The sequence below is a fragment of the Macaca thibetana genome, chromosome 2 (assembly GCF_024542745.1).
Source record: "Macaca thibetana thibetana isolate TM-01 chromosome 2, ASM2454274v1, whole genome shotgun sequence".
Taxonomy (NCBI): Eukaryota; Metazoa; Chordata; class Mammalia; order Primates; family Cercopithecidae; genus Macaca; species Macaca thibetana.
This window is the reverse complement of record NC_065579.1, coordinates 56,140,836-56,429,193: the sequence shown is the minus strand read 5'-3', so window position 1 is coordinate 56,429,193 and position 288,358 is coordinate 56,140,836. Positions and strand designations below refer to the sequence as shown.

The 288,358-nt window shown below is 36.7% G+C and overlaps 2 long non-coding RNA genes across 2 annotated transcripts; one reads left to right on the top strand and one right to left on the bottom strand.

Annotated features, from left to right (window-relative positions):
• The first annotated feature begins 105,188 nt into the window (after positions 1 to 105,188).
• On the top strand, positions 105,189 to 263,337 carry LOC126947507 (uncharacterized). Its single transcript, XR_007723107.1, has 3 exons — positions 105,189 to 105,272; positions 154,265 to 154,364; positions 263,135 to 263,337. It is a non-coding gene; the product is annotated as an uncharacterized LOC126947507 (long non-coding RNA).
• Positions 247,955 to 259,117, bottom strand: LOC126947508 (uncharacterized). The gene is made up of 2 exons (XR_007723108.1): positions 259,070 to 259,117; positions 247,955 to 248,505 (listed from the first exon to the last, which is right to left on the bottom strand). It is a non-coding gene; the product is annotated as an uncharacterized LOC126947508 (long non-coding RNA).
• Positions 263,338 to 288,358: the final 25,021 nt, after the last annotated feature.

Sequence of the window (288,358 nt, the reverse complement as noted above, 5' to 3'; positions counted from 1 at the left end):
TCTAGGTTTGAATTTATTATTAATATTCTGTTTAGGACCCGTTGATCTTGAACATATGACTTTATATTTTAATCAATTTGGGGGAATTCTCAGCCTTGGAAACATTAATCTTTTCCCATTTTCTTTACACTTTTCTTCCACAACTCCAAAGAGACATGTGAGAATACTTCGTTCTATGCTTTGTGTCTTTGAACTTAATATCTGATGTGGCAGAAGTGCTCAATCAATGCTCAAGTGGGTCTTGCTGTTTGAAGATGCCCTGCAGAGCAGTCCTGTGTTCGCAGTTGTTAGGCCAAACCTGAGCCCAGATCTACTGTGAAGTGAGCCTGGTGTTACCAATTTCTGTGTTTTCTTTGGTTCCCAAGTGTTGCTGTCCCATGGTCCAGTAACTTGTCATACATCCATATACATCCAAGGGCCCAATGTGGAGCAGCACAGCATAAAACGAGAGAGAAGCACACGTTTAAGGGTCTGAGGATGACCCAATAGGAGTCACTGCAGGCTCTAGGCTCACTCAGGGGGTAAATTATTGGTTATCTCTACCTTTAATATTCTTTTCCAGATACCAACATTATTTCATCCCTCAGCTCTTTATTCAAATGCTATACAGTGAGAGCTTTGGTAGACACCCTATTTGAAATTGTGACTACTACTTATGACAATTTCTTGTTTTGGCAGGTAGCTTAAGTGTGAATCTCAAAACTGTATGAGGTACAGCACTATGGTTACAGGTACTAGGGGAGACTTTCTCTTCCACCCTTGTGGAGACAGGCAAAGTTCCTTGTTATCTCCCATTAATGGTGGTTGCAATTTCTCTCATCCTTCCTTTTACTAAGGATGTCGATTTTTTAGGGAGGTGTATTAATTTGCTGGGGCTGCCATGACAAACTATTGCAGATCAAATGACTCAAACAACAGATATTTATTTTCTCACCGTTCTGGAGGCTGGAAGTCCTAACCCAAGGTGTTTCCAGGTTTGATTTCTTCTGAGGCCTCTCTTCTTGGCTGGCAGATGGCCACCTTCTAGTTATGTGTTCAGGAGGTCTTTTCTTTGTGTGCGTAAGTCCCTCTCTCTGTGTCCAAACTTCCTAATAAGGACACCAGTTAGGTTGCGTTAAGACACAACCTAACAGCCTCATTTTAAGTTAATCACCTTTTTACAGACTCTATTGCTAAATATAGTCACATTATGAGGTACTAGGAATTAGGACTTCAACATATGAATTTGGGGGGATGCAATTCATCCCATAATGGAGCAGGAGAGGAGTCTCAGTTTCATTTGGACTCTGTTCTCCAACTCCCTATCTTGAGTGGATGCTTTGCCTCGTTTTGTGCTTTGGCATGGGCTTAAGAAACCTTAAATTCGTTGTTCTGACTAATCAGACTCCTAAAGATTCCTGAAACTTTAGCACACTGCTTATCTGGTTTGCAGTGACCTCTTCGTTTTAGCCTTCTGAGGATTTCTCATTACATTCTCACGGTTTCACCTATATGTCTGCAGGGACATTTACTATATATTTTTTGCTCCCACATTTCTAGGTGTCTTATAAAAGGGGTGGTTTTAAATATTTCTTATCTAATCCACCCCATTGCTGGAAATTAAAATTAGAATTAGTGTATAAAATTATTAGTTGACAATAGTATGAAGCAAGAATAGAAAAATAACTCAGTAATCTTCCAGCTACAAGGCCAGTTTAATGAACCTTTTTTGACTTAGTTTTTCATGCATAGTCAGAAATTAAGATATTTAAGAAAATTAGAAATGTTATGAACATACCCAGTGAGTATGAAGGAAAATGATAGAGGAAACACTTTCTTTTAAGGGAAAATTAAGCTGAAATAGGCGCAAATTTTTCAAGGGGTAAGGGGGAAGTAAGCACTTGATATTAGTCAATTGCCAGACAAAGCAAATTCACAGCTTTAATTTTTGCTAAAGAGGGCAAAGGAGAGACATTTTAACCAAGCTTATAAGACCGAGATATGATGTATATCTCCTATCCTACTTAAATAGGATCTGCCTACTTTTATAAACATTAAATTAAACTTTTAGGAAAATCTAACAAGTTATCGTATTAAGAAATTATGAATATATCCCCTTGTAATACCACTGTCAGCAGGAGCTAGTCTGAGGAAAAGTGAGACACTCCTGGTATTAGTAGAATACAGATTCCTGAGGAGTGATAAAACTTATAAACAATGTCACGTTTTTACAAATACAAATTTTATGCCAATGTTAAAGGTCTGCTAATCAGCCCATTGACCAGGTTATTTTATTCCTTAAGTCACCAAAGAGTAATAGATTATTTAGGGAAATTCGTTTTTAAAGCATTGAATGCAAAATTGCAAAATGAAGGTGGAAGCAATCTTGTCTTTTTTTTCAAGTATCTCCTCTATGCCCATTTATTTGAAAATAAAAACTGCTTCCATGAAAACAATAAATAAATAAATAAATAAATACCACTATGGCATGTTACTTAGAGCTGAGGGACAATGTCCTGCTGCATAAACGAAGTGAAAAAAAATCAAGAGGCAGATGAGATTTCCCCTTGACTTTACCTACTACATGGTTTGATCAACAAGGAATTTAATTGTTAGCTTATGGCATATGAATAAACCATTTAAGTCATTAAAGAACTATCAGTTAACATGTTATATAGCGAATATCCAACTAGCTGGGATCACATCATCAACCATGTAGCTGATATGTGGCACGATGTGGCAGTGTCAAAGCTTATAGGTCTCACCAGTGGGTAGATGTATCTGGAAACTGCTACCACATACCTCTCTTTCTTTCACATACTTTATGGGAAACTATCCATTTTCTCTCTCTCTCTCTCTCTCTCTCTCTCTTTTCCTATTTGTATTATAAGTAACTCCCACAAGCAATTTAAAGGATCCAAGCTTTTGACTACAGTGGAAGAATTTATAGCAGACAAAATGCTCCCCCTGAGAATAATCAGAAACTGGATACAATGTATACACACGTTCACTCAAATTCAACCTGTCTGAAGGTGTTGTAAAGCTTCTCAGAAGCCAAGCCATGAGTTGGCCTGGTATTTTTGAAATGAACAGTTCACTGAGAAGAGTCCACAATGAGTAATGTGGACTAAGTAATGTAGCACTACTCTTGGGGCATGTGCCAGTTCTTAAGCTTGGTGCAGTGAGAGGCTGAGGGCAAATGCTAAGGGGCAACAAACCCAGCAGAATTTTGAGCAATTCCGTGGGGCTTGGGAAACAAAAATAGAGGTAGAGACCTGTGATGGCAGGCAGCACTTGAGGTCCAAGATTGTGGAGATAAATGAAGTACAGGGAGATGTCTTGGTAGTGGTAAAATACAAGTGGGCTATTCACCCTCCAGGTATTTTTGTGTGTGTAAGCTACATAGATCAAGAAATCCAAATCTAAGCAAAAAGTGGAAATCCAGCAAAGATTTCAGCAGTCTCACTTTTTTGCTGGTAAGACAAAAGTTGGAGTAAAGAATATCCCGAAAGGAGCCTTGGTAAACATCCCATACTCTCAGTAAGGAATCCCTGGGGAGAAGGGTGGTGGTCCTACATTCGAGGAGATAGAGTCCAAGCCTTACAATATCTGACACAGTCTCAAGTCAGTTATATTGAGAAAACCTGCCAGCATTTCAGTTGTCTTTCAGAAAGTGAGATGAGTGGTTTCTGGAGGGATATATCATCATCTAGAGCCTCTCAATTTTTTTTTTTTTTTTTTTTTTTTTTCTGAGACGGAGCCTCACTCTATTGCCCAGGCTGGAGTGCAATGGTGCAATCTCGGCTCACTGCAACCTCTGTCTCCCAGGTTCAAGTGATTCCCCTGTCTCAGCCTTCTGAGTAACTGGGATTACAGGCATGTGCCACCATGCCTAGCTAGTTTTTTGTGTTTTTAGTAGAGACAGAGTTTCACCATGTTGGCCAGGTTGGTCTTGAACTCCTGACCTCAGGTGATCCACCTGCCTTGGCCTCCCAAAGTGCTGGGATTACAGCCTTGAGCCACCATGTCTAGCCGAGCCTCTCAAATTTTTATGCACAATGACTAGAATTCATTAAAAAAATACCGTACATATCAAGAAACATGTCCAAAAGGAAAAGACAATAGAATTAGCCTCATGGCTGATGCAGACTAGTGCAGAAGACAAACCAAGACTTTAAGTTTCTGCTGATTACTGTTTTTAAGATAATAGAGGATGAGATGAGCAATTTAACCAGAGACATGGAACTTATTAAGAGAAATTTTAGAACTGAAAGAATAACTTAAAGATTCAATAGATGTGTTTGACCGCAGAGTGTCACGGCTGAAGAAAGGGTATACAGTTGCATGTCAAGAAAGACTGAAGCACAGAAAGTAAAAGAATGGGAAATGCAAAAAGTTCATAAAAGACACTAAACACAAGGAGAATGTCCTATATTTTTAGTTGAAATAACAGAAGAAGAAAGTGAAAGGTGCAGAAGCAATATTTGAAGACAAAATGGTTGAGAATGTTTCAAAATTGATGAGAATGAACAAATTAAAGTTTCATGAAGAGCTGTGAACCAAAGTAGAAACAAATTAGAAGTTAGAAAAAGTCCTAATTTCATCATAGTACAACTGTTTCAAACCAAAGGCAAGGGAATAAAATACAAAAAAACAGAACAGCCTGAGACCAAAAGATATATTATTCTTCACTATATCAGCTATAAAACTAATGACTGACTTCTCAAAAGAATCAATAAAAGTCAGACAATGGAAGAATATCTTTAAAATACAAAAAGAAAGTGATGGCCAACCTAGAATTCTTAGTGAAAATGTTCTTCAAAAGTAGAGGCGAAATAAAAAATATCTGCAGGCAAAGATTCTGAGAATTCTTCACCAGGAAGCCAGCACTACAAGAAATACTAAAGGGGACTCCTCAAGAATAAGGGAAAATATTTCAGATAGAAACATGGAAATCCAGGAGGGAATGAAAAGTAACAAAATGGTACTATGTGAGTAAATCTAAGCTATTATTCACTGTACAAAGCAAAAATAATACAGATTGTCTCCAACTTGTGATGGTTTGTCTTCTGATTTTTCAACTTTATGATGGTACAAAAGTAATACGTCCAGACAAACCCACCCTACACTGAAAATAGTGGCACTTTCAACTTATAATATTTCAACATATAATGGGTTTATCAGGACCCAACCCCATCATAAGTTAAGGAGCATCTGTACAACTTTCCTGAGAAGGTTAACAATTTTTTAAACTTAATATAGTATTAATATAATAATCTAATTATATTATATATTTTATAATATATTATAAAATAATTGATATATTATTATAAAATTTATAATATAATATGTCTGTTCTCATGCTGCTATGAAAAAATACCCCAACTGGTATAAAGAAAAGATGTTTAATTGAGTCACATTTCTGAATGGCTGGGGAGGCCTCAGGAAACTTACAATCATGGCTAAAGGCACCTCTTCACAGGGCATCAGGAGAAAGAATGTGTGCAGGCAGAGGAAATGCCAGACATGTATAATATCATCAGATCTCATGAGACTCACTCAGGAGAACAGCATGGGGGAAACAGCCCCCATGATTCAATTACCTCACCTGGCCTTTCCCTTGACACGTGGGAATTATTACAATTCAAGGTGAGATTTGGGTGGGGACACAGATCCAAACCATATAAATCCTCTTCAGAAGTAAATTATCTTTCTTTTTCATGTTCTAGGTAATGTTCATTTTCCTGTGGGCTAGAGAAAATCTGCTTCTAGTAGGTGAACAGTGAGACATCACCTACCCTTGTCTTCTTTTAGCTAACATCTATGATAACTGCACCCTTTTCCTTCCCCTCGAGTACTGGTAGAATCCCTTTGTCAGGTTTAGGTCTGGGAGAGGTCATTGTTGTGTGTATGACTGAGCTTTGTCTTAATTCTGGTGTCCAGATTATATGTATCTTGTTTCATCTTGCTGTCCTTGTTTGTTGGTTTTTGTTGTTGTTATTGTTGTTGTTTTGATATGGAGTCTCTGTATGTTGCCCAGGCTGGAGTAACATTATTGTTTCAAAATATATCATAAAATTGCTTACATACATTTAAAGATTACTCATAACTATTCCAAAAAACATGTTTTGCCCTCCAACACATTTTTAAGTGTTTATACAATCATGTATGTATATGTTTATGTATATGTATATTTTGTGTCTATACACATAGATATCAGTTATCTATTGCCACAATAATATTGCATTAGAAAGAATACAACACCTTAAAAGCTTAAAACAATATATTATTTATTTGTCTCACAATAATTACTCATGTGTTCTTCGCTGGGCTTCTTCCTGCATCTGCAGGCAGCTAGAGTGACTAGATAGCTCTGCTGATCTTTGCTGGGCTACTCAAATGTTTGTGATGGACGAGTCTTATCTGATGAAGGATGACCTTAGCTGGAATGACTATAATGATGTCGTCCTACTCCATGTGTCTTCCAACCACTAGCAAGCTTACCTAACTATGTTCATGTGCAAGAGCTGTGGCAGATGCTTAAGTGCTTTCTTCTCAAGTCCAACATATGTTATCACTGTTAACATCCCACTGATGAAAGTGGGTCATAAGCTGAATTCAAAATCCGGGGGTGTGGAAATGTATTTCACCTATTTTGGAGGGAAGTCATGCAAAATCATATGGCAGATTGTTGATGAAGGCAGAGGTGAAGAATTGGAGATTCAATCTAAATATAAAAGTTGTAGTAGATTGTTACATTGTAATTAATGTAACTAATCAGTAGATTGTAAGTAGATCAGTAAGTAGAATGTGAGTAGATCAGTAGATTGTTACATTGGAATTAATGTACTGTAACTTTTATACTTAGATTTTTAAATAAGGCTCACCTTAATAGGATTTGGAGATTTTATGGGCTAGAACTCAGACAAATCATTATCTATAATGAAAAACAAGAAAGGTTTGAAATTTCCCTAATATAAAGACAATAGTTTTATTCAGTCAGACATTTTAATATTAAATTTTTATTTTAACTGTTAATAAGTAAGATTCAATTAATGAAGGTGGAATTGACTATACACTAAAAGGATTTGAGGGTAAATGCCCAAAAGTAGAGAGGAAAATACTGAGCATGTGTGTGATGGCTTTCTGAAATTCCATGACATTACTGCTCCGTCTCCTCTTGTAACATATCTTGTACTTCTCTTCTTCGGTTATGTTTAGACATCATAGAAACACTTAATCGCACTTGAGCTACATCAGGCCAAAGAAAACAAATGAACAAGCAGAAACAAATGGATTTCACTTCCAAATTCAAAGCATGAGATGGGAAAAGAATTCAAGAGTTTGGAAACTAGTCCTGGCAGTCAGCCATTTAAAGGGTGCCTGCATGGGCATTTTATGCCCACATAAGATACACCAGAGTAGAGGAGAAAGAAAAGTATAGATCAAAGCTGTATAATCAAAACCATAAAACTGTAGAGATATAAAATAATATAAAATATAAATTAATAAAGTGAAGCTAATATCAAATTAAAGGCATAAGCTTAGCTTTCAGAACAATGGGACTTGAGTCTCACCCTCTACAGCTTGCTATTTCTAAATGTTTGCAGGCTTGACAGGCAATGCTGGAATTATCTCTGCCAGTTATTAAAATCATTTTGTGTTAGTAATAATTTTGGAAACCTCTCTACTGAAGTTGCTATTCTCTGGGAAAGCATGATTTTCTCCTTAATGCCAGCTTGAGAAAGAATAAGAATAAGTAGAAAAGAGGACTGAAAGATAAAATACGTAAAATGTATCTGAAATATTAGTTCATTTTAAGTAAAATGCTTTTAACAAAGTGTCTTCTAGAACACAAGAGTAAAAACAGCTTACTATTAAAACCAAGGAAGAAAATTCTTACAAATTGTAAACATATGGAATATTTGCAAAGCTCTATCTTGACTGCTGGAATAATTTGTACTCACTTTGTAACCATGAGAAACAGTTTCTAATTAATTAGTCTGAATCATTTATGCTTGGCATCATTCTTAGGTTGGTGCACTTATTTTAGAAAAGAGGGAAAGTTCAAGGGACCTGGAGATAATGGAGATAACATAACTATGAATTTGCTAGCACATACGTTTAAAGTCTGTAGCTCTTTGTGACTTAAATACCTCCACAACTACTTAGGCAATTCATTCCACTATCAGTGGTCCTTAAAATTTTTGAGATAAACATCCCTTGAGAGATTAACATGAACTCTCCTTCCATGGATTATTCAAAACCCAGAATTTAGATTCACTTTGTAGAAAAAAAATGATTTGTAGAACTACTGAATTTTAGCTATATTGAAAAACGGTGTAACTCTGTCAAGTTTAAGGATATAAAAGTCATTCATAGTGTTGCTCATTATACATGAGCTGACCAGATGGAGAATTTCTACCAATAATAATAATAATAAGTTGGTATAATGTTTTATAATTAAAGCATTTTAGGTACATTTTGTGTTTATCCTCAAAACAACACTTAAAGTAGGTAAGACTTTTTTTTATCATTGTTATTACTATCACTACGTTTATTACTATTTTATAATTGAAACTACTGAAACCTCAGTCTAAGTGACTTCTTCAAAACAACACTAAATGATAGACGTGGAATGTGAATGTAGGTTTTCTGTTTCAGGGATTAGTATTTATTACTTTATACCACTCTTTTTTGTGCAGTGTACTCCATTTTTCCCTTTTCTAAAATGTGTTTAATAATAGTACTTACCTCACCAAGAAATAAAGAGACTTAATTAGATAGTATGTAAAAAGCACTTAGAATATAGCACTTAGAACATAGCATTTATGACATATAGCAAATGCTTAATAAACATAGGTTATTATTATGAATATACATTAATCAGAATTCAAGCTGTGATGGTTAAACAGAAACTTGATACATAAAAACGTGCTCAGAGTGAATTTATTTTCAAAACCAAGAACATTTTCAATTTGCCTAGAATCAGCAAATACTTATTCTGGTGACTTCTAACATAAACACTAAAGATTAACAAAAATTGATATTTGAAATTATGTGAGTTTTTTACAAGATTCAATTATATTTTACCATGCATTTTATGAAACTAGTGATCCTCTCAGTTTTGGAGTCCTAGTAAACTGGTATATATTTTCTCTTAAACCCTGGAGACAATCAATAAGAGAGTGTACTTGATGCTTAACCAAGTTGTGCTCTAATCTAATGCATATGAGGTGCCATGTTATCCTGTACACCAGCCACCAGGTTCAGTTTCTGAGAAAGAATACACAGAGTACACAAACCAATATATAGGTCTTATTTTTGTAAGGTCCTCTTACCTGAGCTTCACCAGACTTTCCTTTTCTGGTAATCTAAATTGAACATAACTTCTTTATAACTCAAGCTTACATTATCTCACTGCTTCTTCATCTTTAAGGTATCCCTATATACTCAAGGATTTTCTACACATGGAAGACATACTTCTACTAAATATGAGAAAGAGCCCAAGCAAGTGAAAGAATTCTCAGTATTTTTAAGTTTCACATTTTGTTCTGTAATTGTCATCTTTATCATTGTGTAGCCGTAGTCTTAGAGTTAAAGGAAATTCACATTAATTTAGTCTTTTTTATAACAGTGTCTTCATTTATTTCTTGAGTAGCTGAAATTTACTCTTAAGTAGTTTCTTCAAGAATTCCAAGGTACTGTATATTCTGAGTTCTTGCATGTTTAAAAAGTTTGTTGCCTCCACTGTTGCATGAGAATTTGGATATGTATAAAATTATTGTCACACATTTTCTTCCTTTGAGAATATTGTAGACATTACTCCATGGTCTTCTAGTGTTCCTCTGAAACTTTCAGATACTAGCCTGATGATTTACCATTAATAAGTATGGTTATCTTTATACTTACACATTTACATTATCAATTTAAAAGTATTAGTGTACTCTTTCATTATATTGAAATCCATTTACTTTATTATCTTAATACCAATAATTCTATATCCATTTTCCCCCAACATATGCTGTGTTCTTTCTGTTTTGGGATGTACCATTATAATGTTTTATATTTCTGAGAAGTTTTCTTGTATTATATTTTTAAATATTTGTTGTGTTTTATCATTTTCATTATCACATTTAGGAGAAAAATTTATATGTATATTGTTCTGTTTTCTTTCTATAGCAATCACTTTTTTATAGTCTCTTTAACTTCATTTCCATTTAATTTTGCTTGCTGTTTTCAATATTATTCTCCATGTTCCTTGCAGTATTTTGTACAGTGTGATTCTGCCAATGTGTCCTGCATTTCCATAGTGATCTTACTTTCTATTCCACTTTCCTAAGTTGTTTCAGTTCATATCTCTCTCCTTTGGCTATAAACTCTCTATTTCATGATATTTGGACCCTTTTTTTTGAGTGATTGCTTTATATAGACAATAATTTCATTAAGTATTTTAATTATGACAGTATTTTTGGTTAGCTAGTCTGTGGCAAAATTATTTTCGTTAATGTTCTTTGCTGTTTGAGTTTTCTATTTCTTTCCTTATTCACGTGTCATAAATAAGCAACTGCAGGTATCCCTACATTTATGCTGTGATCTTTTGCTCTGTCTCATTGACTAAATGCTTTCTGAAAATATAGCATGTCATTAGGACAGTTTTTCAGGCTTACCTGCCCTGATTTTTTATTGCCATATTGGTTCATAGAAGCTCCCATGCTTACCCCCCACATCCTGATGTTTCAATCAAGGGATGTTACATTGAATTACCTACTTTGGAAATATTGCCAGATTAGTCTGAGCTCTGCAACCATAGCCATCTTCCTCTGATTATTTCCATTATATTAATGAAAATAATAACTTCTCTGAATGAAAATTCTCTGAATTACAATATTCTCTGAATTTACTCATATTACTGTTATTCTGACTCATAAATGCATCTTCTAGGTTTATTAAAAGTAAATTTTTCTTTACATTTTATATTCTCTTTATTTTCTAGTATAGTACCATTTCTTTGTGTTCAACAGGGATAAAGATGTGATTTTTAAAACACAGTTTTCATAATGTTATCCAAAAGCATTGGAAAACCATTATAAAGTTGAATTAATTTTCAGTGTAAACAATATTATTTCTATTCTTAAACACATAAGCCCTCTGTGATAGGAGATATCACAATGTACACTTATAAAGCATAAGCTCCTACATAATAACTCAAATCCATTTGTTCATTTAACAAAGGAGAATTATACCTAGAAAGCTCTAAAGAGATTATGAAAGTGAAACAAATTAAGAATCTAATGTAATCCTGCCTGATATGGCTAACGATGGGAAAATCTTCTCAGTAATTAACCATGCCGGACTCAGACTTCCACAGTGTTTATAAAGATTCTTGGTTACAAAGGGTTTTATTCTGATGTATGAAGATTCTCCACAAATCTTTTATGATGAGCTGATGTTAAATACTCGATTTTTGCTGAGAAGTGGATTTTTTTCAGCATCATGAGGGATGTGCCCATGAATAAAATCCTATTAAAATAATATGTGAAGCAGAAATTTGCAGAGAAAAAATTGGAGAGGTTTTTAGAAATAAACCTATGTTTTTAGAGGAAGGACTTGTTTGAATTACAAGTAAATTAGACACTGAGAATGAGCCTATTTGAGGGTATGAGATTCCAGATTCTTGTGGTTCAGGATTCTGGTTGGTTCAAATTCCTGCTCCTCCTATAGGAAGTATGGAGCTGCCTATTTAAACGCTAATTATAAATGCAAAGGAGGTAATGAATCTGATATATACTATGTGTTATGGTATTAAAACACCATAATTATGCCTGAAATTATTATTTAGTTTCATCATCCTATGACCAAGAACATTTTTTTCTATACCATTGTGGTGGTAACCAATCTAGTTTTAAAGGGACTAAAAATACATTTTCTGAATTTAAAATAAATAATTAAACTTTTAAAACCAAAATGACACTTCTATAGAGGGCAACTCATTTAGACTGTCAGGATTATCAAAATAAATCTTTACCTGGGATTCTGTCCTCTTCATTGATTTTACACTTTTTTGTGTTGTTTTGCTTTTTTGTCCCTCAAGACTTTTATGCTGTGTGAATTTGTTTCACCAGTTTGTATTTTTCGTATTAAATATATTGTCTTAGGTTTAAAAGGTTACTAATTTAGCTTTACTCCAATTGTTGGATACTTCTTCATTCTAAAACTATGTTTTATAGAATATACAGTGGCTCGATAATGCTTTCAATTAGAGAGTAAAAGGGGCTAAAAGGGTGCCCATATTTAATAACAACACAAAACCCAACTATATGTATTTGAGGCCATATATTTCAAGAACACTTTATCTTTCGTGGCTTTTGAAGTTCATTTTTTCCTGACCTTACTGTGATAAGATTTTTTTCTATTTTTACTCCTTCTTTGTAATCTGCCCTACTTTATCACTCATTTTTGTCTGTATGTTCCTAAGGACCCTATCACCAACCTCAGCCATCACCTGCAAGACTAGAAGGAATAGTACCAGTCATTTCTTTATACCCCTGTAGTGCTCAAAGAAAGTGCCATGTAAACATACATGTGCTTTTGATCACTTGATCATAACTTTACCAGTGATGGGAAACTTTTAATGGGTTCATGTTTCTGATATGTTTCCTTCTGCTCCCCCAGCTTTATTATACACAGGATTGACTCCTCTTCTTTATCCCTCTCCGTTTATAGTTGCTTTTCTGCTGTCTACCCAACTGCTTTAGACTATTTGAATTAACCACAATCTCATATAGTCTTCTTTTACAAGGTTCCAAGGACACCAAACTCTATTTTGTTGGAAAATTATTTTTGCCTATGCTATTGCTTCTTTGGAGTCACTACTCACATTTTGTTTTTGTTTTGTTTTGTTTTTGTTTTTGTTTTTTGTTTGTTTTTTTTGTTTTCTGTTTTCTGTTTTTTGGGTTTTTTTTTTTTGTTTTTGAGACAGAGTCTTGCTCTGTTGCCCAGGCTGGAGTGCAGTGGTGCGATCTCAGCTCACTGCAAGCTCTGCCTTAGCCTCCCGTGAAGCTGGGACTACAGGTGCCCGCCACCACGCCTGGCTAATTTTTTTTTTTTTAATTTTTATTTGTAGTAGAGATGGGGTTTTACCGTGTTAGCCAGGATGGTCTCGATCTTCTGACCTCGTGATCTGCCCGCCTCGGCCTCCCAAAGTTCTGGGATTATAGGCGTGAGCCACCACACCCGGCCTCACATTTTGTTTTTACACCATAGTGGTTTTAAAGTAAAAATAATGTGACAAATTCATATTCTTCTAAAAACTCTAACCCGTTTTGGATTCCCAAAATATGCACAGTGGATTGTCTTGAATGACCCATGTATCCTTTTCCTCCTTTTTGCTTATAAGTGTTGGTGCTAATTCCTCTAGTTGCTAACAGCAAAGCAACAACATTGCTAACCATGCTTCCTAAAGATTCTGCTGCTGTTCCTGGTCTATGCTGACGTTCCACATCAAGGACCCTGACATTACATCAAGGTCACTCCCTGGAATCTTTCATGAAACATTGGTGCAATTTCCTATTGTTGCTTCAATGATTAGCCCACATCTCCCATTACTGCAGAAACTAGAACCATTGTAGTGAATGACTTGTGCTTGCAGATTGTTTTTACTCTTTTAAGTTTTACTTTTTCATTGCAAACTGTTTGGCTTAGGAACCTGCTTCTGCAATCTAACCTAAAGGACAACCTGAGTAATAAGCACCAAGATAGTCTCAGAATCACCCTGACAATTAGTCTATTTCCAGTCTAATTCAGTGTCAAAATGTAACCATACTGAAAGGATATGCTCTAAAATATAATTTCTTCTTTAAAAATCTATTCTTGAGATAACAATGTTATAAAATTAGAAATTTACAATTCAATTCTAAACATAAATGATGAAGCACCATTTTTACCAATAATTTTTCTGTATGTACTTCCTCTTCATTTAGAATATAGGAGTAGAGTCAAAGAATCTACCCCCTTTTAGGCTCATCTGTGCTTAATATACAACTCTGAAAATAGGAAATATGCTATAAATGGTGAAGGCAACCTTTCCTTTTAGATGCAGATACTTATTTGAAATATGTTAGTATGGTCTAAGCATTTCACTTGTTGAGTACCTTAGTCTATTAGTTTGTCACATTCATTGCTGATGGATTAACGTAAATTTCTTCATGTATATGAGAGAAAATTCGAGTGCTTTCCTCTGCTTATTGTAAGGTAGAGAAAAAGGAGAGGTGGCTCAAATACCAGTAAGAGAGAATGGTGACCAAGTGCTCATAATATTAAAAGTTGGGGGACATAAACTCCAAAGAAAAAGAAAAGCTGTGTCATTCTCTCTTGCTTATGTTTCTTTAAGAATTAGATGGATCATCACCTGCACTAAGTTTCAACAAACTGTTACCTTGAATGAATTACAGTAAAGAAGAAAGACAATTTTCAGAGATTTTGCTGAAGCTCCTTAAAGGATGCTAACTCTTTGAGTAATGGCTTATGTCAATAATTGTCACTGGTAACAATGCTCCCTTAGAAATAGGAGATTCAGAAACAATTATGACTATGAACATAGCCTTTTAGATGTTTAATTATATAATTACAGAATGTTAATTTTTTGCCTTCTGAAATCTCTAGTTAAATGTTTACTAAAGTGTGGTCATTAGGTTGCAAGTTCATAAGAAATATCAGGTATCTCACAATCAAATATCTTTGATACATTAGTATTAAATAAAATTAAATGGGTGCTCATACTGTAGGGGCTTTTCAGAGTGTTTATTATGTAAATAAAGATATACATGACCAAAGGAGGGACTTTATGAACCAAAGATTGTTTCGGCTGCAATGAAAAGAAACTCAATTACACTGACTTACACAAAGAGAGATTTTGTTTTCTTTACCCTATGAACAGAAGTCCAGGGAAAAATAATTCAGGGCTGGTTCAACAGCTTGATTAAGTGGCCAAGTCCTGAGCTCCTTCTATTTTTCTGCTCAGCTAATGTTTTAGGTGATGTTCAACCTAAATTTCTTAGGAAGACTCCCACATCTATTGCCATTGTGTTCCAATTGCTTATGTAGGGATTTCACCCAGTAGGTTTTTGCTTAAATTTCATAGCCAGAACTCCGTTACTTGATCCTTATTCTGAACTTTTTCAGAAACCCATACTTCAGAAAGTCCAAAATTATGTGGAAGTGAGATTTTAAACCAGGGACATTTTGTCACTCTGAACCAAATCAGGATTTTGCTGGTGAGGAAGTTGTGGGGATGCGTATGGGGAGGCAAATGGAAGTGTTTGTCATGTAGCATTCTTTAATTGTATCCTCGGCCTTCTCCTCCTCCCCAAATTTTTAATGGATTATCTGACAGGACATACTGATTCTAGTCTAACTCTTCAGATATACGTTAAAAAAAAAAAAACGCACACATTAAAAATACTTGTTTAAGTTCACATGCTTCCATTAGTTTCATTTCAAATAGGATTACAGAGAATTTGAAGTAAATGTCTAAGAAAATACAAGGAGATAAAGATTAATGTATCTCAACAAGTTTGTAAACATTTCTTACAGGTGTTTCATTGTTAGCCACTTTAGTTCTCTCTTTGTTTTACTTCATGATTTCTAGTTCAAAAAATTATCTTAGCATTTATCTTTATTTGCAAATTGAGATGTTTAGTTATTGAGATCATCATAAGAAGGAACAATTTTAGAGCTTCAAGCAGACATTTTTAATGTGGGCCATTTGTCTCTGATATCAATTTTATCTGAGTACTTTATTACATATGCATGCCACAAGTGACAGATAGTTTTAATATCACCATGATTCATCGAATATTTTTCTTAGGTTCCTCTGCAGAGAAGAATATCATGATGAAATATTGACAAAGTTCTTCCAAGAATAGCAAAACTGTCACGATACTTAAAGAAGTCTTTAAAACTAATATTGTATTTTCTCACTAAACAGCAAAGGTACTATATTTTACAGCCAAGATTGAAATACTTTATTGATCTTGTTATGGGAAAATCATCTCATGAACTTTCTGTGTTAATCAAAAAAGGATCTTTCCAATGGCCTTGATCCTCATGGAATTAGGTCATAGTTGACTAAATAAGATTAAATTTGTCAATGACACCAATTTAGGAGCTAGTGACTTAGAAATGTATATTAAAATAGTAACTTCTGCACTAATTTTTTTTTAAAAAGTAGTTAAAATATGGACTACATTCAGCAGAAACAAGTGGAGTGTACTTTACATAGGAAAGAAAAAATTGATAAAAATATCAGTACCAGATTGCTTCTGGTATTATTTCTTAATTTTTCTATATAACTTTGCCCTCATTCTCACAGAGAAATTGTTAGGGAAAGTATACTTAAAGAATAGAACAATGAGTGTTCTAAAATTATACATTCATATACTCAAAAAGTATTTATTGAAGTACAGCTATTGCCAAGCACCGCTCTACACACCAGGGAAGACAGCGATGAACAAAGTTGGCAAGTCCCTGTTCTCTTGGAGCTTACCTTCTAGCCAGGGGAAATAAGTAATAAGCAAATCAATATATCAGTAATCAGTAGTATGAAACAAAAGCAGAGAGCAGAGAAACCACAAGTGACTGGGGACAGGGTCTAGAGACCCTTCATGGGGTTTGCTGAATGGGCTGCTAGTTACACTAGGTTTACCTGCCTTTTATTGGCCTAATCTACACTCGAAGTGAATAAACATCCTCATTCTCTAGCCCAGGACACCATTGTTCTAATTGCTCTCATTCTCCCAAAGCCACAGTGTAATAGAGTAAAAACTGGCAATTAATTGGAGTAAGAAGACTTGGATTCACATCGTAACTTCACAATTATCTTAGTTTTTATATCTCAAAAATTACTTCATGCAATTCCATCGAGTAAAGTGACAGAATGTGTATTAAAAACTTCTAAATGGAAAAAGTTCTATTCAAACATCTTTGCTCTCCCAATAATAAAAGTACATTTGCTATTCATTCTTTCACTGATGTACTCACTGACTAAACACTAGTTGACTTGGGTAAGATATAATTCCTACTTTTAAAGATCTTTCAGTGGGAAAAACAAACAAACCTGCCTAACATCTTTTATTGTAAGAAAAGAAATAGACACGCTACGAGTGTGGCCCGACAGGAATATGAACACTACCTCCTCATTTTTCCTGTCGTTGATACACTAAACAGTGTTTCCTCTCCTCTGCCCATTTTCTTTTTTTTTTAAATTTATTTATTATTATTATTATACTTTAAGTTCTAGGGTACATGTGCATAACGTGCAGGTTTGTTACATATGTATACTTGTGCCATGTTGGTGTGCTGCACCCATCGACTCATCAGCACCCATCAACTCGTCATTTACATCAGATATAACTCCCAATGCAATCCCTCCCCTCTCCCCCCTCCCCATGATAGGCCCCGGTGTGTGATGTTCCCCTTCCCGAGTCCAAGTGATCTCATTGTTCAGTTCCCACCTATGAGTGAGAACATGTGGTGTTTGGTTTTCTGTTCTTGTGATAGTTTGCTAAGAATGATGGTTTCCAGCTACATCCATGTCCCTACAAAGGACACAAACTCATCCTTTTTTATGGCTGCATAATATTCCATGGTGTATATGTGCCACATTTTCTTAATCCAGTCTGTCACTGATGGACATTTGGGTTGATTCCCAGTCTTTGCTATTGTGAATAGTGCTGCAATAAACATACGTGTGCATGTGTCTTTATAGCAGCATGATTTATAATCCTTTGGGTATATACCCAGTAATGGGATGGCTGGGTCATATGGTACATCTAGTTCTAGATCCTTGAGGAATCGCCATACTGTTTTCCATAATGGTTGAACTAGTTTACAATCCCACCAACAGTGTAAAAGTGTTCCTATTTCTCCACATCCTCTCCAGCACCTGTTGTTTCCTGACTTTTTAATGATCGCCATTCTAACTGGTGTGAGATGGTATCTCATTGTGGTTTTGATTTGCATTTCTCTGATGGCCAGTGATGATGAGCATTTTTTCATGTGTCTGTTGGCTGTATGAATGTCTTCTTTTGAGAACTGTCTGTTCATATCCTTTGCCCACTTTTTGATGGGGTTGTTTGTTTTTTTCTCGTAAATTTGTTTGAGTTCTTTGTAGGTTCTGGATATTAGCCCTTTGTCAGATGAGTAGATTGCAAAAATTTTCTCCCATTCTGTAGGTTGCCTGTTCACTCTGATGGTAGTTTCTTTTGCTGTGCAGAAGCTCTTTAGTTTAATTAGATCCCATTTGTCAATTTTGGCTTTTGTTGCCGTTGCTTTTGGTGTTTTAGACATGAAGTCTTTGCCCATGCCTATGTCCTGAATGGTACTACCTAGGTTTTCTTCTAGGGTTTTTATGGTATTAGGTCTAATATTTAAGTCTCTAATCCATCTTGAATTAATTTTCGTATAAGGAGTAAGGAAAGGATCCAGTTTCAGTTTTCTACTTATGGCTAGCCAATTTTCCCAGCACAATTTATTAAATAGGGAATCCTTTCCCCATTTCTTGTTTCTCTCAGGTTTGTCAAAGATCAGATGGCTGTAGATGTGTGGTATTATTTCTGAGGACTCGGTTCTGTTCCATTGGTCTATATCTCTGTTTTGGTACCAGTACCATGCTGTTTTGGTTACTGTAGCCTTATAGTATAGTTTGAAGTCAGGTAGCGTGATGCCTCCAGCTTTGTTCTTTTGACTTAGGATTGTCTTGGCAATGCGGGCTCTTTTTTGGTTCCATATGAACTTTAAAGCAATTTTTTCCAATTCTATGAAGAAACTCATTGGTAGCTTGATGAGGATGGCATTGAATCTATAAATAACCTTGGGCAGTATGGCCATTTTCACGATATTGATTCTTCCTATCCATGAGCATGATATGTTCTTCCATTTATTTGTGTCCTCTTTTATTTCACTGAGCAGTGGTTTGTAGTTCTCCTTGAGGAGGTCCTTTACATCCCTTGTAAGTTGGATTCCTAGGTATTTGATTCTCTTTGAAGCAATTGTGAATGGAAGTTCATTCATGATTTGGCTCTCTGTTTGTCTGTTACTGGTGTATAAGAATGCTTGTGATTTTTGCACATTAATTTTGTATCCTGAGACTTTGCTGAAGTTGCTTATCAGCTTAAGGAGATTTTGGGCTGAGACAATGGGATTATCTAAATATACAATCATGTCATCGGCAAAGAGGGACAATTTGACTTCTTCTTTTCCTAACTGAATTCCCTTGATTTCTTTCTCTTGCCTGATTTCCCTAGCCAGAACTTCCAACACTATGTTGAATAGGAGTGGTGAGAGAGGGCATCCCTGTCTTGTGCCAGTTTTCAAAGGGAATTTTACCATCGAGGCTAGGAAGAAACTGCATCAACTAACAAGCAAAATAACCAGTTAATATCATAATGGCAGGATCAAGTTCACACATAACAATATTAACCTTAAATGTAAATGGACTAAATGCTCCAATTATTTATTTATTTATTTATTTTTTTCAGACGGAGTCTCGCTCTGTCGCCCAGGCTGGAGTGCTGTGGCCAGATCTCAGCTCACTGCAAGCTCCGCCTCCCGGGTTCCTGCCATTCTCCTGCCTCAGCCTCCCGAGTAGCTGGGACTACAGGCGCCTGCCACCTCACCTGGTTAGTTTTTTGTATTTTTTAGTAGAGACGGGGTTTCACCGTGTTAGCCAGGATGGTCTTGATCTCCTGACTTTGTGATCCGCCCGTCTCGGCCTCCCAAAGTGCTGGGATTACAGGCTTGAGCCACCGCGCCCAGCCTAAATGCTCCAATTAAAAGACACAGACTGGCGCACTGGATAAAGAGTCAAGACCCATCAGTCTGCTGTATTCAGGAGACCCATCTCACATGCAGAGACATACATAGGCTCAAAATAAAGGGATGGAGGAAGATTTACCAAGCAAATGGAGAACAAAAAAAAGCAGGGGTTGCAATACTAGTCTCTGATAAAACAGACTTTAAACCATCAAAGATCAAAAGAGACAAAGAAGGCCATTACATAATGGTAAAGGGATCAATTCAACAGGAAGAGCTAACTATCCTAAATATATATGCACCCAATACGGGAGCACCCAGATTCATAAAGCAAGTCCTTAGAGACTTACAAAGAGACTTAGACTCCCATACAATAATAATGGGAGACTTCAACACTCCACTGTCAACATTAGACAGATCAACGAGACTGAAAGTTAACAAGGATATCCAGGAATTGAACTCATCTCTGCAGCAAGCAGACCTAATAGACATCTATAGAACTCTCCACCCCAAATCAACAGAATATACATTCTTCTCAGCACCACATCGCACTTATTCTAAAATTGACCACATAATTGGAAGTAAAGCACTCCTCAGCAAATGTACAAGAACAGAAATTATAACAAACTGTCTCTCAGACCACAGTGCAATCAAACTAGAACTCAGGACTAAGAAACTCAATCAAAACCGCTCAACTACATGGAAACTGAATAACCTCCTCCTGAATGACTACTGGGTACATAACGAAATGAAGGCAGACATAAAGATGTTCTTTGAAACCAATGAGAACAAAGATACAACATACCAGAATCTCTGGGACACATTTAAAGCAGTGTGTAGAGGGAAATTTATAGCACTAAATGCCCACAAGAGAAAGCTGGAAAGATCTAAAATTGACACTCTAACATCACAATTAAAAGAACTAGAGAAGCAAGAGCAAACACATTCAAAAGCTAGCAGAAGGCAAGAAATAACTAAGATCAGAGCAGAACTGAAGGAGACAGAGACACAAAAAACCCTCCAAAAAATCAATGAATCCAGGAGTTGGTTTTTTGAAAAGATCAACAAAATTGACAGACTGCTAGCAAGACTAATAAAGAAGAAAAGAGAGAAGAATCAAATAGACGCAATAAAAAATGATAAAGGGGTTATCACCACTGACCCCACAGAAATACAAATTACCATCAGAGAATACTATAAACACCTCTATGCAAATAAACTAGAAAATCTAGAAGAAATGGATAATTTCCTGGACACTTACACTCTTCCAAGACTAAACCAGGAAGAAGTTGAATCCCTGAATAGACCAATAGGAGGCTCTGAAATTGAGGCAATAATTAATAGCCTACCAACCAAAAAAAGTCCAGGACCAGATGGATTCACAGCTGAATTCTACCGGAGGTACAAGGAGGAGCTGGTACCATTCCTTCTGAAACTATTCCAATCAATAGAAAAAGAGGGAATCCTCCCTAACTCATTTTATGAGGCCAACATCATCCTGATACCAAAGCCTGGCAGAGACACAACAAAAAAAAGAGAATTTTAGACCAATATCCCTGATGAACATCGATGCAAAAATCCTCAATAAAATACTGGCAAAGCGGATTCAGCAGCACATCAAAAAGCTTATCCACCATGATCAAGTGGGCTTCATCCCTGGGATGCAAGGCTGGTTCAACATTCGCAAATCAATAAACGTAATCCAACATATAAACGGAACCAAACACAAGAACCACATGATTATCTCAATAGATGCAGAAAAGGCTTTTGACAAAATTCAACATCCCTTCATGCTAAAAACGCTCAATAAATTCGGTATTGATGGAACGTACCTCAAAATAATAAGAGCTATTTATGACAAACCCACAGCCAATATCATACTGAATGGGCAAAAACTGGATAAATCCTCTGCCCATTTTCAAAGCAAGAACGAGTTTTAGAAACTGGAAGATCCTTATATGAAAACAACTCACAGAGGAAAGGAAGGAAGAACTGTTCCCTTGTCTCTATGGAAACACCACCGTAATTCTTGCCACTTGTAAGGCGCCTGGCCAGACGGCAGGAACTTGGATACCTTGTGTAGGAATGAAGACTAAAAAAGATGAAAGCTCCATGAGGAAAAGTAGAACTGAACAGTCAGCGAACATACCATTACTTTTACATAAAATTCACTATTGTGTCTTTCCTTTATCTTAAGTCATATTTGCAAAGGCTCTTCTGTTACTTCTACCTAAATAAAAATGTGTGTGTGTGTGTCTGTCTGTCTGTCTCTCTATGTGTCCATACACATTTTTTTTAATATGAATACTCTAACAACAAAAGTAAGTTTAAAATTTGGCTTCTTCTCAAGAGTCCTTTCACTAACCTAAGAGATCTACCATCAAAAAGGAATAATTACTTAAACTTTTTGTTTTAAGAATTTATTAAGATTTTTACAGTTTATAGACACATTTTCTTTAAAAAACCACAAATATAGATAATGAAATAGTTACATAATATCAAGAACTAGAAAATGCATTTTCTGAAAAGGCACTTAGAAACACCCATCAACCTTAATCCCTCAATGTGGATAACAGCCAAATAATAACTGTCCACCTCCAATCCATCTTCTGTATATCTCTCACACTCCTAACTGCAAGCTGCACACCCATATTTGGGGATCCCACTGGTATCACACATTTCATTTGTTTTAAATGGAATTCATTTCTCTTCTAAAACTTGATCCTTATCCTGAACTTTTTAAGAAACCCATGCTTAAAACTTTTATTTTTATTTTTTGCTTTATTTCTTCTTAAAAAAAAAAAAAAAAAAAAAACCAGGGTACATGTGCAGGACGTGCAGGTTTGTTACCTACGTATATGTGTGCCATGGTGGTTTGGTGCACCTATTGACCCATCCTCTAAGTTGCCTCCCCTCACCCCCTGACAGGCCCTGGTGTGTATTTTTCTGCTGTCTGTGTCCATGTGTTCTCACGGTTTAACTCCCACTTATGAGTGAGAACATGTAGTATTTGGTTTTCTGGTCCTGTGTTAGTTTGCTGAGGATGATGGCTTCCAGCTTCATCCACGTCCCTGCAAAGGACATGATCTCATTCCTTTTTATGGCTAACATAGTATTCCATGGTGTCTATATCCAGTCTATCATTGATGGGCATTTGCGTTGGTTCCAAGTTTTTGCTATTATAAATAGTGCTGCAGTAAACATACCTGTGCATGTGTCTTTATAGTAGAATGATTTATATTCCTTTGGGTATATACTCAGTAATGGGATTGCTGGGTCAAATTTTATATCTGGTTCTAGATCCTTGAGGAATCGCCACATTGTCTTCTACAATGTTTGAACTAATTTACATTCCCACCGACAGTGTAAAAGTGTTCCTATTTCTCCACAGCCTCACCAGCATGTATGGTTTCTTGAATTTTTAATAATTGCCATTCTGACTGGTGTGAGATGGTATCTCATTGTGGTTTTGATTTGCATTTCTCTGATGGTCAGTGATGTTGAGCTTTTTCCATATGTTGCTTGGCCATGTAAATATCTTACTTTGAGAAGTGTCTGTTCATATCCTTTGCCCACTTTTTGATGTTTTTTTGTCTTGTAAATTTGTTTAAGTTCCTTGCAGATTCTCGATATTAGAACTTTGTCACATAGGTAGATCGCAAAAATTATCTCCCATTCTGTAGGTTGCTTGTTCACCCTGATGATAGTTTCTTTTGCTGTGCAGAAGCTCTTTAGTTTAATTAGATCCCATTTGTTAATTTTGGCTTTTGTTGCAGTTGCTTTTGGCATTTTCATCATGAAGTCTTTGCCCATGCCTATGTCTTGAATGGTATTACCTAGGTTTTCTTTTAGGGCTTTTATGGTTTAGATTTTTACATTTAAATCTTTAATCCATCTTGAGTTAATTTTTGTATAATGTATAAAGAAAGGGTCCAGTTTCTGTTTTCTGCATATGGCTAACCAGTTTTCCCAGCACCATTAATTGAATAGGAGATTATTTCCCCATTGCTTGTTCTTGTCAGATTTGTTGAAGATCAGATGGTTGTAGATGTGTGATGTTATTTCTGATGCCTCTGTTCTGTTCCATTGGTCTGTATGTCTGTTTTGGTACCAATATCATGCTGTTTCAGTTACCGCAGCCTTGTGGTACAGTTTGAAGTCAGCGTGATGCCTCCAGATTTGTTCTTTTTGCTTAGGATTGTCTTGGCTATACGTGGTCTTCTTTGGTTCCATATGAAATTTAAAGTAGTTTTTTCTAATTCTGTGAAGAATGTCAATGGTAGTTTTATGGGAATAGCATTAAATCTTTTAATTACTTTGGGCAGTATGGCCATTTTCACAATATTGATTCTTCCTATCCATGTTCCATTTGTATCCTCTTTTATTTCCTTGAGCAGTGGTTTGTAGTTCTCCTCAAAGAGGTCCTTCATATCCCTTGTTAGCTGTATTCCTAGATATTTTATTCTCTTTCTAGCAATTGTGTGCTTCCTTCCTTTCTGTGGATCATGCCAGCCTCCTAGTCAGTTCTGATGAGGGAACCTGGATACCTTGGTTGCTGGTGAAGAATTCACACACTTATTATGGTTCTTTTGATGGGAGCTTCCAAATACCACTGTTTCTAGTTGGCCATCTTGGCCCTGCCCTCTGAAACTTCAGGATTATTTTAAACTAGTCTCTTTCATTTTTCAATCATTGCCAGTATCTTCATCCTATTTCTACTTGTGTTACTCTCACCATCATCCCCTATGTATGTTTACTACCACTGTCTCATGATTTCCACTAAGACTGTTACCACCAGTTTCCCTGCCTCCCGTCTCCCACCTACCAAATGTAGCTTCTAGAGCATACTCCTGATTGTATCAACTCCAAAAATGTTGAAAGCTTTCCTATTGCTCACTACTGAGTGATTCTCAACATAATGCTCCTTTGCAATCAATCATGCATTTTGCACTAATAATAATTTTTAAAAGTTTTAAAAGTATTTGCTGTTTAAAAAATTTATGATCCAAGATTGGCTTACAGAAATGTCATTCTCACTTACTTGCATCTGAATATGTAGTTTTGAGTAGGGAAAAGAAGGTTAAAATATCCACTGACACATAGGGATTAGACATAACCTACTTATAGGAGTGTGTCACACATATGGATGTCCTTATCCATACAGAATAATGGATGCCCTTATCCAAGAGTTTGAAACTCTTCAGTTTCAAACATTTCAGGGGCTGGGGAGAAAGCTAAGGATTATTTAACTGTTTTTGATCCACCTTCTTTGCATGTCTTATATGGGTGGTCTAGTAGCTCACTTTGGAATATAGGAGAGGTCACACCTATTGTTTTAGGGAAATCAAAGTGAAATGAATAGAGTTTCATTTTAACATCTTCTTTCACTAAAAGCAGATCTATAAATTATGTGAGGATGTAAAATATTCCCTGGAATTCCCAAATCTCTGGCTATGGGCAATTTAAATTTCCCACTGAAGCAATTGCTGAGGCACATTTCCCCACGACCCCAGTGTTTGACTCTGAATGTGACATTCTTGCATTTCTTTACTCACTGAGACTTTGACTGTACCACTATGCAGAAATGAACTAAATGCTATCCTTTGAAAGGTCTGTTTATAAGGTTGGCCCTTGGCTGGCGTCTGGGAACTTAGATTTCAGGAGGATTCCCACCACTCTCAGAACACATAAGAGTAGCTCACTATGGCTAAACTGTTCAAACAATTTATTTGTACTGAACATTTGCTTTTGTTCTGGAAGTCTGGAATTTTGATCTGTGCCTGGTAGATATTATCTATGTTAAAATGAAAGCTTTAGACGAATTAAATTTAGCAGTTTATTTGAGCAAAGAATGATATATGAATCAGGCAGTACCCTGAACCAGTAAAGGTTCAGGGAGCTCCACTCAGTAGTGTGAGCAGTGAGCTTTTATAGACCAGACACAGAAGCAAACTAGAGAATTCATTTGATCAGCTACAGCAAGGCATCTGCCTTATATGGGCATGTTGTGATGAGTTAGCAGGCTGTAATTCACTGAGCTTGGCTAAGATTCAGCTATTTGTTACAAGAATACACTCTCAAGCTAGGCTTTCAGTTTAAGTAGTAAACTAGGTTGCAGTTGGTACATAGAGACTCAAGGTACAGAGGCAGCCTTGGGCCAAATTTAATTTAATTTAACACCTATATGACCAGCTCTCCATCAAAATTTTGGGTGCTAAGGTTCTAACAAAGTTCCCTAGTTAGCAACATTTCACATATGTTGTCACAGTTCACAGAGCAGGGGAATTAAATGTGTCTTGTGCAACTCCACTGTGATAGGATTCTTGTAAGGTTGCACCTGTTTTTTCCTAGACATTGCCCCATGTGCCCTTTCTTTTTGTTGATCTTGCCCTAAATCCTTCTGCTACAATAAACCTTAGCCATGAGTATGACTATACACTGAGTCCTGTGAGTCTTCCTAGTGAATTATTAAACCTGGGAGTGGTCTTAGGGAAGCCCCACTCCGAACATAGTCACCATTGCCAGTTCTTTTGAGAATCATAGTGCTCTTGCTGAAATAATCTTAGAAGTGTGCTTTGTTTTTTCAAATATTTAAAATTTACCATTCATAAAATCTTAATCTTAGCCAAGAAAAATTAAAGTGATATAAGTTTCAAATTTCTGTGTTACTATATTTTCCTTTATAGCATGGAGGAACATCTCAATTACATCTCTTGAGTGCCTCTATGAATAGTCACTTTTGGCCTTTCTCCATGTAGTGAATAATTTGGCTTTACCCAAAGATAGGTCTGGCCTTTTACCTAGGCTTCTGGGAGGTAATTCATGTCATGGCCTCTTATGAGTTTCTTTGTTTGGGCAGGGGCTGGTCACATCAGAAAGAACAACCATGTGATTTAAGGTAGGGTCTTTGGGTCAGGTAGTATCAGTTGACGTGGAGGCTGAGTTTAACCAGAAGGGCAATCAATCAATCAATCATGTCTATATAATGAAGCTCCAATAAAAACTCTGAACACTGAGCTTGGATGAGCTTCTGTGGTTGGCAATATTTCTTGTGTACTGTCACACTGAATCCTGGGAGGGTCACCTGTTTTAGCTCCACAGAGGATAACAGAAGCTGCTTGCTAGGAACTCTCCCAGACTGTATGTATCTCTTCCTTTGGCTGATTTTGATCTGTGTTCTTTCCCTATAACAAACTGTATCTGTGAGTATAACAGCTTCCAGTAAGCTCTGTGAGTCCCTTTAGCAAATTATCAAATTTGAGGGTCATATGGGGAGCCCCTGAACTTACAGTTGATGTCAAAAGTAAAGGATATTTTGAGGACTGTGCCCTCAAACATCACAGTATGGGTAGCTCTGAGTACCCCTTTTTCCCCTTATCCTTGACTTTGTTTTGGTAATTGCCAACTGCTGAGGCCAACTTCATCTACTTGCTATTTCGTGAATATTTCTTTATGTGTTCCACTTGTATTATAAGACAGGATAAAGGTGGGGCAGGGACAGTTGGAAATATGACCGTAAGAAGCATATGCACAATACTCATAAAAAACTAGCTACCAACAGGGGGCATGAGCATAAACCAGCTCTTACATTACAGATGGCATTATAGCTGTGATTCACCAACTCTGGAATGGAAAGAAGTTCTAGGACCACTGCTCTACACAATATATTGCACTAGAATATTCTTGCTTGATTAACAGTGGACCCTCATATGTCTGATACATTTTGATTTATCTGAGGCAGAGGAAAATCCAAAATTCTAAATTTTTAAATCTCGTATATTTGGGGACAAATAATACTTTTTCCCCTACTTTATTTTCTTAGAGATACCTATGATAACCATAAGTACAATATTTCATGGCCACCGACGCAGCATCATGATGGCACACTGACCTAACAAACAAGTGAAACAATATATCCTATTAACATGATGTTTTGGATCAAAATTGTGTTAAGGTATGTGCATTGCAAAAACATATTAATCTTTTTCTTTAAGGCAGAGTTCTTGTTTTAAACTTAAATACCTTTAAAAGTGTTTATTTTCTAAATATAACCCCTAAGCAGGGTTTCCTATAAAACAGTATACTGAAGAGTAGAATTAGAAACCCAAAGTTTGTTGCCCTAGCATCTCTTTAAAAATTGGGAAAGAGAAGAATTTCATAAACTTCTGTTTTCTCTGTCCATAATCAAAAATTTTAAGGTTAAGAATACCTAAGAAATAAAAAGGAGGATCCAGTGTCTACATCTTCTCTGAAGTAGAAAATTGCAGGCTTTAAATTTGCTGATAGAAATAGTCATAGAGAAGAATAATTTTCAAACACCTTTATGCTTTTTTAATACCCAGTCAGGGCATTCCAGCTTCCGGATAGTTTACATCTTCCAACCAGCATGCTCCTCAGAAAGTATAAGCATGTGTGCAAGAGGAGATCAGAAAACAAGCTCAAAAGAAATGATTTTATTTCCTGTTTGGGTTTTTCAGAAGAGAAAGGTATATGGGTGGGAAGAAGAAAAAAGGAATGGAAAGTGGGGAGATATTTCTCCTAATGATAGCATGGACAGAAGCAATTATTTCTGTTCAAAGATGATGATGACTAGATAAACTTTGTTTATGTTTTAATAAACCTAGTTGGGCCAATCTAATTTTTATTAATTTAACCTTAATCTTCAAAATGGCCTCTATAGTTTATTAGATGATTGCTAGTGTAGATTTAATCTCTCTGTCCCCCCATTGATCTTACCATCTGTATGGTGAAGTGAAAGCAATGGGAAGCCAGATATGTTTCTGTCTAAGTTCATTTAACTCTTCCTGAGGCTCTCTTATTCTTTAGCTGTTAGGAAAGCCTTACCTTCTACTTTCCCTCTTATTCCTCTGACTTACTCGGACATGCCTCAAGCCACCATTTGTTTTTGACTCTCCTGTTCATAAATATCTACCTCTTCGGTTTCCTTTTCCAACTTTACTCTTCATGTCCGTATGTTAAAATAACATAAACTCCTTAAGGGCAAGGATTTTCTTGCCATGTTTTCTTGCCGTATTCATTGCCATATTTTCAGTGCCTAGAATAGTGTCTGGCATATGATAGGAGCAAAAAAAATTTTTGTTGAATTAATGAGTATTTCCACCATAATTTTTTTAAAAAGCTAATGTCTTTGATCTTCATTGTAATAAGGTAAACAGATTATTACCATAGTCGTTGCATCATTCAAGTAGTGAATATGTTGCTGATGAGCTGGGCTGCGCTAGAATCTGACTTTGAAGTACAGCTTTCCAAAAACACCTCATATTGAATACATTTAATAATCTAAATCTAATCAATAATGGAGAGGTGGCCTTGAAAGAGACTTTTCCCCAAATATGCTGATGTTTCAAAACTACTTATTTTGCTTATAGATCTTCCATTCATTTAAGAGAACTTCTTATATTATTACTAGAAAGTGGGATGGATTGGAATGAAGTATAGCATTTTCTCCTCAATATATTTTAATAGGCTAGTAAAGTAACCTACATGTTTGCACTTTAAATATATATGTGTAGACTCGTCTGACAGTCTCAGTGTTAGGGGAGTCCCTCTTGAGACTCTCTGATATCACGACGCTGTGGCATTTCTTATTTCTCTTGGGAAGAATATGGTATTAATAAGCTGTGACTAATAACCAAGCTGCAAAAAGACTGCTGTGCCCTGTACCTATTCATTTCCCACAAGATAAATTATACATATTGTAACAATGAAAGAAGACAAATTACATATATTGCAAATTCATGTAAGAAATCTCTCTTTGTCTAGCAATTATATTTGCTGCTTGAAGCTTCTTTTGGAGGATAGGAAAAAAATCGTGTCTTCTGGTGTTCAAATGAGGTTAAGGATGTTGTGACTCAATGTCACCATTTAACCTACCTCAAATGAACTAAGAACTATAATTGGATGTCACTTGGGACCTTGGTTTCTGCTCCAAGGAAAGTAATAAAACAAGATAGAACATATTTCTCTATTGAAATAATTGCTTGGTAATGCCCCATAAGCTTGTCTGTGAGTTGTAGGCAAGGCCCTCTGTTTTTGCCCAAAGATCAAGTAAGCTAGATAAATTTGCTGTCCAGGCTACTTGAACTTTTGAAGAAATATCACATTTGCCAGGGGACTATAGTAGTACACGTAATATCTAGTTTTTACTTAGGATTTTCTTTATCAGGCAATAAAGATGTAGTAAAACCTTTGTGAATAGTCTCTATCTCTTAATGTCTACAACTTTTATTCCACTGTAATGGAATAAACAAAGTAAACAAACAAAGCTAAACAAAGTAAAGTCTGGTCAGAGAAATGTCAGCCCTTAATTTATGGAGGTTTTAAGATACTAAAAGAACTTATTACCTCCCTTGTAAATTATATGTAAACATTAAAGTATTATATGTTGTATCGTAATGTACTGTTCTGAGCCCTGGGCTGCCTACCCAACATCTCCATGTGGAGATATCTCAATCTTAACAAATGTAAAATGAAGATTTTTAATAGTATTATTAATAATTGACATTGCTTATTTATCTTCTAGGTATGTGAGATTCTGAAAGAGGTATACTGAAGTCTCAGCATGAAAGCATAAAGGTATTTTATCATATTTTTGTGGTAAATTTTTCTGATATTCACTTAACCTGAGTTGAGTGACCATATTGTTTGATGCATGAACTTATAACTTCTATATTTGCTTCATAATACTGCTTTTAATCATACCTATTATCTTTCAGTCCTACTAAGTTCCTTATCCTTGTATTTCACCTTGAATGATGTTATTGCAACTCCTGATTTTTTAATTCAAATCTCTTAGCATCCCTTTGACCATCTCCATGTTTTCTAATTTTATTTATAGCATTATGATTATTGAAAATAATTGATAACTTTTTAAAATCCTTTTAAAAACTTTTTAAAATTTGACATTCTGCTCTTCCATAAGAGGATTATATTAATTTGCATTTACTGTATAAAGTAATATACCTGATTTTAGTCCATTAATCTTTCATAGTAATAATATTTTAGTTTGTTTTTTTCTTTATACTTTTCCTTTTAGGAATGTGATTACAATTATGAAACATTTCATAAATGTATGTATTATTCGTGCTAAGGGTTCATGCCAATCTCCTCTGTATTCCAGTCTTGCTATATAAGTGCAAAAGGGTACATGGGTGATTTCTTCTAGTTCCCCTTTTCAAAATTAAATCCTTGATCTCCCTTCTCAGAACTGTTTTGATCATCTTCTTTAGCCAGAAACTCTGGGGTCAGCTCTCCTTCTTGCCTCTTCCTCACAATCACTTCCAACCTTTCAGTAAGTCCGTCAATTCTGTCTCCAGAATATCTGTTCACCTCTTTCCATATCCACAGCTATCACTCTAGTCTGAACAATGTTTACCTGGATAATGCAGTAATCTCAACTGATTTCTCTATTGCCAATAAAGAAAGAGACTATGTAATACTTGGCATATTCTTGTAAGAAATTCCTCTTTGTGTTTATCTTGTTCCTCACCAACTCATTTTTCTGCAAAACCTTTAAAAAATACAAACTTGTCATATTGTTTACCTGCCCAAAGTCCTTCAATTTCCCATTCCACGTGGAATACAATTTCAAAGCCTTTATTAATGGCTCTTACCACATTGGTTCCATAATTCGATGGAATTGGTTTCATCATTTTTCTCCCTGAATTGAGAAAGCGTATTTGTTGACTACAATCTTCATTATTAAGAAAAGCCTTAAAAGAAAAGTTCTGGTTCCCTAAAAGCTTTGTATTCTCTTAGAAGAAAAGAGAATATTATCTAACAATTAAAAGATCCATTAGTTTTAGAAGTAGTTGACTTCACACTTTTAGAGTAGATGAGAAAAGCATTAAGGATAACAGGAACTTGTTTGGCTAGCAAATACATGCCTGACTTTACTCTCTTTTCTATAACCAAATAGAAGACAGAGAAGTCAAATACTTACATCCTAGTAACTTTTGTATCTAGAGGGTTGCTGCATGATATAGTTTTAGCTAATGAAACCTAAGTGAACATATGCTGGGAGAAGCATATATTTTTCTAATAAAAATATTAGTCACAAGCAGCCAGTGTTACTACCTTAACCCTACCCTTTGAAGGTGCAGCCTGGAGCTATGGAAGCCATCTTGCAATGGTGGAGGAGGGCTGAACCACCCTGGAATTAATGAACCAGTAAACCAACATCAGCAGCTGCCTAACTCCAGACTTCTAGTTATGCAAAAATAAATCATTCTTTTAAAAAAGCACTGTTTTCTTTTACCTGCAGCCAAAGACATTCCTACTATAACATAAGAATAGAACTGAAACAAAACCTCTAATAGGCAGTAGATTTCAACATTCAGATGAAGATTCAACTATATAATGATTGATCCTTTACTATTCTGCATTTTCCAAATATTTAAGTTTTAAATTGTAATATTTTCATATCTATATATATGTCATACTATAAACTTACAACTAGGAACACCTGAAAAGGCTACTTTCATTTCTTCTGCACTTATTTATGAATTTTGAGTAAACATATTTTTAATTTTAATAATTTTTAGTCTTTGCCAGCATTAATCAGAAGGACTAAAGCATAAGTCACCATAGTGTCTGTGGGGGTAAAAATAAAATTAAAAAAGCAAAAAATTAAAAGTCTATTAATGAAAAGTCATAAGTAGGCCGGGCGCGGTGGCTCAAGCCTGTAATCCCAGCACTTTGGGAGGCCGAGACGGGTGGATCACAAGGTCAGGAGATCGAGACCATCCTGGCTAACACAATGAAACCCCGTCTCTACTAAAAAATACAAAAAACTAGCCGGGCGAGCTGGCGGGCGCCTGTGGTCCCAGCTACTCGGGAGGCTGAGGCAGGAGAATGGCGTGAACCCGGGAGGCGGAGCTTGCAGTGAGCTGAGATCCGGCCACTGCATTCCAGCCTGGGCGACAGAGCGAGACCCCGTCTCAAAAAAAAAAAAAAAAAAAAAGAAAAGTCATAAGTAAGTGTGCATAAAACTGAAATACAATTAAACTTTCAAATGACATTCGTCAATTAGCATCATTTGTGCTTCTACAGTTATTACAACTTAAAACTGCATCGTGACTTCTGGGAGACCCTGATACCAGGCACTGTGGTAAGCACTGGGATAAAAAGGCAAATCCCACAGATATAATTTCTAAGTTTAAGAAGTTAAAAATCTGATGTAAAGGTTCTTCATCCTGATAGCACACTAAATTACAGGAAATTCTTAAAAATAACACCACACACACAGTTTCCAATCCCAACCCCAAGAATTCTGGTTGTATTGGTCTAAGATGGGCGATAGGCATCGACTTTTTTTTTTGTTTGTTTTTGAGACGGAGTCTCACACCCTCGCCCCGCCTGGTGTGCAGTGGCGCGATCTCGGCTCGCTGCACCCTCTGCCTCCCGGGTTCAAGCGATTGTCCTGCCTCAGTCTCCCGAGTAGCTAGGATTACAGGTGCCCGCCACCATGCCCAGCTAATTTTTTGTATTTTTAGTACAGATGGGGTTTCACTGTGTTGGCCAGGCTGTTCTCAAACACCTGATTTCGTGATCCGCCCGCCTCGGCCTCCCAAAGTGTCGGGAGGCTTCAGCATTTTTAAATTTCCCTGTGATCCTAATGTTCACCTAGAATTGAGAGCCACTGATTTAGTGCGTGAGCATTCATATTCATTTCCAACCAAACCTATGCCAACAAGCCTTTTCCAAGGTGGGCTTCCTTTAAGAAGTAGAACAAAATAGAATGCGTAGAGACACCTGACCAGCATACTAGGTAGTAGTCATCCTTTTGCACTCAGGACTTCAAAGTGGTAATTAATTACCATGTGTGGAATGTCCACAACATTCTTGTTCAAGATTTTTCTGGGTAAGCAATGGGTGGCCTTTGCCTGTTTAAGTTCATATTTAAAATCATTCTGAAATGCAGTGGCCCACACAATGCTGTTTGTAATAAACCCTCTCCTTGAAGGATGAAGACAGGCAGTCCTCAGAAATACAGTCTTGTTACTGGCTTAGTGCATACCATATGCGCCTCCATTTTTAAAATTGGAACACAAGAGAATGGTTAAAGATTTCTATTATTATATTTCATTTATTTGAGGTTGTTTTCCATATTGCATTATGTGCTTGAGAAAGAAAAGGCACAGGGTAAAAAGCATTTTATATTTACTCTCCTCAAGTTATTTAGAAATGAATAAGAGATGAGCAATGACAAAAATAATAAGTAGATTTTTAAAAATATATCAGTTGTTTTATGTGAGGAGAGTTGTTTTTGCAGTAAGTACCCCTTGAGCACCTGCTTGGTGCTAAGTATTTTTCTGGACACAGGAGGAACAACACAGAAGGGGGCCTTTCATCTGGAAACCTGTAGTCCAATGAGGTAGTTCTGTTTTGTCAGAATATTTTGCTTAAGATACATAATTGCTCTATGAAATATATTTTTATAAAGAGTTCTTGATATTTTATGACAATTTTTTAGAATAATTTTTTTATTTCAAAACAATAGGGATTCATTTCATTTTTGAGGTAAAGTTGACCATGCTTTCTGAATAACAAAAAATTAAAAAGTACAGAGGCAAAAAAAGGAAAAATTTAAAGTTTAAATGAAAAAAAATCTCATAATCCGACATAATCCTGGAATTAACCATGGGTGATTTGTTTGTTGGTTGGTTGGTTGGTTTTAGAGATGGGGTGTCTCTCTGTCACCCAGGCTGTAGTGCAGTGGTGTGATCATAGCTCACTGCAGCCTTGAACTCTTGGGCTCAGTCTCCTGGCTGAGGTGCCCATCACCATGCCTGGCTATATTATTAATTTTTTTTTTTTTTTAAGAGGGACTTGGCCTTACTATGTTGCCTAGGCTAGTCTCGAACTCCTGGCCTCAAGTGATCTTCTCAACTCCTCCTACCAAAGTACTGGGCTTACAAGTGTGAGATGCCGTAAGGAAAATGATCAAGGAATTAGAAAATAGACATAATCTGGTATTAGTGATGGATGGGTGAAAATCCTTTTATTTTAGGAAGGGTTCCGATTGCATCTTGTCACAGCAACTGAAAGAAAGTATAGCTGGAGGTAAGTCACAATGTCAGGCAGTGGCAATGTTTGATACCAGTAACACTCCGATAGATTATATGAGTAATGTTCAAACTGGAGAACATTAGTGTCTGCGGAGCGCACGAAGACTTTCCAAAGGCACAGACAGTTTTAAGGGAACTCAGTGTTCTGAATGTTAACTTCCATGGATACACTTTCCTGAAGCTGATCTGCCTAAGTAATGTCAAGATGGGAGGTCAGTTCTTTTTCTTTCACATTTGTTCTTCACCTACTTTACTCCCACCCAGACTGAATCATTTTTAGGAATGAAAAGGCATCACGGTCTCAGATAACAGGAAAACTTTGTGTAAAATGGTATCTTTTAATGTTCTTTAATCAAGACATTCTAAGAAAAGACTTCTCTTTCCTTTTTTTTTTTTTGGTTTTTAATTCAGTCATTATGGTAAGCATAGCCCTAAGATGTTTTTCAAGATTCCCATTTTCTGATGATGTCTCTGGCCCACACCTTGTATAATTCTCTCCCTTTGGAAGGAGGCAGGAACTGTGAATATAATGGAATAGCCACTGCGAACATTAACATTACGTGTAAGCCTCTGTCTTAGATGGGAGAGATTCTCCTCTTGGCTGTCAGCTGCCGTACCACGAGAGGGATCTGTGAAAGGGTCATGGAACAAGGAACCTTGGGGGCCCCCATGACTTGACAGTGGACCCTGGCTGACAGCCAACAACAAAGCTCTGAAGCTGCAAGAAACTGAATTCTGCCAAGGACCATCTGCAAAGAGGATCGTGAGGTTGAGAAAGTAACACTACCCAGCTGATATCTCGTGAGATTCCTGCACTTACGACAACCTGACCCAGCCAGGAGTTCTGATTCACAGAAACTGTGAGATAATAAATACATGTTGTTCTGAGCTGCTGGGTTTCTGGTACTTTGTTACACAGCATAGACAATCAATGCAGTGTTCAACAAGTGTTTTTCGTGCATGTACTATATTCAAGATACTTTGATACTGCATTTAATCACATTTTCCAAATTCCCTTCCCTCATGTGGCTTACCTCTTAGGGGGTAGAATAACTATAAACAAATTTTAAATGTAAAATATCTAGAATGTTATAAAGTTATTATTGCCAAGGAGAAAAAAAAGTAGGCAAATGGGAAATGACCTGTGTGATGGGCAGGGCTGGAGATAGGGAGGTATAGAAGGCTTAGCTTTATAACAAAGAAGTAGCAGGGTCTTATAAGAAAGAAGTTAAGTGGTGATGTTGAGGGGAGAGCATTCTCAGCAGAGGAAAAACCAGTGCACAGGCTCTTGGATGTGGGGACATGCGGGTCTGATGGACGAATGGCAAAGGGGCCAGTGAGGTGCAGTGGAGTGAATGAGGACAAGAATAGAGGACAAGGTCAGGGAGGGAAAAGGAGGCTAGATTCTGCACAGCCTTGAGGATCACGGTAAGTTTTTCGGCTTTTACTCAGAGTGAGATGGGAAGCCAGGGAGCGATACAATTTTCTTTCTCCTTTAACGGACTAGCTATTGCTGCTATGGAATGTGGGTATAGATTGAAGGGAACCATGGGTAAAAGCAGGGTTAACATTTTGGATGCTATTAATAATCCAGGCAAGAGGGAACTGTGGCTGGATCAGGGTAATAGAGGAAAAAGTTGCTAAATTCTAATCTTTTCTTTTCAGCATAATTGAAGGTGGATATTCTTGACAGAATTAAAATCTCCTTCCATTTCCTCTACATATTTGTGTAAAGAAGGTTTCGCAGGGCCGGGCGCGGTGGTTCACGCCTGTAATCCCAGCACTTTGGGAGGCCGAGGTGGGCGGATCACGAGGTCAGGAGACCTAGACCATTCTAGCTAACACGGTGAAACCCCGTCTCTACTAAAACTACAAAATATTAGCCGGGCGTGGTGGCAGGTGCCTGTAGTCCCAGCTACTCGGGAGGCTGAGGCAGGAGAATGGAGTGAACCCGGGAGGTGGAGCTCGCAGTGAGCCCAGATCGTGCCCACTGCACTCCAGCCTGGGCCACAGAGCGAGTCTCTGTCTCAAAAAAAAAAAAAAAAAAAGTAATGGCATATGTAATATATAAATGATTATATGTTCTTTCATAAGTTTTATTTTTATTCTATTTAGTGGATAGCTAAATTATTTTGTCATAATCAAAATTTTCACATAATTTGTGTTTTAATGACAATAATAATCTAAAAAATTAAAAGCAAATTATAATTATAATCAAAGTGCACAAAACTGAAAAAATATGTTTATAAAGAATTATAGTAAATGCAAAAACAATTTTTAATGTTTTTGAAAAAAGTTACTTTTAAATCAAAATTACTTAATTTTTGAACACTGAATGTAACATTAAATATATTTATACAAAGAAAATTATTTCCAATTTTATTGTTAAATTTCCATCTAGTTGTGAGTGCAAAAGAGGTCTAAATATTCACATACATAAATATAGGGTAATAGGAATTGTTTATTATTGATAAATATTCCTCAGCTACTGTGTACAACTCTTGGCAGATATTTTAATCAGAAATAGAGAGGCAAGAAAATGGGTACTTGACCTGGTAGGAAAAATTACTTTGTTATTTTAAGAACTTTGCATTCATGCCATCTGGTATAGGGATTTGATAAGTTAATCTGTTTGTCTGTATCTTAAGCATTTCAAATATACCGTGCCCTCCAAAGCAGCATGTGACTCAGACCTCAGTGGCAGTACATCCTGCAGGCTTTTCTAACATTTAGATGAACTTTCTTTTTGTGTGGAGGACTAGGGCAGGAGATGTGCAAAAGTGATTCCCTGGTGTTGAATGGCGTTAGTATTGAGAACAGATGTTTAGAGTTACAGGTCTTTCTGCATGAGTGTTAAATGCTAGGCTCCTGGTAATAGAGGGTCCTGGGCATTTTTTTAATGAATTTATATAGTATGCCTTCATAGTGTGTGAGATTCCTCTTGCTCAGATCTAAGAATTCTACTTCACTTAAAAGATCATTTTAATTTTCAAATTTCTGTGTTTACTAATGTTAAAAAATAAATTACTTGCAACTGTTTAAATTTATGATAAAAATTATAGGCTACAACTGAAAATGTGTTATAGGATAGAAAGTTTTGCAAAATTATTTTAGAGCTAGTAGAGTTTGAAAATACTGGATAAAAAGCCTTATATTCAGTACCCTTCCCACTTCTCACACTAATTATGTTTGTGCCTCTAATTTAAATGCATGAAATTAAATCCATTGGGTACATTTCGTTTCACTTTTCCCTCTTCAGGCAGAGATTTTTAACCAGGATTGCTCATGACCTATGATTTTGGCTATAATTTGACCACCTCTAATTAAATCAGCTGTGTTCAGGATTTGATTCACATGGCAGAGAACTCTCCAGTACAAGAATGAACAAAGATTGAGTTCCAAGTGTTTCTATTAATATAAGATATGAACTTCAAAGAGATATTGTGCTGCTATAATCTTGAATTGGTCAGGGACAGCTCTGTGAAGGCACATAAAAGAAAAGGAACAAGTACTATACTAGAAAAAAAACAGGAAAAGATTCATGCTTAATAGAAATTACTATTTAATGAGAGTGATCGCAGTTGCAGAGCAACAAATTAGCTGCATAAACCTCATGGCCAAATGGTAAACACTCTCCAGAAACAGGAGTATTTCATCCAATTTTTCAGCAGAAATCCTTAAGACAGGTGAGGAAAGGGAAGCATGGTACAAAATAGTGAGTAGTTAAGTGTATGGTCTCTAGAGTCAAACTATGTGGGTTCTCAGCCCAGCTCCACCACTAACTGGAAAAGTCACTTGCCCCGTCTGTATCTCAGATTCCAAATCCATAAAACTTCTGTAATAATCGTAACTTCCTACTGATGTTGTTAAGGTTACAGGAGACAATTATTGCTAGTCACTTTGATAGTGCCTGATACAATTAAAAACTTAAGCGACAGTAGCTAGTATTATGAGTAAAAAGTTTATTGGAGTCATTTTATGTTAACATGTATTTTTGAATATAACATGAGATAGTGTAATTCTCAATTAATCTACATCTGTGGAGGGAAGGAGAGGTATTAACAACATACACTATCAGAAATTGGAAAAAAGGCATTAATTTGTCTTTCCATCATTTCTGGAAATATTTACCTATTTTTTAAAATAATTTTCTATGTTTTGTACTCATTCACAATTTAAAAAGCATTTATTTTATTCTGAACACAGAAAAGTAATAAGCATAAAAAGTATTTCATTCCTAAAACTGAAACAACTCTACCCTCATTTGCCGGTACTACCACTAACTCTTTAATACCCTATGAGTCTTCTGAAATGACATGCGTTTGAGAATAAATGGTGGATACACTCTTGTTCCATGGTTACTTAATATTCATATGGATGCTCTATTGAAGGGGAAAACAGTGAGATATCTGTAAAATACAATCAAGCAATTCTAGTGCTTAAATTTAAAGCGAAAGACATGCATGTTTTAGCAAAATAATATTAAAACAACATGGGTTCATTTATTAGCAATAATTTCCAAGTGTGCCTTGGTAGAATTATTACTCAATAGTCTTGTTTTATGATCCAAAGAGGGGAATTAAGGATATTTCAGTCCTGCTAAGCTGTTATTTTAATTTGTGAATAAAATCTTTCATATATCTAAACTACAGAAGACATCACACATTTATGTGCCTACATGTGCACACTCACACACTTTTAAAAGCCAGACTACACATTTTCAACTATAAATTTAAAGGACTACTTATCTTCTAAAGAAAGTTTATAATATGACACTTTATATTGTATTACTTGGTTAAAACTCAAGAAATAATCACTAGATCTTTTCAAAAAACAATCCACATAAGTGAGATAGAAGCAAAATTAGACTTGGAAATCCTAGTTTGAATTTTAGCTACTTTGGGATTACTAAACTCCTTTGCGAATAACTTGGTTTATAAGTGTAGGTATCTAATGTTGTTGTAAACTCTCTATGGAAAGTTTTTAATCAAATGATTATATTTCACAAAGATGCATTGTAATATAATAATTTTCAGTAGAAATCCTAAGGTAGGTAAATAGTTATTCTCATTTAGCAAATGCCCAGAAAGACATGGGAGAATTTAAATATCTTGACATGATGTAACACAGTCTACCAAAATGTAATGATAGAATTTAGGACAACTAGCTACAGCCTTGATCTTTGAACAATGAAAGGGAATTTACTTCCTATCCTACAGCTGACAATTCTGAGCCTCTTAAAATGAACATAATGTTAAAGCTCCAAGGCTACGGTTTCACAACAGACTGGAAACAGAGCTCTACAATATATCAGAGTGGCAGAATCCTAGCATAAAGGCAGAATCCAGACTGTCTGGGTTCAAATCCTAATTGTGCCTCGTTCTAAATGGGCAAGTTATTTAAGCTCTGTCTATTCTCCTGGATCTTCGTCTATAAAATAGGGGTAAAGCCATATCTATCATTTAATCCTGTAGTGAGGATTAAAGCAGTTAATAACATGCTTAGAACTGCAACTGGCACATAGTAAACATTTAGTAAATATTATTTATTATTGTTATAGTTGTACTGTTGTTGTATTATTTGTATCATTAGGATTAGGCTTATGTACATATGGCATGGGAGTTGCATCTATGATGTGAATTTTTGTTTACTCAGATTAACTTTTCCTCTGCTAAATTAAACTCCTTTATAGATGTTTCAAATTGCACACTGACAACTTACTCCTCCTATTGACACTATAGAGGTGGCATAGACATACAGGTCTTTACATGGCCAGGAATTATACCAATTATATAGTCTCCTTGACTCAGGCAATTTAGGCCATCCAAACTAGTGGCCAGTCATCCCAGCAGGTGGACAGACTATGGTGTGGGAGATTTGTCAGCCGTAGGTGTTGAGCAGCAAGCAACTCACATCAGTGAGGTCTGGCAGCAGATATCAGATATCTTTTGCTTAAGCCATTTTGAGAAAAGTTTACTGTAATTTGCAACAACAGCAAATCCAGGATGACACACACTTACCTTGTCAAATTATTATTATTTACAAGCCTATCTTTGTCTTGGAACTCTCAGCTAATATAGGGGAAATATTGTGTATTAGTCATCTTTGTATCAATATGTAGTAAGCATTAAGCAATTGACATACAGCATGGGCACAATATGCATTTAGTGAATGAATGAGTGAATGAAAAGATGAATGAATGAGCAAAGCCAATTGCCTGCTGTATAGCCAAGTGTCTGGGGAACAGGCTTGAAAACTACAGCTTGTAGGTCATATCAGGACCACAGTCTGTTTTTGTAACAAATAAAGTTTTTTTGAAGCACAATTAGTCCCACTCATTTATGTATTGTATATGGTTGCTTTTGTGCTACAATGGTGAAGTTGAGTAGTTGCAACAGAGTCTGTATGGCTTATAAACCCTAAAATACTTACTATCTGGCCATTGCAGAAACAGTTTGGCCCAGTAGGTGGACAGATTATAGTGTGAGGGGATTTGGTCAGCGGTAGGTCTTGGGCAGCAAGCAACTCATGCCATTGAAGTCAGGCAGCAGATATCAATGGCCAGTCCTGGAGACTAAGAGTTAAGGATAGCATTCCCACCCCCAGACAATCTGGGAGGGCAAAACCCCTGATAATGGGTCATAGCATAAAGGACAGGGATGGATCTAGGGAGATTTTAGTTTTTGTGTCCAGAGATTAAATCACAGTTTAGTCCGAACTAGTAGCAGATGGATTCTGGACTGAAAAAACAAGCAAGGCGATGGTTTTTCTAGCATCTCTGTTACAATATAAATATTTCAGGAAGGGATATGATACTATTACCTAACATTTCACTTGGAATGAGCTTAATATATTCCTCTCTGTTAGTGGTTAATACAACAGAAGAGATGAGATGACTGGTGAGCTCACAAGGACATTGTGTATGTATGCGTGCGTATATGTGGAAACGAGAAGTACATAGGTGGGGAAGTGGTAAAGGGGATGCTTAAAATAAGAAACAGTGGGCCGAGCGCGGTGGTTCATGCCTGTAATCCCAGCACTTTGGGAGGCCGAGGCAGGTGGATCACAAGGTCAGAAGATTGAGACCATCCTGGCTAACATGGCGAAACCCCGTCTCTACTAAAAATACAAAAAAGTAGCTGGGCGTGGTGACGGGCGCCTATAGTCCCAGCTACTTGGGAGGATGAGGCAGGAGAATGGTGTGAACCCAGGAGGCGGAGCTTGCAGCGAGCCCAGATCATGCCACAGCACTCCAGCCTGGGCCACAGAGCAAGACTCTGTCTCAAAAAAAAAAAAGGGGGGGGGGGAGGAGGGGGGAGGGATTGCATTGGGAGTTATACCTGATGTAAATGACGAGTTGATGGGTGCTGACGAGTTGATGGGTGCAGCACACCAACATGGCACAAGTATACATATGTAACAAACCTGCATGTTATGCACATGTACCCTAGAACTTAAAGTATAATAATAATAATAAATTTAAAAAAAAAAAAAAAAAAAAAAAAAAGCCGGGCGCGGTGGCTCACGCCTGTAATCTCAGCACTTTGGGAGGTCAAGGCGGGCGGATCACAAGGTCAGGAGATTGAGACCATCCTGGCTAACACGGTGAAACCCCGTCTCTACTAAAAATACAAAAAAAAAAAAAAAAAAAAAAAATTAGCCGGGCTCGGTGGCGGGCGCCTGTAGTCCCAGATACTCAGGAGGCTGAGGCAGGAGAATGGCGTGATCCTGGGAGGCGGAGCTTGCAGTGAGCCGAGATGGTGCCACTGCACTCCAGGCAGGGGGACAGAGCGAGACTCCGTCTCAAAAAAAAAAAAAAAAAAAAAAAAAGAGTGAAGATAAGAGAAATTAGCTTGCTGGAGACAAACATTTCCTCCTCTTCAATATTGCTTCGGGATGACCCATCTCCTACTAGGTTTTAAAACATAGCCTGGTTTTGGTGCATATACTTCCTCCTCTTAATATGCTGACTGACATTTTCTATGAGGCATGTGGGACAAATAAGCAAAAAATTCAGAAAACATCACCTCTAATGAGTTAGGCCAGTGGACAGTTTGTACTGATAAAATGGGAGGAGTATTTTGTGCCTATTTTATAAGAAAAAGAATAAGATAGAAATGTGCTCAGGAGAAAAAGAACACGCAGTTCTAAAAACAAGTGTTTCCATTTGAAAATGTAAAAGCAGTATCTAGAATTCTAGGAATGCAATTTTATAAAAATTTTTATAAAATTCTGAGTGTCTTCTTATCTCATATAATAGAGATCTTATAAAATGAACAGGCTTTGGCATTTTTGAGATGCTAAAGGTGAGCAAAAAACAACAATAAAAAACCAACAAAACCCAAATATTTAGAAGTCAACATCTACAAAAATGCAAAGCTACCTCTGCACTGAAAGAAAGAGCTGCCAAGCATTTTTGTTTTCTTTTGATTCACCAGAGAAATTGAGCTGAAAGTAGCTTGGGGGACTAGTTTCTGTCTAACAGTTTAAAGTTGTTTAACCTTTAGTCTGCTAGCAACACATACACGGTGTGCTAAATCTATAGAGTTATTTTTACTACCAGAATTAGCAACACGAAGGTCTGACTTTTCAGCAGTATTTTTTAAAAATTACATTTTGTATGCTAATGTGCCCTTTGATTCCTTCCAATTTTTATTGACAGAGGAATACATTTGTTTTAGAAAGAGGCTTAGTGTGTAACTTGAAATCTCTCTAAAATAATTTTCACAAATTTGTTAATTTAGAAAAAGACGTGAAATGCACTAGTACATCAACTTCCAGGGCTACTGTTTCAGCAAAAAGCAAATTAAAGCTGATCAACTGTAAATGTATTGCTTTAGTTTTTTTTATTTATTTTTGTTTCATTATGTATATGACAAAAGTACAGAAACTCTGCCTTAGGCTTTAAATCAGTTTTGTGATATCTCTTTTCTTATAAACAGGGAAAAGAACTAATGGTAGGAACACGTACCTGCAGTAACTTTTCAGACCCTATCAATCATCAGGAATATATCTGAAAACTAAAAATTGGTAGTAAAAAATTATAATAGCAAAGTTCATTGCCTGCAATGTGTATGGGGGGTAGTATTCCAAATTTATGAAGAAATTCTAATCAACAGGAAATCAACAGGAAAAAGCAACAAAACTAATGAAAATTGGGCAAAGAGTCAGAAAGGCCAATTCACTGAACAAGAATCTAAGTAAGTATAGAGCATTTGAGAAGATACTTATCCTCATCAATAATTAAATAAATGCAAACTAAAGCACTAAGTTACTATTTCATACATCTCAAATTGAAAGTCTATTTTATGCTGTATCTTATAGTGTAAGTATAAATATTTCACACTATTTTATTGGTATAAGTTTATTGGGGAAGGTAACTGACAAACTGCTGATTTTACATATATATATGTATACACATTATATATATATATATATATAAATATATACATATGCAAAAAATTCAGAAAACAGCACCTCTAATTAGTTAGGCCAGTGGACATTTTGTACTGATAAAAAAATAAAATTGTGTATATATACAAAATACTCCAAAATACAGTATTTTGTATATGTAACACACACACACACACATATACATATATATATATGTTGTCATTTGGGAAAGCATGTTGGCAATTTCTTCACAGTTGAAAATGCACAAACTAGACCACTCGTTGTTATAAACCCTATAGACCCTTGTGTATGTGCACAAGGAGGCAGGCGCTAGGATGGACAAGGCAGCATTGAATATATGAACAAAATATTAGAAACAAGCAGATATCCAACAGTGGAGGAATAGGAAATTAAATGGTGAAATTATTTACACATGTATATACTATATGGCAGTGAGAAATAAATGAACTAGATCTAGATAGATCAAATAGATGTCTAAAATAATAGTGGTTAAAAATGCATAAAGATACGCATTTTTGTGCATTTGTGAACAAAATAAGGGAACAAGATTGTGAATAAAACAAGGGTACAAGATTGATAAGAAATAAATACAAGCGTAAGTAGATAAAAATAATATTAACTGGTTGTGTTTATTTTACTTAAAAATTTCTGAAACATATGAGATAAATTTTAACCCTTTAAAATGCTGGACAGCAAATATTCAGATGTCTATTATGTTATTCTTTGTCTTTTTCTGCATTAAATACAATTTCCAAAGGCAAATGCAACATTTTCTCAAAGGATAATTTTAAAAGTTAAAACATTTTCTCAAAGGATAATATAATGTCTTCACTTGGGTTCTGTTTATATTGACTGATTGAGATGGAGTCACTCTGTCACCCAGGCTGGAGTGCTGTGGTGTGATCTTGGCTCACTGCAACCTCGACCTCTCAGGTTCAAGCAATTCTCCCACCTCAGCCTCCTGAGTAGCTGGTATTACAGACGTGCACCACCCTGCCCGACCAATTTTTGTATTTTTAGTAGATTCAGGATTTCGCCATGTTGATCAGGCTGGTCTTGAACTCCTGACCTCAAGTGATCCACCCCCCTCGGCCTCCCAAAGTGCTGGGATTACAGGTGCGAGCCACCCCTCCAGCTATATACTTTTAGTATGACCAAATATTAATAGATTAAGAAGCTTGCTTATATGGTGTCTTACTATTTAATAAAAATACAGACTACCAGATTCTACCTCAAAGCTAATGAATCATAATAATCAGTGAGCATCTTTGAAATCTGTACCCTTACCAAGGGTCTGGGCTGATTTTGAAATTAAACCAAGCTGAGATAACTTGATTTCGTCAAAAACATTTGAGAAGGGCAAGATAAAACAGTTAGAAGCAGGCAAACAGGCAGTAGTGAGGGAGATGTGTTTGTCTGAACCCATAACAAGGAACTAAACATTAAGAGCATACAGAGTGTACACCCAACAAAGCGGTCATGGGAAGAAAACTCTTTACTTAAAATACAAATTTTAGGGATGGGAGAGTATTTACATGTTCATTTGGATGGAAAAAAAATACATCCGAAAACAAGACACTTAATATAGACATTATTCTTTTATTACTTGATACTGAGATACCCAATTGTAAAATTGTTCTTTCCTTCTGAGAAAATCCAGTCAAGAGTGAATCCCTACTACCTGTTCCATTCACAAAATGACCCAACCAAAGACCAAATCCCACAAGTTTTTTTCAAACACTTTCTTCCTGAGATTCCACACACTTCCCTGTGGTGTGCATTCTCCTTTGCTGTAAGAAGGAATCCACTCAACTTGTTTAACTACAGGTCTGTTCCTGGTGGTCTTTGACTGGAGGGCATTGACACAACTCTGAGGCTTTGTTGCCCAGTGACCAAGAAGCTATACTTGCTATGCCTAATCTTTTTCTTTTGTGGCCTCCTGGTTTTGTCTACATCTGATTTCAGCACTGCCTTAGCCTGAGGTCATCTCTTAAATCTGCCATATGCTTTGATTTGCCTCCAGGCTGACTTCACATACACCCAACTTCTGCCAGCTCTTCTACTAACACTGTAAACAATCAGCTTGATGTTTATCGATATATACCCAAAAATGTCATTCCTTAATTAAAGTGGGTGAATAAGTATTATTACCATGAATAGCCAAATTAAACTAGGCAACTTCTAAAATCTTTCTCAACTCTCAGATTGGACACGCCGTTGTTCCTCATCTAATGATACCTCCAAAGACACATGCTCTGATGGTCTATCAATACAAATAAAGCCAAGTTGCATTTCTTCTTTCCAGGAGTGAAAAGAGAGAAACCTCTACTAATCTCACATGGAGCCTGTGTAGCCAGCCATGCATAAAGAATGTGATCTTATTATTTAACTGCAAACTCTCTACTCACAAGTGATTGAGACTTAATCCATTCTACTTGATTGGCTCATATTCATTTACAAAATTCTATTAATTTGATACCCTTGCATAAAATGTTCCAGTAAGTATTGCTGCAAAAACAAAACAAAACCAAAACTAACAAACAAAAAACAAAAAACAAAAGGAATATATGTCACACATAGGTATAGGAAAAAACATTATTGTCAGTAATATAAAAACTGATCGCTAAATTAAAGAAAAATGCTGCTAAAGTAAAATATGGATGGGAAAAGTTAGAAGACACGTATTTTCTTGTCCGAACTCCATCAGTGAGTTGATGAAAGGCCTCCCATACTTAGTTTTCTTATCTTCTGAATGAGAGAATTTGGCAAAATTTCTAAAATATTATAGTTTTATATAACAAACATTTTATAAACATATTTTTGGCTGTTCTTAGCTGTGTACCAGTGTCAAAAATACACAGCAACTAATTACTAGGAATAACTAGGTTAATTAATGGCATATGTTTTCTTCAGTTTACTTCTGTGTGACTTGATGTTTATTAGTTTTCTTTTGGTAATTCCTCTCCCCAAGGTTGAGGGCTGGGAATAAATATGTGCAGCCAGCAAACAGGAAACTGGGACTTACTAACGATCTGCTTAAGATCCAAATGATAGATGATTGTCTATAGTTAGTTTTCTTGTTTCCCAATCTGTTTTTTTTTTTTTTCCGTCTAAACGTAGATATTCTGTCATCCTTAAATTCTGTCATCTTTGTTTTCAGTGAAGAGTTTTCTACCCATAATATATTCCTGTGGGACACAGTGTCAAGCTCCTGGGAAATCCAGTAGAGTTAAAGCACAGAGTCAAATCCTGGGTAGCAAAGCCAGTATCAGTTTATAGGGAAGAGAGTAAAGGAATCGTTCAAAGGACTGGGATAACTCAGTTACCTTGTAAAGCTCTTAAATTAGTTCCTGAGAAAGGTTAGGTAGACCTCTCAAATGATTTAGGATTAAGTTGAGGCAGTATGTATCCACACAGAATTTTTCTCAGTTCAATTAGGTTATAAATGACAGGTCAGGACAAAAGTCCATCAAAACTTCCATCATGTACTCTGTGTCCTTTTCTCTAGAATTCACTAAATGTCCAACTGAGACTGAAGAAAATTGAATTAGACAGTTAGATTAGAAAACTTGGGGCAATTTGATGAGTTATTCTTTGTGTTTAACAAGAGCAACTGCCCAGGTCCTATTGTTTAAATATTTCAAAAGTAAGAATATTAAACTAGACTGCTGGAATATTAAGCAGATGTGCTCAATGAGATATTGCAGTTTCTGCTTTCCCTTGAAAGGGATTATTACATTTTCTGTAACAATGTCCTTTTAGAGGTACACACAGGAAATAGAAGCAGTAAGAGAGGTGAAGGACAAAGAGGAGACAAAAAGACACAGTTTGCCAGTTCAATAATGGAGTAAGGAATATCAGGATAATAAAGGAATACATTGTTTTTCAGTATCTGTTGGGGATCAGTTCTAGGATCTCCCGTGGACATCAAAATCAGTGGATGTTCAAATCCCTGATATAAAACGACATAGTATTAGCAAATAACCTATGTACATCTTCTTATATACTTTAAATCATCTCTAGATTACTTATATTACCAAATACAATGCAAACTCTAAGTATAGTTGTTATGCTGTATTATTTAGGGAATAATGACAAGAAAAAAAGACCGTACATGTTCAGTACAGATGCATTTTTTTATTTCAAATATTTCCAATCTGCAGTAGGTTGAATCCAGAGATACAGAACCCATGGGTAGAGAGGGTCGATTGTACTATGAACAACTCTACATGCATCAATTTGACAACTTAGGTAAAAATGGGTCAACTCCCTAAAAAACACAAGTAATCACTACTTGTCCAATATAAAATAGATAATTTGGACAGCTCTATAACTAATAGGGAAATTGTATTGATGATTTAAAAGATCCCCATAAAGAAATCTCCAAGCCCAGATGGTTACAGGGGACATTTTTATGAAATGTTTAATAAATAGCACCAACTTTACACAATTTTTCCAAAAAAAAAAGAAGTGGGGGTAACATTTTTCAAATCATTTTATGAAGATAGTGTTACCCTGATACCAAAAGCAGATGAAGATAGTGCAAAAAAAAAAAAAAAAAACTATAGACCAATTAGTCTCCTAAATATAAATACAAAAATCCTTTAAAAAGCAAATAGAATTCAGCAATATAGGAAAGAATTATATACCATAATCTAGTTAATTTAATTCCAGGAATGCAAGTATGTTTCAATATTTGAAAATTAATCAATGTGATCCACCACATTAATGGGCTAAAAAAGAAAAAAATCACATAATATCAGTTAATGCTAAAAAATTACTTGACAAAATTCAATGATCAGTTATGATAAAACTCAGAAAAAGAAGAATAGAGGGGGAACTTATTCAACTTGGTAAAGAGCATCTATTAAGAATCTGTTCATAATTATATATTTAATGGTAAAAAAAAAAAAGTGAATGTTTTCCCTGTAAGATAAGTAACAAAATAAGAATGTCCAGTCTCACCACTCTTCTTCAACAGTACTAGAAATTTTGGCCAGAGCATTCAGCCATATAAAGAAATAAAAGGAATACTGATTAGAAAAGAAGAAATAAAAACTGCTCCTATTTGAAGACAATATGATTGTCTATTGTCTAAGACAATATAATGTAGAAAATTACAAAGGATCTATGAAAATTCCTAGAAATAGTAAACAAAGTCAATAATGTGGTATAATATACAGTAAATAAAAGTTGATTGCATTTCTGTATACTGGCAATGAACATGTGAACAGTGAAATCAAAAATACGGTACCATTTACAAGTACTCAAATATTATAATACTTAAGTGTAAATCTAACAAAATATGTTTAAGACTTATATGATGGAAACTACACAATACTGATGAAAAAACTAAAGAAGATTAATAATTGAGAAGGTATGCCATGCTCATGGAATAAAAGACTCAATACAGTAAAAATGATTTTTTTTCTCAATTTATATAAAGAATTAACATGACTAGGCATGGTGGCTTCACATCTGTAATCCCAGCACTTTGGGAGGCCAAGGCAGGTGGATCACAAGGTCAGGAGACTGAGATCATCCTGGCTAACACAGTGAAACCCCGTCTCTACTAAAAATACAAAAAATTAGCTGGGCGTAGTGGCACACACCTGTAGTCCCACTAGTTGGGAGGCTGAGGCAGGAGAATCACTTGAACCCAGGAGACGGAAGTTGCAGTGAGCCGAGATTGTGCCACTGCATTCCAGCCTGGGAGACAGAGCGAGACTCCATCTAAAAAAAAAAAAAAAAAAAAGTAAAAGATTTAACACAATTTCTATCAAAATCCAGAAAGATTTTTTATAGCTATAGACAAGATTATTGGAAAATTTATATAGAAAAGCAAAGTACATAGAATAGCTAAAACAATTTTGAAGAAAATAAGAAGAATTAGTTTACTTGATTTCAAGTTTACTATATACCTACAATAATCAAGACTGTATGGTAGTGTGGAGAAATAAACATTGAGATCAGTGGAACACAATAGAGAACCCAGAAATTGAGCCACACAAATATGCCCAAGTAATTTTTCACAAATGTGAAAAGGCAATTAGGGGGAAAGATAGCCTTTTCAACAAATGACATTGAAATAATTGGGAATCCAATCCATAGGCAAATAAACAAACAAATACAAAAAGCCTTGATCTAAGTCTCACACTTTCAACAAAAATTAACTCAAAATGAATCATGGACTTAAATCTGTAAAACTTTTAGAAGAAAACATTGGTGTGTATTTTCAGGTTCAAGAGCTATGTAAAGAGTTCTTAGACTTGACAACAAAAGCATAATCCATAAGATAAAAAATTAATAAATTATGTGTCATCAAAAGTTTTTAAAAATTTTCTTATTGAAAGATCCTGTTAAGGAGGTGAAAAAATAAGCTACTAACTGGGATAAAATATTTACAAACCACATATTTGACAAAGGATTATTATTTGTAAAATGTGAAGAGCTCTCAGAATTCAACAGTAAAAAAGCAAACAATTCAATTAGAACATGGGCAAAAGATATGAAGGGACACTTCACCAAATAAGGTGTACAAATGGAAAAAAATCATCTGATAAGATGTTCAACCTCATTAGCCATTAGGAAAATGAAAATTAAAAACAGAATGAGATACCACTGTGAATCTGTTAAAATGGCTAAAATAAAAAATGGTGACACAAAATGCTGGCAAGGATGTGGAGAAACTGGATCACTCATACATTGCTGATGAGAATGTACCATGATATAGCCACTCCGGAAAACTCTGGCAGTTTCTTTAAAAACTAAACATGCAAATACCATACAACTCATGAACTGTATTCTGGGCACTTATTCCAGAGAAATAAGCATAATAACGAATAAGAAATAAGAAATAATGTATGCTTACACAACAAGCTATACCCAAATATTTACAACAGCTACATTAATAATAGTGGAAAACTGGATACAACCAAGATATCCCTCAATCAATTAATGGTTAAACAAACTGGTGTATCCATATCATGGAACACTACCTCAGCAATAAAAAAGGAAACTATTGATACTTGCAACAACCTGGATAAATCTACAAAAGAAAAATGTGCTGAGTGAAAAAAAGCCAATCTCCAAGGCTATATTCTATATACCCATTGGTATAAGATTCTTGAAATGACAAGGTTTAGAAATAGAGAATGGTCCTAGCACCATTTGTTTAAAAGGGCATGCTTTCTCCACCTTATGTTTTTGTTTGCTTTGTTGAAGATCAGTTGACTATAAGTATTTGGGTCTATTTCCAGGTTCTCTATTCTGTTTCATTGGTCTATGTATCTATTTTTATACCAGTACCATGCTGTTTTGGTGACTATGGTCTTATAGTATAGTTTGAAATCAGGTACTATGATGCCTCCAGATTTGTTCTTTTTGCTTAGTCTTGCTTTGGCTATACAGGCTCTTTTTGGTTCCATATGAATTTTAGATTTTTTTTGAATTCTGTGAAGAATGATGGTGGCATTTTGGTGGGGATTGCACTGAATTTATACATCACTTTTGGCAGTATGGTCACTTTCACAATATTGATTCTACCCATTCACGACCATGGGATGAGTTTCCATTTGTGTCATCTATGATTTCTTTCAGCAGTGTTTTGTAGTTTTCATTGTAGAGGTCTTTTGACTCCTCGGTTAGGTATATTCCTAAGTTGTTTTTTTGTTTGTTTGGTTTTTGTTTTGCAGCTATTGTAAAAGGGGTTGAGTTCTTGATTTGATTCTCTGCTTGGTCACTGTTGGTATATAGAAGAGCTACTAATTTGTGTACATTAATCTTGTATCTGGAAACTTTGCTGAATTCTTTTATCAGTTCTAGGAGCCTTCTGGAGGAGTCTTTAGGGTTTTCAAGGTAAACAATCATATTGCCAGCAAACAATGTCAGTTTGACTTCCTCTTTACTGATTTTGATGCCCTTTATTTCTTTCTCTTGTCTGATTGCTCTGGGATAATTGGCTAACCACACGTAAGAGAATGAAACTGGACCCTCATTTCTCACTTTATAAAAAAAAAATCAACTCATGATGGATTAGGGACTTAAACCAAAGACCTGAAACTATAAAAATTCTAGAAGACAACATTGGAAAAACCCTTCTAGATGTTGGCTTTTTAGGCAAGGATTTTATGACCAAGAACCCAAAAGCAAATGCAACAAAAACAAAGATAAATATATGGGTCCTAATTAAAATAAAGAGTTTTTGCACAGCAAAAGGAACAGTCAGCAGAGTAAACAGACAACCCACAGAGTGGGAGAAAATCTTCACAATCTATACATCTGACAAAGGACTAATATCCAGAATCTACATTGAACTCAAAGAAATCCGTAAGAAAAAAACAAACAATCCCATTAAAAAGTGGCCTAAGGACATGAATAGACAATTCTCAAAAGAAGATATAAAAATGGAAAACAAACACATGAAAAAAAACTCAGCATCACTAATGATCAGGAAAATGCAAATCAAAACCACAATGCGATACCACCTTACTCCTGCAAGAATGGCTATAATAAAAAAAATAAAGAAAACAGTAGATGTTGGCATGGATGCGGTGATCAGGGAACACTTCTACACTGCTGATGGGAATGTAAACTCATGGAAAACAGTGTGGAGATTCCTTAAGAAACAAAAAGTAGAAATACCATTTGATTCAGCAATCCCACTACTGGGTACCTACCCAGAGGAAAATAAGTCATTATACAAAAAAGATACTTGAATATGCATGTTTATAGCAGCGCAATTCACAACTGCAAAATCATGGAACCAATCCAAATGCCCATCGATCAGCAAGTGGATAAAGAAACTGATAAATATGTAGGATTGAATACTACCCAGACATAAAAAGGAACAAATTACCAGCATTTGCAGCGATCTGGATGAGATTGAAGATTATCATTCCAAGTGAAGTAACTCAAGAATGGAAAACCAAACATCATATGTTCTCACTTATATGTGGGAGCTAAGCTGTGAGGACACAAAGGTATAACAATGATACAATGGACTGTGGGGACTTGGGGGAAGACTGCGAGTGGGGCAAGAGATAAAAGACTACAAATATGATGCAGTGTATACTGCTTAGGTGATGGGTGCACCAAAATCTCACAAATCACCATTAAAGAACTTACTCATGTTAACCAACTGCCATCTGTACCCCAATAACTTATGGAAAAAAATAAAAATTAAAAAAAACTAGAAATCGACAATGGGTGCATGGTTGCCAGGTGTTTAACAGAGGATGAGAGTGGAAGGGAATTGGGCATGGCTATTAAAGGGTAACATGAGGCAAACTTGTGATAAAACTAGAAGAGGAGGGAATATTGTTTCCTCTTGACTGTCTCAATGTCAGTATCCTGTGTGTGATCTGTGACTATAATTTTATAAGATGTTATTATTGGAGAAAACTGGGCAAAGCATTTTTGTGTATTTTCTGTATTATTTCTTACACTGCATATGAATCTATAATTTCCTCAAAATAAAAAGTATAATGAAAAACAAAATGATACAAATGAAATTTAAGAAACTTTGGTATTCTTATTTTCAACAAGAGCAACTAGCTAGTTGCTATTTACATATTTCAAAAGTAAGAAAGTTAAACAACATTCCTAGAAACTCAAGAAGATAACTGAACCAGATATGGTGCATTCTATAGTTCTCTTGCTTTTTTTCCTGAAACTGACTATTAAACTGTCAGCAATAGCATCCCTTTAGTGGTGTGCACAGAGTAGAAACAAGTCCTGATTTTTTTCAATTGCCTTTAATTCACACAATCTCAACAGTTCAAAAATCATTTTTCTTCCAAATACCAGACTGTCCCATTAGAGAATAAATCCCTTTTTATTTTGTTTTTGATTACAAAGTAATGCATGCTTTTTGTAATAAACTTACAAAGTAATAAATAGCATAAAAAGGGCAGAAAAAAATGTTAAAAACCACTCAAAATCTATTGTCTAGTTTTTCGGCTTATTTCCTTCCTATTTTTTTCTTTTATGATCTTTAATATAGTTAAAATCATGCCATGCATAAAATTTTGTAGCTTTACTTTTTATTCACAATGATATAATCATTGTAATATTTGTCTATTATATATTCATTATATATTATATATACTTTTATTCACAATGATATAATCATTTTAATATTTGTATATTATATATTCATTATATATTATATATACTTTTTATTCACAATTATATAATCATTTTAATATTTGTATAATATTAGATGCTTGTCTTTCAATTTACTTGGCCACTTTCTAATTTAAGAGAACTGGATGTTTAAATTTTTTAATATTATAAATAATGCAATTAGAAACACTTTTCCATATAGATAGCTTTTGTGATTATTTCTGTATTTCTTTATTTCAGAGTTTTAGCAATGGAATTAATGGTATAAAGAATATGATTATTTTAAGGTTCTTGATATATACCACTATTTACTTTAGTCAAATTCTTTTTATGTTGCTAAAGGCCCATTGATACCCTTTATGCAAGGAATTTTGAGAATATTTTCTCAGGAAGCAGAGTAGGCATGATTAAACCTACTACTTTTAAGTTATATCTGAATTATTTACCTTTTACAGATTATGGTAAACTTGGGCATGCTGTCCACTTGAAACTTTTGTAGTGTGCTTTTCTATACTAAAGACACTAGTACGCTAACAACTGTACAGCATTTTCAGGATTCCCTTGCATCTAGGGTGCTGAAAGCAAACTTATTCTATCCATTCAATGCTCTTGAATAGAATTTTGGAAGATGGGAATGAGGCAAGCGTCATCTTCCTATTGCCATGTTGGGCTGCCTGGTAATGGAGATGCTGAGTACTGGGCAGCATCCTGGTGCCCAGTCACTGACTTCTTGTGTGTCGAAAGGACTTTGTGGCAGCAGTAGCTCCTTGATGGCTGTCTTGCAGCCACAACAGCATGTTTTGAAGCCCATAGTTTCAGTGGTAGCCTCCTGACTACCAAAGTTTCATGGGTAAATTTATTCAAACATTTAAGAAAGAAATATCACAAATCTCCCCAAATTCTTCCAGAAAACACAGGGAGAACATTTCCCGACTCATTTCATGAGGCTGGAAAAACTCTGATACCAAAATCTGTGAAGGATTTTATAAGAAAGAAAAACTGCAGGACAACCAGGAAAGTTGATCATACACATTGGGTCATTCTTGACATAGTCAACTAAAACAAAGTTGAGAAGCCAGGTGGGGAAAAAAAAAACAACAAAACACTCAGGGAACATAACATTGCTCCAAGAATGTAATTCTTGGCAAGCCTGCAGAAACTGCCCATTGTAACCTGAAACCAGTTTTATCTAATGGTTACTGAAATACCTGCTGTGACACTAAGACAAGTTTGATCCACCTCAGTCACTCAGCAGTCAGAGCTTGCCAGCTCTCCAAAACTTTAGTAGTGCCAGTGAACTGTCTTTCAAACAAACAAAAAAAACACATACCATTTCTCCTTTTTGTAAAACTTCCAACCTCCTCTTTGTTTTTTTTGGACATGTTGAAGACCACATGGTCTAGCATGTATGCCCTGGAACTACAATTCTTGCTTTCCAAATAAAACATTTCACATTTAGAGATGTTTCTATATGTGATTTCTATATTTGATTTGATTGTGACAAACCTGTCTCGTAAGCCAAAGTCCTAATGAAATATTAGTGTTGGGAAACAATTTTCTGTGGATCTCTCATCTTTCTGCATGGTATATGAACGAGGTGCTAACTGGGCAGTTTTGTTCAATATTTTTTCTAAGGATGCTTGTGTAACAAGTAGCCTTAGAAGATAGATACAGGCCAGGCACGTTAGCTCACGCCTGTAATCCCAGCACTTTGGGAGCCTGAGGAGAGCAGATCACGAGGTCAAGAGATCGAGACCATTCTGGCTAACACAGTGAAACCCTGTCTCTACTAAAAATACAAAAAAAAAATTAGACAGGCGTGGTGGCAGGCACCTGTAGTCCCAGCTACTTGGGAGGCTGAGGCAGGAGAATGGCATGAACCCAGGAGGTGGAGCTTGCATTGAGCTGAGATTGTGCCATTGCACTCCAGCCTGGGCAACAGAGCAAGACTCCAAGACTCTGTCTCAAAAAAAAAAAAAAAAAAAAAAAAAAAAAAAAGATACATACGGTATCTCATCTCTGCAAAAAATAAAAAACTAGCCTGGCATGGTGGCATGTGCCTGTAGTCCCAGCTACTCAGGAGGCTGAGGTCAGAGGATTGCTAGAGCCTGGGAGATCAAGGCTGCAGTGAGCTGTAATCATACTACTGCTCTCCAGCCTGGGTGACAGAGCGAGACTCTCCTTAAACAAACAAACAAAAACTGAAGGAAAAAAAAAAAGAAAAAAAACCTTGATCTCCAGAGGCATGATCTGCATTCCCAGACCCATACTTCTTATATAGGAGTCAGGCATTAATTTGTCTCATTCTCCAAAGTATTTGTACTTTAGGAATGGTCATAAGAAACCTTCAAATATTTGAGGAAACATTACCAGAAGATCATGTAACCCTCATGGGACTGTGGAGATCTCTCTAAAATGAGGCTAACCTTAGCTAAGTGGTGGACCTTTTTGTAAGGGTATGTGAGTCATGAATCTTCATGTGTACCTTGTGGACAGTTATCTCTATGGTGAAAATCATGCAATTAAAATATGTTTAAGAAATTTGTCCCTGGCTTTATCTGAAATAATTAATGATGCCATCTCAGTCCTAGAAAGCATTCAAGTCAGCATCATCTCACTAACCAGCGTTTTTACATATGATAGAATTGCCCTAGTCATCCTCTGTGCAAACCAAGGAAGAGTCTATGTAATAGTATTCTTTTGTACCTGGATTAATGTCTTTAGCCAAGTGAAAAGTTAAGTTCAGGTGCCTGAGAAGAAAGTCACCTAACCTTCTAAGGTAGACCATGATGGTTTATGACAGGGTCCTCAAGCCCTGGGTCACAGATACACAGCAGGAGGTGAGCAGCAGTTGAGTGAGCAAAGCATCATCTGTATTTACAGCCACTCCCCATTGCTCATATTACCATTGAGTGCCACCTCCTGTCAGATCAGTGGCAGCATCAGATTCACAGAGAAGCACAAATCCTATTGTGAACTGCACATTCAAGGGATCTAGGTTGTACACTCCTTATGAGAATCTAATGCCTGGTGATCTGTTTACTGTCTCCCATCACCCCCAGATGGGACCATCTAGTTGCAGGAAAACAAGCTCAGGGTTTCCACTGATTTTACATTATGGTGAGTTGTATAATTCTTTCATTACACATTAGAATGTAATAATATAAATAAAGTGTGCAATAAGTGTAATGCACTTGAATCATCCTGAAACCATCCCCCACACTTCAGCCTATGGAAAAATTGTCTTCCATGAAACTAGTCCCTGGTGCCAAAAAGGCTGGGAACCACTGGTTTATGAGATTTATTTACCTGGTTGGATCTAGGAATCTGGGGAGCAAGGCTGTGGTGAATACTTCATGCTGGCCTCCTTCTGGTACTTGAAGTCATATTGGAGGTGTCCTTAGTTAAAGGGTAAGTCAAACAGAACAGATTGGGTCCCAGCCTCCATCAGATTAAGCAGAGTGGTGTACTCATGCAAAATAACACCAAAAGCCAAGGAGCTGTAGAAACAAGAACTAAATAGTCTTAGGAGATAATTCTCCATGGGTTTCTTGAATTTCCACACATCTCATGCATGAAGTATTAATTGACGTTTCATCTGGACTCTCTTTTCAATGATGTTTGTATAGCAAACAGCCTTAGAAGACAGAGATCATGTCTCTCTCCAGAGAAAACCATGATATAATTTCTGCCCATTGTAAAAGATTTGGGTTCACTAAACTTAGGGTTTCTCTTTTGTAATACAATGTATTTCATTATGCAGGTAGTACCTGCAAATGAAACAGATTGGAGCTATCTGTGGTAATTGGATCTCAGGGCACAAATGTGAATGCTGATACTCTGCCTATTACTGTTTCTGTGAAAAAAAAACTGTTCATTAACTCTGACTCAGATGTCTCCTGTCCTTTACCATCATCTATGAAGCTGTAGCAGGTTAACATGTTCGTTTAGTAAGTACAGTAAAGTAAAAATCTCTGACCCTTCATAGTTCTTGTCAATTAGCAAATCGAATCCAGCAATATATGAAAGAGATAATACATCGTAACCAAGATGGGTAGGTATAGTATAGGAATGTAAGGATCGTTTACTGTTTAAAATTGAATCTATGTACTTCATCACATTAAAGAAAAAAAAATAGAAAAAAATTGATTATCTTACCAGATACATAAAAGCGTATGATGAAACTAAACACATTCATAACTTTAAAAAACACACAGAAAACCTTTTAGTAAACCATAAATAGAAAAAAACCTCATTAATTTGAGAAGTAGTATCTGTGAAAACCTTAAAGGAAAAATTCTGTTTATTGGTGAAATACTGAAAGGATTTTTCCATAAGATTGTAAATGAGACAAGGTCCTGTCAGCTGTAATCAATTCTATTTAGCATTATGTTAACGATCCTGGCAGATGCAATAAGACCAAAATAAACAGAGAGAGAGAGAGAGAGAGAAAAGAAGAAGGAGAAGAAGAACAAGAAGAAGAAGGAGAAGGAGAAAAGGGGGAAGAGGAGGAGGAGGAGGTAGAAGAAGGAAGCAAAGAAAAGGCAAGAGCATTGGAAATAATAAATAAAACTGTCATTGCAGAAGACATGGAAATGTTGGTGGGAAAAAATCAACAGAAGTTACAAGCTATTAGAATTAATAAATGAATTTAGCAAGTTTGCTGGATGCAAAGGCAATATACAAAAATACATTGTATTTCTATGTACCAGCAATAAGCAAACAGAAAATACAAATTTAAAAATGGTGCTACCGACAATAGCATAGAAAAAAATATCAAATACTTGAGAGCCTCCTTCAGGAAAATAAAAACTAAATGTACTACCAAGAACTCTCTAAAATGGCTAAAATTGATAAGACAGCATACCAAATATTGGAAAGGGTATGGAACAACCAGACCTCTCAAACACTGCCAGATGGAGTGTAAATTTGTACATTTCTTTGGAATGCTGTGTGACAGTGTCTTCCTAAAGTGCAACAGTTCCACTCCTAAGTATAATATCTGCAATAGAAATGCACACATATGTTCACAAAGGAAATGCATGAGAATGTTCATAGCAGCATTATTTGTAATGTCCCCAAAATGAAAACTACCCTGATGCTTCTCAATAGTCAAATAGATAAATATAAGTAGTTATGCATTCACATAGAGGAGGGGTTGGCAAACATTTTCTATAAAGGGCCAGATAGCAAATATTTTAGGTAGCACAATCTCTGTCATAAGTCCTCAACTCTACCATGATAGCATAAAACAGCCATAGACAATACAAAATGAACGAGTATGAATATATTCCAATAGAAACTTTATTTATGGACACTGAAATTTGAATTTCGTGCAATTCCCACATGTCCTGAAATAGTACTCTTTTTTATTTAGTTTTTAAAAAATGTAAAACCTGTTTTTTCATGTAAACCATACAAACACAGGTGGTGAGCCAGATTTGGCCCCATGGGCCAGAGTTTGCCAACTGTTGATATGGAAGAATACTGTATAGAAATGAGAATGAAGAAAACTACAACTTCTGTACATGCAACAGTATAAAATAACCTCCAAACATAACACTGAATGAATGAAGTTGGACACAAAAGAGTGCAAAGTGTTTATGATTACCCAAAAGGGTGTATGATTCCATTTATATATAAAGTTCAAAAATAGGCAAAACTAATCTGTGATGTTAGAAGTTAGGTTAATGGTTACAATGGCAGAGGTGATTGATTCAGATGTCGCGTTAAGGGGGCTTTGTGGAGTCTAGTAATATATTGATATGTGTGTTGGTTAAAAGGAACAGGGGCTTTCTGACAATGTATTGAACCATGTCTTATTGTTTGTGTACAACTGTGTTTATTATTCTTTAATAAAAGTTCAGAGATGTGTATAGTGTTTAATTTCTCACTGTCACTTTGTATTTTTTTTCTATGGAAAATGTTTCTCCCTTTCACTGGATAAAACTCATGCAGCCCTGTGACTGTCTAGTCTCTCTAGGGTACTAGATGGTCCTATGCATATTACAGTTTTGATTCAGAAATTACAATATGTGAATAACACATCCATCTTCACTAAAGTGTAAGCTTCTTTCATCTTGGCCACCAAGTGTAGTCTGAAGAGAATTGATACCTGATTTCATGCACTAGAGTGTTTCGGTTGTTTCTTTTATTACTTCCCTTCTCCCAACTTGCTAGAAATTCTTAAGGATCATTTGGATTGAAGTGCAGAAGGAAGAGAGAATGGGGACAGAAAGCTCTGATTTGATTGGTTTCAGAATATGGCTTTTGGCTTTGTGAAAATGCCAGATAAACTGAGCTTTATTTCACATGTGGCTTTCATTGGGTTTTTGAAAACTCTGTTGCTAGGTTGCTTCTACTGCAGCTCCATTATCTTGATACATTCTATTTATTTGCCCTTGGCCTCACCTTTAGCCTCTGGTTCTCCAGTTGTCCATTCTGCATGGGCTTTCTCTGTTGAAACCTCAGCATACCCAGGTGGTCTTCTTGGGAAGAAGTCAAAAAAGCTCCAGGCTCACCCTCTCACTGACCTGCTTCACATATAACCCACAATCAACACTCATGCATATTTTGTCCAAGTCTATCCTGGAAGCATAGACAAACACAAAATAGGACCTCACCTGTGCTCTGAACTCCGCTCGGCAGTCCATCCCTCTCACTTTCCTATCTGGCGGAAGTCAGATGCCACTCCACTGTCCTTTCCAAGTTCTAGAAGAGCTGCCATATTTGAGTAGTGGTCCCATTACCACCCAGATCTCCAGGCTTGAGGTCAAGAGAGCTCTACCCATCCCCAATCCCTGTGTGGATGTCATGTTATGTAAGTGGGCTGAGTGGGGAACTCATATGGCATCACTTCTCTCCAAAGAAATCTTTTGGCAAAACTTTACAACTATTCAACTCTTGCCTTTTTAAAAATATCCTCTTGATGGAAAGGACTTTTTGGAGGCATGCAAACAGTTTCTAGAAATTCCTTTGAAAATCTACATTTTGGGCTATCTCACAACTCATTGTGCCACATTCAAAACTAAAAAGTTAACTTCCAATTACCCTAAACTTTCTGTTATGATAGTAAAGCAGAACTCAGAGAAAGAAGTCATCCCTAATTTTACAAAGTTGTTAGAATAATTCAATTCTCAAATTGGTTTTAGAAATATTGTACCAAATTTAATTATCAATATTTGGGAATTCCTAACTTCAACAAAATTATTATTTTGAACATATACCAGTCTGGTAGACAAAAATTACTTTCTTATTTTTGCATAAAATTACATTTATTTGTTGTTAGTGAAGATAAACAGTTTTCATGTTTTTTAAGACCTCTTGGTTGAAAAAAAAATAGCTTGATCCTTCTGGTTCTGATTATCTGGTTAGCTAGGTATCTACCGAGCTTCACAACAAAGTCAGATAAAAATACTAGATATAGCTTTGTCAAATCCACGTTTTTAGACTTATTAAATTTTAAGACTATGACTGAAATTCTTCTGGTGAATAAGTGTATTGAAATGCACTTTCAGACTTTATCAAGTATCTCAGAGTCCTAAGATTTTATTTAGAAGGAAACGTTCAGATCTAGTGTTCTGGGCTAATAGCTACCTACAAATACCAAAACAATTTCAGAAAGTAAATAAATTACTGAAACTGTGTGCTTGAGTCCCCCTTTACTTCATCAGAAAAGCTACTTAAGCCTCAGGTTTGCAGGGAGCCTAAAGATTGAGGCCAGGGTACCAGATTACCCAATGATTGATTCTGTAGATTAAGACTGACACAGATCTGAGTATGAGAGAAGTCATTTCAGGATCTAATATTTTTTCTATGTAAAAAGCAAGCAATTATATAAAAGTTCAAAAACCTAACAGTTCTTGTTTCTATCAGGCACTGTGTAGTATTTATTATAGAATTTCCTTTTTAAAAAAAATTGTACTATTTAAAAAAATTAATGCATGCTCATTGAAAACATTCAAGCAACAATTTTTAGACTTTCAGATTTTGTGAAGATAGGGAATTAGTCCAGTTTGCTAGTTTGCTTACTTAAAATCAGTTCTGGATAAACTGTGGAAGTGAGAGGAAAACATGGATTTCAGAAACTGAAAGAAAAGAGTTGGAACTTCTTAGAGAGATTGAAGAGTGCCTGGTATTGCTGTGAAGTTAATGATTATCAGAAGTGTTTACCATAGCTTATCTTCTCTTAAATTCTTTATTTTGATTTACTTTTGTTTGGCTGAACTTTATCTTCAAGTAGCTACTATTATTGTTGTTATTGTTATTTTATTATTACAAATAGGCTCATCAGTACTATAATCCTTTAGTCAGAAACCTTTGAAACTATCCATTACCCTCTGTTAGAACATTGCATACATTTTCTGTACTGTTAATAATCTTCCCAACTTCATACTCATTGAATACTTTCAAGCTTTCATATTGTTACCCATTCGCCATTTCTATCAACTTTTTCAAAAGAAATGTTATCACTCATATATTTCTGCTGTGACTGTGACTGTCTTCATTCCTTTCTTCCATGCTTCCAATTAGGTTTCAGTCATGGCTGTGTTGTTCTTTTCCCTCTTTTAATTTATGTATGAGTTTTATAGCAAAGTGGTGTTTTGTCCCTAATTGACTTATTTAGCTCTGCATTATTCATCATATATTCCTTTGGTATAATGTCTCATTTTTTTTCAGTGATTTTATTTAATTTTTTAAATTTTTCCTATAAATATGTGTTATGAAATGTTTTCTTCTTTTTCTCTATATTAAACTGCTTATTTGTCCTATAGAACTGAGTTTCTTTTCTCCACTTTTTCACCTAAATTTTTACATAGCTATCATGTCATTTCCTTTCATCTTATCATATTTAACAAGGTCAACTCTATTCCAAACCTCCTATTTGCTCAGGTACAGAACGGGGAACTTGTCCTAAACTCCCTTTTTACAATCTGAGATCTATTGGCATTTTCTTCAGAGCAGTTAATGTTGTGTGTTTTCCATCTTGTCTGTTACTTGAGGGCATGGAGAAACAGGATACAACTGGGGATGTGGACAGCTGCTATTGGTGGACCAGGCCTCTGATATTTTTGATAATTGTGTTAAAAGTCTTACACTGGCATTTATTCCACAATTTAGGTGTTTCTTACCATTCTGAAGAACACTATATTGCTCAGAGTTCAACAAGAGAACAATAACCACTAGGAGATATATACATGTATATATATTTGGCCTTATGCAGCTGGACAGACAGTTTCTGCAAAGCTTAGACTGTTAAGAGCAGTCAGTTGGGAAGGGAAGATGAATGTGTATTGGTGGAGACCAAGAGCAAAATGGAACCCAAAAGTGTGAGCTGGAATTCCACAAGAAAAACTGACACCCATGTCAGTTCTTGTTGCCACTGCTGAGTGTCTTATAGAAGCCTGGGCCAGACTCTCTGTATTAAACACACACAAATGGCCCAGGAGTCAAAGAAAATGGAAAATTCAGGGGGAAGGTAGAGTAGTTGCAGGCCTAGCTGCTGTTTCACACTGAGATGAGTCAGTCAAATGGCAATGTGGGCCCGGCGCGGTGGCTCATGCCTGTAATCCCAGCACTTTGGGAGGCCGAGGCAGACGGATCACCTGAGGTTGGGAGTTCGAGACCAGCCTGACCAACGTGGAGAAACCCCATCTCTACAAAAAATACAAAATTAGCTGGGCATGGTGGTGCATGACTGTAATCCCAGATACTTGGGAAGCTGAGGCAGGAGAATTGCTTGAACCCAGGAGGTAGAGTTGTGGTGAGCTGAGATTGTGCCATTGCACTCCAGCCTGGGGAACAATAGTGAAACCCTGTCTCTAAAAATAAATAAATACATAAATAAATAAAAAATAAAATGGCAACATATATGAGCTACAGAATGGCTGCTGCTTTCCTTCTGCCCCCTAAATCTCCAGTCTCTGCCAGGACCATCCTAACTAAAAACACACAAAAAAGGGAATAGCCAAGTGAACAAAGGTACTAATGAATTTTGGATTATTACCCTCAAATAAAGTAGAGCTTTGCCTTGAGGGCTTTACTCTTCCTTAGACCCAAGTTTTATTTCCTATTCCATTAACTTTTTCCCCCAACCAAGATCAAGAAAGTGTCAAAATCTAAGCAATCATGTTGCAAATTAAATTCATGTTTGCATTTGCAATGAGAAAATAAAGAGAGTAAGGGAATTGTATATTATTTTGTCTATTCTTTCCCTTTGGTTGAGATGAATTGTTACTGCTGTAACCTCTTACACTGTCATCTTAAAGCAGTACAACTGAGCCAGTCTGTATTTGTTCCAGTGACTGTGAAAATCAGATTCTTCATTCACATAAACTAATGATGGCTAAACAATTCTTGTGAAAGGCAATGGGCATAAACTGTTAAAGTATAATCTCCAAAAGTTTTAAAATCATGGCTGTTTATAAAGATATAAAATTAGCATATGTTAAAAATTTTACTTAAATGAGCAGTTTTGTTTAGCTTATCAATTAATAGGAGAATCAATAAGCATTGAAATTGATTCAACTGGTTCTCCAGGAAACAAACAAACACAAACTTAAATTAATAGTGTCTGTTGATTTTTGTAGTATAGATACTCCCATCGTGGCTAATTTTAAGCTACCATCATGAAGTCAACCAGCTTTCAAAGTTCCTGAAAAATAAAACAATTGGTTCTTATGAGCTAGTCTGAATTGACTCTAGCACACTACCATTAATAAATATATGTGTAATTTAATACAGGAATGTCAACATAAGGTATCTAGTTTATGAAACTGGTTAATGTTTCAAGGAGAAATGAACCTTTAGAGTTATTTTTCCACCAGAGAGGAATTACTTGCATCATCTCTGGACAACATCTATTCATTAACCTCTGCTCTAAGAGAGATGTAACATAGCCCAATCAATAGAATCAAGCTCAGCACTTCACTAAAAGAATACTTAATAATTTCTTATGCTTTTTCCAAGTTATGAATAATATGTTCTCATGGAACAGATTGTTAAATCTATAATGAATTAATGCTCCTCTGACTCAGTTTAAAAAAAAAAGAAAACACAGTTCTATTAGCTTGCAAAGTATTTGAAAATAGGCGTTATTTTTTAGTCCTTGTTTCCTTAGCCTTTAGCAAGCATCTGGGACCATGTAGGTGCTCAATAATTTTTTGGTATATTGACGAGTATAATTTTGTATGAGAAAAGTAGAAGTTAATTTCTCAAATGGACAATATCTTCCTCATTTTTCTCTCCCTTTTTAGGTTCCTGCCAAGAAATATGACTGAGCCCAATTAAAGGCAACACATGTTCCTTGGCCTCAAGGGAGACTCCAGAAGCAATGAAAATAGAAACTTTAAAGGCAGTGAAAAACATGGGATAAATGGTGAAAAATGGTGCAGATCATAAAAGGATATAAAATTTAAATTTATTATTGAAGCAGTTATTAGATGTTGACCTCAATTCACTATGAGAGCATGATGTAGAGGGAGATTAAAATATAAACTATAATTTCTAATCGGATAAGACAGTTGAGACCTAAATTAACAAGATCAGACTATTTCTTGGCCCAAGGTTGACATGTAACATATTGACATGGCCACTAGGCTTATTACAACTGAAAACCAAACAAACAAGGAACAAATCAGAGGAGAACCAAGGTAAATGGTGACTGAGATTCTAAGGGGAGTGTTTCAAGGAAGAAAGTGTGAGCAATCAACTCTATATAATGTAGTTAATAGGTTCAGCAAGAAAGGACTGAAACTTCAAAAATTATATTTAATATGGAGGTTCACAAGTAATCGACAAGAGCAGTTTTAGTGGAGTAGTGATGAAAGCTTTATTGGAACAAGTTCAAGAGAGAATGGAAGCAAAGACAGCAGGTTTAGACAATTCTTTTTGGAATTTTACTTTGAAATGAAACAGAAAATAAAAGTATCTTATACTTTTAACAAAATAATTAGACTGACGCTTTATAAATAACAAAACATAAGTCCTAGAGGCTAGGTAGTCTAAGAGTATGGTGCCAGAAAATTCGGCGTCTCGTGAGGACCCATTCCTTGTAGATGATGCTTTCTGTGTGTGCTCACATGGCAGAAGGAAGAAGGCAGCTTCCTTTAACCTCTTTTATAAGGGGAATTAATCCCATTGGTGAGGGCTTCCCCCAAAGTCCCCACCTTTTAACACTATTCCATTGGGTATTAACTTGTAAGAAATGAATTTTGGAGGTTGTAAGAAATGAGGTTGGAGAAATGAATTTCAGACCATAGCAAAAGGTTAATCTGAGAGTGGTGGCAGAACAAAGGATCAGGGAGTTTTGTGTTGTTTTGTTTTAAACAAAAGAGGAAACACTACATATCTAGATTGCTTGGGAGATGAACCACTGTAGAGAGAAAAATGATGATGCAGGAGAGATGGAAACAAAGCTCCTGAAACAGGAGGGAAAGATGAAATATAGCACACCAGTGGTTACTCAAGACCTCAGTCTTCAATGCTATAAAAATCTTTACAGTTATAAAGTTATTAATGTTTAATAGAATACATATAGTCTTTGACAATAGTCACCCATGTATTATTTGTGAATACTTAAGTTTAAACTATTTTAATATTGTGAAATAATAGAAAAATGTGCAAAATAAAAATGTAGAGTCAAATGATTTACTATCACACAGGTCAACAAACTGGACATTGGTAGCAATCAAAATCCCCATTGTACTCCTTCTCTAAAAGTAACCACTTTCTTGACTTCTATTGATCTGTTTATCAATTCTTTCACAGACACCATAATCTCTTGTAAGTATCAAAATCTTGATATTCAGTTTAGGAATAATTTTAATCAAATGTTTTCATTATAAAGAATGTTTAATTATACTTTACTGTATATTTATTTAAATGTTTGTTTATTTAAATATATTCACTATGTTTTATTGCCAAAGAAAGTCTTGAAGTTGTTGCCATCCTTGGCAGCTCACAAATAAATAAAAAATTCTAGGCCAATGTATCCGTGGCTAGTTTTTAGTTATCAACAAAAGGATTGGTTCTACTCCAACAATATAAAAAATGCAGGGTTTTAAAATCATATATATATACACACACACATATATATATGTGATTTTACATATATGTCATATAAATATGATTTTAAAACCCTGCATTTATATATATATTTTATGTCATGCATATTATATATATTTTATATTTTACATATATTTTATATATTTTTTATATTTTACATGTATTTTATGTATCTTTAATATTTTACATATATTTATATTACATATATTGTATATTACCTATTTTATTTATATATATACACATACATATAAAAGAGATCTTTTAATGTTCAGGACACGTTGGACACTATTTATAAGAACTAGAAATGTTTTAAAATCTCAGCTTACTGGTTTTGTCTTATGATCTCATACTTTTTCTTTTCTTGTGTCAGTTCTCTACCACTTCCCTGTCCATAGAAAAAATAGTCTTCTTGAAAAACAACTACAGCAGCAAAAAAAAAAGTTTGATCGCTGGCTTATCTGGGGACAGTACCTAGTACTGATAATATTTGTGTAGAAGTAAAGAAACAGCAAGATGAGTGCTATGTCTAAATACACCTCTTTTAGTTTAATGTCAGAGTGTTGGGTGCTTCTTGTCTTGATTTAGAAAATTGTGATGAGGGCATAGAAAGCTTTTTTTGTAAACTTAACTATGCATTGTTGATCCCTTCAAAGTTTTGTTTTCTGTCACACAGACACATGTAAGAACTGTGATTTTGGTGGTTTGACTTCAATGCTATGCTCATGATTTCTATTGCAGCCCTCTTATGCTGATTTACTGCTCTCAACCTACTGCATTCTGTTAACGCCAGAATTTACCCTTAATGTTTGATCCAATTCAATTCACCTCCAGCCCTTTCCTTACCACTGCACTGTTACCAAAGTGTACTTGCCATGGTAAGAACATCCTGGCAATACTTGTGCTCTTGTATCAGATAGAAGTCTCAACCTTTGGCCTTTGATTCTTACTCTGACTACAATTACATGTGTAGCAACTAAAAGGAGTATAAAAGTAGATATCACCTACCTGCCTCTATAAACTCCCTCTGTACTTTTAAAATTCTATACCTCTATTGAATTGAGTTGGTAATTAGCATTATTGACTATAGTAAATTTTTATCTAAAATATGAACAAATAGACTCTGAGTATGTCCCAGATGGGATCTTCCTTAAGCAAATGAGTATATTTTGTGTTATCTGGCTTCGCTGATCTTCAACCTTTCTGCTTTTACTGGATGTTTGAGGTTACTAGGTAGTTGGTATCTGGATAAGTGAGGTATTAGCATGTTGGACGTTGAACATCCGTCTTGTAGGGTTCTGGAAACAATCTGAATTGCAACCCAAGTAAACAATACAGAATTAGCAGACATTCCTAGTCACTAAAGTGAGTTCCAAGGGGAAATAAATTATACTAAAATATATGTTTGCCAAATCAATTCTTTGGCAATTTTTTGTATCAGTGGTTTGAAAAGATTTGCATACCATAATAAAGTCTGCTCCTAACAATCTTTCAAAACACGTTTAGTCTTTAAAAATACATTTAGTATTTTTTAAAAGCAAATACAGCATAATAGTTTTAGGCATAAATCTATCAAAATTAAAACAAACATTTTCTTTTATTAGAGGAAAAGTCCTGAGTTTATCTGAATCTAACACACCTCAAACAACATTCATATTTGGCATGCCACTGTATTTTTATTTCTCAAATTTTAGCTAGATATCCAAGAGATGAACTTAAAGCAGAATGACATTTCCTTTCTATCTCTACATGAGGGAACTTGAAAACGATTAGATCTCAGAGTTTTCAAACGTAGGTTTTCGGGAAGTAAGAACCCTACACACACACACATACAAAACGTGCTGGCTTATGTATGTATGTATGTATGTAGGTATGTATGTATGTATTTATTTATTTTTATTATTATTATACTTTAAGTTCTAGGGTACATGTGCATAATGTGCAGGTTTGTTACATATGTATACTTGTGCCATGTTGGTGTGCTGCACCCATCAACTCGTCAGCAACCATCAACTCGTCATTTACATCAGGTATAACTCCCAATGCAATCCCTCCCCCCTCCTTCCTCCCCATAATAGGCCCCAGTGTGTGATGTTCCCCTTCCCAAGTCCAAGTGATCTCATTTTTCAGTTTCCACCTATGAGTGAGAACATGCAGTGTTTGGTTTTCTGTTCTTGGCGATAGTTTGCTGAGAATGATGGTTTCCAGCTGCATCCATGTCCCTACAAAGGACAAACTCATCCTTTTTTATGGCTGCATAGTATTCCATGGTGTATATGTATAGACATCTTTTCCAAACCCCCGTTTCTGCCCAAATTAAAACAACTACAAGTTCTCAGCAATAACATTAGAATAGCTGACTTCTATTCAGTACAAGGAAAATACCAATCTCTTGATGATTCTTTAAACAAATAACATCACATATAAGAAACTGAGCTTTAGGCAGAAGATGATGGAAAATAGATGGTCCTTACATCAAACACAAAATGTGCTGGCTTATTTAAATGAAGTCTTTCAATTTCTACTAATGACTTAGTTTGATGTAAGGACCATCTATCTTCCATCATCTTCTGCCTAAAGCTCAGTTTCTTATACGTGATGTTATTTGTTTAAAGAATCATCAAGAGATTGGTATTTTCCTTGTATTGAATAGAAGTCAGCTATTCTAATGTTATTGCTGAGAACTTGTAGTTGTTTTAATTTGGGCAGAAACTGGGGTTTAGAAAAGATGTCTATGCTTCTCTCCTTCAAAGCGGCATAGATCTAAGTCTGTTGTGATATGAAGGAAGACAATTTTAGTTGAAAGAAAGTGTCTCATTTCAGAGAGGCCCATTTAAAAATCACAATTTCACCACTTACTAGCTTTGTTACTTTAGGACATTTACTTTTTCTCTAAAAGTTTCCATTTTCTAAATTACAGTATAGGTTGTTATCACCAATATCATAGAAAAAGCACTCAGGTTATGTCACTTTAAAGTGCTTTAAGTGAAGAAGCAAGGTTTTGTCATTCACAGGTGAATTTAGTAAACATGTTTGAGAATGATCTGTGCATCTAGGGGAGAGTCTAAAGGATACATGTTGTTTTACTGGGCCCTTAAAAGCTGTCTCGTTAGATACAGTAGAAACTAAGTGGTTCCTGTTTGTGATAGCAGCAATAAGCCTCACAAAGTATGCCATTTACTTCCTTTTATTTAAATGGCATCTTGCAGTTAGGTAGAGACTTGTGATTATTTCCAGTCAATGAGGTATAAATGGTGGTGACCTATGTGACTTCAGAACTGGAGCAGTGAAAGTCTGTATAAGATTCTCCAGTTCCTCAGTTCCTCTTTGCCCTGCTGTAGTAAACAAAGTTACATGGTTTCAGATGGTGTAGCTACAGGATGGTGGAAGCTCCATCAGCCTGGGTCCCTGTCTGACAATGTGAAGTAGAGTGTCCCATCAAACTTCTGTGAACATGTAGTGGGAACAAAAAATGATCGTTTGTTTTGGTAACCCATTGGGGTTTAAGCCTTAATCTATTACCATGGCATAAAGTAGCCTATCACGAGCAATACCTTGGTTTAGAGTGGCCACATTTTCATATATATTTTCCCTTATGAGTTATCAAATTTATTGGATTTTGTTAAGAATTAGAATTAAATGCACTTGGATTTCTAGATTAACAACATTATGAAGTTGTTATTAATGATCACCCTAGAAAGAGCTTTAATATAACATGAACATGTTCAAGGACAGTGAAAATGAGGGATAAGATCAGTAAAGCCAAGTATAGCATTGAAACACATACACTAACACTGACAAAATAGGATGATTGCCAAAATTGACAATAATTATATTTTGAGCTGGCATAGAATTTTGCAAAGTACCCAATTCACTACCCATCTTCATATGAAATTCAGGATCCATGTGATGCTGAACTCAGTGGGAGATATATCTAAGAACAACATATTTAACTGTAAGTGGGCCTGACCTTCAATTGTAAGCAGTTAAAATCCTCTCCATGGAAGCAAAAAGGACACTCAAAACACTCAAACTATTACGTAGGATAAGATTTTTATTACAATCTAAAGAACGATTCAAAATTATCTACAAACATTAACTGAACACACCTATAATGGCCAAGAAAATGTAGATGGTAGTAACTAGTTCTCCTGAAGATAACTAAGAAGTGAGTGAACAGGCTTTTTATCTCTAGAAATTAGACACACTAGGTCTTACACCTGTGACTTCAAATATTCGTAGCACATACAGGACAGGAGTACAGCTGGTCCTCTATATCTGCAAGTTCCATATCCACAGATTCAGCCAACCATGAATTGAAAATGTTTAAATAAATAAATAAAAATAAAAATACAAAAAAATTAATACAAATAAAAACAATACAGTATCACAACTATTTACATGGTATTTACATCATAGTAGGTATTTATAAGTAATCTACTGATGATTTAAAGTATGCAGGAGGATGTGTGTGAGTTATATGCAAATACTACACCATTTTATATAAGGACTTGAGAATCTGCAGATTTTGATATACATGGTGGGTGAGGGGGTCCTATTGAGAAGTGACAACGTGCTAGCAGCCGTCGCTCTGGGCGCTGCCTCGGCGTCCACTCTGGTGGGGCTTGAGGAGCCCTTCAGCCCACCACTGCACTGTGGGAGCCTCTCTCTGGGTTGGCTGAGGCCGGAGCTGGCTCCCTCTGCTTAAGGGGAGGTGTGGAGGGAGAGGCACAGGCGGGAACCAGGGCTGCACTCACTGGGCCAGCGCAAGTTCCAGGTGGGCATGGGCTCGGCAGGCCCCTCACTCGGAGCGGCTGGCTGGCACCGCCAGCCCTAGGCAGTGAGGAGCTTAGCACCCGGGCCAGCAGCTTTGGAGGGTGTGTGGATTCCCCAGCACTGCCTGCCCACCCACGCCATGCTTGAATTCTTGCTGGGCCTCAGCCTCCTCCCCACGGAGCAGGGCTGGGGACCTGCAGCCCTCCATCTCCGAGCTGCCCCCTGCGGTGGGCTCCCACATGGCCCAAGCCTCCCCAACGGGCACCACCCCCTGCTCCCCTGCGCCTGGTCCCATCAACCACCCAAGGGCTGAGGAGTGCAGGCGCCCGGCGTGGTACTGGTTGGCAGCTCCGCCCACAGCCCTGTTGCAGGATCCACTAGGGGAAGCCAGCTAGGCTCCTGAGTCAGGTGGGGACTTAGAAAACTTTTATGTCTAGCCAAAGGATTGTATATGCACCAATCAGCACTCTGTGTCTAGCTAATGTGGTGGGGCCTTGGAGAACCTTTATGTCCAGCTAAAGGATTGTAAATACACCAATCAGCACTCTGTATCTAGCTCAAGGTTTGTAGACACATGGGTCAGCACTCTGCCTCCAGCTCAAGGTTTCTAAACGCACCAATCAGTGTTTTGTGTCTAGCTAATCTAGTGGGGACTTGGAGAACCTTTATGTCTAGCTAAAGGATTGTAAATACACCAATCAGCACTCTGTGTCCCCCTCAAGGTTAGTAAACACACCAATCAGCACCCTGTGTCTAGCTCAAGGTTTGTAAATGCACCAATCAGTGCTCCGTGTCCAGTTAATCTGGTGAGGACTTCCAGAACTTTTATGTCTAGCTAGAGGATTGTAAACACACCAATCCGCACCCTGTCAAAACGGACTAATCAGCTCTCTGTAAAATGGACCAATCAGCAGGATGTGGGTGGGGTCATATAAGGGAATAAAAGCAGGCTGGCTGCACCACCACTGGCAAACTGCTCAGGTCCTCTTCTGCAATGTGGATGCCTTGGTTTTCCGCTCTTTGCAACAAATCTTGCTGCTGTTCGCTCTGTGGGTCCTTGCCGCCTTTATGAGCTGTCTCACTCACTGTGATGGTCTGCAGCTTCACTCCTGAAGCCAGCAAGATCACAAACCCACCGGGAGGGATAGACAACTCTGGACAGGAGCAACGAACAACTCCAGACACGCCACCTTCAAGTGTTCTCACACTCACCTAGAAGGTCTGCAGCTTCACTCCTGAAGCCAGTGAGACCACGAACCCACCAGAAGAAAGAAGCTCCAGACACATCTGAACATCTGAAGGAATAAACTCCAGACACACCATCTTTGAGAACCGTAACATTCACCGCGAGGGTCCGCGGCTTTATTCTTGAAGTCAGCGAGACCAAGAACCCACGAATTCCAGACACACTATAACCAATCCCCCTTGAATGCGGAGCGATGACTGTGTGACATTTGCATCAGAGAAGCCTGCTCTCAAATCCCAGCCCTAACTCTACTTTTGATGTGGTCTTGGACAAGTTTACTTGTTTGTAAATGAGAATAATCATTTCTTAAAACGTGATTTAACAATTAAATGGCAATATGGGCAAACCATTTAACACATTGACCCATTATAGGCAAATAATAAATGTAATATTTCATTTTTGTACCAATTATTTCATTATGAGAGGTGATCAGTCTACTTCTGAGGTTGTAAAAAAAAAAAAAAAAACCTGATGTTTTCATTATAGCAATCGGGTAATCCTTAATTGATACTGCTCTGAATGTACCTGTGGACTATGCATTTAACAAATAGTATTATTTTGGAGTCTACCAAGTTTTACCACTGTTCTTGTTATATCTTTAGACCAGAGCTGCTGAACCAAAAGGAATCCCTTTCCATTTGCTGAGGATTAAGACAGACTCCTGATTTGATAGGATCAGTGTATCAGCCATGATGTTTAAAAAAAAAAACTGTCACTACAAATGTCTTTGTACAACTCTTCTTTTATTTAAAAATTATTTGGGCTAACCCACACACACACACAAAAAGAGTCCTCAAAATCTAATTCTTTTTGTGCTATGTTGCTGTTATAGTGATACAAACAATTTCTCTTGTTAGACAAAGTTTATAGAGGGCCATTGTTTTAAGACTAGTCTCCTGAATTGGGCCTGGGCAGGCAAAAGCAAACCAAAATAGAGTCATTTATGCTAGGTAAAGCAGTTAAATTCCCAAATAGACCAGTTTTCCCAGAGGACAGGAGACTCACAGCAACCAATAAGAAAGTGCTCGGTCTACCTGAGTTCTTCCTACCTTAGTAGTAAGGAAGTCCGTTCTGCTGTAACCCTTACAAGAAAAGTGGTAAGCTGATGTTAACCAATTCACTTAAGAAAAATTTGTTCTGTTTCTTTGTTTCCATCGTACAAAAACCCAACCATTCTGTCATGCTCAACAGAACATTCATTCTATATCATATAGCGAGGTGTTATTCAATATTAGGATTACAGACGAAAGCCAAATAGATCGTTAAACTAAATTTGTTGCAGTTTCGTCATTTGACACTCCCATTCCTAAAGTTACGTTTTCAAGGTTGGTAAGGATTCTGGGATGGAAGAAAAAAGCATTGTTTTTGTTTTTGTTTTTTTTTTTTTTTGATAGCAATCACCTAAGTAACAATACATTAGGTAACATAGCAATGGTATTTTGTTTCAAGTGCTAGGAATGTTTGAAGGCTATGTATACAGTAAGTGCATTGTATTTTTTATTTGAAGGGAAATTACTGATTTTTTGTTTGTCTAGAGGAAGTTTAGTGCCCCATGTCTATTCTTATAAAAATTAGTTTTTTGTTGTTTTTTTTTTTTTTTTTTTTTTTTTTTTTTTTTTGAGACGGAGTCTTGCTCTGTTACCCAGGCTGGAGTGCAGTGGTGCAATCTCGACTCACTGCAAGCTCCACCTCCCAGCTTCATGCCATTCTCCTGCCTCAGCCTCCTGAGCAGCTGGGACTACAGACACCTGCCACCACTCCCAGCTAATTTTTTTGTATTTTTAGTAGAGATGGGGTTTCACCGTTTTAGCCAGGATTGTCTCGATTTCCTGACCTCGTGATCTGTCCGCCTCGGCCTCCCAAAGTGCTGGGATTACAGGCGTGAGCCACTGCACCCAGCTGTTTTTCTTTTGTTTTCTGTAGTCTCCATGGCATAGATCAGATTTAAAAGCTTTTTAATATAAAAATTTCACACTATTGAGAAAGGTTACAAAGTTACGTTAATTTATAAAGAAGAGTTGTAATTTGTGTCTCTTATCTGTGGCCTCCTGTCTAATCATACAGCCTCTTTGGACAACATCAAACTCTCGTTCTTCCTTCCAATGCATTATAATTCTCTGCTATAGTTCTTTACTCTCTATAAATAGAAAGCAAAGCTCTTGCTAAGCAAAACTGACCCCAGAGGTCATCTGCTCACTTATTTTGCACATACTGAGATGAAGACATAGACCATAACCATATCCAATGACCAGCAGCCAAAGAGGCACAAATCTGGGATTTGAACTGTTTTGACTTTTAGAGAAAGAAACAAAAAGCTTTTCCCCTGTTATTATATTTTTATTAATAGGACTGAATATCATTTGAAAGATGTAATTTGTTGGGACTGAGCATGAAGCACTGAAATGTGTTGAATAGGCAGTAAATGAGAGAGATACTGTGAATCTCCCTCACACTTCGTGTCCTCTGCCCTCCATGCAGACCCTAGGAATATACAAGAATGAATCTGGTAAATGCTGTATGCTCTTTAATAACCTCACATAATCTTCAGGTAGATCCTTATTTTGTGTACTTTAAGTTGAACTTGGTAAGAACTGGGCTAACTCAACAGTAATGGCTTATTATAATGCAGTATGGGTCCAACTGATAACAGAAGATTCCTAATTGCTTCATGTAAAATGTTGTGTGCAATTAGCTGAGTACAGAAAAAGTGTCTGTTCAACCAGCTGAGCCCATATCCTTCTTCCTTCTCAAGAAAAACCATTTGAATATTCAAAGGTTGTTTCTCAAGATAATGCTTTTGCCGAGACTCTATGTCTAACATTTGGCAAATTTTATGAGACACTAATCTGGAGAGATGTCCCTAATTTAGTCCTCAAATATCAATGCTGCTTGAAATTCTATTCTTCTGATTCTCAACGCTAAGCTGTCAAAGTAGAATTCTGAACATTTTGGAAATGTTTGTGATAGAAGACAATTTTCTGACTTGAAGGTGGATCTGAATCTATATTTATAGCATGGGATGTATCACTTTTATAAGAGGTTGTAAAAAATAACCATTTGCTTATATTTTAAATATTTGAAAACCCTCTCTTTTTCAAGTAAAATATTTCCCAATATTAAACAAAAAAACCCAGATATTCATTAGTGATAAAGCAAGCTACATAAATGAATTTGCTGTTGGCAATGGAAAGTTTTATTTAAATCTGATAATGCACTGTGACTATTTCATACAAAAATAGTACATACAGTAAAATAAAAGATTCTTTTTCCTGCCCTGAGGATCCTTTTGTAATAGATTATTTTTCTTCTTCAGTGTCTTTTCACTTCCGTTTACCACTCTAGCCAACATAATCTGTAAAAACAGTGTACAGCTTAAAATGTCAGGCAAACGATAAATATAAAGTCAATTACGTTTATTAGATTGTCAATCTTCGGTTTTATCACTGATAAATTATGCTTTTGAGTTCTAGTAAACATTATCACATCTCTGCTTTATTTGATCTGGTTCTATCATGCAGCCAGGATACTGTACTTCAGCCTTTACACTTAGCTCCAGGAAATGTGCCTTTTTCTTGCTTCCTCTTTGCCCCAAGATCCTGATTTTGGTCACTTTGGGGCAATAACAGGTATTTTTTGCTCTGAGCCTCACTTCCAAAATCTGAGTCCTTTACTGTTTTCAACATTCAGGGAGTGTCTTGCCTGCCTCCCTAACGGACTTAAGAGCCTTACTTGTTAGACCCAATTCCAGAATCTCCTGCCTGGGACTGCATGCGTGTTGTGTTGCCTGCAGGCAACACCTTGATATTTCTCTGTTTCTCAACCCTTCCATGTAATGGTGTGTTAAACTGCACAAAGATTTTAGCAGGGTGACATTTCAGATGTCTGAGCTGCTGATTTTCAGCAATGAAATTTGTGGTAGCACAAAGAAATAAGTATCTGAAGTGATTAATATGCTAATTAGCCTGATTTGCTCATTCCACCATGTATACTTGCATGTAAATATCCCATTATACCCTATATACAATTATTACTTGTCAATTAAAAATAAAATAAAAGTTTTAAAAGGAGAAATATGTGTTGGAAAGCAAGTGAGACATTATTCTCTTTTTGGTATTTCCATGGAGGATTTTTTTAAAGAAAAGACTTACAGACATTTTAGAAAATGAGCCTCCTCACCCTCCATCACCATCTGCAGCAGGTGCCCAGATGCAGACTAGAGGTCTAGGAATGGAGAAGGCTGTCAACGGTCCCCTCATCCCTTCCTAGAAGTGTGCTTTAGTCCTAGTCCCTTGATATGGCTCTCACACACGTGTCCATGGACTCCCCATCCCTCCCTCTTCCCGTCAGCACTTTGCTACTGACTTCATCACAGAATGTCAAACAAATATCTAATGATTACTCAGCCGGGCGCGGTGGGTCACGCCTGTAATCCCAGCACTTTGGGAGGCCGAGGCGGGCAGATCACGAGCTCAGGAGATCGAGACCATCCCGGCTAACACGGTGAAACCCGTCTCTACTAAAAAGACAAAAATTAGCCGGGGCGTGGTGGCGGGCGCCTGTAGTCCCAGCTACTCGGGAGGCTGAGGCAGGAGAATGGCGTGAACCCGGGAGGCGGAGCTTGCAGTGAGCCGAGATCGGGCCACTGCACTCCAGCCTGGGCAACAGAGTGAGACTTCGTAAAAAAAAAAAAAAAAAAAATTACTCAAACTGTTCCTGCACTATCTTAAGAAAGTGCCCTTCCCTTATTATGGAAGATTTCACACAGATATGATGACATGTATGGTAGTTGTAATAAATTATAGTGAAGTAACCACTTCTCTGTGTACCACACAGTTTGAAATAATAAATTTTTTCATTATCTGGCAATAAAATTCATAACAAACTTACCTACACACAATTTTTAAAACTCACGGCAAATTACGGATTGCTAAAATGGAGAGAAGGAAGAAGAATCATGGTCTCTAAAATGATGCTATAAGCTATATTTAAAGTTATAGTGCCAAAATTATTCCCTTTGTATAGCACAGGATGCTATCATTAGTATACTGTAACCTGAAACCCTTTTCAATTACGTATATAGTTAGAAATGCTAGAATATATTGAGTAGAAAGTGTGAGATGTGCAGACTAAAACTAAATAGTTTCAAGATATTGTCTTTATTCCATTGAAGCTTCCCTCTCAGTAAGTTCTTCTTTATTACAAAAAATTTAGAGTAATTTCTTATACAAATTCAATATTATTATGGATTAAAAGCTCAGTATTATTATGTACTAAAATACTACCAATTCATATTTGTAAGGGTTTAGTTCAGCAAGATATTTTGAAGTCCAATAATGCCAATGGTGCACTTCTAATCATGAATTTCTAAAATGACCCAGAAGAGGATTATATTAGAGTTCTCCAGAGACAAAGAACCAAGAGAGAAGGAGAGAGAGGGAGAGATATTTGTTGTAAGATATTGGCTCACATAATTATGAAGGTTGAGAAATCCCACAACTTACCATCTGCAAGCTGGAGACTCAGGTAAGCTTGTGGTGCAGTTAGACGTCCAGAGAGCCGATGGTATAAATTCCAGTCCAGGTCTAAAGGCTTGAGAACCAGGAGCTCCTTAGTCATAAGGAGATGTATGTTCCAGTTTAAGCAGTCAGGCCAAGAGCAAATTAAATCTTCTTCTACCTTTTTGTTCTATTCAGGCTCTCAATAGATTGAGTAATGCCTACTCCCATTGGGGAGGACTATGTGCTTTACTCAGTCCACCAGTTCGAAGGCTAATCTCTTCCAGAAGACTCTCCACACTCCAAGGAATAATGTTTAACCAGCTATTTGGGCATTCCCATGGCCCAGTAAAGCTAACACTTAAAATAGCCATTGAAAGGGTGTTACCACCTGTGTTAAGAACTCTCGAGTCCCCAGTGTTCCCTTCCCAATCATAGATGTCTGCTTCTCTCCCAACTTCTACCCTGGATTTTGTGTTTGTAACCCATTTGGTTTTCATTTACTTCTAATAGGTATGCATGCACTTCTAAGAGTTTAGTTCTGAATATTTATGAAGTTTATATCTGCGTAACATCATTGCATTTGTGAGGATCATCTATGTTGATGAACGTTGCTCTTGCTAATTCATTTCAAATGACAGTTTTCCATTGAATACATAGAATACTCATATATCTATTTTCCAATCAGTGAGTGTTTTGTTTATTCCTAGGCTTTGGGTTTTTTCCTAATGCCATAAAATTTTATTATTATTATTTCTTTACTTACATAGCTCCTCTTGCTCATGCATAAGAGCTTTTCTAGGGTACATATATATATATATATACACACACACACACACACACACAAACTCGGATATATATATACACACTAGGGTATATATATATACTAGAGTGTATATATATACACAGTAGAATATATATATTTGACTCATATATATGTGTGTGTGTATATATATGAGTTGAATCCATGGGATATGGTGTATACTTATTCGTAGTTTTAGTAGGTAATGTCGATTGTTTCTTCAAAGTGATTGTACTAATTTACAGTTGCATTATTTGTTTGTATGTCTCAATTGCTGTACATCTTATCCTCCCCAACACTTGGTATTATGAAACTTTAAAATAAAAATTTAAATAGAGACAGGGTTTCACCATGTTGCACAGTCTGGAGTGCAGTGGTGGCTATTCACAGTGTGATTGTAGCTTACCACAGCCTCAAACTCCTGAGCTCAAGTGATCCTCCTGCCTCAGCCTCCCAAGTAGCTGAGATGACAGGAATGTGCCGTTGTACATGCCTCCTTGTATTGTAAAACTTTTATCTTTGATAATATGTGAGTGTGAAATTGTATTTTTTCACATTCATTTTTCTGAGTCCTAATGATATTGAGTGCCTTTAAAATGAGTTAGAGCTGCTTGAGTTTTGCCCTTTTGTGAAATGCTTGTTTATAGATTTTGCTCATTTTTATGTTGAATTGTCTTTTTCTTGCTTCTTTTCAGTTACATACATGTTTTGACTATGTATTCTTTTTGTTTACATGCATTACAAGTATATTCTACCAGTTTTTGGCTTTTATCATTTACCTTGTGGTATCTTTTGATAGACAGAAAATTCCAATTTTATTTAGTAAAATTGATCAAACTTTTAAAAAACGATTGCACTGTTTGTGTCTTAAATAAGAAACAATTTTTTTTTCTGCAAAGTGATAAATCTGTCCTTCAATGTTTACTAAAGTCTTAAAATTTTGGCATTCCTGTTTAAATCATGAATCCATCAAGAATTGATTTTTGTGCATGGTACAAAGTAATCAATTATCCCCTCAGCAGTTACTGAATAGGATTCTTACCCCTTCTGATAAGCAATTCATCACTGTCATATTAAGATGTCACACATGAATGGATTTGTATGTCTGTTTTCTGTTCAATTGCATTGGTCTGTCTACCTCTGTAACAATGCCACACATTTTAAATACTAGAGCTTTTAAATACATAATGATATTTTCTAAGTTTCTCAAATATTCTACCTGAAGAGTATCATAGTGACTTTTGGGCCTTTGCTCTTCTCTATGTATTTTAGAATCTGTGTGTCAAGCTCCATGCTAATATTTTTAAAATTTACGTAAATTCTATTTGACAATTTTTCAGATTTATCCAGTTATATTTGATAGTATCTTGTTCCTAATCCATACTTACAATTATTTCCCTTTTAATGTATTAAATATTATATACAATGTATTTAATACAATACAAAATAATAGTATTATAATTATTATAATGTAATAGTGAAATGGGTTAGGGTCAATGGTCTTGATGTCTGAGGTGTTATCCAAGCTCATTGTCTCACAACCAAGAGAATTATGGAGTGTGGACACAAAGATTGAGGTTGGAACGAAAGTTTAATAAGTGAAAGAAAGTTGTCTGCAGCAGAGAGGGAGCCCGAGTGAGTTGCTGCTTTTACAGCTGAATTTAAAAGCTTTTATAAGAAACTCATCTCATCTCTGTAGCTGTTTGAGTAACTCCTCTTACCTGTAAAGCTGTCTGCATAACTCCCTCTTATCTATGTAGTTGTGGGTATGTCTCTAGGTAAGCACAGAGTGCAGCTTCTCTTGTGGATAATTGTGGGTTTGTTTTAGGTAAGCCCCCCTTTCCCTCCCCATGAAACTCCCATGGAGCCCACCATGCACATGTCTGAAAAGTGGGGGAAACTTTTCCTGTGAGCCTGCTAATCACACAAAGAACAAAATGCTTCTATGCTAGACTCTATCTGTGCATCCGCAGTCTGAGTTTTCCCCTGGCTGCTTTATTTTTGCCTTTAGCTGTGATTATTCAGGCAGGCTGCTTCTCCAAGGACTAGCCCTAGCTGTCTACCTAGCTGATTTTTCCTTTTCTTCTCCTTCAATAGCATTATATTAAACACACTGAATATATTTTTGGTTGATTTTGGTATCTGAAGTATCTGTGGGTATGATTCTTTGTTTCCATAGACCCATGTTCAAGTTTCTTTTTTCTCTTACCATTCTTTGAACAGACCCAGAATGGGACACAGCCTTGTCCCAGCACAAAGTGGGAGAAACAAGAAATTGCACTGTAACTTCTCAGCTCCTGCACCAGCATTTCATGGTGTTTTCCAGATTTTATTTTGGATAATTGGACATTCTTCATCACATTTATATGTGTCATTATAATTTCAAAATTACACATCATTAGATATTTTTTTCTTTCTCTTCTTTACAGTGAGATAGTACCGAGTAGCGGTTAAGACCATATACTCTATCATACTATCTGATATGGTTGGCTGTGTCCCCACCCAAATCTCATCTTTAATTGTAGCTACCATAATCCCCATGTGTCATGGGAGGGACCTGGTAGAAGGCAATTGAATCATGGGGGTGGGTTTTTCCCATGCTGCTGTCATGGTAGTGAATAAGTCTCACAAGATCTGATGGTTTTATAGAGGGCAATTCCCTGCACACACTCTCTTGCCTGCAGCCATGTAATATGTGCCGTTGCTCCTCCTTCACCTTTCACCATGATTGTGAGGCCTCCCCAGCCATGTGGAAACATGAGTCCATTAAACTTCTTTTTCTTTATAAATTAGCCAGTCTCAAATATTTCTTCATAGCAGTATGAAAATGGGCTAATATATGATCTATGTTCAAACCTAGACTTTACCTGTTTCTAGCTCTGTGAAGTAAACTTTCCCTATATAAGCCTCTGTTTCTCAGCATTATGTTATTACAAAATTGGTTCAATGGCATATTGGATGGCTGACAGTATTAAATGAATTAATGCATGTAAAGCTCCTACCTTAGTCTAGTACATAGTAATAGCTCAATAAATATTCATTATCATTAGCTCTGGTGTTCTTCCTGAAAGCTTCAGCACTGAGTCTTTCACAGACTTGGTATCAACAGGATATGGATATATGGACAGGTACAGTATGTCTGACTGTGGACTACTGGTACAAGTAACCTACTCCAGAAAGTAAAGAGAACGTATGGTGGGTAAAAGGCTTATTACACACAGTATAATCAAAGGAGAGCTACACTTAGCCAGCAAGATACACAGTAGAGTAGGAAGGCTGCCTCTGAGTGGGCAGTTCTGCCCACATGCTGTGGCTTCTCTTCTACATTTTCAGGTCTGATGGATCAGGGTATTGGAGAATGCAGCAGGGAGAGAGATAATCATTAGGTCCTCTGGAAAGTGTTTACATTGTTAGGGTGTTTTCCACTGTGCTTTACCCTTAGGTTCAGTCTCCAAAGAACAGATGGATGATCAGAATTATTTTTTTTCCTCCCTTTGCTTCCAGAGAAATAAATTTCCTCAAAGAATTTTCAGTAAAAGAGCCAGATAAAAACCTTTGGAAAATGTGAACAAAAAGATGAACAAACCCAAGACTTAAGTCATTTTGTTGAGAGACTGAGTATGATTTAAATGTGATGAAGAAATACCCATTTTGCTCACCCTACATGTAAACATTTTAGATAAAGTTGTTACCAAAATGCCAGGGGGCTGGTCTAGGTCCTGTTGCTTGCTGCACAGAAAGCCAATCACTGAGACAAGTATTGCCAGGGAAGAAGTCTTTATTTGGGTACTGCAGCTGAGGAGAACAGATCAGTCTCAAATCCATATCCTCAACCAATTAAAATTAGGGATTTATATAGCAAGGAAGTAATGTAACTACATGCAGGAAAACAGGAATTAGGTAGGAATAAGGAAGATAAATTGGCCAAAAGGAAGTAGTGGTCACTTAGGCAATTATGACAGGTGAGGGGTCTGACATCTCATTGTCCAGATGTGGTGATCTGCTTTAAGTTTTACTTCCTTGATACTCTTTGAGAGTCTTGATGGTTGTTTTTCAGAAAAAGGAACTCAGACAAGACAGATGCAATTTCTCAAGTTTTAAGACTGGGAGGGTCAATTTCTATGTTTATTCATAAAAAAACCCATAAACATTAGTTCTATGAAACAATTGAGTCAGTTTCAAAATTAAACATGAAAATGTAATTTACAAAAATTTTTAAGGCTATCTTTCTCCTGATATCCTCTGTCTTTTTGTTCTCTAGAAGCAACTCTCCTTGTCACTACCCATTTCCTATGGTATTTTAAAACTTAAGTCCACACAAAAGCAACAAGAATTTCATAACACTCACTTTTGTTCAGCACTCAACTTAAACGATAATTTTATTAGGGATTATCATATACTACTACTGTTAAAATATTCACTAAGACATTGAATTAGACTTCTCAATATAAAATTATTCTGAGTCTACTAATTAGTCAAGGTAATATATTTAACACATTAAAATTAATTTTACTTAGCTTATTACTATTAATAACTCAGATTATTATACCTGAATAATTTTTAAATCCATTTTTTAAAAATTCTTTGCAGTTCCTTAAGCCTCTATTTAAATTTCCAGTCTTAAGCTTCCTACTCTGGTTCTTACTTAATATATACATATGCTGCACATGTTGCAAAGAGACTTGCAAAATATGAAATTTTGTTTTGTTTTGTTTTTTGAGATGGAGTTTTGCTCTGTCACTAGGCTGGAGTGCAATGGTACAATCTTGGCTCACTGCAACCTCCACCTCCTGGGTTCAAGCAATTCTTCTGCCTCAGCCTCCTGAGTAGCTAGGACTACATGTGTGCGCCACCATGCCTGGCTAATTTGTTGTATTTTAGTAGAGATGGGGTTTCACCTTGTTGGCCAGGATGGTCTTGATCTCCTGACCTCATGGTCCGCCCACCTCAGCCTTCCAAGGTGCTGGGATTACAGTCATGAGTTACTGCACCATGCGAAGAATCTTTTAAAGAAGGCTTTTTGTGAAACAGCAATAGAGAAGGCTAATTTTGGAGTAGTAAATTGCCCGGTTGTGTGTCAGGGTCAGCATCTTACTTTCTCTCCCACTAATTTGACTGTTTGGATTGTGATGATGTATTTCTATCCTCCCAAATTAGAGGGAAAGGCCTTTTTTTATTCTTCTTCCAGAACAAAAACTTGATTTGCACCTTGTGTCAGAATCTGGTTTCTATTCCAAGGATTCTGGGACCTAGTGATGAAGAGACAGCATCCTTTAACTCACTTCTCTCTTAAAAGTCATTCTCGTATTTGAAGAATGACTATTAAATAACTAATATATTTTGATTAAATTCTTAAAACTACATTTATTAGCAACAACAGGAGAACTTACTATTCAATGAAATATATCATTGAATATATCAATGACTAAATACATTGCTCTTTATTGATATAAATATTTGCATTATGTGTTAATCTTGAGTTTGAGAAAAGAGTTGCTAGAGAAAACAGACTGGCAATAGGACACAGAAATTTATAGGGACAATTTCATTTTGCATAAAGCTCACAAGTATATTCCAATGATGTCTCTCAGGTGTTGCCTGCAGTTTTCTTTTCTTTTTTTTTTTTTTTTTTTGAGACGGAGTCTCGCGCTGTCACCCAGGCTGGAGTGCAGTGGCCGGATCTCAGCTCACTGCAAGCTCCGCCTCCCGGGTTCACGCCATTCTCCTGCCTCCGCCTCCCGAGTAGCTGGGACTACAGGCGCCCCCACCTAGCCCGGCTAGTTTTTTGTATTTTTTAGTAGAGACGGGGTTTCACCGTGTTAACCAGGATGGTCTCGATCTCCTGACCTCGTGATCCGCCCGTCTCGGCCTCCCAAAGTGCTGGGATTACAGGCTTGAGCCACCGCGCCCGGCCGCAGTTTTCATTTTATACCTAGATAGGAATTTTAACAAGATGGATCCTGTTTATTCAGTGTCAATTCATGATACTCATTCCTCAGGCAGTCTACTCAGAGTTCACCTGTACAAAGAAAATACCATTGCAATATTTTCCCAAGAAACCCCAATGTGTTAAAATAATCATGTGTTTAAAATGTATTTTAAAATGTATTTTAAACATATGATTTTACAGAGCACACACATATATGCGAACTTACCTACTGCCTGAAAACGAAATGTCAGGAAACAATGTACACTTTTACTATTTTAAACATTCTAGATATTTCTATTTTATTGTATTCAAAAATGCTGGTTGGCATAAACATTCATGTGTTGGCTTCTGTGTAGACATGAGCTTTCAACTCCTTTGGGTGAATACCAAAAAGCACAATTATTGAGTTATAGGCGAAGGTATATTAATATATTTTGTAAGAAACTACCAAACTGTCTTCCAAAGTGGCTATGTCATTTTGCACTTCTACTGTCCGTAAACGAGAGTACCTGTTGCTCTACATCCTTGTCACCATTTGATATTGTCAATGTTCTAGATTTTGGTCATTTTAATAGGTGTGTAGGATATCTCACTGTTGTTTTAATTTGCATTTCCCTGGTGATATATAATTTGGAATATATTTTCATGTAATTACTTGCCACCTGTGTATCTTCTTTGGCGAAGTATCTTCTAAAATCTTTGGTCCTTTTTAAAAGTAGGTTGTTAAAGTTCTTATTTTTGAGTTTTGAGAATTATTTGTATGTTTTGGATAAGAGTCCTTTATCAAATATTTTATCCCAGTCTATGGCTTGTCTTTTTATTCTCTTGCCAATGTATTTCATGAGGCAGACATTTTTAATTTTAATGAAGTCCAGTATATCAATTTTTTATTTTATGGGCTGTGCCCTAAAATTGATCATCAAACCCAAGGATTTGGATTAGATTTTCTCCAATGTTGTCTTCTAGGAGTTTCACAGTTTTGTTTTTTGTTTTGTTTTAAGATGGAGTCTCACTCTGTTGCCAGGCTGGAGTGCAATAGTATGATCTCGGCTCACTGCAACCTCCGCCTCCCAGGTTCAAGTGATTTTCCTGGTTCAGCCTCCAAGTAGCTAGGACTACAGGCATGTACCACCACACCCGGCTAAGTTTTGTGTTTTTAGTAGAGACACAGTTTCACCATGTTGGCCAGGATGGTCTCGATCTCTTGACCTCATGATCTGCCCATCTTGGCCTCCCAAAGTGTTGGGATTACAGGCATGAGCCACTGTGCCCAGTCTGAGTTTTACAGTTCTTTATTTGACATTTATGTCTGTGATCCATTTTTAGCTAATTTTTGTGAAGGGTATAAGGTCTGTGTCTGGATGTTTTTGTTTTTGTTTTGCCCGTGGCTGTCCAGGTTTTCCAGCACCATTTGTTAAAAAAAATGAATCTTTTTTCCATTGCATTACCTTTGCTCTTTTGTCGAAGATCAATTGATTATATTTATGTGACTCTATTTCTTGGTTCTCTATTATGTTCTGTTTATCTGACTATTCTATTGCCAATACCACATTGTCTTGATTACTGTAGTTTTTTGGTAGCTTTATTTATAGCAGCTTTCTTCACAATTGCCAAAATTTGAAAGCAACCAAGAGGCTCTTCCACAGGCGAATGGATAAATAAACTGTAGCACACCCAGACAATGTAATCGTCGATTTAACAAATATCAGTGGATAGTGAATCTCACCATAGTAAGATGATAAAACTCAACCCAAAGCAAAGCTCTCATTTGCATTTTGGTTATGCACTGTGAAATAATACAATCACCCTACTGACCACATACTTCCTCTCTCCAGACCCCAGATTTAAACTCACTTCCTATAGATTGTGGGTGAAGTATCTGATGGACTGTCTCATACTTGGAAAAAAAATTATTTACCCAACATTTATAGGTTATTTATAGCTTTGTGAAATTTGACTGAAAAGTTTCTGACATTTGGCTACAAGGCACATAAGGTGAAAAAGAAGGCTGCATAAGAAAAGCCAGAAAGAAAAAGAGAAACTCTTTACATTTATACTGCATCCTTTTTCTTAGTTATATTGAAGAAGAAAACAGAAATTCATCTCCTGTGTCTTTCTGAAAGACAAATTACTGATGCTTTGACAGTACTAGAGGGGCAGGTCGACTCATACTATTTCCCGTAAGTTTTGCTAATAGAGAAGATGAAACTGGCACTGCGGATGAAAGTGCTTCTCATGGTTAGGTCACAGGTTGGAAATAACAGTGAGAGGCTACCATACAATTTCCCATCTCATAGCTCACTCAATGGTGAGAGCAGGGGGTTTGCTCTCATCGTTCTCCTTTTGATTTTAACTTTTTCTGCTAAAAAGAAAAAAATAATGATGTTAAATGCCTAAGAGATAAAAAGCTTAAAACCGAGGTTATATTAAGTTGGCTTCATCCCAGCCGGGCGCGGTGGCTCACACCTGTAATCCCAGCATTTTGGGAGGCCAAGGCGGGTGGATCACCTGAGGTCGGGAGTTCAAGACCAGCCTGACCAACATGGAGAAACCCTGTCTCTACTAAAAAAATACAAAATTAGCCGGACGTGGTGGTGCATGCCTGTAATCCCAGCTACTCGGTAAGGCTGAGGCAGGAGAATCACTTGAACCTGGGAAGCAGAGGTTGCAGTGAGCCGGGATCGCGCCATTGTACTCCAGCCAGGGCAACAAGAGCAAAACTCTGTCTTAACAAAAACAAACAAACAAACAAACAACAACAACAGCAAAAAGTAGGCTTCATCCCAAATGGACCTGGTACCACTTTTGATAAAAATTAAAGGAAAAGATTTAAAAAATTTACCCTTGACCAGCAATGAGAAGAGGCTGAAGTTATGCCACGCTGAGTCTTTAACTGTTCAAGTCACCAGTACTAACCGACATCAGCTCTTTAGTAATTAAATCTCAGATCAATTTATCTAAATAAATTAAATTTTGAGAGTGCAGAAATAAAATAATAACTGTGTACTTTACTGAAATAGTTTGCCAATTATGGACATTATTCATCCAAGGACTAGAATATCCAGAATTTTTCTAGGATTTTTTTTTTAACTTTCTTGCAAAAGTACCATTTAAAGGTTAACATAAATGATATTGGCTTTCTCATTCTATTCAGCATGAGTCTGAAAAATATAAATATTATGCAATCTTTGAAATATAGACACATTGCCTTCCACTATACTGTAATTTTCTTGAGTTTCAGAATCTAAATTTATACACTTGCAAGGAAATAGGAATGCTTTCAGTTTCAATTGTATGAAGCTTGTCATAAAATGGAACACCCTTTTTTATAAATGAAAAAAACAATGCAAACATGAAATAAATAACGAATTACTTCTCAGGCATTGCAAATTTACTTTATTTTACTGATGAAATAAACAATATGAAGCTCAGCCATTTTGTCTGGAAGCTTCCATTACAGACTCCTCTTGCTGAATCTCTTCCATTGTTCTGTGATGGGGCTCAACATTGACATAGGATATATTTTCCTTTTTCTTGCCCTAGCAAAATCCTGCCCTGTCTGGTGAATACAAATGCCCCCAGAGCACTCCAAGCAGAAATATTCATTCTTTCAATACACTATTTGTGGGAGGCTGAAAGGTGTCCACCCCCAAATATATTCTCATCCCATTCCCGAGAACCTGTGAATATGTTACCTTACATGATAAAGGAGACATGTATGAAGCTATTGGGTCTTGAGCTGGCAGAGATTATCTTGGGTGATCTGGATGGCTCCATTGTAATCACAGGGGTCCTTAGAAGAGGGAAGTAGAAAGATAAGAGTTCGAGGGAAAGAAATTATAAGGAAAGAATCACAGATTAGAGAGGAGAAAGGATACTACTTTTAAAATGGCAGAAAGGCCGTTGGGCCAAGAAATGCAGGTGGCCTCTACAAAGTGGAAAAGGCAAGGAAACAGATTTTCCCCTAGAACTTCAAGAAGGAGTGCAGTTCTGATGACACCTTCACTTTAGCCTAGTGAAACTGACTTTGAACTTCTGACCACAATAACTATAACATAAGTTTGTGTTGTTTCAAGCCTCTAGGTATCTGTGATTTGTAACAGCATCAATAGAAAAGTAATGCACCATTACTCATAAATCTTTGAGGCTAAACGCTTGCCCTTAGGAGGTTTATGATGTCTGTTTATACAACCTTGAACTCCCTGTTTCTTTTCAAAGTCATAGAAGGTGCTGGCACCTGACTCTTCTATACCTCTTGGTCTTATCCTAAAAGTCCTTTACCTTTGGTTCAACTCTGGGTTTTGTCTCCAAGAACTACTAGTTTACTTCTCTCTTACGTTACATCACTACTCCTCTTGAAACCCGTAATTGATCACCCAAATCTCTCTTAATACCCTTGGATTCATGTCCTTCTGCTACAACTATCTGGCCAGTCCTAAGCCTAGAATTAATCTCACTGTCTGTCTTTTCCGCTCTTATATATGATCTGTTGAAAATTGCTGGAATAAAATTCCTGAAATATATAGACTGCTCAGTACAGATTCATGGTCTTCACGCTTAACCAGGTTCTTAAAACTGGCCATGATTCATTTTATGTGTCCAGAACAGAACTGTGTCCCATTCTCATTAGTGATTGTTTTAAATCTTCACCAACTCTTTTCAGACCTCTTCAAAAACATCACCCTTTTCACTTGTAGCTGATGACCTTAAATCTCACCTTATAGATAAAATTAAGTTGAGAAAATGTGAATTATCTTCATTCAGGGGCTGCCTATAGGGCATGTAGGATTCAGGAAAAAAATTTGTTTGGCAGGGTCCCTATTTGTAGAAACAATTTGATTTTTAAAGAAAGTATTACTAAATAAATGTACCCATGTGAATTATAGCAAATTTTTTTTTTTTTTTTTTTTTTTTTTTTTTTTTTTTTTTTTTTTTTTTTTTTGAGACAGAGTCTCGCTCTGTTACCCAGACTGGACTGCAGTGGTGTGATCTTTGCTCGCTGTAACCTCTGCCCTCCGGGTTCAAGAGAGTCTCCTTCTAGGCCTCTGGGTAGCTGGGACTACAGGTGCCCACCACCACACCTGGCTAATTTTTGTACTTTTAGTAGAGACAGGATTTCACCATATTGGCTAGGCTGGTCTTGAACCCCTGACCTCGTGATTCACCTGCCTCAACCTCCTAAAGTGCTGGGATTACAGGCATTAGCCACAGCGCCCACCCAAATTACAGCAATTATTTATGATGACTTAGCATAGTAGGTAGAGAAGAGACATTTGTGTATTTATTTATTTATTTATTTATTTATTTATTTATTTTCTATTCAGTGCATGTGAAGATTCTTCATAGTGTCCAGTACCATCTCTAAAAAGATGGTTCAGGAATTGTGGCTTCATATTCTTTATTATCAGATGAGCCATTTCTGGTTAATTCTGTATCTCCTACCATAGTAAAAGGTAGCAGTACCATTATTAATCACAATGTCCAATGTCTGTATTAAAACAATAGGAGGGCTGGGTGTGGTGGCTCATGCCTATAATTCTAGCACTTTGGGAGGCGGAGGCAGGTGGATCACCTAAGGTAGGAGTTCAAGACTAGCCTGGCCAACATGGCAAAACCCCGTGTCTACTAAAAATATAAAAATTCACCCGGTGTGGCAGCGCATGCTTGCAATCCCAGCTACTCAGGAGGCTGAGGCAGAAGAATCGCTTGAACCCAGGAGGTGAAGGTTGCAGTGAGCTGAGATCTTGCCGTTGCACTCCAGCCTGGGTGACAGTATGAGACTCCGTCAAAAAAAAAAAAAAAAAAAAAAAAAAAAAAGAGATCCCTGATATCCTTTATTTAATGCTCATTACATCATTACTCATGATGCTACATCATCCATTGTGCCACCCATGAATTTTAGCTTACAATGACCCTCTTGACAGTTCTGACTCTGCTTTGTTGATCATGACCACAAATCCAAGTCTTGCCATAATTCATTTTCTGCTCATGTTAAATTTACTGTTCAGAATATTTTAAAATAAATATAGAAAAAGACATCTTCCAATCATGTCCTTCTTTGAATGTTTTAGGCCAGAATGAGTGCATTTCAAGAAAGTGATCTCTTTCAGCATGACCACCCCCTGCCTTCCACGTGTCACTACAGTAGAGGAAGACAAGTGAATGACTCTTGGTTGAAGCAACAGATCAGTCCATTTCATGCAGGCAATATTCATGCAGGCAATGCAGTTTCTTTTCCAGTACAGCCGAAGACCAACTGAGGGAGCACAATGTCACCATATCAATGAGAGGCAAGAGAAGGGTTGACTGGAAGCATCTTTTGGTATTAAGGAGCAATGGTCAAAAAAGCCTTTAGAGAAGATAGATGTAGCCATTTCCCAATGACTGCTTGAACAAGGCACAGAGCCTGTAGAGAAGTTAAGGTAACTTCCCTGAGTACCATAAATGGAAGGCATATAGGATAAAAGATCTCTGCTGCCACCCCCACAGCCCTTGGTTGCTGATTGCTGACTGTATCCTCATGAGCAAGTGTCACCAAAAATCACCATTCCAGTGCCATTCTGGCAGCCCATTCTCACACAGTCCCATACAAGAAAATTACTACACCAGCCAGCAAGAACAATGTGCTTACTAAGTCACTCTCCTAAAAACTGGGACTAACTTCAGGCCAATGACAATCCCATAGGTATGATTTTCAAACATCTTAGGGGCATTTGGTAGAGCCCATACAAGTAACAGAGCAGCAGAGAGTGTCCTGAAGGGGAGAGATAGGGCCCAAGGTTCATCCACATCCTTTCAGATGACACTGCCATCTCCAGTCCCAGTCTCTATGTCTAACAGGACATAGACAGTTTTGAGGAGGATACTTATGTTGACCAGGGGTAGTGTGGAACTATCCCAGGGTCCTGACCCAGGGTACCCTACTGATGATAGCACTGCTTTTTCTGGTCAATTCCAAGTCTTAGTGGAGGACTTGAAAAATTTGAGAAATGCACGCCAAAGCATGGGAATCTGTAGACACAGAAGTTAGTACTTCCCAATTGTCCGGGTCTAAGAATGATACTTCCTTCAATGCCCATTTCCTCCTTTCAAAATTAGTTATATCTGTTTCCATCCTTATCTTCTGCACTGTAAATATCAGAAGGGAAGATACCTTTTTCCGAACTTCAAGATCAATTGCTCCATCTGCACTCACCTGTATTATCTCCCCTCATTTACCTGGAAACATCGCTTCAGTTTTTCTCCTCTCTACTCTGATTTCTCCCATTCCTCTTCTGCTTGGAGTATGTAAACAGACTCATTTCTCCCCCAGTTTGCTCATGATCTTGTTTCCTGCTTCTGTCTTTTCTCAATCACTTTTCAGGAAAGAGAAGTCTATACTCACAGGTTTCCCCTTCACTTTCCATTTTTTCCCCACATATCTGCACTTTGAGATTCCTCTGCCCTAACTGCTCTGACAGTTATTAGTCACCAGTGTATCATCGAATCCAAAGATTTTACTTCCTTACACATTATACGTGTTGCTGTCTCTGTTGCAATTCAAATTCTTGGAAACAGTCTCCTTGAAACTCCCTCCTCCCCTGTGTCACACAGTTCTCTGGCTGCTCTCTCATAGTTTCTTCCTGAGGTTCTTCCACACTAATCCTTTGAGCCTTGCATTTGCCACATGTACTGCTTGCATCAGTTTTCTACTCCTGCCTGACAAATGACCACAAACTTGTTAAAACAACTAACTCCTGTTTATTATTTTAGTTTTATCAGTTGGAAGTCCAGGCACGGAGTAGCTGGGTCCTCTCTCAGGTTCTCACAGGCTGAAATCAAGGAGTTGGCAGGGCTATGTTCTTTAAATGGAGGACCTAGGGTGGAATACGCACCCAAGTTCATTCAGGTTGTGGCAGAATTCAGTCGCTAGGGTTGATAGATGGTGGTCCCTCTCTCCTTGCTGGCCAGTAGCTGGGACCACTCAGCTCCCAGAGGCTGTCTGCATTCCTTAACATGTGGCCTCTTGTATCTCAAAGCCAGCAACAGAGAATCTCCTCCCCTTAAAATCCTTCTCAAATTCTAAATCTCTTTCACCAGGAAAAGTCCAGATGATTTTAAGAGATCACTTGATTAGGTTATGCTCTACTTGGATAATTTGTCATTAAACAACAACATTAGTTGCTGATATAAGCATTTGCTACAAACTTGAAAACCCCAAATGTTCATCAATAATAGATTAAATAAATTGCATATTTTAATACAGTGAAATAATAAATGTCAATGAAAGTGGCATAATTAGATAGCTACCAGAAAGCAAAACAGATGAATGTCAAACACAGCTTCGTGAAAGGAGACTTATACAAAGAGTACATACTATATGATTCCTTTCACAAAATGTTCAAGAACAGGCAGAGGTGTAAGGATTGGGCGAGAGTAGGAGAGAGGCTTCTGGGGTGACTAGTAGTGTTATATTCTTTAATCTGGTGGTGTTCACATTGTTCACATTGTGATAATTCACTGAGCTGTTCCTGTAGGATTTATGTAGTTGTCTCTAGCTATTTCTTTCTCCAAACAAGATTTTTAAAAATTACTGGTTATATCAGCCATTATTCTTCCTCTTTACCACCTTGGCCTTCAAGACTTCCCCACAAGGGGTGTCGTACTTTTTTAAAATTAAAAAAAAGTTGTGGGTACATAGTAGATGCATATATTTAGGGGGCACATATTTTAATATAGGCATACAATGCACAATAATAACATCAGGTTAGGGGGGTATCCATTACCTCAAGCATTTATTTTTTGTTTGTGTTACAAACAATCCAATTTATATTCTTTTAGTTATTTTTAAATGTACAATAAATTATTGTTGACTGTAGTCACCCTGTTGTGCTATCAAATACTAGATCTTATTCATTTTTTTCAGTACTTCTCTCTTTGTCCCCTGTGTTACAGCCACACTGGACAACCTCTTTTCCTTGAAACCACACAAATTTTTTCCACTTCTCTGGTGTTTCTCATTTTCTTTCCTCCTTCAAATACCCTCCAAACTTCCTCCAACCATTTTTCAAATTCCATTCCAAATGCTACTTTCCATTCAAAATTCTCCCAATTTATTCCTTTCAGCCTAATCTGTTCTTTTTCCAAACTCCCATGAAATTTTCTACTTTTGATCATTGTATTTCATTTTTAATTATAGTAATTTGAGTATTTGCTCTTTCTGATATGGTCCACTGAAATCTCAGCAAAGGAAGAAAGTGTGGAAATCTACTGTATAAAATTTTTTCAAAAATCTATAGACTTGGGATTTAGAATAATTTCTCATGTACATTTATTATGGAAAATTTCAAGCATACAACAAAGTAGAGAGAATAGTTAATTTGCTTTTAACATTTCATATTTTTTCCGTATATATCAGAACTCAAATGGCTTAGCCAAGCTCCATAATGGGATAAACAAATGATTTTGGTCTCTATTTTAGGACAGTGTAATTTTCATCTTCTTCTCTCTTCCTGTCCCTTTCCTCACACCTTCACTTCTTCCTTCCCTCTGACATGTTTTCTGGATATAAATTTTTCGATCACTCACTCTGAGTGAGAGAACTCTGAGAAAAAAGAACATCCCATGAATTTCTGGAATGTTAAAGGCAATGGGACAATAAAATGAGTTTCCCACACCTGTCCCTTCAAATTATTTGTGTGTGGGTGTGTATTTGTGTGCCTGTATGTTGACATAGTTAACAGCAAGTACAAAATATATGTTACAAAAGTAGAAGAGAGAAATGGGTTACTATGTACTCAGAAACGAATTTTTAAATGTCTATTAAAAGGTGATTTTGCTTCCTTTCCATTTTGAAGACCACCTCCAGTGAAGATAAGCAAATTAAAATCCAAATTTCTTTAGCACTAAGGAGTTCAGATCATGTCAGAATGGACAGAGAACACTGTGTCTTTGAGGGGTCCATTAAAAGAGTTTTTAACATGTTTTTAAGCATATACATTTAAGAAGTACAAATGCACTAGGAGAAACATAAATCAGACTTTTGATAAATTAAAGATATAAGGTCTTAGTGTTTCTATCTAGGAAACAAAAAAGAATTTTTTTGTCCAGAAACCAAAACAGAAAAAGAAAAAGACACACACATAAAATAGACTTCAGTCTTCCTTTATTGTATCTGTTACTGAAGAAATGCACGAAGAAGTATCGTTTTTACTTTTCTTACAGTAAGAACTTTTCTACTAAGATAACAAGCATACCTCCACACAAACACTAACTATGTAAGCAAGGTCAACAGCAAGTTATATAATAAACTCCTTGGGGGTAATAAATAGGTTTAATTGTAAGTGACCGGTTCCTTTTAGAATATCAGACTGAATCTTTTGGAATTTTGGTGGAGGTAGGGTGCAGGGAACAGAGTGATGAATAAGTAGCTACTACTGTTATTTTCCACTGATCAGTGCAATGCCCAGCAGAACTGTGATCTTCAAGTGTTAAATTACATTCCATGCAAGTTGGTTTAGATGCTAGGTCAGCACAGAAATATACATGGGTAACTATGTTCCTTGTTAGCATTCCTGAGATGCTTCATTTGTTAATATTCAGTTCACATAGTGAAGCCTGTCTTTTCAAAGGCTTTTCACACAACATATATATTTTTCCTTCAAATTATTTTCATTTTCTGCTGAACTTTGCTGAGGGAGTTGACATTTCACGTTAGTCAGCCAGTAACTCATTCAAACATTTGTTTTCTCCACACTGGTTCAGTGACTCTTGCCATCGCTACTAACACAATTATTATTCTGGCTTGTGCTTACACCGAACCATAAATGCCTGCCCCCTTCCATCTGTAGTAAAGCAAAAGCATTTGCCAAATCATTTTAACAACCAAATTGCAGATCATAAAGATAGAAAACAAATATTAAGGCAATATTTGTTCCAGAGCAGCCAAGAATTTAATGTTACATTGTTGCTAGGCAAAGGAAAGATAGGGAGGTGAGAAGTAGATAACATGTGGTAAAGCCTTTTTAAAGAGCATCTCTGAAAATACTAGATAAAATCATTTTGCATTTAGCACATCTTAGTTCCAGCTTATTATGTTATAAGGTCCTGTTCGAATGTTTATTACTGAGGCTGCAAGTTAATTAAATGAAAATATAGTTCTTTGCAGTCTTTAGTGAAAAGTAAAACTATCACTTTAAATGACATTTTAAAATCCTACGTTTGCTCCACCTATAGATTTCTATTTAACATATAGTTCCTCCTCACTCTTTTTACTATGAAGACAGGTTTTAATTCATTGTTTGTCCCAGACTCTTTAACAGTACAATTGTTATTTAAATGAACTTTGAACTTTTTGAATCAGGAATTCAGGGGTTTTTTTAATTGCCGCCTCCCATAAAGCAAGGACACTGCCTTAATTCTCAGTCTCACCCTTATCAGAACTCCTTCTGTTTCCCAGCACTAGCAAGTATTAAAAATATATTATTTTAGTAGTAGCTTACCATGTAAAATACCTGTCATAACTACTATAATCCATGCCTGCTTTATTTTAAGGCTTTACTGAATGCAACAAGCAGAGTCAATCTGTAGCATGATCATTTTGTAATAAGAATACCTATTAATTAGTAAGTATGTCCTACACTTCCTCTTAGGTATTGGTAGCATTTTAGCCAAACTTTACCATTAGCAGGTCCATAAATAAGTAATGATAGTAATATGTTTTGTAAAATTATAAAGATCACTTTTTTCAGGGCTTATTTCTTTATAAAGAATAGCAAAATGCTATCATTTCCAAAATGAGAAAATTAATCATCTACCACATCTTTCCTGAAAAGAAATATTTATACACAAAATTTAGGAACTCAAATGTTTCTTGAATTGCATGAGTTGAACAGTAGTTATCCGTCCAGGGAAAACCACCACAGACATGTGTGTTCCTGTTTGATATATATAGAACCTTGCATAAAACTCATCATTGAGGGGAGTGATTATTTTTTAAAAGACTTTTTTTATTTAACCCCAGCTCTGAGTGCATAGAAGCTCAATCTTATTAATCAAACAAATAAACATAAACCTTATTATCTTCATATTAGTTAAGTAAATGAGGCAATAGATAATTTATCATCACTTTTAATCATTTTGACAGAAGATATAGCTCACAATTCAGGGCCAGTGCAGAATACAATATTTTATCAGTCTTCCATCCCCCTATATTTTTATGAACTTGATTTCTCTCCAAGTAAAGTAAGTTAACATGACATTATATTATTTATTAACATAATATTGAACTTAACTAGTATTAACTACTATTCATTAGTACAAGTATTATTTGATAAGACTGTTATTAAGAGGATATATTTACTTAACATTTTTATCACTCCCTATCTTTTCCAAACAAAGGGAAATAAATCTTTCAGCTGAAAGAAATTCCAGTAGTCTCACAATTCAAGGTTGAGGAGATACATCTTTCATTCAAATTAAACACAGAACCTGTGCAAAAGGTGAAACAAGAAGGTTCAATAACATGTGAAATGACCTCAGATTATTCATAATACAATGGTATAAGAATAAAAATTAGGTCATTTAAAATGTAATAAAGTTAAACCAGAAGTATTCCAGTCTGTCTGTAAAGAGCAAATAATAAGAGAGGGGAAACATGGATAGAAAATTTCCCAGTGAAAAAGAAATATGTAATTGGGACTCAAATTGTGCTTCTAAGAAGATTAATGTTGCTCTCGGTCTGCCTTCTCCAGTTAGCCCTTATCACGTTATCATTTCTTTATTGTGAGCAATCAGTTTGTATCACTTTCAGTATGTTGGTTTATACCCTAATCCAGATTAAGAAGTACTGTTCATTATTGAAACTATCTCAAGAGTTCATTATCCAATTAACAAGGTATCCACATAGTTCAGATATGCTTTGAAAGTTCTGATTTTGTTTCATACAAATTTTTTGTCAAAGTGAAAGGTGAATTACAAATTCAACTTCAGATAGGAAGCTACTCTAATGCTTTGTACCAGATTCATGCAGTTGCCTTATTGTAGAGTTGTTGCAGAGGTTTTGTTTATTTGTTTGTTTGTTTTTTGACACAGGGTCTTGCTCTGTTATCCAGCCTAGAGTGCAGTGGCATAGTCATGGCTCACTGTGGCCTCAACCTCTTGGGCTTAAGTGATCCTCCCAATTCAGCTTCCGAAGTAGCTGAGACCACAGATGCACACCATCACACACAGCTAATTTTTGTATTTTTCTTGTTGTTGTTGAGACAGGGTTTTGCCATGTAGCCCAGGCTGGTCTCAACCTCCTGAACTCAAGTAATCTGCCTGCCTCAGGCTCCTAAAGTACTGGGATTAAAGACATGAGCCACCACACTTTATAATTCATTGGGAAAGAACTATGGTTTCAGCTATTAACGAAATATCATTGCTAGTGGGGCTGGTTTGCAGGACCAGTCAGTGAAGAGAAGGACAAAGGAATGGAAACTACCACCTTCAGAAGACCATGACGGTTGATGAAAATGGTGTGGGTGGGCAATAAGCACTCTGCATTTTTAAAGCAGTATTTCCAAATGTTGCATATTGCATTCTCTCTTAAATATACCTAATGTGCATTAAAATATTAAGGGTTCTGATATTATACTCTGTTTACTTTAGACCTTGCCAAATTTATCTGACCACTTACATTTAGAGACAGGGTATACATTATTATTTCTGGGAAGCAAAAACAAAGAAGAGGATGGCCAGAATAGCAGTACAGAAAAGCAGCTGGCTGGCTGATAAGCTGCTGCCACTTGCCAGGGCATGAAGCAGAACCTCTGGGGCGGTGAGTAAGAATGATGGAACAGAAAGCCCCCATCCATGCAGAATAAGCAATAGCTTGCTGTTTAAGCTACATGTCTTCACTCTTGCTTATGCCTTGGATGGAGAAATGCAATGCCTGCAGAAGAGAAGTATGGGAACAAAAGAATGAAATTCTGCTGCAGAAATTTGTCTCTAAGCGAGTAGCAGTTCTACTGAAACTATTCCAAAAAAAAAAAAAAAAATGAGGTGGAGGAACTCCTTGCTAACTCATTCTTTGAAGCCAGCATCACTCCGATACCAAAAGCTGGCAAAGACACAATGAAAAAGGAAAACTACAGGCCACTATCCCTGATGAACATAGATGAAAAATCCTCAACAAAATACTAGCTAACCAAACCCATCAGCACATCCATAAGTTAATTCACGATGATCAAGTAGGTTTCATTGCTTGGATGCAAGGTTGGTTCAACATATACTAATCAATAAACGTGACTCATCATATAAGCAGAACTAAAAACAAAAAAGAATATGATCATCTCAAAAGACATTTAAAAAGCTTTTAATAAAATCCAACCTCCCTTCATGATAAAAAACCTTCAAGAACCTAGGCATCAAAGGAACATGCCTCAAAATAATAAGAGCCATCTATGACAAACCCACAGCCAACATCATACTGAGCAGGTGAAACTGAAAGCATTCCCCTTGAGAACTGGAATAAGATAAGAATGCCTACTCTCATCACTCCTATTCAACACTGGACTGGCAGTCCTAGGCAGAGTAATCAGGCAAGAGAAAGAAAAAGGCATCCATATAGAAAATTAAGTCAAACTATCTCTGCTGATGATTTGATTCTATACTGAGAAAACCCTAAAGATCTGCCAAAAGGCTCCTGGAACTGCAAATCAGAATTACAAAGAGATATCACTTCTCCCCAGTTGAAATGGTTTTCTTTTTTTTTTTTTTTTTTTTTTTTGAGATGAAGTTTCACTCTTGTTGCCCAGGCTGGAATGCAATAGTGCGATCTTGGCTCACTGCAACCTCTGCCTTTCAGGTTCAAGTGATTCTCCTGCCTCGGCCTCCTGAGTAGCTGGGATTTCAGGCATGTGCCCCCATGCCTGGCTAATTTTGTATTTTTAGTAGAGACAGGGTTTCCCCATGTTGATCAGGCTGGTCTCGAATTCCCAACTTCAGGTGATCCAGCCGGCCTCCCAAAGTGCTAGGATTACAGGGGTGAGCCACCACGCTGGGCCTGAAATGGTTTTCATGCAAAAGACAGGTAATAACACATGCTGAAAAGGATGTGGTGAAAAGGGAACCCTCATACATTGTTGGTGGGAATGTAAATTAGTACAACCACTATGGAGAACATTTTGGAGGTTCCTCAAAAAACTAAAAATGGAGTTACCATATGATCCAGCAATCCCACTGCTAGGTATATAACCAGAAGAAAGGAAATCAGTATACCGAAGAGATAGCTGCACTCCTATTTGTTGCAGCACTGTTCACAATAGCCAAGATTTGGAAACTACCTAAATATCCATCAATGGATGTTGGATAAAGAAAATGTGATACATATACACAAAGGAGTACTATTCAGCCATAAAAAAGAATGAGATTCTGTCATTTGCAACAACATGGATGCAATTGGAGGTCATTATGTTAAGTGAAATAAATCAAACATAGACAGACTTCATATACTCTCACTTATTTGTGAGTACTAAAGAACAAACCAATTGAACTCATAGAGATAGAGAGTGGGAATGGTTAATGATTACAAAAAATATATATAGTTAGAAAGAATGAATAAGACCTAGTATCTGATAGCACAACAGGATGACTGTAGTCAACAATAATGTAATTGTACATTTTAAAATAACTAAAAGAGTGTAATTGGATTGTTTGTAACACAAAGGATAAATGCTTAAGGGAATGGATACCCCATTTTCTATGATGTGATTATTGTTTATTACATGCATGTATCAAAGCATGTCATGTACCCCATAAATATATACACCTACTGTGTATTCACAAACATTTTTTAAAATAATAAAAAATTTAAAAAGAACAAACCTGGAGGCATCACATTACCTGACCTCAAACTATACTATAAACCAACAGTAACCAAAGCAGCATGGTACTGGCATAAAAACAGATGCATAGACCAATGGAACAGAATAGGAAACCCAGAAATAAAGCTTTACACCTGAAGCCATCTGATTGTTTGCAGAGTTAACAAAAATAAGCACTGGGGAAACGACTTCTTATTTAATAAATGGTGCTGGAAAAACTGTCTAGCTGTATGTAGAAGAATGAAACTGGACACCTACTTTTCTCCATATATAAAAATTAGCGAAAGATGGATTAAAGATTTAAATGTAAGGCCTCAAACTATGAGAATCCTAGAAAAAAACCTAGGAAACATCATTTCTGATTATTGGTCTTGGGAAAGAATATATGATGAAGTCCTCAAAAGCAATGACAACAGAAACAAAAATTGACAAGTGGAGTCTAACTATAATAAAGAGCTTCTGCACAGTGAAAGAAACCATCAAAAGAATAAACAGACAACCTGCAGAATAGAAGAAAATATTAACAAATGATGCATCAAACAAAAGTCTAATGTCTGGAATCTATAAGGAACTTAAACAATTGAACAAACAAAAAACAAATAGCCCCATTAAAAAATGGCCAAAAGACATGAACAGACACTTCTGAAAAGAAGACATACAAGCAGCCAAAAACATGTGAAAAAATGCTCAACATTACTATCAGAGAAATGCAAATCAAAACCACAATGAGATACTCTTCATACCAATCAGAATGGCAATTACTAAAAGTTCAAAAAACAACAGAAGCTGGTGATGTTGTGGAGACATCACCTCTTAACCTTTTCCAGCTAACTTAGGAATGTAAATTAGTTCGGTCACTGTGGAAAGCAGTTTGGAGATTTCTCAAACAACTTGGAACTACCATTTGACCCAGCAATCTCATTATTAGGTAAATGTCCAAAAGAAAATAAATCATTCTACCAAAAAGACGCATGTACTCATATGTTCATTGCAGCACTATTCATAAAAGCAAACATGGAATCAACCTAGGTGCCCATAAGTGGTGGATTGGATAAATAAAATATGGTATATTTATACTATGGAATACTATACAGTCATAAAAAGAATGAAATTATGTCCTTTGCAGCAACATGGGTGCAGCTGGATGCCATTATCCTAAGCAAATTAATGCAGGAAGAGAAAACCAAATACTGCATGTTCTCACTTATAAGTAGGAGCTAAACATTGGGTACTCATGAACATAAAGATGGCAACAATACACACTGGGGACTACTAGAGCAAGGAAGGAAGAGGGGAGGATGGGATGGGAGGATGGGATAAGGACTGAAAAACTACTGAGTACTATGCTCAGTACCTGGGTGATGGGAAAAATCATAATAAACCTCAGCATTATTCATACATACTCATGTACCAAATCTGCACATGTACCCCTGAGTCTAAAATAAAAGTGGAAATTATATAACAAGAGAAAATTTCCTTTAATCAGGGTTTAGAAGGGATTCTTCATTGCTTGTGTCCCTGTCCTAACTTTGACCCTTCTTTATATAAGAAAACAACAATTTAGCATTATATTTGTCATCCAAAGCACCCCCAAGATAGGTAAGCATCTTAGAGAATCCATTTGCACTATTACGTCCTCTCCCATTGGGAGACAGGACATTTTCCCACATATGTATGGGAAAAACAGAAGCTTCAAGGTCGGGCTGATTCACGTTCAAATTCTGAATTACAATTTGCTAACTATCTGATCTTGGGAGAGATATTTCATTTCTTTAACATAACTTTCCTTCAAGTGAGGATGATGTTATGTACTTCACCTATATTATCTTCACGTTTTCTTCACGGCCACCAGCCAAAACTATTACAATGTTCCATGAAGGCATTATGCTGAACGTTTTGCACATATTATCTTATTTAAATCTTGTACTAACCCAATGAAGTGGGTACTATCATTATCTACATTTTATAGAGGAGAAAACTAGTGCACACAGAAATGTTCCAAGGTCACATAGATATTAAGTGGTGGAGTTGGGAATTAGACTGTTCCTGAGTGTATTCTTGAGCACTATGCTATTCTACCTATACGTGCAATTGCAGGAGAGGGATGGTGAAATGTAAATCACCTGTATGTCCCTAGCCATGTAATACTAATCTGTTGATAGTTAAGCTGGGTCCTGACAGCTCTAAGTCTCTGACTACTTACACTGAAACTCCAGTCCCTATCAAAGACCTCTCTGAGAACTCTTAACCTTTTCCAGCTAACTATTCGGATTACCAATTCTTTTTTGTTTGTTTGTTTGTTTGTTTGTTTTTGAGATGGAGTCTTATTCTGTCACCCAGGCTCTGGAGTGCAGTGGCACAAATTTGGCTCACTGTACCCTCCACCTTCAGGGTTCAAGCAATTCTTCTGCCTCAGCCTCCCTAGTAGCTAGGATCACAGGTGTGTGCCACCACGTCCGGCTAATTTTTGTATTTTTAGTCGAGATGGGGTTTCGGCATGTCGTCCAGGCTGGTCTCGTACTCCTGACCTCAAGTGATCTGCCCACTGATTATCAGCTCTTTGGATGGTCTCTAGCTCTCAAAGAGAATGGATCTTCCTCTGGCTTTACATAGTGGAGCCTGTAGCATATCTGACACTGAATTTAGTGATGCAGACCATTTAGCTCATTGAAACAATTTTTTTTCCTTCCCCTTGCACAAATGGGCTGGATCTAGGTAACTTTCCATGTCTGTGTTCATTCTGAACTCTACCAACAATAGCATGACCTCTCTGACAATTCCTTGTCAGAGGAATTGAACCCCCCAAAACTGGTTTCAAACCAATCCCATAACCTCTATGACTTTTTCGATAAGATATTAGTAAAATTATTTCATAACTTTGTCAAAGTTGTTATAGGTTAAACCCTGTATATCTTAATGGCCCATCCAGCTCAATTAGGCCTTCAAGATGCCACATCCCCTATTATAGAAGAACTACTTAACTTCCTTCTCGGGGTTTACTGCTGAATCCAGCTCATCACAGAAGTTCTTTCTTTTGATGGTTTCTCTCTTAAAGTCACTAAAATCTTATACATTTTACCCTTTTCCTTCTGAATTGTTGAACCCCAATTGTGGATAAAACATAGTTCAAGTATAGCCTCATCTGGGGAATGTTCTTCATGTCAATTATGAATCAAAAATTTCAAATTGATATTCATAGGGAGATATTTCAAGTAATAAGACTGATACAACTAAATGTCAATTCTTGCCAAGCAAGGACTCTGATACACAAACATGTTAATAATTTCACAGTGGAATGCTGGACCTGGCTTATACTGGCTCAGGAAATTGTGAAATTTTCAAAAAGTTTTGCAAACCAGTTGTTAAACCATTGATAGCTTAAAATCGACTATGGTGGGAGTGGGAGTATATGAGCTCTGTAAATTGGCAAACACTGCAAATCTCCTATGTGCCCCATCTCACCCCAAGATAACTAGTTAAACATTTCCCAGCACAACACTCTTTCTTCATCTTATTTTGTTGAGTGCTAACAGAAGTGGGTGGTGGCAAGTCACTCAAAGCTTTTAGTAAAGTGAGATGTTGAAAGAGGACAAATCAGTAAAGACTCATACTTTCTCAAATCCAGCTGAGGAAATTCTGAGGAGCTGGGATTCTCTTTTAGCGAGTCTAGTCCATCTTCTGATTCTCGTCATTACAGGGTAAGAATGTAGGTGAATGTTTTCTGGTTCGTTTAACATGTCAGTTGGCAAAAAAATCTGAAACTAAGGATACCACTTAATTTTTGCAGCAATGACTTCAGTTGCTAAATATTTAAATGCTTGTTTTCTATATAAAAATTAATGGTTGATGTTAAAGAAATTAAGAGCCAAGATGTCTTATTTCAGTTTGAATATATATTAGCTTTAGAACTGGGCTTCTTAGCCCTGACTGCATATGAGAATCACCTGGGGAGCTTCGAGAGCATACTATCATTAGGGGCCCCTCCCCCAGATCAATTAATTTAGATTCTAGAGGTGAGTCATGGCTACCGTTTAATAGAAAGTTCTCCAGGTGATTCCAATGCACACCATGATTAGAAGCAGCTGTGAAGGTTTTGGGACTTTGGATTCCTCCCACCTGATTGAAGGCAGTATGTAATTACAAAGGCTGAGCTTCTGAAGGGTTGACATTTCCTTGAAGAAAGGAGATAAAACAGAACTGTAAGTGATTGGGATTTGATTTTGTTGCTTTTGTGTAATTTTAATAATGTATTCTTTATCACCAGCATATTTTGAAGTTGTAGTAATGGCACTCATGTAAAAATACTGGGAGCAACTAGAAATTTGAGGGAATCACTTGTGAACCAAATTTACTTGTTGAATGCAGAAATACATTCCAAGTGAGGAAGGGGCAGAATTTCTCTGATGGTATGTCCTGGATATTTCTCCATATCTGTGATATTCTTTCATTTAGAGAGACTGTTACACAGAGATGAAACAGTCATGTCTAGATTTGTGTTTTCCTTCTTGCAAAGTTTTTGTCACTTCTCTAATTGTGTTGCAAAGACACCTACATGCTTGTTATCAGGAAGTGTATTAAGGCAGCCTGTGCTTAAATGTGGGAAAAGCTATTTTAAACCCCAAATATGTTTAAATGTTTTTTTTAATCATAAACTTTAAGATAAGTGTGGGAATATCCAAAGAAGTTTTGATATTTTTCTATGATATATTAGCCCCCCTTTTAATAACAAACATAAAACTCTTTCAAAAATATTTTTGGTCCACCAATTTTATTGGACTATTAAGCTATTGAGTAACTCAGCATGTATTAGTTGATGTTGGCTTGCTATAAAGGAATGCCTGAGATTGGGTAGTTTATAAAGAAAAGAGTTTATTTGGCTAACAGTTGTGCAGGCTGTATAAGCATGGCACCAGCATTGCTTCTGGTAAGACCTCAGGAAGTTTCTACTCACGGTGAATGGCAAAGGGGGACCAGGCGTGTTGCATGGTAAGAGAGGGAGCAAGGGTTGAGGAGATGCCAGGCTCTTTAAACAACCAGCCCTCGCATGAACTTATAACCAAGGGGAGGGCACCAAACCATTCATGAGTGATCCACCCCCACGACGGAAGCACTCCCACTAGGGCCCACCTCCAACACTAGGGATTACATTTTCGTGACATTTGGAGGGAACAAATATCCAAACAGTATCACAGCACTAGATTCAAAATGATGTTTCTGATTTTTGCTGACTTCTTTCCTCAGAGATTTACTAACCATGAATTTCCAACTTTCAATATGATGACACAGTGACTGAGATTACAATCTGAGGATGATAAATTATCACCTAAAAAGAGATAGATTTTTAAAAGAAAAGACTGAAAAGTCAGAATAATATTAGAAATCTGGTCCAGATGATAAATGCTGAAATAAGAGATAGTTTTGCCACTTAATCATAATTATTTGAAAAGCCATAGAAAGGTTTAAATTGATTTCTTTATAAAAGCATTCTAATTTTTAAAATCCTCATTACATAATATTTATTTATATAAGATCTTAGCAATACAAGTTTCAAGAGTATGTTGAACTTTTATTTGATGAGCTTTCTCTGGAATTGACCTTTGTTTCCATTTTATCCTTGAATATGGGAGAAAAACACTTAATTGGCAAAAAAAAGAAGATTTTCACAATAATACTTAATTATAAAAGCAAATGTATCTTAGTGCAATTATCGCATTCATTTCATGAATACTAAAGGGGTTAAAGCCAATTTAACTTTATGGTTTCTAAGATTAAGTGGTTTTCTATTAAGAAATTGGAATGTCACATTAAAATTCAGTTTCACTGAAAAGGGTCCAGAGCAGTTTTCAGAAACATAAAAAGTATTCCTACGTCTTACAGATTATTACTTTCAAACTTCCTCATAAAGAATATCGATACACATAAGTGATAAGTATTGAAAATGATGCGGGCAACAGCTTTAATATTTGCAGGTTTCTTTTGGTCTCTATTCCTGAAATCACATTGAATATGAATAATTATGACTCTTCTTTTATGAAGTTATTTAGTAAGGCTGAAAATTATATGCCAAGTATGTGTCTAAGGAGACAAACCCATCTCAGTCTGAGTAATGACTAAGAAGACTTAAAAGTGTTGTTAGAAGTTGTGGCTCTGTTTATAAGAGAGTAAGCGAGCACATTTGAATGTCTGAACTGAGTGTATGTCTCAGCATTTTTTCCATTAAAATAACATAATTTTAATTCTCCAGTGTATTGGAAAGACCACTTATCTTGCCTCTCATTGCTGCAGAGAAGGAGAAAATTTAAAAGTCATTTACTACCACAAGCTAAGTCCTTTGTGCTCCATGTGTAGTAGAACAATTTCAGTTAAGATGCTCAAAAAAATTTTAATGTAACACAGCAATAGGAATGCATCTTTCAGCACCATTCCAATGTCATTTTTTAGGCAACAGTTTGGAGTCTTTCCCTTGGAAAAATCAGAGTTCTTGGAAAGGAAACTCTATTGTATTCTTGCTCAATTTTATTTAATGACAGCATGATTTGGAGAGGCAAGAGGGCCTCTTTTTAAGACAAAAAAAAAAAAAAAGTTTAAAAACTTAGTGTATTTTTTTTTCTTTTTGAAATGCAGTCTCACTCTGTTGCCAGGCTGGAGCGCAGTGGTGTGATCTTGGCTCACTGCAACCTCCACCTCCCAGGTTCAAGCAATTCTCCTGCCTCAGCCTCCCGAATAACTGGCGCTTACAGGTGCCCGCCACCACACCTGGCTAATTTTTGTATTTTTAGTGGAGACAGGGTTTCACCATGTTGGCCAGGATGGTCTCGGTATCTTGACCTCATGACCCACCCCCCTCGGCCTCCCAACATGCTGGGATTACAGGTGTGAGCCACCGCACCTGGCCTGGTTGTTTTTTCTTTTTTTTTTTTTTAAACTGTTTATTTCCATAGGATTTTGGGAAACAGGTGTTATTTGGTTACATGAGTAAGTTATTTAGTGGTGATTTGTGAGATTTTGGTGCACCCATCACCTGAGCAGTATACACTGAACCCAATTTGTAGTCTTTTATCCCTCATTGCCCTCCCACCTTTTCCACTGAGTCCCCAGAGTCCATTGTATCATTCTTCTGCCTTTGCAGCCTCATAACTTAGCTCCCGCTTATGAATGAGAACATACAATGTTTGGTTTTCCATTCCTGAGTTACTTCACTTGGAATAATAGTCTCCAGTTCTATCAAGGTTGCTGCAAATACCATTAAATTGTTCCTTTGTATGGCTGAGTAGTATTCCATCTTATATATACATACACCACAATTTCTGTATTTACTCATTGACTGATGGGCAATTGGGCTGGTTCCATATTTTTGCAATTGTGAATTGTGCTGCTATAAACATGCATGTGCAAGTATCTTTTTCGTATAATGGCTTCTTTTCCTCTGGGTAGGTAACCAGTAAGTGGGATTACTGGATCAAATGGTAGTTCTACTTTTAGTTCTTTAAGGAATCCCCACACTGTTTTTCATAGTGGTTGTACTAGTTTGCATTCTCACCAAAAGTGTAGAAGTGTTCACTTTTCACCCCATCCGCACCAAAATCTAATATTTTTTGATATTTTGAGTATGGCCATTCTTGCAGGAGTAAGGTTGCATTGCATTGTGATTTTGATTTGCATTTCCCTGATCATTAGTAATGTTGAGCATTTTTTATATGCTTGTTGGCCATTTGTATAGCTGCTTTTGAGAATTGTCTATTCATGTGCTTAGCCCACTTTTTGATGGGATTGTTTGTTTTTTTCTTGCTAATTTGTTTGAGTTCATTGTAGAGTCTGGATATTAGTCCTTTGTCGGATATACAGATTGTGAAGATTTTCTCCCACTCTGTGGATTGTCTGTTTACTCTGTTTACTCTGCTGGCTGTTCCCTTTGCTGTGCAGAAACTATTTAGTTTAATTAAGTCTCACACATGTATCTTCATTTTTGTTGTATTTGCTTTTGGGTTGTGTGTCATGAAGTCTTTGCCTAAGCCAATGTCTAGAAAGGTTTGTCCAATGTTATCTTCTAGAAGTTTTATAGTTCAGGTCTTAGATTTAAGTCCTTGATCCATCTTGAGTTGATTTTTTAGTAAGGTGAGAGGTGAGGATCTAGTTTCTTTCTGTTCATCCTAGCATGTTTGGAAGCATCCATGTCCTCTAACCACCAGATGCCAGTAATCGTCCTTTCACCTCAGCTGTGACAATGAAAAATATCTCCAGAGTTTGCCAAATGTCCCCTGGGAACAAAATTGTTTCCTTCCCCATCATTGAGAACCACTACTGTGGATTCTACTGCTTTGTGACATAATCATATATTTTCCAAAATGGGTATTAGAAAGTATAGATTATCAGCCCCATACCATTGATAATCCTTATGTGCAGTAACAAAGGAAGTACTTAAAAGAAAAAGCTGAGTTTTTTGCTCATTAAACTGTTTATTGCTTATTAAGGGCAAGCTGTACTTGTAAGCACTGTGTCTCTGAGAAAAGAAGAGCATTGAACTTCTACAGGGTTTAGGAAAGCAAGGAGTCCCTGAATCGGCAAATTTTGGTGTGAGTTGCATTGATGTAATAGATTAGGTCCAGTTTGTAACTGGTTCAGGTAGTTACTTATTGCTATAGCCAAAGAACAACCAATCATTTCCAAGTAGCATAGGAATATTTTGCTTTTAAAAGTATATGCCCTAAAGTTTACGAAAATACTTTAAATGACAGAACCAATATTCCACTTCAATCTTCAATGTCTGAAGACTGTACCTATGCAGAGTGATTACATAATACCTCCCAAAGTTGCACATACTTTTTTATTTTAAATGAATGTAATAGTTTTTACATTGATGGCATTATTAAACTGTTAATTGGGTTACCCATTATGTAAAGATATTACCAAATTACTGTTTACAAAATAAACAAGGTTTGACCACTTTCATGGTCTAAATCGTATGTGAAATTTAGTCTTAATTCTAATTCAGGTCAGGGTTATATAAGGCAAGGCAACTAAACGAAATGAATTTTCTTTTTTTTTCTTACTTCTTTGATGTTTACTATTTTATCTTATGACATACTTAGTGTATTAAAATAATCAAATGGAAAGAATGTTTCATGTTTCTCCCTGGCTTATCTTTGTTGGGCAACATCACATTTTAATGATAAGAAATATTTTTCATATTTTTAGGGAGAGGTTTGCTAATGGTGGAAGCAAATGATGGAATGCTAATGATGGAAGACAGCGGTCTGCCAAACTCTCTCTTGAGTAAAAAGAGGCAGTTAGACATAACTCTTAGCACTGATTTTTCTCAGGCAAAAATGATCAAGGGCTCTTTTCTTAGACTAGCGTTTATCACCATGTGATCCTTGAACCAGCAGCATCAACATCATCTGGGAACGTGTTAGAAATGTAAATTCTCAGTCTGCCTTCCCCATATCCACCCCCCACCCCAGAAACTTCATATCCAGATGATTCTAATGCATGCTAAAGTTTGCAGACTACTTTCTGAAACTATAGAGAAGTTTATGACATCTGTCGTTGATTTTATCTCTTCATTTCTCACTAGTTTATTAATCATTCAGATACTAGAAAATAAAATGAAATAATAGAAAGCACTTTCTTTCCTATAAACTTATTCTGTCTACACTGTGATACTTTGTTGCATACAGCTAATTCTCAATTATTTGGATGGTAATTTATTTGGGTGGTGAATTACCAATCTGCCAGCAACCCGTTCTTGCTAGCAATTATGCTAGTGGAATATTACAATTAGTGAAAATTAGATCTGCTCCTTTATTGTTGCTACCTTTCATCTGCTTGCCACTATAAACTGGAGACACAGTCTAACCCAAGTTCCACATAATTTGGCCCCCTTGGTTTTATTTCCCATTATTCCCTAGCCTGGTTCATGTAGTGTTGCTGGTGAGGGGTGGAGATTTGGTTTAGATTAGGTCATAACAATACCATACTTAGTTTCAACTGCATATCTTCATTCCTGTCCATAATTCCAGAAAGCTCTTTATCTCCCCTTGCCCCACCTCATCGAATTTCTCCCCATTTCCAGTGGGAGCTCAGCATGTAGGTTCCCATTTCAATGAGGAAACCAAGTCTAAGAAGGGAAATTAGAGCAAAGGCCCAACCATGAGGACTGACCAACTCAATAAGAGAACATGGCCAGGCAGCAACCTGATAGTAGTCATCAAGGACTAGGGCCTCCATCTGGCAGTTAACTAGCTATAAAGCAACAAATATAGGACCTGCTGGCTGATAAGGATAGGCATGGTCAGAATGGACATGGGACAGGGAGGGACCTGGCCCTACAGGTTGAAGACATTTGTGAGTCCAGATGAGAGGGGACTGGGTAAGCCCTGTAAAGATGAGATCCAGGCCCAAATTCTCCAAAATCTGTTCCTAGATCAGTCCCATTTTCATTATTTTTCTCATTTGATCAAAACATGTTACACCTCACCATTTAGGACTTAGTAACCTGCTCTGTTTTTGTTGAGTGTCATTTTATAGTCAGCTTTAGGCATTAAAAGGCTTAATATCTGCATTTGTCATCTCAGGCTGTCATAACGAAACACCAAACTGGTGGTTTAAACAACAAAAATGTATTTCTCACAGATTTGGAGGCTGGGAAGTCCGAGATCAAGGTGCTAGCCAATTTGGTTCCCCAGCGAGGACTCTTCCTTGTTTACAGCCAGCTGCCTTCTTGCTGTGTCCTCACATAGTGGAGAGAGAGTGTGTGGAAGCATGCTTTCCTTTATTTCTTCTTATAAGGATACTAATCCCTTTGTGAGAGCCTCACCTTCACGACCTCATGTTAACCCAATTAATTCTCAAATGCTGACCTCCAAATACCATCACACTGAAGGTAGGACTTCAACATGTGAATTTTAGCGGGTACACAATTCAGTTTATAGTGGTCATTTTGAAGAAAAATATAGTTTTGTTTTGTTTTTTTTCCTAAGTGAGCTTTTGTAATACTAAGCACAAAGTAGGCAGTTAAATTTGCTGGTTATTTGATATTTGCATCCCATGTGCAATTGATGGCCACTGTTTAAAAAAAGAAAAAAAAGAAAAAAAAACATTGAATACAATGCCTTTCTGTAAGTTTGGAGATCTTGCCTCTTAAGGCTTCTTCTGTATGGATTAGGCATTTACTTGTCTTGTAATTCATGGTATTCAAGTTAGCCTTTGGAGAGGAAAAAAGGAGGCAGAAACAGTAGCACCTCTGAAAGCAGTTTTGTTAAAAGAGTCAGATTGCAGTACAGCTACCTTTAAGATCTGCCTGCAAATCTGAAATTAAAAGTAGATACATTGAGGGTTGTTGACTTTTAATCTAAAATAATACTTTCTTCCTGTGGCTTATTTACTCAGGATCTATAATGCCCAATTTCTTGTAAAGCATTCCACAGCTAAAACAAGTCAATTGAAAAACAACATTTACTGAGCTAACCCTAGATACCAGATTAACCCCACTATACTGATAACTAGCTGAAATTACCTCTTCTGGAAAACTCTGTTTGCTTAGGGTACAGGTGAGTACAGCAGTTATATTTGTTTGTTGTTGTTGTTTGTTTGTTTTCATTTATTTTATTTTCTTTGCTTTTTTTCTTTCTTTTCTTATTTTATTTTTTTCCCATAAGTTATTGGGATACAGATGTTATTTGGTTACATGAATAAGTTCTTTAGTGGTGATTTGTGAGATTTTGGTGCACCCATCACCCAAGCAGTATACACTGCACCATGTTTGTAGTCTTCTATCCCTCGCTCTCCTCCCACTATTTCCCCTGAGTCCCCAAAGTCCATTGTATCATTCTTATGCCTTTGTGTCCTCATAGCTTAGCTCCCACATATCAGTGAGAACATAAGATGTTTGGTTTTACCTTCCTGAGTTACTTCACTTAGAATAATTGTCTCCAATCACATCCAGGTCACTGCAAATGCTGTTAATTTGTTCCTTTTTGTGGCTGTGTAGTATTTCATTATGTATATTATATATTCATTATGTATAATAAATATAATATATATTTATTATATATTATATATGTTTATATGTTTATTATATATTATATATTTATTATGTATATTATATTTATATAAAATATATATTATATTTTAATGTAATATTTTAATTTCTATAATATTTATTTTAATATTTATTTAGAAATTTTTATTTATAAATTTATAAATAAAATTTAAAATGTATAAATATTTATAAAATTTATAAAAGTTATTTTAATTTTATTATAGATAATATGTATTATATTTATATATATTATATTTTTATATATTTATTATATATTATATGTTTTATATATTTATTATTATTTATATGTTATATATATTTATATAATAAATATATCATATATAAAAATATATAATTATACAATATATAATAAATATATATAATATTTATTATATATAATGAATATATATACACACACACACACATTTATATCACAGTTTTTTATCCACTCACTGATTGATGGGCATTTGGGTAGGTTCCACAATTTTGCAATTGCGAATTGTGCTGCTATGAACATGCGTGTGCAATTATCTTTTTCAAATAATGACTTCTTTTCCTCTGGGTAGATACCCAGTAGTGGGATTGCTGGATCAAATGGTAGTTCTACTTGTAGTTCTTTGAGGAATCTCCATTGTTTTCCATATGGCTGTACTAGTTCACATTCCCACCAGCAGTGTAGAAGTGTTCCCTGATCACTGCATCCATGCCAGCATCTACTGTTTTTTGATTTATTGATTGTGGCCATTCTTGCAGGAGTAAAATGGTATTGCATTGTGGTTTTGATTTGCACTTCCCTGATCATTAGTAATGTTGAGCATTTTTTCATGTTTGTTGGACATTTGTATATCTTTCTTTGAGAATTGTCTATTCATGTCCTTAGCCCACTTTTGAGGGAATTTTTTTTTTCTTACTGATTTGAGTTTCTGGATATTAGTCCTTTCTTGGATGTATAGATTGTGAAGATTTTCTCCCACTCTGTGGGTTGTCTGTTTATTCTGCTGACTGTTGCCTTTGCTGTGCAAAAGTGCTTTAGTTTCATTAGGTCCCAGCTATTTATCTGTTTTTATTGCATTTGCTTTTGGGTTCTTGGTCATGAAATCCTTGCCTAAGCCAAAGCCTAGAAGGTTTTTCCAATGTTTTCTTCTAGAATTTTTGCAGTTTCAGGTCTTAGGTTTAAGTCCTTAATCCATCTTGTGTTGATTTTTTAATAAGGTGAGAAATGAGAATCCAGTTTCATCCTCCTACAGGTGGCTAGCCAATTATCCCAGCACCATTTGTTGAAAAGGGTGTCCTTTCCCCACTTTATATTTTTGTTTGCTTTGTCAAAGATCAGTTGGCTCTAACTATTTGGGTTTATTTCTGGGTCTCTATTCTATTCCACTGGTCTATGTGCCTATTTTTACACCCATACTGTATGCTGTTTTGGTGACTATGGCCTTATAGTATAGTTTTAAATCAGGTATGTGATGCCTCTAGATTTTGCTTAGTCTTGCTTTGACTGTGCAGGCTCTTTTTTGGTTCCATATGAATTTTATAATTGTTTTTTCTAATTCTGTGAAGAATGATGGTTATATTTTGATAGGGATTTCATTGAATTTGTAGATTGCTTTTGGCACTATGATCATTTCACAATATTAATTATACCCATCTTAATGAGGTTATTTGGATTTTTCTCTCTTCTTTTCTTGGTTAATCTTGCTAATCTTCTATCAATTTTATTTATCTTTTCAGCACCAGCTTTTTGTTTCATTTATCTTTTGTATTTTTTGTTTGTTTGTTTCAATTTCATTTAGTTCTGCTCTGATCTTGGTTATTTCCTCTCTTCTGCTGGGTTTGGGTTTGGTTTGTTCTTGTTTCTCTAGATCCTTGAGGTGTGACCTTAGATTATCTTGTCGTGCTCTTTCAGACTTTTTGATGTAGGTATTTGGGGCTATGAACTTTCCTATTAGCAGTGCCTTTGCTGTATCCCAGAGATTTTGATAGGTTGTGTCATTATTTTCATTCAGTTCAAATAATTTTTTAATTTTCATCTTGATTTTAGTTTTGACCCAAGGCTCATTTAGGAGCAGATTATTTAATTTCCATATATTTGCATGGTTCTGAAGGTTCCTTTTGGAGTCGATTTGCAGTTTTATTCCACTGTGGTCTCAGAGACTGCATGATATAATTTCAATTTTCTTAAATTTATTGAGGCTTGTTTTATGGTCTATCATATGGTCTATTCTGGAAAAAGTTCCATGAGCTCTTGAATAGAATGTGTATTCTGCAATTGTTTGATGAAATGTTCTGTATATATCTGTTAAGTTTATTTGTTCCAAGGAATAGTTAAAATCCATTGTTTCTTTGTTGACTTTCTCTCTTGATGACTTGCCTAGTGCTGTCAATGGAGTATTGAAGTCCCCCACTATTTTCTAGGTCTATTAGTAATCTCATTTTCTAATTTTGTAGGTCTATTAGTAATCGTTTTATAAATTTGGGAGCTCCAGTGTTAGGGGCACATATATTTAGGATTGTGATATTTTCCTGTTGGACAAGGCCTTTTACCATAATATAATGCTTTTGTCTCTTTTAACCACTGTTGCTTTAAAGTTTGTTTTGTTGGATATAAGAATAGCTACCCCTTCTTGCTTTTGGTGTCCATTTGCATGAAATGCCTTTTTCTGCCCTTTAAGTTTATGTGAGTCCTTATGTGTTAGGTGGGCCTTCTGAAGGCAGCAGATAATTGGTTGGTGAATTCTTACCCATTCTGCAGTTCTGTATTTTCTTTTAAATGGAGCATTTAGGTCATTTACATTCAGCATTAGTATTGAAAATGTGAGGTACTGTTGCATTCATCGTGCTCTTTGTTGCCTGTGTACTTGGCTTTTGTGTGTATTTTTTTGCTTTTGCTTTTTAACTTCTATTTTTGTATTATAGGTCCCATGTGATTTATGCTTAAAGAGGTTCTTTTTTGGTGTGTTTCCAAGATTTGTTTCAAGATTTACAGCTCCTTTTAGCAGTTCTTGTAGTGGTGGCTTGGTAATGGCGAATTCTCTCAGCATTTGTTTGTCTGAAAATGACTGTATCTTTCCTTCACATTAATGATGCTTAGTTTCGCTGAATATAAAATTCTTGACTGATAATTGTTTTGTTTGAGGCAGCTGAAGATAGAGCCCTAATCCCTTCTAGCTTGTAGGGTTTCTGTTGAGTAATCTGCTATTAATCTGATAGACTTCCTTTGTAGGTTACCTGGTGTTCCTGTCTCACAGCTCTTAAGATTGTTTACTTTGTCTCAACTTTGGATAACCTGATGAAAATATGCCTAGGTGAAGATCTTTTTGGGATGCATTTCCCGGGTGGTTTTTGTGCTTCTTGCATTTGAATATCTATGTGTCTAGCAAGGCCAGGGAAGTTTTCCTCAATTGTTCCCCCAAATATGTTTTCCAAGCTTTTAGAATTACCTTCTTCTTCAGGAACACTGATTATTCTTAGGTTTGGTCGCTTAACATAATCCCAGGCTTCTTGGAGGCTTTGTTCATAAGTTCTTATTCTTTTTTCCTTCTCTTTGTTGGATTGGGTTAATTCAAAGACAAGGTCTTTGAGCTCTGAATTTCTTTCTTCTACTTGTTCAATTCTACTGCTGAGACTTCCCAGAGCATTTTGCATTTCTAAAAGTGTGTCCAAAGTTTCCTAAATGTTTTATTGTTTTATCTTTAAGCTATGTATTTCGTTGAATATTTCTTCCTTCACTTCTTGTATCATTTTTTTGGATTTCCTTGCATTGGGCTTCACCTTTCTCTGGTCCCTCCCTGATTAGCTTAATAACTAGCCTCCTGAATTCTTTTTCAGGTAAATCAGGGATTTTTTCTTGGTTTGGATCCTTTGCTGTTGAACTAGTGTGATTTTTTGGGAGTGTGGAAGAGCTTTGTTTTATCATATTACCAGGGTTGTTTTTCTGGTTCTTTCTCATTTGGGTAGGCTCGGTTAGAGGGAACGTCTAGGGCTGAAGGCTGTTGTTCAGATTCTTTTGTCCCACAGGGTGTTCCCTTGATGTAGTACCCTTGCCCTTTCCCTATGGATGTGGCTTCCTGTGAGCCAAACTGTAGTGGTTGTTGTCTCTCTTCTGGGTCTAGCCATGCAGCGAGTCTACCGAGCTCCAGGCTGGTACTGGTGGTTGTATGCACAGAGTCCTGTGATGTGAACCATCTGTGGGTCTCTCAGCTGTGGATACCAGGGTCTGTTCCAGTGGAGGTGGCAGAGGTGCGATGAATGAATTCTAAGAGAACTCTTAGCTTTGGTGGTTTAATGCTCTATTTTAGTGCAGGTTGACCTCCTGCCAGGAATGACGCTTTCCAGAAAGCATCAGCTGTAGTAGTGTGAAGAGAGATGGGTGGTGGGCGGGGCCCTAAAACTCCCAAGATTATATGCCCTTTGTCTTCTGCTACCAGGGTGGGTAGGGAAGGACCAGCAGATGGGGGCAGGGCTAGGCATGTCTGAGCTCAGACTTTCCGTGGGTGGGTCTTGCTTCAACTGCTGTGGAGGTTAGGCATGAGAGTCCCAGGTCACTGGAGTTGTGTACCTAGTAGGATTATGGCTGCCTCTGCTGAGTCATGCAAGCTGTCAGAAAAGTAGAGGAAAGCTGGCAGTCACAGGCCTTACCCAGCTCCTGTGCAAACTGAAGGGCTGGTCTCACTCCCACTGTGCCCCCAGCAACAGCCCCAAGTCTGTTTCCAGGTGGAGGGCTAGACCGGCTTGAAAACTTGCCTGAGGCTATCTGCTTCCCAGCTGCAAAAGAAAAGAGCTTTCTTCCCCCAACTGTGAAGTCTGCACACAAGATTTGCTCCCTCCCCCGAGTTCTGGCCAGGAAGCTTCTCATGCCTATTCAAATTGTTACAAAGTTCAGCTAGGGAATTCCTTCTCCCTGTGGAGTTTTATCCCCTGCTCCTCTGGCCATCCTCCCCATGGATCCATCCCTGTGGTGCCAGGCAGGAATGGGCTGCTTGGGGACCCAGGGAGCTCCCAGGGCCTTTCTGCTCCTTCCTCTACCCCTGTATTTCGCTCTACTCTCTAACTTGACTCAGCTCCAGGTAAAGTCGGAAACTTCTCCCACAAACAGACCTTCAGCTTCTCCAGTGGGGGTGTGTGTTAGGGAGAGGAAGGTCTCCCTTTCCCACTTCCGCAGTTGGGGGACTCACAGTATTTGGGGTATTTCCTGGGTTCTGCAGGAGCAGTCCATTTCCTTCAGAGGGTCTGTGGTTCCTCTCGGGATTTCTGGTTTGTTCCTGCAGTCAATCTGGAGCTAAAATTCACAACGTGAGCCTCCGCATGCTGCTCTGTCTGAAGCTGCAGTCTAGTCCTGCCTCCCGTCCGCCATGATCGCTGGATCAGTTTGAACATATGAACCAAACCATACAATTTGGAAAGGAAAAAAAAAAAAAAAAAAAGGTCTGCAAAGAGTCCTTCCTTTATACTAAAAGGAACATAAATTTATCTTGCTACCTGTTTCTGCATTTCAGGAGAAAAACACGAATTCTCTCTTTGTGTCCAGGGTGTACACTTAGCTCATCATCTACTGGAGCTCTACTTTCCCTTTAAATATGAACTATGGATTTTTGGACAAAAGTCATAAAAATTCTACCAGATTAATACAGAATTGCAGATTTTTCCCAAAGGGCTTTTTCCTGATTTATTTTTATCAGCGTGAATAACTCCTGAGAATATGGTGAGCTGTTTCCTCACAGAGATACCAGAGCCGGAATGTCTGGCAGCATTTCCACCATCTACCACCCACTGAGCTTGATTTTAAGTTGTTTTTCTCAATACAACAAGACCAGTGATTTCTAACAGCAGTCACATCCAAGTTTGTTCTGGAATTGTCAGCTACATATCTAAGTGTTATATGTTATTTCCCTGCTGTTTTTCTTCTTTATTTTTTAAGCATTTTATTTTGAAATAAATTTAGATTTGCAGAAGAATTGCGAAGATAGTATAGGTGTAGAGCTTTGCCCAGCTTCCTGTAATTTAAAAAATGTATCTTCCCATGGTACACTTATTAAAATTAAAAAAAAATATCACTGGTACTATACTATTAACTAAACTCTAGATTTTGTTATACTTTTTGTTTTGTCTTGTTTTGTTTGAGATGGAGTCTTGCTCTTGTCACCCAGGCTGGAGCGCAATAGCATGATCTCAGCTTACTGCAACCTGCACCTCCCAGGTTCAAGGATTCTCCTGCCTCAGCCTCCCAAGTAGCTGGAATTGCAGGCGCTCACCACCACACCCAGCTAATTTTTGTATTTTTAGTAGAGACGGGGTTTCCTCATGTTGTTCAGGCTGGTCTCGAGCTCCTGACCTCTTGATGCGCCCACCTCGGCCTCCCTAAGTGCTGGGATTACAGACGTGAGCCACTGTGCCTGGCCTATACTATTAACTAAACTCTAGATTTCCAGTTTTTCCACTGATACCTTTTAGCTTGTTCCAGGACCATAGGATGCCATGCTGCACTACGTCCCTTAGTCCATGACAGTTTTACAATCTTTCCTTGACATATCTTTCTTGTTTTTAAATCTCTTTCCAAATGTACCCTTTGTTACACATGCAAGATGTAACCATTGACTCAAATACCCTATTTATATTTAAACATAATTTCTACCTTTTTTTATATTTAAAATAATCTTAAAAAATGTAAACAAAATAAAATTAAGCAAAATAAAAACTATTTACTAAATGTAAAAATGAAAACTACTAAGCTGGACTTCAGCCTTAGTATGCTTGCCTTTTAAGTGGCTTTCCTGCTTCTGGTATCACCATAGTCAAATCCAGTGGATTTAACTGAAACATTTTAAACATTCAGAATGATCTTTCTAACGTATTAATTATCATGTGATAATCGTTTTGAAGGTTTGGTGGTCATTTGCATAAATTCCAGATTCTTTAGCATGGTATACAAGTGTGGCCTTCATGATCTAGCACCCACCTTTCTCTCCAGAAGCATCTTCAGCTGTTCCTGAGCTTACGTAAAGCCCTCTGTGGCAGGCAGCCTCTGCCTCAGCCTCTGCCCACACCATGTGAGTAAGCTTGGAAGCAGTCAAGCCTGGAAATGACTGCAGACCTGGCCCACGGTCTGCAGCTTTGTGAGAGATCCTGAGCCCGAGAACCAAATTGAGCCATGCCTAAATTTCTAACTCATAGAATTGGTGAGTTAAGTGTTTGTTGTTTGGAAGGAAAAATTTTAATTAATAACAAATATATGTTGAATCCAGCTGGACTCCATACTTAGAATATCCCACATTGGCCATATTTTCTCATACCTTGGTGTCCAGGTAGTTAGTTGGACAGTTATTTTGTGATTTAATTGATATTCCTAAGCCCCTACCAAATACCAGGCTATGTGCGAGGTGTTGGAATCAAGGACTCTAAAATATGGTTAAAGGAACCCACAATTAAGTAGAAAACACAATGATGTTAGTTACTGGTAATAATGTAAAAAGTGCTGCAGTTGAGGAATAAATATATTTTATAAATTTAGAGCCAAAAATGATTACAGTTGATCTGGAAAGCGAAAGGTACCAAGAAATTTTTGAGCTAGATTTTGAAGTTTAGTAGGTTTCATCACATAAGAAAGTCAGCAGAGGGAAGAATGTGACCAAAAGATTGAGCGTGAGAGTCCATGTTGTGTTTGGCGGGGGGCAAATGTGCCAATGGGTTTGGGGACGGAGTTATATTGCATGAGCACTGCTGTGGAGGAGTGAACTGTCTTCCATCCTCCTCCCTGCCTGTTACAATCTTGTACATCCCTCAAGACCAAGCTCAAATTCCATTGTTTTCTTGATACCATTTCTGATTGTTCCTAACCACGAGGATCTCTCCCATTCAATTACATACTGTCTCACATTGTTCTCTAATTGCTGTCTTAGCAAACACTTGGAGATGGCAAATTATCTTTTCTTCTGTATGCACATCTGGAACATTGCTGAGCACATAATGTTAGATAAATGCTTATTGATTAATTGAAGATGGCATTTTTCTTCTGTGTTACTCAAAGTCTAAGTTAAAGTGATTAAGCTGAATATGCATACACAACTAGTAACTCCAAAGCAACACTGAGGTACATGCCTGATAATGATGCTTAGAAATGAAAATTCAGAGAATGATTAGTAAAATTTCTGATATTTAGAAGCATCAACTTGATGTCAGTAGGCAAATGAACACATAGAAGTGAGAAAAGCACAAGAAAATGCACAGATGTGACTGGGCATGGGTAGATGGGAGGCAACCTTGTTCCAGAGAGCAGCAGTAGGAGAGCTGTGATTGGGAGGGAAAGATGAGTCCAAATGAGAAGACGTAAGCTCTGATTCATGAAGGACATTCCAGTTTGATTATGGCCTAGGTGGTCTGTCCCATGGATCTCAGAGAAGGAATTTATGTAGTATGGTGGTAAGAGTCCTTTTTCCCTAATAAAAGTACATATTCTGGGGGATACATGTCAATGTAACCTGCCTATGAATTCTCCTATTAATATAGAATTATTAGACCCTGAATGTCCCATAGAATAGTTTAGTGAAGTGCAAAGTGTATTCTATCTGATTTCACAAATGAATCTAATCAGTTACCATGTGGCATCCATGTTTGGATCTCTCTATTTCTCTTTCCAGTGTCACACATTCCTTCCCTAGAATAGGACCATCACTCATTCCCGCTGTACCTACCATGCTTGCTGCTTATCACCTCTGCCATCAAGCATCGAGGAGGTGGTTTGGGCTGAGCGGGCTGTCCTCACTGCCTCTGAGGGATGGAGCTCAAGCTACTCAAGCTTCATAGTTGTCTATTGGGAACCCAAGCTACTTAAGCTTCATAGTTGTCTATTGGGAACCCAAGGAGTCTCTGGTCATCTTTGTTATTATAACCACTATAGTCATATGTCCTAGATCACAGATATGTGCACCCCTGATTATAGATTAAAGTAAAACAAGTTGTTTCAGTTTTTACTTATAGCTGCACACCCTATTCACATACCTCCCAGGGCTGTCATGAGTCCAGTCATGGGTAAGTGTAACAGGGGAGGGAGCTGGACATGAAGATGAAAATTAGTAGTAAACATCATGCTCTGTTCAGACTTTTCTTCTTCTCATCTCTAAATCTACATTACCCTATTAAGTGTGCTGTGCTGTAACTTCCGCCTCCCGGGTTCGAGCAATTTTCCTGCCTCAGCCTCCTAAGTAGCTGGGACTACAGACGCGTACCACCATGCCCGGCTAATTTTTGTATTTTTAGTAGAGATGGGGTTTCACCATATTGGCCAGGCTGGTCTTGAACTCCTGACCATGTGATCTGCCTGCCTCAGCCTGCCAAAGTGCTGGGATTACTGGCGTGAGCCATCATGCCTGGCAATCCTGTCTTTACTTAGACACTCCTCATCTATGTAAACTTCTGGTGTATTGACCACATATTCTCGGGCATCTCTAGACTTCTCCTGGTTAAGGATAAACCAGAATCTCAGCTACAGTATGACTGTGTCTAAACAAGGGATACCAGACTAAGAAAAAGTAGTGTAGCCCAGATAGGAATAGGGCCACAGTAGGCAAGAGGGAAATTCATTGCATTCTGGATGGTTTCTAAGTCATAGGCCAATTGCCTTTTCCAGACATCCATTTTACCCACCTTTGACATGTGAGTGTATGGATGGAACCATTTGAAAGTGAAAGGGTAAGCAAGGGACTGAAATTGTTAAAATGTAGATTTTTTTTTTTTTTAGCAATAATCTGACAGAAGCATCCAATGTGTTTATACTAGAGGAAGCAGGAAGATCAGCAAGGAAATTATTAAAATAATGCAGGCATGGAGTGATGAGCATGTTTCCTGATCTCCTTGCTTGTCAGGAAACTCAGAGTTAAGTTTTGTACTGACTTGTAGTAACTGTCATTTATCCAGTTTTAGAATATTATTACCTTTCATTTTCATTTTTCCAATCATATACTTGCTTCCTTTGTCTTATTGGTCTTGGATTTTATTCTACTTGGTTTCCCTTGTAGCCACATCTTACCTTTTAGAAGGAGGTTATAAGTATAAAAATGCATGAATAAAATAGGCCTATTGGTGGTAATGGGAAGGCTGAAGATAGATGATGTTTGTTTGATGTGATCTGTTATAAATAGGTGAGGATTCTACAAAGTACTCGGTTAAGAGGTATCACCTAGTCGGTGAATGGTAATGGCTGTGTGCCTGGGAGATACAGAACAAAGTTATGATGACATAGTAACTTTTAACTTCAAAATGACAAGAAGCTGGGGGCTGCAGTTCAGCAATTGTTGTTGAACTCTAAGAATGTACTGTGTTTCCATACCTACTTTAAAGATCAGTGATCAAAATTAAATAGCTTGAGTAATACAAAACTTAGTAAGACTCTGCTCCCTTACAAGGCAGGACAGATGGAAGAGTAAGAAGCATGGTGTGATCAGAGTGCCCAGGCAATTCACACTAAGTAGATGTGCTTGTCCTGACTCCAGAACAGTAACTCCATGGGGAACACAGTGATGTGCAAAGTGTTAGAACTTAATCATTAGTGAGAATTCTTGCTCTATTGAAGCTTAAAAAGAAAACAGAGCATAATGAAAAATTTAGAAACAGAGAAAGGAATGATTACAAAATCTTGGAGTATGTAGCACAAGGGGTTCCAAACCCAAATGCCTATAGAGACCAGGCAGAACTTGTAAATAAGTGAAGTGGGCAAGGCATGACACAAAAAGGAGTGGTGAGGATCATTCCAAACTGAAGAGCACTTGATCCCCAAAGAGTGCAGCTTCTGATCAGCCCCAGCTCATCATTGCATGTGGAAACATGAGCCCCATACCCCCACGTATACTGATAGTTCAAGAGAAGCCAGGAAATCAGACCTCAACTAAAATAGGATTTTCTAAATGTTGGGTTAATTTTGTAATACAATGTGTAGACCAAAACAAAACACTTCTGTGACTGCATTAAACATGTGGAGATTGGTTTGTGGTTGCTGGAAGATAATTGTTTAAGTCTTATCTCTTTTGGGATAAAGAACACTTACTGTTACTTACACAAAAGAGGCTGGCTGGAAAAATTGAAGGGGAAAGATAGCATTTTCCTAAGGGAAGGGGATAAGGCATAGCCAGATATGGGAGTGAGATCCCTTCTCTGATGAGTGGGTTCAGGAGGGTGGTGTAGGGGCTCTCTTCTGAATTGAACCCTGTTATCCTATGTGAGTCCAGCACCTCTAACAAAAATGTTTTAGCAGAGTACACTCCTGAGTCTAGGCAGAGATGACGATATGATTGGGATGAGAGCAGAGAGTTTGAATTTACTAAAAAGACAAGAATACGCCTTTTGGTACAAGGTCCTCCCCCAAAATGTGGCTGCCACAGCCTTATTATGTGATAACTGATCCCAAGGTAGAGGGGAAAATGTTCATTCAAATGCAAGTCATTTAATATCTACTAAGTGTGATAAAATCTTCCAAACTTCCAAAGGTTTAAATTATGGAATCCAAAGTCGGGTTTGGGTTTGAAATTAATTTTTTATGGTTGTTATAACAACAAAAATAATATTTCTTATGTGGTCACTATGTACTAGAAAATATAGTGAATTTTTGACATGCATTATCTTGATAATTCTTCATAGGACCCCTGAAGCAGGTATTTTTATTATTCTCATGTGATACTACAGGGTACTCAGCCTCTCACAGGTGAAGTGACTTGCCCAAGATCACACATAAAGAGACCAGGGTGTGTGCCCCACCCCTGTGCAAACTTTCTCCATCAATTTAATATGACATGATTCAAACTTTCTCAAAGTGAGAGTTGTGAAAACCAAGTGTGATGGTAAACACAATATTTTATAAGCTGTAAGACAGTTTCTGCTTCCAAGCACAAGAGAAGCTGTTAGGTAATTTCACTTTTGATGGCCGTAACTATTATTTTTTGCAATTACTCTTCATACGAATTCCTACTTATTAATTGGTTCCCACTGCCTCCATTCAAAAGAAAAGAAAAGATGCCTTGCTCTATGCATTTGTTCAAGTCCCTATTTACATCTTTATGTGCCCACTTTAACCTAATTATATGGACTCCCTCCGGGACCAGCTGGGGATGAAGATGGAAAGAGACGCAGCCCACCTGAGGCATCTGTTCGTTGAATGACGATTTCACCACTGCTCATGAGCCTAGTGCTGGTGAACTTTCCTTACAAACTGAACATTTTTTATACTGGCTTTTAAAGTAAGAAAAATCATGACCCACTGCTGAGAGTATATCCAGGAACACTCAGTTAGTTAAAACCACAGAAAGAACTATCACAGAATATGAAAACTTTGTCCTAACACAATTTCATCTGAAATTTTATGTACTTTGACTCTCTAGGGGAGAAAAAGAAAAGAAATAAAAACAAATGAGAGAATAGGAATGGATATGAGGAGGAATCCAGCCAACTGGAAGGTTGCCACACAGAAACACAGAGAAGTTTCTATCAGTCAAACAAAAGCCTGTCATAGGAAGGAGCACCATGGGGCTAGACCTGAAGACAAACACCACACATCATGAAAAGCTAAATCAAGGTGAGAGGGAGAGAAGTAGGACATATATTTTCTTCCCTTCCTAAATGGCTTCATAACCACATTAGGCCAGCAAAAAAACAAACAAAAACAAAAATTGCTTCTTAGCATTGGTCAGTTTAGTAATAGCAGGTCACTGAAAGAAACAACTCCTTCCTCTTCATCTTCTTTCTTATGGTTTTAGGAAGGAAAATAGATACCAGGGAAAGAAAAAAAAAAAAAAAAGCCTGTTGCAGCAAAGAGCAATTTCTTTTGAGTCAGGTTTTGTGCTAGACTATTAAGTAGTCTAGAAATTAAAGATTTTTACCTCACTGATGAAAACAGTTAAGTATATCAGACCCAGGCATGACTTGTTCTTGGGTAGGTCTCATAATTAATACATTCATTCAGAAAAATGGCAAATTATTGAAATAGGGTGGGTATTATTTTGTTATTGCATTGCTTCATATCAATTAGCCACATCTTTATGATAAAGGACACCATGAATGTAAATTTTTAGAATATTTATGGTATTCGTTTTTCCAGTGCTGATTATCCATTAGGTACAGAGGTAGGTTCCGTAATACAGATCATGTCATTTTTTTACAATCCCTCAATGTCTCCCCATGGAACTTAAAATGAACTTCAATCTCTCATGACAATACCCCAGGCCTGCATGACCTGGTGGTCTCTGTTTCTCCCCATCTTTACCTCTACCACAATCCCTCCTGCTTGTTGCTTTCCAGCCATGCCAGCTCTCTTCCAGTGGCTCAAAGATTCCAAGATTTCTGCCACTGGTCCTCTCTACCTGCTATTTCTTCTGCCCAGAATACTAGCTTCCCATCTTTTTTATGAGTGGTTCCATTGCATTCCTCAATCTCAGCTTAATGTCACATCCTCAGAAAGACCTTCCCTGAGTCTTCTTTCTAAAATAGCCACCCGTCACCTACCCTGACGTCACCTACCCTGATGCCACAGCATCTTTTTATTTCCTTCATAGAATGTGTTATGGTCTGTTGTTTTGTTTTGTTTTGTTTTCTTGTTTTCTTTCTCTGGCTATAGTATAGGCTCCATGAGGACAGGGCCTTGTTATTCTTCATTTCTGTTCTATCAAATCCTAGAGTGGTATCTGCACACTAGACATATACTACTTATTTGCTAAATGATGGATAGATGAATAAATGTGGAAATAGAGATACTAACACTTAGAGAATCCCATTTTTATGTCAGGTATTGTGTTAAGTATTATTATCTATGTTAGTTTACATAGTTACTACTGTGAGATAAGTGTTGTTTTCATCTTGCTGATGAGAAAAAATGGGAATTTAGGTCTTATAATGCTGTATAAACCCTTAAGGAGCTCCCAGTCTGATTATATCATTAGACAACAAGCTCATTATATAATAAATCCAGATTTTGTGTTTTTTCTACAACAGCATGTAGAAATCTCATATAGCACGCTTAAATTAAGTGGTTAGATTTAGCTCTGCTCTTCACGCCTCCAGTGAATTATGCATGCCTTTGTGGATTTGAATACGTCTTTATGAAATAAACATATTTTGGAGAGCAGACACTGTCTCTCTCATTTCCATAAAAGTGAGATGCCCATTATATCAACATTTGTGATCCCTTGGTTATAATTCTTTACATTCATGTAGCTCTTTTGCAAAGAATGTTCAGACATATGAGTTCCTTCCATTTCCTTTCACGTCTCTGTGAAGGAAGGGCAGGCAGGGCAAGTGTTATTTATCCTTGTCTTCCTGCCACAGATGATGCTGCTAGAGTTCTGTGACATTAAGTGGCTTTCCCAAGGTCACACAGCTGGTAAGTGGTAAAGCCTCTTGGCCCTAGTCTTCTGTCCTCAGAACATAATTCTGTTGTCCCCAAAACCCTGAAGTATCCCTCTGCCTGCTGCTTCTACCCTTCCAATCATCCTTTGCTATTCTTTTCTATTTCCTGAAAGTCTGCACTATGACATACTGAAAGCTTTAAATGGAGGTGAGAATGAAGGGGTTCTTTGTAGTGAAAACAGATGAGCAGATTTCTCTGCCTGCCTCCCATCTCTCCTCAGTTCTTCCTGTTCCCCAAAGAAATACAGAGGGTGTCTCCAAGGGGCTCTTACTACAGAGAGCTACCCCATGACTATATTTAATAAATGAAAGTGAGGAGATAAATATTCTTTCTCTGATCATTTGACCAGATGTGCTAATGAAGCATGTCCCAATATGTCTCTCAAACTGTTCCCTTCCCTTCCATTCTCACTGGTATCTCTCTAGTTTCAGTCATCATCTCTATTGTTTTCCAATGCTCTTCTAAGATATCTCCTTTCCTCCGGCCTAGCCACCATCCATTCTACTCTCTACGCTGCAAATAGAGCTTCCATTCTAGGGCATAGATCTGATTGCATTGCTCTTTTCCGCTTAATCATCAGTGTCTCTCCATTGCTGCTAGCCTAAATTTAAACTCTTTGATATGTCATACAAAGGCATTAACACCTGAGTTCCTTGCTGCTCCAGCCTCCCTTCCTGCTATATACCGTAGCGTCATCTTAGAGGACTTCTGGCTAGTGACTGCCTGCTGTGTACTCTCATACCCTGTGCTTTTGCATGGTGTTCCTGCCTCTTGGAGCACCTTCTCCCTGCTTCTTTGTAAAGTTCAGCTCAAAACTTACTTTTATCTTAAAGTGTTCCTGGATTCTTCTCTATTATACTTCTCCCTGAAGAAGATGTGATTCTTCCAGCCTTTCTCCTATGGCAGTTTGTTTAGACATCTATTAGGGCTACAGTGATGATGTTTTCTGGTTTTAATATCATGAAAACAGGGTTTGGCAACAGAATAAAGTAGTTTAATAATGATAGCTACTTTTTTTTTTTGCATCCTCTTTAGTATCTTTACTTCATAGATCATGGTCTCATTGATGGTCTTATTCTTTGTGATATTAGAACCCAGTCAGTACAGTACCTGGCATGTAAGAGTACGTTATGAATGCTCATTGGACTCCAGGCATTCTTGTGTATACTTTAAATATACTCTGATTTTTATTGCAATCTTCTGAGGTAGCTGTGATGCTGCCATTTTGCAGATAAGGAAACTGATATTTATAGGATTTTTATTTCATAGAGGTAGCATTTGAACTGATGTGTGAGTTTGACTCCTAAAGTGTGTTCTTTTCTATTATATGAGAGATTGCCTACATAAATTGATCAGGTATTATTATTCACTCTTTCCTGTGAAAGTTGTCCAAGGTGGGTGGAAATTAATTTAGTACTTAAATAATATGATTGAACATGAAAGCCAAGAAAAGCAGATTAAAGGAGATTTTTCTGGAGGGAATGAAATTAGTAGATTTTTCTGGAGGGAATGAAAAAAGCAGATTAAAGGAGATTTTTCTGGAGGGAATGAAATTAGTAGACAGAGACTACATGGAACATATTAGCGGAGAACCATGTGGGGAAATAAGCTAAGTCCATGACTTACTGAGATTGCTTTCTGTCACCTCAGTGAACATTTACCTCAAGCAAGACACACTACTTGACAAAGACATAAAGTACTTTACATGTGGTTTAACACGTAGCCCTTCAGAGTCCTAATCTTGGGGACAAGACTGGCAGAGATGGCTGAATTTTCAGGTCTCCTGATCTGCTGCTTATGGTTTTATTCATTCTCTACACCTTCCAAAGCATGCAGTGTTCACCAGCAAATTCAGCAAACAAATTAGATGCAGAAGGACAGCATTTCCCACTGATCATCTAGAGCCATCTTATTTGGCAACAGGAAGCGCAAAGAAAAATCGGGTGAGACCTTGGATGAAAGGTCACACAAACCCCTAATAAATTATCTTAACACGATGACATTATTGTGAGATACTTCTAGATTGGCTTGAGGGTTTTCAAATTTTTTCAATATTTTACAAAGCACAATGCATTTCCTTTTGGCGAGAAGGACATTTCTGACCAAGGAAGCTGCAGTGACACACTTTTCCGGAGATGAGAGAAAGGCACACACACACATTCACCAGTCACTTAGAAAAGTGAATGAGACGCTGGGGCAAATACTATGTTCTAAACTTGAGAATGGTCATAAAGGGAATGGGAAAGTCCCTGTGTTTTTAAAGGAAGCAAATTAGTCGCAGGCAGCCTCGGACAAGTTGAAGAAACATCTGGGTAGACCGATAATAGACTGACTTCCTGACATGCCGTTTTAACTGTGATGACTTCAGACAGGAAGCTTAAGTTTATCATTATAACACTAGAAAAATACATAAAATTACGAGGCAAAATATTAACCACATACAAAATTGTAACTTTCTAATAAAAGTATATTTTATAAAGTTATAGAGGTTTAACATTATTTTCGAGATCTAAAAGCTATCAAACATTTTAGTCTCTGCCTCTGCTTCCTGAGGAATATTTCAAGAAAAATATATGTACTTGTGTCTAATAAATCCAAATGCTATATACTTTCTTCAGTTACTGTATTCTAGAGGCAATTTAAATAGAAATGACATTTCATTTCTCCAAACCAGAATTTTGATGTGAAAATTTTTTTCACTATGATAAAATCACTAATAAGGAGAAAAATTAGTAACTAGCAAATAAATTAAGCATGTTTTTCCAGTGATGTGGTTGTTGGCCTTTCTAAGACCTTAAGGCAAGGCTATAAGAATACTCCTGAAAGTTATCAAATATCTGTGAAATGTTTTCAGATTTTGCATATATATGCATATGTCTATATATGAAAATAAATTATTCACGGTGGACTCTCAGGAGATAAGGAAAATTCCTTAGCACCATATTTTGTTCATCTTGTTTCCCTTATTGCCAATGAATTGCAGGGCTCTATTAAGTTAAATGGCACCCCACTTATTTTGGAAATATCTTTCTTCTATGTTTAAAGAAACATATATTTTTAAAGAGGCTACACTTGAATATTCTTTGAGGCTTCATGTTGCTCATTTCTATATACATGACATTTTAAAGCAGCATAATTTTCATGGTGAAAGAATAAGAGTTATCCTTTATGTCCTCATGTCATGCAGAGACTCATAAGTCCTGGTCTTTTACCCCAAGTTGCATTTATAATTAGGAAAACCACAATTCTTTACTCAATAGCTGTTGGTTAGGAAGGGGGCTTTTCCATGAATGCAAAAAAGAGCACAGTGCAAGATCCATTTTATTATGACTGTGGATACAGGCTTTTGAGTCTAAGACAAAGTTCATTATTTTACCAGCCACATGTTTTTTAAATATTTTAAAAGAAAAAACCTAAATCTTCCATTTTCAACCAACGTAGCAGTTCTGCATTTGTTCTACATCTCCCCTCCCACTTGCACTCCATGTCTAGCTAAGCAAATTTCCCTGTCTTCCCCTTATGGATCTGCTTTCTGGTATATGTGCCTTCTCCTACATGGGTACCTTTCTGATTTATCCATTTCTCAAAGTCCTTTCCATCTTTTTTAGGACTGACCTTCTCAAATGCAATCTCCCACATGAAGATGTGCCTATCACCTCTGCAATAATTAAGTGTGCTCTCCTTTGGGTAGCCCCCTATTATTTCATTATTTAGAACATTTAATTCAGAAAATACTTGGTGAGAGGCTGTCCTTTGAGAGGCACTGTCCTATGTTCTGTGGGGGTTGGGAAAGTAAGAAAACAACCTATCCTTCAAAATTAGAAGAGAAAATAAGGCACAAACAACATAGCTATGATGCAATGCAGACTCCTATTTAATATCTGTATTCTATTAATTGGAATCGAATGGTTTGAAGTTTATACACACACACACACACACACACACATACAGACACACACACACACGTGCACATACGTAGCACACATATGGTCTCCCTAACACTGGGCCTAGAGTGATGAGATAGGAATTGAATGGCATTGCATAGATTTCAGGCGATCCATAACTTTTTTTCCCATTTGAGAAGTAATTTACAAACAAAAACTATTTGTCTTCTGGACAAATTCACCTTGTATTTTCCATAGTTCTATCACATGGAAAAAGCTATCTTTTCTCAAAGAGAAAGAGACAATACATCTGTGTACAGCCTCTGCCTTTTCCATCCCCCTTCTACAACTGTGCTTGATGCCATGCACATACGTATGCACACACACACACGTACACACACACCCCCACCCACACCCTATTGCTGTCTGAATCTCATAGTCCCAGTGCTGTAATCACAGGAAGTATTCCCTTTGTTCCCAAGTTGAGTTTTTTTTCTGCTCTAACTCTAGAGATTAAGAGCTAAGAGAGATTAGCTTGGTTTCCCTCTGAATTCTGTATGTACAGAAACACACCATGTACAACTTCCTTTTCCTTTAAATGGGGCAAAGGTGCAGACAGGTAGAGGGGGCTTCTGTTGGAATTCAGAATCCCTGCAAAGGTAAACCTTGCTCTATGGAGTAGTTAATAGCCTTAAACTGTAAAGAATCTATGACTCAGTGTTTTCAAGGTTGTATGCTCATTAGAGGACTTTGAGACTACTGAAAACATTATGTCTGTGGAAAATGTGTTTCAAGCTCCAAGCAAGCAACCTTTACAGGAAGCACTGGAAATACCCTGTGTCTGGAGGAGCCTACATCTAGGTGCAGCATGCTATATGTATAATACATTTATAAGCTAAGTGCAGTAGAAATTAGACACCAAACCTCGTTTTATAAAGATTTTTGTAGTCAAGGACTGCAAGTCAACACTGAATTTCATATTAAAAATGCCCAAGAAGTATTTGTAGAGGAAGTTCTTGAAGTCTGACTGATTTTGAGATGAACAGAGAAAAGGGCATTGCAGTCCAACAGTTACAGAGAATACCAAATTACTGGACTGGTAAAGTGAAAAAAAAAATGTAATAACACTTCTTAAGCATTTAACTTTATTTTTCAGTTTGTCTATCTTTGAAGTAGGGATAGTAATAATATTTACCTCATAGGGTTGTCAGGTGAATTAAGTGAGTTATGTACATGAACCACTTATAGTGCCAGGTACATAGTAAATATGTTCGTGTTCATGACTGTGAGCACTGATTGATGGTTCACAGACCCTTATGGACAAACACACTGTACAGGGGACTGCTTTGGGTATCAGATGGCAATCTCAAGCTACTCCCTCAAAAGTACATTAAGCTCCTGTGTCTAAACAACTAAGTAATTCTTAATCCTTTCATTGCTTTTTTTTTTTGTAAGGAAAGAGAGGACACTGCTAAAGTTTACCCCTCTTGACTGCCAATAAGTAAGGGTTTCTTTTCGCTGGGGATGGGGTGAGGGGTGACGTTGGGGAGTGTGAAGAAAATGTTCTAAAACGAGATTGTGAGGATGTTTGTATAACTCTGGTAATATACTAAAACCATGCAACTGATACTTTAAGTGAGTGAGTTGTACGGTATATGAATTGTATCTCAAGGAATCTCAATAAGAAAGTGATATTCTTAAAAGTTCTTTCTAGGCATTAAGGGAATTTCTCTGTCTATTTACAAAAGCGAATCAGGACAACATTGCCAGGAGCTTTTCACAAATAATTTTTAATTATTATTCAAGTTCCAAGCGAACTTGATTTTCACAAATAATTAATTTTTAATTATTCGTGAAAAGATGAATGCAAACCATAATGCCTGTGCATACTAACAAGAACATCCTGTACCAGTTTTCTGAATGAGTTAAACAATTTTGTGTCAACATACTTTGGAATTAGAGACTTTGAAAGTAATGATTTTCCTGAGCTCTTACCTCTGTGTTTATAATGCTAACAATGTTAGGTTATTTTAATTTTCTCTAAGTGCTAACTTCTATAGTAATTCTAATCAGCAGTCACATCATTCATATTCTGAAGGCATAAAACAATAACACTGTACTCTCACCAACGTGATATTCTTCACCAAGAACTTGCTCCACACTGATTTTTGGGTTTTAAGTAGAAACTTATGCTATATTTTGTAAGGGCACATCCAGAGTGGCGCCTCAACACATAGTCATGGAGATAAACAATGAGACAGGATGTTTCAGATCTACTGTAACTCTCTGTCTGAAGGTAAAATTCCTCCATTGTGGCTGTAGCAATTTTATTTTTATCGCCTACGTATTTAGCTGGTAACAATTGGTGATGACATAAGCCCTCTGAAAAACATAGGGCACCATGCCATCCTTTTCACACTCTCTTATAAGCAGCTATTATCTCAGCGGAGGCTGTGAGGAGAGATATTATGTGGGTTCTGTTTTCCACTCTGTGAGATGGATCACCAGAAATGCCAGTCATGGTCATCTGATGATAAAACTTGTGGAAAAGTATACTTCAGATGATTTGACTATTTCCTGTTTTTAACCTTTACTCATGTTTTTAGTAGTTCTTCAGTTTCCAAGTCTTATAGAAGCCCAACATCATTTCCTGTGAAAACATCTATTTGTACATTAAAGTCAAGGGCAATGGGGCCCTAAAAAAATTGTAAGTGAGCCCATTAGTAGCCCCTTAGATTTAGTGAACAATGTCAGAATATCTCAAGTGAAGTAGGTAACTAGAATTACATTCAGCTTATGGCTATAAATAAAAATAACCAGTCATATAAATAACATTAGTCAGCCTTTCCAAATCAGCTCAATTGTCTGACTTCTCCAACACCAAATATACCCCTAAATGAATTGAATCGAACAGTTTTGGATTTGGGCTTTATCATTTTCTCTGCTCAGATCCTACTCTTGATTTATCATCATCCTTAAGAGAAATTGAGAGACTATGCCAGCTGAGGGATCTGCGCCTCCTGTGTCCCTTCATAGGAACAGAGGCCACTTGGGCTCACCTGGAGATTATGGGTTACCTCATTTGGCTATTCATCTCCTTCAGTCATGGCTGCTGGGACAATGACTCTATTACCAAACAAACCTATTTACTTCTGAAATGCAGTCACTGTGGTAGGAAAATCTTTCTAGCCTCATCCTACTGAGGATAACTTTTATCAGTAATTTAAAAAAATTAATATTTAGTTTACATTAGGTCTTTATAAATATTATCCACAGTTCAACCATGTATGTACGATTGCTATGTTAATTCTTCCTGTGCACGTCTGATTTCTTTTTCCTGGAGTTAATAATTGCCTCTGATTTTGGTTGGTTGGTTGTTCAGCTTTCTACTTACCTGACACTCAATTCTTAATCTTCTGTTGGTATAGAAAATTGACTTTGGAAGGTTTAAACATCAAGTAATCACTTATTCTTTCTCTTGGATAATATTTATCCTAAAATTGTCTGTTCCTCTGCTCCACTGTGGATCTTTGCTCTCCAGATCTACTGTGACACTGTCAACTAGAGCACATGCTGTCTCTCTGACTCCTCTTTCAATCTTCTGTTTCCTGAATCTTGTGTCTTTCATTTTAATTCCACATTTTGATGATGATATCTGTTAGCAGCTTTCTGAAAGAAGACGATGATTTTCTTTGAGACCTGGCATGTCTAGGAGTACCTCAATTTTACTCTTAATTTGATCTTTTGACTAGATATTGAATTCTATATCGGAACTAAGTTTCCCTCAGAATTTTGATGGCATTGCTCTGTTTTAACTTCTACATTGACTATTAAGAAATCTAATACCATGTTTATACTGAATATATTATCTGTGACTCTTTTTTAACCCTTCTATGGGAGCTCCTAAGTTCTTTATATTATTTCTGATACTCAAAAATGTTATAGTAAAGTGACTCTTAAAATTGTTTCTCTCTCTTGAAAGTAGAAATTCATATATTCTAATTTTTTGCAATATTTGTATTATATTATTTTTGTATAAAATCTGGAATATCTTTTCTTAAAGCATTTATTGGATAAAATCTTCCCTTTTTCCCACATTCTCTCTTTTCTTTCTCTGAACAATTATTTTTATGTCAAGTCTCTTGGACTGATTATTTTTGCCCCTTTGGCTACTTTCTGGAAGATTTTCTTTTTACTCTCTTTTTCTCTTAATTTTTTTTTTCATTTGTGCTATCATTTTACATTTCTAGAACCTTTTAAAATCATTACTTGCTTTTTTTTATAGTTTATTTTATATTTTTTCCTGTTTCTTGGCTAACAGCATTTTCTCGTTTCTTCATGAGCACATTAGTTATAGTTTGAAGGTTTCTCTTGTTTCGTTCCTTGTCTTCTTCCTCTTTTTTCTTTTTCCTTTTTGTTTATTTTAAAGGTTTCTTCAGATGCTTAGTGATTTTTCTCTATAGGCCTCTATTTTAAAAAGAGGCATGAAAATCCTGATTGGACGCTCTGTATACATAGGCAGGGGAGTTGATGGTGGGTTTTCCAGATGGGTGATCAAGTGAAACCTGGCCATTTCATGTTTGGAAAATCTCAAATACAAGACCCTTTTGGTATCCTTTCTTCTGGGTGCAAACCTGGGTGATAAGACTTCTGGGAGTGGAGAAAGGGAAGGAAACATCTTCACAGTGTAAGCTTTTCTCTGATAGGCTATTTTCTGTGCAGTGTTTCAACTTCATCCTCATCCATACCTGCAGATAATAAACATACACTCTTGTTTGAAAGGAGAACAATAGGAGAGGGGTACCTCCTAATCCTTTGGTTTTCAGCCCCAGCTCACACCATTACATTCAGAAGTGCTGGTGACTGCAGTCTCTGAGCCTCTGGTGCGTTCTCTGATATGAATCAGCTTGTTTCTTTTTGGTTTCATTTCCTGTTCATCTCAGCGACACAAAGCTACCACTCTTGTATCTGCATTTCCTCTTCCAAAACTTCATTCCTCTTTCTCACCTGCTGTGATCTTGTCTTCCATTCTGTTTGACCTTGTAGACTTATGTCTTTTCAAAATTCCTCAACTGTCATTATAGTGGAGTTTGGGAGAGAGCAGAAAGAAATGCAGGTGTTCAAACTTCCATGTTTAACTGTAGGTTCAGGATTCATATTTAGTTCTATTAAATATACTCTTGGTGGTTCTAGCCATCCATTTAGCTTGTCAAGATCTTCCAGACCCCAGTACTTTCATTCATCAAACTATTTGTATCACCAAGCTTTGTGCAAATCTATCCATTTAGAGAGTCTAGGATGAACCCAGCTATTTAGTAAGATTTTGAAGTTTTCTGTTTAGCACGTGCTCAGCTCTGCTCCCTTATATAAATTTGGTCACCCTTTGTGGAAACCCCACCCAGTCGGTATATAGTACGTTTTGTTCTTGACTTGTGACCCAAGCTTCTGTAGAAGTTTATAAAGATATTTGAAACAAATGCTCCCTCCCATCTCTCTCTGTCTTCTCTCTTTTTCTCCCTCTCCCCCCATCTCTCTCTCTCTCTCTTCCTTACCTCCCTTTCTCTTTCACACACACAGTAGTTATCTATGTATAGCCAAAGGTATCTATAGCTTCTGAATTCTGAACAGCATCATGTGGCTTTAATCTTTTTTTTAAAACTTTTAGGTTCAGGGGTACACATGTAGGTTTGTTATCCTGGTAAACTCACATCACGGGAGTTTGTTGTACAGATTATTTTGTCACCCAGGTACTAAGCCTAGTACCCAATAGTTATTTTTTCTGCTCTTCTCCCTCCTCCCACCCTCTACCCTAAGGAGGCTGCTGTGTCTATTGTTCCCTTCTTTGTGTTTGTGAGTTCTCAACATTTAGCTCCCACCTGTATGTGAGAGCATGCAGTATTAGATTTTCTGTTCCTGCGTTAGTTTGCTAAAGATAATGACATCCACTTCCATCCATGTTCCTGCAAAAGACCTGATCTTATCTTTTTTATGACTGCATAGTATTCCGTGGAGTATATGTACCACATTCTCTTTATTCAATCTGTCATTGACGGGCATTTAGGTTGATTCTATGTCTTTGCTACTGTGAATAGTGCTGCAATGCATATTTGTGTGAATGTATCTTTATGGTAGAATGATTTATATTTCTCTAGCTATATACCCTGTAATGGGATTACTGAGTCGAATGGTAGTTCCATTTTTGGCTCTTTGAGGAATTGCCATACTGCTTTCCACAATGGTTGAACTAATTTACACTCCTGCCAACAGTACATAAATGTTCCCTTTTCTCTGCAACCTTGTCAGCACCTGTTATTTTTTTATTTCTTAGCAACAGCCATTCTGATTTGTATGAGACAGTATCTCATTGTGGTTTTGAATTGCATTTCTCTAATGATTAGTGATATGAGAATTTCTCAATACTTGTTGGCTGCATGTATGTTTTCTTTAGAAAAGTGTCTGTGTTATTTGCCTACTTTTTAGTGGGGTTGTTTGGTTTTCTTCTTGTAAATTTGTTTAAGTTTATTACTGAAAATTGATATGGTTAATCAGAATACTAGCAACTAACTTTTTTTGAGACAGGGTCTTGCTCTGTTGTTCAGGCTGCTGATAACTTTCAATACCATACCATTGCCTTAGATTTTTTAGACTCTTCTAGTATGTGCCTGCTGATTGCATCTACTTAGGTGTCTCTATAAAGCAAACACAGAATTTCTATATGTACCTTATTTTTTACAGGGAAGAGAACTTAAAGCAATTTGCTGAAAGATGCCAGAATATTCTAGAGAATTGAGACTTCCTCACAAATGCAAGAAAGGCCAAACTAGAACAAAAATAGTAAAGCTCTGAATGTGATATCAAATTTCATTGCATTCAATGTCTAAAGTAAAATTCTCTGAAATCTAAAAGCTGTGACTTAACATCTCTAGGAATTACTTTTATGTTTGCAACTTTGGAGGCAAAAATATTCCTGAGTTCATTTACTTGCAAACAACTAGTTTTCTTACCATGATTTAATTTTGACTTATCCCAACCCTTATCTGTTTCAATGTTGATATTTATGAGTTCTTTAGACTGTTCTTAAGATCATCATCATATATATTATATCTATTCTTCTACCCTCCTTAGGTGAAACTAGTTGTTTATTTACAGGAAGGCACAACATCTGATAACTGAATATCACAAATGGTTACATGTTTTGATTTTCACTTTCAAGTGGCAATGACAGATATCCAGTTAAATTATGTACTGAAAGACTTAACAATTCTCCTTTTTAAATTATCTACCCCTAATGGAGCGGTGGGGAACCAAGTTAGTTTTGTTTTTAAATAGAAATTATTGTCTTTGCCTTTACTCAAGAATTTAGATTTTAAAAATTATAATAGGCTGTTATGGGTAAAATAAACATTGGGGAAATATTCAGAAAGATCCACAACAGTCATGTAGTAGTAATAGCAGTATTTGGAGGGGAAATGAAATGAAACTAACGTCAACTCAAACCTTAAATAGCTGTGAATGCAATTATAACAATTCATCATGTCCCTTCACACTTGATTTCTGGTAAGTCTTTCCTAAAGCAAAGTCCCAGAAGACGCAGGTGATAGGCATGCCTACCAGCCAACTGCCATGCTATCAGTCCCCAAGAGAGCAGTTTCTCCTGCTGACAATTAGTAGTTTTTCCACATAGGCACTCTGCCTTGCAACATTAGCTCATCTATTCTCTTGGACTTAAACAGGAGGACCTGACTCTGTGTGACATCAGTTCAGAAGGAGATGCTGGTGTTTCTGACGTATTTGCAAGGAAAATGAGTGAGATTCATCAGAATGCCAGATGATGCACTAAAGATTGTTATATAGCTGTCACTGCTATTATTGTAAAGGTTCTTACAATAATAAGAATATTCTTAATAATGGTAGTTTATGAAAGGAATAAAGAAATACTGCATTTTTTATCTACCCCCTGAAAGACATTACGTACTTAGACACATGGAGGAATTATTAAAATAAAATGGTTCTAATTGTATAGCACCCTGTAATTACATATTGCAATTATGCTGGGGCAGTTCAGGTGTGATTCATTATTTCACTAATGCTTCTTTGTTATTTTTTTCTATTATGGTGGGAACTCTTCCAACAGTGGCAAGAAAAGTGGGGGAGAGAAGAAATCTCTGACAACCTTTTTTTTTAATGAAACAATTTAAATATACAAAATATTTTTACTGCAAAAGCTTAAAATGAGTTTTAGCAATAGTAGATGAGGCTAATCAGAACAGAAGTATTTATGCAGTATATTCAATTAAAACATTATTAGCAGCATCATAACTAATAACAGTAGACATTTCTATCAGCACTCAGAGAATATGGTAAATAAGTATTTTATGTTGAAAGATATTATAAATACAAACATAATAAAGAATTCTTCCCTCCAAAATCGTGTGGTATAATAACTGGGTTATGTTGGAAGAGCACAACGTTATGTTTCTAGATAGAAATAGTCTAAAAAATTGACTTTATATTTTTAAATGCCTGGAAGCAGTGAAGAGAGGGACAGATTCAGTTTGTGAAAACTTGAGATACAATTCTGTCTTGGGAGAGCAAAGAGGGGGCGGAATCATAGTCTTGGAAGGGAAATTGATGGATGGAGAACCCTATGGATACTCACATCTGCTGAATTCCTGCTCTTTTCCCTTTGGGTGCAATGTATTCAATAATGCATTCGAGTCACATCCACACCAACTGCGAAAATCTTATTGTGGTGTTATCTCTGTGACTGCTCTTTCACTTGTTGAAATTTCCTGGGCAAAATTTGCCTGCAGGAACATGAGCTTATGCAGTGGGTTAAATGGCATTTCATGTAGCTGTAAAATCACTTTGAGGGTCTGATTTTTTTCTTTTATGTCATATCATCATTGCCTATGTTTCTCAGATGTTCTCAGCATAAACGGCAGTAGATAAAGGAAAATTTCTGTCCCATGAAGGTTTAATTTGCAGTTTTTAAAGATAGTCCATTTTCCTTGTTTAGGAGTGTCTCTTTCTCCTTGACCTTTTCCATGCAGATGTGAAAACTGAAAACTGAATGTTTTATAAAGGCAGGAGAAATCTTGCTTTAACTTTTTTTCAGCATCGACTATAAAATCAGCATCAGAGTCATTGAATTACATATGTATTTCTTCAGGAATACGTGATCATTTGAAAAGCTATATTCAATCAGAAGCTTGTGAGCTTTGATGTTGGGGCATGAGGTCACAGGTAAAAGTGATCATGCATAAAGTAAAGCATGCAGAGTGTGGGTTTGTGCCACAGGCAGGAGAGAGCCTCTGCTATAAGTAATGGTGCTGGAGAAGCCATGTGAAGGAGCCAAGATGTAACCAGCTTGGACAGGGTGCCAGAACCCAGGGTCCGTCACCCCTTCGTGACCAGATGATCAGAATTTGAGTTGAGCCTCAGGGGAAGGGTGCTGCCTCATATTTTGCCAGATGTCTCCAGCAGACTCTCGGAGTGCTTGCCCACTATCCAGTCAATGATGCTTTTACTAAAGGTAGAAACTTCATTAAAAATACATATAACTGAGTAATTCAGTATTCGGGTTTTAGTATTATTGCTTACTACGTTCTTATCAAGCTACAATAGAAACATTTTTCAGGAAATAGGAATATCTGTGTGCATTCCTCATCAAAAGTCAGCTATTGCTATTTGCTTTTGTGATCTATGGGCTCTTGTGATGCTTATTTAGTGGAATACACTCATTTCTAGAGCCATTTATACTGGGAAAGAAGGGAAGGAGAAGAGGAAGGAGGCAGGAAGTATAAAAGCAGGGATTGAAAAATTTTGATAGGAAATGTTTAAATTTTTAATTTAATAAAATATTGGCTTCCCTTTATTATGGGAAATGCCACATGGGCCTTTCCACTCACTCCTTGCCTAGTTCCAGAGCCCCTTCTTAGATCTGGAGTGCTGCCTTTTATTCTTCTTTGTCTGACGAAGTATTATATTTTGGAGACCCTCCTACGAGTGGCATGCAGTATATTTTCTTCATCCTAATCAGTCGTGATTTTGTATATTTGCTTCCAGGGTCATTAGTACTCTAGACTTTAGTTGCAACTTCAGTGATTTGGGTTTCTGGGGACTTCAATGGGTTTTGGAACACAGCACAACCTGAAGCATCTTCTGATAGTCATTTCAGGCTGTAACAACTTTTGTCTGGCTTCCCCTCCTTATCTGTTCACAAAGAAACTGAAGCCTTTATAGCATTTTCTCTCCAGAAATATTAGTTTCAGCTTTTGTTTTTCTCTTTTACAATCATAACAGAAAATCTTCGGGGGGAAAAATAATGCCACTATTGCAAATCTACAAAATATATACAACTTTGTAGATTTCTGCTTTCCTGGAAAATTTATCGATATAAAACTTATTGATGTAAAACCTCTTATTTTTTCATTGTGTCACTCGGATCAGCCAAGTTTATAGACCCAGATGTCATTTCAAAAAGGTCCAGACTATTCTCTCTTTGTTTCCCCGATTAGACTGGAGATTCTTATGAGGAGGGCTTCCTGTTCCTCTTTGTATCTTAGGCCCTGGCATAGAGCCTAGCACCCAATAGCTGCTCCACAGATGCTTTTAAAATTGAATTGTGAATGCCTTTAAACAAATTTTATACAAAACGAAGTATATGCTTCCCTTTTTCTCCCTATTAAAGCAGTTTCGGACTATTTTCCTCACATGGTCTTAGGGGAGGACTGGTCTCTCCACCTGTGACTACAGTCTCACCATAACATGAATGAATTTGCTAGTATCAGACTGGAATTACTGTCACTGTTCAAATACCCTACACTTCCACTGCAAAGTAGTTCTTTCAGTCCTCCATCCTGAAGAAAGCATACACCTAGAGCCTGGATGACTTGCTTCTTAGGAGGCCTCACTCTTAGCTTAAGCGAGGCAAGTATTTTGTGTTGGTTTTTCTTTAACGGAAATGCAATTTGTATTAGCCTTGAGGTAATTGACTATGATGCATTGGAACAGATGGCACCCAACTGGTGATAATTATGTTAGTGAACCCTTTGGTGGTGCTACTTGGAGATCACAGATAAGCTTTCCCTTTACGTAAAACCTAATGAGATAGAATGTTATCACCTTAAGTGCTTCAGTTAGTAGAGCTCAGTTTAAATAGAACTTATCAGACAATGTTGGCAGTAAAGATAGTATAGTCAGGAGGAAAAATGAATATTGCCTTTACATTTTATTCCTTGCAGCAGACTCAACACATTTAGACAAAATATTTGTATTTGAGACACAATCTGCTGAAAGTAGACAAGAAAGGTCTTTATAGTTAGACCTGGACTTGAATTTCAATCATGTAACTTTCAACTAATGGAGACTCGGGAATTTGATTTATTTCTCTCAGCCAGTTTTCTCATCTGTAAATTGGAGAAAAAACATAATTCTATATTCTGTTTATTTATGCATGAATAAAAGGTGAAGTTTTTAGCACAATGCCTGTCAAGGTAGGCTCATTTAAAATATTTGTTAGATTCCCTTTCCTTCAATACATCTGGTATTGATCTGAAAATTTATAGTTAAAAATTAATGCAGGTGAAGAAAATATAAACCACCTCACCTAATGATTTATTTTTGATAAATTTGTCCAAATGTTATGCATATTAAGTAATCTGTCTTCTAGAAATTTAAAATAAAATGAGAAGTTTGTTTATGGAAAATCATGATAAAATAATGCAGGAAAGTGGTTGGGAGTCAGAAGACCTATTCTCTTGTTCTACCTCTGCCTCAAACACAATATATCAAATAAAATATATTAATTTTATTGTTTTTTATTCATAATGGCTTTATATTCCCACTGCTATATTCAAACCTAACCCTTTTCATCTTGTTTACAGACAACTGCAGTAGTCTTGTAATTCAACTTTCTATTTTACATTTGTACTCAAATTAAGAAAAAAACATTGCTTCAAGTAATATTTTGCCTAGATTACTGAAAATTTGAATATCTTTATAACTAAGTTCACATTTTTCTCAAATAACTGACTAGGGAAACCACAGTATACCTCAAGCACATGCTACAGACAGCAATATTACTGTGACAGCTTATGAAGTTATGCAGTGTATAGTCTGTTTGGCCTTGCATTAAGGTTTTGTCTATAATACGTCCAAATCAATCATTTAAGCAATTATTGGGTCTTATAACCCTTCTCTGATTTTTCGTTTCATTGTCCATGCCATAAAGTCCAGAGAATCAGAGAAAAACTGTGATTCACCATCCTTATATTTAGGTCTGACATGCCTTCCCAAATCTATTTCCCCATTGTGTCCTAATAAGAATCTGCTATGCCATCCAGACTGGTCTTGCGTAACTCTTACCCAGACCAATCTAGAGGCTGACTATGGAGCAAAGTATAGAAAGGAGAAACGAGAAGTGTCAAAAATGGGTAGGGCTAGATGAAATAGTTTGAAGATAAAGCAAACCAAGTAGAAAAGTTATAGGTGTTACTAGAAGGGGATCAGGAGACAAAACCCAGAAATTTGTCGGGGTTACCAAACCATAATTCCATTAGTTGAGAGAGACCAAATGAGTAGAGAGATTGAATCCTGTAGCTATTTGATGAGACCTCTATTAGACATGAGAGAGAGATGGCATTTGACTGTCTTTTAAATAGAAAGAAAATCAAAATCCTAACCTCTTGATTAAAGCCCTGTAAATGACCACTAAGAAAAGAATGTATAAGGAACATTGAGTAAAATTAGAAGCACATTTTCATAAGAATGAGAAAAAGTAATTCATTGACTTGGTTTCTATACTTCATAAAGCCTATTTGTAGTTGCAGAAAAAGAAAATTCTTATTGCAATTAAAACAATCTGGGGTTACCAAAATAGCATCAGAGACTCTTTGTTAACCTGACTTCTGTCATTTCTCTCATTGCCTTATGCCCAACCTCAGATTCTTGTGAAAATGAAGGCAAAAAAATTACGGATCTCAGACGGTGTGCTGGGAGATTAATGAAACACATTCTGGAACAGAGGGAGGATTGAAAAAATAACACCAAGTTTTCTGTGTCTGTTATATGAGCTGCTTCATATCAGCATCCTGTAGCCAAACTCTCTCTCCTCCCTCCTAGAGCCCCTCTCCTCCAACTTTAGCACGTCTATCACATCCTGCTGCACATTAGCAAATGAGCTTCTCAACCTCCATGTTATGGGAATAGTAAGTAATATTGCTATTGACAGTGCTATCACATACCCCAGAGGCCTAAGGTGTATTCACATTAAAGAAAAGTGAGCTCATTACTATGTGTACAATATTCATTGATAATTTTATAGGTATTATATGTATCCTATTAAAATTCAATTAGGGATTTATTATATACTTAATGTGGTGCTACCTATTACTTTAACTCAGATATTGTGAAGAGTAAATAGATAAACAACAAAATGACAACCTAAAAGAAAAAAATCAAAAGCTTTAAGAAACAGCGTTTTAGTGACGGCTGCCGTACCCAGGGTGGATCCTTGCTAGAGAGACACAGGAAGTGTTCAGAGCAAAGGGTAGGGCTGCCATTCAGTTAACACTTACTCTGGAAGTTGCTCTCTTCCTAAGAAAAAGGAGAGGTGTTCATAAAATTCACATCATTACTGAAGCACAAAGATCAAAGAATTGTCTTCAAATAGTCAGCTGAAGCTCATGCTTTATGAAATTAGATGATAATTGTGCAGTTCAGCATTTGAATAGATGGGTGCTGTGGTAAACAGGAACAGAAATATCCAGAACTAAGTAATAAATGAAGAAACATCTGTAATTGAGAGTTTAAATGTGGTCCATACAAGACACAAAGTCTCACTCTTCTTTTCATTGTATATCAGCTCTTAGCAAGGGGGTGATGAGTTCAGCCTGAGCTGATAATGAATTTCTGACAAACTTGAGGAGGAAATCAAGTAGTCTCTTGAAGCCATTGAGGGTTTTTTTTATTATTATTATTTTTCTCTATTTAGCTAATGGAGTTACAAATACCATAATGAAGTGGGTTGGGAAGTACCAGTAATCTCATATTGAAGTGCTTGGTGGAATTTTGTTTATATTATTTATGATTAACTTAAAGTTTTCATGAACTGAGTATTGTTTATTCCCCAGTTTGAATAAGTTATTGACTTATGCCAGTGTCATCTTCATAAAGGTCCTGTGACAAAAATTTCTTTAATTATTATAGATGTATATTCAGACTCTGACCCCATCAAATTATTGCTTTGAGGATTTCACATAAAAATAGGCAGACCATATATGGAACACTACTTACAAAACATATCTAGTATTTATTCCTTTCTAGATATTCTTACTAACACATTGGCAGTCCGTGGCTTTTCTTTAATGGTAGCTTTTAATAAATATTTGGGGCGATCAGGGAAAAAATATCTGACCCATATCTATATAGATATATAGCCCTATATAGACATTTATATCTAAGTATATAAAATATAAATATGCATTCACAACAAATTTTTACACCATGTTAAAACACTCTTACATATTTTATCTTGTCTTTTTGGAGTGCTTCTTTATTTTTAAAAACTAATCCTTGAATAGGATGAGTGTGGTGGCTCACGCCTGTAATCCCAGCACTTTGGGAGGCCGAGGCGGGAGGATCACGAGGTCAAGAGATTGAAACCATTCTGGCCAAAATGGTGAAACCCTGTCTCGACTAAAAATACAAAAATTAGTTGGGCATGGTGGCACACACCTGTAGTCCCAGCTACCTGGGAGGATGAGGCAGAAGATTCGCTTGAACATGGGAGGCAGAGGTTGCGGTGAGCCAAGATCGTACCATTGCACTCCAGCCTGGGCGACAGAGGCAGACTCTGTCTCAAAAATAATAATAATAATAATAATCCTTGAATAGATTATGTTGCCCTGTATATCTCCCATATCTATGCAGGAGTCAAAAAGTATAACAAGTATCACTGTAGATCACTACACGAGAAGTTAAAAGACAAAAAAGTCTGATTAAAAGCAAAATTGATTATATGGATATCATTAAGTATTTACAGCATTTCAGTCATTCATTCATTCCACAAATAATTAAGTGCCTACTACTTACAGGTAGTCTTCTAGGGCTAGAGATTTGGTAGGAGAGTCAAATGATGAATAAATAACACGTATCTTGGCAGAGGATAAGTTCAGTGCAGAAAAGGCAGGGAAGATGGCTAGGAAGTACTTGCTATTTTATGGATGATCAGGGATGACCTCTCGAGTTTCCCATAGATGAGGGCCAGGGCCAGGAAGGAAGAGCATCTAGGCAAAGGAAGCAGCATGTAGGAAGGCCTTGAGGCAGGCAACACTCAAAGAACAGCAAGGTAGGGAGCACACGTCATGTATGAATTTGAAGGTCACTGAGTACCATTGGGTTTTTTCTGACAAAGAGAAGGAACCCACCGAAGTGTTTTGAACAGAACAGTGACATTATTTGACACTGTGAACAGTGACAATTCAAAGGAGATATGATGCTGATGTTAATAATGTAGCAATTGGAGTGGTGCAAAGTGGTCAGATTGTTGGATGTAATATAGTATTTCAGAGAATAGACAACAGATTCAATAAATGCTAACATCAACTATATTGGTTAGATTTTTAACATTTATGAAAAATTACAGATTGTTTCAAACCATCCCTTGAACATCTCCCTTATTCCATTGCCTATACCTGCAAGCCTAGAGAAAATCACTATTGTAATTTTCCATATATCTTTGTTAATCCTTATACTTTACTCCATAATATATGTTCATAAGCAATATAAAGTATTTATATGTATATTTAAATTTTACATAAATACTATTTACCATAATTTTCTCACTCAACCTTATTCCTTAGAGTTCTGCCAAACTGATGTATAGATTTATATTATTTCCTTTCCTTGCTAGTCTGTATTCAACTGCATGATTATACCATAAATCCATTCTTATATTAGTGGATATTTAGATTGTTTGACTGTTTCTTTTTTTTTTTCTTCTTTCTTCTTTCTTCTTCTTTTTTTTTACTTGAGACAGAGTCTTGCTCTGTCACCCAGGCTGGAGTGCAGTGGCGCAATCTCGGCCCACTGCAACCTCCGTCTCCTGGGTTCAAGAGATTCTCCTGCCTCAGCCTCCCAAGTAGCTGGGACTACAGGCACCCGCCACCATGCCTGGCTAATTTTTTGTATTTTTAGTAGAGACGGGGTTTCACCCTGTTAGCCAGGATGGTCTCCATCTCCTAACCTCATGATCCGCCCGCTTCGGCCTCCCAAAGTGCTGGGATTACAGGCATGAGCCACCATGCCTGGCCAGGGAATTAGATTGTTTCTAGTATTTTCCCTGTAATTAAAAAAAAAAAAGATTAAAAAACAAAAACCTGTGATCAATATCCTTGTACATGACTACTTGTAGACCTGTATAAAACTTTCTCTGGGGGGCAAATAACTATAAGCTGAAATCTATTTAATAGACCTCTTCTAATTTATTAATAATAACAGATTTCCTTTTGGAGTGATAGTAAGAATTTACATTTCTTCAGTAAAATTTGAAAGTTCTCATACATTTATTCATACTTAGTATTGTCAGGCTCTTCATTTACTACCAATTTGATAAGTTGTGAAATGGTTCTCTAATAATTTTCTTAGAATTTCCCCCAACATGACAAATCTTTCAAATGTTAATTAGTCATTTGGATTTTTTCTGTCAATGAATTATCTGCTAATTTCTTTTTTATAATTGGAGTTCTTCTCTTTTATTCATTCCGTAGTAACTCTACTTATGTTCTTGATATCAATACTTTGTTATATATATTGCAGCTATCTTTTCCTAATTGGTGGCTTGTCTTTTAACTTTGCATATTTTTTTAAATTAGATTTTAAAAATATTTTACTATTCATTCACGTATTAATTTTTCCCTTTATATTTTATGCGTTTTGTGTCTTGTTAAATAAATCTTTTATTTCTTTTGTGTTTTTGATCTATTCATTTGAGAGAAGTATGTAAAGTTATTTCTCTATAATCACAAAACACCACCTTCTTTAAGAAAGTCTCTCAGTTTTGCTTTATGTATTGTGAAGATATACTGTTCAGTAGTAGATTATTTTTTAAATAATCACAGGATTTTTAATTAATCACAGTGATTTTTATTTTATACAAAACAGGCCCGCTTTAGACTATTAATGAGTTTGCCAAAACATATTTTTATGGTATTAATGATGAGATATAAGCCTTCTTTCAGTTAGAATTTGTATAATATACTTTTTGCCATATGTTTAAACTTTATTTTGGTATGGATTGATATTTTACAAATTTTTCAATAAATATTCAAATGAGTACAATTATATCTATACTGAACATAAAAAATAAAAAATTGATGAAAGTTTAAGTGCCTCTGTGTCTGTTTCACTGACTGCAACTCTCCTCCTGTCTTTGTGTTAATTTATCTTCAATTTGGTATTCAAAATTTTCCTTGCATTTGCATTACATAGTTATATTTATATAGACATATGAAAATCTATTTCGGGGCCGGGCGCGGTGGCTCAAGCCTGTAATCCCAGCACTTTGGGAGGCCGAGACGGGCGGATCACGAGGTCAGGAGATCGAGACTATCCTGGCTAACACAATGAAACCCCGTCTCCACTAAAAATACAAAAAAATTAGCCGGGCGTGGTGGCGGCGCCTGTAGTCTCAGCTACTCGGGAGGCTGAGGCAGGAGAATGGCGGGAACCCGGGAGGCGGAGCTTGCAGTGAGCCAAGATCGCGCCACTGCACTCCAGCCTGGGCGACAGAGCGAGACTCCGCCTCAAAAAAAAAAAAAAAAAAAAAAAAAAAGAAAATCTATTTCTCTGGATATGTTTTACATAGTACTGTTTTGCCTTTTAAAAACTATTTACTTCTGTAATTTTGCGTGCTAAACTATGTTTGTTTGTCTTCTAATATTTATAACGTTGGGTGTGTCTGGTGAGTTTAATTCATTCTAATCTGGATGGTGTTTTTTTGGTATGAATTTATAATTTATTTTCTGATGTGCACTTTGTTTACATTTTTAAAAAAATTCTAAACAATGCTGTTACCAACATCTTTTATCTATGTTTCCTTGTGTCCATGCGAAACCATTTCTCAAGGATATATATATCTAGGAAGGGAATTGCTGGATCATATGATTGTACCAATTTACATTCCTTCCAGGAGATTATAAATTCCAGTTATCCCACATGTTTGTCAACACTTGATATTGTCAGACTTTAAACATTTGTGCCTCAGTGATGAGCGTGAAATAATATTTTATTGTGATTTTAATTTGCATTTACTTTTTACAGTGAAGTGCAATGTTTTTACCTCTGTTTGTAGGCCATTTGGGATTCCTTCTTTCTGAATTGCCTATTTGTATTTGTTTTCTATTTATCTACTCGCTTGTTTTTCCTTTTGCTGCTATTTTGTAGACTTCATGCATTCTATGTGCAAACTCTTCATTAATGATATAGTCTAATTTTTATTACCTTTGTATTTTGGGGGTCTCACTTAATATTTTCCTTTCTCAAGGTCATAAAGATTATCTCAATTGCCTTCTGAGCCTTAAGTTTTGTTTTCAGATTTACATTTGTAATACACTTAGAGTTGACTGTGTAGGGTATCAGATAGGCATCCAGCTTTTCTGCATTTGGACAGCCCTTAGGAATAGCCAATATCTCAACTGACCTGCAAGACCACTTCTGTCACCTCTCAGGCTTTCATTCTGAGTGGGTTTGCTTCTAGCTTCTCTGTTCTATGCCATTTGTTTGTATATCTCTCCATTCTACAAATATCACACTGAATCAGTTACATATCTGGTAGTGCAAGTCTTTGTACCTCAATATTCTTTGTAGATGATGATGCTAGACTTTTTGTTAGGAACTGTGTACAGATATGGTACATGTATGTATAAATGTGTGTGTGCTCACATACACATTCTCTATGTAAAGGACATTTTAAGCTGCCATTTGTAGACTATAAGTACATAGAAATGCAATTGATTTTTCTATATTTATCTTATAATCAGTGTTAAATTTTCTAATAATGTATCTATAGATTTTATTGAGTATTCTCTGTGAACAAACCTATCATCTGAATTTCTAATTTTTGTGGGTACATAGTAGATACATATTTATGGAGTATATGGGATATTTCAATACAGGCATATAATATTTAATAATCACATCAAGGTAAATGGGATATCCATCACCTCCAATATTTATCCTTTGTGTTACAAACAATCCAGTTATACTTTTTTAGTTATTTCAAAATGTACAATTAAATTATTGACCATAGTCTCCCTGTTGTGCTATCAAATACTAGATATTATTCCTTCTAACTATTTTTTGTATCCATTAACAATCCCTACTTCCCTGCTACACCCCAACAATACTCTTTCCACCTTCTGGTAATCATCATTCTATTCTCTATCTCCATGAGTTCCCTGATAAATTTTAATAGAAGCTAACAGGAATTCTTGGCACCTTGCTGACTTTTTGAAGAGACAATTTTATTTCAACATTAATAATACTGTTTGCTCTAGCATTTTGGCAGGCATCTTTTATTGAGTTAAGAAAATTCTTTTCTCTTGTAAGGTTTGTTAAAGTTTTTTATAAAAGAGGCACGAACATTCATTAAAATTCAACATTCATTAAAATAACCATGCATTCTAGTCTCCTTTGAGTTTTTAATGAGGTGGATTAAGTTAGTAGATTTTCTAATATGAAAGCATACTTCTAATTCTTAAATAACGTTATCTTCTTGTTTTTAAATATTACATTAGTTTGCTCATAATTTGGTTGGGATTTTCCATCTAGGTTTATAAGTAAGAATGGCTCAGATCTTTCTTTTTCATATTGTCATGTTGATTGGTGTTGGTACCAGGGTTATTAGTCTTGAGGAGTAATCTTATTTTTTTTTCTATTCTCTGGAATAGTTTGCATAAAAGTTTTAAATATCTATTTATTTTTTGTTTATTCGTAAAACCTAGTCAAGTAAAACAGTGCGAGTGGACAAGGAACAAAAAAATCCGTAACTGTTTGTGATCACTTAGCTGCAAACACCATTGCACTTAGACCAACCTAAACATCTATTTCTTATATATTTCTTGGTGCTCACCTATAAAATCATCTGGATTTTTTTTGTGTGTTAGTAGTTGTCTTTTGCTTTAAAAAAATACTGATAGTAATAGAACAATTTGTTTTCTTGTGTTTATCAGTTTCTTTGGGAAAGTTATATTTTTCAAAGATTTGTTCTATTTAATAAATTATTTTTCAAATGTTTTGACAAATTATTTTTATCTTTCAATTTTATGAATTTTTAAATTCATACAGGAATTTTGAAAAGAACCATCCTTGTCATGATCCTTTTTTCCCTCATAAATTATATTCAGTGGTCCTAGTTTTCACTTAATTTTCCAAGTTCATGTTTCAGGCTCATGTTTTGACTTCTCATGCCTTTACCGTCTCCCAGGGCCCTAAAGAAAGGCCTATTGGAAAAGTTTTTTGCTCCTTCTTACCACCCAGGGGCTTCCTGTTCCAGCTCCTCCACTGTCCAAGGTCTAAGACAAACCCTGATGTTCCTGGGTGTGCACTGGGAACCCAGTCACGGGCCCCTTACCATGAATTGTGAACAGACATCCCTGTGGCCATCATGTTCTCAGCTACCAATTGACATTTCAGCTTTAATTTCTTTATTTCTGGTGGCCAAGGGTTTTCCTTTATTTTGAGCTTGGCTATCTGGAAAACAGTGAGATTTTCTCCATAATTTTTGCTTTGAGACCTGGAGGAAGGGTTTGTCCCACCATCCTAGTCTGTCATATTGCCAGAAGTCTTTCAGTTTATTTCTCAAAGTAGCCCACCTATATCCTCTAAAAAGTAAATAAATTTTAACATAGTAGTGCAGTTCAAGGAAAAACGTGGTTCAGTGTTTCCCTCAAACTATAAAATGTTTCTTTATTATGTAAGTAATAATGTATACAAGTATTTCTATGTTTCTGCAATAATGTAAACTTCCTTGTAAATTGTTCTCTATAATATGTAAAGGATTATTTTAGTAGAGAATGTCTTCAATTGAAAGTGATATGAATCCAAAGGTTCTATGGTCCTCATATTCCTTCCTCTAATTTGGGGGCATAAAAGAACATCGGACCTTCTGTTTGAGAATATAATCTAATTCCCCCCTCTATTAGAACACGTTTAAGTTTTCTTTTACCTAACAGGGCAGAATGGTGCTTTTTCTATTGTCATTCACATCAGGAAATACATTATTTTATTCCATTTTTATTTATAGCCACTTGTTACAGTAGGTTACATTTATTTTCATAAATAGATTTTCTCAGGGCTTTCCTCCCGTGAAAATTATCTTTGGTGTGTGTGTGTGTGTGTGTGTGTGTGTGATGGTTTGACTACCTCAGACTGGTGTAATACTCCTGGGAGGATAATTCAGTTCACCTAATTATCGTGAGAAAAACAAGTTCATAGTCTCTAGTAGCAGATACTGGTGAGGCTCTGTCAGCTGAATATTAACAGAGCTGTAGACAATCTTACTAACAAGTTCCTGCCTCGCCAGTTCACAGTGTGAACCTGGGCCTTGCCAGCACCAGGTAGAGATTTTGTTATAGATGTTTGTTTGGGGGCTGATGATACCAGTTTGTGTGGCATACATACTAGTGCATGTGCTGGGCAGGAGGAAAATGAACAACACATTTTTAAAATTTTAACATGAATATTCAACACACTTGTCTCGGGAAACTTTTCTTATGGATGAAAAAACACATGTCTGTCAGACGCTTGTCATTGTGCCTGCCAAACCCCGCTAAGAAACAACAGTAGCCAACAATCTTTGAAAGATTTCGACTATCAAAGAGAATTCCAGCAATAGGGCGTGAGATTATGTCCTCAGTCTCATGAAATGCTGAAAACTGCCATAAAGGGACGTGGATCTGGGAACAAGCAGGTACTTTTAGAGTTGAAAGGATGCTATGACTCTTAAAAGTAATTTGCTCACATCTGCCTAACAAAATATCACTCCAAAAGGTACCCAAATTAACAGGCTATTTTTATTTCTTCGTTTGAAGAAAATTGAAAATACAGGGAGAGAAATAAATTCAAACTCTTAACTATCTAGAAATCATTCTGAAAAGGATCCTTCCTCTGAATTGAAAAACAAATTATAGATTAGCTCCTGTTCTTTCATTTCCAGCATTAATTAAGGATGCTGGAAATGATGCTTTGAGATGATGTGGGGGCATGGGGTAAAAAGAGATTGTAAATGGGAGAGAAATAATGTGTACTGTTTTATACAGGAAATTTTAATTATCACAATTATGCAGTGAAGAAGCTATTATCATTATCTCTATTTTACAGACAAGGAAACTGAGGCACGGAGCCATCCATGTGAACGAGTCTCGTAGTAAGCGATGGAACTAGGATGCAACTCTCTGGTGTGAGTGCCCCGCTGTGAGCGGTAAGGAAAGGAGTATAAGGTTAATGCGACAGGAGCCATGCAGGGTCTTAAGTGGCTGCAGTAAATTCTAGTTAATATTTTCATAAATATAAAGATGCCAATGCACAGGATGCATTTCCATCTTTCCAGTGTTGTGCTCCCCTTCCTTTTCTGTATTAAATTGATTTGAGGAATTGTTGGGATGGCATGTAAACAGTGCTTACTATATCATTATCAGCACACTGGGTCAGCCGCATCATAGACGAAAAGATACTCTGGTTTCAGAAGTAGGGTCATTTAAAATTGTAAACTATTCCTTTCTTCCTTGTGGACCACGCTGCAAAATAGAACATAGTTATTTAGTCACCTATCTCTCTTAACCTCTGTATCATCAAATTTATTAGACAGTCAAAGCTTTTATTGCTTTTTGGGAAAAAAATGCAATCCAAGATTTCACTGCTTTTAAAAAATATGTGCAAATATTATGTCTTACCCTAAGGAAAATTAACAGTGATCCTCTGAATTCGCTACTAAATATCTTTCAATCTAAGAAACTTCAGCTTTGCATTGCATTACCTCTGTGACAAAAGCAAAAGCAATTACAGGGTTGTCTGCTTTTTTCTTCAGCTTCTACACTGAATAATAGCTTAATCTAGCCCTTGATTCTAGTTGAGAGGCATTTCCTGGATCACAATAAACCTCATTTACTTTTTATTAACTATACTGTGTAATTGTGGTATTTTTTTCCTTATATTGCACTGAAATTTGCCAATCATTTCCATTCCAAGAAGTTAGTTTTGCCTCCAGTATCATCATCAGATCCAGTAGAGCCCTTCTCTGCAGCCCAGGTACATAATCCAAATAAGCTGTCAGGTAGCCTCCCACTAATTGTTGTCTTGTTTTCAAGAGAAACTTCCACAGTTTTGTCAATCATTCTTCAGGATGTGATTTTCTTATGATTTTTGCTACTCATTACCCCTTCTCAATCCATCCTACTTTGCCAAAAGCCCACTCAGGATACTACCCAGATGCAACACAATTCTGCAGATTTGGTCTTACCAGACAGAGTGCACAAAGGCAAAACTTGTTCTGGATGCTTTTTTTCTATCAATGCATTTGATTAAGAAGATCCCTAGGCTGGGCATGGTGACTTACACCTGTAATCCCAGCACTTTGGGAGGTCGAGGAGGGTGGATCATGGGGTCAAGAGATCGAGACCATCCTGGTCAACATGGTGAAACCCCCGTCTCTACTAAAAATGCAAAATTTAGCTGGGTGTGGTGGCGTGCACCTGGAGTCCCAGCTACTTGGAAGGCTGAGGCAGGAGAATCACTTGAACCCAGGAGGCGGAGGTTGCAGTGAGCTGAGATCACGCCAATCACGCCACTGCACTCCAGCCTGGGAGACAGAGCGAGACTCCGTCTCAAAAAAAAAAAAAAAAAAAAAAAAAAAAAAAAAAAATCCCTCATCAGACCATTTCTGTCATTTCTGTAAGAAAAATATGCCAAAGAGGGACCAAATAGGCAGAATAGTAGAACTGACTTGTATATACAAACATATATTTTTTAAGTAGAGGGGGACCAACAGAGAAATGTATCTTCTAGGGACTAGATATCAAGTACTCACATTTCTGTGGTTTTCTCGGCATGAATGCTCTCTGTGTCTCCCTTCTACTTGGCAAACATTCTCTTCGTCTTTCCAGCTCCTCCTGAATAAAGAATTCTTGCCTGCCCTCAACATCTGCTAAGTCAATCTGTCCTGAACACAGCACTAATGAGGGGGATAGTTATGTTCTGTCTATAGTCACAGTTGATTGGGCAAAGAGTTGGGATCCCCTAACTTGATGATGCCCATGGTGCAGCTCATAGGGTGGAGTGGGGCCTACTAGCTTCTCTTTGGGGATGTAGAAACAGAGAGACTAGGTGCAGGAGCAGCCAGGTCATGGGTTTTGTGGGGCTGCAGTGGCTCTCTTATGCCATGCAAGCTGATGTCCTGGGGACAACAGCCCATACAGAGAAGAGAATGGAGTGGACACACAGACAGAAACAGATTCTGTGTGTGAGGGACCATGTGGCCCTCAGTGGCTGCCCAGCTTCCTTGTGGCTTGCTGGCTACTTCCATTTCTAGTCCATGACTGTATTTTTAATAAACTCTACTTTGCTTGAGGTGAAGGGAAGACTTCACTCTTCTTTGAAACAAGAAGAGCCCTTGCCAAAGCCTCTTTCATGTGGAATGACCACCTTGAACCTGTGTTCTTCCACTGTAGCTGATCCATGCTTCCCCAGTGAGACACGCTACCCTTCTTGCTCCCCACTAGACTGCAAAGCTTCTGGAGAACCTGTATTCTGTTGGTACTTATTTCTCAATATAATAAGCCTTTGTTCCATGAATTTGTTATTACATAAAAGAATATTTATAGGATTGTGGATGTGCTACTTGTAACATTTGTTGGGTGTTAGGTATTTTTGTATTTCTATAAAAATTACTGAGCTTTGTTCTGGGATGTGGTTAAGGTACTTGGACATAGTTTTATCCTCTATGGTCTTATATGTAAAATTCATTAAGTAGAACAAGAGCAGTGCATAGTTTGGGCTAATTATTCCCCATTACTGAACCAAAACCATCCTGAATTTACCTAACTGTTGCCTATAAGTGATAAGGTTTTTTTCCAGCCCAACTGTGGTAACAAGCATTATTTCCAGCCCTGTGTGGATATCAGTCACTATCTCATTCCTCTAATCTTTTCAGACGCTTTCTTTTTCTGGCTTCGAGTTATTTTCTTATATACATGTGCTGCTAGTTCTCTGCTGGATGTTCTAGAAGGACCCGCTGCTGATCTCAGGAGTTCTGTCTGTGCCACCCTCTCCTCTCCTTCTCTCAGTGTCCTGTCCCATAAGATGTAGCTGCCTGATCCCCTCAGACTGTCAGCTCTGTCTTCTCAGCGGGGAGCACACCAGGCTCTGCTTGAGTTTCCTCCCTGATCAGTGGCCTGGACACTGGCTCATGGCAGTGCTGGGAGCAGTCATTGAAGTGGCTTCATTTGCCTCACACTGGACTTACTGTCCTTCATTTCCTCTTGTCTTGTGTCTTGAAAACTGTTTTTAATACGCATTTGATCTCTTGGATATTTTTGTTGTTTGAGATAAAAGGGTAAACCCTGTGCTCATTGTTTTATCTTGGCAGGAAGTGGAAATTGTGTAACACTTGTTGACTTCTTATTTCCTTAGGAAAGTTTGATAAATATTATAGTCAGTATACTTGCCTACATTTTGTCCAGTTGGAAGATTTTTTTTATATATATTTCTGCTTAGGACTTTAAGCAAAGAGATGTATAACACACATAATTTAAAGCAGGCCATTTGTGCTACAAGCATCTGACATGAGTATAAGCATGTTTAATCTTTGATTTTATTGCTGTTCAAAATCAGGGCTGAAGTTAAAGGCAATGAGTTAATAATGGATTAAGATGCTATCACATTTTCTTTAGAAGAAATTCATTCCAGTGAACCATTTGAGTAAAAATAGTTTCCCAAGAGGAGCTTAATTCTGGAAAGATAATTATCTGTTTTAGATGCCTGTAATTTTCAATTATGTTTGGTTAGCTTCCGAATTATGAGTGTAGGAAGTGTTGCAAGACTTAAAAAGTTAGCTGATACGTACTTCATGCAATTCCTTTCCAAAGTACAGGAGTGTCAAACATATTTAGGAAGAGACCATGGGCCTGTGTTCAAGAAAACCCTTCAAACATAAACATGCATGGCTCTGTGAGCATGAAGCTACACCAAAAAAATACTGCTAATTTTGTTATCAGTTATTTTTACATTTTCTTTAAAAACAAAGGAAATGCCAAAATGACTTTTACCTCTACCTAGAAAAGCATCCACTTATCTGTGAGGTCCTGAAGGAAATAAATTCTTTCTCTTTCCATTTGCTTGTGCCTAGAGAATGGACCCCAAAGTCTCAAAGTTCCTAACCAAGTATAACAGAGAGAGACCCATCACAGTAAGCCCTTCCACTTAGAAGCAGGGTCCCAAGTCTCTTCTATGGAGAAGCTCCCAGTATTTACCAGGCTGAGTAGAAGTTTCCCCCACTCTTTGCACCCTGGGCTGAAGGAATGCTGGCACTTTGGGCAGCCAGGCATGAAGCCTTTGGTTTCTCCAAGATTCTTTCCAGAGTTCTGATCTGAGGCCATTAAGTGAGAGAAGAGCCCAGTGATTAGCAAATGATAAAAATTATTTCTGGAAACTAGCAGAGCTTTCCATCACAACCAAATGCCTCCTTGAGGGTATGTTTTCATGGTGATTCTTCGAATTGTCAACCTCTGCCAAATCTCACCCTCTTATATCCTATGACAAATCTTGGCTCTGAGCATCAGATGTACCTTAGTTTTCCTTCTAGTGATTGGGTTTTACAAAGCAAAAAACCCAAACAATTGGATATACTATTTACCTCTTTTATTAACTCTAAAGATAAAAACCAACTATTGCCTCTAAAATATAGCCAAGTTAAATGTCCTTGATAATTAAGTCTCAGAAATAAAAATCTAGGTGTTTTAATAAAAAAAGGCACAGGGTGAAGGGAGGTTAGAGGCTCCAACATAGCCTACAGGGACTAATGTATGTGCTTAGGTTCTGGGAGGCAGTCCAGCCACACATGAGCCTAAGGAAGCAGTCTTCCCCATAGACTTGGAGGGCTGAGGAGCGACAGAAGCCAAGGAGTAATTCACTCACGGAGAACAGAAACCACAGGGGTGACCAAGGATCTTTGTTGATGGCCAACGGGCTTTGCTGACCACAGTTTACTCTTTGGACCCAAATAAGTCTGGCCACAGTCAGGGAAGTAAGGTATAAGGGTCACAAATTGGGGTAAGATGATAGATCCACTGTGTTTTCCGTGTCATATTAGTGACTTTGCAAGGCTGGCAGTGGCAGTGTGTGCTGTGAATCATATTTATGTTTTCCTGAAGGCAGTGTTGATCACTCAGTCTGGCTGGAAGCTCTGTGTGATAAAGGATTCATGCCCACAGTGAACTAGGGGGAAGGTCCTTATTGTCTGTCTTTCCCCTGAAGTTCTGGATATGGGTTTTGAACACAGTAGGCTCTGGTTGTTGGTGGTGATGGTCATCAATTAGTAGACTCTGGTGATTTTAGCCAACACCTTGCTTCTAAGGCTGTGTTTCGCTCTCAGTCCAGGCAGATTCCTGAATCTGCCTATCTAGATCACCTTTCTGAACTTGAAGTCTATTATCTATAATAACCTGTGAAATTTGCTTTATCCTGCTAGTGTTTCTCAATGAGAGCACTATGGTTACTTTGGATCAGACAGTTCTTGGGTGGGTGGGACTGCCTCAGTGCTTGCCTCATAACATCCCTAGTCTCATGCCACTAAATGCCAGTATCAACTGTCATTGTGAGAAGCAATCCTATCCTCAGACATTTTCAGACGTCCTACCTCAATCAAGTGCAGTATCTTGTTGTATATAAACCTGAACCCCTCAGCCAATTCCACAGTGTCTGCTCTGACTTCTGCACTTCTGGGTGCCCCATAAGACAATTTGTCTTTCGTTGCTAATCTCAGGACTTTTCTTCAGGTGGCACATTTTTTCTTTCCCTAAACTAGTTCTGCCACAGCTATCCTTTCTAAGTCTACCATCATCTATCATATGTGAATTCAGAATAATGTTTTATTTTCATGAAAATTCAGAAGTAGCTAATGAGGTTTATTTATTTTTCTTATTTGAAATCAAAACCAATAGCCTTAATGGTTTTGAAGACATTCTCTGAACTTGGTCATCTCTATTATTTTAAAAATACTTATTTGTGAAAAAAAAGTTGTACATGGGAGTGTGTGTGTGTATACATATTTATGTATACATACATAGAGATACACTCGTATAATAAATATTTTCATAACATAAAGAAAGAGCCTAATGTATAGAGGGTTCATTCTGAAGAGGAAGAAAAGAAGCTGGGACTTCAATTTTATAACGTGTAATGTCCAAAGAAAGAGAGACCTCTTTCCTTGTTCCAATTAAGCAGCATGACAGAGAGAAAAAAAAAAAAAAAGCTTAAATTATAGCAATTGTGCATTAGCTTAAATAAAAGGTGTTTTCCTCATCAGAGATAATAACAAACTTTGAAATAGATTATGATGGAACTGAGTCTTTATCTCTTGACATGCATAACATACTTCATTTGTCCTGGTCTGTGTTTTAGATGAGTAAGTTCAAGTAGGAGCACAGAGATTGTATCAGTGGGGAGGATCACTGTTGGTTTCAAGATTTGTCTAAATAGTCCAGGCATGTTCTTTCTTCAATTCATTAACCTGATTCGACCAATGCCATTGAGAGCCTACCATTTGCAAGGCACTATGCTACAGCAGTCTCATTGCCTTACTTTTCACATACATTAATATTTTACTCATAATGAAGCTGTTTTGAATCTCATTCAAAAAATTTAAAACTCCTGGTAGCGAGTAATAAATAAAGCTGGGGTCGGAATTCAGGCCTCAGACTATAATAATCTACCTAAATACCCACACTGTATATGAAATTAAAAGCCCAGAGAGACTGAATGGTTTACTCACTGCCACACAGTGGTGAAATAATTTGTCTTTACAAAAGGAAAAAAAATATATAGTAGCTAATGAAGGGAGGAACAGGCAAGCACTGTGAGCCTACCAGAACATTTTGAACTACCACACTAGGTAACTTTTAAGGTATCTTCCATGATAAGAGATTTGCTGTGCAAAGACACCTGCTGAAGTGCCTTGTTTTCCAAACTGAGATGCCCAGACACTGCTATGTTATGAAGTTGAATCGTGAATTTGAATGTATTTTTAACATAACGTTAAATTTCAAGGAAATGGCAGGCATGCAGTGTCTGAATCAGGCTAAAGCTTATATCCCATAGGATATGCTTATATTGTCCCCATCCCATCCATTGGGTTACTCTAGTGAGAAAGTTTGCAAAGCATTGGACTAGAAGAATGTGAAGTATTTTTTCCTGGTAAGCAAAAAATGCAGCTACATAAATCCACCTCGATAAGATGAGAGCTCTTATTTCATCTTATCACATCTCTTGCATCTTACAAAGAGAAAAAGAGCAATAAAACAAAAAAACAATAAAAATAATCATGACATTTTATCTGTAAACAAATGTGCTCAAACAGCCATGTTTTTAGTTATATCTATTATAAAATCTCCTGATCATCTCACTGTGATGAAATTCTTCTGCATCTAATACATGTCTTGTTATCTTGACTCTTTTCCCATCTTATGAATAGATAACCTTGAACAAATACATATTCCTGTCTCAATTTTTTAAATTTATAAACTTTAAAATAATGACATTTTATGCCTACCTTTCTTATAAACAGAGTAATAGTTATCCCATGTTGAGCTTTTACCTATAACAGCAGCAGAATAATTTGCTTAGAGCACGTAGCAGTTAATATGATTTGAGTTGTAAAGTATACACATTTCATTCATTTTATTACTTATAATCTTCCATAGGGAAGAAGAGCTATTAAAAATTTTATTTGGGCTACTAAATTTTCTATTCCTATTTATAAGGATAATCTTGTTTTAAATAAAAAATAGAAAGATTACAAAAGAAATATTTTATCATTTGAGAATATGTGACTGAAATTAAATAAATGTTAAACTACAATGTTCTTTTTTAATGTAATTAGACTATACCAGTAGGAATTTTTATTTTTATTTGAGCAATTTTTAGATATATTCTAAAATGTTATAAGTGTCAAAGATTTTCATTATGTTTGAGTGCATCAAAGTGCTTTTACATTTTATCTGTAAAATGTCTTGTGGGACACCAAAATTTCTCTACTAATGAGTTTATATGGTTGTTATTTTTATTGTACAAAATGATAGCCTTTGTTTCTTCAGCATTCAGAACTTTTCATAGGATCCTTTTGACAAAGAAATAATTTTCCACCTTATAGTGACTTAAGGAAGATTAAATACATGAGATTGCTTTTGAAAACACCAAAGTTTCTATCAGAAGTTTGATTCTTGCTATGGGTGTCCTTGCATCCTGTGTCTGTGAAACTGAACACCAGATTTTATTCTAATGACTCTGCTGATTGACATTCATTTCAATATACAGTCATTTCTGAACTGGTCTATAGAAAAATATCTCAGCAAACTCTGCCACAAAAAAACATATCCATTGACTAATTTATACAATTAGTTTGACCCAGCAATCCCATTACTGGGTATATACCCAAAGGATTATAAATCATTCTACTATAAAGACATATGCACATGTATGTTTATTGCAGCACTGTTCCCAATAGCAAAGACTTGGAACCAGACCAAATGCCCATCAATGATAGACTGGGTAAAGAAAATATGGCACATATACACCATGGAATACTATGTAGCCATAAAAAAGGATGAGTTCATGCCCTTTGCAGGGACATGGATGAAGCTGGAAGCCATCATTCTCAGCAAATTAACACAAGAACAGAAAACCAAATACCACATGTTCTCACTCATAAGTGGGAGTTGAACAATGAGGACACGTGGACACAGGGAGGGGAACATCACACACTGGGGTCTGTCAGGGGGTGGAGGGCTAGGGGAGGGATAGCGTTAGGAGAAATACCTAATGTAGATGACAGGTTGATGGGTGCAGCAAACCACCATGGCACGTGTATACCTATGTAACAAACCTGCACATCCTGCAAATGTATCCCAGGACTGTAAGCATAATAAAAATTTTTTTTGAAAAGAGTATTCCTCTGACTTCAGATGCACAAATATTTGATTTCACTTTGAAGGCCTGATATGAAGTCGCACATGCAGTATACCTATGTAAATGACATGGGCAATAACCCAGTTGAGACTAGCTTCTTTAAATCATAAGGTTGCCTAGATACCCCATACCAAAAACCTCTGGAGGCCCATACAAAGGCTGCGAATACCAGTTAGGTTGTTGATCCATTATGTGAGAGTTACAAGACAATAAGGAAAGACTGAAACAACAAAACATCTTTCATAGGTAACTGACTAATATATGAATATGTGGATAATCATAATGTAAGAGCAACTGTACTTAGTTTTCTATGATCCAATGTGAGCAGCATTTCTACTGTTTCTTCTTATTAGTTTTGTTAATCCTATCCAACTAAATATCTCCACACTAAGGAGTACTCTGCAGTACAGGACTTTTCAATGTCAGTACTACCAACATCTTGGGCCAGATAATTCTTTGCTGTCAGGGGCTGTCCAGTGCATTGTAGGATGTTTAACAACATCCCTGGTTTCTATCCACTAGGTGACAGTAGCACCTTTCTACTCATCTCTCTACCCCAGTAGTAATAATATCTCCCAACACTGCCACATTTCCCCTGGGAAGCAAAATCATCCTGATTGAGAACTACTACTGCAGAGCCAAGAAGGGGAAAATTCTTTCTCCCAATCTCATTCTCTTTCTGTCATCTTGAAAGAGACTCCCTCATGATTACACGGCATCCTACATAGTTACTGAGAGGGGTCACACTTCATGCTTCTATTAAAAATACAGCAATATTTTATTGAGGACTCAAGAACCAACATTTCCATCTTTGGATAATGTCTATTTTTTTTTTTTTGTATTGAAAACTCGTCCCAATTGATTTTATGCAGGAACTAAATTTCCCAAAGAAATGTAGCACCTCACTTCTTTATCTGCACAGAGAAAAAAGGAATTTCTGCTCCTGAGCAGCTATTATGCAGCTTTTAAGCTTTTCAAGCATAAATCACGTGGGAATGTGTTGGTTGCAGGTGGCAGAGATTTTAACTTCTTGTCTAAAGTCAAGAGCAGAGCCTGCTCTTGTCCCGCTCAGTGCAGGGGTTAGTACAGCTGCCAGAACCTTGTCTCTTGGCTTACCTGTGCTCTCTTGCTTGAGCAGCAGTAGATGGGAGGGAATTAATAGTTCTTAGTTTGCTGGAAGAAAGTTAAGTGATTTCCAAGTACGAAAATAACATATGATCATTTGTAGGTGTTTCTATTATGTGTCACCAAAAAATTTATAAGGTCATTGAGAGAAGAAATGGCATCTTACACTTCATTTTATTCCTGTGGAAACTTCATCATGTTTTGTGCCCAGCAGATACACAATATAGAATCTGTAGGTTAAAAGGGGCTTGTAAATCATACATCTTTTCTCACAAAAAGATCAAAACAATTTTTATGTTTAAAAAAATTGTACAATTCTCATGGATTTTTTTCAGGGAATAAGATTACCAGAGGAGAAGGCTGCTATCCTATTTTAAAAAACATTAAATTAAGTAGTAATTTACACAATATCTTTCTGAGAGAAGGCAGATCAAAGAGTAGTTTCTAAGTAAGGGAAGAGGAGAATGCAAATCTGTTATTATTGCTAAGAATTTATTTCAGTAATAAATCTGAGTTCTCCTATATAAATGTCTTTATACATAGGAGAACTCAATGTATGTATACGTATATACATACCCATTTATGTGAATGTATAAGTGTGTGTGTGTGTGTGTGTGTGTGTGTGTGTGTAGCACAGGTAAGCCAAGAGATAAGGTTCTGGCAGCTGTAATAACCCCTGCATTGAGTTGGACTAAAGCAGGCACTGCTCTTGACTTTAGACAATAGTTTAAGATCTCTGCCACCTGCAACCAACACATTCCTACCTAATTCATACATGAAAAGCTTAAGAAGCTGCATAATAGCTGTTCATGAGCAGCACACTCTTTATATGTGTGTGTGTATATACACATATATATACACACATATACATATATATACACACACACATATGTAAGTGTGTGTGTGTGTGTGTGTGTATCGTTTTGATGTAAAACCAAAAGAGAGGACTTAATGAATCTCTGGATTCTAAGAAACAAAACAAAAAGATCTAAGTGTCTGCAATCAGATTAAATAAAAAAAAATAATAAAGCTAATGTATATCATGTTTGCTTTGGGGTTTATTTGGAAGCAAAAATTAAGCTTAGGAAATGTGCAGTCTAACTTCATATCCAATTAGATATATTGGGAAGTTACACTGTGTTTGATACTACCTGGAAAATAAAACCAGACACTTAATGCGTTATCAACAAGAGTTCTGGTTTTGATCAATACCACGCTTCATTCACCACAGAGAATAATAGCATGGTGCCCCCATTGTGCTTTCTAATGGCACATCTCTGTATGTGAGAAATGTAATTGTCATCTCACAAAACACAGAACACATTATGTTAGATGAGGTCTTATATTTCCACATATTTTAGCAAAAGCAAGAGCATTCTCATTTGCACAACAAATGTGTTCAGTTCTAAAAACACAATTATTTCTTCTAGTGCAATGAAGATGTGATTTAAAATAATTAATATTGAAGGCTGTATGTTTTTTATTTGTGGAAAACAGCATAATTCTAAATTATGTAAATATGTTCAGATGCACTCTACACAAATACTCAATGTGTTTCATTGAAAACAATACACTTAATATTTTGCCAACCAAAATAACAATAAATTAGATCTTGTGATGTTTCAAAATAATTTCTTTCCAGTTGGAGATGATTGCTTGTTTAAAACTTAGAAAAACAGATACTAACTTACATAAACAAATAATTTAAGTAAGAAAAAAATCCTATCAAAAATGTCAGTGGAAAGAATTGTAGAAGCACCTCTTGTATATTTAAAGGAGATTTGATTTTTGTTGAATAAAGTGTCTCCCAACCTACCATTTTGCAACAGGCATTGTTAATGATCTGAGAAACCCTTATTTGCAGAGATGATCCCACTGCTAAGTTTGGATTCGTGCAGTTTGGGTGATGGTAACCAATAAAAGAAGTCACAGATTCATTGAGGAAGTAGCATTCACCTGCAAAATAGAGTTGGTAAAGTTGGGGTGTTCGGTGCATGGGAAAATGTTCTGGCAATTAGGCATGTTTATAAATTTTTAAAATTCATTTTTCTCTAACAAAACCAGATAAAGGGGAGATTGGTTACTGTTTCAGGTTTCTGCTACTTACAAGTCACAAGCTATCTGGCTTCTCTGATCCTTGATTTCCTTGTCTGTAAACTAAAGATAATGTTAGCTATTTATAGAACTGCTTGGGAGATTATACAAGAAAAGGAATGTCAAAGAACTGAGCACAGGGACGGAGACACTGAAGCCCTAGTAAATGTTTGTTCCTCTTCTTATTCCCTCACTCCTGTCACTCCACCCTCTTAGGTGACTTCCAGCTTCTGGTTATCTTGTTCTATCCAGCAAGAACCTGCTTCTTGGAGGTATCTCTGGTTCTACCTCGGACCAAAGATTTCAACGAAAAGGGTTAAATTCTCAGAGTAGAATCACAGGGATCAGATTGTAGGTAGAAAGAGATGTTGGGTTCTCCCTGACCTTCCTACCAAGTTAAAAAAAAAAAAAAATACAGAATTGATGCTAGCAAGATTTTCTTCAGATTTAATCTACCCACTGAGTATTAGTATCGCAGTAACTGCACTTAGATCTTGAGGAGTACTGTAGCTGGTGAGAACAATGGCAGGGCTATAGTTTAGGATTACCTTAAAGGAGTGGCCAGTTGCCTAATGAGAATTGCCACACTAGATTCTAGGGAAATTTTCTGGTGGTCATAAATCAAATTTAATCTCTGGCTTTCAAAACTCTAAGCTGTGGTGAAGCCACAGGGAAGCCTTGGTTGTGTCGTCTTTCCATCTTCCTCTTCCTTTGGACACTAGAACATGCAGGGTGATCTGTGCAATAAATGAGGCAAAAAAAACTTCTTATCCTCCGTCCACAGGTTTCCATTCAAATTCTTCACTAAAAAGGAAGACCCACATTGTTCCTGCAGTTACTTTTTCCCGGCATGGACTTGAAGTTAGTCAGGAACTTGACCTCCATTAATGTTGAAGATTCCCACTTCCATATTTACCTCTGCGATCAGACAACTCACCTAAAATCTACATTCTTTTATTCTTTGTCAAATCTTCCCTCAAAATTCCTTAGGAAGGAGTAATTTAGGAAAGCAACCACATCCATGTTCTATGGTGAAAAGAGTATGGACTTTGGAATTAAGTAGACCCAGGCTGGTTTCTTATATAGCTAACTGGTTCTGTGAGCTTGCAGACCATTTCTTTAGGCAAACCATTTAATCACTCTGAGTGTTTTTCTGCTCATTTGTGAAGTTGGGAAAGTTATACTACCATGCAAAGTTGCTGCAGTGGTTGAATACATACTAGAACGTACACATACATTGGGAATACCTGGAATTTAGTAGAATTTCAACAGATGATAATTGGCCTATACAGTAATTTCTGATATAGTAAAAGCTTCATCATTAGATTCTCTCCTTATAAAAATTCCAGGTCTCATTTTTACCTTCTTCATAGTGTTTACTAACCTCCATATCTAACAGATATCTTCTTCCTTTTCTTTCTTTTTTTTAACATGTGGTACTAAGGGGAAGAAAATAAGTAGGAAGTGATTTGTAGAGAAATTTTATGTTTCTGTCTTTCTTCTTTCTGTCATCTCCTCTGGTATGCTTTATTTTCAATTCCAGTCTTAGTGACATCAGACACACAGGACTACTATGAAACTCTTGTCCCTAAAGGAGAAAAAGATAAATCTTCAATGCCATTGCACTTTGATTTATGTTTATTCATTTTCCCTTAGTTGGTACTGCTCTGATTACTGAATGCAATTTTAAAAAATCACCAGAAGCAAGGGTTTCAGAAACATAAATTAGGCAATGTCTTCTCAGTTTTCAGTTTTATCTTTTATTTTTTTGAGTGAAATTTTGTGTAGTACTCATTAACTTTGCTTCATGAATTATATTATATTCTATATTAGAAAAATTTATTATTAGTTGATCCTAGTTCATGAAGACTTTCAGTCTTCTCTTTCTTCCCCGCCAATAAATGAGATTCATTCTTCCAACCCTTCTCACCCATGCTGCAGTACTTCTCTCTCTCATTTTTTTTTTCCATTTCATCTTGAATATGGTGCTTAGACACTTATTTTTTCTTCTTTCTGAAGAGGTTGTAAACCCTTTGGCACCACATTTTATTTAGTGTTCTTAATTTCTCATGAGTTCTAGCTAACATTTAGTAGAGGCTGACTGCATGTGGAATGAGGAAATCAAAATTACATAGAACATTAAATTACTATGAATTTAAAAGGCTTATAATGATCTTCCTGAAACATAGCATACCAGCTATACTCAATTTTAAAAAGAATTTCAGAAAACTGCTTATAATTTGTTTACGGCAATTATAATGAATTTTCTTATAGCAAGAATGTTAAAAGTGGTGGTTATATTCCCAAACCAGTTTTTAAAAATGCCTGTTATTACACAATAAACCTAGAGCAGGAGAGCAAACACTGGATGTGCCTTTCTAGAAACTTCCTCAACATTCCTCACTTTCCTGTCTTCTCTGCTGGTTTAGTAGCAAAGGAAGTCTTTAATGTGAGTTTAATGGAAGTCATAAAAATGGATTTTTTAGCAAGAATGATTTGTCAATTTAGGATATTTCTTCCAGAAACTAACTCTAGTTGAATCAGTTGCCCCAAATAAGGACGGTATGGAGTAGAGATCAAAAGTTATGTGTAGGGTACATAGCTTTGGCAATGATTGTGAAATTCTTACACATTTTAACATTCTATAAATTTTTTTTTCACTAGTTTATAAGAATATCCACAACTTTTCCTCATAAAATCACAGCAATGATTGGAAAGCTGGCTAGTTAAAAGTTGTTCATTAATGGAAGAAGAAGAAAACCTACTACTATTTATTATTTGAAAATAATCTTCAGCATGAAAATACAAATAGAATGGTTATAGCTAACCAGATACTTTTAATAGATAAGTAATCATGGACTTTAGCAAGAAGTACTCAAAAACTAAATCAATCATTGAATTTTAAGTTGTCACAGAAATTTAGAAAAAGTAGTATATATTAATTGCTTAATGACAAATGATTTAATATAATACAATACTATGATTATTTCAAGATTTTATACGTGTAAAATATAAATAAAATAGACATATGAGAAACTATTATTTGAACTCAACCAGAAAGTATTCCTTAGATATAAAAGGTTTATTGTTTTTAGTGAATTGAGTAAAAAATTTGAGTTTTCTAATTACTAAATGTAATTTTTTCCCAATGCCATTAACAATTTTGTATATACTTTATCGATTGACCATTATAAAAGCAAAATCAGAAATCTTACAACTTGACAGAAGAAAACTCTGTATAGCATTTCCATAAAAGGTAGAGCTAACAAGAATCTTCAAAAGATCTTGCTCCACACTTCCCTCATGTCTAAGGCTACATGAGGCATCAACAGAAAAAGATTCATATTACACAAGATCATTGTGAGCCCAGAGGCGCAAGCAAAAGTTTATTTGTGGGTATTTTTGTGTTTCTAACCTTCCATGGAGAAAGAGAACTTGACTTTCAATAAGTTAAAAGCAAGCACAAGAAACACTCTCAAAACCCAGACTATGTCTAGTACATATAACCCTTTGACAAAATGGACTACCAAATTTAAAAATTACACATATCTACATGTGTATATATGGCAACCAAAGGAAACAAAAGATATAAAGTAGAACACAGGAAAATCTATCAATGAAATAAGCCACCAGAGAGACTAATATTAAAACAATATGTTTTCAAACAGTAAAAAGGCTGCAACACTGCCTTTAGGGACTTTATAAAATGGAATTCAGACCTACTGTTTGTTTACAATGAAGGTAAAAACAGAAGAGAAGTTGCAAATAAATGTTCCAGTATTGTCTGATAGAGAAGTATTATATTCTCTCAAGAGAATAGAAAAACAAAGTAGGCCAGGTGCAGTGGCTCAAGCCTGTAATCCCAGCACTTTGGGAGGCTGAAGCTGTTTGAGAGCAGAATGAGGCCAGGAGTTCAAGACCAGCCTGGCCAACATGATGAAACCCTGTCTCTACTAAAAATACAAAAATTAACCAGGTGTGGTTTCCTGTGCCTGTAATCCCAGCTACTCGAGAAGTTGAAGCAGGAGAATCACTTGAACCCAGGAGACAGAGGTTGCAGTGAGCCAAGATTGTGCCAGTGCTACTGCATACCAGCCTGGGAGACAGAGCAAGACTTTGTCTCAGGAAAAACAAAAAAAAGAAAAAGAAAAAGAAAAAAGAAAAAAGCAAGTTAGAGAGGAAAATATACAAGAAAAATGCAAATTTTCCAAGAGATAATTTCTACCCTTATAGGAAAATAGATGCACATGACAAACGTAAAGTTGAGTATATTCACGTTCTAGGAAAATAATTAGGTGAAGAGTAATAACTACATCCTTCCCTCCCTAGTCTTTCCATTGCTAACAGAATGCACAGGCTTGCTGCAGTGTGGTGAATGAATTGGAGGTGGGGCAAGGTTGAAGGCAAGGATAAAGAATAAGAAACTATTGTGATAGTCCAGGTAAGAGATAATAATCACCTTGGTTATAGCTGTATTGATTAATTAAAGGAAGATGAGAGGATGGATTACATGGCTGTTTGGAAATTCATATTACCTGGATTTGGTAAATAAATGGGGAAATGTAAAAAAAACAGAAGGAGTCTAGCATGATACCCAGGTTTCTGGTTGGAGCAGAAACAGATTCTGGCCCATGTGAACTGACTTACAAATAGCAGCATGCAGTGTGCATTTTATGCGTAAGGTTGATCTCCTACCTTCGTGCAATGAGTATAAGGGATACCAGGTAACATCTCCTTGCTTAATGTATTTGACGTGTGTAATGCATCTGCAGTGTTTAGGACCTTTCCTGGGGCTCTCTCATTAATGTCCGAATTGTTTCAACCAAAAGACATTTGTGGGGAAAGGGAAGGATGAATAGGTGAAACACAGAGGACTTCTAGGGTAGTGAGACAACTCTGCTTGATGCTATCATGATGGATGCAGGTTATTATACATTTGTCTAAACCACTGGAATGTATATCAAGAGTGAATCCTAATGTGAACTATGGACTTTGGATGATGATGTGGTGCCAATATAGGTTTGTCAATTTTAACAAATCTACCACCCTGTGGGCGCTGTTGATAATCTGGGAGGTTTATGCATGTGTGGAGCAGGGGTTATATGAGAAATCTCTGTACCTTTAACTCAATTTTGCCATGAGTTTAAAACTATTCTAAAAGATAAAGTCTAATTTAAAAAGTGACAGTTATTCAAGCTGATGCAAAGTAGATACCCACAAAACTAATGTCTTAAACCTAAGTAAAGAGGTGAGACAGAAGGGGAATGGTGTAAAGTGGCAAATAGGTTATGACATATGTTAGGAAATTATCATGGTTGAGGCACATTCAGAGACACAAAATTCTGTTTAGGGATTAGAAAAAAATAGAATAGATAAAGAATCCCAGAGAGAAACTGAATGACATCTAATTCTTTTTTATCTCAGTATAAATAGAGTATCTACAACTGTTCCATAGAGGCAACTCTCATTTCTATCTTCCAGGAAAACTCTAGAGCACATATGCACCAAGTGTTCCATTCCAGGATTTTTAGGTTTTTTTCTGTTTAAGGTTCTGTCTTAGTCCCTAGAATGTATTACATATAAGCTGGAGCACACGTGTGAGGAACAGATTTTCTACTTTGAATGTCCATGGAATAATCTCGAGGAACTGAAAAATAATTCATTCAACATATTTTTAATTGAGCACCTATTATGTTCCAGGCACTGTTCTTGGTAGAGGGGATATACTAGTAAGCAAAATAAATAAAATCTCTGTCTTTGTGGAGTTTACGCTCAGGTTAAGAAAGAGAGAAAACAAATATATTGTTAACCCAGAAAATAACATATAGCTAAGTAAATAAGTGCTAGGAAGAATAATGCAGTAGGAGATAGAAGTAGAGGGTGGCCAGGAGATAGAGGAGAGAGGTGGGTGCTATTTTTGACAGAATGATAAAGGAGACCTTAGTGAATGCAGTAGCCATATGTCTATTGGGAGAAAGGGGGCTGCAGGCAGAGTGAAGGGTAGGGCTTGCCTGGCAGATTGAGGACTAGCAAGGAGGCCAGAGTGGTTGAAATAGGTTGGGGAGGTAAGATAAGGAGGTACCCCTGCTCAGATCATCCAGTGCCTTGCAGGCCGTATTAGTTAACTACTGCTGCGTAATGAATCACACCAAACATGGTGGCTTAAGCAGTAATGATTTCTTATTTCTTACTGGGCAATTTTGCTGGTCTCACCTGCCCTCTCGCATGCACTGCAGTAGATCTGCTGGGGCTTACGGTCTAGGCCTGCAGGCTGCATGCGACCCAGGACAGCTTTGAATGCAGCGCAACATAACTTCATAAACTTTCTTAAAACATTATGAGGTTTTTAAATATATATTTTTAAATCATCAGTTATCATTAGTGCTAGTATATTCTATGTGTGGCCCAAGACAGTTCTTCTTCTTATGCGGCCCAGAGAAGCCAAAAGATTGGACACCCCTGGTCTAGCATGTCCTCACTCGATTCTCCAGGGCCTCAGTGGAGAAGGTTTTCTATCTTGGGCTTCTTCACACAGTGGCAGATGTATTCCAAAGGGTGAGAGTCCAGCTTCAGGTTTCCTTTTTTTTTTTTTTTTTTTTTTTTTTTTGAGACAGAGTGTCGCTCTGTCACCCAGGCTGGAGTGCAGTGGTGTGATCTCCACTCACTGCAACCTCCACCTCCTGGGTTCAAGTGATTCTCCTACCTCAGACTCCCAAGTAGCTGGGATTACAGGTGCATGCCACCGGGCCCAGCTAATTTTTGTATTTTTAGTAGAGATGGGTCTTACCATGTTGGCCAGGCTGGTATCAAACCTCTGACCTCAAATGATCCACCTGTCTCAGCCTTCTAAAGTGCTGGGATTACAGGCGTGAGCCATCATGCCCAGCCAGCTTCAGGTTACTTGATACCCAGTTCAGAACTTGCTCAAGAACCTTTCTGACACATCTCTAACAATCAAAGGAAGTCATAATGTCAGCCCAGATTCAGAGAGTGGGAAAAGAGGTTGTAATTTTGCCGGGCACTGTGGCTCATGCCTGTAATCCCAGCACTTTGGGAGGCCCAGGCGGACGGATCACGAGGTCAGGAGATCGAGATCATCCTGGCTAACAGTGAAACCCCGTCTCTACCTAAAAATACAAAAACTTAGCCGGGCGTGGTGGCGGGCGCCGGTAGTCCCAGCTACTCAGGAGGCTGAGGCAGGAGAATGGCATGAACCAGGGAGGCAGAGCTTGCAGTGAGTCGAGATCGCGCCACTGCACTCCAGCGTGGCTGGCAGAGTGAGACTCCATCTCAAAAAAAAAAAAAAAAAATGTCTGTACCTCTTGATGAGATGAGCACCAAAGCATTTGAAGCCACTTAAAAACTACCTCACAGACTATGGGAAAGGCTTAGAATTATGTTACAAGATCCACGAGAAGTGATGGGAAGATTTTGATTAGGTATGTCATCAGAGTAGATTTGTGTTTCAAAGATGACACTGGCTGCTGCATGAAAAATAAACAAGAGATAAGTTAGGAGGCTAATACAATAGCATTTTCTCTATCATTCATTTAACCTACAGAAGGAGGCTGACAGCTTTTAATAGACAGAATTGTTATGGTCATAATGCATGTTTTCCCTCAGGTTCAACTTTATGCAAAATGGTGTAAGTCAGTTATAACAAAAAAATAAAGCTTTCTTTTCCAGAAAAAGACAATGACCTTCATGTATCACATTCTCCTTATATAGAAATTGTATTAAATTATCCATCCCACACTTAAGAATATCCTGATCTTCTCAAGCAAGGCATTTCCGTCTTTCTCCAAAGGATTCTAAGCAGTATAAACATACTCTGAGGTGGAAACACACGTTTAAATTATTAACTGGAAATCTTTGCAGTCATGTGCACATTCCATGAATGCATATATTTTACCTGACATAACTATTTACAGATTTCTAAGTTAAAAGATTGCTGTCAACTTCTGATTTCTTCTTCATTGTTGTTGTTGTTGCTGTTCTTATTACAGCAATTTTCCACATTTTAAGTGCAAGTAAGGAGGCAGTATTTGAGTGAGTTTTTGAAGACTGAACAGAAGATGACCAGAAGGAGTGTTGCTTAGGAGAAAGGAGAAGACAGAGTTTGAGAACATCTAGAGGCTGCACTCCACTGCCCAGGAGGAAATCTTAGAACTAAAAGACCTTAGTTGCCGTTGCTTTTGGTGTTTTAGACATGAAGTCCTTGCCGATGCCTATGTCCTGAATGGTATTACCTAGGTTTTCTTCTAGGGCTTTTATGGTATTAGGTCTAACATTTAAGTCTCTAATCCATCTTGAATTAATTTTCGTATAAGGAGTAAGGAAAGGATCCAGTTTCAGCTTTCTACTTATGGCTAGCCAATTTTCCCAGCACCATTTATTAAATAGGGAATCCTTTCCCCATTTCTTGTTTCTCTCAGGTTTGTCAAAGATCAGATGGCTGTAGATGTGTGGTATTATTTCTGAGGACTCGGTTCTGTTCCATTGGTCTATATCTCTGTTTTGGTACCAGTACCATGCTGTTTTGGTTACTGTAGCCTTGTAGGATAGTTTGAAGTCAGGTAGCGTGATGCCTCCGGCTTTGTTCTTTTGACTTAGGATTGTCTTGGCAATGTGGGCTCTTTTGTGGTTCCATATGAACTTTAAAGCAGTTTTTTCCAATTCTGTGAAGAAAGTCATTGGTAGCTTGATGGGGATGGCATTGAATCCATAAATGACCTTGGGCAGTATGGCCATTTTCACGATATTGATTCTTCCTATCCATGAGCATGGTATGTTCTTCCATTTGTTTGTGTCCTCTTTTATTTCACTGAGCAGTGGTTTGTAGTTCTCCTTGAAGAGGTCCTTTACATCCCTTGTAAGTTGGATTCCGAAGTATCTTATTCCTCTTTGAAGCAATTGTGAATGGAAGTTCATTCATGATTTGACTCTCTGTCTGTCTGTTACTGGTGTATAAGAATGCTTGTAATTTTTGCACATTAATTTTGTATCCTGAGACTTTGCTGAAGTTGCTTATCAGCTTAAGGAGATTTTGGGCTGAGACAATGGGGTTTTCTAAATATACAATCATGTCATCTGCAAAGAGGGACAATTTGACTTCTTCTTTTCCTAACTGGATACCCTTGATTTCTTTCACTTGCCTGATTGCCCTAGCCAGAACTTCCAACACTATGTTGAATAGGAGTGGTGAGAGAGGGCATCCCTGTCTTGTGCCAGTTTTCAAAGGGAATTTTTCCAGTTTTTGCTCATTCAGTATGATATTGGCTGTGGGTTTGTCATAAACAGCTCTTATTATTTTGAGATACGTTCCATCAATACCGAATTTATTGAGCGTTTTTAGCTTGAAGGGCTGTTGAATTTTGTCAAAGGCCTTTTCTGCATCTATTGAGATAATCCTGTGGTTTTTGTCTTTGGTTCTATTTATACGCTGGATTACATTTATTGATTTGACAAATGGGATCTAATTAAACTAAAGAGCTTCTGCACACCAAAGAAACTACCATCAGAGTGAACAGGCAACCTACAGAATGGGAGAAAATTTTTGCAATCTACTCATGTGACAAAGGGCTAATATCCAGAACCTACAAAGAACTCAAACAAATTTACGAGAAAAAAACAAACAACCCCGTCAAAAAGTGGGCAAAGGATATGAACAGACATTTCTCAAAAGAAGACATTCATACAGCCAACAGACACATGAAAAAATGCTCATCATCACTGGCCATCAGAGAAATGCAAATCAAAACCACAATGAGATACCATCTCACACCAGTTAGAATGGCAATCATTAAAAAGTCAGGAAACAACAGGTGCTGGAGAGGATGTGGAGAAATAGGAACACTTTTACACTGTTGGTGGGATTGTAAACTAGTTCAACCATTATGGAAAACAGTATGGCGATTCCTCAAGGATCTAGAACTAGAAATACCATATGACCTAGCCATCCCATTACTGGGTATATACCCAAAGGATTTAAATCATGCTGCTATAAAGACATATGCACATGTATGTTTATTGCGGCACTATTCACAATAGCAAAGACTGGAAATCAACCCAAATGTCCATCAGTGACAGACTGGATTAAGAAAATGTGGCACATATACACCATGGAATACTATGCAGCCATAAAAAAAGGATGAGTTTGTGTCCTTTGTAGGGACATGGAATGCAGCTGGAAACCATCATTCTCAGCAAACTATCACAAGAACAGAAAACCAAATACCACATGTTCTCACTCATAGGTGGGAACTAACAATGAGATCACTTGGACTTGGGAAGGGGAACATCACACACCGGGGCCTATCATGGGGAGGTGGCAGGGGGGAGGGATTGTATTGGGAGTTATACCTGATATAAATGACGAGTTGATGGGTGCAGCACACCAACATGGCACAAGTGTACATATGTAACAAACCTGCACATTATGCACATGTGCCCTAGAACTTAAAGTATAATAATAATTTAAAAAAATAAAAATAAAAAAAATAAAAGACCTTAGTGATCTTCTACTTCTGTCTCTCCTTTAATTGCTAAGAAAATGAAGCCTGAAAATACTATCAGTCTTATCCTAGGGGCCTATGGGCAGAATGCAGCTGCAGATATGTTTTGTTTTGCCTTTAATGCATTTGAGTTTTAGTTAAATTTAGTCTTCAACATTCAAAAATTGGGCTCTTTTGCATAAATCTATATTTTTGGCTTCCCTTGAAAAAATAAAGTTATCTTAGAATACTGAATTTGTCACAGTCTTCTCTACCAGGCCTGCCTCACTCATTTTAATCCCAACTTGATCTTTGGTGACATTTTATGACAACCTCTGGGCCACACAAAACTAAATGTCAGAGATGAAGCCACAAGCTCCAATCCCATGTTCCTTCCAGTTCTTTCTTCTTTGCTTTCTTTGTGATTCTAGTTTTATTATTTTTCAGGCAATAAATATCCATTAAAATCCTGCTTTCTTCTTCAAATTGGATAAAGAAGTCTGTGGATATTGCATCTTAATGAAGCTACTTTTCACCCTTTTAATTAAAAAAAATCTATAATTCACTGAACAAATGGCAAACAGGATATTTCAGCTTCAGGACTATCAACTGACAATGAAGGGGCAGAGTGAGTCTCTTCTCACTGAGGTACACGCTGAGAATGACTCCAGCTGAAAAGAAGCCATTAAGAAACTCATAATAATCATATCTGTGTCTTCTCACTTCAGAATCTACTCATTAGAAAGCTTTGCATCCCTTAGCCTTTTATTATGCTATATAAAAAACCATCCACCTTCTCTGCAGAGGTGAGTTAGGCATACTGTGGAATAAGGTTCCCGCTGCCAAGCAACAAAATTAAAACAAACAAAAGCTGTCTGCAATAGAGTCTTAGCTGGCTTCTAGAATATGCATTAGATTTGGTCAATTCAGCTAAAGTATTGTACTCATAAAAGGGTTCATTGTAAACTTTAAAATGTATGCCGTTTTTGAAAAACAGACAAAACTTCATTATATGGTTTCACATATTATCCTTAGATGTATTTACATTAAAAATTTGCCACCTTAAAATTTTTTTTAAAATTTTGAATTAGTATCTACATATCCTCACCACTGCCACTCTGCATGTCACAGGATGGTTTTTAATGAACAATCCTTTGTCTTTATTGAGGCCTGTGTTAAACAAAGCAAGAATTCAGCACTGCTGCATGCATCATGGAGAGGGAGAGTGCACAATAGCACATCCCATACACTGTAACTGAGGCAATTAGTTGCCTATTTCTTACATTAGCGCATATGGCTGACATGTTCAGAACACCTACATACACTCAGCGGAATGACTGTCTCCGTATTTCTCCAGAAAGATCATTAACTAGCATCAGAGCTATTAAAGCTGTATTATTTACCAAAAAAAAAAAAAAAAGAGAAAATGGTAAGTGCTATAAGAGATGTAGTCAATATGTATTCTGGCAAAAATGTTTCACTTTATCGAAATAGTTATCCCTGTGAATGATGTTAGAATTAAAATATTGTCAATACTTGTCTTCCTATAATTGAAGGGACTGAGAATGTGTAAACATCTGTCTCAGAATGTCTAAGATGCCTTTGGACAATTACTTTTTAATGAACTTCTACTTGACATATAATCAAACTAAGTTGCCCTGGAGACCTTATCCTGGAGCTTTTCTTGCCTATACTTATTGCCCTGTTAAATATAAAGCTTATAGTCACCTTCTGTGCTCTGACTTTCCCTCTAGGTTATTGGTTATTAAATCAGTTCATATGGAATTAGCAGGATTATGTCTTTACTACAAATCCTCCAATAACTCCGACATTATCTCTGAGAGTATAGAACATGTTAATGAGTATAAAAAGATAAATGAGATCAAATTCCTTTAAGGAAGATGCTTGTATTTCTGTGTGGCACTAAAGCCCTCCTAAAGTAGGCTCCCTCTGCCTTTCAAAGATATTCTCCACTTAACTTTCTGCTTTAGACAAACTGGTCTACCCACCATGGTTAGAGCAGGACTTCAGCTTACTTGATTTCTTAGACTTCACCAGAGTTCCCGACCCTATCATCAAAGTCAAACAAAATACAGAGACCTATCTCTGAAATTAAAATGTTTTATTTGGGAAGAAAGAATTGCAGTTTGGAGCATACACACAGACTGCCTGGTCTTTAGTATGTACAAAGAACAAAGAAAAGGCTAGAGGTTTTATAAAAAGGAGAAATGTTACATATTGCTCTTTGAAAAAGCTTGTGAGTACTAGTAAGGTTTAGGGAGCTGGCAAACTCTAATTGGTGAGTGACAACATTAGGTAAAACTAGCTTTAAAGTTGCAGCAAGTTGTTTCAGTAGCAATTAGATAAAACTCATTTCCGTTTATAGCAGACAGTTTTAGCTGCCAGGCTTTCAGATAATTACATTTTTGGAGCAATGTTTTGGACCCTGAGTGCTTTTTTCCTCTGATTTTTTGATTCTGTTTTAGGTAGGTATGGCAAGAATGACCCAATTTGTGTAACCAACTTTCACACTATCATCTTTACTCAACGTTTCCTCATCTTTTAAGCTGTGGCTTATGTCCCTCACACCTTGTTTATGATCTACCCCCTGGGCAATCTCTGAAGAGTCAGTTCTATGCCCCAAACTAAACACTGGGGCTTCTAAGATGGTGATGCCTTGTTCCTATTCTCAGGGGTTTGCAGTCCGGTGGAAGAGACCTTGGTCACAGTGTGCATTCGGCTATTTGACAGAAGAATGCCAGTGCACTCAAAGGCAGGACATGAACCCCAATGACAAGAAGAGCAGACACCTCGGCTCTTCTTGAAGCTGGGATGATCAGAGGCCACAAGAGGAAGGGGCGCATGGCAATGATCACTGCAGAGAGTGAAGAGGGAGTGAAAGGCCCACAGAGAAATGAGAATGGGATACTCCTGGGCAAGTGCATATCCTAAAGTTGGAGGAGGAAAGTTGTAAGAAATTCAATCAGAGAGGTGAGCAGGAGGAAGATCTTAAGGAGCCCAGTGTGCTTTGTGGAGGGGCTTGAATTTCATCTTTGGCCGTAAAGGAGCACTGTAGTGACAAAGGAGATCCTCTCTAAAGTTTCTTCCAGCTTGAAAATTCTGTGATTCTCTGATCCCAAATCCACAGTGCTACTGCTCTCTGCTACTTAACACACTTGCCAAAAAATAACTTGATTGGCATGTTGGTCTTATTTGTGTCTATACTGTATCCTCTATAATGAACTTTGTATATAGTAGGTGCTCAAAAAATCCTTATTAGTTTTCTCTATTATCTTAAAGTATGTTTCTGGAGGATGGATACCACATCTTATTTGCTATTTCACCCCCACAGTGCCCAGTATAACAAGTATTTATGGAATAGATGAATGAAAGCTATGGATGGTGGTCCCGGTTTGAATCTATGACATCTTCTTTTCAGTAGTCTCAAGGCTTCAGTTAAAGACTTGGGTGAAAACATGTTTTTCTTCACTTTTTTGCTGCACAAATATTGGCTGAAAGCCTATGAGATGCCACTATCTGAATATGCAATATTGAGTACTGCCCTCATGGATTTTATATTATACTTTTTTCCTTGCGTCTCTGCCCTTATCACTGTGATTTAAAAGGTGCAAGAAAATTAGAAGATTCTTCTCCACATAAGCCATGGGGAATAATTTGAAAGGATCTGGAACATTGTTCAAAATTTGTTTGCCCTTTATATTATTTCTGGTTTTTTGTTTGTTTGTTTGTTTGTTTTTTGAAATGGAGTCTTGCTCTGTCACCCAGGCTGGAGTACAGTGGCATGATCATGGCACACTAGAACCTCTGCTTCCTGGGCTCAAGCAATCCCCCCCACCTCAGCCTCCTGAGTAGCTGGGACTACAGGCATGTGCCATGAGGCCCGGGTAATTTTTGTATTTTTCTGTAGAGATGAAGTTTCACTATGTCACACAGGCTGGTCTCAAACTTCTGGGCTCACGTGATCTGCCCACATTAACTTCCCAAAGTGCTGAGATTACAGACATGAGCCACTGCACCTGGTCCATTTCTGTTTTTGTTGTTGTCGTTGCTGCAAAGATGTTTGGTATAGTAAAAAGGCTACAGAATGCTGTGATGGACTGAATGTTTGTGTCCCTCCAACATTCATACGTTGAAATCCTAACCCCCAAAGTGATGACATTTGGAGGCGTGGCCTTTGGAAGGTAATTAGGACATGAGAGTGGAGCCTTCATAAATGGAATTATAAAAGAGATACAAGAGAGCTTGTTTCCTCTGCCTCTCAGCCATGTGAAGATACAATGAGATGTCCACCTGCAAACCAGGAAGAGGACCCTCAGCAGACACAGGATCCCATGGCACCTTGATCTCGGACTTCCCAGCCTCCAGAATTGTGAGAAATAAATGTTTGTTGTTCCAGCCACCTAGTCTATAGTGTTCTGTTATAGTACCCTAAACTGACTAAGATAAATACAATGTTAGACATACTGAGTTTGGATCTTCATTCTGCCAATATCGCACACCCATATTCTTTCACACTCTATCTTTCTTCTCTAATTCTTTATCTGTTAGTAACATAGAGCTCACTAGGGTAGTACATGGCATTTGTTCAGTGTTCAGTAGATGCCAGTTTTTCATCCTTCTGTTTATTTCCTGCAATGACTTCAATTTCTTCATGGAAGTAGATCGATGGGAAGAACTTACAGTTAAGCCATTTGAGGCCCTCCCAGTTTCAGGTGTCAAGACAGTACATAATTTTAGGCCTCATGCCTCATGTACGATAATCGGAAAATGACAACATTAACTTTCAGAACAAATGGTTAGTAATAATAGAAGTTTTATCGCTTGAATTAAATGTCTTAGGATAAGCCTGAAAGGCAGGTATTACCCATATGCATTTTATAGATGAAAAAAATTGAGGCTCAGAGAAAATAATTTGTCCAAAGTCATATAGCGAATTTGTGATCAGGCTGGGATGTGACACAAATTTATGTTCAACATCAAAGGCCCATACAGTCTCTAAGAAGTGCAACATGAAAAAAGTAAAATTCTACTGATCATAAAGAGGTAAAAGGCAGAAGCCTGATTTAAAGAGACTAAGAAAGAATAAGAGAAAGAAATTGTGCCACAACAGTTATGCTCAGGAGCACAAATTATCACATTGTTTGTGTAGATTAAATTCTGGCCAAGAAAATATCTTGAACATTTGAGCTGAAAAGCCTTGAGCATAGCAATGACTCAGTCAAAACATTAACTTGGACACTTGATATACTGCTCCAGAAACAACAATTTAGTTGCTTTGTCTTGTGCTACTGCATGTTCCAAATATTTTTTATTCTTATGTTTTAAATATAACACATAAAAGGTAATATATGTAGGTTGAAATTACCAGTTTTGTAACTGACTCTTCTGATCTCACCTGCTGATGATATAAAGCCTAGGTGAGCCCCATTGTTTGTAAAATTAGAAATGAAATGAGAACTTAAAGTACTCTTAATTCTTTGCCAGAAATCCTGCTTGCTTCCTGATGATACCTCCACCTCCCTTGTCCAGACCACCCTCCCATACCCTGGGTTTTTATTTTGCCACATTTCTCTGTATCAATTTATGACATCAAAACCTCAGTCAAGTGACCCTTCTACCCACAGTGACCCACACTTCAGAACTGCTGTCTGTTCTAGTCTGGTCTGGGATTAATCCGGCCTGCTCAGAAAGAAGAAACAATTTATCTTTGAATTAACATAATTCACTTTATCGTGTTAATAGCAAGCAGAAGCCTTGCTATGTGTTTCTTCCAAGCATATTTGCAACCAAAGAAGAAAAATCACAGAAAACTGAGAAATGGTGCATCAGATATACCATGAGCGTATGGTGTGGTTAGAAAGAGAAGCATGTGTGGACGAGTGCTGGAATGGTCCTTGAAGAAATCTATATTACAAAGAGGAAGAGATAAGGTATACTCTACTGATGTCGTTTTACTAACTTTGTATGTGAGGGAGGAGGGGTAAGAAAAATAGATTTAGCAATCTGCAAAGTGTGGATCAGTGATCTCCTTATTCCCAAATCCAAAGGAAAAAAATCACGCACATCTTAAACAGCTACTTGGTAGAAACATACATTATGTAATAAATATATTTCAGGGTTTTTTGTTTTTTAACTAAAATAGATACAAGCATTTCTCTTGTGTCCAAGGAAGCCTCAGAGAGGTTGGAAAGGAATCCTGCAGCAGATACATTTGAGCTGAACCTCAGCCTGCTGCCCGGTTCTCCTCATCACAGTCCCTTCTGCCAGATGAGATCTTACATGTGATGAACCCTGCTTATCATCCAGCTACCAAAGTCAGCTTTCTGAATATCTGCCCTCGCCCTACATCACAGAGTCAGTTGAGCCCCCATCATGGGAAAAGTCTTCTCAGTTACTGCGAAGTATTTAGAATGTTCCTGAGCCTAAGAGGCCTAATTTTAAAGTCAGTAAGAATCAGACCTCCAGGGCAGTTTTACAGTGGTGGCAGTGACTTTAAATGATGCTGGAGAATGCTTCCTTACAGCCGTGCTAGAAGCCAGTAAAATAACTAAGTGAGCCATTATTCTGTTAACTTAGGAAAGGCATCAATTTTCATTTGCTTAGCCCACATCTGCCCTAATTTTGACGCCTCCAGTCAGTTCAAATACTTAATAGTGTAGAGGGCAAAAAATACAAAACAAAAAACAAATCACGTCACTAGTCTTGTAGATTCTTCTAAACTGCACAGCCTACAATGCACACTGTCTCCAGTAGGAAATTGCATTCATGGATGTCTTCTCTTCTCAGCACCATATAAACTATGTTCGGAAGCCTGGGCTCTCTGCAAGCTTTGACAGGCAGCCATTCACAGTGCCTCCCATGATGACTCTGGGTTCTGGATGGAGAAAAGAGTTTTCTGTCAGCAGGATTCATTTACATTCTAACTGACAAGGTTTCAGTCTCAGAGTCTTTGTGTTATGCTACAGTGTCTGTTCAAATTAACAGTGAGCTCAGTTGTGCTCTTCTGACCAAGGGTCACATTCTCATCTGATGACTTGCTCTGGGCGGGTACAAGCTGCATTGCCATAAAAGCCATGGCTGTTAATGTCCTGTCTTTTACAAGAGAATACTAGAATCTCCTTTACACATAAAAACATTTCGTTGATTTGAGTTTACAAACATCAACTTTATTCAATTTTCAGTATGATGTACTTTCTTCTTTTTTATTCTCATTGCTAGATTGAAAATTCTATACAAGAATGTGAGACTATTAGGAACTGAATATCTTACGTCTTTTCTTTAAAAAAAAAACTCTTTGCAAGTTATCTGCGTGGTGATCTGTTTTACCTTACCCAATATAATTTAGGATTTATTATGGCTTCAATTCAGATTTTGATTCTGCCTTGTGAGCTAATGACTCTATGAGATTCCCTGCTAGTATCATAATTCCTGCCAGCATGTTAGGGGTGAGTCTGGGCCTAGGAGGTAGACATGTGTCAGGACAGAGAATTAGGCAATTCCTGAGGCCATTGAGGTGAAGGGATGAGGTTTGAAGGGAGTAGTGAACAGTCAATGGACAATGGGTAAATGAATGGACTCTCTGCGGTTACTAATATTTGTGAGATTTTTTTAGTCCTTTCAATGTCAAAAACTACTCTGAGCCTCAAATATATAACTTGTCCCTTTTGAAAAGGGCAAAAACATTTGCAAATTAGTAGAGAAAAATTCTTATGTTTTAATGATTTTATTTGCAATTAAAAAAACTAAAGTTAGAAACTTTTCAGAATTTTAAAACCTTTTAAAAATTTTATTTTTATAAAATTTCTTATTTGCTAATTAGTATTCAGTTGTGTTAATCATACTTTCATTAATTTGCTTTTGAGAACTTTATCATTTTTTAATTCAGTAATCCTATACTGAGACATATCATAGTGGCCAAATTTGCAAATGTGATTTTTCATTTGAAAGGGATCAGTTACATTCCATATATGGGCTGATCTATCTGTCAAAAGATGAATATATATATATAACTATACAGATTATGTCTAGAGCAAAGCTCATGATTCTGTATTGCTCATGACTTTTAGTAAATGAGCCTCTCAGAGATTATTTTTCTTTTCTGCCTGGAAAGACTGATAGGCCACATACTTCAACCCCTTTTGAGTAGGGTGTGGCCATGGAACTCAATGAATGATGAACGAAAATGGTATGTTTCACTTGTGTGCTAAGAAGAAATAACTATGCTTTTTCCTCCCTTTCCTCCTTTAGCAGCTGTATTAGGCTGTGTTAGGTTAAAAAATTAATCATTAAAAGTAATGGCAAATCTGCAATTACTTTTACACCAACCTAATGCATGACAATAAGGCCCTGGGGATCATGGAGCTTCAAAATGGAAGGAATTCGGTTCCCTGAGTAATTGAGTTGGGGAGAATTATCTTTGCTAACCAGCTATACCATCTTGGATTGTTAGATAAATAAGAAATAATTTTCTGTTGTGTTTGAACAATTATATATTTTGGACCTTGTCTCATATGCCAGGCAGGCATTTTATATAAATTTTCTCATTTAATCTTCAATTAGATTAGCTATAGCATAGATTTTTTATTATTATTATACTTTAAGTTCTAGAATACATGAGGAGAACATGCAGGTTTGTTACATAGGTATACATGTGCCATGGTGGTTTGCTGCACCTATCAACCTGTCATCTACATTAGGTATTTCTCCTAATGCTATCCCTCCTCTAGCCTCCACCTAACAGGCCCCAGTGTATGATGTTCCCCTCCCTGTGTTCACGTGTTCTCATTGTTCAACTCCCACTTATGAGTGAGAACATGAAGTGTTTGGTTTTCTGTTCCTGTGTTAGTTTGCTGAGAATGATGGTTTCCAGCTTCATCCATATCCCTGCAAAGGACATGAACTCATCCTTTTTTTATGTCTACATAGTATTCCATGGTGTATATGTGCCATATTTTCTTTACCCAGTCTATCATTGATGGGCATTTGGGTTGGTTCCAAGTCTTTGCTATTGTGAACAGTGCCGCAGTAAACACACATGTGCATGTGTCTTTATATTAGAATAATTTATAATCCTTTGGGTATATGCCCAGTAATGGGATTGCTGGGTCAAATGGTATTTCTGGCTCTAGATCCTTGAGGAATTGCCACACTGTCTTCCACAATGGTTGAACTAATTTACACTCCCACCAACAGTGTAAAAGCGTTCTTATTTCTCCACATCCTCTCCAGCATCTGTTGTCTCCTGACTTTTTAATGATTGCCATTGTAACTGGCATGAGATGGTATCTCATTGTGGTTTTTATTTGCATTTCTCTAATGACCAGTGATGATGAGCTTTTTTTCATATGTTTGTTGGCCACATAAATGTCTTCTTTTGAGAAGTATCTGTTCATATCCCTCACCCGCTTTTTGATGGAGTTATTTATTTTATTCTTGTAAATTTGTTTAACTTCCTTGTAGATTCTGGATATTAAACCTTTGTCAGATGGGTATATTGCAAAAATTTTATTCCATTCTGTTGGTTGCCTGTTCCCTCTGATAATAGTTTCTTTGGCTGTGAAGAAGCTCTTTAATTTAATTGGATCCCATTTGTCAATTTTGGCTTTTGTTGCAATTCCCTTTGGTGTTTAGGCATGAAGTCTTTCACCATGCCTATGTCCTGAATGGTACTGCGTACATTTTCTTCTAAGATATTTATGGTTTTGGATTTTACATTTAAGTCTTTAATCTTGAGTTAATTTTTGTATAAGATATAAGGAGGGGGTCCAGTTTTAATTTTCTGCATATGGATAGCCAGTTTTCCCAGCACCATTTATTAAATAGGGAACCCTTTCCCTGTTGCTTGTTTTTGTCAGGTTTGTCAAAGGTCAGATGGTTGTAGATGTGTGGTGTTATTTCTGAGGTCTCTGTTCTGTTCCATTGGTCTATATATCTGTTTTGGTACCAGTACCATGCTGTTTTGGTTACTGTAGCCTTGTAGTATAGTTTGAAGTCAGGTGGTGTGATACCTCCAACTTTGTTCTTTTTGCTTAGGATTGTCTCGGCTATACAGGCTCTTTTTTAGTTTCATATGAAATTTAAAGCAGTGGGAATAGCATTGAATCTTTAAATTACTTTGGGCATTATGGCCATTTTCACGATATTGATTCTTCCTATCAATGAGCATGGAATTTTTTTCCATTTGTTTGTGTCCTCTCTTATTTTCATGAGCAGTGGTTCTCCTTGAAGAGGAGTTCCACTTGAACTTTAGGGAGAAGTAGTTCTCCTTGAAGAGGTCCTTCATGTCCCTTACAAGTTGTATACCTAGGTATTTTATTCTCTTTGTAGCAATTGTGAATAGGAGTTCACTCATGATTTGGCTCTCTGCTTGTCTATTATTGGTGTATAGAAATTCTTGTGATTTTTGCACATTGATTTTGTATCCTAAAATTTTGCTGAAGTTGCTTATCAGCTTAAGGAGTTTTGGGGCTAAGATGATAGGGTTTTCTAAATATGCAATCATGTCATCTGCAAACAGAGACAATTCAGATCAATGTCTCTGATGCGCATCAATGTGAAAATCCTCAGTAAAACACTGGCAAACTGAATCCAGCAGCACATTAAAAAGCTTATCCCCCATGGTCACGTCGGCTTCATCCCTGGGATGCAAGGCTGGTTCAACATACTCAAATCAATAAACATAATCCATCACATAAACAGAAACAATGACAAAAACCACATGATTATCTCAATAGATACAGAAAAGGCCTTTGATAAAATTCAACATTGCTTCATGTTAAAGACTCTCAATAAACTAGGTATTAATGGACCATATCTCAAAATAATAAGATAATTTATGACAAACCCATAGGCAATATCATCCTGAATGGGCAAAAGCTGGAAGCATTCTCTTTGAAAACTGGCACAAGACAAGGATGCCCTCTTTCACCACTTCTATTCAACATAGTATTGGAAGTTCTGGCCAGGGCAATCAGGCAAGAGAAAGAAATAAAGGGTATTCAAATAGAAAGAGAGGCTTGTTTTTAAAGGCTTTGTTTGATGCATATACTGCTTTACTTTACATTAGATGTTATGTGGACTGCTGCAATTTTTACTTACCTAGTGACCATTTTATCTTTTTCTGGTAACAACATACTTTTGCTTTGGGGAAAATTATCATTCTTATCTCTCAGTCCATGTTTTTGTGGGGGATGATCTTCCCTGGTATACGAACCCTCACAGGCCACATGAGCCTAAGGTTATGCTAGAAGATCATGACTTAAGTCTGGCCAATCAGTGTGTTCCATCCCACTGACCATGGTGACTGAACCATAAAGAGCCAGGGTCCTGGTAGATCCTGCAGCACACAATCTGAGATTTTATTGGCACTACTGGGATGGAGGTATTCTCTTTCTGTGAGTCTATAAGCCTTTAGGTGCTAGGGGCTACCATGTGAAAAGTGCTTGCCTGCAATCGGTTGATATAGATGAGGTAAGGACTGAAAGATAAAGCAGTCAAAGAAAAAAGATAAAGAAGTCAAAGCTATCTTTGGACTAGCCATTGTGCTTTAGCCACTTTTGAAACGGGCTCTTGAAACTTGCAAATGAAAGAATATTATTTAATAAACATATATAAAGAGTAAAAGAAATAAGCATATGCTGTGTAAGTCATCCTATTCTTATACCATAATCATATTTCAATGTGTTATCAGAAATATGGTAACTACTGCAAAATAACTTCTCCAAAGAGATAGATGGATTTAGAAAAAGCTAGACATAGCCCAACATAGGATTTATTTAGATAAATTACTTTTATAGAAATTCTTGATTCTGTCCATTATTAATTATTGGAGAGTAACATTTCTTCTCTAGAACATTATTTCCCAGTACATCTCTGATTTTACCTATACTTAAAAAAAATCTACAATACATCACCACATATTTATGACCTCAGTCCTATAGCCATGGATTTGGGTAGAGGCAATACTCAAAGCCCTGTTTACAAATGCAGAGATTATAAATGATTTTTGTTAAAAATAAGTTCACAATAAGTTCATGAAGAAATATCTACTAAAATTAAAATTGCATTTTTGAATATACCTGGATAGACTCCAACAACCAGCACATAACTGAGAAAAAAAAAAAATCCCTTCTGAGTGTTCCAAAAAGCTTACTCATTTTAAGCCAGCTTCATTTTATCCAAACAAACAAACAAAAAAGGACTGCAGTCATGAGTTTGATAGATTTTATTTTATTTGCCATTTTAGAGACTTATCAATAGAACAAAAAATACAGAACTCAGCATTGCAACATACATATTTCTCAGTTTGTTTTATGAGTAAACAAAGAGTTATATATAAAAGAGATAATATTTTTAAGTTTATTTGCAGTGAGAATGTTCAATGTTTTAAACATGACATTAAATTTAAAAACTTCTAAAATTCTATTTAGAGAAATACTAACTGAATATATCAGAAAATGTTATTTAGAGAACTTTTCTAAGATTAAAGATGAAAAGTAGGAAGAAAAGTTTGCATTTTAAAATGCAAAATATAGAATGAAATGTCAAAATAATTGTTTGGAAGAAAAACCCAATTCCCTGAAACTGTGGTGTAATGTATTTAGAAATATCTAGTTAGATATTTGCTATCCCAAGCTATTTAAAGTGGCCTTAACCTTGTTATCTATGTACATGATCTTCCAGGTTAAATCAAATGTCAATGTATAATAGTCTACAGGTAACTCCCAAGGCAGAAGATTTTGGAATCAAACAAATACATATTCTAAATATGTGAAAAATCAAGTATGTATCTGATTAATTTAATCAAGCCGTACGTGATTGCATTGAGCTGAAATTCACTTAAAGTAACTTCAGTGAAACAGTTATGGCATCTTTGACTCCAGTGAAGATAAAATTATTGAGCTGGAAAATAGATCTGAATAAAGTTTCTATAATACAACACAGAGTGAAGAGATAGAAACAATGTTATGAAACATGGAAGATTGAGTAAGAAAATCTAATGTACATCTAAACAGAGCTTAAGAAGGAGAGGAAGCAGTGAGACAGAGGAAATATTTGAAAATGTAATACCTGACGGTATTCCAGAACCGGTGAAAAAAACTAATTAGAAGATTCAAAATGACCAGTAAGTCTCAGGCAATATCTTTAAAATCTGTACCAAGACAGTATAGCGAAAATACAAAACAACAAAGGGAAGAGCGTAAAGGTGGCCTGTGGAAGGGATATTCGGTTAGATTACCCCTAACACATCCAAATCATCTGATTGTAAGCCAACACACTCATACTTTCTAATTTCTGAAACCATTTTCAGATGATTTTATTCACACTCTGTGGAACATCATAGACTAAGTCTATGCTTTACTTCATGTGATAATTTGCCAGATATTTAAAGGCAATAATCACATTCTTACTGTAATTCTTCCTTTTCCAATCATCAGATCTTTCAATCATTCCATAAATGGTGCAGTTTTCAAGGTTTTCATCAATCTGTTATTGTCTTTTAGCTAAATAGCTTGTCTTTTTGGCCAGTTCCTCAGTGAGGTCTGATTATGGTTGAGCACAGAGGGGTGATTATCTTCTTTGTTACTACCATTCTACCTCTATTAAAGCCACCTAAAAAGTTCAGCTGTTTTGTGGTAACCACATTATACTTTGTCACTCACATTTAGGTCACAGGCATTTAAAGATTGTACACACTTTACACAGATGCTACTACATCATATCTCCTTGCCTTTGCAGTTCTCTTTGAGGATACAAGTAAAAACTTTAGGTTAATTTCAGTTAAATGTCATTTTGTCACATTCATTCTTGTTTAATGCAAATCACTTTGATTTCAGTTTCTTGAAATAAATAATATTTTCACTTAGAATAGGCTCAATTACTGACTTATGAAAAATACTTAGTCTATAGACATTGTTATTACTGATTAAATTTATGTTTCAGGCACTATGCTAATTGACTTTTCTAATGCCTTTCACTGCCATTACCTACCTGTGATAGGCAAGATCACCTTAAATTTACAGGTGAAGAAAATGGAGCCCAGAATAGCTGAGGAAATATACCCGGTAAGTGGTAGATCTGGGATTGGAGTGGATTAGTCCATTTTTGTACTGCTATAAAGACATACCTGGGCTGGGCACAGTGTCTCACACCTGTAATCCCAGCACTTTAGGAGGCCGAGGTGGGTGGATCACGAGGTCAGGAGATCGAGACCATCCTGGCTAACATGGTGAAACCCCATCTCTACTAAAAATACAAAAAAAGAAAAAAAAAATTAGCCGGGCATGGTGGCAGGCACCTGTAGTCCCAGCTATTCAGGAGGCTGAGGCAGGAGAATGACTTGAACCCTGGAGGCGGAGCTTACAGTAAGCAGAGATCCTGCCACTGCACTCCAGCCTGGGCAACAGAATGAGACTCCATCTCAAAAAAAAAAAAAAAAAAAAAAAAAAAAAAAAAAAAGAAAGAAATACCTGAAACTGGGCAATGTATATAAGAAAAGAGGTTTAGTTGGCTCATGGTTCCACAGGCAACTGCACAGGAAGCATGGCTAGGGAGGCCTCAGGAAACTTTCAACCACGGTGGAAGGGGAAGGGGAAGCAGGTATTTCTTACATGGCCAGAGAAGGGGGCAGTGCTACACACTTTTAAACAACCAGATCTCCTGATAACTCACTCACTGTCACAAGAACAGCAAGGGGGAAATCTCCCATGATCAAATCACCTCTCACCAGGCCTCTCCTCCAACATTGAAGATTACAATTTGACATGAGATTTGGGTGGGGACACAATTCCAAACTATAACATTCTGCCCCTGGCCCCTCACAAATCTCATTTTCTTTTCACTTTGCAAAATACAGTCATCCCTTCCCAACTTAAGTCCCCCAAGTCTTAACTCATTTCAGCATTAACTCAAGAGTCCACAGTCCAAAGTCTCATCTGAAACAAGGTAAGTCCATTCTGCAATAAGAACATAAAATCTAAAACAAGTTAGTTACTTCCAAGATACAATGGGGGTACAGGCATTGGGTAAATACACCCATTCCCAAAGAGAGAAATCAGTCAAAAACAAAGGGGCTATAGGCCCGATGCAAATCTGAAACCCATCAGGGAAGTAATTAAATCTCAAAGCTCCAAAATAATCTCCTTTTACCTGATGTCTCACATTGAGGCCACACCAATGCAAGGGCTGGCCTCCCAAGACCTTGAACAGCTTCACTCCTCTGGCTCTGAAGGGTACAGCTCACTAGGCTGCTTTCATGGGCTGATATTGAGTGCCTGTGGCTTTTCTTGGTGCACAGTGCAAGCTGTTGGTGGATCTACTATTCTGGGATCTGGAGGATGATGGCCCTCTTCTCACAGCTCCACTAGGCAATACCCCACTGAGGACTTTGTGTGGGGGCTCCAACCACATATTTCCTCTCTACACTGCCCTAGTATAGGTTTTCCAAGAAGGCTTCATTCCTGTAGCAGATTTCTGCCTAGGCATCCAGGTGTTTCCATACAACCTCTAAAATCTAGGCAGAGGCTCCCAAACCTCAACTCTTACCTTCTGTGCACCCACAGGCTTAACACCATGTGGAAACCACTGAGGATTATGGTTTGCACCCTTTGGAGCAGTGGCCTGAGATATATCTGGGGCCCTTTTAGTCATAGCTGTTCCGGAGCAGCTGGAACACAGGGAGCAGTGTTCTGACATTGCACAGGGCAGTGGGGCCCTGGGCCCAGCCCACGAAACTATTATTTTCTCCTAGGTTTCCAGGCCTGTGATGGGAGGGGCTGACACAAAGTATTCCTCAAGGCATTTTTTCCCATTGTCTTGGCTATTGACATTCAGCTCCTCTGTACTTATGCAACTTTCTGCAGCTGGCTTGAATTCTTCCCCAGAAAATTGTTTATTTCTTTTCTGCCACATGGTCAAGCTACAAATTTTCTAAACTTTTGTGCTCTAGTTCCCTTTTAAATATAAGTTCCAGTTTCAGATCATCTCTTTGCTCATGCATATGACCATATGCTTTTAGAAGCAGCCAGGTAACATCTTGAACTTTTTGCTGCATAGAAATTTATTTCACCTAATACCCTAAACCATCACTCTCAACTTCAAAGTTCCACAGATCCCTAGAGCAGGGGTTCAATGCCATTTAGAATGATGAACCTTATGAGCTTAAATTTCCTTTTATATTCCATTATATTGAGAGGGAACCTTCAGTTTAGAATGTTGAGCAGCAACATTCTAAATAAGTTTCATTGCCCCCTTCTCTGGCCATGTAAGACATGCCTGCTTCCCCTTCCCCTTCACCCTCCACCATGATTGAAAGTTTCCTGAGGCCTCCCTAGCCATGCTTCCTGTGCAGTTGCCTGTGGAACCATGAGCCAACTAAACCTCTTTTCTTACAAATTGCCCAGTTTCAGGTATTTCTTTTTCTTTTCTTTTCTTTTTTTTTTTTTTTTTTTGAGATGGAGTCTCATTCTATCATCCAGGCTAGAATGCAGTGGCGTGATCTCCGCTTACTGGTGGCATTGTTAAAGCATAGCAAGAGTGACTTTTACTCCGGTTCCCAATAAGTTCCTCATCTCCATCTAAGATCACCTCAACCTGCACTTCATTATCCATATCATTATCAGCCTTTTGGTCACAACAATGTAATAAGTCTCTAGAAAGTTTCAAACTTTCCCTCATCTTGTTGTCTTCTTCTGAGCCCTCTAAACTATTCCAACCTCTGCCCATTACCCAGTTCCAAAGTTGCTTCCACATTTTCAGATATCTTTTATAGAAATGCCCTACTCCTACATACCAATTTTCTGTATTAATCTGCTCTCACACTGCTATAGAGAAATGCCTGAAACTGGATAATTTATTTATGTAAAGAAAAGAAGTTTAACTGTCTTGTGGTTTCACAGGCTATATAGGTAGCATGGTTGAGGAAGCCTCAAGAAATTTTCAACAATGCTGAAAGGTGAAGGAAAAGTAGGCACTTCTTACATGGCCAGAGAAAGAGGAAAAAAGAGAAGGCGGAGGTGCTACACACTTTTAAACAACCAGATCTTGTGAGAACTCACTCACTATCACAAGAACAGCAAGAGGGAAATCCACCCCCGTGATTCAATCACCTCCTACCAGGTTCCTCCCCCACCATGGGGGATTACAATTTAACATGAGATTTGGGCAGGGACATAAATCTAAACCATATCAGGAAGTCACCATATCCATTCTGCCATATCTTCTGTCATACAACCTATTGGCTATCCCTTTCAGCTTTATAGTAAGTTTATTTGACAAAAAAGTTTTCAAACTCTTTGTACAAGTTATTGGAAAAAAAATATTTGCAATTGCCAACATCAATGGCACGATCCATGTTATTTAGACCCTATACCAACCTCCTCCATTTCCTCTACTATACATTGCATTGAACCCTTCTGAACCTAAGCATATCATCACTCTGTTGTATGAGGGGATGCCTACATTTAAAGCATAGCTGAACTGTGGTGAGGTAATGCTAACAGTATTTCATGATGTTCTTATTGACGACCTGTAAACACTTGGCATTTTCCCTTGGATTAAGTTCATTGGTTGACAGTTGATGCAAGTTTATTATTCTCCAAGTTCCTTTGAAAATTACTGCTCAACATTCTAAACTGAGGGTTCCCTCTCAATACAATGGAATATAAAAGGAAATTTAAGCTCATAAGGTTCATCATTCTAAAATTTTAGCTTATATTTCTTTTGTGATTTTTAGCACTGTATATTTGAGAGGTTTTTTTTCAGAATGAGTTAAGGAATAATTTCAAAAATGAAACAAAATTTTAGAAAGTATAATTAAGCAAACATTCTCCCATAATTATTTTAGTAGGCTTATTGCCTGCTGTGGCACACAAAGTCTAGGTGGGTCCCCGTGATTCCTATTTTCTGGTATTAAGGCCCTTGTGTGATTCCTTTTCTTTGAGCGTGGGTGGAATCCATGACTGGATCTTAACCAGTAGAATGCAGCAAGTGTGATGGACTGTAACTTCCATGGTTACATTACAGAGGATTGTGACCTCAATCTAACAAGAAGAGTCTCTCCCTTGCTGGTTTAGAATAGACAAGCTGCCATGGTATGAGCTTTATGATGGAGAATACCACATGGTAAGAAACTGAGGGTGGCCTCTGACCAACAGCTTGCAAGAAACTGAAAGCTGCCAACAACCATGTACACTTGAGAGCTGGTCCTTCCCCAGTTGAACTTCAAGTGTGATTGCAGCCCTAGCCAACATCTTGGTTGCAGCTTTGTGAGACCATGAAGCAGAAGCCCTGGGCAAGGGATGCTTGCACTCTGACTATAGGAACTATAAGATAATAAATACGTGTTGTTTAAGCTACTAAGTTTTTGATGATATTGCTATGCGGCAATAGATGAGTATTATGCTTGCTCTCTTAAGAAGCAGCACATATAAGAAAAGCAATGACATTCACCAGTAGGGTGATGACAATGGATAAGGCAATGTTTTCTGAGTAGTATATCAGATGTTTCTTCCTGAAGGTGTCTATATTCTCCAGTTGTTTGAAACTGAACATTGGAAAAAACAAAACTGAAGAATTCTGAGTGATAGGAACTTCCTCTATGGCATATCCCTAATTATTTCCTCCTTAGAGTGGGTGAATCCAAGTTTGGAATCGGATATGTGAGAATCTTAACAAGCTATGCCAGTTTTTCAGATGTGATTTAGAAACGGAACTATTTAATGCCTATTTCAAAGCATAGGCCACATTCTACAAATTAGTTGGGATCAAAGTTTGAGGCAATATCATGGTGAAAGATGATGTGTCCCTTTACTCAGTAGGTTACCATCATTCCAAAGGCACAAATTTCTCAAAATAACTAATTATGATTGTATACGTATGTTAAATTGAGAAATTGAATTTTCAAAATTTAGTGTTTTTAGTAAGGCCAAAAACTTGATCCTATGAAAAAAGATTAGCTGAATTTTTACTTATCTTTAAGACTAAAATGGTGTGATAGTTAATAAGCAAAAGATCACAAATCACAACCTATTAAAAGTAAGGTTCTAAACTTGACATCTATTTCTTCCTCAAAATTGTATGTTTAAAGTTTTTAAGTGACATTTACTATGTGGTAGGAAATGGTCTTTTCTAATGTTCATTTTAAAAATGCAGGTAGAAAAATATAGGCAATACCATTCATGACATAGGCATGGGCATGAAATCTTTGCCCATGACTATGGCCTGAATGGTATTGCCTATATTTTCTTCTAGGGGTTTTATAATTTTGGGTTTTACATTTAAGTCTTTAATCTATCTTGAGTTAATTTTTGTATAAGGTGTAAGGAAGGGGTACAGTTTTAATTTTCTTCATATGGCTAGACAGTTCTCCCAGCACCATTTACTAAACAGGGAATAATTTTCCCACTACTTGTTTTTGTCAGGTTTGTTGAATATCAGATGGTTTTAGGTGTGTGGTCTTATTTCTGAGATCTCTAATCGGTTCCATTGGTCTATGTGTCTGCTTTTGTACCAGTACCATGCTGCTTAGGTTACTGTAGCCTTACAGTATAATTTGAAATCAGGTAGTGTGATGCCTCCAGCTTTATTTTTGCTTAGGATTGTCTTGGCTATATGAGGTTTTTTTTGATTCCATATAAATTTTAAAATAGTTTATTCTAATTCTGTGAAGAACCTTAATAGTAGTTTAATGGAAACAGCATTGAATCTGTAAATTACTTTGGGCAGTATGACCATTTTCAAGATATTGATTATTTCTATACATAACTATGAAATGTTTTTCCATTTGTTTGTGTCTTCTCTTATTTCCTTGAGCAGTAGTTTGTAGTTATCCTTAAAGAGTCCTTCACTTCCCTTGTTAGCTGTATCCCTAGGTATTTTATTCTCTTTGTAGCAACTGTGAAAGGGAGTTCATTCATGATTTGGCTCTCTGCTTGTCTGTTGTTGGTGTATGAGAATGCTTGTGACTTTTGCACATTGATTTTGTCATCTGCAAACAAAAACAATTTGACTTTCTCTCTTCCTATTTGAAAATGCTTGTTTCTTTTTTCCTGATCCCCTGGCCAGAACTTCCAATACTATGTTGAATAGGAGTGGTGAGAGAGGGCATTCTTGTCTTGTGACCATTTTCAAGAGGAGTACCTCCAGCTTTCGCCCATTCAGTATGATGTTGACTGTGGGTTTGTCATATATGGCTCTTATTATTTTGAGGTATGTTCCTTCAATACCTAGTTTATAGAGAGTTTTTAACATGAAGGGATGTTGATTTTTATTGAAGGCCTTTTCTGCATCTATTGAGATAATCGTGTGGTTTTTGTCTTAATTCTGTTTATGTGATAAATTACAATGATTGATTTGCATATGTTGAACTAGCTTGCATTCCAGAGATGAAGCCATTTAATCGTGGTCGACAAGCTTTTTGATGTGCTGCTGTATTTGGTTGGCCAGCATTTCATTAAAAATTTATGCATCAATATTCATCAGGAATATTGGCCTGAAGTTTCTGTTGTTGTTGTTGTATCTCTGCCAGGTTTGATATCAGGATGATGCTGGCCTCATAAAATGAGTTAGGGAAGAGTTCCTCCTTTTCAATTGTTTGGATAGTTTCAGAAGAAAGGGTATCAGTTTCCCTTTTTACCTCTGGTAGAATTGAGCGGTAAATCTGTCTGGTACTGGGCAATTTTTTTTTTTTTTTTTGGTCGGTAGGCTATTTAGTACTGCCTCAATTTCAGAACTTCTTATTGGTCTATTCAGGAATTCAACTTTCAGGTCAGTCTTGCAAGAGTGTATATGTCCAGGAATGTATCCATTTCTTCTAGATTTTCTAGTTTATTTGCACAGAGGTGTTTATAGTATTCTTTGATGGTTGTATTTCTGGGGGATCAGTGGTGATATTTCCATTATCATTTTTTTATCATATCTATTTTATTCTTCTCTCTTTTCTTCTTTGTTAGTCTAGATGGCAGTCTATCTATTTTATAAATATTTTCGTAAATCCAGCTCCTGGATCCATTGATTTTTTAAGTTTTTTTGTGTCTCTATTTCCTTCAGTTCTGCTCTGGTTATTTCTTTTCTTCTGCTAGTGTTGGGATTTGTTTGCTCTTGATTCCTTTAGTTCCTTTAGTTGTGATGTTAGGATGTCAGTGTGAGATCTTTCTAGCTTTTTGATGTGGGTATTTAGTGCTATAAATTTTCCTCTTAACACTGCTTTTGCTATATCTCAGAGATTCTGGTATGTTGTCTTTGTTTTCATTAGTTTCAAAAAACTTCTTGATTTATGCCTTAATTTCATTATTTACCCAGGAGTCATTCAGAAGCAGGCTGCTCAATTTCCATGTAGTTGTGTGGTTTTGAGTGAGTTTCTTAATCTTAAGTTCTAATTTGATTACATCGTGATCTGAAAGACTGCTATGATTTCAGTTCTTTTGCATTTGCTGAGGAATGATTTACTTCCAACTAAGTGATCAATTTTAGAATAAGTTGTGGCACCAAGAATAATGTATATTCTGTTGTTTCAGGGTGGAGAGTTCTGTATATGTCTATCAGGTCCACGTGATGCAGAGCTGAGTTCAAGTCCTAAATATCTTTGTTAATTTTCTGTCTCAATAATCTGTCTAATATTGAGAGCAGGGTATTAAAACCTCACACGATTATTGTGTAGGAGTCTAAGTCACTTTGTAGGTCTCTAAGAACTCATTTCATGAATTTGGGTGCTCCTGTATTTGGTGCATATATATTTAGGATAGTTAAGCAATTGCAACAAGAGCAAAAATTGACAAACAGGATCTAACTAAATTAAAGAGCTTCTGCACAGCAAAAGAAACTATCATCAGAGTGAACAAGCATCCTACAGAGTCGGAGAAAAATTTTATAATCTATCGATCTGACAAAGGTCTAATATCGAGAATCTACAGTGAACTTAAACAAATTTATAAGAAAAAAACAAAGAACCTTACGAAAAAGTGGGCAAAGGACTGGTTGCGGTGGCTCACGCCTGTAATCCCAGCACTTTGGGAGGCTGAGGTGGGCCAATCATGAGGTCAGGAGATTGAGACCATCCTGGCTAACACAGTGAAACCCTGTCTCTACTAAAAATACAAAAAAAAATGAGCCGGGCATGGCGGCGGGCACCTGTAGTCCCAGCTACTTGAGACGCTGAGGCAGGAGAATGGCATGAACCTGGGAGGCAAAGCTTGCAGTGAGCCAAGATCGTGCCACTGCACTCCAGCTTGGGTGACAGAGCGAGACTCCGTCTCAAAAAAAAAAAAAAAAAGTAGGCAAAGGACATGAACAGACACTCTCAAAAAAAGACATTCATGCAGCCAACAAACATATGAAAAAAAGCTCAACATCACTGACGATTAGAGAAATGCAAATCAAAACCACAATGAGATACCATCTCACATCAGTCAGAATGGCAATTATTAAAAAATCAAGAAACAACAGATGCTGGTGAGGTTGAAGAGAAATAGGAACACTTTTACACTGTTGGTGGGAACGTAAATTAGTTCAACCATTGCAGAAGACGTTGTGGCAATTCTTCAAAGATCTAGAACCAGAAATGCCATTTGACCCAACAATTCCATTACTGGGTATATACCCAAAGGAATATAAGTCATTCTATTACATATATACATGCATGTGTATGTTCATTGGAGCACTATTCATAATAGCAAAGACATGGAATCAACCCAAATGCCCATCAATGATAGACTGGATAAAGAAAATGTGGTACATATATACCATGGAATATTATGCAGCCATAAAAAGGAATGAGATCATGTTCCTTGCAGGGACATGGATGGAACTGGAAGCCATTATCCTCAGCAGACTAACACAGGGACAGAAAACCAAACACCACATGTTCTCACTTATAAGTGGGAGCTAAACAATGAGAACACGTAGACACAGGGAGGGGAACAACACATACTGAGGCCTGTCAGGTGGTGGGTTGGGGGAGGGAGAGCATTAGGAAAAACAGCTAATGCATTCTGGTGTTAATACCTAGGTGATGTGTTGACAGGTGCAGCAAACCACCATAGCACACATTACCTATGTAACAAACCTGCACATCCTGTGTATGTACCCCAGAATTTAAAACAAAAATTTAAAAATGCAGTGATGGAGGTTTTCCCAGAAGACTAAAGGCCAAGTTTCGTCTCTCACAGAAGACTAAGTCAAAGATTAGGTGTTTCTGTGTAAGGTATTTTACCTACAGAGAATAGTCAATAAATATTTATAGATGTATGTGATATTGAGCAAAGCACTGATTGAAATGTGTTATTCTTTTTTTTCTTCTTTATACTTCTAAGCTGAAAATAAAAATTGCTTTGGGGAAAAAGAATAAAAATGCAACTAGCACATAAAATGAGTGTGTTCAGCCTTTGTATAAATTTCTAATTCCTACTACTAATTAGTCTAAAAGAGAATAGTCTATATATTGAGAAATCTAATATGTGTAGATTACCTCCTGGCACAGATATAAATGCCACTCAGGCAACTGTTTTGCAGGGAATTTAAGAAAAAAAAAAGAGGGAGGAAGAAGCTGTATTTTGGAGAGGTACTTATTATTTTTAAATTAATTAGCAAAAGGTGATTATTTCTAAAATGACTTGGTGTTATTAAATATTTCTGGGAAAAGATAAGTGAGGGAATCCACAATGGAGTACAGGGAAAGAAAGAGATGTTTCTGAGTTAGGACACATTATATATCTCATTACCAAAAAAAGTGAAACTTAGTAAATAGTCATTATAACCATCCCCATTAGTTTCCATCGGGTCCAAATAAATGCATATAAGACATTCACAGTGAAACAGAAAACCATGAGAATATTCTATGAAAGAAGCATCAAGGTGACACAGCATCAAAAACTTCTCTTTATATTAGGGTGTCTGGTCATCCTATTTCTCTTGTTTCTGCCTCAGGAAGAATCCCTAGATATAGACCATATTTCATAAAAGGTTTAGCTTTGTGTCATTTATGATTGCCTTTTATAATAATGAGTCATTTATGAAATATAAATCATATGGAAACCTATTGCAGTAAATCACATCCATGATATTAAGTTTAGGCCTTGGCAAAGCTACTATCTTTCTAGAGATCCAAAGTCTTTATTTTTTCACGTGAGTCATGATGTAATGGTACCCTTCCATTATCATTGAAAAAGTCTAACTGTCTCAAGTTTTCTCTCGGTTGCCCTCCTCTGTTTTATATCAATATTCTAATACACATTTGCAAAACCCCTAGGTCAATTCTGACATTTTAATGTATGATCCAACCTTGAAAACCTTGGTCTCCCACCTCAACTTGGCAGCAGGAAAGTTTGGGGTGAGAAATGCATGGAAAGGGCACAGAAAAATACCACCTATATCATCAGTTCATAATGATTACCTAAAAAACAATCCCTGAAAGTTCAAAAATTCCCATTTCTATTTCCTTTTCAGATATTTTGATTGTGATATTGACACCCTTTTCTGCCAGATTTAGAAAACACTGCTGTAAACTTACAATGATGACTCTTCTTTACAAGCAGTTTTCCTTCAATTATAATTATTTATTTATGGAAAAATAGAAAATTATTACCCTTTATTAAAGTTACGCCACTACTAGAAAGTATGAAAGGAGTATTTGCCAAATGAAAGGAATAGAGAAGCTGTCACTCGGAAAAAGCAGTTCGGCTGCCTAAATATTAAATATTGTTGATACAAATAGCAAACCTCTTACACCCCATGGCTAGATTAACAACATTAAAATTAGTGTAGCTCATTTCCTTGCATCCTGAGGAACGTGGCCTTTGAATCTGCAGCTGTACTTTAAAAGGTTTGCTTAATAAAACTATATTTCAAATTAAGAACATCTTCTGTTTTATAATACATACACAAAGAATCACCTTTCTTGATGAGAATATACTTCTAAATTCTTAAGGAAAATATCCTGGACAGATGCACAGTTCTTTGTCTTTCTGCATAGATCATAGATGTATTCATGTTCAGTTTCCTTCACCCTAAAGAATTATTTAGAAAAATGAAGTCTTGAAACCCCATAACTGTCATCTCTTGCTTTTTCAGTAGACAAGAAATGCATCTTACTGTTTCATCTGGTATCTGTGTAATCATATCTGCACTGTTGTAAAGTGGGGAAGAGGAAGCTTCCCATCAAACTTCATTGATATCCTGTCCAAAATCATCTACCATTGGCAGGATTAAGGTACTATAAGAATAATCTGCAACAGCATTTAGGTATATACCCCTGAAATTTTTTTAAAAAATCATTAAAATTGTTATGATAAATAACTGAGATTTATAACTTGATCTGAGATAAGTTTCAGAGTTTTTTTTTCAGTAATTGTGACAGTCTCAAAAATAAATTTGGTTACTTTGCCCTTGATATTGTAACAAGTCATTAATTAAACTGTCATACTATTTTTCCTTCTATTTCATTGGCTAAATGGTGGAACTATGTCAAGATTTGGAGTTTTCAGAATGATTTCCAATCTATTTTCACTTTCTCACATCTGCTACTCTATGAATCTGATGACTGTGACAGGTTCATGGTATAAGATATTAGTTATTAAAAGCTGATATCTGAGTTATTATTTATGAAGCCTTATTATTCATACATTGAATTAATAACAAATGATTCTCAAAAAGTAAAATACTCAAAATTGAACTATCTGGAATGGAAATGCAGGCAAATTCAGAATTAACACTTTTAAATAATTTGTCAAATAAGTTAATCACAAGCTTAGTAATTTAGACAAATTTAATCAAATAATTATGTAACAGATGATGTTAACATTAAACGCTTTACTTATGTGCCTTCTAATAGAAAATAAATGGAAATTATTAAGTGGCTGTTCTACTGATGAATTTATGTAACACATGAAAAATGCTGAAATGAAGGTGATGACATCATGTTTGACCACTACTGGGAGTCAGAGGACCTGGATTTTAGTTATTTTTTAGGCACTTACTGCCTCTGTAACCTTTATCAAGTGTGTCAACAGTTACCACCCAAAACTGTCTGTTGATATTTGTGAATTCTTGTCATTTCCAGCAACCCTAAACTCTCATGCCAAACGCTATTGCTCCATTTAGCTGTCCAGGATTCTTGCTTCTGAGCTATACAGTCTGTTCCAGTCAATCACGTGATGTCGACATGAGTTAGAAGAGTGTAAACGCAGGCCACTTCAAGGCGTCAGTCACCTAGTGTGGTTCAAAGGTTCAAAGACTAAAATCAGACCTAGGACAGTACAATAGGTCCTCAAATCAACATTGTTTTGTTCAACATAATTTCATTATAATGTTAATGAGAAAAAAATAAAAATATTCCTGGCCGGAGCCACTGTCTGCGTGAAGCTCGCACATTCTCCCCGTGTCTGCATGGGTTTCCTCCGGGCACTCCGGTTTCCTCCCACATCCAAAGATGAGCAAGTTACATAAATTGTGTGTCTGCACCCACTCTGACTGAGTGTGGGTGTGTATGTGAATGTTCCCTGTGATGGGATGGCATCCTGTTCAAAGTTTATTCTTGCCTGAGCTGCTGGGATAGCCTCTGAGCACCTGCGAACCTGAACTGGAATAACTGGGTAAATAATTATCTTACTTGTTTTTATTAATCTTTCTTAAATGTATGTATAGTTCACATTTATTTTAATGTTTAATATTAGGGATGTTTGTGTCTTTATTTGGTGTTTTTTTTTTTTTTTTTTTTTTTACCAGAAATATGCTTTAGGAATTAACTCATTTATATCAATTAGCCTATGGTAAAATCGGTTTCATTATACATTGTTTTGCTTGACGTCATAGTTTCCAAGAATCTACTGACAACATTAAGTGAGGAACTTCCTGTGGAACAAAATGTCTAAGATCTTGGGCTTTGGAAATAGGCCATGATTCAAATTCCAGGGTGCCTTCTTTCAATCTAAGTGGATTTGAGGTGTTGGAGCTTCAGTTTCTTCCTCTTTAAGAGGAAGTGTAAGGGTAGTAAAAAAAATAAAAATAAAAATAAAACAACAGAGATGATTAACAGATGATTGTGGTTATTATGTGCCAAAGACTCTGCTAAATTATTTCTTCATAAAGCAGTTACCTCAGAGGTATCTTGCTGGGAAGATAAAATGAGAAAATGACACAGATCACAGACAAAGCACTTGATAAATAGTTGTTACTTTTTCTACGACTATTACTATGATAGCTGGTGCTGCTACTGCTGCTTCTACTACTGCACTGGACAACGGCTCTAACCTGAAATAGCCTCCTTAATAGGACTGCAAGATAAAATACAGGGCATCTAGTAAATATATAGCTCAGATAAACAACAATTTTTGGTACAAGTATTCTATGGGATATACTTTTATTTCATGGTTTCATGGGACATATTTATACTAAAATATAACTGAAATTCAAATTTAACTGAGTATCTTATATTTTTATTTGCTAAATCTAATAACCTTACTCCCCAAATACACATGGAATTTATCTAACATGTAGAAGAGTACAGCTCGTTCATTAAATTAGTCATTAGTGCTGTCAACAGCATTTCAAAGCAATCCCTAAGTTTGGGAGGGGCAGTGACATCTTCTGTAAAACTCCAGTAAGGGTTCAAGTAGCACATCTCATCTTCATGCTATTCATGCACATGTATTCTCTAGGCTAATAGAAATCTTTTCAAGAATTTGGACTATATTGCTCTTTTAATGAAGTAGTTTTATATAGATGATTATACATAAATAACAGTAAAAAACACCCCAACATATTAAAATTACATATAATAAGAATTTCAACAGCTGTGTTTTGAATTAATCAAGGATTTCAAAGGAATTTCCAACTGTTTATATGGCAACTCCCAAAATATTTTGCTAAATACAATATTCTTTTGATTATAAACTTTATCTCTATTATAAGAAAACTTAAGCCCTCTCCCTGTTTCTATCCAATTTATCTTTAAAACATAAGAACAATATTTATTAAAAAGCTGTTTTATGCTCTTAAAAACCCTTTGAGTCTTTTTGCCTATACCCAATGTCTTATTTTAAAAATTGTATTATATATTACAGAAAAAGGATTTTATTCTCACAGTACGGCAGGACACTACATACCAGGAAAGGATTCTGACTTTCACACTTGAGAGACATTTCTGCCCCTCCTTTCACATCACACATTAATCTAAAGATAATACATGCCTCACACAACATTTGGAAGCTATGCTCCAAAATGTCAGAGTTGAGCATTAACATTATGCGCTTTTGTGTACAAAATCACCCCCTGTGCGCATAAATATCAGTCTGGTTGTGTACTTTTCATCATTATTTATTATGAAAATGCTTTAATATTTACATTAATTTTCCAAAAAATTAGTCATAAATCAAATGAAAACACTTTTTCTTCCAAGTAACTAGTATTACTTAGAAGACATACTTAAAAGTTTTTTGTTTCTATTGTGTTTTTTTTGTTGTTGTTTTTCTTTTTTTACAATGTGACATTTACTTTTATCATCCCCAAGTTTCTCTTTTGGAAAATAAGTAGCAATTATAGAATTTGCAAATCAAGTCCAGCTTTATTCATGTGCATGAGTGAGGGCAAAATCACAAAATGAGTAAATCTGGTATCTAGTGCCACCCTCCCACATACTCACAACCTTGTTCCTCCTTGACATCTTCTCAAACATTTGCAGGAAAAATAAAGAAATGGATAGTTAAGCAATCAGATGGTCATGATAGAGTTTCACAGTGACTGACAATACACAATATTTATTCCTTTTACTGAGACAACTGTCTAGGACGGAACAAAGGGAAAGGCCCGAATATTCATCATTGCAACATCTTTTGTTGCCTTGTGAAAACTGGTAGGAGAAAACGAACACCATAGGCTCTATCTCTATTTAGATTATTTTTAAAACTTTATGCTATGTGAAGAAACCTCATGGCAGTGATGATTATCCTACCATTTGTTTGGTATTTTATGGTTCATACAACCTTTTACAAATTATTTGGGGACTATTATTAGTAAAAATCAAGAAAAACTGCCCTCTCCCTGTGAGACCTTGAATTAATTCACTTTTTATTTGCTTTGATTTTATATTTATTTTAAACGAGATAGGAAATAAAGGACAGAATTCCAAGGGGCACATAGCGGCTTGAAAATTATTTTGTTTGTTTTTTAACAAAGATACTTATTATTTTCTCCCAAGATAATATTGATTAACAATAAGGCTTTACCCTCAGCCCACTGCTGGGGTGTTACTGTTTTTGTTAAAAAAAAAATGTGAACTGTAAACGTTGCTCCACTCTCTCTCCTGTATTGGGAAAGGATTGAAAAGGATGAGACAAGAGGATTCCAGCCATAAATACAGGCTCTTTTGATGATACCGAGTCACCATTTTCAAGAGACAAGGTGGCAAAACTTCACCTATTGTGTCCTAGACAACTGATAAGGATTATATTCAACTAGTTTTCTTCATCTGAGAGACACTTTAAGATGGCTTTCCTTATTCTCCAACACAAACATTATAAAGGAGTGGTGTGCTTAATATCTCAAGATCACAAATAGGAAGATAAAAATGTTTACAGAATATCTCAAATGTCCATTCTTTTTCTTTTTTATAATGTACAAAATATCTCTGGGTAATGGAACAGCCCAGTCTGTGAAGAATTCTGCCTTAGTACACTAATGTATATCAAGCCCTGCTTGTCAAGATACAGGAAAACTTGTCACATAGAAATAGTGAAGAAGCAGCCAGGCATGGTGGCTCATGCCAGTAATCCTAGCACTTTGGGAGGCCGAAGTCAGCAGATAGCTGGAGCCCAGGAATTCAGGATAAACCTTGGCAACACCACAAAGCCATATCTCTACAAAAAATACAAAACTTATCTGGATGTGATGGTGTATGCCTGTGGTCCCAGCTACTCAGGAGGCTGAGGTGGGAGGATCCCGTGAGCCCGGAAGGCCAAGGCTGCAGTAAGCTATGTTTGCACCACAGCACTCCACTCTAGGCAACAGAATGAGACTGTCTCAAAAAAAGAAAGAAAGCAAAGGAAATAGTTAAGAAGCATCCAAACCAAAACTGCAAAATTTTTCAGGAGTTTCCTAGTACAATCAAAGTGTGGTTCCTGGACCAAGAGCATTAGCATCACCTGGGAACTTCTTAGACCTGCAGAATTTTCTTGATAGAAATGTTTCACACCACATCTACTGAATGAATTACAAACTCCATTTTAACAGTACCTCAAATGATTCATATGCACATTAAATTTTAAAAAGTATTCCTTAAGCATAACCACAGTATTTTATTAAAGCTTTGCAACAAACCCATTAAAGAGATTATTGCTATAGTCTTTAGTATGGAATTCTCAGTTTTCTCAACAGTAAAGTAGGGGTTTTGAAAGAGTCTACATCAGGGTATGGAGGAAATTAAATGAATAAATTTAAATAAAATTCTTAGAATAGTGCCTATCATATAGTAAGAACTCTATATGTGTTAGACATCATAATAGTAACTGACTTTTATTTTTCCCAGTACCTACTACATCTGATTAAATCCTCCAAATAACCCTATTAAATAGGTCTGACTGTCACCTCTACCTTGTGGAGGGTCTACGGAAATGCAGTTTTGTCCAAAGTCACACAGCTGGTGAATGTAATGCTGGCATTAAAACTTCCAGACTCAAGCTCTGCATTAAAATGTGCTGCTCTTTAAGTCAAGTGCCTTAAGTTCAGGTCTTTTCAATGCAACTGCTCTATTTTCCCACAAAGCTGCACTTCTCTCCAACCATCAATGAGAAGCACATTTTCAGATGACAGATGACTCATTAATGCTATTTGATTCAGAACACAATTACTGAGACTTTAGATTTGCCTTTCTGTTTTGCCCCAGGTCTTGTTCTTTTCCTCTCTGCTCTGGCCCTAGAGATCGCTCTGTCATTCTTTGCTTTCCTCCAAGCCAGAAGACGAGGTTTCAAATCAGCATCAAAATACTCTTAGAAGATAATGAAATCCTGAACTGAGAGTTCCAGCTTCCCCAGGATTCTGCCTAATAAATAGCCACTTAGTGTGTCTGTTTCATAGTGCTCTGAGGGCAATTTGCATTTTGATGGAGAACTTCTGAAGATGAAAAGCCTTAACCTGCAGAAAAACTATCTAATGATAGTATATCAGGTATAACAGGGCAGTGCACTCTAGGGTAAAACAGAATTAAGGGGAAAAAAAGTTTTTCCTGAGAGCCTCTGATGGTAGCCTGTAGGCAAACAATGTCCCAGAAAATAGCACCTCAGCATAAGAGTCTCTACTAAGCCGCAAAGGGGAACATAACCTACATGTTTTAAGCAATGGAAATTAGGATCCTCACTTTAACCTTACAAGCGTTTTTCACAACTAAAATTTAAAAAATTATCTGTGATGGCCTATTAAGATGAAAAAAAAAAAATGCCTCTCCACACCAGTGTGGGCTTAATGGATGGGCTTGAGCATGATGTGTGTGGGTGGAGGACATAATAGATACTTTCACTCTTTTCTATCCCAAAGGCGAGATTTTTGTCCTGGTAGTCTGAATAAGGAAGGCTGTCTTAGGGAATGGATGTCCAACTTTAAGAAATCTGGACTTATTTGCATAGTAGAAAAATACACACAGATAAGATACTTATTATTATTATACTTTAAGTTCTAGGGTACATGTGCACAATGTGCAGGTTTGTTACATATGTATACATGTGCCATGTTGGTGTGCTGCAGCCATCAACTCGTCAGCACCCATCAACTCGTCATTTACATCAGGTATAACTCCCAATGCCATCCCTCCCCCCTTCCCCCTCCCCATAATAGGCCCCGGTGTGTGATGTTCCCCTTCCAGAGTCCAAGTGATCTCATTGTTCAGTTCTCACCTATGAGTGAGAACATGCGGTGTTTGGTTTTCTGATCTTGCAATAGTTTGCTGAGAATGATGGTTTCCAGCTGCATTCATGTCCCTACAAAGGACACGAACTCATCCTTTTTTATGGCTGCATAGTATTCCATAGTGTATATGTGCCCACATTTTCTTAATCCAGTCTGTCACTGATGGACATTTGGGTTGATTCCCAGTCTTTGCTATGGTGAGTAGTGCTGCAATAAACATACGTGTGCATGTGTCTTTACAGCAGCATGATTTATAATCCTTTGAGTATATACCCAGTAATGGGATGGCTGGGTCATATGGTATTTCTAGTTCTAGATCCTTGAGGAATCGCCATACTGTTTTCCACAATGGTTGAACCAGTTTACAATCCCACCAACAGTGTAAAAGTGTTCCCATTTCTCCACATCCTCTCCAGCACCTGTTGTTTCCTGACTTTTTAATGATTGCCATTCTAACTGGTGTGAAATGGTATCTCATTGTGGTTTTGATTTGCATTTCTCTGATGGCCAGTGATGACGAGCAGTTTTTCATGTGTCTGTTGGCTGTATGAATGTCTTCTTTTGAGAAATGTCTGTTCATATCCTTTGCCTAATTTCTGATGGGGCTGTTTGTTTTTTTCTCGTAAATTTGTTTGAGTTCTTTGTAGGTTCTGGATATTAGCGCTTTGTCTGATGAGTAGATTGCAAAAATTTTCTTCCATTCTGTAGGTTACCTGTTCACTCTGATGGTAGTTTCTTTTGCTGTCCAGAAGCTCTTTAGTTTAATTAGATCCCATTTATCAATTTTGGCTTTTGTTGCCATTGCTTTTGGTGTTTTAGACATGAAGTCCTTGCCCATGCCTATGTCCTGAATGATATTGCCTAGGTTTTCTTCTAGAGTTTTTATGGTTTTAGGTCTAACATTTAAGTCTCTAATCCATCTTGAATTAATTTTCATATAAGGAGTAAGGAAAGGATCCAGTTTCAGCTTTCTACTTATGGCTAGCCAATTTTTCCAGCACCATTTATTAAATAGAGAATCCTTTCCCTATTTCTTGTTTTTCTCAGGTTTGTCAAAGATCAGATGGCTGTAGATGTGTGGTATTATTTCTGAGGACTCTGTTCTGTTCCATTGGTCTATATCTCTGTTTTGGTACCAGTACCATGCTGTTTTGGTTACTGTAGCCTTGTAGTATAGTTTGAAGTCAGGTAGCGTGATGCCTCCAGCTTTGTTCTTTTGACTTAGGATTGTCTTGGCAATGCGGGCTCTTTAGTGGTTCCATATGAACTTTAAAGCAGTTTTTTCCAATTCTGTGAAGAAACTCATTGGTAGCTTGATGGGGATGGCATTGAATCTATAAATAACCTTGGGCAGTATGGCCATTTTCACGATATTGATTCTTCCTATCCATGAGCATGGTATGTTCTTCCATTTGTTTGTGTCCTCTTTTATTTCACTGAGTAGTGGTTTGTAGTTCTCCCTGAAGAGGTCCTTTACATCCCTTGCAAGTTGGATTCCTAGGTATTTTATTCTCTTTGAAGCAATTGTGAATGGGAGTTCATTCATGATTTGGCTCTCTGTTTGTCTGTTACTGGTGTATAAGAATGCTTGTAATTTTTGCACATTAATTTTGTATCCTGAGACTTTGCTGAAGTTGCTTATCAGCTTAAGAAGATTTTGGGGTGAGATGATGGGGTTTTCTAAATATACAATCATGTCATCTGCAAAGAGGGACAATTTGACTTCTTCTTTTCCTAACTGAATACGCTTTATTTCTCTTTCTTGCCTGATTGCCCTAGCCAGAACTTCCAACACTATGTTGAATAGGAGTGGTGAAAGAGGGCATTCCTGTCTTGTGCCAGTTTTCAAAGGGAATGCTTTCAGTTTTTGCTCATTCAGTATGATATTGGCTGTGGGTTTGTCATAAATAGCTCTTATTATTTTGAGATACGTTCCATCAATACTGAATTTATTGAGAGGTTTTAGCATGAAGGGCTGTTGAATTTTGTCAAAGGCCTTTTCTGCATCTATTGAGATAATCCTGTGGTTTTTGTCTTTGGTTCTGTTTATATGCTGGATTACATTTATTGATTTGCATATGTTGAACCAGCCTTGCATCCCAGGGATGAAGCCCACTTGATCATGGTAGATAAGCTTTTTGATGTGCTGCTTGATTTGGTTTGCCAGTATTTTATTGAGGATTTTTGCTACTTTTTCTAATATTTCATAAGTAGGACTTGGAGGTTTGGGAAATAGTATATTTGGTTGGTTTTACAAGACTAACCAAAGACTCGCTCAAGAATTTATGGAGTAGAATTGAAGCACAAGCCTTTTTTTTTATTTTTATTTTATTTTATTTTATTTTATTTTTTTGAGATGGTGTCTCACTCTTTTGCCAGGCTGGAGTGCAGTGGCGCGATCTCGGCTCACTGCAAGCTCCGCCTCCCAGGTTCATGCCATTCTCCTGCCCCAGCCTCCCAAATAGCTGGGATTACAGGGGCTCACCACCACGCCTGGCTAATTTTTTTGTATTTTTAGTAGAGACGGTGTTTCACCATGTTAGCCAGGATGGTCTCGATCTCCTGACCTCGTGATCTGCCCATCTCGACCTCCCAAAGTGCTGGGATTACAGGTGTGAGCCACCACGCCTGGCCAGCACAAGCCTTTTTTATGGTAAACCATTGAGGTCTTTGAAAAGACTACAATTCTAAATCTTTAAACAAGATGGAAAAATATTAGTTAAATCTTGAAAAAGACAGGCAATATCTACTGTCTGGATCTTTTGTTGTTTGAAATGATGAGAAATAGAAGTAAACTAGAGGCTTAAGTTTTTAAATTGTCCTTCTTCATACCATGAGGTTCCTTTCCTTTTCTTAGATAAGGGCAAAAGAGATATTTCAGGTTGGTTAATAAAAGAAAGACATATTAGCCTAAGATCGAAATAATAAGAGAGTGTGTATGCTTGAGGGTCAGTGTTACAAAAAGCATACAACTAAAAAGTTCTAAAATACTTCTAAAACTGTACAGAAGCAAGAAAACAATCTTATTAAAAAGAAAATAGAACAATGAGTTCACAATAATATGCAATTGATCTTTTGGCTTCACAGGCTAGCTCAAAGTTTGGAACAATTGAATATCATTGTTTTTCTTTTGTTCTCTGTCTTTAACTAAACATATTTTGTCAATATTTGTTTTACAGATGTGAGTGGGTTGTGACAAGGATGTTGCTATAGCTACTCATTTTTAATGAGTTTGGAGACTGTTATCCAACCAAACAAATAGCTCCTTCTCACTCAAAAATATTAGGTGGTAATCGAGGGGAAATATGTAACTGAAAAATGACTCATCACAACACAAAAACGTTTTTAATGCTTAAGGAAGCAAATTATAATTTATTGAGGAAGTGTTTATTCTTTGTCTCTTTTGTCAAGTGTGTGACTTGAGGGCATTTAAATAACCCATATTTTAGTAAAATCTACTTAATCCCTTAAAAATTGATTTTTTTATTGTAACTTTAAAATGCTTAGCATATCTATTAATAATCAGTAAATCCTGATTGCAAAATATTCAAATACAATTTAACAAAATCAAGTGACTGTCACGTAAAAAAAAATTCTATAATATTTAGCTCTAAAAAATTTTGAACTACTTTTCACAGTTAAAAAAAATGACCGTCGGGGTGCAGTGGCTCATGCCTGTAATCCCAGCACTTTGGGAGGCCGAAGTGGGTGGATCACACGAGGCCAGGAGTTCCTGACCAGCCTGGCTAATAGAGTGAAACCCCTTCCCTACTAAAAATACAAAAATTAGTCAGACTTGGTGGTGCACGCCTGTAATTGCAGCTACTCAGGAGGCCGAGGCAGAAGAATCACTTGAACCTCAGAGGGGGAGGTTGCAGTGAGCAGAAATCACACCACTGCACTCCAGCCTAGGTGACAGAGCAAGACTCTGTCATTCATAAATAAATAAATAAATAAATAAATAAGACCTAACTGTACTACATTTATGAAAGAAAAATATAAACCTTTATAATGCAAAAGAGAATGCAGGATGTTTAGAGAAAGTGTAAAAATCTCATTTAGGAGACCAAAAGAAAAGGGGATACAATTCAAGCTAATAAGGGTGTTTTAAAGTATCTTTCATGCTAGTGACAAAGACATTCAATATGTTGGAGACCTAGAAAAAAATTACCAAGGAAGTAAAAAGCGGAGAATGTAGCCAAGACATGCTTGAAATATTCTTGGATTTAGAAATTAGCTCCTTAAGCTGCATTCCCAGTACAACTCAGCAAAATTCCATTTGATTATCACTCCTTGAAAGTGAGCCCAACTGTAAACAGTCAGTATAATCTTAATGGCTTATGTTAAGAACATTTTCATATCTTTATTATGTACCTTAGAATTATTTACATAAATATTGTATTGCCTAAAATAGTTCTGAAGCTATGGAAATACCTAAAATGACATTTAGTCTCTCTTCAGTAAGAACATTCTAAAATAAACTTAAATTATATAAACCTAGCTTAGAATTTTAAAAAATATAGGGAAAAAGCACTTCTTTTAGCTATTTAGTGCTTGGAGTCCAAATCAAAATAATAATAATATTATAATATATAATCTAAAGACCTCCTCCTACACTGTGATATGAAAGGAGAGTAGACAAAAAAGTATGGCTTTTTTTCCAGCCCATTTACAATAGCTATAAAAAGAAATAGGGAATAGTTAGCAATATGTTAAATTAAGGAGGTGAAAGATCTCTAAAAGGAAAACTACAAAACACTCATGAGAGAAATCATAGACAACAGAAACAAATAGAAAAACATTACATGCTCACGAATTGGAAAAATTAATATGATTGAAATGACCATACTGTCCGAAGAAAACTTAATATAATTAAAATGACCATGCTATCCCAAGGAAACTACAGATTCAGTGCAATCTCTATCAAAATACCAATGCCTTTTTTTTTCCACAAAATTAGAAAAAATATCCTAAAATTTATATAAAACTGAAATGAAGCCCAAATAGCTAAAGAAATGCTAAGCTAAAAGAACAAAGCTGGAAGCATAACATTATTTAACTTCAAATTATACTACAAGGCTGCCGTAACCAAAACAGTATGGTACTGGTATAAAAATGGACATGTGAATCAATGAAATAGAGAACTCAAAAATAAAGCTACATATTTACAGCCAACTGATCTTTGACAATGTCAACAAGAACATATACTGGGGAAACAGCACTCTTTTCAATAAACGGTACTGGGAAAATTGGTTTGCCATATGCAGAAGAATGAAATAGGACCCCTATCACTCACCACACAAAAAAATCAACTCAATATAGATTAAAGACTTAAATGTAAGACCTGAAACTGTAAAAATACTAGAATGAAACCTAGGGGGAAACTTTTCTGGACGTTGGCTTAGGCAAAGAATTCATGACTAAGACATCAAAAGCACAGGCAACAAAAGCAAAAATAGACAAATGTAACTTAATTGAACTAAAAAGCTTCTGCACAGCAAAAGAAATAATCAACAGAGTGAATAGACAACCTCCAGAAGGGAAGAAAATATTTGCAAACTATGCATTGACAGGGGCTAATATCTAGAATTGATAAGTAACTCAAACAACTCAACAACAATTAATCATATTAAAAATGGGTAAAGGACATGAATAGACATTTTTTGAAAGAAGATATACTATTGGTGAACAAGCATACACAAAATACTCAACATCAATCATCAGAGAACTGCCAACCAAATCACAATGAGATGTCATATTATACCAGTTAGAAAGGCTACTATTAAAAGAACAAAAAATAACATGTTGATGAGGGTGCAGAGGAAAGGGAAGCCATATACTGTTGGTGGGAATGTAAATTTAGTACAACCTCTATGGAAAACAGTATTGATATTTCTTAAAGAACTAAAAATAGAACCACCAATCCAGGTATCTATCCAAAGGAAAACAATCATTATATCAAAAAGATACCTGGACCTGTCTGTTTATGGCAGAACTATTCCCAATAGTAAATAAATGGAATCAACCTAAGTGTCCATCAGTGGATGAATGGATAAACAAAATGTGGTATATATAAACAACAGAATACTATTTAGCCATGAAAAAGAATGAAATCATGTATTTTGCAGCAACATGGATGGAAATGGAGGCCATTATCCTGAGTAAAATAATTCAGACATGAAAAAATACCAGGTGTTTACACTTATAAGTGGGAGCTAAATAATGTGTACACATAAACGTAGGGTGTGGAATGATAGACAATGGCAACTGGTAAGGGCAAAGGGGTAGGAGGGTATAGACAATAAATAATTACTTATTGGGTACAAGGTACATTATTAAAGTAATATTGAGCAGTGAATTATTTGTTGGCAAGGTTAGCTATTTAGACTTTTTTTCTTCAAGAAAAAAATGTTGTATTAGTTTGTAGAGCCCATAATACAGTTGGCAAAGTCAGCTTAACCCGTATTGCATCTGAAGTATAGTACTTCATGTGACTACCATAGAATAATTGACAAAATTATTTCTAAAGGAGCAAAAATTTTACTAATTCCAGCTAGGAATACCAGTACTTATGGTCCTGCGCTGGAACTGTTTTGGCAAAGGAGTTGTATGTACATGTATGTGTTAGACTTGATTGGATAAGCAGTATGTGAATAGATGGTTGTGCCTGGATTAATAAGAGAAAGTGGGTTTTACTTCTCTGTAGTATCTGTAAGAAAACAAATCTTTACACTACCCTTTTGCAAATGCTTGGTCAAATCTAAGATGTCAACAATGAGTAGAGCAATAGGATAGGATCTGCTGGCAGAATTGCATTATTTTTTCTCCTCCTGATATTCAAAAACATGAGTCATTCATAAATTTATCGAATATGAGTTACCTACACTGGCCTGATAAGAAATTACTTTAAAATCTTTTTTTTTTTTTTTTTTTTTTTTTTTGAGACAGAGTCTCGCTCTGTCGCCCAAGCTGGAGTGCAGTGGCGCAATCTCGGCTCACTGCAAACTCCGCCTCCCGGGTTCACACCATTCTCCTGCCTCAGCCTTCTGAGAAGCTGGGACTGCAGGCGCCCGCCACCGCGCCCGCCACCACGCCTGGCTAATTTTGTTTTTGTATTTTTAGTAGAGACAGGGTTTCACCGTGTTAACCAGGATGGTCTCGATCTGCTGACCTCGTGATCCGACCATCTCAGCCTCCCAAAGTGCAGGGATTACAGGCTTGAGCCACCACGCCCGACCTAAAACCATTTTTAATTTAGCAGCTGTCTACTTAATTTCCTTGGCACATACATAAATACCAGTAATCAAAATGTCAAGGATTATAAAAAGCTGATCGAGCTAAATGGAAAAATAATGTTTGAAACAGGAAATTTATTTTCTCTTATTAACCACATGTGGCAGTAATTAAAGTTCATTAAAAAATCTCTAATCCCAGGGCAGTAGTCTAAATCAGTGGTTGTCAAGTTTAGTGTACATCAGTATTATCTGGAGAGAGCATTAAAACACGGGCTGCCGGGACCCATATCCAGAGTTACTAATTCATACATAGGTCTGGGGTGGAGCCTGAAAATTTGCATTTCTAAATTTCCCAAGTGCTGCTGCTGTTGGTTATAAGAACCACATTTTGGGAACCACTGGGGTAATTTTTTCTCAGTTATCCAAAAACATATCAGTAAAAACAATTTTCCTTTAGATTTACCAATTTTTTGTAATTTCATATAAAAGAATTATAGACAGAAAAATTATGTAAACATTCATTCTAAACCAAGTGTTATTTCCCCAAATCATTTTTGTGTGATTAATCTTTCAAAATAACATATGTAGTTTTATTCTTAATTATCATTGTTTTATTCTTTAAATGCTTCCTTTTATTTCTAAGGTAATATGGATGCCAGATTAATTATTTCTGCTTTACATAGAGCAAAATTAATTTTTAAATATCTCAACTTGAGGCAATATATGATTATATCATCATATGAAGGAATTAAATTTCCTAAAGAAAAAGAAATTGTCTGTGCATTTCAGTGCCACTTTCTCAGTTGATAACCGAGAGTAATGTCATTTTTTCCTTCAAGACTGCATCATCACTTCGTTGTATGAAACTGAAACTTTTGTGTTAGCTTAGTAGTTCTGTAGTAAAATCATTTAAGTCTCTAAAATTCATGAACAAAATAAATCTATAATCTTTAAAAAATAAATTCATGAGAGTTACATTGTTACGTGTTTTTAAATGCATTCCCGGCCGGGCGCGTGGCTCATGCCTGTAATCCCTGCACTTTGGAAGGCCAAGGCGGGCAGATCACGAGGTCAGGAGATTGAGCCCATCCTGGCTAACACGGTGAAACCCCGCCTCTACCAAATATACAAAAACAAAATTAGCTGGGCGTGGTGGCAGGCGCCTGTGGTCCCAACTCCTCAAGAGGCTGAGGCAGGAGAATGGCGTGAACCCGGGAGGCCGAGCTCGCAGTGAGCCGAGATCTGGCCACTGCACTCCAGCCTGGGAAACAGAGCGAAACTTGGTCTCACAAAAAAAAAAAAAAAAAAAAAAAAAAGAAAGAAAGAAAGAAAAGAAAAAATAAAATAAAATAAAATAAATGCATTTCCATGGAATGAAGCTTTATTTTATTTTCAGAAAATTCCATCAGAAAGCAATTTTGCATTCCTATATTTTAGCCTATTAACAAAAATCATTTTAACAATCATTCCATCTATGCTTAGTTCCAATATTCACTTTTTAGTATGAATCTTTTATACCTAACAGCTGTTGCTATATCTAAGCTATTATTGGCTAGCATCTAGTTTAAACTCAAATTCCTTAGTGATTTCAGGTTTTCTACAATCTAAACATAACCCATTTGCTCATTATCTTTCAACTAAACTTTTGGTAAAAAATTTAGTTTATAGACCTCCAAATATTCCTTGTGTTTTCTTGCCTCTGAGCTTCAAGCCGAAATTCCTTGCTTCCTCCTCTCTTACTGTGTAAATCCTACCCACCTACCTTCATAAAGCCTTCTTTTATTAAATCAGTTGTCATTGGACACATTATGTTCTACCACATATTACTAGCTAACTTTTCCTGTGTTAACAATAAAGAACTACCATTTGCATTATTATTACTTACCAGGACCTAAAAAACAAGTCACTTACCGTAATTATCAAAAGGATTTAGGTACTATTACCACGCCCATGTTAATATTAAAGCTGAAGATCAGAGTTTTTACCAGTCACACAGCTATTAAGTAGCAGAGCTGAGATTTAATTCTTGATCTCCATATCTTGTAAAATCATGTACACATAACCCACCACTATATTACATTGTAAGGCAGCCTTCAAGTTATAAATAGGTTATGATTTTTTAACTTCTGGGAGTACTTTAGCATACAGAAGTGAATACTTAACAATAACTTATGCTTTGATTGAAATTCACCTTATTTAGTTGTATATTGGGAAGAGGTACCTATTTTCTATTACACCTTAAAGCTCAAATCACGAAACCTCTTGTTTTGCTTATGAGTCTAGTAATTTTTGTTTAAATTTTAAAAATTACTTTTACTTTGATAAATGCCTAATTAATTACTAAATTTGACAGATTCATTTCCCCTAGATGTTTAACAGCATTCACAAACAAGATTAATTTAATTTCTTTAGCTATTTCAAACTACAATTCAGATTTATCTGATTTTCTCAAGCCTTTTAAACAGATCTATAAATTTATATACCTACATCTTTTTCAGCATGGAATCAATCCTTGTAAAGCTAATAAAGCAAACTGAAATTCAATAAGTTATATTCCCCTGAGTCAATCTAACATTTTTAAGAGATTTATTGAACAAAATCAATTCTTTTTTTTTTTTTTTAACAAAATAAGAATCTTCAAATTCTCCCTCTCTAGTTTTGCTATCTGGTGTATCATTCACTACTACCCTTATCTATTATTTTAACCATAATATCTTTCACAGATTTTGTTGTATAATTTGAGTTGGGAGACTCTCTATCACCAAACCACATTGCAATACATCAATCTTTTGTGAGATTTTGCCTTAAAGGAATTTGCAGCCTAAGCATTTCTTTCATATATTTAATAACTCATTTCTGTCTTTTCCTTAGCATATCTCCTAGCATTTGCCATGATTACACAAAATTAATGCTCAAATGATCACAACTTGGCCCCTGAGAGTCCCTTAAAGCTGACCCATTTATTGCTTTCTGGTGGCAAAATTTCGTGGAACTGTCTTGATTTTATTGTATAGAGCCATTGAATCCACTTTTCCCCAGCAGCTCTGACTGTTTTTAGTGAAGAATAGCAGAGGCAAACATTTGGGCACTACAGGCAACTACCAAGTGGGGGCTAATATTAGACTAGCTGGCACCAAGGATAATACTTCATGTTAACAACAGAGCTGGAGAAAGTAAATGTTTTACAATTCATGAGTTCACATCAACTTTTCCAACCTATTTTCAAATCATGTTCTATGTTAAAAACATACTTTTTTTCTCTCTTTGGGGGCTACAATCTTCTCTATGCATTATTTTTACCAATTTAATATACCGTGCTACTAAATGTCACATAAAACTACATGTTTGACTTTAAAAATTGGCTAGCCTGTCTTATACTTCGACGTGTACTGACTGACATCAAGGACATCTCAACATGGTTGCAGTTACCTTTTTCTCTTTTTTATAACTCTTATGTTTCTCCAGCACCATTCTACAGGCACTTTATTGATAAGATAATTCAAACAAAGAGTTTGTAAATCGGTTGTTTTTAGCTTATAACCTAATTTTTCAAAAGAACTGTTTTATAAATGATAGTTAGATTCCCAGACACTCCACGAAAGTCTATTTAGACACAGTGCTGCTCAACTGTAGCACTAAAACCATAAGCTTGAGTCCCAAGACACTGGGTTAGAGGAGAGAAGAGATGGAAGAGACCCTTTCTCTCCTTCTTCCAGGTCTAACACTGGTCTTGAACACAATTTTGGTAAATCAGTAATGCTTAAGGCATCATGAAGTTTCCAATCATTTATTCATTTAGCCCATATTTGTTGAGCAATTCTTTTGATTAAACACTACAAATTCCTGGAGTCATAAAATTGAGAAGTCATGTTCTTCATGCTCCAAAATTCTGAACTGTTAACACAGAGGTGAATTTCTGGCTGGCCAATATCCTTAAGTGGGTGAGGTGGATGAACCCAGTGCACTTGCATAGCATTGGCTTTGCATAGAAGTGCTGATGCATCACCTCAGATAACAGGCAGGAAAAAAATTATATAAAATAGTTACTGGTGCAGATCCCTTAATGTGGATAGATATAACAGACACTAGAAGTACTTTTGTAATTGCTTCAATTACCAGTACAGTTGAAGATATACTGTGCTTTTTTTTTTTCCTCAAAATAACATCATATAATATATACCAGACAGATTTCTAAACTTATCAGGGATATTTTGTCATCATGATAACTACATAGCTCCAACATAATTATAAATAGTTGTATAATGTTCTGTAATTGGAAAATGTTGCCTTTTGCCTAGCCAATAAGGTTCTGTATAGGTCATTTCCACTTTTTTCTTTCATTAACAGTGAGATAATAAATATCCTTTTATAACTTTTTGTATATCTATATACTTCCTTATGATAAACTAATTGACATTGAGAGGTTATCTATTTTACATATAGAGGTCATTTACTTTAATGGATAAGCTCCTGCGCTTACTAGCTGGGTGAATTTGGACAAGATTTTAATTTCTGTACCTTATTTCCAAAATAATTCTTGCCTCATGTAAATGTTTCCATGATTACTTTAGACCAAGAATAAGGTGTTGAAAATGAGAGTGATATATATCTTAGAGAGCTATTTTGATGATTAAATTAGCTTATATAAGTTTCTGAGGACAGTGCTTTTTGGATTATATTTTAGTATTTAGTATTTTATACATGCAAAATTGCATATGCCAATGTGTATTAGTGTACATGTATGTATACACACACATATAAAATATATCACTCAGCTTAAAAAACAGAACATTGTCAATATTGCATTCTCCTTTATATGCTCTCTTGACTGTATCTTCCTCTTTATCCCCCAGAATAAACCATTATCCTGAATTTTGAATTAAATATTTTAATTTTATTGGTTTTGTTTGTTTGTTTGTTTTCAGACAGAGTTTCGCTCTTGTTACCCAGGCTGGAGTGCAATTGTGCGATCTCAGTCACTGCAACATCTGCCACCCAGCTTAAAGCGATTCTCCTGCCTCAGCCTCCTGAGTATTACAGGTATTACTCAGGAGTCCACCACCACGCCTGGCTAATTTTTTGTATTTTTAGTAGAGATGGGTTCCACCATGTTGGCCAGGCTGGTCTCTTCCTGACCTCAGGTGATCCACTTGCCTCAGCCTCCCAAAGTGCTGGGCCTGAATTCAACATTTTATTGTTTTTAACCATACCTATATTATACAAATATATGAATCCCTAAACCATTATTTGTCGTATGTTTAATTTTATATAAATGGAATGATGCTCTTTGTATTCTACTATTTGCTTTTATTACTATTATATTTGTAAAATTCATGCATGTTGATACATGTAACTCTGCTTTATTTATTTTTCCTGCTCCATAGTATTCCCTTACAGGAATATACCACAATTTACCCACTTTTCTGTAGATAAGTATTTTTATCCAATTTTGTTTTGTTTTTGCTATTAAAACAATGCTTGAATACGCAATTATTGTAAAGCCTCCTAAGGAATGTGCACAAGAGTATCTTTAGGACTCATACCTAGGAGTGTAATTGCTGGAAAGAGTGAATGCCTATCTCCAGCATTTTTACATAATAGCCAATAGTTTTTCAGAATGATAGTACCAACTTACACTTCTACGGGCACTGCATTAATTTGTATTACTCCCCCAAATTTCTAACAGTTAATATCGTTGAAATTTTAATTTCTGCGGACTTGAGGATATAAATGATTCTTCATTTTGGACTTAATGTTTATTTCCATGAATAATAATAAAATTGAGATTCTTGTTGTTCTTTCTCTTTTCTGTGAAAGGTCATTCACGTCTTTTAAAAAAATTGTGAGTATATAGTAAGTGTATATATGTATGCGGTACATGGGATATTTTATATAGGCCTGACTGTAACAAGCATATCAGGGTAAATGGGTTATCGATAACCTCAAGGATTTATCCTTTGTATTACAAACAACATTATACTCTTTTAGTTATTTTTACATGTACAGTTAAATTATTATTTGCTATAGTTATCCTATTGTGCTATCAAATACTAGATCTTATTTATTCATTGTAACTGTTTTTTTAACCCGTTACCATTTCTTACTTCCCCCGTAACCTGCCCATTACCCTCCCCAGCAACTGGTAATGATCATTCTACTCTCTCTGAGTTCAATTGTTTCAAATTTTAGCTCTCACAAATGAGTGAGAACATGTGAAGTTTGTCTTTCTGTGCCTGGCTTATTTCACTTAACAAAATTACTTCAAGTTCTATCCCTGTTGTTTCAGATGACAGGATCTCATTTTTTTTAATGGCAATACACTATTCCATTGTGTATCTGTACCACATTTTTATTATCTGCTCATCTGTTGATGGACACTTACATTGCATCCAAATCCTAGCTATTGTAACTGGTTCTGCAATAAACATGGCAGTGCAGATGTCTCTTTGATATACTGATTTCCTTTCTTTGGGGTATATACATGGCAGTGGAATTGTTAGATACTATGGAAAGTCTATTTATAGTGTTATGAGGAATCCCCAAACTGTTCTCCATAGTGGTTGTACTAATTTACATTTCCACCAAGAGGGTATGAGGATTCCCTTTCTCCATATCTTCACCAGCATTTGTTATTGCCCATCTTCTAGATGAAAGCCATTTTAACTGAGTGAGATGATATTTAGTTGTAGTTTGATTTGCATTTCTCTGATGATCAGTGATAATGAGCATTTTTATATACCTGTTTGCCATTTGTATGTCTTCTGAGAAATGTCTATTCGGATCTTTGGCCCATTTTAAAATCAGATTATTAGGTATTTTTGTAGAGTTGTTTGAGGTCCTTATATAGTCTTGTTATTAATTCCTTGTGAGATGAGTAGTTTGTAAATATTTTTTCCCATTCTGTGGGTTGTCTCTACACTTTGTTTCCTTTGTTGTGCAGATGATTTTTAACTTGATGCGATGTTGTTTGTCAGTTTTTGCTTTGGTTGCCTGTGCCTGTTGGGTATTGATCAAGAAATTTTTGCCCCGTTCAGTGTCCTGGGGGAGTTTTCCCAATGTTTTCTACTAGTAGTTTAATAATAGGAACTCTTAAATTTAAGTATTTAATACATTTTGATTTGGTTTTTGTACATAGTGAAGGATACAGGTCTAGTTTCATTCTCCTGCATATGGATATCCAGTGTGCCCATCACAGTGTGTTGAAGAGACTCTCCTTTCCCCAGTGTATGTTTTTGGCAACTTTGTTGAAAATGATTTCACTGTAGGTGTGTGGATTTTTCTTTGGGTTCACTATTCTGTTTCTTGCTCTATGTGTCTGTTTTTATGCTAATACCATGCTGTGTTGGTTACTATAGCTCTATAGTGTAGTTTGAAGTCAGGTAATATGATTCCTCTAGTTTTGTTGTGTTTTTTTTTGTCAGGATTGCTTTGGCTAATCTGGTTCTTTTACAGTTCTGTATAAATTTTAGGATTTTTTTTCTATTTCTGTGAAGAATATCTTTGGTATTTTGATAGGGATTGCATTAAAACTGTAGATCACTCTATGTAGTATGGTCATTTTAACAATATTGATTCTTCCAATCCACAAGCATGGAATATCTTTCTTTTTTTTTTTAGATGGAATCTTGCTTTGTCACCAGGCTGGAATGCAGTGGTGTGATCTCGGGTCACTGCAACCTCCACCTCCAGGGTTCAAGCGATTCTGCTGCCTCAGCCTCCCAAGCAGCTGGGACTACAGGCACGCACAATCACGCCCAGGTAATTTTTGTATTTTTAGTACAGACAGGGTTTCACCATGTTGGCCAGGATGGTCTCCATCTCCTGACCTCATGATCTGCCTGCCCTGGACTCCCAAAATGCTGGGATTTCAGGCATGGCCATATCTTTTCATTTTATTGTGCCCTCTTCAATTTCTTTCAACAATATTTTATAGTTTTCATTGTGAAGCTCTTTCACTTTTTTGGTTGTTTCCTAGACATTTAATTTTATTCATAGCTACTGTATATAGAATTATTTTCTTGATTTCTTTTTCAGATTGTTTCCTATTGGCATATAAACATCCTGATAATTTTTGTATGCCAATTTTGTATCCTACAACTTTACTAAATTTGTTTATTGGATCTAATGGCTCTTTGGTGGAATCTAGGTTTTTCCAAATATAAGATCACCTCATCTACAAACAAGGATAATTTGACTTCTTCCTTTCCAATTTAGATGTCCTTTATTTCTTTCTCTTGTCTGATTGTTCTAAGTAGGACTTTCAGTACTTTGCTGAGTAACAGTGTGGTAAAAGTAGGCATCCGTGTTATGTTTCAGAGTTTAAAAGAAAGGCTTTCAGTTTTTCCCCATTCAGTATGTTATTAGTTATGAGTCTGTCGTGTATGGTTTTTATTATGTTGAGGCATGATTTTCCATACCCAGTTTTTTATCATGAAGAAATGTTGAATTTTTATCAAATGCCTCTACAGCATCAATTGAAATGATCATATGGTTTTTGTTCTTCATTCTGCTGATATATCACATTGATTGACTTGCATACATTGAACCATATTTGCATCCCTGAGGTAAATCCCACTTAGTCATGATGAATGATCTTTATGGTGTGTTGTTGAATTCAATTTGCTAGTATTTTGTACAGAATTACTGTGTAAATGTTTATCAGGGATATTGTGCTGTGGTTTTCTTTTCATTTTTCTTTCTTTTTATTTTTTGATTTATCCTTGGTTCTGGTAATTCTTCACCTTGTAGAATTAGTTTGGAAGTAAGTATTCCTTCCTCTTCTATTGTTTGGAAGTTTGTGTAAAATTGGTATTAGTTATTTAAATGTTTGGTAAAATTTAGCAATGAAGCCAACAAGTCTTGGACTTTTCCTTACTGACAGATTTTATTATCATGGCTTTGATTTTATTGCTTGTTACTGGTCTGCTCAGGTTTTAGATTTCTTCTTGGTTCTGTCTTGGTAGATTGTACGTGTCAAGAAATTTATCCATTTCTTCTAGGTTTTCTAATTTATTAGCTTATAGTTGCTCATAGTAGCCTCTAATGATCTTTTGAATTTTTGTGGTATCAGTTGTAATGTCTCCTTTTTCATGTATGATTTTATTTATTTGGCTCTTCACCCTATTTCTTAGTCTAGTGAAACATTATTCAATTTTGTTTATCTTTTCAAAAAGCCAACTTTTACTTCATTAATGTTTTATATTGTTTTCTTCATTTCAATTTTATGTATTTCTGCTCTGGTCTTTATTATTTCTTTTCTTCTATTAAGTTTGGTTTTGGTTTGCTCTTGCATTTCTAGTTCTGTAGGATGTATCATTAGGTTGTGTATTTGAAGTTTTTCTCCTTTTTTGATGTAGACACTTATAGCTATAGACTTCCCTCTTAGTACTGCTTTCACTGTATCCCATAGGTTTTGATATGTTGTGTTTTCATTATCATTAGTTTCAAGAAAATTTTCAATTTCTTTCTTAGTCTGTTTATCAACCCGCTGCCAGCATACAACCAATGTTCACTTAAGGCCCAAGAGCTCTTCGGTCATATTATGGTGAATGCTGAAAGGGATGGGACTCACCCTTCAGGACAGTGGGCTCCCCTCTGGCCTAGGGTAGGTCCAGAAATGCCATCTAAAAGCCAAAGTCTGGAATCACAGACTCCAAGAGCCCACTTGGTGACTAAGATGATACCTAAGGTGCAAGACAAGGTCCCTTTTCTTTTTCCCTTCCCTCTTCTCAAGCAGAATGATTCTCTCCTGATAGACACCACAGCTCTGATTATTCTGGGTCACACCTGAAGTCAGCACAGTGCTGAGTCTCACCCAACGTGAATACTACCTGGCTACCACTGCTGATAATTCAGGGCAAAGAGCTCTTCAGTCAGGAGGTAATGAATCTTGCCAGTACTGAGTCCTTCCTTCCTTCTCTTCAGGGCATGAGTTTCCCTTTGGCTCAGGATGTGACTAGAAATTCTGTGTGGGAGATAAGGCCTGGAACTGGCCCTGACAACTCTGTCTAGTGCCCTGTCCTGTTGTGGCTGAGCTGATATCCAAGTTACAAGACAAAGTGCCCTTTACTGTTTCTTCTCCTCTCCTCCAACAGAAAGAAAGGGTCTCTTTTGGAGCTACAAACTGTACTGCCTACAGCTGCAGAGGGGTGAGGCAAGTACTCTCTTAGCTGAGGAGGGGTGAGGCAAGTACTCCCTTAGCTGTCCCGGCTGGTGTCTTACTATGTCACCTGCCCACCAAGTCCACTGGCTCTGAGCCCAGCAAAATACTAGTCTTTCCTAGAAGTTGCAGTCATTGTGGCCTAGACTGCCTTTCAAGTTTATTTAGAACCCCAGAGCATTTTAATCCTCAGTTGTGAGGCTTGCTGAAACTCGAGTTTGACTGCTGAGATGGGCAATTCCCCTCTGGCTAGGGCTAGTCTAAATGGTCCCTCCATGGGCATCAGCTGAATTGCGTCCAATGTTGTCAGCATTGAGTTCCAGTACAAAGTCCCACAAACACTGTGGTCTGCCTCCCCTAAGTGCACATATTCTCTCTCTGCCACTTGGCCACCGCCAGCGGGTTGGGGAGGATTGGCATCAGCAATTCAAGACTGTCTCTTCTACCCTCTTCACTACGTCTTTAAGTAATATGAAGTTAAAACCAGGTATCATGATTACTCACCTGATATTTGGCTCTTATGAAAGTGCTTTTTTGGCCAGGCGCAGTGGCTCACGCCTGTAATCCCAGAACTTTGGGAGGCCCAGGCAGGTGGATCATGAGGTCAGGAGATGGAGACCAGCCTGGCCAAGATGGTGAAACTCCAACTGTACTAAAAATATAAAAATTAGCCGAGTGCAGTGGTGTGTGCCTGCAGTCCCAGCTACTCGGGAGGCTGAGGCAGGAGAATAGCTTGAACCTGCAAGGCGTAGGTTGCAGTGAGCTGAGATCGCGTCACTGCACTCCAGCCTGGGTGAGAGAGCCAGAGTCCATCTCAAAAAAATCAAAAAACAAAACAACAAAAAAAGTGTTTTTTGTGTGGATAGTTGTCAAATTTGGTGTTCCTGCAGGAGACTTCTTTTTTTTGAGACAGAGTCTCGCACTGTCGCCAGGGCTGGAGTGCAGTGGCGCAATCTCGGCTCACTGCAAGCTCCACCTCCCGGGTTGGCGCTATTCTCCTGCCTGGGCCTCGCGAGTAGCTGGGAATACAGGCGCCCGCCACCATGCCTGGATAACTGTATTTTTAGTAGAGACGGGGTTTCACCGTGTTAGCCAGGATGGTCTCAATCTCCTGACCTCGTGATCCACCCCCCTCCGTCTCCCAAAGTGCTGGGATTACAGGCGTGAGCCACCGTGCCTGGCCCTGCAGGAGACTTCTAAAAGTTCCTCAGTGGAGGCAGGCCTCTATTTGGCCATGTTGCTTTGCTTCCTCCAGTCATTCATGACTTAAGCTCATTTTTCTATGTTGTGTTTTTTTTCTTTTTGATTTGTATGATTTCTTTATATAATAGGTATACTAATCTTTTAAACACAATTAGGTGTGTTTAAAATATATTATCTCAGTTTTTAATTCGTATTTTCACTTTTTCCATCAGGTTTTTTGATTGACAAGCATTACTGTAATGACATCAAATTTATCAATATTTTATTTTATGGTTATTGGTTAGTGTTTTTTGTAAGTACTCCTCTCCTATGTAGAGGTCATTAAAGTATACTCTTTAAGTTATAAAGGTTTGCCTTTTACATTAGTTCTTTAATCCACCTGGAATTAATTTTTTTGCATACGTTTATGAGATAGAAATTTATTTTTAAAATTTTTCCACTTTAATAGGTATGTGGTATAATGTAATTTATTGAATGGGCTTGTATTTTCCTACTGATCTTCTCTCATATCTTAAGTTTTTTATATGCATGAAACTATGAAACTATTTCTATTTTCTGAAAAAGAGACCAATGGAATAGAATAGTCCTTTGCCAATATCACATTGTCTGAAGTTGTACATTTAATAGGTTTAACTATCTGGTAACACAAATTCTTCACCTCCTTCTTTTATAGGAATATTTTGAATATTTATGACCTTTATTCTTTCATATAAGTGTTTAAATTCACTTGTCAGATTATCATGAAACAATGTCAGAATTTTTACTGAAGTAGTCTCTATAGATTTATTAATGAAAAATTGGTTTCTCAATAATATGAACTCTTCCTATTTCATTGATGCTCAAAACAGTTAATAAGCATTGGGGCATACATATCAACTTGTCCACTGATATCAGAACAATAAGGTTAATTTTGCCTATAAGGAACCAGCATGGCCATCAAAATGCATACTGGATGAGTATCATCCCTGTTCCTATCTATAGTTAAGGTAAACTTTTGGAGCCCTTGAAAATAACTTTTGTGCTTGAATAAGATTACTCATACCTTTGTATTGATTTTCAATTTATTTTAAAACTTGGTTAATCCCTAATTTTGTAGCTATATCTTATACATATGATTCTATTTATGTATCTAGTAATGTTAATCTAAAGCTTTTGATTAATGTGTGACTCCTCCTATAAACTTAACCAAATTCATAGAAGCATTCTAAGTACATATATAAATTTTATATAGTATACCTATTTTAAAGTAAATTTAATGTAAAACTTAACAATAAAAAATGCTGAGTACTTAAACAATTCTTGTAAATGTAACAAATATAATCATTTAATTCTTTTATATTCTTCATTGTTATATATAAATTATCATTTCAGATTAAAATATCTAAATTGATTACTCAATAATATACTTGCGTTAGACTTATAATGTTGACCTGCTACTCTGATTGAACAGGGTTTTTAAATATCACAAATATATAAAACACCACATATATAAGAAGTTCTTAATCTAAAATATTAATATGATAGTTTTGATTCACTGAAATATTTGTTGTGTATAATTCATAGGTTATACAATAACCCACAATATAGATTACTGTACTCTTTTCTCATATTGCCCATGTGTCAATTTTGTATCAAGAATATGCTCACCTTGTAAAAGAATGTAGGAGGTTAGTGTCTTTCTACTCCTTAGAAACCTTTATATAATGTTAGTATTATTTACTCTTTGAATATTTGATAGAAATTACTGGTAAAACTGTCTAATTCAGAGATTTTTCTTTTTAGGTTTTAAATTACTAATTTAGATTTTAACTTACTGATAAATGACTCAGTAATTAAATGATTTTTGTAAAAAGCACTCAGTTTGGATCTTCTACATCTATAAATATGTTTCTCTTTGTATTCCTTTGTATTCTATAGTGGTATCAGCAACTGTGTCTCCTCTTCCTTAATCAGTATTTCCAGCTGATAACAATGATAAATTGTTTTATTTTCCAACTTCTAACTTTTCAGTTCATTGCTCTTTTTTAAGTTTTGGTTTTCTGCTCTGATGTTTCTCTCTTCTATATTTTCTTTGGTACTATATTGTTCTCTTTCTCGACTTTGAAAGTTGGAACCTTAGCTCATTAATTTTAGTCTTTCTTCATTGCTAATATCAGCCTTTAAGGTTATATATTTCAGTCTAAATGTAACTTTTTAACTGTATTTCATATATTCTGACACTATTTATCATGTTATTCCACATTTAGAAAATATAGTTTCTTCTTTGATGCATGGGTTATGTGGAAGTATTTCTTTAAAAATATTGAAATATCTGTATTTGCTTTTCTTGTCATAGATTCTTACTTAATTCCACTGAGGTTACAGAATATGGTCTGTAATTTTCTGTGAGTCTTTATGATGTATTGATAATTGTTCTATGGCCTAGTACATGCTCACTTGTCATAGTTAATTAAAAATAAGCATTTATTCTTCAATTATTGGAAACAGAATTTTCTATATCTATTAGAAGAGAGCTGTAAAAGAAGATGATGACTTCCTTTGGATAGAGGAAGATTAATATCTTTTTATATATATGTATTTTATTCATACTATAAGCAAAAGTTTTCTGGATAAGACCCAGACTGATTATTTACTTATATCTTGTAAAAGATAAACACAGCCAAGTACTTCTTAAAGCAATAAGCACTGATTTAGTAACTACTCACAGTAAAGGAAAGAGCTGAGCTCCATTTTGATTTGTGAAAAGATTATTGGGGATTTTTTAAGGGAGAATTAGGAAGAGGAGAACTAGGCAGAGTCAAAGAAGTAAAAAACTTACAAAGGGTTGATCAGCATAAATATGATTAGGCAAACTGTGTTTGCTAACGTTCTAATGAAAGTTAGAATTCTATCTTCCCACAGAGACAGAAAGACAGTGGCCCTATCTTTCCTGGTGATAACTGAAAAATTGATTTACTGAAAAATTTATTAATTGTGTATAATTCATAGGTTATACAATAATCCACAATATAGATTACTGTACTCTTTTCTCATATTGCCCATGCCCATTTTAAAGGAATGTCTCTGAGAATCTTCTGAGTTCTAAGTGATACATATTCACAATTTTAAACATTTTTTAAAAAGGAAAGTTTGGGGCCTGTTGTCAGCAGTTGACTAGAACAAACTAAATTCTCCTGGCAGTATTTAGCTTTCTCAGCTAGGCATTATAATGAGCTGTGGCTATCCTGGGAACACACCTCTGTGCTGCTAGAAGCCATGCTAGAATTTGATCATCTCTTAGTGTGGAGGTTTGGTTGGAGTCATTATGTAGTGAGAGTTCTGCAGTTCTCAATAGCAATCTTAGTGCTGGTTTCCAGTGCCCTATTTCCTCTTTGGGGCAATAGAGTGAGGGCATATATCACCCTATATTTAAAGAAGGAGGGGCTCTTTAGGAGAAGACCTGAAAATTTTGAATCTTGGAGTTTGTGTAGAAACTGCTGCAGAGATGCCTCTCTTCTCCCACTGAGAAGAGAGAGATACTTTTGCTATCAAATGTAATCAAACCCTCTGTGGAAAGGGGAGGGGAAGGTCCCCAAGTTGTTAAAACACTTTTCAATGTGAACAAATGGGTCTAGGAGAGACATCATAAATCTCTCCTGGGTATTTCACTATCTTTAATGTCCAAAGCTTATTTTCTGTTCACTCATCCTTTAACTCAGGTTGCCAGTCAGTAATGTTTCATCAGAAAGCCCTGACTATATAGAAATATGAAAATATGTCTTGTTTTCCTACAGAGAAACCCTATCCTCCCTTAGTGCCTACCTTGGCAGACTGAAGTCACATGGAGAAGTAGTCCTAATTCTAAATTGCTGGTTATGTCCCATCCTCCTGTAGTTGATTATTACTGGATGGTGATATCGCCTTGGGATTTCAGCCACAATCAATTTGGAGGTATAGAATTCATCTCTTACCTCTAACTACTCCACAACATAACTACTCTTTCATACTTCATACCTACTCTTTCAGCCTCTACTCTGTCATGATGGTAATGGAGGTAGAAGTAGGGATGTCTCCTCTACATTTTAGAAATGTCAGTCCTTTCACCACTCTACTTCCATTTACACCATTTTCTGCCACAATATCTCAAAAGTTTAGGTAGTAACTGAAAACTTGAAAAATAAAAACAGAGTTCAATGATTCAACTGACTTTAGCTATATAAAACTAAAATTAAATGAGTTGCATACACACTTAAGCCTGATTTCATATTAGCATTTCTTTTTATGACTTCTTTTTAATTTTTTCTCTGTGCACAATAACATAATGAATGCAAACTCAATAGAAACTGAATTCAATGGCATAAACTTAAACAATAAGCACAGGAATATTCACAGCAATTAATAAGCAAAGCAATAAAGGTACAGCTTAGAATATAAATGAGTACTCTATGAATATAATAAGCAACCAAGCATAGTTTTATTACATTAAATAAAAGTAGCATTTCCTAATCTGTATGTATAATAGTCACAATAAAGACACAAAAAAACCCGAATTCATAGCATTCCAAGAAGCAAAGGCATAACTCTAAGGGATCTGTACAATTGGAAATCTTTTAAAATTACATTTGTATACTAGAAAAGGTTTAAAAAATACTTTGGATGATTTTTAACATTTCGATTTTCCTATTATATATTCATGGAATAAATATTTGAAATAAATAATCTAATAGGCTTATGATTTTTCATGGTTTTTCTTAAGTAAAGAAAAATATTCAATTATACTTTTAAAAAATACAAAAGCTGGATATCCGGGTCCCGAATGGCAGCATAGAAGCAAGCTGGCATCACTCCCCAACAGAAAACCAAAAACAAATATCCTGTGCTGAGATTAGAGAGAAATAAAATTTCTGTATGTGTGATACTCCTGCCCTGAATCTGCCTGGCACCAAGCATATGGAAAACTTCCCCCTGACTTAGTTTCTGTACTAGAAAATGTGAGATCAGGGTTGACAAACAGCTTCCCTATCATCTTTGGTTCTCTGGCTAGAGACCTGTCCCTGCCTCGAATTTGGGAACACCTAAAGCAAGAAGGATTTCTAAGAACGACCAAACAACCAGAGACAAATGGTGGTGTTGGGGGAGGGGGGCACTACCATCTCCAGCCCTGGAAACTTTACTCTGTAACTAGGCAAAAGGAGATAACAAGTCAGAGTGACTGTTCAACCAAAAGCTACTATCCAAGACTACTGTAGGATATTTGTTACAAAGGCCCCCTAATTGTAAACTCCTAGCCAGCTTTCCCACAGTATTGGGATATCCCCTTTGTGATCTCCTCCATTCTGGCTAAGCAGCTCTGATAGTTTACGAGAACTGAGGCAAACCTGGATTAAGGCACCATCTAGTGCCAGAAAGGAGGCACCAATATAGCAGGTAAAACTAAAAAATGAAACCACTGATGGACATTTGGGTTGATTCCCAGTCTTTGCTATTGTGAATAGTGCCGCAATAAACATATGTGTGCATTTGTCTTTATAGCAGCATGATTTATAATCCTTTGGGTATATACCCAGTAATGGGATGGCTGGGTCATATGGTACTTCTAGTTCTAGATCCTTGAGGAATCGCCATACTGTTTTCCATAATGGTTGAACTAGTTTACAATCCCACCAACAGTGTAAAAGTGTTCCTATTTCTCCACATCCTCTCCAGCACCTGTTGTTTCCTGACTTTTTAATGATTGCCATTCTAACTGGTGTGAAATGGTATCTCATTGTGGTTTTGATTTGCATTTCTCTGACGGCCAGTGATGATGAGCATTTTTTCATGTGTCTGTTGGCTGTATGAATGTCTTCTTTTGAGAAATGTCTGTTCATATCCTTTGCCCACTTTTTGATGGGGTTGTTTATTTTTTTCTTGTAAATTTGTTTGAGTTCTTTGTAGGTTCTGGATATTAGCCCTTTGTCACATGAGTAGATTTTAAAAATTTTCTCCCATTCTGTAGGTTGCCTGTTCACTCTGATGGTAGTTTCTTTTGCTGTGCAGAAGCTCTTTAGTTTAATTAGATCCCATTTATCAATTTTGGCTTTTGCTGCCGTTGCTTTTGGTGTTTTAGACATGAAGTCCTTGCCCATGCCTATGTCCTCAATGGTATTGCCTAGGTTTTCTTCTAGGGTTTTTATGGTATTAGGTCTAATATTTAAGTCTCTAATCCATCTTGAATTAATTTTCGTATAAGGAGTAAGGAAAGGATCCAGTTTCAGCTTTCTACTTATGGCTAGCCAATTTTCCCAGCACCATTTATTAAATAGAGAATCCTTTCCCCATTTCTTGTTTTCCTCAGGTTTGTCAAAGATCAGATGGTTGTAGATGTGTGGTATTATTTCTGAGGACTCTGTTCTGTTCCATTGGTCTATATCTCTGTTTTGGTACCAGTACCATGCTGTTTTGGTTACTGTAGCCTTGTAGTATAGTTTAAAGTCAGGTAGCGTGATGCCTCCAGCTTTGTTCTTTTGACTTAGGATTGTCTTGGCAATGTGGGCTCTTTTGTGGTTCCATATGAACTTTAAAGCAGTTTTTTCCAATTCTGTGAAGAAAGTCATTGGTAGCTTGATGGGTATGGCATTGAATCCATAAATGACCTTGGGCAGTATGGCCATTTTCACGATATTGATTCTTCCTATCCATGAGCATGGTATGTTCTTCCATTTGTTAGTGTCCTCTTTTATTTCACTGAGCAGTGGTTTGTAGTTCTCCTTGGAATCAACCCAAATGTCCATCCTGACAGACTGGATTAAGAAAATGTGGCACATATATACCATGGAATACTATGCAGCCATAAAGAAGGATGAGTTTGTGTCCTTTGTAGGGACATGGATGCAGCTGGAAACCATCATTCTCAGCAAACTATCACAAGAACAGAAAACCAAACACCACATGTTCTCACTCATAGGTGGGAACTGAAAAATGAGATCACTTGGACTTGGGAAGGGGAACATCACACACCGGGGCCTATCATGGGGAGGGGGGAGGGTGGAGGGGGGAGGGATTGCATTGGGAGTTATACGTGATGTAAATGATGAGTTGATGGGTGCTGATGAGTTGGTGGGTGCAGCACACCAACATGGCACAAGTATACATATGTAACAAACCTGCACGTTATGCACATGTACCCTAGAACTTAAAGTATAGTAATAATAATAATAATAATAAAATGGAACCAACAGGTAAATTACAAAGAATGTCTGAGCTAACATAGTCAATAAAAAATAAAACAAGCCAGACAGAAAATACTGAAATAAATAAATAATCCTTCAATCCTTCATGGACATACGTCCATGAGAAATAACAGCAAATAGGAAACCATGACCTGCTCAAATGGACAAAGCAAGAAACCAGTGACTGACCCTAATAAGACTGAAATGTGTGAATTCTTTGACCAAAAATTCAAAATAGCAGTTTTAACAAAACTCCAAGATAACACAAAAAATCAATTCAGAAAAGTTTCAGAGAAATTTAACAAAGAGATTTAAATTTTAAAAAATCAAATAGAAAACTTGAAACTGAGAAATACATTTGCTGAACTGAAAACTTCATTAGAGGCTCTCAACAGCAGAATAGATCAAGTGAAGAAAAGAATCAATGAGCTCAAAGACAAGCTATGTGAAAATACACAGAGGAGAAAAAAAAATAATGAAAAGAAGCAAAGATCATCTACAAGATATAGAAAATTACCTCGTAAAACAAAATCTAAGAATTATGGGCATTCAAGAGAGAGTAGAGAAAGAGCAAAGGTTAGAAATTTTATTTGAAGAAATAACAGAAAACTTTCAAAGAGTTAAATATCCAGGTACAGGAAGATCAGAGAACACCAAACAGATTTGACCCAAATAAGACTACCCTATGACATATAATAATCCAATTCTCAAAGGACAAAGACAGTATTCTAAAAGCAGCAAGAGAAAAGAAGCAAGTAACATGTGAAAGAATTCCAATTCATTTGGCAACAGACTTTTAAATGAAAACTGTACAGTCCGGCAGGGAATAGGATGATATTTTCAAAGTACTGAAAGGAGATGAAGAAGGAAAAAAAAAAAACTACTATCCAAGAATACTGTATCCAGTAAGCTATTCTCCCAATATAAAAGAGAGATAAAGTCTTTCCCAAACAAAGCTGAGAGAATTCACCACCACTTGATCCATCTTACAAGAAACACTATCAGGAGTTTTTCAATATGAAAGTAAAAAAAAAACTAATGTGCAAAAAGAAAACATTTGTAGGTATAAAACCCAGTTATAAAATTAAGTACACAAACAATCATATATACTCTGTCTGTAATTCTTGTGTGCAATCTACTCATAACTCTAGTATGAAACCTAAAAGGTAAATCTATCAAAATTATAGTAACTACAGCAATCCATCAAGAGATGGGTAGTATAAAATATGCAAATTGAGACAACCTAAAGTCAAAATGTGGGGGAATGGAGTTAAAGTGTAGAGTTCTTTTCTATTTTTTAAATGTTTCTATTAATTGCTTTCTGATCTAAGATAAGTTGTCATCTCTTTAAAATAACATATCTGTAAAATTTTTGTAACTTTCATAGTAACCACAATAAAAAATTATAAATAATTCACTAAGAATAAAAGCAATAAATAAAAACATGCTAGCAGAGAAAATTACTTAACTATAAATAAAACCAGGAAGAAAGAAAGAGAGGAATTATAAAACAAAACAGACAACAAAATGGGCACACTAATTTCTTACTTATTAAAAATAACACTGAATGTAAATAAATTTGATTCTCCAATTAAAAGGCATAGAGTTGCTGAATGGATAAAGAAACAAGACCCAACTATAAGCTGCCTATAGGAAACCCATGTATAAAGACACACATTGACCAAAAGTGAAGGGTTAAAAAAATATATTTCATGCAAATGGAAACAGGAAATGGGTAGGAGTAGCTATGTTTTTATCAGACAATATAAACTACAAATCAAAGACTAAAAAGAGACAACAAATGTTACTATATTATAACAAGGGAGTCAATTCAGCAAGAAGCTATAACAAGTATAAATATCTATGTATTGAACACCAGGGTTCCCATATGTAATGGAAACATTACTAAATTTAAAGGAAGAGATAGACTACTATTCAATAATACTAGGGGACTTCAACACCACACTCTCAGTAATGAACACATCATCCAGACAGAAAGCTCACAGCTAACATGATACTAAATGGGGAAAAATTGAAAGCCTTTCCCTCAAGATCCAGAACAAAATAAGGATGCTCACTTCCACCACTTTTGTTCAATATAATACTGGAAGTCCTAGACGGAGAAATTTGGCAAGAAAAAGAAATAAATAGCATCCAAGAAGTCAAATTATCCTTATGGTATGGTTTGGCTCTGTGTCCCCACCCAAATCTCATCTTGAATTGTACTCCCATAATTCCCACGTGTTGTGGGAGGGACTGGTGAGAGATAATTGAATCATGGGGGCAGTTTCCCTCACACTGTTCTTGTGGTAGTGAATAAGTCTCATGAGACCTGATGGTTTGATAAGAGGAAACCTGTTTCACTTGGCTCTCATTCTCTCTCTTGCTGCCACCATGTAGGAAGTGTCTTTCATCTTCCACCATGATTGTGAGGCCTCCCTAGCCATGTGGAACTGTAAGTCCATTAAATCTTTTTTTTTTTTTTTTTTTGTACATCTGTGAAAATAGACTAATTCAGTAAATTGGTACCAGGAGAGTGAAGTGCTGCTGAAAAGATACCTGAAAATGTGGAATCTAGTTTGGAACTGGGTAACAGGCAGAGGTTGGAACAGTTTTGAGGGCTCAGGAAAATGTGGAAATGTTTGGAACTTCCTAGAGACTTGTTGAATGGCTTTGACCAAAATGCTGATAATGATATGGACAGTGAAATCCAGGCCGAGGTGCTCTCAGATGGTGATGAGGAACTTGTTGGGAACTGGAGCAAAGGTGACTCTTGTTATGTTTTTGCAAAGAGACTAGTGGCATTTTGCCCCTGCCCTAGAGATTTTTGGAACTTTGAACTTGAGAGAGATGATTTAGGGTATCTGTCAGAAGAAATTTCTAAGCAGCAAAGCATTTAAGAAGTGACTTGGGTTAAAGGCATTCTATTTTTAAAGGGAAGCAGAGCATAAAAGTTTGGAAAATTTGCAGCCTGACAATGTGATATAAAAAAAAAATCCCATTTTCTGAAGAGAAATTTAAGCCAGCTGAAGAAATTTGTATAAGTAATGAGGAGTTGAATGTTAATCCCCAAGACAATGGGGAAAATGTCTCCAGGGTATGTCAGAAGTCTTCATGGCAGCCCCTCTCATTGCAGGCCCAGAGCTCTGGGAAGAAAAAAATGGTTTCATGGGCCAGGCCCAGGGTCCCTGTGCTGTGTGCAGTCTAGGGACTTGGTGCCCTGCATCCCAGCCACTCTAGCTGTGACTAAAAGTGGCCAAGGTACAGCTTGGGCCATGGCTTCCAAGGGTGGAAGCCCTAAGCCTTGGCAGCTTCCATGTGGTATCAAGCCTGAAGGTGCACAGAAGTCAAGAATTGAGGTTTGGGAACCACTACCTAGATTTCAGAGGACGTATGGAAATGCCTGGATGTCCAGGCAGGAGTTTGCTGCAGGGGTGGAACTCTCATGGAGAACCTCTGCTAGGGCAGTGCAGAAGGGAAATGTGGGGTCAGATCCCCCACTCAGAGTCCCTACTGGGGTACCACCTAGTGGAGCTGTGAGAAGAGAGTCACCATCCTCCAGACCCGAGAATAGTAGATTCACTAACAGCTTGTACCATGTGCCTGGAAAAGCTGCAGACACTCAACACCAGCCCTTGAAAGCAGTCAGGAGGGAGGCTGTACCCTGCAGAGCCACAGGGGTGGAGCTTCCCAAAACCATGGGAACCCATCTCTTGAATCAGCGTGACTAGGATGCAAGACATGAAGTCAAGGAGGTCATTCTGGAGCTTCAAGATTTGACAGACCTGCTGGATTTTGGAATTGCATGGGTTCTGCAGCCCCTTTGTTTTGGCCAATTTCTCACCTTTGGAATGGTTGTATTTGCCCAATGCCTGTACCTCCATTATATCTAGGAAGTAACTAACTTGCTTTTGATTTTACAGACCTAGAAGGGACTTGCCTTGTCTCAGGTGAGATGTTGGACTATGGACTTTCGAGTTAATGCTGAAATGAGTTAAGACTTTGGGGGACTGTTGAGAAGGCATGATTAATTTTGAAACGTGAGGGCATGAGCTTGGGGAGGGGTCAGGGACAGAATGATATAGTATGGCTGTGTCCCCACCCATATCTCATCTTGAATTTTACTCCCATAATTCCCATTGTTGTGGGAGGGACCCAGTGGGAGATAGTTGAATCATGGCAGGTGGTTTCCCCCATACTGTTCTTGTGGTAGTGAATAAGTCTCATGAGATCTGATGGCTTGATAAGGGGAAACCCATACTGCTTAGCTCCCATTCTGTCTGTTGCCACTGTCATGAAAGAAGTGCCTTTTGCTTTCCACCGTGATTGTGAGGCCTCTCTAGCCGCATGGAACTGTAAGTCCATTAAACCTTTCTCTTTTTTTCTTTTTTTTTTTTTTCTTTTTTGTAAATTGCCCAGTCTTGAGTATGTCTTTATCAGCAGCATGAAAACAGGCTAATTCACCTCGTTTGCAAAAGACATGATCTTATACTTAGAAAAACCTAAAAACTCTACCAAAAAACTATTAGAACCAATAAACAAATTCATTAAAGCTGTAGGATACAATATCAACCTATAAAAATAAGTAGAATTTATATGTACCAACAGTGAACAATCTGAAAAAGGAATAAAGAAAGCAATCCCATTTACAATAGCTAAAAATATGTATAATAACTAGGAATAAATGTAACCTAATATATTAAAGATATATGCAATCAAATACTAATAAAAGAAATTGAGGAGGACACAAAAAAATGGAAAGATATTTTATTCTCATGGGTTGAAATAATTAATATTGTTAAAATGACAGTACTACCCAAAGAAATTTGCAAATTCAATGCATTCTCTATTAAAACACCCATGACATTCTTTACAGAAATAGAAAAAACAATTCTAAAAATTATAGGGGATCACAAAAGACCTTGAATAGTCAAGGCAAACCTGAGCAAAAAAACACAAAGCTGAAGCCATCACACTACCTGACTTCAAAATACACTATGAAGCTATAGTAACCAAATCAACATGGTACTGGCTTAAAACCAGACATAAAGACCAATGGAACAAAATAGAGAAACTAGATATGAATCTACACATTTACAGCCAATTCATTTTTACTAAAGATGTAAAGGTGCTCATTTTCAACAAAGGTGCCAACAATGGGGAAAGGACAGTTTCTTCAATAAATGATTCTGGGGAAACTGAATATCCATATGCAGAAAATGAAACTAAACCCCTATCTCTCACTATATATCAAACATAAAATAAAAGTAGATTAAAAATTAAATCTAAGACCTGAAACTGTGGAACTACTGGAAGAAAACGTAGGGAAATGCTCCAGGGCATTTGTCTAGGCAAAGAATTTTGTGTAAGGCCTCAAAACAACAGGAAACAAAACCAAAAACAGGCAAATGGGATTACATTAAGCTTAAAAGATTCTGCATTGTAAAGGAAACAGTCAACAAGGTGGAAAGTCAACCTACAGTATAGGAAAAATTATTTGCAAAGTATTCATCTGTCAAGGGGTTAATAACCAGAATATATAAGTAACTCAGGCAACCCAATAGCAAAAATGTAAATAATCCACTTAAAATGGGCAAAAGATCTGAATAGACATTTCTCAAAAGAAGACTAAAAAACGAATCAAGCAATAAGTATATGAAAAAATGCTCAACATGACGAATCATAGGAGAAATGCCAAAACCATGGTGAGATATCATCCCACCCCAAGTAAAGTGGCTTTTATCAAAATAACAAATGCTGGCAAGGATGTGGAGAAAGGGGAACCCTTGTACACTGTTGTTGGGAATGTAAATTAGTATAGCCATTATGAAAAATTGTGTGGCGCTTCCTCAAAAACTATAAATAGAACTACCATATGATCCAGCAATTCCAGTACTTACATATAGCCAAAAGAAAAGAAATCAATATGTGAAAGAGATATCTGCAGCACTTCTTGTAGGTGCCTGCAACAATTCTTGTAGGTACCAAGTTAGGTCCCATATTAATTGCAACACTATTCACAATATCCAAAGTATGTAATAAACCTAAATGCCCATCATTGAATGAATGAATCAAGAAAATGTGGTATATATATACACAGTGGAATGCTATTCAAACTTAGAAAAGAATGAAATCCTGTCATTTGCAGCAATATGGACAGAACTGGAGATCATAAAATGAGGCAGGTACAGAGAGACAAATATTGTATCTTCTGACTCATATGTGGAAGCCTAAAAGGTGGGTCTCATGAAGATAGGGAGCAGATTGGTGGTTACTAGAGGCCGGGAAGAGTGGGAGGGAGAGGCGACTGAAGAGAGCTGATTAATGGGTACAAATACACAGTTGATAAAAGAAATAAGACCTAGTGTTCGATAGATCATTAAGGTGACTATAACATACAATAGTCTCTTGTACATTTCAAAATAGCTAGAAGAGAAAAATTTGCTTATTTCTGGCATAAAGAAAAGACAAATATTTAAAGTGATAGATGTCCTAAAAATACTGATTTTTTCTTTTCAAATTAAATGAATGTATTATATGTACCCTAAAATATGTGCACTTATTATCTAACAATAAAAATACAGCAGTGTAATTGTATTTCAGCTTTCCTATATATCTTGGGAATTATGAAATTGAACTTTTTGTTGTTTCTGAAAGGTTTGATCGATTGTTAGCAATATGTAAATAATCTACTCACTTTAGTTATAAAATCAAGTATATTTGATGTTTTCTGGCTTGACTTACATCTTCATATCCAATACTAGAATTTGACATGTCATGACTATTTTTTCAATTGTTGTTTCTGAAACATAACACTTTTCTTTTTTCTTTTCTTTTCTTTTCTTTTTCTTTTTTTTTTTTTTTTTTTTTTTTTTTTTTTTGAGACAGAGTCTTATTCTATCATCCGGGCTGGAGTTCAGTGGCGCAATTTTGGCTCACTGCAAGCTCCGCCTCCTGGGTTCAAGCCATTCTCCTGCCTTGGCCTCCCAAGTAGCTGGGACTACAGGTGCCCGCCACCAAGCCCAGCTAGTTTTTTTTGTATTTTTAGTAGAGACGGGATTTCACCGTGTTAGCCAGGATGATCTCGATCTCCTGACCTCGTGATTCACCCGCCTCGGCCTCCCAAAGTGCTGGGATTACAGGCGTAAGCCGCTGCGCCCAGCCAACACTTTTCTTTAAACTTGTTAATAATATTTGTTATTGCTATTTTATATATACTAAATTAAATTTTAATTTAGGCTCAACAGATCTCTAATTAAGTAGATAAATGTAGTGAGATTGAGGCATTAGGCAATATTTCTTCCAGTCTACATGTATTAGGTTATGATAGCATAGGGAACTTTGTGATACCTTAGGTTAATACTTTATAAAAATTAATTCTGTAAAAATTGGCATAGATTTTCTTTGTTAACCAATGCAGAATCCTCTTAGACTTCTCTTTTTATTTCTGCTATGAAGTTTACCTATGTAATAATGTTCATATTATATAGTATGCAATCATATCCTTCATATACATTCATAATATATATAAATATTTAAGCTATTAAGTCTTTCAGAGATTTAGTCCAGAGTAATGCAATGGTTCTCAAACTTTAGCCTGAAAGGGAATCATCTGGAGGACTTATATAGATCCCCTACAGAATGTCGTTTTGGCTAAATTGTGTGTATGCAAAAGGGATGGTACTAATTGGCAAATATACCTGTGTAAAAGAATAGAATCGTCTATATAAAATTATGTAAATTAGATATTAATCAAAATCTAAAATTATATATACCAAGGATTCAGTATTTACAAGAAGTAGTACCATTTACACAAACCTAGTAGCTGGCTTATTTTTCTATTGGCATGTGTGTTTTTATTTGAGAAGCATGCACCCGTCATTGTTGCTAAACTCTGATGAAAATGTTTTCCCTCCGTTCCATTTTGATTGACTTGTTATCTACAAGAACATGTGAGAATGCTAAATGTTGATTTTGAACTGATAAACTCTGACTGCCATATCAGAGAACTACTTCCTAACTGACTTCAATCTTTCAAATTCTTTTAAATATATTTGTCTGTAGGTGTGATGTATTTTTTAGATGTCTGTGGAAGTAATGTGATAATATTCCTTTCTCCCTCTTGTTCTTCTGAGGGTAAAATATGACAGAATAAATATATTGTTGAGTTTCCAAAATATTTACTAAGACAACTTTTTAAATAATATCAATGTCAACTGTCATTTTTTAAATTTTATAATTAGCTTTATGAAAATGTGTTGTTTATTGCTTGTTCCAGATCAGATACAATGTCGTAGAAAGAACAGAACAAGAATAACAAGGAAACATTGCAAAATATTGAAGTTATAAAACAAATAATTATTGTGTTGATGTGTAAATTCAATTTGTGTTCTTTTTATACTTTAGCTTAAAGTTGCTGTAATTACTTGATAATTAGAAATATTTCTGGGAGAAACAATTGAAAAAGCCTGTCAATTAGCAGGGACTTTAGCCGGAGAGAAGTGATCTAAGTGGAAATATTGTGCCTGCCTTTACTTCAGATAGTGATGGCCTCAAAAACAAGATAGATATAAGATAGACAAGAGAAAAGTTTCTTGGAAAAAGGTTTACTGAACCTCGCAGTGGTGAGGCTGTGAAAAGTGTACCTCTGAGATTATCTTAGTTTGCCAAAGATCTGTCAAGCACAGTTTAGTGCTCGTTCCCCTCTAGGGGCAAAGTTTCAGAGCTTCCTAACTTGGGTGCCTTGGCAAGCTGCAATCCCTCAGATGGTTACTGATGTACCAAGATACTAATTCCTTCAGTCTAGGAGGGCCTGGATAGGCCTGGAATATGTAGACTAAGAAGTCATCTCCTACATTCTTGAGCAGACGCTGCCATTTATCTCAAGGTACCTAGAATATTACCAGTTTCTGTCTGAGCTGAAAAAAGGTGGACAAGACAACTCCGTTGCGTCCCTTTTCTTGCAGTCAAGCCAGTCTGTTTATTGTCTTCTACCATGCCAATTTCCGCTTGTCTGGATTCTATGTCTAGAATGCCCTCTTCTTTTCCAGCTTCTATGCAGAGTATTTCTTAAATAAGAAACAAGACGAATGATCCATAATGGAAAAAAACTGTTATAACAATTATCATAGCTTATAACTTCTGTTTGATGAAAGACAGTATAAAAAGAGTGAAAAGACATATCTTAGGCTGAGAAAAATGTATGAGACTTTTAAAGAAAACTAACTGTTCTTTAAGCATAAAAATAGATTAACAAAAGCTCTGTAACCTTTAACATGAATAAAGTATATCAAGTGTGTCATGTAAATAACTAAACAATAAACTTTTTTTAAAAAGCAACAGAAAATTCTATATTGTGCTATTGATGCAAATATTTGAAATTTCCAAAGTGTAATCTTCAGGAATGTACAACATACATGGAAAAACCGCACAGCCATACACAGGAATACCCATCAGTTTTGTGATTGTGTTCCCTCTGGGAAGGGAAAGAGTGGAAGGAATGGGTATTAACTGGAACATTTCACTTCATTTGGTTTTTAAATCTAAAGAAAAAAAGGTCAAAATGTAAATATACATTTAATCTTCATGATGGGGGTCTCACTGGTACATTATATTCTACAATAGTTGATATGTTTAAAATGTGTCATAATTCAAATGAAACATTTTAAATGGATGAGAGAAGTCTAAACTCAATCTTAGTAAATATAATCTTACTTGATTTTATGTATGTATACCACTTAATAATGTCCTCTTTTTGATTAGTATTTGTTAGCTTAATTTCTGCTTCAAATTATACATGTTTTAAGGGGTGAGAGTGTGATTTTTATTTCCCTTCTGTCCTCTTCAATGACTATAATTGTAATAAGCATCTAGTATATAGGTAATAATAATTGTTAATTGATTATACAAAGCATGTTCACTAAACTGGAAATCTTCATATGTTAAACAGATTAGTGACAGCATTTGCAAACTACCAGTTCCCAAAGAAACAAATGTGTTTCTATATGGCAAAGTTTCTTTTGAGTCGTCCCACTTTATCCTCTTTCTCTCCATCCCTCAACTACCTTCTCCTTTTGTTCCCGATAACATTCTTCCAAATCCACAAAAATCAAGCAAAGCAGATTTTCCTTACAAATAAAGATGAGCTCTAAAATCCTCTCTGTTCCACCCTCCAACCTGATCAGCCAAAACCCTTGGGATGAGAATAGAAAAAAAAAAAACAGAAATGTTGCTGTGAGCCCAGGGGTATGTCAGAACCCAGACTAGAGTTCTTTCACAGAGGAAGTAAGTTGTCAGAAAACACCCCATCTTATTATCTGAGTATAGAAGTTAAATAAATCCGGGGACTATCTAGCATAAATAATTTTTGAGAAAAATAATTACAGAGGATCAGAGACGTCTGGACAGAAGTGGTATCTTGCTGATAGATTTTCAAATCTTCCCATTTATAATCCATCAATGTTCTGGTGGATTTTGTTTTAAATAGTTTTATTTATTTTTATTTTATGTTATTTTTATTTTAAATAGTTGATACATTGTTTTGGGAGGGATAGCATTAGGAGAAATACCTAATGTAAATGACGAGTTAATGGGTGCAGCACACCAACATGGCACATGTATACCTAGGTAACAAACCTGCACATTGTACACATGTACCGTAGAACTTAAAGTATAATAAAAAGAAAAAATCAGGCTAAAACTTTTGGGAGATTAGGAATCAGTTAAGAATCTTTCAGTGTCTCTAGATGCTAGAAACTTACAAGGACACGAATATACAAATATTCATATAATTTCAGGGAGGCTGTAAGCCTAGGGAAGCTCATCTATGGATCCTTTATGATTCCATAGTCTCCAGGTTAACATACTTGCCTTAAACAGTTCCAGTGCATGGGTATCTGTGTAGAAACAATCTAGAATTATGATTTGTTACTAGATCAGAACTTATTTTATAAGATTTAAATAAATTGTTGATGATTAACTGAAAATGATGAAATTGCACTCGTTCTTTTCAAATTGGCCTGCAGTTTTAAACATACATATATAAACATATGTGTGTATATCCGTATATATTAATATATTCATGTATATATTCATATATATGTGAACGTGTATATATATATATATGTTCCTAGACACAAAATTCTACAAAATTTAAATGGAGAAAAAGAAAAATAGATTCTTTTGACTATTTTTCTAATCTTTAAAACTTTATTTCTGTTTGCTATTAAGGCAATTTTACCAAAATAGAAACACAGGGCATTGAATTCTTCTAAGCTTATTGCCTGATTTTACTAAGACTTTGAATGTATGATAATTAACAATATTGAATTTCAATGAATCCAGCATACAGGAAAATAACTGGTTTTTAATCATAATGCCATTGTTTCCTTTGTTGACCTCCCAAATTGATGTAACTACTTTACTTATTCCTATTCTAGAAACAAACAGCTCTTCCTGGGTAGGACTTCAACATCATCAGTACTGTCTTCTTGCTTGTCATCTTCACTTACCCTCTGGCTCCTTTCAGCCCCCCTGTCTAGGAAGGAATCCACCTGAGCTCTTCTGTTTTCTCCATGTCATTCTGGTTTCTCATTCACTTGAATGCACACCTTTGGCTCCCTGGTATCTTATTCAGCTTAATCTAAAGATACATTCTCATGATTTACTTCTTTTAATTAGTTCACAGGTCCTTTATTATTGAGTGGCTAGGGCATATGCGTGACTTTGGAACTATACATGTAGCACAAACTGCTTAAAATCCTAGATCTTTTTATGATATTACATTAAACACAGCAACTTTAAAGTAAAAGAGACGTCAAGAATTTAACATAGGGAGAAATGCAAACCATGTGGCTGGTATTTGTGAGTAACTGAGGTCTATATAAAAGAAAACATTAAGAGACAGAAGGAAACCTGCTACTGTGGTGATGGGTATAAAAACTTGAACTACTGTCTACCACTTTCTTTTATCAGCTCTGAAGATCATTAGTATGAGTATGACCATCTTTCTTTAGAAATTGTTACTCATTAATGATGAAAGTGATGATGCTGATAACGGTGACTAACATGTACTGAGTACTTATATGCCAAGTACTTTGTGAGCAGGTTCTCTTTTAATCTTTACAATAATTCTATGTGAAACTATAAAACTTCCATTTTTATCTATGCTCTGAGGTCAGATAATCCTTGCTGAAACCGGAGTTTGAACTCAGACATTCTGACCACAGAGTTCATATTGTAAATCACCAGGTCCTATTATACCCCTCATGGAAAATTGAATCCAATAGTTCTGCTCTCACTGTTTCCCTGTCTATTCTCCATGAACGATGGCTTCTTAGCCATAATCATTCATAGTCATCCGGTCTTATGGATGGGAATTCCACCTATTCTTTGACAATCCTAAGATTTTTTTTTTTTTCAGGCTGGATCCCGCCCCTTGAGCTCCAGACTTCTGTATTGACAATTCCAGTTGGATTTCTAATAGATATCTCAACTTGATCATATATAAAACCAAATTCCTGGTTTCTTCTTTTAAACTCTTCATCAGTATCTGATAAAATGGCAACTCCACTCATCTAGTTGTTTAAGCTAAAAATGTTAGAATCTTCCTTCGCCAAGCCTTTCTTTTACATGCCAAAATTATACTTCTGAATGCATCTAGGTATTTGACCACTTCCTCACCTCCATTGCTACTAGTGGGGACTAGTCCCACCCACCACTGTCTCTTGCCTGATGAACTGTAATGGCTTCCTAGTACATCTCTCTTCTATCACTTTTGCCCCAAAATAGCATAGAGAAGTCAGGAGTCTTTTAAAACAAGTTATATCATTCTTACTTAAAAACCCCTTTAAAACAGAAAGCATGGAGTTCTCATCTCACTCAGACCTAGACCCTGGCATCAACTCTGATCTCTTTCTCTCCTTCACTCCCTCTACTTAGCGATAGCATCCTGTGTGTACTGCAGGCCTACTCCTTCTATCTTGAGTGATCCTTCTACAGATATCTGCATGGTTAGTTCCTCTGATTTCTTCACACCTCTGCTCAAATGCCAAGTTTTCCCTAGCACACTAAAATAAGAAAACTTGCTCCCCAAACTCTCCTTCTCCCTTTACCTGCCTCATTTCTCTCCATAGCATAAAATACCATCTGACTTCCTGAGTATTCACTTGCATCTCCCCAGTTAAAGTGTAGGCTCCATGACTGCAGAGATTTTGTTTGGCTTACCTCCATATCCCCAACGCCCAGAACTATGCCTAGCACATCATGTTTGTTGAATAAATTAATAAATTTACACTTCCACTAGTGATGTATGCGAGGGCCTATGTCATCAACTCATCCCCAAGAACATGAATTTTTGTTACTTTTTCTTAACATGAAAAGAAATTCACTGTAGAAAGCAATTCTCTATCAGAAAGCAGTAAAGTCAGATATATATTTGAAATGACTTTTGTTCTTATTTGTGACCAAACAACTGATAGGGTTTACACACAGCACTCTCATAATTAGTATAATTACTTAAAATGTGGAGAAATTAAAGCATGCAAAAGTGTTTCAAAATTCAACGGTGTTCTTATTAGTAACTGCTGTTATTTACACTTCTCTCTGGGTTGCCCAGGAGTCTCATTATGTTATTCCAACGGCAGGGCAGACGTTACAAGTGACTGGGATCTGTTTGATACTGGTTTGCAAAGGACCCTCTCTCTATTTCAGTTCCTCCTTGAATCTTCTCTCCTGTTTAATCAAAGAGGGACTTTCAATAGAATATTAAAGGGAGCAGAGAAAGCCAAGCACAGATTATGCATACTCCTTAATCCTCAGAAATAGCTTTTCTTCATCACCAACTCTTTGGCATGGGAAAGATCAGAGGAATTTTTCTTGTTGCTGATTTTTTCCCTAACGTTCCCAGCCTTCACATTTATAAAGAGGGAGTTAAGACTGTAAGTCAAGAGTAGAAAGAATTTAACATCTGCAAAGCCAGGCCCTATTTGGAAAAAAAAAGAATAAGTGTGATTAGATCATTCTGTTAATATTCATCACAGAAATTTCTTTTAGGCAATTCTTTCAAAAAATATTTAACTCCTTTTTATGTATAAACCCCTATTCTGGACACTGGAGCTAGATCTGTTTCCTGCCTCACAGAGCCAACAATCTAGCAGGGGAAACAAAGCAAATCACAAATTTATGCCAATAATTGATACAAATTAAAATTAATCACATTAAGACATACAGAGTAAATATTGGCTTCACCAATAAATGAAGTTGTAAAAGTTCTATAATATGAAAGTCTGAACTAAAAGGGCTTGGATTATGAAATATATTTGTGACTTAAAGTTAACAAATTGAGAAACATATATTGAAATAGAATCCATATGAAAAGAATTATTAGATCATTCTCTAAACCATCCGTAACCCAAACCTTAGCATCACACAGTATACCCATATAAGAACCCTGCATCTGTCCCCCTGATTCCAAACAAAAAGTCCTTGGCATATTAAAATAAATCATTCTCCAGATCAGTAATATCAATGGGAGGAAAAAGATGAAAACTATAGACATTGTGCTATTAGGAAAGATCATCATGATTATAAACATTGCTTCCTCAGATAGGCCCTTTCTAGTCATGTTTCTTCTATTATGCTCTATCACAGCAGCACTCTACTTGTTTCATTGTGGACACTAATCATAATCATTATATACATATACATAAAATGATTATTTTATATATTTATATTATTTATATAATATACTAATTTGTTTGCATTGTTTATTTGTTGATTATCTATCCCTGTAGTAGAATACCCCCTTCTTGAAGGCAGGAACATTGTCTTGTTCTTTTTTATAAAGAACAGAGCTGGCATGTAGTTGATGTTTAATAAATATTTATTCAATAAATAAATTCCGGTAAAAATATAAAGTGAACCCATTATATCAGATTCTTACTCGGCATATATTTTATTGAATGTGTATCAAATATGACATCCTCAGTACCTTCGAGATACTTTTTCTTATAAAACATGTTATACAAAAAGAATTCATAAGCATCTACCCAAGAAAGTTCCTCTCTCCTGCACTTAACCAGTCCTACAAATCAATTAATACCTTTACAGGCTCTGTTGGTGAAATTAATTCCTTGCATTTTAAGTAGTACATAAGAAAAATGAAATCTGCCTTTTTTAAATGATCATTCACAATTTTTAAAAACAGATTGTATGTTTATCAAATTGTTATGTTTTCACTGTAAATAAACTTGAAGCAGTAGTTTTGATCAGCATACCACATATAAATGAGAACACAAAAATAAGGGAGGGGAAATGAATTATAATTCTGTTTTGCTGCTTCTTAGAGAAAATGTACATATTAGATATTAAATATATAGATATAGATCACACATATATCTTTATTTTATACATGTAAAAATACTTATTATAAGAAATTGGCAGCTGGGTGCAATGGTTCATGTCTGTAATCTCAGCACTTTGGGAGGCCAAAGGGAGTGGATCATCTGAGGTCAGGAGTTCCAGACCAGCCTGGCCAACGTGGTGAAACCCCATCTCTACTAAATATACAAAATTTAGCCAGGGCATGGTGGTGGGTGCCTGTAGTCCCAGCTACTCAGGATACTGAGGCAGGAGAATTGCTTGAACCCAGGAGATGGAGGTTGCAGTGAGCCGAGATCACACCACTACACTCCAGCCTGGGCAACAGAGCAAGACTCCATCTTAAAGAAAAAGAAAAAAAAAATGCTCATGTGATTTAGGAAGGTAGAAAGTTAGAAGATCTGCAGCAGGCAAACTGGAGGCCAAGGAGAGCCAACTGGTCTAGGTTCTAGGTTGAGTCCAAAGGTATGAAAACTAGGAGAGCCAACAGTACTAGTTCCAATCTGAGAAGTGGTAGGCTTGAGACCCAAGAGGAGGCAGTTATTCAGTCTGAGTTTAAAGAGAGGAGAAGACTGATGTTTCGGCTCACCCAGTCAGGCAAGAGGAGTCCCTCATACTTAGCCTTTTTGTTCTATTCACTTCTTCACTTGGTTGGATGAGGCTCGTTCACATTAGGGAGGGCAATCTTCTATACTCAGTCTACCAATTCTAATGTTAATCTCATCCAGGATAACATTGACTGACTCTCCAAGAATAATGTTTGATCAAATGTCTGGGCATCCCATGGCCCAGTCAAGTTGACAGAAAATTGACCATCATAACTTCTCAGTTCAGGTACCTCCTTAGTGCAACTTCCCTGCCCCTATAGTCTGATTTAGTACATTATCCTCCCTTGAATTGCTTGGGAGCACAATATCCTTTTTTGTATTCTTCAGAATTCTTCTCACTTTCCGAAAGTATTACATTTTAAAATAGATGTTATTGACAGAGGAAAATGTTAATTACAAAACATTAAGTATGAGAAGCAATTATGTTTCATTTGTGTCTCAAAAAAGACCTTCTTTTTCTTTTCTTTTTTTTAATTATACTTTAAGTTCTAGGGTACATGTGCACAACATGCAGGTTTGTTACATACGTATACATGTGCCATGTTGGTGTGCTGCACCCGTTAACTCGTCATTTACATTAGGTATATCTCGTAATGCTATCCCTCCCCACTCCCCCCACCCCACAACAGGCCCCAATGTGTGATGTTCCCCACCCGGTGTCCAAGTGTTCTCATTGTTCAATTCCCACTATAAGTGAGAACATGCAGTGTTTAGATTTCTGTCTTTGCGATAGTTTGCTCAGAGTGATGGTTTCCAGCTTCATCCATGTCCCTACAAAGGACATGAACTCATCCTTTTTTATGGCTGCATAGTATTCCATGGTGTGTATGTGCCACATTTTCTTAATCCAGTCTATCATTGATGGACATTTGGGTTGGTTCCAAGTCTTTGCTATTGTGAATAGTGCCGCAGTAAACATACGTGTGCATGTGTCTTTATAGCAGCATGATTTATAATCCTTTGGGTATATGCCCAGTAATGGAATGGCTAGGTCAAATGGTATTTCTAGTTCTACATCCTTGAGGAATCGCCACACTGTTTTCCACAATGGTTGAACTAGTTTACAGTCCCACCAATAGTGTAAAAGCATTCCTATTTCTCCACATTCTCTCCAGCACCTGTTGCTTCCTGACTTTTTAATGATCGCCATTCTAACTGGTGTGAGATGGCATCTCGTTGTGGTTTTGATTTGCATTTCTCTGATGGCCAGTGATGATAAGCATAAAAAAGGCCTTCTTATATATTTAAGGTGAATTGAAGTGCTGCTCTGGGTGTCTTTGATTTCTTTTCTCTGTGCACCCACCACCCACTCAGTACAGCAGAGGCCAGTCCAGCAGCCACGGCAGCAGCAAGGCCACCTTAGCCTCAAAAATCAGGGAATAAGGGGCAGACTTGGAGACTCATACAGGCTTGAAACCTGTTGCCTCTCCTGCATTTATTATCCAAGAGCCAGAAACTGCATGTCTAGTTTAAATACATATTTATATATGTATTCACATAGGACAGTATTTAGCAAGCTCATAAGAAGTTATGTGGTTGAAAAAAAATGAAAATAGAGGAAAAAAAAGACCTTGTTAAGATAACTTTTCTTTTTCAAAATAAAAAGTTTTAAAGTCACTATCAGGCCAGGTGCAGTAGCTCACACCTGTAATCCCAGTGTTTTGGGAGGCCGAGGTGGGAAGATCACTTGAGGTCAGGAGTTCAAGACCAGCCTGACCAACATGGTAGAACCCTGTCTCTACTAAAAATACAAAAATTATCCAGGGGTGATGGCGTTCGCCTGTATTCCCAGCTACTCTGGAGGCTGAGACATGAGAATCACATGAACCTGAAAGGCGGAGGTTGCAGTGACCTGAGATTGCAACATTGCACTGCAGCCTGAGTGACAGAGCAAGGCCCGGTCTCAAAAAAAAAAAAAAGTCACAATCATAGTACTGTACTTAATGTACCGTACTTAACTATAAGCAATTTTGAGTATATTATAGGGAATAGAAATTGTTACTATATAACTCATTAAAACATTCACAAAGATATATCTTATTTAGTAGTTCTTTTGCTCTATTTGGTATTAAACATGTGTCTCACCAAAGCATAGCTGTTCAAAATTTTATAAGCAAAGAATTACAGTTGTATTTGCAAATACTAATCAACTGGTGTAATATATATATATATATTTTTGAGACAGTGTTTTGCTTTTGTTGCCCAGGCTGGAGTGCAATGGCACGATCTCAGCTCACTGCAACCTCTGCTTCCTGGGTTCAAGTGATTCTTCAGCCTCAGCCTCCCAAGCAGCTGGGATTACAGGCACACACCACCATGCCCAGCTAGTTTTTGTATTTTTAGTAGAGATGGGGTTTTACCATGTTGGCCAGGCTGGTCTCAAACTCCTGACTTCAGGTGATCCACCTGCCTCAGTCTCCCAAAGTGCTGAGATTACAGGAATAAGCCACTGCACCTGGCCCAGTCATATTTTACAATAGTTGAGTGAATAAAAATAAATTTAGAAAAATTAATACAAAAACCTACAACTTAAAAAGGAAACAAAAATTTACAAATAGAATTATCAAAATAAGGAAGAGTCAAGTCCCTGCAAATTAGAGATTTTAGAATAATGATTCCTAAATCAGTTGAAAGTTTGAAACATTGCATACCTAAATGACACATGATGTATTTTATGCCATAACAATGATCATTTGATTTGTAAAACAATTATTTATGAATACAAGTAAATATTTAGAATAAGATGATTACTTTTAGGTATTGTTTCTCAAAATGTCCTATTGACATTTCTAGTTCAAATTTAAGTTAAACTGATTTCCAGGTGTTTTTGACCTGTGCTTTCTGACTCTTGGCTAATAATAAGTGTAGAAGAGGCAGCAGGTATTAGTGTATGAGTCTCAAACACTTCCCTTCATTCCCTGACTTTTGAGACTTAGGAGGCCTTGCTGACTGACATAGTGGCTGCTGGCCTGGCCTCCACTGTGCTGAGTGGGTGGTGGGCAGAGAAGAGTAATCTAAAACACCCAAAGCAGCACCTCACTTCATCTTTGAGAAAGTCAAGAGTGTTTCAAGTCAAAATAGGTAGAAAGAGAGACCCCCAACGGACAAGAGGAGAGGAATAGAGAGAGATGAGCTGATGCTGATTGAACTCAGTGAGAGCTGACGAGAGAGGGAGGAGGATGAATGTGGTGTGGCTATTGAGCCACATAAGAATCAGAGGGCAAAGGAGGTGGTGAAAGGGATGATAAGATGACTGGTCATGTTACTTTCCAAGAGAACTCAAGAAAACTTTGAATTTCTTACAATGCATTTATTAGAATGTTAAATTTCTTTGCATGTGATACCATGTAGAAGATGGGGCGGCAGACCACCTTTATATGGGATTGCCAAGACCAGCTGGGTCGGGGAGACCCTAACCCAGTGGCACTGAGGAATTAAAGACACACACACAGCAATATAGAGGTGTGAAGTGGGAAATCAGAGGTCTCATAGCCTTCAGAGCTGAGAGCCCCGAACAGAGATTTACCCGTATATTTATTAACAGCAAACCAGTCATTAGTATTGTTTCTATAGATATTAAATTAACTAAAAGTATCCCTTATGGGAAACAAAGGGATGGGCCAAATTAAATGAATAGGTTGGGTTAGTTAACTGCAGCAGGAACATGCCCTTACGACACAGATCACTCATGCTATTGTTTGTGGTTTAAGAATGCCTTTAAGCGATTTTCCGCCCTGGGTGGGCCAGGTATTCCTTGCCCTCATTCCCATAAACCCACAACCTTCCAGCTTGGGCGTTAGGGCCATTATGAACATGTTACAGTGCTGCAGAGATTTTGTTTATGGCCAGTTTTGGGGCCAGTTTATGGCCAGATTTTGGGGGGCTTGCTCCCAACATGTCTCCCTTCTTTTATTTGCAAAGAGATAAAAGCAAGGGCAGCTTTGTCACGGTAAGCTACTTCTCGCAGGAGTTGGGATCCACGTCTGCAGACTTTACAATGACAAACGACATGGATTAAAAGCACAATCATCATTGAAATCACAGAGCTTCCAAGTGTTTTTATCCATTTAAATGGGTTACTAGCTACTAATTTGTCTGCAGCTCCTTTAAGCACTCCATTTCCTGGCATTAAGGTCAGGTGTGTCTGGGATGCTTTAATTTGTTCTTTTAATTTTGCTATATCCAAAAACAAGTTTGTAGAGTGTCCTTCTAGATGCTTTTTTATTCTTTCCCAAATTTTGATCTTATTGAGAGTATTTAATAGTTTCCACAAATCCTTATGTTTAGCTCCTAGAGTGGGCCATATCATTTGAAGTTGAGGTGCCACTATACCACTGTGGTTCCAGATCATAAGAACTTTTGCCATACTTCTTATCATTTCTACCATCTGACCATTTTGTTCAGATCATCTGAACATAGTGTGACCATGGCACACAGACTGAGAGGTGCAATTCAAGCTAAACATCCCCTTAGGGGACCAATTAATAATGATTCCATAGGAATCGTTGTGCAGCACCTCTGCCTGTTCTGCAAAGCAATCTTCCTAAACAAGTACATTCATTTTTCTAACTGCGTCCAATCCTGTTTATAAATAGGTGTTTGTGGGCGGTATGCCTCAATTATATGAGCGGATTTATTATGGTAGATGTTGAGATCAGAAAGCATGTGTAACTGTGTCATCCTAATGTGAGTGATGTAAAAAGAGTTCATTCTACTTCTAACTGCTGTTTGCTGTTGGGTAAATAAAGTCATCAGTTGTGCATCTGTATGAAATCATAACTGAGAATTTTCAATTAACTGTGTGGAGTGAACCACATATGAAGAATCAGAAATCACATTAGTAGGCATATCAAAAGCAGTTAATACCTCAATTACAGCTACAAGCTCCACTTTTTGGGTGTCTGAAAAACTTTACTTTTTGAGCCAGAATAAGAAGCTTTACCATTGCTAGACCCATCTGTAAAAACATTCTCAGCACCTTCAACTGGTTTAAATTTAGTTATTTTAGGGAGAATCCAATTAGTTAATTTCAAAAACTGAAGCAGCTTCATTTTAGGAAAATGATTATCTAGCATACCCACAAAGTCAGCTAAATGGGTTTGCCAAGTAAGACTATTTATAAAAACTTGCTGTATCTGTGCCTTCGTGAGAGGGACAATAATTTTTCCAGGAGCATATCCATGTAATTTAACAATCTAAGTTCTCCCAATCCCTATCATAGTAGCAATTTGATCTAAATAAGGAGTTAGAGTCTGTGAATTAGTATGTGAAAGAAAAAGTCACTCTCCTAAGTCCTGTTCTTGGACAATAACACCAGTAGGTGAATGCTGAGTTGAAAAAAATTAGCAAATCTAGAGTCTTCTCTGGATCTATTCTATTTATCTGAGCTTTATGGACTTGCTTCTCAATCAGTTGTAACTCTGCCCTAGCCTCTTTTGTTAATTGCCAAGGGCTAGTGAGACTAGTATTTCCTCTAAGGATAGCAAACAGATTACTCGTGGCATAGATAGGAATGCCTAGAGCAGGTTGTATCCAATTAATACTCCCGAGTAATTTTTGAAAGTCATTTAATGTTTTTAGTTGATCCCTATGTATGGTTACTTTCTGTGGCACAACGGTAGTGTCATTTACTAAGGTCCCCAAGTAGAAGTAAGGAGTAGTAGTCTGAGTATTTTCAGGAGCTATAATTAAACCAGCGTGAGAAATCGAATTTTACAAGTGATCATAACATTGGAGTAATATTTATCCAGTGGGGGCAGCACAAAATATATCATCCATATAGTGAATGACGTAGCACTGTGAAAATTTTTTATGAGTAGGTTCAATTGCTTGCCCCACATACATCTGGCAAATAGACGGTTTAACATGTCCTGTGGCAACACTTTCCAGTGAAAATGCTTAGCAGGCTGCAGGTTGTTTACTGCAGGAATTGTAACTGCAAACCTGCAAACCATTCACAGTCTTGCTCAACTAAAGGGATAGTAAAGAAACAGTCTTTTAAATCTATGACTATTAAAGGCCAATTTTTTGGAATTATAGCAGGAGAAGACAATCCTGGCTGTAATTCTACCATAGGTTGCAACTGAATTGATAGCTCTTAAGTCAGTTAACATTCTCCATTTACCTGATTTTTTCTTAGTTACAAAAACTGGAGAATTCCAAGGAGAAAATGTTGGAGCTATGTGCCCATTTTCCCATTGTTCGGCAACTAATTTCTCTAAAGCCTCCAGTTTTTCTTTACTTAGTGGCCATTGTTCTATCCAAATTGTCTTATCTGTTAGCCATTTTAAAGGTATAGGTTCTGGAGGCTTAACAATGGCCGTCATCAAAAATTATTTCCTAATCTTTGGCGGGAACTTTGCCTTTCTGCTTGAAACGGTTCTTTCAAACCTTGCAAATTTTGTTTCTAGTCCTATACCAGGGACATACCCCACTTCATGCATTGTATGTTGACTTTGAGGGCTATATAATTGTTCTGGAATTACAACTTGTGCTCCCCATTGTTGTAATAAATCTCTTCCCCATAAGTTTTACAGAAGTTATAATTGGCTGAATAGTCCCAGATTGTCCATTGGGCCCCTCACAATGCAAAATATAACTACTTTGATATACTTCAGGGGCTTTACCAACTCCAACTATGTTAAATTGAGCACGTTGAATTGGCCACATGCACAGCCAGTGCTGTGGAGAAATTATTGCAATGTCCCCTCCTGTATCTACCAAACCTTTAAATTTCTTTCCCTAAATAGTTATTTCACAGGTAGGATGTTTATCAGTAATTTGATTTACCCAATAAGCTGCTTTGCCTTGTTTATTTGTGCTCCCAAATCCTCCTGTTCGTTTAGTTTCACTTTTTCCCATTCCCACATACGGCACAATCAGGAGCTGTACTATGTGCTCTCCTGGCTCTGCTTTCCAGGGAACAGAAGTAGACATAACAATTTGAATTTCCCCATTGTAATCTGAATCAATGACTCCTGTATGTATTTGTACGCCTTCTAAACTTATACTAGATCTTCCTAAAAGTAATCCTATTGTCCCTGCTGGTAAGGGTCCACAGACTCCTGTTGGGACCTTTTGCGGGGGTTCCCCAGGCAGAAGGCTCACAGCTTTTGTGCAGCATAAATCTACTGCAGCACTACTGGCTGTGGTGGGTGACAGACATTGTACAGGCGTGAGGGATTGGCCCAAGCGGGAAATGCCCCGGTTTAGAACGGGGCCCAGGATGGGCCCCTCCTGGTGTTTCCCAAAATAGGGTTCCCTTCTTTATCAAACTTAAGAGTGACACAGACTAGCCCAATGTTTTCGTTTTTTACATTTTGGATATATTTCAGGCTCAACAGTTTTCTTTTTTCCCCTATCTGGCGGCCTGACTTGACTTTTTCTACATTCTTTTTTAGTATGACTAGGCTTCCCACAGTTAAAACAAGCTCCAGGAAATGGAGTATTTCCTTTATCCACCCTCAGTCCTGCCATTGCCTGTGCCAACAAGGTAGCTTTATGCAGATTACCTCCAATACCATCACAGGCCTTGATATAATCAACTAAATGTGCTTTCCCTCTGATGGGTCGCAGAGCAGCCTGGCAATTGGGATTAGCATTGTTGAAAGCTAGTAACTGCAACACTATGTCCCGAGCAGCCGAATCTGCAATCATCTTTTTAAGAGACTCCTGTAACCGAGCTATAAAATCAACATATGGTTCTCTGGGTCCCTGTTTTATAGCACTACAGGAAAGGTATTGTTCTCCACCTGAAGTGATTTTTTTCCCAAGCTCTAATGCACACTCCTCTAAACTGTTCTATGGCTTCATCCTGAATGACCAGTTGTGCATCTAAACCAGCCCAGCTGCCAACCCCCAAAAGTTGGTCTACAGTTATATTAATTTGAGGTTGGGCCTGGGCATTGTGAGGAGCCTGAATGGAAGCTTCATCTCTCCACCAAATTTTAATTGACAAGAATTGAGCAGGAATTAGACAAGCTCGAGTAAGAGCGTCCCACTCAGTAGGAATAATCCGACTGGAAACAGTAACATTCTTTAAGGTCCCATTACAAAAGGAGAACCTGGTCCATACTGACTTATTGCTTGTTCTAATTCTTTGAGTAATTTTAAAGGAAAAGGCTGAAATGTAGATACAATATTTCCCTCTTGATCCAGGGGGTGTATTCTAACAGGGAACTGCCAAGCCTCTAAATCACCCTCTCATCTAGCTTGCTGAATTCCTGCCTGAATAGACCTAAGAGCAGTTGCTCGAGGAGCTGCTTGAACAGTCACTGGGGTAACTACTTTTCACCCAGTGTCCTCCGGAAAAGAAAGATCTGGGGGGTCATTTTCTTCAAAATAATAATGAGGGGGTGCAGAAGAGTAGAAATGAACCTCTCCTTCCTTTGCCACTTTAGCTTTAGCTGGCAAATAAACATGTTCTGTAACCTCTTGTTACTTCGCTATACTCTCCTTTCTCCTTCTCATTAGTGTGAAAAAGTTCCAAGGTGGAACGAACCAGACCCCACACCTGTCCCACTGTTACCCTGACACTTCCGAGCTCCCCTTCTTACTCACCACAGGGATTGCTTTAAGAGTACTTGAGTGTCCTCCAGCTAGTTTTCCATTCCAACTGTCACTCTGGTGACTCTTTGACCTGGATTCTAGCCCCCACAATGGACGCCACTTGCCGAGACCAGCTTGGTTGGGGAGACCCTAACCCTGCAGCGCTGGAGGAATTAAAGACACACACACAGCAATATAGAGGTGTGAAGTGGGAAATCAGGGGTCTCACAGCCTTCAGAGCTGAGAGCCCCGAACAGAGATTTACCCAAGCATTTATTAACAGCAAACCAGTCATTAGCATTGTTTCTATAGATATTAAATTAACTAAAAGTATCCCTTATGGAAAACGAAGGGAAGGGCCGAATTAAATGAATAGGTAGGGCTAGTTAACTGCAGCAGGAACATGCCCTTAGGACACAGATTGCTTATGCTATTGTTTGTGGCTTAAGAATGCCTTTAAGCAGTTTTCCACCCTGGGCGGGCCAGATATTCCTTGCCCTCATTCCCATAAACCCACAACCTTCCAGCTTGGGTGTTAGGGCCATTATGAACATGTTACAGTGCTGCAGAGATTTTGTTTATGGTCAGTTTTGGGGCCAGTTTATGGCCAGATTTTGGGGGGCTTATTCCCAACATGGGAGGATGAGAGCTATGCCCTCTATCAAACAAAAACTCATTTAAGATCTTTATAACTTTAAGTGCTAAACTAATCATCTAGTGTCCAAATACCATTATCAAATACCATCATCTCTACTTCGAAACGTAACTCAAACCTGACCATTTCCCATCCCTTCCTCTTCTAACTGCTGCATAATCTTGACTTGTCTCCTCTTTGATGTTCATCTTCATATTGCTATAGTAGCTAAAGTAATTCTTTTTAAGTGTTAATCATATTATCAATCTTCTGACATTATCCCTCCAATGGATTCTCATCAAACTCAGAATAAAGTCCTCGCCAAGACTTCTAAGGCCCTCCATGAGCTATGTCCTTTTGAACTCTACATTCATCCCTTTCTTGTTCACTTTCACACACCAACTCTGTCTAAAACAAATCCCTGCCCGCCATTTTCTCAATTCATACTCTATATATTTCTTCTTATAACACCCATCAGTACCTAAAATTATATCTTATATTTCTCTATTTTTTTTTCTATATCTCTTTCTGTAATATACACTTTATAAGGACAAGGACTTTGCTCTGTGCACAGCTTCTGGTCCACTGCTAAACTAATGCCTTTAATTCTAAGGTTGAATTAGAAAAGTCAGAAATTAAATGTTATTAAATAATCAATTACATGTGTAAGAATAAGGCCAGGCATGGTAGCTCATGCCTGTAATTCCAGCACTTTGGGAGGTCAAGGCAGGTGAATTGCTTGAGGTCAGGATTTCAAGACCAGCCTGACCAACATGGTGAAACATCATCTCTACTAAAATTCAGAAATTAGCCAGGCATGGTGACAGGTGCCTGTAATCCGAGCTCCTCAGGAGGCTGAGGCAGGAGAATCACTTGAACTCAGGAGGCAGAGGTCAGAGGTTGCAGTGAGACTGAGCAACTACACTCCATCCTGGATGACTAAGCCAGACACCATCTCAAAAAAAAAAAAAAAAAAAAAAAAAAAAAAAGGCGCTAATAAGAATCCAAGACAAGTAAACAATTTAAATCAAACCTAAATTAAATTACTTCTTTAAATTTCAATAATACCATTAAACAAAGCATTGATACCATTAAACAAAGAACTGATGATTCTACATTTGACTTTTTTTCTCTTTAGTGTACTTTTTTGGAAAGAAAAGCAGTAAATATTAAGTGATGATATCAGGGAGGGAAGGGGTTAGAATCATACAGAGTGAAGAGAAAATGAGACCGAAGATGTAAAAACAAGGAGGCAGAGAATGCAGGAAAACTGTATTATTGCATGTGGGTGGTGGTCTTGAATTAATCATTCTCCACATGGAAAGACAGTTCAGGGACCTTAGTTTATGAAGTCCCCCACTGTTAGCTCCCCAAATGACTGTGGTCTTAAATGTACTAATTACCTCAAAATACTGACTTAATATATCACATTTGATCTTATATAAAATGATGGAAGATTTAACATAATCGTGGTGAAGAAAAATGGTTCTCAAGTAATGTTTAAAATGTCAAAAATTGTATATACAAATATTTAAGTCCCTTTACATTCGTTGTTTCAATTCTGAATATCCCTTCTTCTCCTCAGTCTTTGTTCTGATTTGTTGGGAAATGAAAAAGATTAACCTCATCAGATATATTTTTCTCCGAGTTTGCCTGCAGCTAAACCAGATGGTTTATAAAAATATAATCATTTCTCAGAATTCTTTACTGAAACTTCAATAAGATAAATGTGCGCTTAAGAATAATCATACAGTATAATTATATAATATGCATTAATGCCTTTTTTTAAAGTACCATATCTATTTTAATTTTGATAACTAATCCTAAGTGAATTTTAACAGCTAGATATTTTCTTGTCAGTGTCTGGGTCTTGCTCTTGATCTGTTTCTGCTTCTATAGAAGGAAGAGCTCAGCTGGAAACCTGTCATTTACTCAGTGCCTTACTGTCTTATTGCTAGAGCTTTGCTGCCCTCCCTACAATATCCTCTGAGAGTGCTTTCCCTTTATTCTTTTTCTTTCTCTGGTAACTTATCTTGCCTGTGAATCTTCACTTTTTGGAAGTTGCTTCATGTTTGCAACACCTTGGCTGTTCTCTGGCAGGCCAAATGTCTTTTGCCTGTGTTCAAAATCCTTTGCATTCCCCATGCTATTAGATTCTCAGCATCTGTCCTAACTCTCCCTGTTCCCTGTGAATGACCTTCCCTTCCCATTAAAGCTATGTGCTCTGCGAACCCTAGCACCTAACCCTCGAAGGACATCACAGTCCAGGAGGTCTTACTTTCTGTACAGGATCAGGAACAGTTTTGTCCTTTTTCTGATATAGTTTCCTCCCAGATGCCATCAGAAACATATTTATTATGCATTTATTGAGAATTTATCATGTGCCAGGCTCTGGGTTTCTCAACTAATTCTTACAATAATCCTCTGAAGTAAGTACAATTCTCAGCATTTACAAATTATTTGTTTTTCCATAATCTTTGCTAGAACTGACAGGAATAAAAGTACACCAAATATCTTCGGTAGCTGATTTCAGAAACCACCTGAAAGGATCTAGCCCTTCTTTATTTTATACATATACTTTAAGTTCTGGGTTACATGTGCAGAATGTGCAGGTTTGTTGCATAGGTATACATGTGCCATGGTGGTTTGCTGCACCCATCAACCTGTCATCTAGGTTTTAAGCCCCACATACATTAGGTATTTGTCCTAATGCTCTCCCTCGCCTTGACCCCACCCCTGACAGGCCCCGGTGTGTGATGTTCCTCTCCTTGTGTCCCTCCCAATGAGTGAGAACTCACACTTATGAAGGAGAACATGCGATGTTTGGTTTTCTATTCCTGGATCTAGCATTTCTTAAACTCTTTTTGCTTAGGGTTTTTTGTTTTTTTTTTTTTTCTATTTCAACTTTTTAATTTCTAGATACAGTTTTTGAGAATGCTATGACCCATAAATAAAATAAATATTTGTGGCTTCTCCTTATTTGACATTTTATTCTACAGCATAGTGAAATAAATTCTCATTAGTTTAAAAGGTACACATTAAAAGAATGATACTGCTAGATTTAACTTGCTAAAGCCAATGAGTAATAAAGTGTAATTTAGATATAGCCTGGTTCATTGGTATCCTAATTACAAATGATTTTTACTTATAAGTAAAAAATATATATATATAACATAAACCAATTGAAACACATATAGGAAGCCTATTCCAGGTACATTTTAATTCTGACAATGGGCTTGTAATAAGGCTAAATATTTTAAAATTTGTTCTTGTAATGCTTTGCTAATACTAAAAATATTAGCTTTAATTAACCAGAATTAAGTTTTTACTATAGTAATGACTAAGTAAGATTAAAACTATAATAAAACAACCAAAATAAAATTGCATATAGTACAAAAAACTTTTGATATAATAACTACTGTTTTTCTTCTCTATATTTTTAGCTACCTTTCCTCCTTCAAGCGGTAATAAGCAGTAAAAATATTCAGTACCTATTCTCCTCTGGGAAGGGATGACACAACAGAGACAATGGCAGGTAAGGCAAATTCTTGACATTTTTTAAAATTTGTATTTTTAATTGACAAATAATAATTGCACGTACTCATGGAGTTCATAGTGATGTTTCAATACAAAGAATGAACAGTGATGTGATGGTTAATACTGAGTGTCAACTTCATTGGATTGAAGGATGCAAGTGTTGTTCCTGGATGTGTCTGTGAGGATGTTGCCAAAGGAGATTAACATTTGAGTCAGTGGACTGGGAAAGGCAGGCCCACCCTTAATCTGGTGGGCACAATCTAATCAGCTGCCACCGAATATAAAGCAGGTAGAAAAACATGAAAACGCAAGACTGGCCTAGCCTCCCAGCCTACATCTTTCTCCCTTGCTGGATGCTTTCTGCCCTCGAACATCAGACTCCGAGTTCTTCAATTTTGAGACTTGGACTGGCACTCCTGCTCCTGAAGCTTACAGATGGCCTATTGTGGGACTTTGTGATCATGTAAGTTCATACTTAATAAACTCCTTTGTATGTCTACCCTATTAGAGATAGGGTATCTGTTGTATGTATACACACACACACACACACATATATCTCCTTTATGTATCTACCCTATTCTGTCCCTCTAGAGAACCCTAATACAAATAAGATTAGGATAATTAGCATATTCATCATCTCAAGTATTCATTATTTCTTTGGATTAGAATGTTCAATATCCTCCTTACAGCTATTGGAAACTATATATTAGTGTTGACTACAGACATCTTACAGTGATATAGGACAGTAGAATTTATTCCCTCTATCTAGCTATAATTTTGTATCCTTTAACAAATTTCCCCCTATCCTTCCCTTCCTTCTACCCTTCCCAGCCTCTGGTACTCTCTGTTCTACTTTTTACTTTTATGGGATCAACTTTTTTTAACTTCCACATATGAACAAGAACATGCAATGTTTAACTTTCTGTTTCTGGCTTATTTCACTTAACATAATGTTATCCAGCCCATCCATGTTGCCACAAATGACTTCATTGTGTTTTATGTCTGAATAGTACTTCATCTAATATGTATAGTATATTTTCTTTATTCATTTATCTGTTGATGGAGACCTAAGTTGATTCCACATCTTGGCTATTGTGACTAGTGCCGCAATAAATGTGAATAAATGTGGGGGTGCAGATGTCTCTCCAAAACAATGATTTCCTTTTCTCTGGATAGATTCCCAATAGTGGGATTCCTGGGTCATAGGCAGTCCTATTGTAGTTTTTTGAGGAAACTTCAAACTATTCTTTATAGTGGCTGTACTAGTTTGCATTCCCAACAACAGTATGTAAGAGTTCCTTTTTCTCCACATTCTTGTTAGCATTTGTTAATTTTTGTCTTTGTGCTAACAGGCCGTCCTAACTGGCATAAGATGATACCTCATTTTGGTTTTGATTTACATTTCTCTAATGGGCATTGTTTCATATATTTGTTGGTCATTTGTATGTCTTTTGAGAAATGTCTGTTCAAATTATTTACCCATATTTTAACCTGATTGTTATTTTTGCTGTTGAGATGTTTAAATTCCTTGTATATTCTGGATATCAATACCCTGTGAATGAGTAGTTTGCAAATATTTTATCCCATTCTGTTGACTGCCTTTTCACTCTGTTAATTGTTTCCTTCGCTGCTGTGCAGAGGCTTTTTAGCTTGATATAATCTCGTGTGTTTATTTTTCTTATTACCTGTGGATTTTTTTTTTCTTCTTTTTTTTAAGGCAGAGTCTCTCTCTGTCACCCAGGAGTTGAAGTGCAGTGGCACAATCTCCATTCACTGCAAGCTCCACCTACCGGGCTCAAGTGATTCTCCTGCCTCAGCCTCTTGAGTAGCTGGGACTACAGGCATGTGCCACCATGCCTAGCTAATTTTTGTGTTTTTAGTAGAGATGGGGTTTCACCATGTTCGCCAGGCTAGTCTCAAACTCCTGACCTCAGGTGATCTACCCTCCTCAGCCTCCCAAAGTGCTGAGATTACAGACGTAAGCCACAGTGCCCGGCTTAGTTTTTGAGGTCTTTTTCATAAAATGTCTTTCCAGAACAATGTCCTGAAGGTTTCTGTTTTCCTCAAGTAGTTTTATAGCTTCAAGTCTTACACTTGGATCTTTAATCTATTTTGAGTTGATTTTTATATAGAGTAAGGCGTGGGAGTTTACTTTCATTCTTCTGCACATGAATTTCAATTTTCCCAGCACCATTTATCGAAGAGATTATTCTTTCTCCAATGAGTGTTCTTGCCTTTGTCAAAAATCATTTAGCTGTAGATGTGTGAATTAATTTCTGGGTCCTCTATTCTGTTCCATTGGTCTATGTGTCTGTTTTTATGCCGATACTATGCTATTTTGGTTACTACAGCTTTGTAGTATATTCTGAGGTCTGGTAGTGTGATACTTCTAGCTTTTTTCTTTTTGCTCAGGATTACTTTGGCTAGTCCTGGTTTTTTGCAGCTCCATACAAATTTTAGAAAAACGCCATTGGTATGTTGACAGGGATTGCATTGAATCTGTAGATTGTTTTGGATGGTATTATCATTTTTACAATATTAATTTGTCTGATCCGTGAGCATAGGGTGTCTTCCCATTTGTTTGTATCCTCTTCATTTCTTTCATCAGTGTTTTTCAGTTTTTCTTATAGAAGTCTTTCATATCCTTGATTAAATTTATTCCTATGTATTTTTGTAGCTATTGTAAATGTGATTGACTTCTTGATTTCTTTTCCAGCTAGTTTGTTGATTATGTATAAAAATGCTACTGATTTTTATATTACTTTTGTATCCTGCAACTTTACTGAATTTATTAGTTCTAAGAGTTTTGGGTGGAGTCTTTAGGTTTTTCTGTATATAAGACAATGTAATCTGCAAACAGACAATTTGACTTCCTCTTTTTCGATTTGGATAGCTTTTATTTCTTAAATTACTGACTTTTGAAAATAAAAAGCTAGGGACAAGGCATAAGGGAAGATGATCTAGAAGAATATATGATTAGCTTAAGCCTGTTTTTACTGTCCCTGAGACTAAATAAAGCATGTTAAATAAAGGGTTAAAAGAAAAGAGAGGAAAAACACAAGAGTTAGATGTTGGTCAGAAAGGATCTACTCCTTGTCCCCCATCTACAGGCAGACTGCAGGACTAGTGATGTAGAGGTGATGGAAATCTCAGAATAACTTTGTCTCACTTTCCAAGTGCACCCCAGGGTGAGGGCTGGCCTCACAGCATTCCCTTAAGTCCAGCCAAACAGGAGAAATTGCTGTGGAGTGTCCAATCAGACAGCCTGAGATAGTCTCAGAAGTCACTTGCAACTCAATGTGGTGGGAAGGGTAGCAAAATGTTTTTTCATGTGGTTAGGGGTAACTCAGATATGATACTGGCCAGTGAGAAAGGACAAGGAGATGCCAATGGGACCTGGATGAACCAGTTCTAAATTATTATAGAGGAAGAAGAGTGATACTTATGTTTTTTGTCTCGTAGAACCAGGCCTACCCATTAGTAAAAGCTCTGGTGCTGTATATTTTCCTGGGATTTTTTGAAGAAAGAAGCCAGACCAGTCTCTACTCTGTTTCTTATTAGTTCCCGACACATCAATGCCATCCTCCTCCAATGCCACATTACCTCTAATTCTCATGAAATTTAACCAAAAAAGGCCTGGTGCGGTGGCTCACACCTATAATTCCAGCACTTTGGGAGGCCAAGGTGGGCGGATCACGAGGTCAGGAGATTGAGACCATCCTGGCTAACACAGTGAAACCCCGTCTCTATTAAAACTACAAAAAAAAAACTAGCCAGGCGTGGTGGCAGGAGCCTGTAGTCCTAGCTACTGGGGAGGCTGAGGCAGCAGAATGGCGTGAACCCAGGAGGCAGAGCTTGCAGTGAGCCTAGATTGCGCCATGGCACTCCAGCCTGGGCGACAGAGCAAGACTCTGTCTCAAAAAAAAAAAAAAAAAAAAAAAAGAAATTTAACCAAAAGGATCTAAACATTATAGAACACCTCAAGGACCCCAAGCATAGACAGCTTATTCATCTTATTTTCTGCTGTAAGGAATATTGCAAACCAACATACTGAAAAAGTAAAATTATAGTTAATTAAAAATTAGGTTTTACATGACAAATCACAACATACTGGCACACTCCAATAAAATAGGTTATTTATCTCTAGTGAGGAGTAAGTGGATAACAAACACAATTGTGAATATGTGCATCTGAACACATGAGCGAAATGTTCAATATGCCGGTGACATCTTTATATAAGAAATTGTGAAGAAATTGACTTCACTTTGTTTAATCCATCCTTTCTGAAGAAATGAAAGTCTAACCCCACAAGAACCGGGGTTAATATAAAATGCTATGCCAATAACCTTAAAAATATCAGTTTATAGTAGAAATAAGAATTAATAAGTCAAAGAAGTTTGATCTGCCCAATTATAAAGTGAAGCCTTAGGCCAATTACAAGTCCTATGGCGCCATTTCATGCTGTGTAATGTACCTGCAAATGACCTGAAATCATTTTAAAGTAGAGAAATACAAAAGCAAATAATTTGAGAAATTGAAATGAATACTTTAAGTGACAAGCACCTCAATTACATAAAGAAATATGATTATAAATCACAGTTTACACACATTTAACATAGCACTATTGTATGTATATTAGTGTGACTACAAAATGCAATAGGCTAATACTCTCTGCGTGGAACTTGAGACTAGCAGGAATGGGAAAAAACAGTGAAGAGTTGCAAAATAATATAAGTTATATACAAATTATCCATCAGGAAAGAGGAAGTATAACATGATCAGATTTACATGTTCAAAAATTCACACAGTGATTGATGGATTATTGAACTGAGGCAGACCAATGGTTGACATAGGCAGAAAAATAGAAGCCTATTATAGTTGCCCAGGTGAGAAATTCTGGTTGTAGAGGTGGAGGGAAGAAGGTAGGTATGAAAGAGATAAGGAAATAGATATGACTGAACCTGGTAATTGATTGAACTTGAAATTAAGGAGGAGTCCAAGAGAAACGTAAAATTCTGGCATGGGCTACTGAGCAGTGTGGACAAAGAGAATAAGGTGTTTTTTTTTGGAAGATGTTGAGTAGAAAAAATCTGAAGTACATACAGGTGAAGCTGTCCAAGAGGAAGTCATATATGTGGGTCTGGAATTTAGCTTTACCTTTAGGTCAATGGATAGAAATTTGGGGCATTTTGTAATCCAGAACTGGAATATGAATTTGACCTTATTTATGTTTTGTGTATAACCACTGTAGTGCAGGTAAAGAGCCCGGGCATCAAAGCCAGAGCACGTGGATCCTAAACCCAGCTTTAAGACTTACTAGCTGTGTGACCTGAGGGACATTTCTGATCCCTTTGTGACTCATTTTATCATCTCTCACATGGGAAGGGTTACTATAATTACTGCCACACTGCATAGTTATGAGGAATAAGTAATTGAATACATATAAAACCCTTACTGCTTAATAAATATTAGCCATTAATAATGTTGGGTTGAACAAAATGAAATTGTCATTTTGAAAGTCAAAAAGTCAAATACTGAAATTTCATATGATTCAATTTCAGATCTGTTAGTGCATAAATCTTGTGGCATTTTCCTGTTTCCCAAATTCAGTCTCACCTGTAGTAACTCCATCTGCTCTACCTTGGATGATATAAACAGGTGCCACAAGTCATCTGAGAATATGGATTGACTTGAAGAGGTAATTCTTGAAATAAAATGTCAAACTTCTGTTTGACTTTCCTCTTAACCTCTGAAATCCTTTCAATTGCGGAAGCAGAATGATCTTATTTGTTTTCATTGCAAAATGACAAAAATACTCTGGTAATTTTTCCTGAAATATGCGCTTTGTTTGAACAGAGTTGCATAGTGAAGATTATCATTAGTATCAACACCCTTGGAGAGGATTCATATATACTATCTCTGAGAGAAAAAAAAAAAGCCTACTTTACCAATGAATCTCTCGGACTTAGTTAAATAATTATGGAACTAGAATTCAGGTCTTTATTCACTCACTTACCATCTGCTTCCTTTAGGTTATATTCTAAGTAGTTGAATCAACAGATGAGAAACATGAACATAATATAAAAGATCCAGCTGACTTGAAACCTTATGCATTCCAATATTACTATATTTAAGAGCAAAAATAAACTTGTATACTGGTAGTACTATTTCTATAAACATGAATATTTTGATGGGGTCATTACTGCAAATCCTTTGTGTAATAAAACATTGTGGTTTGAGGTTCTATTCAGAACATAGATCATACAATTTTCAAAATCTAAATTGGGTAGCTAATCCAAATCTTGTCTGTGTCTGCAAACGAATGCAGCAGTTAGAGTTCTAGCACATATGGCCAACAACTTCAGACGTGTGCTTAAAATACTATAGAAAAGACCTGGGTGGGCAGGCGCTTTGTTGGATTTTAAGAGAAGGAGATTGTGAAGTATTTGCACATGCATTAAAAGTAAATGTTACAGTATGTATATAACATTTAACAGGTATTCGGCTTCTGAAAAGAAATAAAAGATGGATGTTACTTTGCAGTGTCTATAACAAGCAAATATTTTGGAATGATCAAAATATTAATCTTTCCTATTGATCCATCTTTTGAAGTCTTGATATTGATCCTCCTTATTCTTTATTTCTTCTGAAAAGTCTTTAATCAATGCTTCTCTTTCTTTAAAATAAAGGCAGCACCTTCTTTATAGGTACCACATGATTGGAAATTTATTTTGTTATTTATTTGTGTTCATTTATCCAGCCTACTTTTTTAAAAGCCAAGTTCAGAAATCTATCATTAAAAATTGAATACTGAACCAAAAAGAATCTTTTGTTCATAAGATAAAGTTTGTTTCTTCTGTCTGTAGTAATGCCAGGCAAACAAACAAACAAAGAAAAAGTCAATTGCAAAGCAATACTAGGAATTCTCTGACATGGGAATTTTAACTGTGGCTATTTCACTAGTATGCTATATTATTTTGTTATAATCTTATTATAAGATTTATTTTGTTACATGTACATATGGATTATATTTGGATTATAAATGTCCCTGTTGTATAACATTAAAAATAAAGAGAAATATTTTAAAAGAGCAACAGCCTTTAAAAACTTGTATATGGTCAGATTTAATGTATGCAACTATCTACTAGTAGTTAATGGCTGCTTCTCTGATTTTAACTGGGATAAAGTATAATGATGACAGATAAGATGTACTTTTTATTTTCTTCTCCCTTAATAATAAAAGATATCTACAAAAACTCTAATATCAAAAACTCAAATATCACACTTAATGAAGAAGATTTTGATTCATTTCTATTCTAGGTAAGAATAATAGAAGGAGTGCTGCAATGAACACTATTATTCAGTATTTTCCTGGAGGTCAAAGGCAACACAATAGCTCAAGGAAAACAGATAAGAGATACGAGAAATGGAAAGTGTGTCCATTAGGATTAGTTTCAGCTGTACATACAGAAAAATCTTAAATAATAATACCTTAAATAAGATAGAAGTTTCTCTCTCACGGAAGGAAGGAAGGAAGGAAGGAAGGAAGGAAGGAAGGAAGGAAGGAAGGAAGGAAGGAAGGAAGGAAGGAAGGAAGGAAGGAAGGAAGGAAGGAAGGAGGGAGGGAGGGAGGGAGGGAGGGAGGGAGGGAGGGAGGGAGGGAGGAAGGAAGGAAGGAGAGAGAAGAAAGAGAGGAAGGAAGGAAGGAAGGAAGGAAGGAAGGAAGGAAGGAAGGAAGGAAGGAAGGCAGGCAGGCAGGCAGGCAGGCAGGCAGGAAGGCAGGCAGGCAGGCAGGCAGGCAAGAAGGAAGGAAGGGAATGAGAATCTAGAGGCAGGCAGGCAGGCAGGATTGATGTGATAGCTTCAAAGTGATCAGGGACCCATACTTCTATCTTGTTGCTGTATGAGTTTTGCATATGGCCTTCTGTTTAAGGTAAACTCCCAGCCAATGAATTTTCATTTTAGGTAATTTCAGGAAGAAGTAGTGAGGAAGACAAGCTCACCTTTTCCCATTTAAGGAGGCTTTCCTAAAGTCCCACACAACACTTTGCTTAAATCTCATTGACCAGAATGAAATCACAGGGTCACACCTGGTTGCAAAATTGCCTGGAAGATGTAGTCTTTTAGAAGAGTGGCAGGGTGCCCATATAAAAATTGGCATTTGGGTTAGACAACCGGAAGTCCCTGTCAAAGAAATGGAAAAAAAAAAGTCGTTAAGTCATTACTTCTATATATTATGGTTGTCCACATAGAGAAGTGCAAAGGCACTCTGATACATACTTTTAAAACTAAATAGAATCTTCATCAAGATTTAGATATATATATGGGGAGAAAGAACAAGATAAATATGTGTGACCACATAGAAATGTGTGAAATATTTATTGCAGAATTTTTGGTAATATAAAAATGGAAACACATTAATGTCTATTATAGACGGAATGGCTAAATAAATGATTGCATATTTATTTCATTTATAAAATCAAATACTTGGCAATAGTTAAAATTAGTAAAATCGATTTACGAGTAATGATGATTACACTTCAAAAACATTGTTCACTTGATATATATCATTTATTTTTAAAAATCTGTCATGCCTGTAATCCCAGCACTTTGGGAGGCCAAGGTGGGTGGATCACGAGGTCAGGAGATCCGAGATCTTCCTGGCTAACATGGTGAAACCCCGTCTCTACTAAAAATACAAAAAATTAGCCAGACGTGGTGGCAGTCTCCTGTAGTCCCAGCTACTTGGGAGGCTGAGACAGGAGAATGGTGTGAACCTGGGAGGCGGAGCTTGCAGTGAGCTGAGATCACGCCACTGCACTCCAATCTGGGCCACAGAGCGAGACTCGGTCTCAAAATAAATAAATAAAAATCTGAAAAACAATTAGTAAAATATTAACACATTAAATCTAGGTGTTGGGTATTCCCAGAACTGTGTCTGTTTTTGTACCTTATTATGTCTTTTGCACATTATAGCCAAACACCGTCTCATGTATTAGACCCATTTTAAGATTGAGGAGACTTGGACTTTGAGAGATGAGTTAATTTGGTCAAAGTCATGTAGTTTTTAAAAACTTGAGAATCAAATCCATGCCTGCCTGATTCTAGAGACTCTAAAATAAGCAACTTCAAGAAGTAGGATTTAGCCCTATTTTCAGCCACAAATCTTCTGTCTATAACAAAGCCACAAACTGAAGCATCAATTTAAAACTGTCCCTGATACTTGCTAAACTGAATACATCAAAAGGTAGGACTAGTTCAATATAATTTCAAAAGGGTTAAAAACCATATAAGTCTATAAGAAATAGCAGGTATTTTGAAAACAGCTTGGCTAGAAATGTAAAAAGCTAGAGATTGTTCAGAGTAACAGTGTTTAATAGGAAAGTTCTTTTTTTAAACAGTGGAGTTGAAAGAGACAGGATGAAAGTGTAGATGTGAAGTTGCCTATGGGGCTCAACAAGCAGAGAACATCTAGGCTGAAGGCTAAATCAATGTTTTACCTTGCAAAGCAAACACTGATTTCTCTTGGATGAAAGCTCAGGAGTTGGCAGAAAAAGGCAACTGAACCATCTATGGAAATGTATTAAATGCAAGTTGGATCCTGACTAGCTTCTGCAGATCACATACATGCATCTGTACTCACCAGTAACTTTTCCGCTCCAACCGAGAGGCTCTGAGACATTCCACAGGCCTTTCTTTCTTCTTCTTTTTTTTTTTTTTGTTTTTGTTTTGTTTGAGACAGAGGCTCATTCCGTCTCCCAGGCTGGAGTACAGTGGGGAAATCTCGGCTCACTGTAAGCTCCGCCTCCCAGGTTCATGCCATTCTCCTGCCTCAGTCTCCCGAGTAGGTGGGACTACAGGTGCCCGCCACCACACCCAGCTAATTATTTTGTATTTTTAGTAGAGACGGGGTTTCACCATGTTAGCCGGGATGGTCTCGATCTCCTCACCTTGTGATCTGCCCACCTCGGCCTTCCAAAGTGTTGGGATTACAGGTGTGAGCTACCGCACCAGGTCTCCACAGGCCTTTCTAAACCCGTGGCAAAATCATACTCACAAGACTGTGAGCCCCTCTGGAGTAGGAACCACACCATTCATTTTTGTTTCTCTAAATCCCAATTCAGTGCCAGGCTTCTAATAAGTGCTACAAAGATTGGATAAGTAAGTAAATGCAATTCATCGTTCCATCCTATATTTGCTGAGTCCTCTGAAGTCTTTCCCCTCCTATTGATTCCCACTAACCATAACTTAATCCGACAGTATTTTCCCAAACTGTAATTGCAATATGATCCTATATGATTTTTTTAATGTCCATTCTTTTCATACTGATTGATCCCACACACTGACAGGAGGAATTTTGTAATAAAACTTTCCAGTGACATCCAGTGGTTATTGGATAAGTTTCCTCTTTCTAGCATGGTCACACTGCAGGCACATTTGCATTCCCTTAGCACAGCGTACTCTTCCATGAAACTTTCCATTTGTAGATGCTACTACTGCTGTTCCATCCAGCAAACTCCATCTAGTCTTTAAAACCCAAATGAAGTCCTTCTGTCAAGCTTTCTCCTAATCCATCAGACACAGCCCTCTCTGTCCCAGCTCCTTTGTATATATGGCTATTTTAATGATGATTGCACTGTGAACTAATTTTTAATAGTTAACCACTGTGGGAGAGATGGACAAGGAAAATTAGAGATGATCAGGTGGGGTCTATTTCTCCTTTAATCAAATATGGGCTGAATGTTATGATTTGATCAATAAATTATGGCAGAAGGGACTCTGTGCCAGTTTGGGCTAACATTTAAGAGAACGGCAACTTCTGCTTTGGTCTCTCAGAGTCCTAAACCACCCCATAAGGCATTTGACTACCCTGAGAGCTCCATGCTGTCATGGAGTCCAAACTAATATGCTAAGAGACTGGGTATAGAAGAACTAAGACCCTAGATTTGTGACCCAGCGATCTTCACTTATTTGATCCACCCCAGCTAAGGTTCCAAACATAAATCATGCCTACTTGGTCCTGCCTGAATTGCTGAGCCATAGAATCATAAGCATATACAATAGGCATTGTTTTATGCTGCTAAATTTTTGGATCATTTGTTATGCATCAATAGATAATTAGAACAACCTTCAACATCCACGAGTATTTTCCTAGTTCTCTTCCTACAACATTAGTTGTTATGGCCTCCCATTGTTTTCTCATTAAACATTGATGTCTCAAACTTCTAAACCTTGTTTAACTGCACTGATTTCCTGGGGAAATTTCCTTCTGTATGAAGGCTTTAAATATCATGCTTATGCTTATGATTTCCTAATGTATATCTGGAGCTATCTCAGAAAATCCAGACATACCCATTTACTTCCTTGACATCTCTATTTTAATGTCTAATAGGCAACTCAAATTAAGCACATTACAAATGAGCTCCTGATCTTCTTCACCAAAACCACAACTCTTGAAGTGCTCCGTATCTCAATATATGTATTCAGAGTCATCAAGTTGCTCAGAAAAACGTCATAGGCATTACCCTTGATTCCTCTTTTTTTTTGCAGACCTCATTTCAATTTATCAACAAGCACTGTTGACTCTACCTTAAAAATATATCCCAACCTGAGTGACCTTATAAAACATAAGACAGAGTCAGTCCCTACAGTCAAACTGCCAACAGCTTTTCATCACGTTTATAGCAAAACCCGAAATTTTTACCATGATGCTATATAATCTGGCTCCCAGTGACTTCTCCAACCTCACAGAGTTTCTATTCCCTTTCTTCCTCTTTCTGCTCCAGTCACATTGGCCTTCTTGCTGGGCCTAGGCATGCCAAACAGATTCCTGCCTCAAGGTTGCAACTCTTTTTTTTTCTTGTATTTTCCCTGGCCTTACACATGACATTCATTCGGGTCTTAGTGAAAATGACATCCTCAGCAAGGTCCTTTCTGCAAGCCACATCTACAATAGAGACCCCTCTGTCGCTGGCACTCTCCCATAGAGTTGCTCTATTTTTCATCGTTGTACTTTTCACCACCTGAAATTCATGTTACCAATACATATTTATTTGATTGCTTGTTTATTGCCAACTCCAACTATTTGAGGTCAGGTACTTTATCTTATGTACTACCATATCCTCAGTCAAGGAAAAGTGCCTGGGCAAAATACACATTACTTAACCGAATAAACTCAAAGAAGGAAGGAATCTTTAAATTCCTCAACTCACGGCCTTGAATATTTCTTGGTACAAATAATATAGTCAAGGAATATTTGTGAATGTGTTCAAATTAAGTCTGGAAGTCATTCCTAACAACTTATGTAGCTGTCTTCTTTCGAATAAAGTATTTAATCAGGCAGTATGTGAAAGCAAATTTTCATGATTTCTGGGTAGCAGATTTCTGATTTTCATCTTAAGTGTCAAGCAGATCTTAATATTTGATGTTCCTGTGGCTGATGTGCTTTTTGAGTAAAGTTCACTTTGTTTTAATAAGGTATACCCAAAAAAGTGATATTTGACTACCATGATTTCTTTTTTTGCTGAATTATTTGGGACAATAGATGAACCATGCATGGAAGTATTTTGAGGGAATTGTTCTTACATTTTAAATGTAAATCTGTTATAATAGAGCAATGGTGAAAAATGTGTTCTTGAGACACATTTTTAGGATGTCATCTAATTGGTAATGCAAGGCACATTTATATTTCTGACTATGCAGGGTGCTTGTCAAAAGATGTGTATTTTAAAAATCAGAAAATTGAAATTCTCAAACATTACCAGGTTCTCTACATGCATCTTTTAAGCCATGTTATATTTTTAACTTGATTTCTAGACGAAGGAGCCTTTTACTAGGAATTTCTTAATATTCTATAGAGCTGGGGAAGTTCATGACAGCTCTGTGCCATCAAAAACACATCAGCGTGTTTGGATCATTACTCTCCACCGACAAAATTCTCTCTCTTAACCAACTGTACATCCCTTTTTGTATTTCAATTTTACAATATTAAACCCTCCAGAAATGGCAGTGCTAATTTTTCACATACCTCTTTCATGTACTCTATTTTGCTAAATAAATTATTCACTAAATTTTGCATATGGTTCATTAATCCTCAATTGTGTGGCTTTAGTTTTTTCCTTTTAGAGGTAAAAGTAAGGTCTGCTGCATTTCTAAAGCCCTTTTTTGGATGTTCATTGTGCCCTGAGTTGTATAATTGGATTCTTTAGTCATATATCTTAAAAATGCACCACTAACAGAGTTGGAAAAATGTAGCACTACTAAGTTTAAATGTAAGAGTTCTATGCATTCAAATAAAATTTACATGAGGAGATGTATTATCTTAGTTTGCCAGAAAGCCACTTTAGTGTTTTAGACAACAAATTGCTCATGATACATTTTCTATTCCAACATATTCCAGACTGAATAAAAATAAAAGGTACAATTTCAAATGCTATCACCGACAATTTGCTTCTTTTTATGGCACATTTTAGATTTTCTTAGTGTGGGTGATTAATTTCACAAAGAAAGTACATTTTATCTTAGTGTCTGTGTGTACCTTACCTATCATGTTTCTGCAGTTATGAAAATGAACAGACGCCAAGCATAAAAAATCATATTTTGGAATCCATGAATTATAGTGAATTGTGACTTACAGTTTTTTAAAGCAGTGTTGCATGGTGTTAAGAACAGATACCCTGAAATCAGATGACCTAAAGTCTCAGTTCTGCCACTGACTGGATTGGGTAAGTTTGTAACCATTCTGAGCTTCAGCTACCTAATCAGTAAAGTGGAAATAATAATAGCACTAACTGCACGGGGGTGTGCTGAGGTTTACATGAGAACTTTGTGTAAAATAGTAAGATCATATACTTGACAAGTAATAGCTAGTTTTTTTCTAAAAACTTATTCTATATCCAAAATATAATATTATTAAGTGCTTACTATCTATCTGCTCTTGTACCAGGAACTCAGGGAAACAACTGTGATCAAAAGAGACATGGTCGGCATACTTTCTAGAAAGTCTGATTGCAGTGAAAAACTGTATAAAAGGCATAAGGTTATATACCTGACCACTTCTCACCACCATCACTGCTACCACCCTGTTTCATCATCCCTTGCCTCCACACTGGTCTCCCTGTTTCTCTCTTTGCCCCTATTTTCTATTCTCAATGAAGCAGCCAGAGAAATACTTCTAAAAGACTAGACTGATAATGTCACATCACTGCTCAAAGCACAACAATGGCTTCCATTTCACTAAGAATGAAAGCTTGACTCCTTATACTGGCTTCCAAGGCCAGGATGATCATCCTTTTCTTCTCTGACTTTTTTTTTTCCCTACTTCTCTATACCTCACTTACACTTTTCTAACTACACTGGTCTCCTTGCTCTGTCTCAACAGCACCAGCATACTTACAACTCAGGGTCTTTGTACAAGTTATTTTGTTTTCCCGAGACCATCTTCTGCTAGGTATCCTCTTGACTAATTTTCTTCCTTCTTTGAATTTTGCAAAAATAATACCCTCTTAATGAAGTCTGTCCTAATCACTTTATTTAAAATTGTAATCTGCCTCTACTTCCCATATGAAATGGCTGTCTTTTCTGTTTTTCCCACAGCATTTATCATTTTCCAACATTATATATAATTTAGATATTTGTTATATTTGTAAATATATATGTTTGTGAGTACGTATATGTAAGCACCACAGGTTAGAGATCTGTTTTGTTTACTGTTGCTTCCCAAGAACTCAGAGCAATGCCTGATAATTAGTAGGCATTCAATAAATCTTTTTAGATAAATCAAAATTTTCAACAAATATGCTAATTCACAGTGTTTAAACTCAATGGTATGTTATTTTCAAACTAAATAGCAGGAGAGAAGAAAGAGGTGAGAAGGAACTTAAAAGTAATAGCAGAAACTACGATTACTTTTGCACCAACCTAATACATATATAGTCATAAATCACACAACCATGTATCAGTCAATGACAAACTGCATATATGATGTTGACCCCATAAGATTATAATAGAGTTGAAAAATTTCTATCACCTAGTGACACTGTAGCCACCTTAATGTCATAGTACAAAACATTACTCATGTGTTTGCAGTGAAGCTGGCAAAAAGAAACCTGCATGCCAGTCATATAAGAGTCTATCACCTATAATTATTACATAATACTTGATAACAGTATAATGACTATGTAACTTGTTTATGTATTTACTGTACTTTTTACTCATTATTTAAAAGTATACTCATTCATATATATGCATATATATATTTTATATATATATATGTTAAGTGCAAAACAGCCTCAGACAGATTTTCAGGATATATTTCAGAAGAAGGCATTGTTATTATAGGAGATGACAACTCCATGCATGATATTGCCCCTGAAGACCTTCCAATGGGACAAGATGTGGAAGTGGAAGACAGTGATATCAATGATCCTGACCCTGTGTAGGCCTGGGATAATGTGTATGTTTGTGTCTTAGTTTTTAAGAAAAAAGTTTAAAAAGGAAGAAAGAGAAGACCACAAAACAACTAGAAAACAAATAAGACAATGGCAGAAGTCCTTATCGATCAGTAGTAACATTGAATGTAAATAGACTAACCTCTCCAATCAAAAGTCAAAGTGGCTGAATGGATGAAACACCAAGATCCAATGATCTGTTCCCTACAAGAAACACACTCTACCTATAAAGACGCACATAAACTAAAAATAAAGGGATGGAAAAGGATATTACCTGCAAATGGCAACCAAAAAAGAATAGAAGTAGCTATACTTACATCAGACAAGATAGAGTTCAAAACAGAAACTATAAGAAGAGACAAAAATATTACTATATAATAATAAAAGGGTAAATTCAGCAAGAGGATGTAACAGTTGTAAATATATATGCACCAACACTAGAGCACTCAGATATATATATATAGAGAGAGAGCAAATATTATTAGAAATGATTATAGAGATTGACCCCAATCAACAAAGAAACATCAGACTTAATGTGTACTGCAGAACAAATTGACCCAACAAATATTTACAAATCATTTCATCCAATGGCTGAAGAATATACATTCTTCTCAATGCATGAATTATTCTCAAGGACAGACCATATGTTAGGTAAAAAATAAGTTTTAAAACAGTCAAAGAAATAATACCAATTATCTCCTCTAGCCATAGTGGAATAAATGAAGAAATCAATAATAAAAAGAATTTTAAAATTATATGAACATATGGAAACTAAACAGTATGTTCCTAAATGACCAGTGTGTCAATGAAGAAATCAAGATGAAAATTGAAAAATATACCTAAATAAATGATAATGAAGACAAAATATACCAAAATCTGTCAGATACAGTGAAATGAATACTCAGAGGGAAATTTATAGCTATAAATGCCTACATCAAAAAAGTAGAAAAATGTCAAATTAACAACCTAACAATGCATCTTCAAGAACTAGAAAAGCAAGGGCAAGCAAACCCCAAATTAGGAGAAGGAAGGAAATAAAAAGATCAGAGCACAAATGAATATAATTGAAATAAAGGAACACAAAGGTTCAATGAAAAACAACTGCTTTTTGAAAAGATCAACAGAATTGACAAGTCTTTAGCCAGAAAAAGAAGAAATGACAGAAGACCCAAATAAATAAAATCAGAGATAAGAAAGGAGACATTACAACTGATATCACAGAAATTCAAAGGATGGTTAGGGGCTACTATGAGCAATTATATGACAATAAATTGGAAAACCCAGAAGAAATGGATAAATTTCTAAACATATATGACTTACCAAGATTGAACCATGAAGAAATAAAAAGCCTGAACAAACCAACAGCAGGTAACATGATTGAAGCCTAATAAAATGTCTCCCATCAAAGAAAAGCCTAGAAACTAATGGCTTCACTGATGAATTTTACCAAATGATTAAAGAAAAATAAATAACAGTCCTAATGAAATTATTCTAAAAAATACAACAGAAGGGACTACTTCGAAACTTATTCTAGGAAGTCAGTACTAACTAGCCTGATGCTGCAGCCAGACAAAGACACATCAAACTCTCTCTCTCTCTCTCTCTCTCTCTCTCTATATATATATATATATACACATATATATATGTATATATATATGTATACACACACACACACATATAAGAGAACTATTTGTCTGAATCATTGTATATAACAGAACCCTGTTTCACATAAGGAGAAAACAACAACAAATTTCAGCACCTACGGCATCCTGACTAACCAGAGTTCTTGAGTCTGTCCATGTGACAATTTTACTGCTAGCAAACTCAGCATTTGAGAAAACTAGCATACTAAACAAAACTACAACCAAGGACTCCCACAGATCCCATTTCACTTCCCTGCCACCTCCAGCAGAGCAGGTGCTTGTATCCATGTCTGGGAGACTTGAAGACAGATCACATCACAGGACTCTTTGCAGACAGTCCCCAGCACCAGCCCAGGACCAGTGGCCCCAATGGGTTTCTAGACCCAGAAGCGCAATAACAATCACTGCAGTCTGACTCTCAGGAAGCCCCATTCGTAGGGGAAGGGGAAGAGTGCCACATCAAAGAATCAACCCATGGGATGAAAGAATCTGAACAGAAGCCTTTGAGCTCCAGATCTTTTCACTGAAAGTCTATCCAAAATGAGAAGGAACCAGAAAAGTAATTCTGGTAATATAAAAAAACAAGGTTCCATAACATCCTCCAAAAGATTACATTAGCTCTCCAACAATGGATTTAAACGAAGAATAAATCTCTGAATTGCCAGATAAAGAATTCAGATGGTTAATTATAAAGCTACTCAAGGAGGTACCAGAGAAAGGTAAAAATCAACTTAAGAGAAATTTTAAAAAACAATATAGAATATAAATAAAAAAACTTTCCAGAGAAATAGATATCATAAAGTAAAAACAAACAAACAAACAACCAAAAACTCCCCCACAACTTCTGGAAATGAAAGACACACATAGAGAAATACAAAATACACTGGAAAGTTTCAACAATAGACTAGAACAAGTAGGAGAAAGAACTTCAGAGTTTGAAGACAAGGCTTTCAAACCCAATCTGACAAAGACAAGAAAAAGAAATTTTAAAAATGAACAAAGCCTCCAAGAAATTTAAGATTATGTTAAATGACCAAACGGAAGAATAATAGATGTTCCTGGGGAAGAAGAGAAATCTAAAAGGTTGGAAAACTTATTAGAGGGAATAATCAAGGAAAACTTTCCTGGTCTTGCTAGAGATCTAGACATTAAAACACAAGAAGCTCAAAAAACATCCAGGAAATTTATCACAAAAAGATTATCACCTGGGCACATAGTTTTCAGGTTATCTAAGGTCAAGACAAAGGAAATAATCTTAAGAGCTGTGAGGCAAAAGGATCAGATAACCTAAAAAGAAAAACCTATTAGATTAACACAAATTTCTCAGCAGAAACTCTGCAAGACAGAAAGGATTGAGGTCCTATCTTTAGCCTCCTTAAACAAAATAATTATCAGGCAAGAAATTTGTATGCAGTGAAACTAGGCTTCATAAATGAAAGAGGGGTAGTCTTTTTCAGACAAGCAAATGCTGAGAGAATGTGCTGCTACTAAGTCAGCACTACAAGAAATGCTAAAAGGAGTTGTAAGTCTTGAAATAAGACCTAAAATACACCAAAATAGAACCTCATTAAAGCATAAATCTCACAGGATCTATGAAATTATAACACAATTTAAAAGAAAAAGGTATTCAAGCAACAACTAGCAGGATGAACAAAACAATACTTAACTTCTCAATACTAACATTAAATGTAAATGACCTAAATTCTCCAATTAAAAGATACAGATGACACAATGGATAAAAATCCACCAACCAGGTATCTGCTGTCTTTAAGAAACTCACCTAACACATAAGGACTCACATAAACTTAATGTAAAGGAATGGGAGAAGATATTCCATGCAAATGGACACCAAAAGCAAGCAGAAGTAGCTATTCTTCTATCAGACAAAACAGACTTTAAAGCAACAACAGTTTTAAAAAAGACAAAGAAGGACATTATATAATGATAAAAGAAACAGTCCACAGGAAAATATCACAATCTCAAATATATATGCATCTAACACTGGAGCTTCCAAATTTATAAAGCAATTACTACTAGACCTAACAAATGAGATAGATGCCACCACAATTATAGTGGGGGACTTTAATACTCCACAGACAGCATTAGACGGGTCATCAAAATAGAAAGTCAACAAAGAAATAATGAACTTAAACTATATTCTAGAACAAATGGGCTTAACAGATAATTACAGAACATTCTAATGAAGAACTGCAGAATATACATTCTATCCATCAATACATGCAGCATTCTCCAAGATAGACTTATATAATCAGTTATTAAAAAGTCTCAATATATTTCAAGAAAATCAAAATTATATCAAGTACTCTCTCAAACCACAGTGGAATAAAATTGGAAATTAACTCCAGAAGGAACCCTCAAGACTATACACATACATGGAAATTAAATAATCTGCTCCTGAATGATCTTTGGGTCAACAATGAAATCAAGATGGAAATTAAAAAATTCTTTGAACTGAATGATAATAGTGACACAACCTATCAAAACCTCTGGGAGGCTAGGCGCGGTGGCTTACACCTGTAATCCCAGCACTTTGGGAGGCTGAGGTGGGCAGATCACGAGGTTAGGAGATCAAGACCATCCTGGACAACATGGTGAAACCCCCTCTCTACTAAAATACAAAAAATTAGCTGGGCATGGTGGCCTGTAGTCCCAGCTACTGAGAAAGCTGAGGCTGCAGAATCGCTTGAACCTGGGAGGTGGAAGTAGCAGTAAGCCGAGATCACACCACTGCACTCCAGCCTGGCAACAGAATAAGACTTCATCTCAAAACAAAAACAAAAACAAAAACAAAAACAAAACAAAACAAAACAAAAACCTCCGGGATACAGCAGTGGTAAGAGGAAAGTTCATAGCCTTAAAGGCCCACATCAAAAAGTCTGAAAGAGCACAACTAGATGATCTAGGTTCACACCTTAAGGAACTACAGAAACAAAAACAAACCAAACCCAGCAGAAGAAAATAAACAACAAAGATCAGTGCAGCAGAACTAAATGAAATTGAAACAAACAAAAAAACAACCACAAAAGACAAATGAAACAAAAGGCTGGTTCTTTGAAAAGATAAACAAAATTAAAAAGTCAGGAAACAACAGGTGCTGGAGAGGATGTGGAGAAATAGGAACACTTTTACACTGTTGGTGGGATTGTAAACTAGTTCAACCATTATGGAAAACAGTATGGCGATTCCTCAAGGATCTAGAACTAGATGTACCATATGACCCAGCCATCCCATTACTGGGGATATACCCAAAGGATTATAAATCATGCTGCTATAAAGACACATGCACACATATGTTCATTGTGGCACTATTCACGATAGCATAGACTTGGAATCAACCCAAATGTCCATCTGTGACAGACTGGATTAAGAAAATGTGGCACATATACACCATGGAATACTATGCAGCCATAAAAAAGGATGAGTTTGTGTCCTTTGTAGGGACATGGATGCAGCTGGAAACCATCATTCTTAGCAAACTATCACAAGAACAGAAAACCAAACACCACATGTTCTCACTCATAGGTGGGAACTGAACAATGAGATCACTTGGACTCGGGAAGGGGAACATCATACACCGGGGCCTATCATGGGGAGGGGGGAGGGGGGAGGGATTGCATTGGGAGTTATACCTGATGTAAATGACGAGTTGATGGGTTCTGACGAGTTGATGGGTGCAGCACAGCAACATGGCACAAGTATACATATGTAACAAACCTGCACATTATGCACATGTACCCTAGAACTTAAAGTATAATAATAATAATAAATAAATTTAAAAAAAAGAAAAGAAAAGATAAACAAAATTGATAGACCATTAGCAAGATTGGCCAAGAAGAAAGAATATCCAAATAAGCTCAATTAGAAACAAGACAGGAGATATTACAACCAATAACACATAAATACCAAAGATCATGCAAGGCTATTATGAATACTTTTACACAGACAAAGTAGAAAACCTAGAGGAGATGGATAAGTTTCTAGAAATATGCAACCTTCCTAGATTAAACCAGGAAAAAAATAGAAACTGAGCAGACCAATAATAAGCAGCAAGATTGAAATGGTAACTTTTTTAAAATGCCAACAAAAAAATTCCAAGACCAGACAAATTCACAGCTGAATTCTATCAGACATTCAAAGAAGAATTGGTACCAATCCTATTGACACTATTCTACAAGACAGAGAAAAAGTAAATCCTCTCTAAATCATTCTATGAGCCAGTATCACCCTAAGACCAAAACCAGGAAAGGACATGACAAAATAAAGAAAGAAAGAGAGAAAGAAAGAAAGAGAGAAAGAAAGAGAGAGAGAGAAAGAAAAAAAAAGAGAAAGAAAAAGAAAGAAAACTACAGACTAATATCCTGATGAACATAGATGCAAAAATTCTCAACAAAATATTAGCTAACCAAATCCAACAGCATATCAAAAAGACAATCCACTATGATCAAGTGGGTTTCATACTAGGGATGCAGGGATGGTTTTGTGTCCGGAATTGGTGGGTTCTTGGTCTCACTGACTGCAAGAATGAAGCTAAGGACCCTTGCAGTGAGTGTTACAGTTCTTAAAGATGTTGTGTCTGGAGTTTGTTCCTTCAGATGTTCAGATATGTCTGGAGCTTCTTCCTTCTGATGGGTCCGTGGTCTCACTGACAGGAGTGAAGCTGCAGACCTTCACGGTGAGTGTTATAACTCTTAAAGGCAGCACGTCCGGAGTTGTTCGTTTTCCCTGGTGGGTTCGTGGTCTCGCTGGCTTCAGGAGTGAAGCTGCAGACCTTCCCAGTGAGTGTTACAGCTCATAAAAGCAGTGTGAACCCAAAGAGTGAGCAGCAGCAAGATTTATTATAAACAGCAAAAGAACAAGGCTTCCACAGTGTGAAAGGGGTCTCCAGCAACTTGCCACTGCTGGCTCAGGCAGCCTGCTTTTATTCCCTTATAGACCCCACCCACATCCTGCTGATTGGTCCATTTTAGAGCTGATTGGTCCATTTTACAGAGAGGTGATTGGTCCGTTTTGACAGAGTGCTGATTGGTACATTTACAATCCCTGAGCTAGACACAGAGTGCTGATTGGTGCATTTACAATCCTCTAACTATACATAAAAGTTCTCCAAGTCCCTACCAGATTAGCTAGATACAGAGTGCGGACTGGTGCATCCACAAACCCTGAGCTAGACACAGAGTGCTGACTGGTGCATATACAATCCTCCAGCTAGACATAAAAGTTCTCCAAGTCCCCACCCAACTCAGGAGCCCAGCTGGCTTTGCCTAGTGGATGCCATGCCCAGGCCATGGGCGGAGCTTCCCATCAGTCCCATGCCATGCACCCACACTCCTCAGCCCTTGGGTGGTTGATGGGACCGGGCACCAAGGAGCAGGGGGTGGCACCCATTTGGGGAGGCTCAGGCCGCGTGGGAGACCACGGACAGTGGGTGGCTTGAGCATGGCAGCCTGAAGGTCCTGGGCCCTGCCCTGCAGGGAGGCAGCTGAGGCCCAGCCAGAATTTGAGCGTGGCATGGGCAAGCTGGCAGTGCTGGGAGACCCGGTGCACCCTCCACAGCTGCTGACCCAGGTGCTAAGCCCCTCACTGCCCAGGGCTGGCGGCACCGGCCAGCTGCTCCAAGTGCAGGGCCAGCCAAGCCCACGCCCACCCGGAACTCATCCTGGCCCATGAGCACCACACGCAGCCCCAGTTCTCGCCCATGCCTCTCCCTCCACACCTAACTGCAAGCAGAGGGAGCCAGCTCCAGCCTTGGCCAGCCCAGAGAGGGGCTCCCCCAGTGCAGCAGCAGTCTGAAGGGCTCCTCAAGCATGGCCAGAGCAGACGCCGAGGCCAAGTTGGCACTGAGAGCGAGTGAGGTCTGCCAGCACGTTGTCACCTCTCAGTTTAACATATGCAAGTCAATAAATGTGATATAACACATGAACAGAATTAAAAATCACATGATTATCTCAATAGACACAGAAAAAGCATTTGACATAATCCATTATCCTTTATGATTAAAAAACAACAAAATCAGCATAGAAGGGACATACCTTAAGGTAATAAAAGCTGTCCATGACAAACCCACAGTCAACATTATATTGAATGGGGAAAAGTTGAAAACATTCCCCATGAGGACTGAAATAGGACAAAAATACCTGCTTTTACCACTTCTATTCAAAATAGCACTGGAAGTCCAAGCCAGAGCAGTCATACAAGAGAAAGAAGTAAAGGACATCCAAATAGGTAAACAGAATGTCAAACTGTGATGTTTGCCAATGATATGAACACATAGCTAGAAAACCCTAAAGACTCATCCAAAAAGTTCCTAGAACTGATAAATGAGTTCAGTAAAGCTTCTGGGTACAAAATTAATGTACAAACAAATCAGTAGCACTGCTATCCACCAACAGTGAACAAGCTGAGAATCAAGTCAAGAAAACCCCTTTTACACAGCTGCACCAAAAAAAAAAAAAAAAAAAAATCATTAGGAATATACCTAACCAAGGAGGTGAAAGATACCTACAAGGAAAACTACACAGCTGAAAGAAATTATAAATGACATGAACATATGGAAAGGCATCCCATGATCATGGATGGATAGAAACAATATTTTGAAAATGACCATACTGTTAAAAACAATCTTCAAATTCAATGTGATTCCTATCAAAGTACCATCATCATTCTTCACAGAACTAAAAAAACAAATCCTAAAATTTATGTGGAACCAAAAAGCCCACATAGCCAAAGCAAGACTAAGCAAAAAGAACAAATCTAGGAGTATCACATTACCTGACTTCAGACTATACTCCAAGGTTATAGTCACCAACACAGCATGTTGCTGGTATAAAAATAGGCACATAGACCAATGGAACAGAACAGGGGACCAAGAAATAAAGCCAAATACTTACACTCAATTGATCTTTGACAAACCAAACAGAAACAAGAAGTGGGGAAAGGATATCCTATACAACAAATGGGGCTGGGATAATTGGCAAGCCATGTGTAGGAGAATGAAATGGATCTTTGTATTAGTCAGGATTCTCTAGAGGGAGAGAACTACTAGGATATATATATATATGAGTTTAATAAGGAGTATTTAATAAGGAGTATTAATTCACATGATCCCAAGGTCCCACAATAGGTCATCTGCAAGCTGATGAGCAAGGAAGCCAGTCCAAGTTCAAAAGCCAAAGAACTTAGAGTCCCATGTTTGAGGGCAGGAAACATCCAGCATCAGAAAGATGTAGGCTGGGATGCTAAGCCAGTCTAGTCTCTTCATGTTCTTCTGCATGCTTTTAATTCTGGCCACACTGGCAGCTAATTAGATGGTGCCCACCCAGATTATGGGTAGGTATGCCTTTCCTAGTCCACTAACTCAAATGTTAATCCCTTTTGGCAGTACCCTCACAGACACACACAGAATCAATACTTTGCATCCTTCAGTCAAGTTGACACTCAGTATCAAACATCACAAGTCCACACCTTGTCAACTTGAACCCATGCACATCTCCTGTGATCATAATCTTCTAATAAACACAATAATAAGATCATAATTATGCCTAACGTATAGCAACTATCCTTTGTATAACCAGAAATGCACCAATCCCCAATCCAAATGCTATTATATAAAATTAACAATACTTAAATGCTAATATGAAGTTAATGAATCTCATGTCACAAAATATAGGAAAAAATTAAATGAAGATATTTTCTTAGTACAAGTGTATATATGCACAAACATGTTTTTAACAAAAGAAGGAGGAAATACTCAAGACAATTACAGTCCTCATTTCTGCAACTCATCACACGGTCTTAGCTGGTATTGATGACTACCTTCTTCTACTACCCACTACCCATTCTGCATTCCCTTTGCCTTCAGCAAGCACCTCAGCAGGTCGTGGTTTTTTTCCTGATTGGGTGACCCAAACCTTCATTCCTGATGGGTCTGGGTCATTTGTAGTACTGCCTGGAATGAGCTGTTGTAGTTTCCCATTGACCTTAATCACAGGGCATGGTAATACTAAGAGACACCAATGGA